Source organism: Schistocerca nitens, chromosome 8, assembly GCF_023898315.1.
Source record: "Schistocerca nitens isolate TAMUIC-IGC-003100 chromosome 8, iqSchNite1.1, whole genome shotgun sequence".
In the NCBI taxonomy this organism is placed as follows: domain Eukaryota; kingdom Metazoa; phylum Arthropoda; class Insecta; order Orthoptera; family Acrididae; genus Schistocerca; species Schistocerca nitens.
The window spans coordinates 432321811-432610168 of record NC_064621.1 but is presented as its reverse complement, the minus strand read 5'-3'; the positions used below and the strand labels follow the sequence as shown (position 1 = coordinate 432610168).

General features: G+C 40.5%; 2 protein-coding genes and 1 non-coding gene across 7 annotated transcripts; 2 read left to right on the top strand and 1 right to left on the bottom strand.

The window, feature by feature from the left end:
- Window positions 1-82942: 82942 nt before the first annotated feature.
- On the bottom strand, window positions 82943-252411 carry LOC126198477 (uncharacterized). 3 transcript variants are annotated; one of them, XM_049934838.1, is made up of 7 exons: window positions 252295-252411; window positions 164497-165165; window positions 144650-144887; window positions 136084-136211; window positions 123480-123705; window positions 95931-96261; window positions 82943-84836 (listed from the first exon to the last, which is right to left on the bottom strand). In XM_049934838.1, exons 1-7 carry the CDS (start codon window positions 252375-252377, stop codon window positions 83134-83136), a joined length of 3378 nt encoding a protein of 1125 aa, XP_049790795.1. In that variant the 5' UTR covers window positions 252378-252411; the 3' UTR covers window positions 82943-83133. The 3 variants fall into 3 exon arrangements, with proteins under 3 accessions (XP_049790795.1, XP_049790794.1, XP_049790796.1); XM_049934837.1 differs by lacking the exon at window positions 252295-252411 and adding an exon at window positions 251900-252068; XM_049934839.1 differs by lacking the exon at window positions 252295-252411 and adding an exon at window positions 251642-251718.
- Window positions 252297-252369, top strand: Trnar-ucu (transfer RNA arginine (anticodon UCU)). The gene has a single exon. It is a non-coding gene; the product is annotated as a tRNA-Arg (tRNA).
- Window positions 252412-252446: 35 nt separating the features above from the next.
- Window positions 252447-272583, top strand: LOC126198476 (calcium-dependent secretion activator-like). 3 transcript variants are annotated; one of them, XM_049934835.1, is made up of 2 exons: window positions 252447-252519; window positions 268121-272583. In XM_049934835.1, the coding sequence occupies exon 2, from the start codon at window positions 268210-268212 to the stop codon at window positions 272227-272229; it is 4020 nt and encodes a 1339-aa protein (XP_049790792.1). In that variant the 5' UTR covers window positions 252447-252519; window positions 268121-268209; the 3' UTR covers window positions 272230-272583. The 3 variants fall into 3 exon arrangements, with proteins under 3 accessions (XP_049790792.1, XP_049790791.1, XP_049790793.1); XM_049934834.1 differs by having other exon boundaries at window positions 252491-252621; XM_049934836.1 differs by lacking the exon at window positions 252447-252519 and adding an exon at window positions 253393-253411.
- The last annotated feature ends 15775 nt before the right edge of the window (window positions 272584-288358 follow it).

The following is a 288358-nucleotide window of genomic DNA, read 5'->3' as shown; positions in this document are numbered from 1 at the left end:
AGGAGGTCATCGACAGCATCGATGTTCCGACACTTCAGCGGCTCACGCAGAATTCCGCTATCCGTCTGCGACACACCATCGCCAGTGATGGCAGACATATCAAACATGTCATAATCTAAATTCGATTCTGTAGTGACGTTTACATGTTGAAGAAAGTGTGTGCACGCCGTAGTTTGTAACTAATTTACGTTTTTTCCCATGTAGTTCAATAATAGTTACCCTGTAAACACCTGTTGTATGTATGAACTGTCACTCACTGAGATAAATGTGAGGAGGAGTTGTCGTTTGTTATTTTCTTGTTAACACGTCTCTTGTTCTGGAGAGTTGAAAGTGAGCAGATGTAAATTGTGTAATTCTTAAATGTGTGGCGGATAAACGCTATTTATATCCATCCTGCCCTCAATTCCAGCCGCACATTCGCATACCGCGCGCAGCCGTTGGCTCGAACCCGTTCTACACGAGTGCCTTTCTGGCCAAAGTCGACTACTCAATGTGCGTACACCTTTTGTGCCTGCGTGTAAATCAGCAACCAACCATGACGCAAGTGTGTGTATGACGTCAGTAATCTGTAGATTGCACCGAGTGTGGAATTTTAAATTTACGAGTACGTTGCACGCTGCGCATGCACAGAAACAACGCAGTTTGGAGGCGTATACAAACATCGAAAGTTGACCTATTATGGCCGAGCTCACTCCTGTTATAGAAACAGATTTTACGCTTCCGTGTCTCCTTAATTTTTATTGTGTTGTTTTCTTTGTTTTCGTGACACATTGAAAAGTTCCACAAGGTCCTGATATTTTTTCCTACTAGTGATCTTTTACAAAATAAACGAAAGATCTGAAACCAAAAAGGCATTTACGTATTATAGTTAAAAAAAACATCATTACGCGCAAATAAGAATGTAGACAGGTAAAGTGTTTTAATGAAAATCATTTAAGCCGCGAAAAGGTCAGAGTTATTTCAACAGAAAAATAATTTTCGATGTTTGTTTATAAATAACTCATCTGCTACCAGTCACGATTCTCTATTGTTTTCACAGCCTCAGGCTTTCAGAACCATTATAATGGATCAAATAAGAATTTTCCATGTCATTTGGCACTTAGCAAGAAAATAAGATATAAAGGATAAAGCAAAGAGACGCTGTTTATTGAGTTCTTGATATTGTTTGATGTGTTTGCACTTTGCAGGTGTATGTTTTCTCGAACTAATAAATGTCTACCGGCGTGTTATGAAATTTTTGGATGACGTTTCTCCCATTGTATTCTTTCAACTTTTAGTAGTGTAAGAAATTTACCTCACAACATTTTACAAGAACTTTCATTATGAATGCTGCTGCGGACATTAATAAGCTCTATTAACATTGCTTGTTCCAGTATTTTGCTACTATATTTCTATTTTTTCGTAAAAGGGTAGTCCCTCATAATCTCATTTTCACAGTTAAGATGCCGAAGTGCACAACAGACAGCTGTTATAGATTAGATTAGATTTACTTTCATTCCAATTGATCCATAGTGAAGAGGTCCTCCAGGATGTAGAACATGTCAGAAAAACAATAATACATGACAAATATTTACATCTCAAACAAATAAGCTAATGTACCATTCCACAGGTCCCAAGTGGAATGATCGTCACTTTGTAATGGACGGTTTATGAAAGAATCATTTTACAAACACTAATACACTGAATTTAAAAAAAAGTTTTTTTTATTTATAACGTAATAAACATGTAATAGAACTATTATAATACTTATTTACAATGAACACATTGCTGCACTGAAATGGTGCAGAAGTTAGATTGTACTTACACACACACACGTATGTACAATGAACACGTTACTGCACTGAAAATGTGCAGAAGTTATATTGTACTAATATACAGTGTGGTCTATTGATCGCGACCGGGCCAAATATCTCACGAAATAAGCGTCAAACGAAAAAACTACAAAGAACGAAACTTGTCTAGCTTGAAGGGGGAAAACCAGATGGCGCTATGGTTGGCCAGCTAGATGGCGCTGCCATAGGTCAAACGGATATCAACTGCGTTTTTTTTTAAATAAGAGCCCCCAGCTTTTATTACATATTCGTGTAGTACGTAAAGAAATTCGTGATGGATGGCGCTGTAATAGTCACAAACATATGGCTCACAATTTTAGACGAACAGTTGGTAAGAGGTAGGTTTTTTAAATTAAAATACAGAACGTACGTACGTTTGAACATTTTATTTCGGTTGTTCCATGTGATACATGTACCTTTGTGAACTTATCATTTCTGAGGACGCATGCTGTTACAGCGTGATTACCTGTAAATACCACATTAATGCAATAAATGCTCAAAATGATGTCCGTCGCCGGCCGGTGTGGCCGAGCGATTCTAGGCGCTTCAGTCTGGAACCGCGCGACCGCTACGGTCACAGGTTCGGCTCCTGCCTCGGGCATGGATGTGTGTGATGTCCTTAGGTTAATTAGGTTTAAGTAGTTCTAAGTTCTAGAGGACTGATGACCTCAGAAGTTAAGTCCCATACTGCTCAGAGCCATTTTGATGCCCGTCAGCCTCAATGCATTTGGCGAAACGTGTAACGACATTCCTCTCAACAGCGAGTAGTTCGCCTTCCGTAATGTTCGCAGATGCATTGACAATGTGCTGGAGCATGTTGTCAGGCGTTGTCGGTGGATCACGATAGCAAATATCCTTCAAATTTCCCCATTGAAATAAATCCGGGGACGTCAGATCCGGTGAACGTGCTTCGACGACCAATCCACCTGTCATGAAATATGTTATTCGATACCGCTTCAACCGCACGCGAGCTCTGAGCCGGACATCCATCATGTTGGAAGTACATCGCCATTCTGTCATGCAGTGAAACATCTTGTAGTAACATTGCACCATTTAGACTGCCATCGATAAAATGGGGGCCAATTATACATTAACCCGCCAAGATTGCTGATGTTCCACTTGTCGCAGCCATCGTGGATTTTCCGTTCCACTAGTGCATATTATGCCGATTTACGTTACCGCTGTTGATGAATGACGCTTCGTCGCTAAATAGAACGCGTGCAAAAAATCTAACATCGTCCCGTAATTTCTCTTGTGCCCATTGGCAGAACTGTACACGACGTTCAAAGTCGTCGCCATGCAATTCCCTGGTGCATAGGAATATAGTACGAGTGCAATCGATGTTGATGTAGCATTCTCAACACCGACGTTTTTGAAATTCCCGATTCTCGCGCAATTTGTCTGCTACTGATGTGCGGATTAGCCGCGACAGCAGCTAAAACACGTACTTGGGCATCATCATTTGTTGCAGGTCGTGGTTGACGTTTCACATGTGGCTGAACAGTTCCTGTTTCCTTAAATAACGCAACTATGCGGCGAACGATCCGGACACTAGGATGATGTGGTCCGGGATACCGAGCAGCATACATAGCACACGCCCGTTGGGCATTTTGATCACAATAGCCATACATCAACTCGATATCGACCTTTTCCGCAATTGGTAAACGGTCCATTTTAACACGGGTAATGCATCACGAAGCAAATACCGTCCGCACTGGCGAAATGTTACGTGATATCACGTACTTATACGTTTGTGACTATTACAGTGCCATCCATCACAAAGCGAAAAAAATGGTCCAACTAAAACATTCATATTTCTTTACGTACTACACGAATATATAATAAAAAATGGGGGTTCCTATTTTAAAAAAAACGCAGTTGATATCCGTTTGACCTAAGGCAGCGCCATCTAGCGGGCCAACCATAGCGCCATCTGGTTTCCCCCATCAAGCTAGACGAGTTTCGTTCGTTGTAGTTTTTTCGTTTGATGCTTATTTCGTGAGATATTTGGCCCGGTCACTATCAATGGACCACCCTGTACGTATCAGTTGGTTCTGATGAGAAATTCATCAATGGAGTAGAAGGAGTTGGCCACCAATAAATCCTTTAGGCTTCTCTTAAACTGAATTTCATTGGATGTTAAGCTTTTTACGGCTGCTGGCAAGTTATTGAATATGTATGTTCCTGAATAATGCAGACCTTTTTGTACTAGAGTAAGTGACTTTAAATCCTTGTGAAGATTATTCTCATTTCTAGTACTGATTCCATGAATTGAGCTGTCGGTTTGAGAAAAATGATATATATTTTAATGACAAATTTCATTAAGGAATGAATATATTGGGAAGCAGTAGTTAGTATCCCTAGTTCCCTAAACAGACTTCTGCAGGATGTTCTTGAGTTCACACCACATGTAACTCTTACTGCACGTTTTTGTGCCCAGAAAACTTTAGCTTGGCTTGATGAATTACCCCAAAGAATAATGCCATATGACTTTATGGAATGAAAGTAAGCACAGTATGCCAGCTTTTTCCATTTTATATCCTCTATGTCTGACACAATTCGCATTGCAAATAGAGATTTGTTAAGACGCTTCAGCAGTTCTGTGGTGTGCTCCTCCCAGTTGAATTTATTATCAAGCTGTAATCCCAAGAATTTAACACTGTCCACTTCTTCTATCTGCACACTCAGTTTTGGCGCTGACGTGTAAACGCAAACGACCACTCGAAACAGAGAAGTTTCAGTATAGGAATAAACCGCCAGGGGCGCTGCAGTAGACCCACTTGTCTCGAGTAGTACGTGAGGTGTCCGTAATGCCGTGTGGCTGTACCGGGCACGCTAGCTCCCGCCAGCAGTTGCGCCACGGACGAGCCGAGCCCCCGGCCACCAGCCAACCACGCGCCGTCACGTGCGCTGGCCGACGTTTGAACTGAGGGCTCTGCAGGACACCTGGTGTCTTCTGTGAGTCAGCATGAAGTGAACAGCTCAAGTGCTCTACGCATCATCAGACGCTACGACGCACATCGCAAAACGCTATTATGATGGGATTGTCTGTATTCAAATGTTATACAACTTGGACTACCTACGGCTCACGATTGTTGGCTCTGAGCACTATGGGACGTAACTTCTAAGGTCGTCAGTCCCCTAGAACTTAGAACTACCTAAATAGAACTAACCTAAGGACAGCGCACAACACCCAGTCATCACGAGGCAGAGAAATCACGATTGTTATTTATATTGATGTGTATGCAGGGTGTTACAAAAAGTTACGGCCAAACTTTCAGGAAACATTCCTCACACACAAATAAAGAAAATATGTTATGTGGACATGTGTCCGGAAACGCTTACTTTCCATGTTAGAGCTCATTTTATTACTTCTCTTCAAATCACATTAATCATTGAATGGAAACACACAGCATCAGAACGTACCAGCGTGACTTCAAACACTTTGTTACAGGAAATGTTCAAAATGTTCCCCGTTAGCGAGGATACAAGCATCCGCCCTCCGTCGCATGGAATCCCTGATGCGCTGATGCAGCCCTGGAGAATTGCGTATTGTATCACAGCCGTCCACCAGACGAGCACGAAGAGTCTCTACATTTGGTACCGGGGTTGCGTAGAGAAGAGCTTTCAAATGCCCCCATAAATGAAAGTCAAGAGGGTTGAGGTCAGGAGAGCGTGGAAGCCATGGAATTGGTCCGCCTCAACCAATCCATCGGTCACCGAATCTGTTGTTGAGAACATTTCGACTGAAATGTGCAGGAGCTCCATCGTGCATGAACCATATGTTGTGTCGTACTTGTAAAGGCACATGTTCCAGCAGCACAGGTAGAGTATCCCGTATGAAATCATGGCGGTGAATCGAGGAAGTACAGCACATACTGACGAAACTAAAATGAGCTCTAACATGGAAATTAAGCGTTTCCGGACACATGTCCACATAACATATTTTCTTTATTTGTGTTTGAGGAATGTTTCCTGAAAGTTTGGCTGTACCTTTTTGTAACACCCTGTATAATATATCTGTTCACTGTGCCCTGCTTCTTGACTACAGATCTTGGTTTGACGATTCTTAGTGAATTCTGGATTGGTGCACTTAAGTACCCACGAGGCCAGGACACAGGATTATTTTCTGGGGGAGGATGGGTGGGGGGCAATCGGAAAGTTAATTTTACCTAGTACAACATTTTCTATTGTAATATAAATACAGATTCGATTAAACCATTTAATAGGTCAGACAGGTGGATAATAATTGATTTGCTGTCTTCTTTCAACTTAAATGATCCGTAAACATGTTACTAGCTGCAATTTCCGCAAAACTATTGGCTAAATATTTATTTAATTAACAGCATTGTTACTGAGGTATTAATTAGTCTTACACAGTACGCAGTTGAAAAGCAAATACCTCGAAAAATTCAAAGAAACTAACATAAGTTACAAAGTAAAGTCGAATTAATTCGCTACTTTTTTTTTCTACGTGCAACACATCTTCTCGTATTTACTTTATACAAGTTAACTAACTGTGGGTTTATTCTGTTCTGTTCCGAAATAGCATAGACGCAGCCATTTTGCACTTAAATTTTTCTTGTACAGCTAAATATGGCACTTGACACTGGAGACAAAGGAAGCTAATTAGCTCAGATCTGTCTTTCGGTGATCTGTTTTCAATTACACGAAAATCTTTACGCAAATACATACTTAGCAATGTTATGAAACTATTCACCATCTACCAGAGTTGAAGCATCAAAAAGTGTTGTGAATCTTTAGTTGCTGTTTTTCATCAACGTCTTTCCTCCTGAAACTTATTTCACTAGAGTTTCAGTCACAATCCGGAATGAACAGTGTTAAGAAAGCAGTTTGGTATTAGAAAATTTCTATTGCATATAGTACAAGCCCAAACATTTCGAGGGGTGTGGTGGTGGTGGGGAGGGGGGGGTTGTTGTTGTTGTTGTGGTCTTCAGTCCTGAGACTGGTTTGATGCAGCTCTCCATGCTACTCTATCCTGTGCAAGCTTCTTCATCTCCCAGTACCTACTGCAGCCTACATCCTTCTGAATCTGCTTAGTGTACTCATCTCTTGGTCTCCCTCTACGATTTTTAACCTCCACGCTGCCCTCCAGTACTAAATTGGTGATCCCTTGATGCCTCAGAACATGTCCTACCAACCGATCCCTTCTTCTAGTCAAGTTGTGCCACAATCTCCTCTTCTCCCCAATTATATTCAATACCTCCTCATTAGTTATGTGATCTACCCATCTAATCTTAAGTATTCTTCTGTAGCACCACATTTCGAAAGCTTCTATTCTCTTCTTGTCCAAACTGTTTATCGTCCACGTTTCACTTACATACATGGCTACACTCCATAAAAATACTTTCAGAAACGACTTCCTGACCCTTAAATCTATACTCGATGTTAACAAATTTCTCTTCATTAGAAACGCTTTCCTTGCCATTGCCAGTCTACATTTTATATCCTCTCTACTTCGACCATCATCAGTTATTTTGCTCCCCAAATCCTTGCCATTGCCAGTCTACATTTTATATCCTCTCTACTTCGACCATCATCAGTTATTTTGCTCCCCAAATAGCAAAACTCATTCACTACTTTAAGTGTCTCATTTCCTAATCTAATTCCCTCAGCATCACCCGACTTAATTTGACTACATTCCATTATCCTCGTTTTGCTTTTGTTGGTGTTCATCTTATACCCTCCTTTCAAGACAATGTCCATTCCGTTCAGCTGCTCTTCCAAGTCCTTTGCTGTCTCTGACAGAATTACAATGTCATCGGCGAATCTCAAAGTTTTTATTTCTTCTCCATGGATTTTGACACATACTCCGAACTTTTCTTTTATTTCCTTTACTGCTTGCTCAATATACAGATTGAATAGCATCGGGGAGAAGCTACAACCCTGTCTCAATCCCTTCCCAACCACTGCGACATTAAGTACCAGGGGGTGTACCCCCTGAATCTCCCGCCACTCCCCCCCCCCCCCTGCTTGCGGCTACATCATTAATTCAATCATTTACCTTGTGATCTGTTTGTGTTACAGAGAAAAAACAGACGAGGTTGGCGGCGGATTGTTCGGACACTATTGGTGTTCTTTCGTTAATAGTTTTTCTTTTAAGAGGCAGAAATCTTTGGGCTATTTAATCCAATCATTTGTGTGCTATACGTAATATTTTATAGAGACAATTATGCGGTTCTGATCGGTTACTGTTTCCGAACAATGACGCCAGTCAATCTACTCATTGCTCTCATACAACGCAAATAACTGTGAAAATATTACGAGGATGGGCTGTAATTAGGCGATCTAGTCATCAGGATCGTATAAATTTCGATATGGTGCAATGCAGCGTACTATTTATGCGCAAACTAAACCCGCCAGGGTAGCCGAGAGCACTAAAGCGCTGCTTCCTGGACTCGGGTCGGAGCGCCGGCCACGGACAATCTGCCCGGCGGATCAACGACGAGGGCCGGTATGCCGGCCGGCCTGGATATGGTTTTTAGGCGGTTTTCCACATCCCGCTAGGTGACCCGGGCTGGTCCCTACGTTCCGCCTCAGTTACACGACTCGCAGACATTTGAAAACGTTCGCACTATTTCGTGGTTTACCCTAGACTCAGACAGCAGGGATACACTAATTCCTTCCCGGGGGGCTCGGGGTGGCGAAAGGAAGGGCATCCGGCCACTCTATGACGCTAACATTGCCAAATCCGTAGTAACAAGGCCGACCCCGCGTTGAAGCGGAACCAAGGCTCAAAGAAAATAATGATTTATGCACAAACCAACCCCCCTCAGTGTGGGTTGCCTTAACGTCGCGACTTTCATACTATACCGAATTGTGTCAGTTACAGATTGCTAAATTAACGTCACAACTTTCATAAACCTATGTGTTACTGTAATCCTCCCATTGCGAGACAGGAGGTAACGCCACAATGCATCTGGACACACATAATTTGAATAAAAATACACACATCATGTTGTCAGAGTTGCTTGGTATTCACCATACTGAATGAAATCTTGCACTACATAATTTTTTTCTTTATAGCCGTGCACTTACTCTGCAGCATAAAATTATAATTTTTTTTGAATTGACTAAGTACAATAATAACATTATTTCCATCTAAGTTTCACAAACTATTTTACATCTGTTTTAAAGAAAAAAAAAACAATTTTCTTCTAAATACCCAAAAAGAAATTGACAAGTTTCTTCAGTGTACTCTGTTTGGGTTGCAACTATATGTTTGCTATATAATTTTCAGAAATCAGTCTTTTTAGGTGGCAGATGAACCTTCAGACGAACCACACTTAAAATTTTGGCACTATCTGATGTTCACTAATGTAGGCACTGCGAATGCATATTTTAGCTTCTGTAATAAAGCACAACTGGGGACGTTTTCCCACATACTACCCACAATTTGAAACAACTGTTGTTGTTGTGGTGGTTTTGTGGTCTTCAGTCCAGAGACTGTTTGATGCAGCTCTCCATGCTACTCTATCCCGTGCAAACTTCATCTCCGAGTAACTACTGCAACCTACATCCTTCTGAATCTGTTTAGTGTATTCATCTCTTGGTCTACATCTACGATTTTTACCCTCCGCGCTTCCTCCCAATACTTATTTGGTGATCTGTTGATGTCTCAGAATGTGTCCTATCGACCGATCCCTTCTTTTGGTCAAGTTGTGCCACAAATTCCTCTTCTCCCCAATTCTGCTCAATGCCTCCTCATTAGTTACGTGATCTACCCATCTAATCTTCAGCATTCTTCTGTAGCACCACATTTCGTAAGCTTCTATTCTCTACTTGCCTAAACTATTTATCGTTCATGTTTCACTTCTATAAATTGCTACACTCCATACAAATATTTTCAGAAAAGCCTTCCTGACGCTTAAATCCATACTCGATGTTAGTAAGTTTTTCTTCTTCAGAAACGCTTTCTTGTCATTGCCAGTCTACATTTTATATCCTCTGTACTTCTACCATCGTCAGTTATATTGCTCCCCAAATAGCAAAACTCCTTTACTACTTTAAGTGTCTCATTTCCTAATCTAATTCCCTCAGCGTCACCTGACTTAATTCGACTACATTCCATTATCCTCGTTTTGCTTTTGTTGATGTTCATCTTATATCCTCCTTTCAAGACAATGTCAATTCCGTTCAACTGCTCTTCCAAGTCCTTTGCTGTCTCTGACAGAATTACAATGTCATCGGTGAAGCTCAAAGCCGGCCGGAGTGGCCGTGCGGTTCTAGGCGCTACAGTCTGGAGCCGAGCGACCGCTGCGGTCGCAGGTTCGATTCCTGTCTTGGGCATGGATGTGTGTGATGTCCTTAGGTTAGTTAGGTTTAATTAGTTCTAAGCTCTAGGCGACTGATGACCTCAGAAGTTATGTCGCATAGTGCTCAGAGCCATTTTTTGAACCTAAAAGTTTTTATTTCTTCCCCATCGATTTTAATTCCTACTCCAAATTTTTCTTTTGTTTCCTTTACTGCTTGCTCAATATACAGATTGAATAACATCAGGGATAGGCTGCAACCCTGTCTCACTCCCTTCCCAACCACTGCCTCCCTTTCATACCCCTCGACTCTTATAACTGCCATCTTGCTTCTGTAGAAATTGTAAATAGCCGTTCCCTCCGTGTATTTTACCCCTGCCAACTTCAGAATTTGAAAGAGAGTTTACAAATGCTAGAAACGTAGGTTTGCCTTTCCTTAAACCATCTACATCATCTACGTGATTACTCTGCTATTCACAATTAAGTGCCTGGCAGAGGTTTCAATGAACCACCTTCAAGCTGTCTCTCTACCGTTCCACTCTCGAACGGAGCGCGGGAAAAACGAGCACTTAAATTTTTCTGTGCGAGCCCTGATTTCTCTTATTTTGTCGTGCTGATCATTCTCCCTATGTAGGTGGGCACCAACAGAATCGGAGGAGAAAATTGGTGACTGAAATTTCACGAGAAGACACCGTCGCAACGAAGAACGCCTTTGTTTTAATGATAGCCACTCCAATTCACGTATCATGTCTGTGGCACTATCTCCCCTTCTTCGCGATAATAAAAAAACGAGCTGCCCTTCTTTGTACTTTTTCGATGTCACCCATCAGTCCCATCTGATCGGATCGCACAGCAGTACAGAATAGAGCGGACAAGCATGGTGTAAGCAGTCTCTTTAGTAGACCTGTTGCACCTTCTACGTGTTCTGCCAATGAATCGCAATCTTTGGTTGGCTCTATCCACAACATCATCAATGTGATCGTTCCAATTTAGGTTGTTTGTAATTGGAATTCCTAAGTATTTAGTTGAATTTACAGCCTTCAGATTTGTGTGACTTATCGCGTAATCGAAATTTAGCAGATTTCTTTTACTACTCATGTGAATAACTTCACACTTTTCTTTATTCATGGTCAATTGCCACTTTTCGCACTATACAGATATATTATCTAAATCATTTTGGTCATCTGAATACCTTACAAGACGGTAAATGACAGCATCATCTGCAAACAATCTAAGACGGCTACTGAGATTGTCTCCTATGTCGTTAGTATAGATCAGTAACAATAGAGGGCCTTCGTTGGGGAACACCTGATATTATTACTTGATGACTTACCGTCTGTTACTACGAACTGTGACCTTTCTGACAGGAAATCACGAATCCAGTCGCACAACTGAGGCGACATTCCATAGGCACGCATTTCGGTTAGAAGACGCTTGTGAGAAACGGTGTCGAAAGCCTTCTGGAAATCTAAAAATATGGAATCAGTTTGACATCCCCTGTCGATAGCACTCATTAGTTCATGAGTATGAAGGGCTAGATGTGTTTCGCAGGAACGATATTTTCTGAATCCGTGCTGACTACGTGTCAATAAACCGTTTTCTTCGAGGTACTTACTAATGTTCGAATATAGTATATGTTCCAAAACCCTACTGCAAATCGACGTTAGTGGTATGGGCCTGTAATTACTCCTACTTCCCTTTTTGGGTATTGGTGTGACTTGAGCAATTTTCCAGTCTGTAGGTACGGATCTTTCTGTGAGCCAGCGGTTGTATATAATTGCTGAATTTGGAGCTATTGTATCAGCATACGCTGAGAGGAACCCGACTGGTACACAATCTGGACCGGAAGCCTTGCTTTTATTAAGTGATTTAAGCTTCTTTGCGACACCGAGGATATCTATTCCTATGTTTCTCATCTTGGCAGTTGTTCTTGATGGGAATTCAGGAATATTTACTTCGTCGTCTTTGGTGAAGGTGTTTCGGAAAATCGTGTTTAATAACTCTGCTTTAGTGACACTGTCATCAGTGACTTCACCGTTGTTATCGCGCAGTGAAGGTATTGATTGCGTCTTGCCACTGGTGTGCTTTATGGATGACCAGAATCTCTTTGGGTTTTCTGCCAGATTTCGAGACAGAGTTTCGTTGTGGAAATTACTGAAAGCATCTTGCATTGAAGTACGCGCTATATTTCGAACTTCTGCAAAACTTTGCCAGTCTTGGGGATTTTGCGTGCTTTTAAATTTGGCATTCTTTTTTCGCTGCTTCTGCAACAGCGATCTGACCCGTTTTGTGTATCATGGGGGATCAGTACCATCACTTATGTGATTAGACTTAGGTTTTTCAGTGCTCTGTTGATACTATCTTTTTGGAATCATTCCACAACTTTTCTACTCTTACATAATCTGATCGGAAGGAGTGCAGACGTCTCTTAGAACGGTGTTAACAGCATTTTTATCAGCTTTTTTAAACAGATATATTTTGCGTTTCTTTTTTATGGTTGTAGGAGTTACGGTATTCAGCCTAGCTGCTACTGCCGCTGCTATCTGAAGGCCAGAGTGAGCTATCGACCCTTCGTAAACTACCTGGAATGTAGAACCTACCACTTGTCAGATATTTAGTAAATTGAAGGTGGAGGAGGGAGAAAGGAACGGAAAGGGAAGGAACTCATGATGTCAGCTCCATTCGAATTTTATGCGGAGTCAGGGACGCCAAGTGAAAATATATGCTGGACCAGGATTCGAACCCAGGATGTCTTCCTTGATAGGCAGTTGCATTAACCATTGCCCCACCCGAAAATCTTATCTTCTAAGATAAGTCGCAGGGTCAGTATTGCCTCCCGTGTTCCAACATTTATACGAGATCCAAACTGATTTTCCACGTCATCGGCTCCTACCAGTTTTTCCACTCGTCTGTAAAGAATCCGTATTAGTGTTTGGTAGCCGTGACTTATTAAACTGATAGTTCGGTAATTTTCACACCTGTCGACACCTGCTTTCTTTGGGATTGGAATTATTATATTCTTCTTGAAGTTTGAGGCTATTTCGCCTGTCTCATACATCTTGCTCACCAGATGGTAGAGTATTGTCATGGTTGGCTCTCCCAAGGCTATCAGTATTTCTAGTCGAATGTTGTCTACTCCCGGCGCCTTTTCTTCGGCTTAGATTTTTCAGGGCTCTTTCAAATTCTTCACGCAGTATCATATTTCCCATTTCATCTTTATCTACGTCCTCTTCCATTTCCATAATATTGCCCTCAGGTACATCGCTCTTGTATAGACCCTCTATATACTCCTTCCACCTTTCTGCTTTCCCTTCTTTGCTTAGGACTGGTTTTCTATCTGAGCTATTAATATTCATACAGATAGTTCTCTTTAATTTTACTGTAGGCAGTATCCGTCCTACCGCTAGTGATATATGACTATCCATCCTTACATTTGTCCTCTAGCCATCCTTGCTTAGCCTTTTTGCCCCTACTGCCTATCTCATTTTTGAGACGTTTGTATTCCTTTTCGCCCGCTTCATTTAATGAATTTTTACATTTTCTCCTTTCATCACTTAAATTCAGTATCTCTTCTGTTACCCAAGGATTTCTGCTAGCCCCCCTCTTTTTACCTACTTGATCCTTTGTTACCTTCACTATTTCATCTCTCACAGCTACCCATTCTTCTACTGTATTTCTACGTTTCAATCGCTCCCTGATGCTCTCTCTGAAACTCTCTACAACCTCTGGTTCTTTCTGTTTATCCAGGTCCCATATTCTTAGATTCCTGTCTTTTTGCAGTTTCTTCACTTTTAATCTATAGTTCATAACCAATAAATTGTAGTCAGGGTCTGCATCTGCCCCTGGAAAGGTCTTACAATTTGAAATCTGGTTCCGAGATATTTGTCCTGCCATTATACAATCAATCTGAAACCTTGCAGGCCTCTTCCACGTATACAACCTTTTTTCATGATTCTTAAACCAAGTGTTAGCTATTATTAAGTTACGTTCTGTGTAAAATTCTACCAGGCGGCTTCCTCTTTCATTCCTTACCCCCAATCCGTATTCACCTACTACTTTTCCTTCTCTTCCTGTACCTATTGTTGAATTCTGTCTACCTTAACTTTCTTCTTAAACTTGTGTGTTTGTAGCAGTTGTTTATCGTGACTCCAAAAACATGGTCACATCTCTTACAGTTCAGTAGACAGTACAGTAGTTGCTAATGACCACATTTTAGACATTTGTCAGTACTGTTAAATACACTTACGGCAAAATTTCTAACAAGTAAAATTAAAATGCTGTGATTGCACTTCGAATTATAGCCACAAAATGCAGTCGAATGACGCTAATTGGTGGTGGGGGCATCGCAAAGTTAAGGATACAGGGTACCTAAAAAATGGTGGAAATATCAAAATTTTTTATGGCTTTATTAAATTCTGTAGTCTTTCCTGATTACATTGATATATACATTATAGGGTTTCAAAGGAAAAATGACCATATATACTAAATTTTAAAGTTACGGTCATGTAAGCCGCCACGCCCCCTTTATTTCTGTTACAGAAACCAATGTTGTTTCGAAAAGAACTGTCAACTTTCTGTTGCCAGCGATTATACGTGTTGGTAACAGTGCAGGTTTCTAGTGTCTGTAAATGATTGTCTTTGCTAGTATTTACTTTTGTTTCGCTGAAGCAATTTCTTCACGTGTTACTGAATGTTTGTTGTCCAAATGCTACATATATTTGTGGAAGTACATATCATCTAGTGTGCAATAAATACGAACTATGCCACACATCAAGAAATGGAAATAATCTATGTATCAGTTCTTCAGGGAAGAAACTCCCCCATGGCACACCTCCTTGTGATTCAAATTTTTGTGGCAACTATGACGCCGTTGGTAGTGGATTTGTTGTTGTTGATTTGGGCATCATATCTTGTTTGATAAAGGAAGTGGCGAAATGTAAACAATGTGATGGTGTAGGCTTTTTGGAAATAACTGAACAACAAAGTAGTAGGAAGGGTTTAGCGTCAAAATTAGTTGTTCTTTGTAGATCCTGCAATAAATCTACCTCGAAAATGACTTCGAACATTGTGTATAATTCATATGATGTGAATTTGAAGTTAGTGTTTGCAATGCGTGCAATAGGAAAAGGAAAAACGGCTGCTCAAACGTTTTGTGGCTTGATAGACCTTCCCTCTCCTTCCAGTAGGTTCAGCAAGTACGTAGAAGTACTTTTAGGTGCCTTGGCTGTTGTGTCTAAAGCATCTATGAAACGTGCAGTAGAAGCAACTGTAAATATTAGTGGAACCAGAGACATTGCTGTTGCACTTGATGGTACAGGGCCACGTCGAGGACATCGTTCCTTGAATGGTTTTGTAGGTGCCACTTTTCTGGAGAATGGAAAAGTTGTTGATGTTAAGTGCTTATCTAAGTACTGAAACACCTGCCATGGTAACACCGAAGGTCATACTGAACATCAGTGTTCTAAGAATTATCATGGTTACAGTGGAGGTATGGAGTGTGATGGAGCTCTACAAATATTTCAGAGGTCGGTGCTTGTTTATAAGGTTAGATATACAAAGAACCTAGGCGATGGGGACACTAAAGCTTTCAATACAATTAATGAGTTCGATTTTTATGGTGATACCTTGGTAACAAATGGCTCTAAGCACTATGGGACTTAACGTCTATGGTCATCAGTCCCCTAGAACTTAGAACTACTTAAACCTAACTAACCTAAGGACATCGCACAACACTGAGTCATCACGAGGCAGAGAAAAACCCTGACCCCGCCGGGAATCGAACCCGGGAACCCGGCGCTTGGTAACAAAACTGGAGTGTTGTGGACTTGTCCAAAAGAGGATGGGTGCTAGATTGAGGAAGCTACGAAGAGAAATGAAAGGAAAGTTGCTATCTGATGGAAAATCTCTGTCTGGCCGAGGCAGATTGACAGAAACTGAAATTGATCTTCTTCAGAGTTATTATGGACTGGCCATTAGACGAACTGCACCTCTTAATGATGTTGCAGCGATGAGAAAAGCTGTATGGGCCACCTACTTTTATACGTTGTCCACAGATGACCATCCTATTCATGGACTTTGCCCTAAAGGAGCAGATTCTTGGTGTGGTTACCAAAAATCGAAAGAAAGTGGTTAAATATACCATCATAAGCATTCTCTTCCTGACGCTGTTATGAGTGAAATAGACCCAATTTTTAGAGATCTGAGTGACCCTGCTTTGCTTAGTAAATGTCTTCATGGGGGCTCTCAGAATACAAATGAAAGTTTCAACTATTACATATGGGAAAAATTACCCAAGAATGTTTTTGTATGACTAAATACATTTAAAGCTGGTGTACTAGCTGCAGTGATCTGTTTCAATGATGGAGTGATAAGAAGGTTGGAAGTCCTGAGAAATTTAGGCATAAAATGTGGCTATATGGAAGATCAATTGCTTGCGTGTGACAGACAATGGGTGCATGAAGTTGAAAGATTCTCTCTTCAAGTTACCAAAGAAGCAAGAAGTGCTAAAAGGAATGCCAAGAGGAAGCTTGAAGATGAAGAAATGCTGCAGGATGAAGACTATGCTTCAGGAATGTTCTGAGGCACAGTTTAATTGGATTTATATCTTCATTCGCAATTTCCCGCAAGTTGTATTTTTCAGAATTCAGGTACAAATATTTCCTAAAGTTTATAAAGCATTGCTCTAATTTTTTTCTGTAACTTGCTGTACTCCATACTTACGTAGTGGACCTAAGCTTTATTGCAGAATCAGCTAAATTATAGAAAAAAATAACATTTTTAGTAGGAAAAACATTATAAAAATTAAAATTTAAGATGTGATATTTTTCATCCTTGTAATATTCATAATAGGTGGAATTAAATAGGTCTAGTACCCCAGCCATCATATCATGCATATCTGGTAAAAATTTGGTCCCCTTCAAATGTGTAACATTGGATTAAATGGTACCTCAGTTTGAGGAAGCATTTTGGAAAAAAAAAATTGCATCAATTTCCTTGTAATTTTTTAATAACCCTAAGCAGGTTCAAAAACATTTAAAATACTTCTAATCTGTGTAGAAAGCGTGATGCATTATCAGATATCAACAAAAAATCTGTAAAACATTACATTATAAACAGTGAAAGAAATAGGTGTTGATTTTTTTATAATACTGAGCGGGAAAAGTACCCTGTATCCTCAAGCAACTTTTTGTGGCATGGCTAAAAGTGGAATCGCCATAGCGGCGCCACAGGAATTTCTGTGTTTCTACACACAATTTCGGTGACGCCACTCGAAAAGATGCAGGCACGTGGCGTCACTTTTGTTGTGCGAGGAAACCCGGCTTTATGCTGTGGGGAACAATCAGCTGGCCTTACATTGGCCTGTGGTAGCAGTCAAAGGCATTGTGACTGCTGTGGATTACTTGAACGTTGTTGCGGGGCACCTGCAGCCTTTCATGCTTTATGTTTTCCCTGACAACGATGCCATCTTCCATCAGAATATCTGTGCGTGTCACAAGGTCAGAATAGTGCTACATTGGTTTCAGAAGCTTGATAGTGGGCTCGCTGTAATATCTTGGCCACCACATTCGCCTGATCTGAACCCAGTAGAACACATCTAAGACACTATCGAGAACCAACTCCGCTGCCACAAGCCACCGGCCAGTAATTTACGGCAAATGGATGACCTACGTAGAGATCTGGTGCCACATACCTCCGGAAACCTACATGGAGATTTTGACTCCCTGCTACGAAGAATGGCTGCTGTATTGCATTCCAAAGATGGACCAACAAGCTACAGTAAGGTGGTCATAGTTTTTGGCTCATCAGTATAGCTTCATTCACTTAAAGTAAACAGGAACTGAGCTGGCTGCTTAATAAAGTGAAATGTCTGCTGGATTACGGTTAAAACATGCACATGCACAAGAAGGAAACTAGGGATAGAATAACACCAGGTGGACTCGTTAGATGACTAAATGTAAGGAGGAGTTAACAGGAAATATTTTGAAAGGTAAAATTGTTTTCTATTATAAGAATCTAATAACCAGTGGCAGCTCTTGCAAAATTTTTACCTACGGGCTACAGTGCGGCGACCTATAGCGTTTTGACTTAAAGGGTAGTAATCGTATACACATAACAGACTTAAGTTATCAACAATGTATTCTCCTTCACTATCTGTAACAGTCTGCCAACATTGGAGTAACTTTTCGATACCGCGATGGTAGAAACCACGTGGTTTTGAGGCAAAGAACTCGTCGAACCATGTTCGTAGCGCATTTTCGTCTGGAAAAGAAGTTCCTTGAATTTTTGTTCGATAGAGAGCGGATAAAGGTGAAAATCAAAAGGACGTGAGAGTAGGCATACTCATCGTCGATGTTCCGGTAGACCACATCTGGCCACCGCAAGGGAGGATCATCGTACTATGTAAAAAGCACGTCATAGCCCCTCCACATCTCCACCTGCCATCCGAGAACAAGTTCTGGATTTCCTGTGACATTCTATGTCACCCTGAAGCGTTAGTCAAAGTCTAACACCAGTTGGATTAGGGAATTACCTACCTCATGCGTGGGCTGCTGGTATTACCACAACACAAACCGCTGCATTGGTAATATTGCTATGACCAGGAACCATAGGCTGCTGATGAACGGCATCGCATTGTGTTCAGTGGTGAACTGCGCTTCTGTGCTACCCCAGATGGGGAGCCAGCAGGCATGACTTCAGGCCACACAGCTGGTAGAGATTAGAAAACTTAAATGACACAACGATAAGTCGCAGACATCCTGCCTCCTCATGTATTACCTCTCATGTGACAGTGTTGGTCTATGACCTACCTGTGTGATGCTGAGGTACACTATGTGATCAAAAGAATCCGGACACCTGGCTGAAAATGATTTACAAGTTCATGGCGCCTTCCATCGGTAATGCTGGAATTCAATATGGTGTTAGCCCACCCTTAACCTTGATGACAGCCTCCACTCTCGTAGGCATACTTCCAATCAGATGCCGGAAGGTTTCTTGAGAATGGCAGCCCATTCTTCACAGAGTGCTACACTGAGGAGAGGTATCGATGTCGGTCGGTGAGGCCTGGCACGAAGTCGGCGTTCCAAAACATCCCAAAGGTGTTCTATATGATTCAAAAAAATGATTCAAATGGCTCTGAGCACTATGAGACTTAACTTCTGAGGTCATCAGTCCCCTATAACTTAGAACTACTTAAACCTAATTAACCTAAGGACATCACACACATCCATGCTCGAGGCAGGATTCGAACCTGCGACTGTAGTGGTCGCGCGGTTCCAGACTGTAGCGCCTAGAACCGCTCGGCCACGCCGGCCGGCTGTACGATTCAGGTCAGGACTCTGTGCAAGCCAGTCCATTACAGGGATGTTATTGTCGTGTAACGACTCCGCCACAGGTCGTACATTATCGACCGTGTTTAAAGATGCAACCACCATCCCCGAATTGCTGTTCAACAGTGGGAAGCAAAAAGGTGCTTCAAACATCAGTGTAGCCCTGTGCTGTGATAGTGACACGCAAAAGAACAAGGGGTGGAAGCACCGTGCATGAAAAACACGACCACTCCATAACACCACCGCTCCGAATTTCACTGTCTGCACTACACATGCTGGCTGATGACGTCCACCGGGCATTCGCCATATCCACAACCTGCCATCGGATCGCCACATTGTGTACCGTGATTCGTCACTCCACATAATGTTTTTCCACTGTTTAATCGTCCAATGTTTAAGCTCCTTACACCAAGCGAGGCGTCGTTTGGCATTTACTGGCGTGATGTGTGGCTTATGAGCAGCCGCTCGACCATGAAATCCAAGTTTTCTCACCTCCCGCCTAATTGTCATAGTACGTGCAGTGGATCCTAATGCAGTTTGGAATTCCTGTGTGATGGTCTGGATAGATGTCTGCCTATTACACACTGCGACCCTCTTCAGCTGTCGGTGGTCTCAGTCAGTCAACAGACGAGGTCGGCTTGTATGCTTTAGTGCTGTACGTGTTTCTTCATGTTTCCACTTCATTATCACATCGGAAACAGTGGACGTAGGGATGTTTAGGACTGTGGAAATCTCGCATACAGACGTATGACACAAGTGACACCCAATCACCTGACCACATTCGAAGTCCGTGAGTTCTGCGGAGCGTCCCATAATGCTCTCTCACCATGTCTAATGACTTGATGTTGCTGATATGGAGTACCTGTCAGTAGGTGGCAGCACAACGCACCTAATATGAAAAACGTCTGTTTTTGGGGGTTTCCGGATACTTTTGATCACATAGTGTATCTTTGGCCGCCAGAATCCCCAATCTGTTCCCGATAGAACACTTGTGGGACCAGCTTAGACGTCAACTCTGTCATTGTGCCAACATCCAAGACATCAAGAACCATTTACTACATTTGTGGGTCAGCTTACATCAGGGGAATATACACGGCCTTATGTCATCCTTCCCAAATGAACCAGAGCATGCATCCAGGCCACAGGGCAGGCAATGTCATACTGATAAATGGGTTCATATTGCTTAATTCTCCGTAAATTTGACTTGATATTGTAATCACGTAAATAACATCACACCTTCTCTCGATGCATGAAGTCTCATTTCATTTCGTCCTCCCCTTCCGGGTGCTTCGCCTTTTTTTGGGGGGATGGGAGGGGGGGGGGTGCGCTGTAACATGGGCTTGTTGTGTTTCAGTTGTGTTGTTTCGATTAGCAACCGAAAAACTGGTTCGATACTCCACTCAAGTTACCTGCAAGCTGTTTTCTTTATGTCAGTAAAACTATTCCATTCCACACCATACTTCATGTACTCATATCCAGGCCTCCCCTGCGAATCTTTCGCTGTACCATGCCGACAATCACTGTTTTCAGGAACAACTCATATCATAATACATGCACAACTTTTCTATCTCTTCATCTCATTACGCTTTTTATGGTTCAAATGGTTCAAATGGCTCTGAGCACTGTGTGACTTAACTTCTGAGGTCATCAGTCCCCTAGAACTTAGAAATACTTAAACCTAACTAACCTAAGGACATCACACACATCCATGCCCGAGGCAGATTCGAACATGCGACCGTAGCGGTCGCGCGGTTCCAGACTGAAGCGCCTAGAACCCCTCGGCCACATCGGCCGGCACGCTCTTTATGTACGATTTTTCATCGTTAACTTGGTGGAGGAAATCTTCGTTCCTTACACGAACAATCCATATGACCTTCAACAGTCTCTTACAACACCACTCAGCAAAGGCTTGCAGTCGTTTCATTTCGTCTTCCCTACTATCCATTTTTCATACCTATACAGAACTGTGCACTAAATACAGCTTTTCGCGAATCTTTTTTTGGTCGCAAGGTTAATGTTTTGGATATTAATAGCAGTGGCAGCTGGTTACAATGTGCTAATGCGCTACGGCACACTGTATATGTCGCACAAAGTTATGTCATTTCTCTTCGAATGTGAACCGGAAACTGCACTAAAATTACAGAATTTCTCTTCGAATGTGTGCTGGTAAGGAAATAAATCAGACGGGAACATGTAATGTAGCGCTCTCTCTCAGAGTGATGAGTGCTGAAATGATGATCAGCCACACTACGATAAACTCACAGAAGTGACATAACTGTTTGTTTTCGACTGCGCATGCTCTGATGTGACGTCAGGCACTACGAGTCCTATGTTGCTCACAGCATCAGTCAGTATTTTTCACTGAAATTACGTGTAACTTATTGTGCAAGCTGAGTGTATGAGGTGTTTTTGAGGAGCATCTGTCGTAATGGCTCTGTGAGTGTGCCTCATGCCCATTGACTGACAGTTTCAACTTTGGTTTGATTCCCGTTGCCAACGACATTTTTCTTTAGATTTTACTTTATTCCTCACAATGTTAAAAATTAATTACTTAATTGATATATATTTAAACAGTTCAGTTTATACATGTAAAATAAATATATTCAATTCATTTGGTTGGTGCGTGAGTTTGTAACGTTTTTGTTTTGCGTATCGTATTCCGGTTACTATGGGTTTGTTTATCGACTGTCACTTTTTATTTGGAGTTCACTGATGCTATTTGAGTTTACATATTGCCATTTTATCGCGCGGCTCCCCCCGTCGGAGGTTCGAGCCCTCCCTCGGGCATGGATGTGCGTGTGCTGTCCTCAGCGTAAGTTAGTTTAAGTTAGATTAAGTAGTGTGCAAGCTTAGGGACCGATGACCTCAGCAGTTTGGTCCCATAAGATCTTACCACAAATTTCCAAATTATTGCCATTTTGTTCTTTTGGAGATGTGAGTGGTGCTGTGGACGATATAAAATGGAGGGCCAAGTGGATAAATCGAAACATTTCCGACTTATTCTTCTGTGTGAGTTCAGTAGAGGGGTGACAGCAGTCGATGCAGCCAGAAACACTTGCGCCGTGTGTGGGGACAATGCCATTGGTCAGAGCACGCCAAGAAAATGGTTATCTTGTTTTCAGGAGGATAGTTTTGACATTAGTGACTCTCCACGTTCAGGAAGACCTTCGGGGTTTGATGAAGATCGTTTAAATACATTAACCCACAACGATCCACGTCAGCGCACTCGAGAACTAGCAAATGTGATAAACTGTGATCACTTCACCATCGTGCAGTAGTTGCCTGCAATGGCGAAGGTTCAAAAATCAGGTGTATGGGTACAGCATACTCTAAGCCAAATGCACAAAACTCAACGGGTGGCATATGTGCATCTGTGCTTGTTCATCATTAATTGGCTCGTGACCAAGACCGACCACTCCATCGTTACTGGTGACAAGAAATGGTGTCTTTATGCTAACATAAGGGAAAGGAAGGAATGGCTGAGCCCATCAAAGCAGCAACTCCCTGTACAAAACCTGCACACTTCGACAAAAGATAATGCTATACATTTGGTGGAAGAGCGACGGTATGGTGTACTTCAAGTTGCTTCCCCGAGGTGTAATCATCACTGCTGGCATTTACTGTCAACAACTGAAACGTCTTGCAGACCCAGTCCAAAGCCAACGACCAGGAATACTGCGTGAAGTGATGCTACTCCACGATAACGCCCTTTCGCGGTCTGCTAGATTGACAGGTGCTGATAAAGCCTCACATAAGTACACGGCATCTCCTGGTCCTTCTCAGCAGTCGCTCAACATCTGATGCTGTTCACGCCTTTCATATACCCTACCAGGTCTGGTAACAACACTGTTGCACTCCGGTGGCCGTTCTACCTGTCACAGAGAATCCCAACTCGACTCATTTACGTACCCACTGATGATGTGTACTGGCGTAACCACAAGCGCCGGAAAACGAAGATGAAGAACGCAAGACGACGTCGGCTAATAGTGCGCTGACTAGGACCACACCACGACAGAAGCTGCCTCTAGCCAAAGAGAATATAAGCACCACTCCTGCAAGCCTCGGCCGGACAGTATTCGCACAGTACCAGGAGACCACTACAATAGCCTTCACATGTGATCCATTTCTATTGGTTACATTGTATGCAGCAAAGGACTTCGTTTGTATGTCGCCCATCGCTTGCGACACCATTATAAATTCAAAGTTAAGTATTGTCTATCTTTATTGTAATAAAAGCTATTAATGCGATTTGTTTGAATTGTTGTATAGCATTCCGAGAACGCAGCATCCTTTAGGCGCCCTATATGAGACGAGTCCCACAAGACCAGAGAAGGCGGTGAGACGACGTCGGCTAATAGTGCGCTGACTAGGACCACACCACGACAGAAGCTGCCTCTAGCCAAAGAGAGTGGGGGAAGTTACTGACATCCGACCAGGTCTTCTGGGTTCTTACTTTTGGTTCGAACAGTTCTTTTTGAGATGGCAGGAAGTTTTATAGAGTCATTTTTATATATTTCGTTGTTGACAGCTGGACATGAGTTCTTACTGGCAGTTTTGATCAGTCACCTCGCAGCTATAGAAGATATTTTCTTAAAAAAATATATGCCAAGCGTAACAAAGAACAACTCGTCGTTTTTTCCGAGGAAAAATACATTCTTCCGGATGCTACTTTCTTGGAAAATTCTGTTTCGTTTCCAAAAGCTAGGCATCATCATATACCAGTATATCGCACAGAGTGATCAAATCAAATGCAAGTTAGTTATATAACTGAGTTTTTAGGAATAGACTCCATATTAAGCCACACAATCATTGACACTGTAACTTCACAAAAGAGAAAGGTGTCTTTTTAAGCAAATAAGGAAAATGTCGTCTTGGCAAATAAGGAAAATGTCCCCCCCATGAACGATGGACCTTGCCGTTGGTGGGGAGGCTTGCGTGCCTCAGCGATACAGATGGCCGTACCGTGGGTGCAACCACAACGGAGGGGTATCTGTTGAGAGGCCAGACAAACGTGTGGTTCCTGAAGAGGCGCAGCAGCCTTTTCAGTAGTTGCAGGGGCAACAGTCTGAATGATTGACTGATCTGGCCTTGTAACAATAACCAAAACGGCCTTGCTGTGCTGGTACTGCGAACGGCGGAAAGCAAGGGGAAACTACAGCCGTAATTTTTTCCGAAGGCATGCAGCTTTACTGTATGGTTAAATGATGATGGCGTCCTCTTGGGTAAAATATTCCGGAGGTAAATAGTCCGCCATTCGGATCTCCGGGCGGGGACTACTCAAGAGGACGCCATTCGGATCTCCGGACGGGGACTACTCAAGAGGACGTTGTTATCAGGAGAAAGAAAACTGGCGTTCTACGGATCGGAGCGTGGAATGTCAGATCCCTTAATCGAGCAGGTAGGTTAGAAAATTTAAAAAGGGAAATGGATAGGTTAAAGTTAGATATAGTGGGAATTAGTGAAGTTCGGTGGCAGGAGGAACAAGACTTTTGGTCAGGTGAATACAGGGTTATAAATAAAAACTCAAATAGAGGTAATGCAGGAGTAGGTTTAATAATGAATTAAAAAATAGGCGTGCGGGTAAGCTACTACAAACAGCATAGTGAACGCATTATTGTGGACAAGACAGACACGAAGCCCACACCTACTACAGTAGTACACGTTTATATGGCAACTAGCTCTGCAGATGATGAAGAAATTGATGAAATGTATGATGAGATAATAGAAATTATTCAGATAGTGAAGGGAGACGAAAATTTAATAGTCATGGGTGACTGGAATTCGAGTGTAGGAAAAGCGAGAGAAGGAAACATAGTAGGTGAATATGGATTGGGACTAAGAAATGAAAGAGGAAGCCGTCTGGTAGAATTATGCACAGAGCATAACTTAATCATAACTAACACTTGGTTCAAGAATCATAAAAGAAGGTTGTATACATGGAAGAATCCCGGAGATACTAAAAGGTACCAGATAGATTGTATAATGGTAAGACAGAGATTTAGGAACCAGGTTTTAAATTGTAAGATATTTCCAGGGGCAGATGTGGACTCTGACCACAATCCATTGGTTATGAACTGCAGATTAAAATTGAAGAAACTGCAAAAAGGTGGGAATTTAAGGAGATGGGACCTGAATAAACTGACTAAACCAGAGGTTGTACAGAGTTTCAGGGAGAGCATAAGGGAACAATTGACAGCAGTGGGGGAAAGAAGTACAGTAGAAGAAGAATGGGTAGCTTTGAGGGATGAATGCAGCAGAGGATCAAGTAGGTAAAAAGACGAGAGCTAGTAGAAATCCTTGGGTAACAGAAGAAATATTGAATTTAATTGATGAAAGGAGAAAATATAAAAAATGCAGCAAATGAAGCAGGCAAAAAGGAATACAAACGTCTCAAAAATGAGATCGACAGAAAGTGCAAAATGGCTAAGCAGGGATGGCTAGAGGACAAATGAAAGGATGTAGAGGCTTATCTCACTAGTGATAAGATAGATACTGCCTAGAGGAAAATTAAAGAGACCTTTGGAGAAAAGAGAACCACTTGTATGAATATCAAGAGCTCAGATGGAAACCCAGTTCTAAGCAAAGAAGGGAAAGCAGAAAGATGGAAGGAGTATATAGAGGGTCTATACAAGGGTGATGTACTTGAGGACAATATTATAGAAATGGAAGAGAATGTAGATGAAGATGAAATGGGAGATACGATACTGCGAGAAGAGTTTGACAGAGCACTGAAAGACCTGAGCCGAAACAAGGCCCCGGGAGTAGACAACATTCCATTAGAGCTACTGACGGCCTTGGGAGAGCCAGTCCTGACAGAACTCTACCATCTGGTGAGGAAGATGTATGAGACAGGCGAAGTATCCTCAGACTTCAAGAAGAATATATTTATTCCAATCCCAAAGAAAGCAGGTGTTGACAGATGGGAAAATTACCGAACTATCAGTTTAATAAGTCACAGCTGCAAAATACTAACACGAATTCTTTACAGACGAATGAAAAAACTGGTAGAAGCCGACATTGGGGAAGATCAGTTTGGATTCCGTAGAAATATTGGAACACGTGAGGCAATACTGACCTTACGACTTATCTTAGAAGAAAGATTAAGGAAAGGCAAACCTACGTTTCTAGCATTTGTAGACTTAGAGAAAGCTTTTGACAATGTTGACTGGAATACTCTCTTCCAAATTCTAAAGGTGGCAGGGGTAAAATACAGGGAGCGAAAGGCTATTTACAATTTGAACAGAAACCAGATGGCAGTTATAACAGTCGAGGGACATGAAAGGGAAGCAGTGGTTGGGAAGGGAGTGAGACAGGGTTGTAGCTTCTCCCCAATGTTATTCAATCTGTATATTGAGCAAGCAGTAAAGGAAACAAAAGAAAAATTCGGAGTAGGTATTAAAATCCATGGAGAAGAAATAAAAACTTTGAGGTTCGCCGATGACATTGTAATTCTGTCAGAGACAGCAAAGGACTTGGAAGAGCAGTTGAACGGAATGGACATTGTCTTGAAAGGAGGATATAAGATGAACATCAACAAAAGCAAAACAAGAATAATGGAATGTAGTCGAATTAAGTCAGGTGACGCTGAGGGAATTAGATTAGGAAATGAGATACTTAAAGTAGTAAAGGAGTTTTGCTATTTGGGTTCAAATGGTTCAAATGGCTCCGAGCACTATGGGACTTAACATCTGTGGTCATCAGCCCCCTAGAACTTAGAACTACTTAAACCTAACTAACCTAAGGACATCACACACATCCATGCCCGAGGCAGGATTCGAACCTGCGACCGGAGCGGTCCCGCGGTTCCAGACTGAAGCGTCTAGAACCACACGGCCACACCGGCCGGCTGCTACTTGGGGAGAAAAATAACTGATGATGGTCGAAGTAGAGAGGATATAAAATGTAGACTGGCAATGGTAAGGAAAGCGTTTCTGAAGAAGAGAAATTTGTTAACATCGAGTATAGATTTAAGTGTCAGGAAGCCGTTTCTGAAAATATTTCTTTGGAGTGTAGCCACGTATGGAAGTGAAACATGGACGATAAATAGTTTGGACAGGAAGAGAATAGGAGCTTTCGAAATGTGGTGCTACAGAAGAATGCTTAAGATTAGATGGGTAGATCACATAACTAATCAGAAGGTATTGAATAGAATTGGGGAGAAGAGGAGTTTGTGGCATAACTTGACGAGAAGAAGGGACCGGTTGGTAGGACACGTTCTGAGGCATCAAGGGATCACAAATTTAGCACTGGAGGGCAGCGTGGAGGGTAAAAATCGTAGAGGGAGACCAAGAGATGAATACACTAAGCAGATTCAGAAGGATGTAGGTTGCAGTAGCTACTGGGAGATGAAGAAACTTGCACAGGATAGGGTAGCATGGAGAGCTGCATCAAACCAGTCTCAGGACTGAAGACCACAACAACAACAAGGAAAATGTTTATGAGTGTTTTAAATTATATGTATTCTAACATGAAAAACACCCACAAACAAATTATATTCGCTTTCGTCACAACAGTTAAACCTATGCTTCGTTCTTCCACCTACTGTCGACCTTACGGACTGAAGATGGCAAACCACTGCTCCACCAAAATATTGTCCTCTTGGCAACACCATTTTACGCAACGGTTGGCAGCCTCAACAATAGCACTTGAACCATTTCATTTGTAGTGCTGCAGTGTCAATGAAATAAGAAAGAAAACACAACATCCACAGAATGGAAGCCTATAATGTGTTACCAAGGGAATTCTACCCAGATGTGACTCATTTATCGTGTAACGTAAGTTTAACGGATTCCTTTTAGCGTTCGTGTGGATGACCTCATACTTTTCATTATTTAGGTTCAATTGCCAATTTTCGCACGTTACAGATATCTTTTCTAAATCGTTTTGCAATTTGTTTTGGTCTTCTTATGACTTTACTAGACGATAAACGACAGCATCGTCTGCAAACAGCCCTAAAACGGCTGCTCAGATTGTCTCCTAAATCGTTTATATAGTTAAGAAACAGCAGTGGGCCTATAACACTACCTTGGGGACCGCCAGAAATCACTTCTGTTTTACTCGATGACTTACCGTCAATTACTACGAACTGTGATCTCTGTGACAGGATATTACGAATCCAGTCATATAACTGTGAAGATATTGCATAAGCACGCAATTTCGCTACAAGTGCTTGTGTGGTACAGTGTCAAAAGCCTTGAGGAAGTCTAGAAATACGGAATCAATTTTAAATCCCTTCTCAATAGCACTCAACACTTCGTGTGAGTAAAGAGCTAAGTGTGTTTCACAAGAACGATGTTTTCTAAATCCGTGTTGACTGTATGTCAATAGACAGTTCCCTTAGAGGTAATTCATTACGTTCGAACACAATATATGTTCCAGAATCCTGCTGCATATTGACGTTAATGACACGAGCCTGTAATTTGGTGGATCACTCCTACTATCTTTCTTGAATATTGGTATGACCAGTGCAACTTTCCAGCCTTTGGTTACGGATCTTTCGCCGAGCGAGAGATTGCATATGATTGTTAAGTATGGAGCCTTTACATCAGCACACTCTGAAAGGAACCTAATTGGTATACAATCTGGATCGGAAGACTTGCTTTTGTTAAGTGATTTAAGTCGCTTCACTACACCGACAATATCTACTTCTAAGTTACCCATGTTGGTATCTGTTGTTGATTCGAATTCTGCAATATTTACTCCGTCTTCTTTCGCAAAGGAATTTCGGAAGGCTGTGTTTGGTAACTCTGCTTTAGCAGACTGTCGTTGATAGTATTTCCATTGCTGTCGCGCAGGGAAGACATTGATTGTGTCTTGTCGCTAGGATACTTTACATACGACCAGAATATTTTTGGCTTTTCTTCCAGGTTTCGAGACAAAGTTTCGTTGTGGAACTATTATAAGCATATCGCATTGAAGTCCGCGCCAAACTTCGAGCTTCTGTAATAGATCGCCAATCTTGAAGACGGATGTGACTTGTGCTTTTCCCAACTACAGGGCACAGTTTCTTGCTCGAATGATCTTCGGTATATTATGGTTAAAAGATGAACTAGCACAGATGAAAATTCTGTAGAGAATCACATAGGGATTTCACCCCGCGTAGGGGTATGTTCAGTTTCAGCGTTAATATGTCCCGATGTACTTGTGTATCCAGTGGTCAGCTTCCGAGGACGAATTTTGTACTGTCTCTCTGATGTATATTTATCGGCGGTAAGTTCTCGTATTAACGTAGCGAGGTGTCAGGAGCCAAGGAGTGAAGAAATCGCATACACTAGTACAAGCAGTACATAAAATCTGTAGCGCTACTGTAGTTCGCTTATATTGCAAAATTTATTCCTTAAAAAAGAACGAGGGGTAATCAAAAGTTGTTAAGGTTCATCTCGAAAAAGCTTTGACCTGAAGCATGGTGACGCTGTTATCCTTCTCTATACATTCATCTTTCAATAGGATACGTTTTCTTCAAATATGGATAACTTGGCGGAGACCCTGATTGTAGAAGTCTGCATTTTGGCTGTTGACGAAAAATTTCATGTCGAAAATCACCTTGTCAGGCCAAATGGTTGCCAGGCAGTTATTCCTTTACCTAAGTATGGCCGATCCTGGAGGGTCTGCGTGGCTATGATGCAGGGTAGCAGGCGGCAGACGATTGAAATGGAATAGCAAGCCGGCAAAGACCCAGAGAGACTCGTTTATCGAAATTAACGCTTTACTTTACTCACACATTAGCGCTATGTTGGCGTGGGGTGCCGACCACGCCCTCACTACTCAAGGGGAGAGCCAGGTAACTAATGAGATGACAGCAAACGTCCAGTCAGCTGACAGCACATCATGGAAGACACTGGCACACATAGGACATGATTTCATGCCCCTCGGCGGATGTCTGGCACGCCAATGGATTGAGCCTGGGGTAACCCACTGTACTATGGTACTAAATTCGGAACATGGATTCACTGCAGGAAGCTAGTACTATGATGGAGGTCCAAAGTCGTGATTGCTGCTAGTGGTTCCACGTGGTCTCCTCATCTGTTGTGACAGCTATATCCCAGTAGAGCTACTAGGTTGTATATGACAGCTGTTTGTACAAGATTGTAGTGGCACATTTATGCCAGTGAGCTGCTCCCAATCATAGTCTCGGCGACACCAGTGTCATCTGTTGCTGGAGAAATCTCCTTGTCTATATTGTGCATTACTGCTGTGCTGGCAGGTTTCACCGAGTGAGCATGGCCCATCTCGTAATAATTCAACTTATTATAATCAGACACACAACATCCTGCACTCGCCAGCTACCATTCTCCACCACATGTTCCTACAGATTTGCCTGTGAATTGGTAGTGACTGTACACTAGGAAAGAAGAAGAAGTCACCAGAAACCATTTCAGGAGAATACGGGGATATCAGGCAAAATTTGATAACCAAAAGAAGAAACATGTGTGACTGACTGTTATGCAGAGTTGGGACTTGTTTGGAGCAAAACATCACCAGGTACAGCTTCCTGTGACGTCTCGTTTTGACAGCCTCCCGTAACCTCATCAGGAGATTTCGGTAGTATACTCCTGTGAAGATTTGCATTTACGAAAACAGTCTGTCAGCACTGCACCATGACAGTCACAAAAAACACATAGCATTATCTTACCCAGCGATAGTTGGTTCTTCACCCTTTTCGGCACTGGTGAGCCACATGTTTCCACTGCTTACGTTGTTTCGTTGTCTTAGGTCTCAGTGATAGGCTAGGGGAACCAAGCAGGCGGTAACCTTTGTCATGTTCGAGATGTCAAGATACTGGAAACTGATCCTTAACTTATTTTCACTTTCTTCTCTACTGTCTCGATTGTGATATGACAGTCCTCGAGTAACAGGGCCTTTCATTTCTCTTGAAATTCTCAGTTCTTCATCTAACTACTGTGTCATATGATGACGCATTGTTACTGTACACTTCATCAGCGCAACATGGATTATTGCGGCCTTGTTCCCCATCAAACAAAGGACACCAATCGCGATACAGTACGCTACATTGTCAATGGACTGCACCATTTTGCTTTGGCTCTTCTGTAGTGGCGTGCTGCGGTACTGTAGTGCAGGGATTTCACTGTGTACCAGTACTGAAGACATATGCCAGCAAACAAACAAAAAAGTGCATTACGTAACTTAAATTTTTCGATGGATAAAATGGGATAACTAAAATTTCATTTTGTAGCATTGGTCAGATATGCGCAATGTAGGAAGTAGATGACAGCAGAGCTGGCTGTAGGCGAACACGGATGTTATGTCTTACAAAACACAACACAGCCATCACACGTTGCGAGGCGAGCCAGTCAGGCAAGGTGTGGAAATAGCTGACAGAGCAGCACCTAGGCAGAAGTCTTCCCACACCAGCAACCGCGGAAATGTTTAGTATACGTGCCGCAAGGCGTGGCAAAGCTCAATGAAGTGCAGAAACTGAAGCGCCAAAGAAACTGGTATAGGCATGCGGATTCAAATACAAAGATATGTAAACATGCAAATACGGCGCTGCGGTCGTCAACGCCTGTATAAGACAACAAGTGTCTGACACAGTTGTTAGATCGGTTACTGCTGCTACAATGGCAGGATATCCAGATTTAAGTGAGTTTGGACGTGGTGTTATAGTCGGCGCGCTAGCGATGGGACACAGCAACTCCGAGGTAGCGAAAAAGTGGGGGTTTTCACGTACGACCATTTCACGAGCGTACCGTGAATATCAGGAGTAGGATAAAGCATCAGATCTCCGATATCTGCTTTCACCCGGAACAATCGATATGGGCTTTCGAAGCCGAAGCTCCACTCGTATACCCTTGATGACTGCATACCACAAAGCTTTACGCTTCGCCTTGAACTGTTGATGACTGGAAACAAATTGCCTGGTCCAACGAATCTCGTTTCAAATTGTATCGAGCAGATGGACGTGTACGGGTATGGAGACAACCTCATGAATTCATGGACCCAGCATGTCAGCAGGGGACTGTTCAAGCTGGTGGAGGCTCTGTAATTGTGTGGGGCGTGTGCAGTTGGAGTGATATGGGACCTCTGATACGTCTAGATACGACTCTGACAGGTGACACGTTCGTAAGCATCCTGTCTGATCATCTGCATCCATTCATGTCCATTGTGCATTCCGACGGACTCGGGCAATTCCAGCAGGACAATGCGACACCCCACACGTCCAGAATTGCTACAGAATGGCTCCAGGAAGACTCTGATGAGTTTAAAACTTCCGCTGGCCATCAAACTCCCCAGACATGAACATTACTGAGTATATCTGGGATGCCTTGCAACGTGCTGTTCAGAAGAGATCTCCACCCGCTCGTACTCTTACGGATTTATTGACAGCCCGGCGGGATTTATAGTCTCAGTTCCCTCCAGCACTACTTCAGACATTAGTCGAGACTATGCCACGTCGTGTTGCTGCACTTCTGAGTGCTCGCGGGGGCACTAGACGATATTAGGCAGGTATGCCAGTTTCTTTGGCTCTTCAGAGTAAAACCTAGCCACTTTTCAACTGTGCTAGTGTCGCAGTACTACCAACATGGGGCTATGTCACTGGGGCCTCATCCGGAATTCTGTACGGAATCCGCTGTCCGCCCTGAGACGTCACACAGCCGCCGCCGCCTCGGGGCCAGCCGAGTCCTGAGAGATGGCGCGCAGCCACAGTGCTTCTACACTGGGTCACGGCTGCTGCAGTGCTGGAGGTATCAGCCGTGCCTGGTCGCCGCTGCCGTACCTGCCGAGTCCGGACGATGTCGCTGACAGAATCCGTGGCGTTCCACCACCACTCGGCCGCGCCGTGCTGTGTCGGCATTGCAGGACGTCACGCTCACACTCGCAGGAGGCAGCTGGTTGTCTCAACCCTACTGCTGCTTGCAATGGATCACGGGTGGTGAGCCATAGTATAGGAATTTGAAAAGCACAAATCAGTAGACGACTGTGGTCCTATTTCAATATTTACCCCTCAATGAATACAGACACCTCCATAGAAATTGCTGCTGGCGACATAATATCAGAGCAGAAAACTCGTATACAGTGTCATGTTTTTTAAAGAAGAGAAATAGAAAGATATCGCTATTGTGTTGTGGAAAGGTAATGAGATGAACAATAGAAATTACGTAAGTAGGAGCAACTAACTTCAAGATGCATTGAAACTTCCTGGCAGATTAAAACTGTGTGCCGGACCGAGACTCGAACTCGGGACCTTTGCCTTTCGCGGGCAAGTACTCTACCAACTGAGCTACCCAAGCACGACTCACGCCCCGTCGGAAAAGGTCCCGAGTTTGAGTCTCGGTCCGGCACACAGTTTTAATCTGCCAGGAAGTTTCATATCAGCGCACACGCCGCTGCAGAGTGAAAATCTCATTCTTCAAGATGCATTGTTGTGTTTCACAACGATCTGTATCACACAGCTCAAAGAAAAACGGATTTAGACACCTGCATCCGCAAGAAAGTATTTTGTCGTTGTTGAGAGAAAACTATGTAACAACTATGTGACAAAAGACGTGACCAAGCAAAAACTGCTAGAAAGTGTAAAGGCAAATAAACCGAAGCCTGTGCACAACGTGAGCACTTTCTAGAAGATTTTTTTAATTCTTCGATTGTCTACCTACCGTTGTGACCTAATGTAACTTAACAAAAAATATCAACAATATTTCATTGAAAACCTTGAGAGCTGCATAAACGAGGTTCACAGGGTGGACAAAAATGTGGAAACACCAAGAGCACAAAACATTACCATGCATAATACAATGTAGCAAAACCACTGGCATTCAAAACAGTTCTCAGTCAACTCAGAATGGATAAAGTCAGGTCCAGTATGATTTTCAAGAGAATCTTATTCAATTTTTTCTGAAAAATGGTGGTAGATAACGAGCTGTCACGATCACGCAACACACAATTTCATCTGCTTTGTAAATTAGCGATTGACGTTTTACCCCTTTCCCTGTATGTGGTATAAATCTTTGATATAGGGCCTCGTGAAACACGACACAGGTCGGCTACCATAATTATAGATGCACCCACCATATGAGTGCCAACAATTTGCCTATACTCTGGCATAATGCAGTCAGAAGCACACAGAACACGATGACCAGAGCAGGTTCTAGCAGGTGAGGGGGGGGGGGGAGGGGGGGCGCAACAGTTCCATCGCCCAGGGCTGCTGGGTGTGGGTGGCAAAATGGTGAATTTTAATATAGTCCAAAAGGATGAGTTAAACAAGATAATAAAAGTTTGCATGAATGAAGAAGTGTGATAATAAGTTGAAAGTACAGATGATTAATAAAATCTAGGATGTCGCTGGATATTATCTGCAGTATTGTGAAACAGATGACAAATGAAGTGCTGGAGCTCATCACTTTGGGTAGGTCGTTCATAGTAGTGCAGCTTGCTAGCGACAGCGTTACTAACTCGATCTACCATGCATATAATACACAACACTGAAATGTACCTGTCAGCTTGAAAGGCCCTGCAGAAACAAAAAATTTGAGTTTAAATAAATAAAAACATATGTCAACTTATCATGGCCTAACAGCAATCTTAAACAACTATAGCAGTATTGTTGAGAAAAATGATTCGAAATAAATAAATAAACAAATGAAGAATAAGTAAAATATGAACTGCTCATCACATATCATAATCTTTTCAATCCAAATAACGTGACGAAGCAGTGTTTACACATGGAAAGAAGCTTAGAATTCTTCTCCAATCACTTCCTCTCCTTTGGATCTGCCATTAACACTATTTACATTGCTCTTCTTCTTGCCATGCTCCTGTAAATTAATTTTCTCTGCTTTGTCTGTAACTTCTTTTAAGTGTTCCCTCATTCCCTTTTCTTTCTCGGTATTGAAACCATAATAGATATTAATATTAAAAACATGCAGAAAAAAACTGTAAAATGTTCATTTGGAGCTGAAGAAACTAAACTGCATTCCATAAATTGTTTATCCACATCTGTCATATTTCAGACTCTTAGCATTCCAGCAACTTTATTTAGGATTTAAATGTTACTTTTTGCTACAGTAAATAAAAGTGCTTTGAAAATGCTTGTTTTGAGCCATAAATTGAGGTTGTGGCATGTTGGAAATCATGCCTTCTTGATATCCGCTTTAACTTTATGTGCTATGGATACATTAAATAGGTGCTGATGATTTATACACTTTTTTCAACAAATAAAGTATTCACACTCATATGTAAGTCACTCACTGTCCTATTATCTTTGCCTCTACAGGGTGACTCACAAAAACATTTACAAACTGACATGGCACATCAGGCATTCAACAAAGATCAGTAATCACATAGGAACCAGGTGTCACAAAGGCCATCTGGGGCTACTAGATGGCAGTGCAGTAATTTAGTCACATGTTACTAATACATCACCACTACATCAGATGCTCAAACTTTTGTCCAGTTGTATCGAGACACGCCTGACATCGACACTGCATTGAATGGTGTATCCTCTCAAAGATACGTGGCATATCTCGAAGACATCCTGCTGCCACACTAATCCTGTCCACTAGGTTCTTCAATAATGTAACGGGTGTTTCGTACACAAGCCCATTCAGATACCCCTACAGAAAAAGAATCAGTTCAGGCCAGATCGGGTGATCGTAGTGACCTGGGATTGGCCCACCACTACCAGTTCAGCAGCCAGGAAAGATTGTCTGCAGATGTGCCCTCACTTATCTACAGAAATGCTCGGGGGGCTCTGCCATTCTGAAATTGAATGCCATGATAAATAGGTGTGGGAACATCATTCAGCATGTCCAGCAGAACCTCTCACAGAAATACGAGATATGTGCGACCGTCAAGTTGATCTGGCAGAATGTACAGCCCAATTAAGCAGTCTCCAATTATGCCAACCCACACATTAAGGGTAAACTTGCAGTGGGAGGCATGCAAACATGTAGTATGCTAGTTCACATCCAACCATGTATGAAGGTTGTGAAAGTTCATCACACCCTCGAGTGAGAATGCCCCCTTATTGGTGAAGAGAATGCGCATTGTGAAGTTTTGGTCTGCAGCAGACTCCTGCAGAAATCACCATGCAAATCCCATGTACTTCTTGTAGTCCCATGGCTGCAATGTCTGTATGCATTGCAAATGAAACTGATACTAACCTTTTCTCGTGTACAACACACCAGACTGAGGGTTGGCAGTTATCAGTGGTGCAGGATACATCTCGTGTACTTGTTGACGGCATACAGTGCACCCTTTTAAGAATGCTTTCTTCTGCCTCAACTGTCTGTGTTATTCGTTGGTGACCAGCATCCAGCTTGTGCACATGGAACTAGCCAGTTTCACACAATCAGTGATGCAGGGTAGCAAATAATGTGTGGTATGCTACCTTCCTACCAGAATACAATTGCGTGGTTTCTCGTCCATTGCAGTTGGCTGTGCCGTTAACCAAATGCATTTCAGCCATTTCGCAGTTTGTGTGGCTAGCCATGTTACTCGCAATGCTTCCACATCATGAATGGCAACAGTCTCTGTGAACTCCACCTGTGTTTGTATAGCAACAACCTGTCCTGACCGTAATGACCTTTCGTGGCATTTGCAATCCCCAGGTCCTATGTCATTACCAATCCTTGTTGAATGCTTGTTGCGCCATGTCTTTGTAAATGGTTCTTAGTCACCCTGTGTACAACAAAAATGCCACTGATGCCATTGATAGTGCAGAACTCAGATCTCGAGCCACACACTCCACTGTCCTCATGGAACAACAAAAAATGAACAGATTTTACTTATACACTCTGGGAGTGGTGTAACCAAATTTTGGTTCACGTAATTAATTTTGGAGTTATAACTTACTATGTATTGCACTACAGACATTTCACTTCTGTTTCACTGACTGTTGCCCCGTACCAGACTCTGGTCATAAACATATATTCAATCAAAAAGACACATAAGTAAGTGAAAACATGTAATGTGTGAAAATAAAATGTCATGGCTGAAGGACATTGCGAAAAAGGTTGACAGTATATGAAAATACAGAGGGAGGGGTGCTTGAAATTTTTGCACACTGTGGCAAAATTCCTAGAGCCAGGCCTGACCAAAACTGACACTTAACAGTGTATTGAGGGCACTGCACAGGTGCCATTCGTCATCAAATACACTAGCACAATCTGCAAACTTGGTTAGCATCTGTTTTTAAAAGGGCTATTTGGAAAGTATGGAATGATCATTTGCAAAATGGAAACCACAGTGAAAATTTGATGAAGCTTTGCACAGATGTGCAGTATCTCTACTAAGATAGTGTCACACTGCTCTTAACCAGTTCTCAGTGCACAGTGAGAGTGTGAAAATGCCTAGAAATTAGTGTCTGTCACCAAGTTTGGGTGCCTGCTGAGAGATTTTTGCCTGATCTCATACAACCCCACAAAAGATAAATGTCTTGCAGTTCCTTCTTCATGACAATTCTCTGCCACACACTGCAGCATTTTCAATGGGAAGTGTTCGATCACCCACCGTACTTCGTTGCCTCTGGTTTTCATCTCTTCTCAAACAAGCTGCTGGTCATGAAGACAACATTTTGGCAAATGCAACACGCTGCAGTCCAGTGTAGAAAATTTTCAGAAATCAAAGGGGGCCGCCTTCTATGATGAGGGTACTAGAAATTTGGTACAGTGCTACGACAGACATCTAAGTCGGAGCAGCAACTATATAAAGAAGTAACTGGAAGGTATAGCTAACTGTTACAAATAATACAGTTTTGATTTTCACTGTGGTTTCCATTTTGCAACCGATTGTTCCTTACTTTCCAAATAGCCCTCACAGTGTTTCTATATTTTTGTCCAACTGTGAAGAAGACAAGTGAATGCATGTGTAGGCCCCAGGTGTTGAAAATTTTGGAGACAAACATTGTGGTCACCATGAATTAATGGGTCTGGAACTCAAAGAGGTTGTAACGCAGGTTAAATGTGATTGTGACAAAGGTAGTGACCAGGACACCATATTTTCCCCACCCAGCTGATCAAAGTGAAGTTTTACTGATGAAGCAGTAGAGTCTACTAAGGCAACTGATGGAAACCAAAATTTAAAGAGCTAAGATTTACTGATGAATTTATTACTGTACACTACCCACAAAGTTGGTAAACAATAAGTTTATTCTTACAACTATGTGATATGGACATTTTAGAAGCTCACTGAACAATATAAAGAGGTGATCAATAAGTTTCCATTTAAAGGCATTGCTGCAGCATATATGCATCCAAGAATGATACAGTGTGGCCATATAAGCATTGACGTGTAGGCAAGTGGTCTTCTAATGAAAATTTTTTGATCATTGACACTGGTCACTTTGGTGCACTGTAGGTGGTACAGAGCTAGTACCAAGTGACCCTGTGACAATCACTGCTGACATAAGTCATGCAGTGAAGTGGAATTTTTGTGGCAGTCAATTGTATGGAACCACCAAAGTAAGATTGGCTGACATGAAGATGTGACAGAATGGCAAAAAGACTCTTTCAAGTTTGGACATATCCATTACCACCCAGCGAATGAAGTTGTCTGATTTGTGTAGGTATCAATGTGGAATGCCCAACATGACAACAAGGGGTGCACTTACCACAGGCCCTCCACATCTCCCAATGCGGTATTCTACTATCTACCCAAATATAAGAAACATCCTAAACCATCCTTATGCCACATTCACTCCTCACCCTTTGCCACAAGGATCATAAACTGGTGACAGATCTAGGTGCAAGACCTCTCTGATACACCTATGAGAAGTAGAAATAATTTACAAATAGATTCTGCATTCCTTTTTAGAGAGTTCAAAATGGTGCTTTATAGAATACCTCATTAGCCACGCATTCTGCAATTTGTCAGAATACCTGGACTCAAGAACGTAAGTTCCACATAATTCTAATATTCATGTTAGATTGATCCTTATTTTTGTCAATATATAGTGAGCTAATAGAGGTCTGTGTAAAGTTACACAAGTACTTTGATTGAAGTGTTAGATAATAACAGCAGATGACAGTAAAATATTTTCAGAGCAGCTATTTTTCTCATAACATCCATACAAATTATATAAATGGATGTAAATACATATGTATATATGTATGTACATGTGTATGTATGTGAGTAGGGTACCACATCTCCCCCTAAGCCACTGGACCAATTTCAACCAAATTTAGTACATATATCGTTTACCGTCCGGAAATAATCATCTTGGGGGTAAGAACCACACATCTATCAAAGGGTTGGGCATGGGGATGAAAAAGCAGTGTAGACTATGATGTGAGAATACACATTCTTTAGTCATCCAGTATTTGAAAATGAGAGCACTTAGAGACTTGCAACAAACTTTACACATAATATTGAACATTTATGAAACTACTTCTCTCTGATACCCCTTTAAAATGTGAAAGGAAAATACCGTGTGATCAAAGAGGCAGTATAAATTTGAAAACTTAGTAAACCACGGAATAATGTAACAATTGACACAGATGCTTGGAATGACATGGGGTTTTATTAGGAGCAAAAAAGAAGAAGAAGAAGTTCACAAAATTTCCGACAGATGGCGCTGGACAGCAAAACATCAGCATCAGTACCTGCTACCATGACGGGTGAGAGGTATGCCGATATGTTACAGAATCTCATCATCCCCAGCTTGGCTGATAAACACCTGCTGGAATGTTGGATGTTTATGCAGGATGGCGCTCCACCCCATATTGCTAGACACGTGAAACATCTCTTGCGCGCGTCGTTTGGTGACGATCATGTGCTCAGCTGCCACTTTCGTCATGCTTGGCCTCCCAGGTCCCCAGACCTCAGTCCGTGCAATTATTGGCTTTGGGGTTACCTGAAGTCGCAAGTGTATCGTGATCGACCGACATCTCTAGGGATGCTGAAAGACAATATCCGACTCCAGTGCCTCACCATAACTCCGGATATGCTTTACAGTGCTGTTCACAACATTATTCCTTGACTACAGCTATTGTTGAGGAATGATGGTGCACATATTGAGCATTTCCAGTAAAGGACATCATCTTTGCTTTGTCTTATTTTGTTATGCTAATTATTGCTATTCTGATCAGATGAAGCGCCATCTGTCGGACATTTTTGAACTTTTGTATTTTTTTGGTTCTTAGAAAACCCCATGTCATTCCAAGCTTGTGTGTCAATTTGTACCTCTCTATCTACATTATTCCGTGATTTATTCAGTTTTCAAATTTATACTGACTTTTTGATCACCTGGTACATTAACAGCCAGAAGCAACCTCTGATGGCTACATCTGTAAAGTGTACTAAAAACAAATTATGGCTAGTTCTAATCTACCCAAACTGATACTTATAGTAATTCTCTTCCTCCCTCTCTCTCTCCATTACCTCCTTCTCGTCTCTCTATCCATCTTTTCCTCTGTCCATCCCCTCCTCCCCCTTGACCCCTTGCCATCTTTCCTCATCCTCCCTTTGCTCTCCGTGTTATCACAGTCGCCCTAATAGGAGGCTGGTGGTTCTTACCCCAGGAGTATTTCTTTCCAAATTGTACCTAATACATGTACCAAATTTTATTGAAGTCATTCCAGGGGTTTTGGACAAGCTTTTTACGCATGACTTTGCATGCATACAGTCATGTCAAATATATTTCACACATATTTAACATATTTCACATATATTTGTATACATATTTCACTCGTATGTCTAGCAAATTTTGCCTGTCAGTTTCATTTGCACACAGTTCAATGTTTACGACATCATATCCATTGAACTATGTGTGGCACAATGATATAATTCTGCAGGTCCATCCAGTGCTGTATGCGTCTACTGCCCGTGAAATGTGATGAGAATAGAGTTAGTAGTAAAGAAGTAATGGACTAAAACTTCACACAGAAGTTTTGCTTCATGAACAGCAAAAATGCAGTAATCGATAAAGTACCGGGTGATCAAAAAGTCAGTATAAATTTGAAAACTGAATAAATCACAGAATATTGCCCGTACTGCTATTTGTAGGAGGCATGGCATTGGTCTCCTCATCTGTACATCACTCCATTTCCTCCCTCCCATCATGCTACTTCATATCTGTCTGAGGTACATTTAACACCCATTATTGGAATTAAATGTAAGAATTGATCAGGTTTTGAACTGCACATGTAGAACAAAGCAGAAATTATACATAACGTTAGAAGTAGTCACAATCAGGCTACAGTACTCCCTTACAAACGGTATTGTAAGGTGCTTAAAAATGTTATTAGGAAGGCAAAGAGTATGTGATATGCAAATAGAATAGCTAATTCACAGGATAAAATTAAAACCATATGGTCAGTTGTGAAGGAAGTGTTTGGTTTGGTCAGCAGCACAAGGTCAACAATGTAAAGTCAGTTCACAGTAAAAGTATTTCTGTTACTGGTAAGTCAGATATATGTACAATATTTAATAATCATTTTCTGAGCATTGCTGGTGAATTAAATAAAAATTTAGTTTCTACAGAGTATCATATAACTCTCTTGGAAAATATGCCTTTCTGAGATTGATGTCTGAAATACTCCTGTGTGATACTGACAAAGGGGGAGATTGAGTCAATAATTAAATCACTGATGACAAAGGACTCTCATGGATATGATGGAGCGCCTAACAGAATATTAAAGTATTGTGCTCCACATATTAGCCCTGTATTTAGCCATATTTGTAATTTTTCCTTTAAGAATGGTCAGTTTCCTGTAGTAAAGCTGCTTTATAAAAAAGGAGAAAGGGATAATGTAGACAATTTTAGACCTATTTCTATGCCATCAGAGTTTGCTAAAGTTATTGAAAAGTCTGTGTATGTAAAGACGATTGATCAGTTTATGTCACATAATTTGCTATCAAATGTACTGTTCAGCTTTAGGCATCATTTAACAACTGAAAATGCTATATTCTCTTTTCTTTGTGAGGTACTAGATGGATTAAACAAAATGTTTTGAAAGCTATGCATATTAATTGATTTAACTAAGATGTTTTATTGTGTTGCTCACAAAAGATTGCTCCAGAAGTTGGGCCATTATGGAATACGGAGAGTAGCTCACACTTGGTTCACCCCTTACTTTAATAATAGACAGCAAAAGGTCACTATTCACACTGTTGAAAATGGCTGTAACGTGGGGTACTGTCAAATCGGGGGGGGGGGGGGGGGGGGGGGGGGGGGGGGGGAATGCCTTAAGGACCAGCGATGGGGACACTCCTGTTCCTTTATTTATATAAATGATGTGTCCTCTAGTATTACAAGTAATTCTAAAATATTTCTGTTTGCTGATGACACTTGCTCAGTAATAAAGGTTGCTGTGTGCAACATTGGCTCGGTTTCAAATAGTGCAGTTCATGACAGAAGTTCATGACTGGCAGAAAATAAACTAATGCTACAGGTAAATCATAGTAAGACTCAGTTTTTATAGTTTCTAACACACAATTCAACAAAATCTGACATTTTAATTTCACAGAATGGGCATATGATTAGTGAAACTGGACAATTCAAATTCTAGGTGCTCAGATAGATAGTAAACTGTTGTGGAAAGCCCATGTTCAGGATCTTGTTGAAAAACTTAATGCTGCCATTTTTACTGTTCGAACGGTACCTGAAGTAAGTGATCGTTTGACATGAAAATTAGTCTACTTTGCCTATTTTCATTCACTTATGTCATATGGTATTATAATTTATTGTAACTCTTCCCATTCTGAAAGAATACTTTTGGCACAGAAACGGGCAGTTCGGGCAATAAGTGGTGTAAGTTCACAAACCTCTTCTCGACCCTTGTTCACTAGTCTGTGTGTTTTGACATTGGCCTCTCAATATATATATTCCTTACTGTCGTTTCTTGTTAACAATATTAGTTTATTCCCAAGAATTAGCAGCTTTCCCTCAGTTAATACTCAGCAGAAATCCAACCTTAACTCTTGTGCAGAAAGGTGTGCCGTGTACTGCTGCATCCATTTGCAATAAGCTACCACAAGAATTTAAAAATCTTAGCAGTAATTCATGCATTTTCAAATCGAAACTGAAGAGTTTCCTCATGGGTCACTCCTATTCTGTTGAGTTTCTTGAAAAATTAAGCTGATTCTTATGTTATATTCTTGATTTCATTTACTTAAACTTATAGCTTGACTTTTTTTGGGTTCATAAAAATTTTATTTTTATCTGTTATTACTTTTATGTTGTAATTTCATGTACTGACACGTTCCATGAGCTTGGACATCTGCTCCTCAATTTGGCCCTACAGAACTAGACGTGAAAATAAAAAAATAAAATAAACCTTTGGTTTACTGGCTGGACAACTAAGCCATTATAGGACAGCATTTTTGTGGTGTCTAGTAAATGCATTTATTCATGATTAATGTATAATACAATCTGACATCCTCACCCAATGTCTCTTAGCAATCTCAATATATTATACTGGAAACTAAAGGACTACATTGTGCTGTCTGGGTGTATTAACATTTTCAAAATGTCAACATTTAAGGTTCATGACAGAAGGAATATCCATCCATTTTCCCTGTCTTAGTTTTGTTGCTGGTCGTAACACAGTGCACAGATCATCCATATCTCTTATGACATCCAAAAATATCAGGTTGTTCAAGTGAAATTTACACAAGTAGTTAAATATCACACAAAACCAATGAGAAAAGCTTCTCAGCTTGAAGTCTGCAAACAGTTGTATATATTGAACAAAGCAGAAAGTAAGTTCAACTTTCCACATTCCATCAATTTTTCTTATGCCAAAAGTAGTTCTCAGTCATGAGACTCCAGCAAATTCTTAACACTAAATAATATTTGAGAAAACATTCATTTACAAAACTAATCTCTCTTGATCACCATGTCACTGTAGCTTAAGCTTTAAATGCTTCCACTACTTCAGTAGGTTTAAATATGAATTTTGAACACAGCATTACATTTCTGGAGATTGTACATTTCCTTCAGTGGTTACAAAATGAGATTTTTATTGACAACTAAGACAACTTGGTGACCAAGATTATGTGCAGTTAATCAATACAGTATTGTCTCTTTAGAAATGGTTTGCTGGTTGTTTCCTTCACCTGGGAATTGTTCACTAATTCATGTATTCCTGATTTATTAAGCATCTTACACTTTTTAAAGGCACAAAGGCTGTTATATTGTCTAATATTAGTCTTTTTCTTTCCTTTTTTAAAAATAAAATACATGTGAAACTTGTGCTCTTGAATGAAATAAAATTATCTTGATATGGGTGGTTTTGCTGAAAGAATTTGTTTTAAAATTTCAGCTTTGATGTTGTAGCTGAAGTCATTAAAGACAACACTTATAGAACAGCATGACTTAAGGCTTTTTCCTTGGTTACAAAGCTAGTAGAATAAGGCAATAATGAGACACAGCTGCTTCTTAAAGTAACAACAGTGATCCATACCTTCCAAAGACTGATAAGTAATTATCATGTTATAATGAAACGGCCTTCCCCAAAAGTCATAGGCAATGTCTGATACCACCCTTTTTGTATGCATCTGGGTGGTTGTCGGACGATTTGGTACTCAAGTGTCATTTGACTCAATTTGCTAGAAAGCTGAATATTTTGTGAAGACTTGTAAAATGTTTTTGGAGGAACGTATAGTGTCATCATTATCAAGAGATTGTTGTCATTAACAAAATTACGTACAAATGCTGGATTGAATGTCTAATAAAGAAACTGAAGGGATAAATATTTGGTGCAAAATATTAAAATGCTGTGGACATGTTGGCACAGGTGGCCAGCACTTCTAATTACCATAATTACAATTGAGTAACAAGTTAACACAAAGAACCTCATTATCTTGAGAAACAGCTTGAAAGTTATTAGCAAGTGATGTATTTTCATTTGTTATATATTTTTATGCCCTATTCTGTAATTGATGTTCTTTATAAACACTTTTCTGATTGGCTATCCGCTCGTTTACATTACACAGTTTTCAGATTTCTATAATTTGAAGTCTTGTTTGAGCTCTTTATGTATGTAATTGGATAAAGCATGAGTTCTGTACCACCATTAAATATTAGTACCCAAAACGAAACTGTAATTAATTACATAACTAAAATAATATGAGACATTACTGTAATCAAACTTCAGATCAGTTTTCATATTTGGAACTAGTGATGATACTACAAAAATTATGTCAATTAATGTTGTAATTTTTTCCTTATTTGGCTGTAACTTCAGTTTCTCTACATTTTGTAAATTTTAATTGTTACACTGAAATTGTACAAAATTGATAATGGAATATTTTGGAAATGATTATTAAAATTCATATATAAAGTGATCCAGAGAGACTGTGAGTCAGTTGTTGTTGAGTCTGCTTGAGAGTCCATTTGAAAGTCAACCTGTGAGGTCAGTTTGTCAAAGAGATCAGTAATGTCTGTGAAGGTCTTTGTTTAAATGTGTTGAGAATGCAGTTCTGTTGTCAATAAATAATGAGAAGTTGCAAATTTATCTTCTTTCATCAAAATGTACCCCATGGAAAAGTTAAGTAATTTTAAGTAATGATCAAGAAAGATGTAGCATTGTTATATTGTAACACTGTACAGACACAATATTAGTAATGGCACCAACCAAGTCTTATTCTGCTTCCACATGAAGAGAGTCACAATAATGGTCACTGAAATATAAAACAGTTCAAAGTCCCATAACTACAGAACCCATCAATATATAGTCTCATAGGTGAGCATGCAATAAGTAAGTAACCCGCGTCTGGCCATCCTGATTTAGATTTCCCGTGATTTCCCTAAATCACTCCAGGCAAATGCTGGGATGGTTCCTTTCAAAGGGCACGGCCGTCTTCCTTCCCCATCCTTCCCTAATCCGATGAGACTGATGACCTCACTGTATAGTCTCCTTCCCCAAACAACCAACCAATAAGTAAGTAAACATAAGTAAGGACAAGGGTTCAATGGCGCCGGGCTTATATTGATCTGTTGAGCACAAGGCACAGTACTTACTGCATTGTCTGTCCAGGCTGCATGGCAACACCTCTAGGTCAGCTGTGGAGGCACTTGTATCGGACACTGATTGATTACAGACACTCACATTATTGGGTTAAAACAGTAATGTAATTAATTTCCACTTTGCATTTCTTCAAAGAAGATCAGTTGGTAGTCAGCCAGTCTCTTAAACAATAGATCTACATGCACAATCTGAAAAACACTGTGAAGGGCAGGGGGTACTTAGCATGGCACCACATGTTAGACTTTCTTCCCAATCCAATCACATATGAAGTGCGGGAAGAATGACAGCTTAAATGCCTTTTTGCACATTGTATTTAGTCTAATCTTGTTTTGAAGGTATCTACAGGAGCAATATTTAGGTGGTTGTAGTATATTTCTACACTCCTGGAAATTGAAATAAGAACACCGTGAATTCATTGTCCCAGGAAGGGGAAACTTTATTGACACATTCCTGGGGTCAGATACATCACATGATCACACTGACAGAACCACAGGCACATAGACACAGGCAACAGAGCATGCACAATGTCGGCACTAGTACAGTGTATATCCACCTTTCGCAGCAATGCAGGCTGCTATTCTCCCATGGAGACGATCGTAGAGATGCTGGATGTAGTCCTGTGGAACGGCTTGCCATGCCATTTCCACCTGGCGCCTCAGTTGGACCAGCGTTCGTGCTGGACGTGCAGACCGCGTGAGACGACGCTTCATCCAGTCCCAAACATGCTCAATGGGGGACAGATCCGGAGATCTTGCTGGCCAGGGTAGTTGACTTACACCTTCTAGAGCACGTTGGGTGGCACGGGATACATGCGGACGTGCATTGTCCTGTTGGAACAGCAAGTTCCCTTGCCGGTCTAGGAATGGTAGAACGATGGGTTCGATGACGGTTTGGATGTACCGTGCACTATTCAGTGTCCCCTCGACGATCACCAGTGGTGTACGGCCAGTGTAGGAGATCGCTCCCCACACCATGATGCCGGGTGTTGGCCCTATGTGCCTCGGTTGTATGCAATCCTGATTGTGGCGCTCACCTGCACGGCGCCAAACACGCATACGACCATCATTGGCACCAAGGCAGAAGCGACTCTCATCGCTGAAGACGACACGTCTCCATTCGTCCCTCCATTCACGCCTGTCGCGACACCACTCGAGGCGGGCTGCACGATGTTGGGGCGTGAGCGGAAGACGGCCTAACGGTGTGCGGGACCGTAGCCCAGCTTCATGGAGACAGTTGCGAATGGTCCTCGCCGATACCCCAGGAGCAACAGTGTCCCTAATTTGCTGGGAAGTGGCGGTGCGGTCCCCTACGGCACTGCGTAGGATCCTACGGTCTTGGCGTGCATCCGTGCGTCGCTGCGGTCCGGTCCCAGGTCGACGGGCACGTGCACCTTCCGCTGGCCACTGGCGACAACATCGATGTACTGTGGAGACCTCACGCCCCACGTGTTGAGCAATTCGGCGGTACGTCCACCCGGCCTCCCGCATGCTCACTATACGCCCTAGCTCAAAGTCCGTCAACTGCACATACGGTTCACGTCCACGCTGTCGCGGCATGCTACCAGTGTTAAAGTCTGTGATGGAGCTCCGTATGCCATGGCAAACTGGCTGACACTGACGGCGGCGGTGCACAAATGCTGCGCAGCTAGCGCCATTCGACGGCCAACACCGCGGTTCCTGGTGTGTCCGCTGTGCCGTGCGTGTGATCATTGCTTGTACAGCCCTCTCGCAGTGTTTGGAGCAAGTATGGTGGGTCTGACACACCGGTGTCAATGTGTTCTTTTTTCCATTTCCAGGAGTGTATATTCTTCACTTGATACTGGCTCCTGAAACTTGTAGAGGAATGAAGAATATATTTTTCATGTAACATTGTTTCTCAAAACTTTGTAAGTAGGCTTTCATGGAATAATTAGCATCCATCTTCAAGTGTCTGCTAATTCAGGTTTTCCAATATTTCCTAACATTCATGCTGCCTTCTTTGTATATTTTTTTAGTGTCAGCTTTCAGCCCTGTTTGGTACTGGCCCCACACACTTCAGAAACATTCTAAGATGGGATGCACATTTAATTTGTATGCAGTCTCCTTTGCAGGCTCACTGCTTTTTCCCAGTACCCTTCCAATGAAGAGTATTAGCACCACTTTGCAATCTTCTCAATATCTGAGTGGATATTTGTGCAACTTTTTGGATGGGTTGGGTTAGGTTGTTAGGGGGAAGAGACTAAAACAGTGAGGTCATCGGTCTCATTGGATTAGGGAAGGATAGGGAAGGAAGTCAGCTGTGTCCTTGCAAAGGAACCATCCCGGCGTTTGCCTGGAGCGATTTAGGGAAATCACGGAAAACCTAAATCAGGATGGCCGGATGCGGCATTGAACTGTCATCCTCTTGAATGCGAGTCCAGTGTGCTAACCACTGCGCCACCTCGCTCGGTAGCTTTTTTGTGTAGTGCTTCATTACAGATAACTGCATCATCTGCAAAAAGTCTAAGAATACAATTAATATCACCTGCTGGGTTATTGACATACAATACGAACAACAAGGGTTAAAACACATTTCATTGGGGCATGCTTAAAATACTTCTGCTCCTGTTGATAACACTCGGTCCAAGATAATGTGGCGCATACTGCCTATGAAGTAATCCTCATACCAGATGCAAAATTATTTTGATACCCAATATAGTCCTACTTTTGTTAATAATCACTGGTGTGCTATTGAGTCAAATTTTCCAGAAGTCCTGCCTTCATCCGTGGCTTTGTGGATGTCCAATTGAAAGACTTGCACCAGGCCTCTGAACCACCCAAAATTATTCTATTCAAGATTTTGGAATCCAGGCTGGTTGGTAAGGAGGAGGTCATTCTGTTGCAGATTCCCCATCATGACTCAGAATAAGTGCTAGTATTCTACAATGAGATAGAACAGTTGTTTTGTGTATCACTTCTGCAACCCCATTCCACTCGCAAATGACGCGTAGGAAAAAGGAATACCTAAATCTTTCCGTTAGAGCTCTGATTTGTCTTATTTTATTATGATGATCATTTCTCTCTATTTAGGTGGGTGCCAACAAAATCTTTTCGCATTCAGAAGAGAAAGTTGGCATTGCATGATAACACGAAACGAGCTGCCCTTCTTTGCACTTTTTTGATGTCCTCGGTCAATCCTACTTTGTAAGGATCCCATAATGTGCAGCAATATTCCAGCAGAGGACGGACAAGTGTAATGTAGGCTGTCTGTTTAGTGGGTTTGTCGCATCTTCTAAGTGTTCTGCCAACAAAGCACAGTTTTTGTTTCACCTTCCCCACAATATTATCTATATGGTCTTTCCAATTTAAGTTGCTCGTAATTGTAATTTCGTCAAGTGAGCGGTTGTATATGACTGCTAAGAAAGGTGCTATTGTGTCTGCATACTCTGAAAGGAACCTGATTGGTATACCATCTGGACCAGAAGACTTGCTTTCTTAAGTGATTTGTTTCGCAACACCTAAGATATCTACTTTTATGTCACTCATGCTAACAGCTGTTCTGGTTTCGAATTCTGGAATATTTATTTCATCTTCTTTCGTGAAGGAATTACGGAAAACTGCATTTAGTAACTCCGCTTTAGTGGCGCCATCATCAGTAACATTTCCATCGCTATCGTGCAGTGACAGTATTCACTGTTTCTTGCCACATACGACCAGAATCTCTTTGGGTTTTCTACCACATTTTGAGACAATGTTTCATTGTGGAAACTATTAAAAGCATCTCGCATTGATGTCCGCACTAAATTTCAAGCTTCCTTGAAACTTAGCCAGTCTTGGGGATTTTGCATTCTTCTGAATTTGGCATGCTTTTTTCATTGCTTCTGCAACAGTGTTCTTACGTGTTTTGTGTACCATGGTGGATCAGTCCCATCTCTTATTAACTTATATGGTATGAATCTAATGTCACACAAAGGCAATCATTCTTCATTTTGAAAAACCTCATCATAGAATTGTGGATTTGCTTAACCCCCTCATGAGTCAATTAACAGAAGAAATTTGCGCTCCTGTACATAGGCTTTTATTAGCAATCTCAAATTTTCATTTACCTTTCTATTCCAAACATTTTATGAAAATAACAAATACAATATATTGAGAATTAGTTTGGTTTATTTGGAGTATAAGTAACGTAAAAATTGAAAATATAAAAAAAGAAAGTTCCGTATTGAGAGTTGAGCTGATGACCCTCGGATTACCTTTCTGCAATCTTTCTGCTGTGCTGACTGCTGCCTAGAAACTACACTAACATAAATGGCTCATTCCTTGCCTGACCAACACAAAAAATGTTATTTTTTTTCTAAATGCTTGGACATCTCAAGCTCTCAACTCTTTCAGTTTCATTTCTGGTCAAGCCTTGGACCCAAATTTGACCAAAACCGACAATGACAAATTTGGACAAAATCAGCGATGATGAATAGGTGTGATCCCCATGTCAGCAGCTGTTATTTAATTTTACCTATTTTAGCTGTTCCTCGACATCAGTTACCTGAACTACTTAATCTACTGTACACATACACATCCTCAACCAGGTGTTTCTAATGTTTTTATCTCGATGTCAGCACTAATAGATGTAGCAAAGTTGCATTATCCTGGCTTCATATTTATTATGACAACAGTTCAAATCCCTGTCTGACTGTTCAACAAAAACCTTACAACTGGTTTTTCCCATGATTTCCATAAATCGCTGGAAAGGTTCCACTGAAAGTGTAGGGCCAATTCCTTTCTCCATCTATACCTAATTTAAGCTTGTGTTATGTCTCTAATGACCCCACTATTGATAGGATAATAAACCCTAATCTTCCATAATTCCTCACTGTTGACAAGATGTTAAGCACAAACAGTATCCTTCCACCATTCCCTCCTGATCACATGCATAGCACAGCTGAAAAAACTATTGTAAGAAAGTGTGATTAATCACCAATTTCATTAGTAAGACTAGTGAAGAGATTCTAAAAACTGTTTGTTTAAAGGATTTTTCATGGTATAATTTTACACTTATTATGGTTGCATCAAAGGAAAACTCAATTGAGGAAACTAATAAGTTATGAGACAGAGTTGCTGGCTTCAGGAGGCGAAATGTGTAGTACAGCTGATACACATAAAAGTAAAAGTGAGACACAAACCTACCTTTCAGACCTAATAAGTCCTTCCTCTGTGAGAGGGATAGTTTGGAGAAGGTTAAAAAGAACAGGACAGGTCACTCAAGACATGAGAGCAACCCCTCTCACTATAGTTAGATCCCATTCGTCATGGGGTCTGAGTGCTCTGTCCTTCCATTTTAATCTTCCCCAAATAATCCCTCTCTCTGAGGAAAGACTTATTACTTTTGAAGTATAGGTATTGTCTCACTTTTACTTTTATACATAAGTGGCAGCAGTATCACAAATTTGCCCTCCTGAAGGTATTTTATGGCCAGAAATTCTGTCCCTCAGTTTATTACATTTGTTCTGTTTGTCAGACAGGAAAAATACACTCTGAATGAATAAAAAGGACATTAAGATCTGACTTTTAGGATAATTAATTTGTGTGAAGTTAGGTTATGCTAAAGGGGTTTGATTAATTCAATGATCTGGACAGCAGGCTGGTTACTATAAGCCAATTAAAATATGCTATAGTGCTCTTACAATGCTGAAAGACTGACCGAGAAAAACAAGTGTTTACTGTTGGCCCAAGGAGCAGGAGTGTTCCAAGGGATTTTCCTGGGCAAATGTGGAATTATATGTTGTTGTCTATATTGGGCAAAGCTTCACCCTAGGAGTGCCAAGTTATTTTAGGGTACATGGAGCACCAAGTAAGAACAAAATTTGGCTGTGTTAAAGTAGGCTATAAATCTTGTAATATGCATTTATTTTAAGTGACAGTTTTCCAATGTGAGATCATTTAAAAGCGCTCAGTGACAAATTATACCTAAAATGCAATGTTTGGGAGATACAGTATGTCCAAAAATGCATAAGTTAATCTTTCTATGGTGAAATATAACAAGTAACAGTGGTCACAACTTGAACAACGAAAGTTTGTATAAACTAGAAGCATAAAGTCTGCACTTGAATAGAGGCTTTCCAAAATTTCTATGCATTCTTTAATCTAATAATTGAATAACACATTTTTGTCCACGGCGAAAATTTTCAAAAGCAGAAATAAAAACACTTGCACAAATATCGCTCAAGGTATATTGAAAACTGTCAAGAAACACCCTTCAATTGGAGAGAATACTTTCATTTGGTAAGACATTTACTCCCTGCAAACTAAATGGTTGATTCTAGATGGCAGGCACAGCTCCCACATGTTAACGTGGTTTTTGTGATGTTATCTCTGACTCTCTGGTTAATTGTATTCTCGAGCACATGTAGCACCTTACATTCTGGGTGGTTATTCATCTGGAGTAATTCTTATTATCTCTGTTTTCTTTCCAAGAACGTTCCCCATGGCATAAATAACAGGAAATTGGAGTCCTGAGATCAGTCTTCTACATATGGCTTTAAAAGTTAAAGGCCTAATTCTTGCAGATACAATTTTCTGGAGTTTGAGTTCCCTTCATTTCACTTAGGCACATTCATCTTCAGGGTGCACGAATTTATTGGAGCTATATCAAGTAGGCTAAAGAACATTAACAGTGGCCACCACCTCATACTTCTTTTTGTAGAGTACGTCCTAGCCATTTAGGCTATGGCATCCATTTCTCCCTCAGTAAAATTATAATATAGGTTTATGTGGGTTTTCTTTTTTAGTGCATCAACTTCTTCTTTTGCTTCGTGATGCTGTGTAGACAACATCCACAGATTTTTCTTCAGCTTCTCCTTTGTTATGTAAGAGACAACTGTTACAGGAGGTTTCTTAGTTGATGGATCTGTGAATGCAAACTTGGAGGAATACAGTTCTTTGTCTGCTGTCATCTTAAGTTCTCATCAAAGTATATACATCGGAATTGATAGCAAGATATACATTTTTTTTTCTTTCAGCTTCTTCATTTGTATGGTCAACAGTTTTCCTAATAATTTCAAGAATTAAAAATTTATCAATGATTCACATATACTGGTTACTTTCCCGGAAATAGTTATTCCCTGATGTTTGCAGACTACCTTGGCAAAGTCTGGCTTGAAGCTTGTGCAAGATGCACTCTACCACAACTTGTAACATATTTATTTGGAGCGTTACCTACCTGGTTTGTCTCTTTGTTATCCTCTGTTGCTTCTTCATTTGAATTCTCTTCAACTTCCATGTGATCTAATTCGAAATCATGAACTCCGATAATTTGTCCACTTCAGTTTTCACTTTGTCCAGTTTAGTGAGAGTTTCTACCTCATTCAGACATCTGCAACTCCTCACAGAAAGTCTGCCTTACAGGAAATGCGTTTTTTCTCCTGTGACAAACTGCTAATAATAATGGTTAGTCTATAAACCAACAATGAGAAAAACTCAACAATTACACTTTCAACAATGCACCATAAAACTCAAACTTCAGGTTGCAAAGCGAAATTTAGATGCAGCAAGAATTATGGTCACAGGCAAAATATGCCGTTGGACATAAATGGTGTATTTTTTATTTTCAGTTTTAAATTTTAACCAAATAAATGTAAACTACAGCAATTTAGAAGGCAATAAACAGAAAAAGGCCAATAAATGTAGAAGGATATTTGTTACAATTCTAAAAAAAAGTAAGAACATTTTTTGTCTGTGCTTGTAGGGTCTAGATTTAAGAACGTTCTGTGGCGTAGTGCCTCATCAACAAGACAAACATGCACCAAGTAGAGCAGATAAGGCACAATTTCATGCTGACAGCTCAGCTGTGGTGGGCAGGATGGCACACAACCCTTACATCCTCAGTCAGGTGTGAATTTCATACTATTGTCATGACCCACAATGTTGTCAGCTGCAGAATGTCAACACAGTGGCAATGGCGGACAATGGGAAAACCATCATCACAGCACAGAAATGGCTATGTAATAACTTCAAGTTGAACAAATATATTTCAAGGAAGACGCATTACATGAAAGTCACACATCAAGTAAACAGAGTAAGACGTGTATACACTTTAACAATCAAATCATAACTGAGTCCAAGTCTAGCAGCCGCTGGCTGGCTGGCCACTTAGGTGGCACTGCTGCTGCATGGCTGGCAGACAGTGCCGCATGTAGAGGACGCGCGTAACTGCGCGGCGGCACTTTGAAAGATCGGCGAGACACAACACTTTTCCCCCCTTTGAATTTTTTGCACAGGTCTTGATGGAGGTGGCCTGTAGATTGCTAACGTCCATAGGTGTTGTTTGACTGGCCATAAAGTGTCAGGGGGAGGCTTCCCGTACGGATGGAAGTGTCCCCGATGACAACGGGCCGAGATGACAGGAGACATGGGGGTCAAATCTGCTGGGGACCCGTCCCCCAATCTGCCCTTTGGGGCAAGTCCGGTTGTTATAACAGGACACATGGGCGATGTGTCCACGACCGTAGGAGAAGGAGGCGAGTAGACTTGCTCCGACAGATGATGGTCATCTGGTTCCTGCATGGGCACATCTTCTGGTGGCGTCAGTTCTTGTGCTGGCACCAATATGATGGTGAGAGGACTGTGTTGTGAGTAATGAGAGATTCCAGCATCCTGAGCATCAGGTAGAGCCAAAGGTGGTGTAACAGCATCCGGAACAGGCGTTGCTGGCACACAAGGCTGAAGATGGTCCGAATGACACACTGCAACACCCATGTCCGTCTGGATTTCATACAGGCGTCGGCCACAGTGTCGTAAGATGTGGCCAGGACTTCATTTTGGCTGCCTGCCATATCTTCGTACCCATAAAAGGTCGTCGGCGGTGAACCGGCCAAGCGAAGGCACCCGCGGCCATGAAGTGGAAGGCCGCAGAAGATGAGGTAGCGTGCGGGGCTGTCGGCCATGTAAGAGCTCAGCCGGGCTGTGGTCGCCCATGGGGGTGAAATGGTAAGAAGCCAGATATTGGAGAAGTGCATCGTCAGCAGCAGAAGAAGTCAGGAGTTTCCTCATCTGAGCCTTAAATGTGCGGACCAGTCATTCAGCCTCACCGTTTGACTGTGGATGGAACGGAGGGGCCTTGACATGCATGACGCTGTGACGGGCACAAAAATCCGGAAAATTGGAAGAGGCAAATTGTGGACCATTATCAGTAATAAGAGTAGAGGGATGGCCTTCCAAAAAGAAAATGTGAGCTAGAGCATTGGTGGTTGCCGCGGTGGTAGGCGACGTGCAATGGACAATGAAAGGAAAGTTACAGTAGGCGTCAATAAAGAGAAGCCAATTAAGTACCTAAAAAAGATCCCACGAAGTCAGCATGAATACACTCCCAGGGCTTCTCAGGTAAAGGTGACGATGACAAAGATGCCTTCGGGTGGCGGCTTGTGACGCACAAGGGCTGCAGGCAGCGACCATGTGTGCAATTTCAGAGTCAATGCCGGGCCAGTACACATGACAGCATGCCAAAGATTTTGTGTGAGAGACACCCCAGTGCCCTTGGTGAAGGAGGCGCAAGACCAAAGCACGCAAAGACGCAGGTACCACAACACGCGGCGAAGCATTTTCAGTGGAAAGGAGGATAACACCATCCCTAGCCCTGAGGCGGTAACGCAAAGCGTAGTAGTTTCGCAACGGATCAGAAGTCTTAGCGGGCGGACGATCTGGCCAACCCTTCTGAATACAGTGTAAAACCTGGGAGAGGGTAGGGTCAGAACCCGTAGCAGCCGCCAGCTGGTCCCCGGTGATGGGGAACCCGTCCACAACCCACTGCTCGGCAACATCCAGGTGGAAACACAAAAGTTCGTCCCTGTCAAATGCCAGATCAGGACCCATGGGAAGGCGAGACAGTGCATCAGCATTTGCATGTTGAGCCGTCGGCTGGAAATGAATCTCATAATTGAAACGAGACAAGTAAAGAGCCCAACGCTGGATGCGGTGTGCAGCCTTGTCGAGAAGTGACGTTGATGGATGAAACAAGGAAACAAGTGGTATGTGATCCATAACAAGATGAAATTTGGATCCATAGAGAAAAACACCAAACTTATGAAGAGCATAAATAATGGCCAAAGCTTCTTTTTCAATTTGAGAATACTTGTGGTGGGCATCCATGAGTGTTTTGGAGGCATAAGCAATGGGTTGTTCAGAACCATTAGGGAAACGGTGAGCAAGGACTGTACCGACCCCGTATTGAGAGGCGTCCATGGCAAGAACAAGATGTTGGCCAGGTCGATAAGTAGCCAGGCCCGGGACCTGTTTCAGCATAGTCTTCAATTTCTGGAAAGCCGCATCACATGACGCGGACCAGTGAAAAGGCACGTTTTTATGCAACAGGCGATACAACGGCTGAGCCACCGAAGCAGCAGATGGTAAAAACTTGTGATAGTATGCTATTTTCCCCAAGAAGGCCTGTGCAGTTCCTTAACAGATGTAGGGCGAAGAAGGGCATCGATCGCAGTGACAGTTTGCTGAAGTGGACGAATACCATCCCGAGAGAGTTGAAACCCCAAGTATGTGATAGATGCCTGAAAAAAATTTGATTTCTGATGATTACACTTAAGACCGGCAGTCTGTAAGACATGAAAAAGTGTGTGCAGATTTTGAAGATGTTCATCAGTGGTGGAGCCAGTGACAACAATGTTGTCCTGGTAATTTATACACAGGGACAGTGAGCATTAATTGTTCCAAGAATCACTGAAAGAGAGCCGGGATGCTGGCAACCCTGAATGGCAATCGTTGGTATTGATAGAGGCTGAAAGGTGTGTTAAGGACCGGAAACTGCCAGGAAGCAGCGTCGAGAGGAAGTTGATGATAAGCTTCTGACAGGTCAAGTTTAGAAAAATACTGGCCTCCAGCAAGTTTAGTGAACAATTCTTCAGGTTGAGGCATAGGGTAAGTGTCGATAAGGCATTGAGCATTTACAGTGGCTCTGAAATCGCCACAGAGACGAATATCACCATTTGGCTTAGCAACGACAACGACAGGAGAGGACCACTCACTGGAAATTACAGGAAGCAAGACCCCTGAAGCAGTGAGACGATCCAGCTCCCATTTGACCTGATCACGAAGAGCCACAGGATTGGACCAAGCCTGAAAAAACTTAGGCCGAGCAGTGGGTTTGAGCTTCAAAGTCGTTTGCACAGCCTAACCCAGGAGAAAAAAGGGACAAAAATGTCATCGACAAGGAATCCAGTTGAGGGTGTTTGGCAACTAGGACATGGAGATAGCATGTACACAAAATAGGAATGCAGCACTGGCACAAGTGAGCTCATTCTGGCCACAAGCAGGGAGAATGGTGCCTAGTGCACCATGATGTGGTGTGAATTAGGAGGGGAAGATAGAATACAGGAAAGGGACTCTATGGGGAGGAGAAGTCTGGGTGCAGATGAGTGAAGGTAGGCTGTTGGGGCAGAAGTGAAAGTATTTGCAGGACAGCAGCCAGCAGAGATTGTTGCCAGGGTTATGGGATCAAAGAATGTGGAAGAATGTGCTGCAAAGACCACTCCCATGTACATAATTCCAAGGAAATTGTGTTGAAAAGGGTCGGTGGGGGGTGGGGGGGTGGGGGGGGGGCGGAAGGTGAGGGTGGAGGTCCAAATGGCACAGGTTGTGAAGCAGCTATTGAAATGCTGTGCTTTGAACCATGTTCTGCAACTCGGTGGTCAGCTGTGCTCTTGGCCACAGTTTGGAGGTGGCTGTTCATTTATGTGGATAGCTGATTGGTGGACATGCCTGCATAAAATGCTGTGCAGAAATTACAGCAGAACTGATCTATAGCATGACTGCTTTCACAGGTGCAACACCTCTGGTACGATCGGTTCGATAGGACAAGACTGTTATGGGACTAGAGTAGGATGTGCTGGGTTGGAGTATCAGACAGGTCTTGCACCTAGGTCTTTCTCTGAAGTATGACATATGTGGCAAAGGGTGAACTGTGGGTGTATCATAAGGATGGACTGGGACATTGCTTAGATTTGTGTGAGCAGCAGAATATCACACTGGGAACTGTGGGAGAGGTTGTGTGAAATGCATGACGATAAATAGTCAAACTGTGTTTCACTTTATCTAGTTCAGGATGATACTGGGTAATGAGGGGGCTACTCCTTTGCATTTGGTTACTTGAAGGATGTGGGTGGATACGCCGAGGAAAAACTGTCTGTGGACTAAACCAGAGGATAGTGGCTGTCTGTGGTGATCTTTGTAAAGGTCTTCAACGCACTGGCCAGTGGGATATCTCATCACTGCAGATGCAGTGTGCAAGGGTGGCCATTTTACATATGAGTGATTTTTTGGTGTTGAAGAGGTGGCAGCTATCAAAATTCAGGTACTGTTAACGTTTGGGGGGCTTGATATGGACAGAGCTATCAGAGAGTTGGAGATCTACATCCAAGAATGGAGCATATTGAGGTGAGGAGGATCAGGTAAAGTAGATGACAGAAAGGTGTGGAGGTATGAGAGTAGGGTGTCTTGGCCCTGGGTGTCATCAATGAAGCTGAACCAGACAAAAGATTAGGGATTTTAGGTGGCTGTGGCTAGTATCTTTAACTATCAATTGAAATGTCCTAAAACCCAGGTTCAGGCCCAGACACTGCTTAAATTCTGAATAAAAACAATTAGCAGTGGTGGTGCAAGACTTCTGACAGAAAAGGTCACCATCATTCTGTTAATGGCTTTGTCAATGAGGTCAGAGGAGCTGACAAAGGTTCACAGCACCCTCATGCCCTCGGAGTGGGAATTGCCCATAAAAGTGGAAGAATCAGCAATGATCAACAGCTAAAGGATGCAGAAGGCGACGATAAAAACATAAAATCTCATTATGTCTATCCACCTGACAAGTGGCCTATAACTGAAAAAGTATTTTGATAATCTTTTTACTGGCAAAATGTTCTGGATTAGGCCTCCATTCAGGTCTCGGGGAAGAGATTGCCAAGGAGGTGACCATAAGAAAAAGTGTGAACAACAAATGAAACTGTAACATCCTATGAGTTAGTGTGTGTGTGTGTGGGCTGTCAGATGTTTGAATGTGACTGGGGAGCTGGAAAATCTGAAAAGAGAAATGGAAAATCTCAATCTAGATCTGGTTGGAGTCAGTGAAGTCAGATGGAAAGAAGATACAGATTTATGGTCAGACAAAAATAGGTTAATATAACACCAGAAAATGTAATAACGGGAATAGGAGTCATTATAAATAGGAAGGTAGGTCAGAAGTTGAGTTAATTTGAACAATCCATGATGGGATTATTCTCCTCAGAATCAACAGCAAACCAGTGCCAACAACAATAATACAGGTACATGTACACTTGCTAACATTACAAATGGAAGATGAAGAGAGAGAGAGAGAGAGATAGAGAACAAGGACACTGAACAGAGAACTTAGTACCATATTTGGGAGATGACAATCTAATAAGCATAGGGGACTGGAACATTGTGGTAAGAGAAGCAATTGAAGTCGGTGTTATGAGAGAATACGATCTTCGGCAGTAGGAATAAGAAAGTGGAAACACCAGTACAGTTCTACAATAAATGTCAATTAGTAATGGTGAATATGTTGTTTAAAAATCACAAGAGGAGAAGGTATACTTGGAAAAGGCTTGGAGATGAAAAGTAGACTGGTGTTTAAGAGAATTATCAGAAAGAATCAAAGTGGCAAGAAGTGTGATACTGAAGTACTGAGAAAGCATGACGCGTGTATAAACTTCTCAGATGCTGTAGATACTGAAATTATAAATACCACAATGGCAGATCATTTGTAGAGGAATGTATATCTCTAGAAAGACAAATCACAGAAATTAAACAGGCAAATGTGGGAGTGAGGAACATAACCCTGAAAAAACTTTCAATTGATCAACCAAAGAAGGAAGTATAGAAATGCTCTGGAAAAAACAAGAACGTAGTGGCAAAAGTCACTTATGAATGAAATAAATTGGATGTGCAGGGAAGCTAAGGTGAAAATTGCTGCAGGAAAACTATGACGAAATATAAAAATAAATGATTGTCAGAAGGTTCAAATGGCTCTGAGCACTATGGGACTTAACTTATGAGGTCATCAAGAACTACTTAAACCTAACTAACCCAAGGACATCACACCCATCCATGCCCGAGGCAGGATTCGAACCTGTGACCGTAGCAGTCGCGCGGTTCCAGACTGTAGCACCTAGAACCGCTTGGCCACTCCGGCCAGCGATTGTCAGAAGGACAGAGAAATCAAACAACCTGTGATGAAATTAGAAGCTAAGCTGTTAACACTAAGAGTGCATGTGGAATACCACTGTTAAACATAAAAGAGAAAGTGGGAAAGCGGGTAAGTGGTGTATGCTGATGTGACAGAGGAAGGAATGGATATCCATTTGGCAGAAATAGAGGATCCAGTGTTAGAGCCAGAGATTGACAAATCTTTGGAAGACTGTGAAGAAATAAGGCAGGGGCATAGGTAATATTCCTTCACAATTTCTGAAACCATTGGGGGAAGTAAAAAACACCAACTATTCAAATTAATGTGTAGAATCCATGTGACAGGAGACGTACCATCGTACATATGGAACAATATTATCCACACCATTCCAAAGATACTAAGGGCAGATAAGTGCAAGAAGTATTGCAAAATCATTATAGCAGCGCATGCATCCAAGTTGTTCAAAAGTATAATATACAGAAGAGTGGAAAAGAAAATTTAGGATCTCCTAAGTGACAATCAGTGTGGCTCTAGGAAGGGTATAGGTACCAGAGAGACAGTTCTTGTGCTTGATAGTGGAAGCAAGACTTCTGGAACATAATGACACATTTATAGCATCTGTCAACCTAAAAAAGTGTTTGATAATGTAAAATGATGCACAATGTTCAAAATTCGGAGAAAATAGTGTGTACTATAGGAAGAGATAGGTAATATACAATAGGCATAAGAACCAAAAAGGAACAATAAGAATGGAAAACCAAGACTGAAATGTTCGATTGCGAAAGATGTATTGCAGTCATTTTTTTCTACTGCTCAATCTATACATTGAAGAAGCTATGATGAAAATAAAAGTTTGGTTCAGGAGTGGGATAAAAATTCAGTGTGAAATAATACCTAAGATAAGATTCACTGATGGCACTTCTATCATCATTGAAACTGAGGAAGAATTACAGGACATGGAATGAACAGTCTATTGAGCATAAGATATATATTAAGAGTAAACCAAAGAAAGACAAAAGCAATGAGGAGTAGCAGAAATGATAAGATTACTGAGAAACTTGCTACGAAAATTGGTGATCACAAAGTAAATGAAGTGAAGGAATTCTGCTACCTTGGAAACAAAACAACTTATGATGGATGGTCAAAAGGAGACATAAAAAGCAATCTAGCACATCAAAGAGGGTGTACCTGGGTAAAAGAAGTCTACTAGTATGAAACATGGGCCATAATTTGAGGATGAAATTTCTGAGAATGTATGTCTAGAGGGCAGCATTGTATGGATTGTCAGAAAATCAGAAAATAAGAGAACCAAAGCATTTCAGATGTGATGCTATAGAAGGATGTTAAAATTAGGTGAACTGATACGACAACAAATGAGGAGATTTTCCATAGAATCAGCAAGGAAAGAAATATGTGGGAAACGCTGACGAGAAGAAGGGACAGGGTGATAGGTCAGGTGTTAAAGACATTCTGATATAATTTCCATAGTATTAGAAGGAGCTGTAGAGGGTAAAAGCTGTAGGGGAAGACAGAGACTGAAATACTGAAATATACGAGATGTGTGAGAAAAGCAATGAGACTGACAACATGGCGAGCAATCTGGCAATGTTGTGTTGTTCTATTTGTGGAGACTGGTGTGTCCACCCTTTTCAGATGCTCAGTCTGAGTTTCAGGTTCATACATACATCACGCGATTTTTGAGAGTGCCATCAGTGAAGTCATGTTTTTCTCTGTTACAAAAATGGAACAGTGGAATTTAGAGCAACATTATGCCATCAAGGTTCGTGTTCAGCTTGGGGAATCTGTGAGTGTGACCTTTGAAAAGTTTAAACAGGCCTGGGGAACATTTCTTATTAAGAGCACAACTTTTTCACTGGCACAAATCATCTTTGGAAGACTGAGAACACACTGAGAATGAACCTTGTTCAGGGAGACCTTCAACTTCAAAATCTGTTGAAAACATCGAATGTAAGTGTGCTCCTGTAAGATCAGACCAACAGTTAACAGTAAAGATGGTCAGTGACCTGTCAAACTTAAACACTTTCATCACGCATCAATTTTGACTGAAGTTTTGCACATGCGAAAGGTTTGTGCCAAAATGGTGCTGAAAAACCTTACAGCTGAACAGAAGGGCAATCGAAGAAATGTGTCTGTTGATCTTGTGAGGATTGCCAATGACCACAATTGGTTCAGTCGTGCGATCACAGGTGATGAGCCCTGATTTTTGAGTATGATTCTGAGACAAAGCGGCAAAGTGAGGAGTCACACAGTGAAACATGTTCAAGAGCCTTTCAGGCTCAGGAAAAGGGAGAATTGAGTGAGACCAGACATTGCAGATAAGTGGATGCTGCATCATGATAAGTACCATGTCGCACAATAGTGTTTGATTTCAGCAGTACCATGTGCATGGGCGATGTTGGTGGAGGTGGAGGTGGCATCAACAGTGATAGACTGGGATCCAGTTGGTAATGGATGAGTCAGCGAAGCAAGTGGTCACGCATTTTTGATGCGGGAGGCTTGGCTGTGGGAAACTGATTGGAGGTGGAGGTGTTAGACAACAACAGGCAACATTCTTTCAGTGGGACCACAGTATCCAGTTACAATGGGGTACCCAGGACTGTTGGATTTACAGATTTTGAAAACTGTATAGAGAGTGGGTGCTCAGAGGATAATTGGGGTGAAGAGGGAGACAGGTTTAGGTTAGAGATTCTGGAAGGAGTCTGAGGATTTGAGCTGGGATTTGAGATTATGCTGGACTTTTGAGATGGTATCACTATGGCAGAGCTTGTACACAGAGAAGTCAGGCAGTAGGCTGATGCCTTCTGTCAGGCAATTACTGCAGTTCATCACTACAGTGAAAGAGTCTTTGTCTGCAGAGATGATTATACCAGGATCTCTCTTGAGCTCGTAGATAGCTGATCTTGAGAGGTTTATGTTCCTGGGCGGGAACCTGGGAAAGGAGGTGTAGGTAAAATTGGAGGTAAGGAATTCTTGAAACGTAACAAGGGGTGCTTAGGTGTGGATGGGAGAGAGTTCTGGTTGTATGGTGGTATGAACTGGAAGTGGCAAGGTTCAGTGACGGGATTGGATTGGCTTTTACTGGAAGAGTTTTTAGTTAAAAAGTGTAGTGGTCAATATCATTATCCGCTGTGTTTGTTACATCTGTCAAAGAGCTCTTCTGCCAGCTAACATAGATGCTGTTGTTTGCCATCAATGATTGATTTGTTCTTGATGTTCCTTGCAATTTTCTGTGAAAGTGGCACTGTGTGAAAACTTACTTGCAAACAGAGACAGATACCAACTAGTGCTAATCTTATCCATAAAATTAATCTCAAGTTCCTACAGAATATCATCTTCTGCATTCTGTTTACATTAATAAACATTTGTTACTCTTGACACACGAGTGTTCATATTTCATGTACTATTTGGTTGAGTTGCTTGAACACGGAAACATAATTATTTCAGATGGTAAAAATAAAGTCGCTCCACTGTAAGGACCAAGACAAATAGAGTAAGTTTCTGACAACTTCAGCTTGACTGAACTTCGGTGTGGGGCTGAAAGTGAGGCTTTTGGCTATGACTGAATGGTCTGTAGGATTGATGTGTTTGGCAGGTAGACTGATAACAGTGTTTTGGGTTTTGTGGGATGGTGACTGGGAGTTCTTGGGGATGCAACATTGAAAGTGGCAACCAGGCAGAATTTCAGTTCTATGAGAAGTTGAAGAGGGGTTTAACTGGGGTAGGATAGGTGCTCTGAGGTCAATAAATTGTACAACTTTTGGAGGTGGTGTCTGGAGTACTTGGTGTTGCCCAGTAACAGTATCTCGTGAAGGAAGCAAGGGTTGTTCAAGGATACCTCTGATATGGAGATTATTTCTCTACTACCAGGTTCATGAGGGACTGGGATTGGCAGAATGTGAAGATTTGTATGTCAAAATGGTTCAAATGGCTCTGAGCACTATGGGACTCAACATCTGAGGTCACCAGTCCCCTAGAACTTAGAACCACTTAAACCTAAAGACATCACACTCATCCATGCCCAAGGCAGGATTCGAACCTGCGACCGTAGCGGTCGCGCGGTTCCAGACTGAAGCGCCTAGAACTGCTCGGCCACAATGGCCGGCATTTGTATGTCTTTTATGGTTATGTCATTGGGAGGCATTCTGTGGATTAGGCAACATTTAAGAAACAGGACGTGGAACTGCATTTTAGCTTCTGAACTGAAATATGTATATGGAGCAGGGGTCCACTTGGGATGGGATGTTGCTCAGGCAGAGGAAAATGAATGTGAATGGTGTCATGGAGTGATAAGTATGGGTGAAAACTACAGAGGAAAATTGGAAGTACAACAGGATTGTATCTGATGAGGGAAAAAGGAAAAATGGGAAGTGACACACAAAACTTATGTGGGAAATGGACAAGTGAACTTGTTAACTGGCTGTAAAGGAATCCGTGGATAACAATTTGAAAATGCAGGAAGAATCATGTACTGTGAGCTGTAGGATGGTTAGATGTCATTGCATGTTGGAAATTAAATTTCCTCACTTGAAATGATGATGGCAGCAATGTGTGGAGGAAGGGTAGATTGATTTGAATGTAAAATGTAATAATACAATAAATAATGTTGAACTTTAATCTGATGTCAGATGGGAAGGTGGATAGCATATCCTATGTTGAAGCAGTCATGACTGTTGCTACAAGAGCCCTGTGTGACCATGCTAGTCTGGACTGGTAATGCACATATGTAACAAAGGCTTGAATGAAAATGTAGGAAAAGATAAGGACAGACAATAAGTGAACAATAAAACAGATGTAAAACACAAGACATCCAAAAAAGATGGAAGGAGAAAGTCAAGCAGGAATGTAAATATGGTAATAGAAAGTTCTGTTACGGTGTAAATAATTTAAAAAGTAAGATGTACAGGTAAATCAACAATACTAGTGGCAGTGAGTTTAAAAGCCATATAAACTGTGGTGTCACCACCAGACACCACACTTGCTAGGTGGTAGCCTTTAAATCGGCTGCGGTCCGGTAGTATACGTCGGACCCGCGTGTCGCCACTGTCAGTGATTGCAGACCGAGCGCCGCCACACGGCAGGTCTAGAGAGACGTCCTAGCACTCGCCCCAGTTGTACAGCCGACTTTGCCGAGACGATAGTTAGCATAGCCTTCAGCTACGTCATTTGCTACGACCTAGCAAGGCGCCATTATCATTTGTTATTTATCTTGGGATGCATGTACAGTCAGACCGATGTTCACCAATTATGGATTAAAGTTAAGTATTCCAGCAGCTACGTACTTTTCTTGATAGTATAATTACTTTACCTGTTCCAGACCTCACGCCAGCCTGCGTGAGCTTAAACGCGTGTCTTTCGGCTTCCTCCAAACCCCGTGAATTGGCTCCTGCCAATTCACAACATAAACAATGAATTTTGGTGGCTTTCAGACGAATCTTTTTAAAGAGCTATATAGCACATGCACACACACACACACACACACACACACACACACACACACACACACACACACACACTGATGTGACAAGAGTCATGGGATATCTCCTAATACTGCGTTGGACTTCCTTTTGCTCAGCGTAGTGCAACAACATGGCATGCCATGGACTCACAAGTTGTTGGAAGTCCACTGCATAAATATTGAGCCAAGATGCCTCTGTAGCCATCGAAGCCATCCATAATTGTGGAAGTGTTGCTAGTGCATGATTTTGTGCATCAACTGATCTCTCAATTATGCCCCACAAATGTTCAATAGGATTCATCTTGGGCAATCTGGGTGACCAAATCATTTGCTCAAACTGTCTAGAATGTTCTGACATGGTGCATTGTCAACTATAAAAATTCATTGTTGCTTGGGAACATAAAGCCCATGATGGCTGCAAATCATCTCCAAGTAGCCAAACATAACCATTTACAGTCAATGATGGGTTCAGTAGCACTTGAGGACCCAGTCCATTCCAGGTAAACACAGCCCACACCATTGTGGAGCCACCACCAGCTACTACAGTGTCCTGTTGACAATTTGGGTCCATGACTTCATGGGGAGTCTGTACCATACTCGAACCCTACCACCAGCTCTTACCAACTGAAATCAGGGCCATCTGACCAGGTCAAGGCTTTTCAGTCTTCTAGGATCCAACTGATATGCTCACAAGTCCAGGAGAGGCACTGCATGTGATGTCGTATTGTTGTGTTGCTTGACACCTGCCATAGCCCATTAACATCAAATTTCGCCACAGTGTCTTAATGTATGTTGAATATACCACATTGGCTTCTGTGGTTATTTCACGCGGTGTTGTTTGTCTGTTAGCACTGACAGCTCTATGCAAAAGCTGCTGCTCTTGGTTGTTGGTGAAGGCCATCAGCCACAGAGCTGTCATGGTGAGAGGTAATGCCTGAAATTTGGTAGTGCTGGCACACTCTTGACTCTACGGATGTCAGAATGTTGAATTCCGTAGTGATTTCCAAAGTGGAATGTCACATGCATCCAGTTCCGATTACCATTCTGCGTTCAACATCTGTTAATTCCCATCATGCAGCTATAATGACGTTAGAAACCTTTTCACATGAATCACCTGAGTACAAATGATGGCTCTGCCAATGCACTGCCCTTTTATACATTGTGTAAGTGATACTACTGATATCTATACATGTGCATAACACTCACCCAAGACTTTTCACATCAAACCAAACAACATACCCATCCATCCCCCCCCCCTCTCTCCTGCCCCCCCCCCACCCACACACATACACAGCCTGTACAACTACATTGTCCCAGATGACTACACTGTGCCAATATTGCCCCTAAGAAGCTCAACACAGGTGAGTGGTTCTGTTGGGTGGAATGGGGGCCTAGGGATAAAGGAGGCAGCGGGAAGGGTGGCTGACAGATCGGAGGGGGAAGCAAGATGTGGATGGCGGGGGGGGGGGGGGGGGGGTTACTGCAGCAAGCAGAGGGAATTGATTGGGAAGGGACAACAGAACACAGGGATGAAAGACTGCAGGTGAGTGAGTGTTGGTTTAGGATGAGTGAAGTTAGGGTCTTGGGCAGGGGTGGAGATTAGTGTGAACAGGAGCTAGCAAAGACTGAGGAAAAACTTATCAGATCAAAGGATCTATTACAAGGATAACCCTCATATACGTAATTCAGCAAAACTGGTGTGCGATCTTAAGCTTACCCATAAAATCAACTGTTCGCATTGCTCTTGAGTGTGCGTTGGTGCATTCATTTACATGATACGATATTTTGACAGCATACATTGTCATCTTCAGGTGATACCTGTAGACTGAGAGTCTTTGCTACATTGCATCTTCTTTATACTCTTATCACTCTCCACTCCTTACCTCTCTATCCTGCCATCTGCAGTGTCAGTTGGAGTGGTGAGGGGGACAATTGCTGAATGCTGGGTGCAAACTCCTTTCCCTCAGTGCTTTTGTTGCTCCCATTGGGTGCAGAGGGCACTCTCAGCTAATGTTGTGACTTCAGTTGGCTGAGTGCTGCATTTCACACTTTACTGAGAGTGAAGTGATTGCCTGTATTAATCAGGTCGTTGGCTACTCATATCTCAAGAAGTGTTTTAGCACTTCTGTTTGCTCATATTTCATTGATTTCCCTGTAGCTATGCAGTATTCTGCAGCTGCAGATTTTGTTGATTGCTTGATTTCATTGTGTTTCCTGTGTTCCTGGCACCTTTGACTGTTTGCACAGTCTGCCTTACTGCATTTGAACTGAAAATGGTACACACACAGATTACAGAGCCCCAAGTCATCTCACACTGCACCTAACAATGCACCCATTTTTGGAGGTGGGCAGAAAAAGCATTTAATGTTGTGTTGATCCAAGTTGTGCTGATTTTGTTTGATACAACTTGGCTCAGTTTAAAATTAAATGCTTTTTCTATCTGTCTCTGAAAATGTGTGTTACTGGGGGCAGTGAGAGATGACTTGAGATGTCTACCATTTTCCACACAAATGCAGTGAGGTGTACGTTGGGCAGACTGTGTAGACAGTCAAAGAAAGGTGCCAGAAACACAACAGACACACCAAACACAAGCAACCAACAAAATCTACAGTTGCAGCATACTACATAGATACAGGGAATTCAGTGAAATATGAACAAATGAAGCTGTACGACTGACCTCAGTATTTTGGCATTGTGTCCTAAAGGAGGCTGCTGAAATACAACTGGCTGATGGTCTGATGAACTGACACAATGGCTTCACTCTCAGTAAAGTGTAGGATCCAGTGCTTAGCCAACTCGTCACAATAGCAGATGAGAGGGTCTTCAATGCCCAATGGGAGTGGCAGAAGCACTGAGTTTGCACCCAGCAGTCAGTGAGGCTGCTGAAGTACAACTGACTGATGGTCTGATGAACTGACACAATGGCTTCACTCTCAGTAAAGTGTAGGACCCAGTGCTTAGCCAACTCGTCACAATATCAGATGAGAGGGTCTTCCATGCCCAATGGTGGTGGCAGAAGCACTGAGTTGGCACCCAGCATTCGGTTAGTGAGGGAAGGGATGGGGAACAACAGAGAGTATAAAGGAGATGTGAGGTAGCATGGAGACTGATTCTAAAAGTATCATCTGAAAATGACAACAAGGTACGCTGTGATTACATAGAATTTCCCATCGTAATACCTGATGATACTCTTTCCCAAATGCAGTCAGGTACTGAAGTGATCTTGACATAATATTTCAATGGACCAACTGGCCGCCAAATTCAAGGTGAGTATGCTGATGCACAATCTCACTGGAGCAGAGTTTCTAAGATTGGCGGCTCCTTAATACACTGAGACCACGCATGATGCACTAGTAGCAATGCTGCTGTCCTCAAGCACAAGTGAACTGGTAGCACACTCGTGGAAGAAATAGACAAAACAATATGCCACCAGCAGACACTAATGGAAAGAGTCCATTGGTCAAAATAATTCTATTCCCTGACAAAATTACAAATGGTGATAAGAGTTTCCCTTTAAGTAAGACATGGAATCTGATTTTATCTGACATTAAACAACAAACTGTTGTTGTTCAGTGCCAGATTCCAAGGGAAACTCTTATCACCATTAATAATTTTATCAGGTAATAGAATTTTGTAGAACACCATCATTACAATCGTTTGTTTCAGCCAGAGAAATCTGTTGTGGCAGAACAGTGTCTTAATGAGGGATGTAAGATGTTGGATAATGCAGTGCAAATGATTGCTCCTGCTTCCCACTGCTGGGAATCTGTTCTAAAGGGAAATATTGAAACTCAATTATCTTATAACAGTATTAATGGGGATAAAGGCTTCCCTTTAAGTAAGATGTGGAATTCGATTTTATATGATATTAAACAACAAAGGTCTTTATTTCGACCAGACAATTCTTTTAACTAGTGTCTGCTAGCGATATATCATTTTGCCTATATCTTCCAATGGTGCACTACAAGTTCTCTTGTGCCTGAGGGCAGCAGCGCTGCTGCTCGCACACACACAGTGGGCTAGCTGCTGTGTATAAAGGAGTCACCAATTCTTGTTGGAAACACAGTTCTGGCAAGATCGAGCATCAGCATACTCACCTAAAGATGGTAGCCAGCTGGTCCACTGAAATATTGTGTCGAGATGACTGCCTAGTCCACCAGCATATCGAAGAAGATTATCAACGAGGTATGCTGTCAAAATGTGTTGTATACATAAGTTGTCCTAGCTTGATGTCCAAGAGCAATACAAACAGGGAAGCTGGTGTTGGGGGTGGCAGGGGAAGTGGGCAACCTGGTTGGCATGGGTAGTGAAGCAGCTATTGAAATGGAGCCTGTTGTGCTTAGCAGTGTGTTCTGCCATTGGGTGGTCAGCTACACCCTTGGCCACAGTCTGGAGTTGGCTGTTCATTCAGGTGGACAGCTAGGAAATGACATCGCCACTTCCACAGATGTACCTGCCTCTGATAGGACAGGATAAGTTTTTAATGAGACTATAGTAGGGTGTGCTGGGTGAGTGTATCTGTTAAGGCCTTCAGCATACATAAGGCATTGCTTGTCACCACTACCTCCACCTCCCCCCCCCCCCCCTCCCTGTTCCCCACACACCCACCTTCTATATGCTTCCCTAACTCCATAAACCCAGTGACGCTTGCAGCAACATTGTAGCTGACTGTTGAGCTTGCACTGAAAAAATCTCAGCTCTTGTTGACCAAGCCTCCAACCAGTTGCTTGCAGCTTACCTTACTACATCAAAGGCACATACCACTTCTTTCATCAACTCTCAGCCATTCATATTTGGATTCCTACTTGTCACTAGAGCTAAGATTTTTGCATATTTGCATGATAGTGCATATAAATGCAAATTTAAGGGGTTATTGCACATATAAATAACTTTTGCATATTTATGCATATATTTTACTTTCACAGCAATGATTCTTGAAATAAAAGTATTTCACCACAATACTTTAAGAAGAAGAGTAAGACCTGAGCAAATTTCTCTTTTATTGCTCTGTTTGCATAGAATCACTTCTCTGTCATATTTACAAATCCATAAAAAGGCGCCTAAAAATGAGGTGAACAAAGCAATCAGCAATGAGCAGTTCCTGTACTATAAAAATACGTCTCTCGACAGCTTAACAAAAACTAAATAGCAATCAACAATCATGCGGCAAACCTTTAAAGTTTGGTCAGCCAACGCATCGTAAAAGTCAGTACGGTTTGTATTGTGTAACAAACAAAGCCAGCGGCGGCAACAATGACATTTCCAAGAATGAAAAAGTTCCATTGTCAGCTACCTATAAATCAGTAACTAGTGTGCTGTTCTTCGTGATTTCTGAAGTGTGCGTAGGAGGATACCATATTACCACAATGCCGAAGGAGAAGAACAGTAAAGCTTATTTACTTCAACGGTGGATTGACGGAAATCCTACTCTAACGACAGGTGGAAATGTAGTAAGTGTGTGAGAAGCATTTAAGTTCTATTTTTGCTTTCTCAAAGTTAAAAATCAATGTGATTTCGAGTTAGTTTTTTACTTAATGAAAATAAACTCACTTTATTTTTATACCATTGTTATAGGTGTCCTGTGATAAAAAATTCCAGATTACACAACATTTACAAACAGCTGCTCATATAAATTCTGCTAATAAAAATATCTCCAACATCCAGACAAACTTACCAGCAGATTTTCTGCAAGCAGAAGTGGAAATGATGGCAATGATAATTTTTCGAAAGATCTCTGCAAAGCTTTAGTTTCAGCCAACATCCCTTTCAATAAATTAAATTATGTAGTATTTTGGTGGTTCCTTGAAAAATATACCAAACGAAAAGTTCATGATGAATCAACAACAAGGAAAAACTATCTTGGCAAAGTTTATGAAGAGGTAAGTTTAAACTTTTATTTAATGAAACTAGTTTGCCTATCAGCAACCCCCATATCCCCCACCCTCCATTTAAGTTTCATTAAAACTTTTCAATTTTTTTAAGAATTTTAAATCTATTACACAAAAATATTTTAAAATCAAAACACAAAATTTTGTATGGCCCGTAGTGTCAACGAGTTTATGATCAAGAAGCATTTTTAATATTTTTTGTTGTACTTATCCCCCCCCCCTCCCCCGCGCCAAAAAAAGTGAGACCCATATTACCATGGCTGTTCTTTACAAATTTTCAATAAAATAATTCTTTTCAGGTAATACACGAGATAGAGATGATATTGGGGATTCAAACGTGAGGTTATCTGTAGATGAAATGACTGACTCATGTGGGAGATAGATTGCCAACATTGTCATCGGAAAAATGGCGGAATCTGAACCAGGAACACCTCATCTCATTGTCTCCAGAGTACTGAAAAACAAACCATTCTACTATTGCTACGGTTGTTCGTGATGCATTACGCGTTTTGTGGCCAGCTAAAGAAAACGAGAAAAAACTCCTGGCGATAGTTACAGATGCAACAGCATATATGATTAAGGCTGCTAAAGCTTTGCAGGTATTTTATCCCAAGGCAGTTCACATAACTTGTTTAGCACATGCTCTTCACCAACTGGCTGAAGAAATTCAAGTGTATTTTGCAGAAGTAAATGCCTTAATTTCCTCTGTGAAAAAAGTGTTTGTGAAGGCGCCATCAAGAGTAAAATTATTTACTGAAATGATGTCAGGTATTCGTTTACACCCACAGCCGATCATCACGAGGTGGGGAACATGGATAGAAGCAGCTCTGTATTACAGTGAGCATTTAGAAGACGTGAAAAGGGTGCTGGATGTGGTGCACAGAAATGAAGCAGCAAGTATCCCAGCTGCAATTAGTGCTTGCAATGAGGAGAGTCTCCAGAGTAAATTAGTGTTTATTAGGACCTATTTCAGTAAACTCCCAGCCACAATCACAGGTTTGGAAGAAAAAGCAATGCCTCTATTTTCTGCCCTTGAGATCTACGAAACAGCTGTCGTCGGAGACATACCAGAAGAAATAGGAAAGTGTCTTCACAACAGAATTGAGAAAACTGAAGCAAGGAATCCAGATTTAATGTTTCTTCGGGATATGAATAAGGTGTTACAAGGAGAATCTGAAAAACAGCTTAATGGTTATTCTGTAAGTGACATAGCCTCTTTTTGGTACTGGCCTGTTACTTCCTGTGATGTAGAGAGATCTTTCTCTTCGTATAAAAACATTTTAAGTGACAGAAGGAAATCATTTCCTCCAGAAAACTGTGAAAAATATTTAATTGTTTATTGCAATAAAAGCAACTGATGCTAAAATAGACTAAGAGAAAGAGACAAACAGACAGTAATAAATATTAACTTTGTTAATTAAGGTTTTAAGAATAATTGTATAATCAGATTACTTTAGGAGGATTAAAAGATGTGAGAAAGCTGAAATAATGAATTTTACTTATTATGCTTATTTTAAAGTTTTTAGAGCACATTTTATCAGATTTTAATGCATAGATGCATGCATATATTCATACTTTTCAGTGCATATAAATCTAAGCACTACTTGTCACTAATGTTGCTACCTCCTGAAACAATAAAATCCCACACACCCATGGCCTTGTCAGTAGTGAATAGTAACTCTCCCCATACCCTTCACACACTCTACCTACCACCCAATTCATTATACATGTGCCTAATTACATCTTCACACATAATTACCTCCCATTTGAGGGACCATAGACACCTATACAAGTAGCTACTTACATCTTCACACTTAATTACCTTGTGTCTAAGGTACCATAGGCACCCGCTGAATTTAATTGATGAAAGGAGAAAATATAAAAATGCAGTAAGTGAAGCAGGCAAAAAGGAATACAAACGTCTCAAAAATGAGATCGACAGGAAGTGCAAAATGGCTAAGCAGGAATGGCTAGAGGACAAATGTAAGGATGTAGAGGCATATCTCACTAGGGTTAAGATGGCTACTGCCTGCAGGAAAATTAAAGAGATCTTTGGAGAAAAGAGAATCAATTGTATGAATATCAAGAGCTCAGATGGCAACCCAGTTCTAAGCAAAGAAGAGAAAGCAAAAAGTTGGAAGGAGTATATAGAGGGTCTATACAAGGGTGATGTACTTGAGGACAATATTATGGAAATGGAAGAGGATGTAGATGAAGGTGAAATGGGAGATATGATACAGTGTGAAGAGTTTGACCAAGCACTGTAAGACCTAAGTCGAAACAAGGCCCCAGGAGTAGACAAAATTCCATTAGAACTACTGACAGCCCTGGGAGAGCCAGCCCTGACAAAACTCTACCATCTGGTGAGCAAGATGTATGAGACAGGTGAAATACCCTCAGCCTACAAGAAGAATGTAATAATTCGAATCCCAAACAAAGTAGGTGTTGACAGATGTGAAAATTACTGAACTATCAGTTTAATAAGTCATGGCTGCAAAATACTAACTTGAATTCTTTACAGATGAATAAAAAAATTGGTAGAAGCCAACCTCGGGGAAGATCAGTTGGATTCCGTAGAAGTGTTGGAATATGTGAGGCAATATTAACCCTACGACTTACCTTAGAAGATAGATTAAGGAAAGGCAAACCTATGTTTCTAGCATTTGTAGACTTAGAGAAAGCTTTTGACAGTGTTGACTGGAATACCCTCTTTCAAATTCTAAAGGTGGCAGGGGTAAAATACAGGGAGCGAAAGGCTATTTACAATTTGTACAGAAACCAGATGACAGTTAATAAGAGTCGAGGGGCATGAAAGGGAAACAGTGGTTGGGAAGGTAGTGAGACAGGGTTGTAGCCTATCCCTGATGTTATTCAATCTGTATATTGAGCAAGCAGTAAAGGAAACAAAAGAAAAATTAGGATTAGGTATTAAAATTCATGGAGAAGAAGTAAAAACTTTGAGGTTTGCCGATGACATTGTAATTCTGTCAGAGAGAGCACAGGACCTGGAAGAGCAGTTGAACGGAATGGACAGTGTCTTGAAAGGAGGATATAAGATGAACATCAACAAAAGAAAAACGAGGATAATGGAATGTATTCAAATAAGTCAGGTGATGCTGAGGGAATTAGATTAGAAAATGAGACACTTAAAGTAGTAGATGAGTTTTGCTATTTGGGGAGCAAAATAACTGATGATGGTAGAAGTACAGAGGATATAAAATGTAGACTGGCAGTGGCAAGGAAATCATTTCTGAAGAAGAGAAATTTGTTAACATTGAGTATAGATTTAAGTGCTAGGAAGTCATTTCTGAAAGTATTTCTATGGAGTGTAGCCATGGATGGAAGTGAAACGTGGACAATAAATAGTTTGGACAAGAAGAGAATAGAAGCTTTCGAAATGTGGTGCTACAGAAGAATGCTGAAGATCAGACAGGTAGATCACATAATTAATGAGGAGATATTGAACAGAATTAGGGAGAAGAGAAATTTGTGGCACAACTTGACTACAAGAAGAGATCGGTTGGTAGGACATGTTCTGAGGCATCAAGGGATCACCAATTTAGTATTGGAGGGCAGAATGAAGGGTAAAAATCGTAGAGGGAGACCAAGAGAAGAATACAATAAGCAGATTGAGAAGGATGTAGGTTGTAGTAGGTACTGGGAGATGATGGAGCTTGCACAGGATAGAGTAGCATGGAGAGCTGCGTCAAACAAGTCTCCGGACTGAAGACCACAACAACAACAACAGGCACCCATAGGGCATCTACCTGTTTATGGGCATTCTAGAGGAAACCTCTCTAGGGACCCAAATCCCAAACCATTTGTTTGATTCAGGTTCACTGATGAGATCTTCACATCTGGATCCAGACCCATGACAGCCTTTCCTCAGTCCTCCATAAACTCAATACTTTTCCTTTCGTACACTTCACCTGGGCCACTTCAGCCAAATGTGCCACATTCTTAGTCACTGACCTCCAGTTCTCTAACATCTCCATCCAGAAACCTGTCCGTATCAAGCACACTACCATCAACAGTGTCTGCATTTTGATAACTGCCATTCCTTTAGTCAAAAAGTTACCACCATATAATCTGACCACCGCTGGATGGTGCAACTGCAATGACGAGAAATCCCTTGCTTAGAATGTTCAATATCGAAGGCCTTCACAGTCAGGCACTGTCTTCCAAGCAGTCAGATTTCCCACATCATAACCCCCGCCCCCCAATTCTCTGAACACCATTAGGTGTCAGCTGCCAAGGAGCACCCATTCCTTGTCACCCAACATCATCCAGACTGGAACTACTTTATTTGTCATTGTGACAGAAATTGGAAATATCTTACCCAAAGTCCTTCCCACTCTTCCCAAAGTGGTATGTCACCACCTGGCCAATCCACGCAATTGCCTAGTCCATTTGTAGTGTTGTGCTTGAGCGCATTTACCAGTTTACAGCACAGCTTGAGAAATCTTCAGTTCAGTCAATCTGACCATTTCTCTGCAGTCTAGCAACTTCTGTTAGTACTAACTCCATGATTTTCTTAGTGTTTTTAATGTACTGTGGATTTCATAATGAAAATAACTGTGAACTATGGACTCACAGTCACAATTATTCTAATTAACAAGCTTTCACTCAGCCCACAATCTACAAATAAATAAATAAATGGTTTATTTGTGCATAATAACTTAACAGTCATGGACAAAGTAAAGTCAGTTTACAAACACAAGAACATTAAAAAAGTTTAGAAGTAAAGATATGTGGTTATCAAGTATTGTAGGTCAGCAATAACACACTTTAGATATCGTAAATGCATTTATTAGACAGTGAAGTAAGCAAGAACAACGTGGCAGTAAAAGTTATGCGCAGAGAGAACCTAGAACAAAGATAGTCCAAAGATGTCAGAGTCAAAGATGGGGCACTCTACGTTAGAGGTGGCACAGACGAATTATACACAATAAAATTAAAAATCCTTGATGGAGTACAAACATTTGTCAATTAACAGTTGCTTCAATTTTGTCTTGTAACGATTTTCCATTATTTGGCAATCTGTTATAAAAATGTATTCCAGCAGAAAATGGACTATGATCTGTTGCTCTTTTATTAATAAATTTTTTGTGGTAATCCTCTCTTTTTCTTGTACTATAACTATGCATTTCACTATTGATTATACTATGCTCCATATTTTCTTTTACAAACAGTATAGTTCTGAGAACATACAATGAATATGCTGTTAGTATGCTATATTTAATGTAATATTCCCTACAGGACTGACACTAACATTATCTATTATCTTAATTGCTCTTTTCTGGGCTCTAAAAGCCCTATTCATATATACCATTGGTGCCCCACCCCAAATCTTGATACCATATTGCATGTGAGTGTGTATAATCCCAAAACAGATTTGTCTTAAAACAGGTTGCGCTATTATGCTAGAAAGGTGTTTTAGCACGTAGGTGTTACAGGAGATTTTTTTACACATGTAACTGTGATATGCTCCTTCCATTTAAGATGTTCGTCTACTTGTTTTGATTTATAATTAAGACGAAACTCCATCAGAATTGTCTTGACCTTATTTAGTGCCAATTTGTTTTTGGTGAGGTATTCTGTGGTGAGGCTAATGTTCTCTGCATTATTTTGCACTGCTAACTGTTTTGTAGGGCCACAATTTATGAAGGAGGTATCATCAGCACAATTTACTAGGTTTGAATTTTGTGGAATTATTATATCATTGATGTACACAATAAAAAAAGGCCTGATAATGCTTCCCTGAGGGACTCCACTGTTAAGAATTTTATAAGTAAGATGATTTTACTGTTTGTGTATGTCTCCCAGTTGTATAATACAGCTTTACACATTGTCTCCTATCGACAAGGTAGGATCTTAACAAACCTACTGCTACTCCTCTGACTCCATAGCTTTCTCACTTATGGAGAAGAACAGAATGATTTGCACATTCAAAAGCCTTGGATAGGTCTAAAAAGGTGCCAATAACTTTGTTTCCAACATCGAGTTTATTTAATACCACTTGCAAAAATGGAGCTACAGCTGTTATTGTAGACCAGTGCTTCCTGAAACCATGCTGAAAGTTTTTTAATAGATAGTACTTACAGAAAAAATGATTCAAGTTGATCAAGAAATAGCCTTTCCAACAGCTTACTAAATATTGATGTCAATGAAATAGGCCTATAATTTTGTATATCTGCACCGATCTTATTTCAGTGACCTTTAACACGTCAGGAAATGATCCCTGACTGAAAGATCTGTTTATTAAATGTTGCAGTGGCTGCATTTATTCATTGCTGCATTCTTTCAGGAATTTCGGTGAGGTGTCATCCCAGCCAGTGGCTGTATTTGCTTTTAAGTTGGAAATGGTTTCCAGGATTTCCAGTTCTGTAAAACACCTCAGGAAGAATGAATTACTGACATTACTGGGCTTTAAGCACCTGTGGTGGGTTGATCACATCCTCCCTATTCATCTTACTAAACTGGTCTATGAACCTCTCACATACTTCCTTTGGGTTACTCAGCAATTTTTCATTGTCACTTATTATTATGTTATTGCACACTGCATTGTTGCTCCCTCCTCTTTCCTTATTTACTGTAATCCACAGTGTTTTGGTAACATTACTAGATTGCCTCATCTGTTCAGCATACATCTTTGCTTTTAATGTCGTAAGTGCTTCCCTGTAGGTTTTTCTACACTCTTTGTATTTAGATTGGAAGTTTTGAAGTTTGGTGTGTCTAAAAAAATATATAAATCCTTCATATCTTCCTTTAATTTTATCAAGTTAGGGGCAAGTTTAAGATTCTTCAAACTGTCCGTTTTCTTTAGTGTTTTGACCACTGGGCACACTTGGTTAAGACAATGGTCTGTTTTTTATGAGGTGAGAATTTGTCTAAAAGTTCCTCTAGATGACAGAAAAATTCTTCCATGATACTGTTAGAGGATCTGTACAGGCTAGCCATTATTAAACTGCTATTTCTAAGCTTTACTCTTATTGCAGCTATTTCAAAAGCCATCTCACATGCAAGTTTATCTAGTGACATCTGTTAGTATTTTCTCCATATGTGGTCTTGGTGCGGTAATTTATTCCTGTGATCACAATTACATTCAGTTTAATATGATTTTATTTCAACAACTCATTTACAGCCCAGTTGATAAATAATTCCCATCTCTATTTACCAAATAAAATACAGTACAGGGTTCAGAATCAAGCAATGTTTTTTGAAGGACAACATTTTTGCTTTTATGGGGTCCGCTTTACTTAAAAATTAGCACGAACATTTATACATCCTACATACTGTATGAGAAATCAAATTACAAATTTATTTAAATTTAACATGAGTTTGTATGATGGTAGGATTTAATGCCACTTCCTTCTGCTTTTCATGAAATTGTCAAATTTTGAGTTTGCTGTTGTTAGTATGTACACTCCTGGAAATGGAAAAAAGAACACATTGACACCGGTGTGTCAGACCCACCATACTTGCTCCGGACACTGCGAGAGGGCTGTACAAGCAATGATCACACGCACGGCACAGCGGACACACCAGGACCCGCGGTGTTGGCCGTCGAATGGCGCTAGCTGCGCAGCATTTGTGCACCGCCGCCGTCAGTGTCAGCCAGTTTTCCGTGGCATACGGAGCTCCATCGCAGTCTTTAACACTGGTAGCATGCCACGACAGCATGGACGTGTACCATATGTGCAGTTGACGGACTTTGAGCGAGGGCGTATAGTGGGCATGCGGGAGGCCGGGTGGACGTACCGCCGAATTGCTCAACACGTGGGGCGTGAGGTCTCCACAGTACATCGATGTTGTCGCCAGTGGTCGGCGGAAGGTGCACGTGCCCGTCGACCTGGGACCGGACCGCAGCGGCGCACGGATGCACGCCAAGACCGTAGGATCCTACGCAATGCCGTAGGGGACCGCACCGCCACTTCCCAGCAAATTAGGGACACTGTTGCTCCTGGGGTATCGGCGAGGACCATTCGCAACCGTCTCCATGAAGCTGGGCTACGGTCCCGCACACCGTTAGGCCGTCTTCCGCTCACGCCCCAACATCGTGCAGCCCGCCTCCAGTGGTGTCACGACAGGCGTGAATGGAGGGACGAATGGAGACGTGTCGTCTTCAGCGATGAGAGTCGCTTCTGCCTTGGTACCAATGATGGTCGTATGCGTGTTTGGCGCCGTGCAGGTGAGCGCCACAATCAGGACTGCATATGACCGAGGCACACAGGGCCAACACCCGGCATCAGGGTGTGGGGAGCGATCTCTTACACTGGCCGTACACCACTGGTGATCGTCGAGGGGACACTGAATAGTGCACGGTACATCCAAACCGTCATCGAACCCATCGTTCTACCATTACTAGGCCGGCAAGGGAACTTGCTGTTCCAACAGGACAATGCACGTCCGCATGTATCCCGTGCCACCCAACGTGCTCTAGAAGGTGTAAGTTAACTACCCTGGCCAGCAAGATCTCCAGATCTGTCCCCCATTGAGCATGTTTGGGACTGGATGAAGCGTCGTCTAACGCGGTCTGCACGTCCAGCACGAACGCTGGTCCAACTGAGGCGCCAGGTGGAAATGGCATGGCAAGCCGTTCCACAGGACTACATCCAGCATCTCTACGATCGTCTCCATGGGAGAATAGCAGCCTGCATTGCTGCGAAAGGTGGATATACACTGTACTAGTGCCGACATTGTGCATGCTCTGTTGCCTGTGTCTATGTGCCTGTGGTTCTGTCAGTGTGATCATGTGATGTATCTGACCCCAGGAATGTGTCAATAAAGTTTCCCCTTCCTGGGACAATGAATTCACGGTGTTCTTATTTCAATTTCCAGGAGTGTAGTTTCTAACATATTTCTTAAAATTGTGCAGCACAAATCAAATGTCTCATGATTGTTCGAGCAGACTTGATACTGTATTGGCCACTGTGGTTTTTGCTCAAACACATTATTTTTTCAGCTCTGGAATATTCTGCATAGCATTTTATTCGGGCATGACTAACAACCAATTGTCCATCTGAATGACTTGATACTGTATTGGGCACTGTGATGTATCATGAAATCACTAGTTTGTTCAAACACATTATTTTTTCAGCTCTAGAATATTCTGCATAGCATTTTATTTGGGCATGATTAACAACTAGTTGTCCATCTGAATAAACAGCAACTGCCAAACTGTGTCCAAAAGCAGAGTTAACCCCCCCCCCCCAGAGTGGCAGATTATACAGCTGAGCACAACATGCTTGATTCCAATACCTGCTTCATAGCTCATGTCATTTGGATCACCCTTCCCCTTTCCAACACCTTTCTAATGAATTACATGTATGTGAGCTGTCCTCGCACCACACCTTTGATCCACAATATTCTGCTTGCAAATCAAAGAAAGTGCTAGTATCCAAAAAGATATAATTAAAAAACTGAACATTAACAAAACTGTTAGCAGTGTTCTAACCCATTTGTTTTGAAATACAGAAATTACTTGGGTTCCTGCTATTAGTTAAGTTTGCTTGATCAGAATTTCCATAACATCTGCACTTATATCACTTTGCAGTTTTCTTTGACTGAAACTTGCTGTGCTATATAAGATGCATTTTCATACTGTCATAAACTTTTCACACAGATAGTTACAGAAGCATAAAAAGAGTAATCTATCTTCGACCAAAGGGTTTATTTGAACATTGAGTGTTTCACTAGGCATGATCCTTCAGGAAGTGGCATGCATGTCTTCCTCTGATCTCTGAACTGACTTACCCAGCCAGTTATGGGATGATAAAATGGGCTATAAACCATGGTGCAACTTGGGATTTTACACATTTGCAAATAATTGCCAGAGGTGAAAGAAATGATAAGTGACAGAAAAAATTGCAGGGTGGACAGTTATTGAACCATAAACACTTGTATTTGTTGTAGCCGCCACTTACCCTTGCTCCATCAAGAACACTAGCCAGAAAAAAAAAATAAAACAAACTGAAACTTAAAAAACAGTTTTCCATGCTAGAATTGAAATAGTATATGTAATTATTGCAGATGATGTGTAAAACATGTCAAACCAGCCAACATAATAAGGGGAAGACCTTATGCAATGTAAATAATTTAAGGAGTGCAGGTAACAACTCAATAAATAGTACAGGTACTTAGTCACTGTGGGCACATAAACAAGATAGAGAACATAGCTAGCTTTTGGATAAATCCATTTTTAGAGGTACAGATTACACATACATGCACGCACACCCACCCACCCACTCACTCACTTCCCCCCCCCCCTCCCCCCCACCACCACTCCCCTCTCTCTCACACACACACACACACACACACACACACACACACACACACATACATGCACACACAAACATACACGCTTGCACAGCTAAATTCTCCCAGACGACTACACTGTGCTAGCACTTCAACTCCTACAGCTCTGAACCTCGACTTGGGTGAGAGGTGGTGGATGGTGTGAGTGAGGGGCGAAAGGAAGTGAGTCTTGTTGGGGAAGGGTGGTTGACAGCTGAAAGAGAGAGGCCACTGGTACATGAGACAGGAATGGAGCACAGACACTAGTGAGCTCATTCTGGCTGCAAGCAGAGGGAACTGTATGCAGTGTATGACGACATAGAGTAGTGAATTACGAAGTGAAGTTAGAACAGAGGAAAGGGAGATTGCAAGGAAGAGGGCGTAGTGCAGGATGAGTGCAGATAGGATGTTGGGGCAGGGGTGTAGAGGCGTGTGGGGAGGAGCTAGTGGATTTTGCATAGTAGTAGGGTAAATAATAAGACTATTATCTTACAATACTGATTTTACTAATACACTTTTAACGGGTACTTAGGCATAAATTTGATTGACTGTGCACACACCTGAACTTGACAATCAAGGTTTTATTATGTTCATACCAAAAATGAGTTGCGAAATGGAATTCCACTAAGCAATTGGCTATATTGTATAAGTCTCTTTGTATGAGATACATCATCTGGTGGCAACATTTAATGAACAAGCTGATTTGCAGTGTACAAATTAACCACCAGTAACATGTCATCACTTAATTATGTGATCCCCAAAATGGAACGTACTTGAAATATATATCATGTTGATTTATTCGCCAAAAGAATCATACAGAGTACAAGGACATAATTAAAGTTACATAGCTGTTAATAGACCAAAATATAATTAATAAAATATCATTTGCTTCACAATAAGACAATAGATTTGCTGGGGCACAGGTACCACAGTATAGGTTCAATATTTTTAATTACTGTCTTCACCAGAAATCATTGCCATTTGAACTGACAGATTTCCCAGCTGAAATTGGTTGCTCACTTGAGACAGATGCATTGGAGATGGCCTGCTGTTCAGTTTCATAGTTTAGGTGATTCTGATTATCATTAATAGGAAGCACATCACTTTTGGATGTTCCAGCTTCAGGTTCAGTTTCGGTATCAGTGTCACAACTGGGTACAAACAACTGATCACCACTGGAAGCAGGAATAAATTCTGCATCACCTAAACTTAACCTCTCACTAGCAATATCAGTCAGTTTATGTAAGATGAAATCTTTTTTAGAGTCTTTTTCCTGATGACTGGCAGCTTTCTCATCTTGCAGTTCTTCTGAACTTTCTTCATGTAATAGAAGATCAGAAAAGCGGGGATTAGATAAAGCCAGTGGTTTTGAAGAATACTCTGGAGGTGCCTGAAGTTCCATCAGCTGTGCACCACCGTTTTCAGTTGTTGTTTGGTATAGAATCTTTGTATTTTCTTCTGAGTTTGTCTCAGTGGCCTGAGCAGAATGAGGATTCTCAGCCAAATCAGACAGGACTAATGTTTTTAGTGGTTTTTGCTCATATAGTTTTGCAACACTATTTTCATCAGCCAAGCCAATTCTTTGTCCTTCAGTCTCTTTCCATATTTTCTTTGAATCTTTTAATATTTTGAGAGTACTGTCTAATGGAGTCACCAAATCATGATTTTCTGATTCTTTGGTATTTGAATGCACTTCTTCAACTGTTGCTTTAGCTTGATGGCCACTTAGTGCAGTAATATTTTGCACTTTTTTCATTGCTGAAGGGTCTGAGCCATCAACAGTCTCAGCAACAAGACCATGGTATCTTTGAAAGCACACATTATTTTTTTCTGGTACAATCATATCTTCATTGGTTGAATATATTTTTGCTGAATTCAGTGACTTATTCTTATGTGTATTATGTCCACAACTAGCGTTGAAACTCTCCATAGTAACTGAATTATTAAATTTATCAGCATTTGCAGAACTATTTCCTATCGTACTACTTAACAATGGAGTCTTGTAGAAATGTGTTGTGTGAACCTCTCTCTGAGCCTGCATTTTAGTTGTCTGGTAGGAATCAATATGTGCTGCAGCAATGGCATTTAAAGACCTCTGATCACGACTTGAAAGTGAATGCTGTGAAATTATTTCTGATGATGGAATATTATAGATTATGTCAGATAAACAAATGTTGGAGTTTTGTGTTACTGTTGGCCTCATGGTGTGGTGTGTATTTTGTGTTTCTAATGTGATATGGGAACCTTCTGCCTCAGTCGTTCCTGCTGCTGTAACCAGACTTTCTGAAGAGAAGTTTCCAACTCTCGGAGGAAAAGGTGTCAGTAATTTTAACCCAGACGGATTACCTGTAGCATCACTTTTATTGGGACTATTATTATGTGGACATTCAGCTCTGACAGGATGTTGTAGTAATCCTGCAAGCATGTCAGACACTGGTGTTGCCCTTTGCTGTCGAAGACAGAATTCACGGTAACTGCGGTCCACTGCTTCACTTTCTTCCTCCAATTGTCGAAGACGGCGGCGGGCATCTCGCAGCATCTCTTCTGTTGGGCTTGTGTCTTCCGAAGAAAGAAGTACACGGCGAGGAGCAGAAAAACGTCGTAACCTCCTAGTACGACTACGCCCACTGACCGGAGTTTGTGTTGAAGCAGGTGCCACACATGCTACAAGAAAACAATACTATCAACAGGTGAACATAGTAAAACTTTCTTTGAGTGTATTGTTTGTTTAAGAATATTAATTAATTACAAATCAAAAAATGTGACATATTAGTGAGTCAGATGAGAAGAGGAACTTGATTAATATCCACAAATCTTCAGTTTACATAAAAACTCAGTCCTTGATAAAAATATGCAGTTCACTTTGTGCGAGAATTTTAATATTAACTTGTGACTGGCTACAAAGGGAAAAATAATGATACTGGATTTACTTGGTTACAACAGTGTGAGACAGAGAGTGAATTTTCCATACAGAACGCAAGAACCAGTCACACAGTTATAGAGAACACATTTAGCAACTGTTCTTTAATTGTGGGGCACATGGTGAGAAAAATTAATAATGGGTTGTAGATAACAACATATAAATGGTAACAATGCAAGGAGTTTAGGCAGAAGTATATCCAAAGATACTAAACAAACTGTTTAGAGATATGATACATTTTCAATATAAATATTTATGGGTAATCTCAAAGTCACACATGGTAAGAAGTCCACAATTTGAAACTTGATATACTAAATACAGCACATTTCCATTAACCTCAATAATTTCCTTGCATTGTCATTTCTCATTAAAATACAGAATTATTCATAAGTACCTCTGTGGTTTCAGGAGACGAATACCCAAAAACAGCAAGACGTATAGAAAAATGAAATATATCAATGGATAGAGCATCTTTCCAAGTTTTGATTCATAACATGCTCCATGGCATAGTTGAAATGGGGGCAGACGTGTCATAACATGTAGATAAATCATCCACTCCATACTGCTGCACTGAATTACTGTAGTTCACATCAGCAGATAAACAATCCAATGCACAAATTTCCAAAGTGATCTGCTGTTGCACCTTCCCATGCAGTTCATTTCAGTGACCCCAGTGTACTGCACACACATACTGACATTTGCCACATTGAAATTAAGCTTAGTGAAAAGTTCAGACAGGCAGGTACTAGAGATGTGAAAATATAGTACAGTGAAAAATAATGTTAGTATGTCACAAGATTCACATAAAAGCACAGTAAAAAATAATGTTAATATTTTGCATCAGAACATCAGGGGATTAAAAAACAAAGTAGATGAGCTTCTTGTTTGTATAGAAGATATAGAAACTGAGGCTGGAATAGATGTACTATGCCTGTCTGAACATCATATAGTCACAGGTATGGAAATGGTAAATGTAAGTGAATATAAGCTTTCAGCACATGTAAGTAGAGACACTATGGAGAGAGGAGGAGTTACTATATGTTAAAATCAGTCGTAGTGTGAAAAATTTGGAAACTAAAAAAATTTGCCTAGAGCAACATGTAGAAGCATGTGCATGTGAGCTTAAACTAAATAAAGGCACTTTTATAATTTTAGCCGTGTATAGGTCCTCATTAGGAAATTCCCAACTATTTTTGAAAAACTTGTTGTGCTACCTGTCAGACAATGCAAAGCAAATTATTGTTTGTGGGGATTAAAACTTAGATTTTCTGAAAGAGTCAGACAGAATGCTTGACCTTGAAGTATTACTTGGTTCTTTCAATTTGACATCTGTTATTGATTTTCCTACTCGGGTGGTACAGGAAAGCAGCGCACTGATATATAACGTTTTCATAGACCAAGGTAAATTTAATCAAATAAAAACTTTTCCTGTTAAGATTGGTCTGTCTGATCATGATGCACAGCTGGTTACAGTATTTGATATAGCTCCATACAGTAATGCAAAACAGTCCTCCAAAATAGTGCGTTCCATTAACGGTTTAACACTTCAAAATTTTAAGGAAAACTTGCAACAATTAGAATGGGATGAGGTGTACAGGGAACATGATGCTAATTTAAAATTTAACTTATTTCATGAAACCTTTGTGAGTATATTTGAAAACAGTTTCCCTAAGAAAACAGTGAAATATAATTGTAAGAAACCATGTAAAAAGCGATGACTCACTAAAGAGATAAAAATATCTTCTACATGGAAAAGGGAAATGTATCTTATAGCTAGGAGGAGTAACGATCCCAAAAGAACTTGCCCGCTTCTAACAGCCATGTACCGCAAGTCTCTAGAAGAACGGAAGGTTCCAAATGACTGGAAAAGAGCACAGGTAGTCCCAGTCTTCAAGAAGGGGCATCGAGCAGGTGTACAAAACTATAGACCTATATCTCTGACGTCGACCTGTTTGTAGAATTTTAGAACATGTTTTTTGCTCGAGTAGCATGTCATTTTTGGAAACCCAGAATCTACTCTGTAGGAATCAACATGGATTCCGGAAACAGCGATCGTGTGAGACCCAACTCGCTTTATTTGTTCATGAGACCCAGAAAATATTAGATACAGGCTCCCAGGTAGATGCTATTTTCCTTTACTTCTGGAAGGTGTTCGATACAGTTCCGCACTGTCGCCTGATAAACAAATTAAGAGCCTACGGAATATCAGACCAGCTGTGTGGCTGGATTGAAGAGTTTTTAGCAAACAGAACACAGCATGTTGTTATCAATGGAGAGACGTATACAGATGTTAAAGTAACCTCTGGCGTGCCACAGGGGAGTGTTATGGGACCATTGCTTTTCACAATACATATAAATGACCTAGTAGATAGTGTCGGAAGTTCCATGCGGCTTTTCGCGGATGATGCTGTAGTATACAGAGAAGTTGCAGCATTAGAAAATTGTAGCGAAATGCAGGAAGATCTGCAGCGGATAGGCACTTTGTGCAGGGAGTGGCAACTGACCCTTAACATAGACAAATGTAATGTATTGCGAATACATAGAAAGAAGGATCCTTTATTGTATGATTATATGATAGCGGAAGAAACACTGGTAGTAGTTACTTCTGTAAAATATCTGGGAGTATGCGTGCGGAATGATTTGAAGTGGAATGATCATACAAAATTAATTGTTGGTAAGGCGGGTACCAGGTTGAGATTCATTGGGAGAGTCCTTAGAAAATGTAGTCCATCAACAAAGGAGGTGGCTTACAAAACACTCGTTCGACCTATACTTGAGTATTGCTCATCAGTGTGGGATCCGTACCAGATCGGGTTGACGGAGGAGATAGAGCAGATCCAAAGAAGAGCGGCGCGTTTCATCACAGGGTTATTTGGTAACCGTGATAGCATTACGGAGATGTTTAGCAAACTCAAGTGGCAGACTCTGCAAGAGAGGTGCTCTGCATCGCGGTGTAGCTTGCTCGCCAGGTTTCGAGAGGGTGCGTTTCTGGATGAGGTATCGAATATATTGCTTCCCCCTACTTATACCTCCCGAGGAGATCACGAATGTAAAATTAGAGAGATTCGAGTGCACACGGAGGCTTTCAGACAGTAGTTCTTCCCGCGAACCATACGCGACTGGAACAGAAAAGGGATGTAATGACAGTGGCATGTAAAGTGCCCTCCGCCACACACCGTTGGGTGGCTTGCAGAGTATAAATGTAGATGTAGATGTAGAACAATGAAACATTATAAAAACTACTGCACTGTATTAAGAAAAGTTATTAAAAAGTCCAGAAGTATGTGCATTATGTCTGAGATTAGCACATCTGATAATAAAATTAAAACAATTTGGAATATTGTGAAAAGGGAAACAGGGCAACTGAGAGCACAGGAAGACTGTATTTCTATCAAACACAATGAAAAGTTTGTTAACAAGAAGTGTTGTAGAGAAAATAGGTTCCAGATATTCATTAGAAAATGCAAGGCAGTATATGGAAGAAGCAGTACCTACGCAATTTGATAAAATTGAAATTCAACCCACCTCTCCCACTGAAATTAGGAAAATAATAAATTCACTCGAAAGTAAAAGCTCACATGGAATTGATGGCATTTCCAACTGAGTACTAAAAGCTTGTTCCCAACAAGTAAGTAGGATCTCAGCCACATATGTAGTAGCTCACTGAAACAGGGAATTTTTCGAGATAGGCTGAAATATGCTATTGTTAAACCATTGCATGAAAAAGGGGATAGATCTGATGCTAACAACTACCTCCCAATCTCACTTCTGACAGCTTTATCCAAAATTCTTGAAAAAGTAATGTATTCAAGAGTAGCATCACATATTTGTAAAAATGAAGTACTAACAAAATGTCAATTTGGTTTTCAGAAAGGCTTTTCAACAGAAAATGCTTTATATACTTCCACTGATCAAATATTAAATGCAATGAATAACCGAATATCACCCATTGGGATATTTTGTGAACTCTCAAAGGCTTTTGATTGTGTGAACCATGAAATTCTTCTAGATAAACTTAAGTATTGTGGTATGAGTGGGACAGTGCACAAATGGTTTAATTCATACTTAACTGGAACAATGCAGAAGATTAAAATTAACAGTACAGGTAGTCTACAAAAACCAGCAGTCTTGGGTCCCTTATTGTTCTTAATATATATTAACGACTTGCCACTCTATGTTCATGAAGATGCGAAGTTAGCTCTTTTCGCTGATGATACAAGTATAGGAATCACACCCAAGAAACAAGAATCGGCTGAGGAAATTGCAAATATTGTCTTTCAGAAAATTATTAAGTGGTTCTCTACAAATGGACTCTCACTAAATTTTGAGTTTATACAATTCTGTACAGTAAACGGCATAACACCATTAATAAATATAGACTATGAACAGAAGTCTATTGCTAAGGTAGAATACTCAAAATTTCTGGGTGTGTGCATTGATGAGAAATTGAACTGGAAGAAACACATCAATGATCTGCTGAAACAGTTAGGTTCAGCTACATATGCTATTAGGGTTATTGAAAATTTTGTTGATAAACATATCAGTAAATTAGCCTACTATGCCTATTTTCATTCACTGCTTTCATATGACATCATATTTTGGGGCAATTCGTCATTAAGAGAGAAAGTATTCATTACACAAAAGTGTCTAATCAGAATAATAGCTGGAGCCCACCCAAGATCACCTTGCAGACATTTATTTAAGGAACTCGGAATATTCACAGTACCTTCACAATACATATATTCACTTATGAAATTTGTCATCAATAACCCATCCCAATTCAAAAAATAACATCAAAGTGCATAGTTACAACACTAGAAGAAAGGATGATATTCACTATTCTGGATTAAATCCCACCTTGGCACAGAAAGGGGCGAATTATGCTGCCACAAAAATCTTTGGTCATTTGCCAAATCATATTAAAAGTCTGACAGATAGCCAACCAACATTTAAAAACAAATTAAAAGAATTTCTGAATGACAACTCCTTCTACTCAAAAGATGAATTCTTAGATTTGAAGTAGTGAAAAAAAAATCTATTATTTTGTGTAAAGAAAACTTATGTTAAAGTGACATGTTCCACATCATTACGAAATGTCTTATTCATGATCTATGGAACAAGGATTAATGTATGTATGTATTGCAAAAAGTGTTCATATTCATCATCAGTGTTCTGCCCATAGGCAGGTTTTCACATGGTTAATCCCCAATGCTCTGCTGTCTTGTGTCCTCTTCTTCAGGTCTGCAATATTTCGACTTCCCTTGATGTTGTCTATCATCTTGTATCTCCTTCTTTCTCTCAACCTCCTCTCAAAAGCTACAACTTCTAAAGTTCCTGTTGGCAAGTGTTGACTCCTCAATGAATGTCCCATCAGTTCTTCTTCCTTTGTCTTACAGCTTGCAGCAGTCTTTTCCTCTCACGAACCCTTTCCCACATTCTTTCGTTACTCACTGTTTTCCTCAAGCTTATCCTCTTAATTATCATCCACAAGCACATTTCAAATGCTTCTAGCTTTTTTTCATCCTCTCGTCTCAGTGCCCATGTTTCTGCCCCACAGACTGTCACATGCCAGAAAAAAACACTTGCCAAGCCTTTTCTTCAGACCTTTATCTAGTTTGCCACATAATAATCTCCTCTGTCTATTGAATGCCTTCTTTGCTACAGTAATGTGAGTTTTCACCTCCTGGTGGCATGGAAAGTCGTCAGTGATTGTACTTCCAAGATATTTAAATGCTCTTACTTGGTTAATAATAACTTGTTCCTTTTTAATATTTGCCAGCCTGCTTCCCTTGCCAATCACCATACTCTTTCTTTTTGCTGTATTCTTTTTTGTCCTATATTCCACACAAACTTCTCTTACTCAGCATTTTATTTACAGTTCATTTACTTTCTGCCACTAATACCATGCCATCAACAAATCAAATTTACTCAGCATTTTATTTACAGTTCATTTACTTTCTGTCACTAATATCAAGCCATCAACAAATCATATTCATTCTATTCTCTTTCCATCAATACACATTCATCTTTTTCCATCTAAGCCTTTCGCAATAATCTCTTCCAGGCATAAGTTGAACAACAAAGGGACGAGGCAACAGCCTTGTCTGACACCCCTTCAAATGCTGCTTCCTTTGATATTTCATTTCCAAACCTTATTCTTACTTTTTGTTGTAAATATAGAATCTGTGCCAGGCGTTTCTCATTCCAATCTACTACTTTCCTCTTCAAAATATCCACTGACTTTTCCTCTCTACCCCATTAAAAGCTTTTTCCAAATCAATAAAAACAACATAAATTTCTCCATGTTTCTCAGTATATTTTCCCCATATGATTTTTAACAGGTCAGTAGCATCTGCTGCACCTTTTCTTCTTCTAAATCTCAACTGTTCCTATGCAATCCATCTATTCAACGTGCCAGATAGTCTTGTGTTCAGCACTCTCAGCAATACTTTAGCTGCATGAGAAATTAAGAGCTCTGATAGTTGTATGGTCCTCACATTTTTTGGTATTTCTCTTTTTCTCAACTGGTATCATCTCTGCTGCAAGAAAGTCATCAGGCCACTCCCCTTTGTCGCACACTCCTTCCCCTATTTCCCAAACTCTACAACACTTCTGCCAGCAAGTTATCGATTCCACGTGCCTTCCAACTCTTCATCTCCTTCAGTACCTTTCCTACTTTTGCTTCCAAGACGCTGTACTCCTTTCCATCTTACAGCACACATCCCTTCTCTTCAACCTAGATTTCACTTGGTATATGCTCCATCATATTTTGACATTCTACATAATCTTGCCATCTGCTCAAACTCTCCTGTGGTTTTTCAGTTAATGTCCTATCCACTCTTTCTATTCCCATTTTAGTCTTCCTTCTTTTACTTTAAAAAACTATCTCCCTAACATATCTGTACATCATTTCATACTTTCCTCTCTCTCCATTTTCTCTGTTATCTCACGTTTCTCCTTCATTCATCTTTCTCTTACATCTTCAGTTTCACATCTTAATTCATTATTCAATTTCCTGTACCTCTTTTTGCCTTCTTCATTTTCCACATTTTACCAGTTTCTCCATGCTCTATCATTTTCAGCTTTTTTTCCATTATCCGTTCTTTCTTGATATTTTTGGACGCCCTAATTTGTAATACTTCTTGGGCAGAGTCCATGAGTTCTTCCTTCATTTTTATCCACTGGTCATTTACTCTTTCTTCAACTCTACCTCTTTCCCATTTTTCCATGAACCTGCTTTCAACTCTGAGGCCTTACTTACCTCCTTGAGTATCTCTAGTTTAATCTTACTTTTGCTTCATTCATCATCTGTAATGTGAGTTAAAAACTTGGAGACATGCTCTGTCTGCTGATATGTGCCTCTTTTCTGTATGTCTTGTAGTTTCCACACACCTACCTTCTGAACCCCCAGAGATACTTATCAATAACCCTATATAGCAAGCAAAAATACAGAACTAACAAGTAACTAATAGCATTAGACTGTACTATAGAAGGAGGTGGGAGATCCATAGCAATGCAAAGGAAGTGACAACTTAGTCGCAGGACTGCATTTACAGACAGTACTGAAAAATGCATAAGGACAACATAAGGCAATCAAAATCATGACCTGCAGTACGGAATAAGGATCTCTCTGATAAAAATTACACCTTTATGGTGTGCTGAAATCCATCAGTGCTGTATAAAACATTTATCATTTCCTGCCTGTGGTTGGTAAGTAAGGAATTAAACTAAACTCTGCCCAAAAAGGCCATGAAGGCCCAACGGTACCGACCAGCCACCATAGGGGCTTGTAGTCAGCACACCACTCTCCTGGCCATATGTCAGTTTATGGAACTGGTTAAGTAAGGAAGATAAACAAAATTTTAACAAGTTAGAGTACAAAGAAACTGGTCAAGGAAACAGACAAGAAAGACATCGAATTAAATATTAAAACACTTAAGAGCAAGGATATGTGGCTGTAATCAAAATTAAGAACAGTGCATATCAATATACACATTATAATTCTGCACAAAGTCACAAATTCAGTTTCTTCTTTCAGGTCAACGAGATTTTACACAGATGGAAGTAATCATCAGTTAGGCCACATTATAAAATATGAAAACATGTTGTTGTTGTCTCCCCAGCCTGAAGACTGGTTCCATGCAGTTATATACGCTAATCTATACTCTGCAAGTCTCTTCATCTTTGCATAACTATTGCAACCAACATTCCACTTGAACCAGCTTACCGTAATCAAGCCTTGGCCTCCGTCTACAGTTTCTCACTCCACACTGCCTCTGTTACTAAACTGACTGTCCCTGTGTGCCATAGGATTGGTCCTATCAACCAACACTTTTTTTAAATCAAGTTGTGTCATAAATTTATTTTCTCCCTAAAGCAATTCAATACCTCTGCATTGGTTATTCAATCTAAACATCTAATCTTCAAAATTCTTCAGCAGCACCAAATTACAAAAGTTTCTGTTCTCTGTGTGTCGGTACCACTTACTGGTAATGTTTCACTTTCCTACATGGCTACACTTCAGATGAATACTTTCAGAAAAGACTTCCTAGTACTTTAAATTTAAATTAGATGTTAAAATATCCTCTTTACTACTGCCTTTGTCAGCTATTTTGATCCCAAAATAGCAAATCTTTTCTGCTACTTTCAATAACACATCTCACTTCCTAATCTAATTCCCTTAGCATGACCAGATTCAATCTGACCACAATCCATTATCCTTGTTTTACTTCCATTGATATTAAGCTTATAATGTATTTTCAAGACATTGGCCATTCCTTTCAAGTGATCTTTGAGTCCTTTGCTATCTCTGACAGAATTCAATGTCATCGGCTAACCTTAAAGTTTTTATTACTTCTTTATGAAGTTTAATTCCCTCCAGATTTCTCTTGCTTTCCTTTACTCCTTGTTCAATGTACAGACCAAATAAGATGGGGGGTTAGACTATAATTCTCTTTCACTCCCTGCCCAACTACTGCCTACCTTTCATGTGCTTCAACCCTTTTACTGAAGACGCAAGCCGTGAAAGCCTACACGCTATGACCTTTTATCTGGTTTCTATATATGCCAAATAACTTTTCTGCCCCTGTATTTTATTGCTGCTACCTCCAGAATTTCAAACTGTGTTCATTTCAGCATTATCAAAATGCTGTAAAAGTAGTTTTGAATTTTTTCAGTCTATTTTCTAAGATTAAGTAATGCAAATTTCAAGTTAGCATAACAATACAGAAACCGTAGATTGCTACTCACCAAATAGAGGAGGCGTTGACTGGCAGACAAGCACAATGAAAAGAATGCTACAAATTTTTATCTTGGACAATGCCCTTTATCAGAAGTAGAAAACTCGCACGCATTCATGTAAGCACAACTCACACACACATAGCCACTGTCATCTCCAGGCACTAAAATTACACATAGTGTCAGTACTGTCTCGCATGTTTCAACATTCTTACAAACCAAAATAGATTTTTCTAAAATTTGGAATCCACCAGCCTTGCAATTCTTCTGTAAATAATTTGTTTAGTACTTTGTCTATTAGCTTATTTAACTGACGGTTCAGAAATATTCTCACCTGTCAGCACCTGCCTTCTTTGGAATTGGCATTGTTATATTCTTCTGAAGCATGTAGGTACTTCATCTGTCTCATATATCTTGCATACTAGGTGTAATAGTTTCATCATAGCTGGTTCTGCCAAGGATTTTAATAATTCTGAGTGGATGTTGTCTGCGCCTTGTACTTTGTTTCATCTTGTGTTTTTTAGTGCTCTGTCAAATTATCCTTGTAGTATCAAATCTCCATTATCATCATCCACTTTCCCTTACCCTACCATTATTTCGCAGCATCTGCCTCTCTCATAGTCATGCACTTGAAAGGCCACCACCACACAGGCACATCACTAGCCAGGCACCTTCTGAATTCTGAGCAACAGCCTCCAGAAGACATTCACTACTCAGGACTATCTACTGCTTCTTTCCCACGTCTACTGGTGCATCACATCCTTCTGCGAATAGTGTTACCAGCCACCAGAGAGATTTCTATCAACCGTGGACTACCTCGGTTCCACCAAATACACGTGTGGATGGAGAGCTTTAGTTTAAGAATTTGCTGCACTGTACTACTAATGTACATCATACTTGTGTACAATTGTAAATATCTTTTTTGTGTGTTTTGCTAATTAATTAGCATTCTATGGTCTACTTAGGGACTCAATCAACAACCAAACAGCTTTGCTTTAGACAAATCCATGAAACTGGCAGGTGGTAGGGGATGTAAAATATGATCATGATTACAACAAAAGGATATTACTTTCCAGATAATGCTTTTCCACTTCTTTCCCCTCCCTCTCCCATAGGCTGCATTATTCATGCTCTGGTTGAAAAAGTGTATAAAAGATTATGGGGGGAAAAGTGCATAAACGATTATGGGAAGAGCACAGAAAAATTGTACAACTGCATAATTCTCATCCAATTACATCATATGTAGGCATCATGGTTTTCACCAAACTCACTGATAAAGAATGAAATTTCATACAATAAAAGTAATAACAGCTTACAGTACATGAAATGAGTCAGCTTACTCTCCAAAAGCATTGAAAAGAAAACTGTAACTTATGTTTACAGAAAATTATCAGTAATTTACTATGGTGTGCTGGAGTCTTGACACTGTCCAGTCATTTATTAATAGTACTGCCTAGTCTTCTAAACATCCACTAATCACCCAGACCAGGATTACCTTTCTATATTTTCAATAACTGATACTCAAAACTTCTATATTTTCCCTCAGCATCTTGATTATGTGTTATAATAATAGAGTAATGAGAAAAGAAAATTGTACTCACTTGCACCTGTAGCACGGAAATGAAGTTCTTCATCCTCTGGGCGGTAAAACACCCTTTGCTGTGGACTACGAGGTGGTAATGGAGGAGGAGGAGGGGGAGGGGGAGGAGGAGGAGGAGGTGGAGGTGGAGGTGGAGGAGGAACAGATGGGCTTGAATCTGCAGGAGCCACTAGATGTGTCTGAGCAGGACTATGAGAAACTGATGGCGCCAAGTGGAGTTGGCCCCATGTTCGTAGTTCTGATACTTGTACTTGTTGTTGTCGCATCAAGTTCCGAAGTTCCTCATTTTCCTGCTGAAGCCGCTGCACCGTGGCACGGATTTCTTCAAAATCCTACAGTAAAAGCAAAGTGAATAGATTTCCAAAATATATACATTACAGAATGAAAGTTAGGCATTTCTTCATTAAGACAAGATAAACTTTGTAAATGACCTATGCAAAATAACTGGAAAATTCATGAATTTATTTCACCAAAATGCATAAAAAATGAACATCTTAATTTAATTTTTTGTGCAGTTATATTCTTATTTGAAACACAATGTAAACTCTCTGTCAAGAGACTGAAATGTCTCATAACCAATATGCACCTCACCTTCCACATAGTAATGTAATGTAATGCCTAATGCCTGTGAGATATGAAACATGTAAAGCACTAGGGATACTGTAGTGCACGTGGATTTCATACATTTTGTAGCCAATGTCCTATGGACATGTTACTGAATGCTGTATCAGGCTATACATCTCAGTGTATGTAATGTGCAGGTTAGGTCACCAAGAAGACTCATTTTCTACCAGAGTGACCAACAGAGACAAAGCAGTGGATCCAAGGGTTCTGATTGTAGGAGTCTACAAGTATTCCATCAGGGATCTTTCACTGGAGATACTTGCACAAATGTTTTCCATTCACAATGTTACTGTGAAGTGAGAACTGTCAGAACAATAACAAACCCAGTCAGAGTTTGACATCAGGAACAGAGCATCAATGCTCAGTTGTCTGCAAAAATGGATAAAAGGTTAAATGAATTTAAAAGGCTTTTCAACCACCCACTCTGCTACATGATAATGAATAAGAGAAAGAAAAGCAAAGGCTGTGGCTTAGCTGCCATTTGTGGGATCTATTTCTGCCAAGATCAGCAGGATTCTCAACAAGCTTAACATTAAGTGTATGCTCTGTCAACCTATGAAAATACGAGGACTATCATGAAATAAGGGATATGAGAGATATCATCATTGAAGCAGAAACAGACTTCAGAGGACAAAAGACTAGGGAAATGTTTCTGAAGGTGAAGTACCTCTGCAAAGGTCACCAGGCCAAGCAGAAATTTGTCAAAGATTCCCATGATAAGATCCTGATGAATGATTCCCATGATAAGATCCTGACAAATTATAACAATACAGTTGAGAGATGGAAAGAGTACTTTCGACAGCTGCTAAATGATGATGAACCTGAACTGCCCAGTTTGATTTCCAGTACCCAAATACATCCAATCCAGATTATCCCCCACCTACCCTGGATGAGATAGAATCAGATACCTTAAGCAGAAGACTCCAGGTGAAGATCGAATACAGGCTGAAATGATCCAGGCAGGAGGAGAGAAACTTGTAGAAAGAATACACCGACTGATACAGGCAATAAGGACCAAAGGAGAACTACCAGCACAGTGGAAAACAGCTCTGATTTGTCCTATACACAAGAAGCATGACAAACTGAAATGTGACAACTATCGAAGAATCTTCCTGTTTAACGTCTGCTATAAGATCCTGTCCAATTGCCTCATACACAGAATTCAGCCAGTGGTAGAATCAGTGATTGGGGAGTTCCAGGGAGGTTTCCGGCCAGGGTGGTCAATAGTAGATCACATCGTCAATCTCTGGCAGCTCACTGAGAAACTGGGTGAATATGGTAAAGATTTGCATATTTTATTTGTTGACTTTAATGAGGCCTATGATTGTATACATTGCAAGAGCCTTCTCAGCTGTTTAAGGGAATTTGGCATGGCGGAGAAACTCATCAATCTGATAAAGATCTGTCTGTGGGAAACGCGCGCAAAAGTGAAGATGGGAAATCGTGTAACTGAGGAATTTGAAATTGTGACAGCACTCAGGCAAGGAGATGGGTTGCCCCCTACCCCGGTCAACTTTGCCCTCAAGAAGATCGTACGCGTGATCTTCCAAGAGAATGAAGGGATTGAAATCGAAGGAAAGAGACTGACATACTTGACCTATGCAGATGACATCTATTTACTCTCTAGGTCTGAAGAGGAGTTGGAGCAAATGAGCAGAGCATTAAAGGAGGCTGCCAGCAAATTTGGGCTAAACATAAACGAAGCCAAGACAGGGTACCTCGTTATGACGCATGGTCAAAGTCAGACTGCTGGTCATCTACAATCACTGCAGGTGGGAGACCAGTCCTAAAGAGAGTGCATGAATTTAAATACCTAGGGCCACTTTTCACTGAGAACTTGTCACGTGAAGCAGAGACCAATGCCAGAATACAAGCAGGAAACCGATCTTACCATGGCCTAGCACAATTGCTTTGGTCCAGATACCTCTCCAGACATTTCAAGATTCGACTATACAAAACCATGATCCAGCCTGTTGTTCTATATGGCTGTGAGCCATGGAGTATCCAGAAACGGGGCTTACATAAGGTCCTCATTTTTGAGAGAAAAGTGCTTCGGAAGACCTTTGGTCCGGTTCTGGATGCAAACACAGGGGAATGGAGGATCAGACACAACCAAGAGCTTGAGGAACTATACCAGCAGACCAACATAGCAGGAACTGTCAAAGCCAAACAAATGCAGTGAGCCGGCCATGTGGCCCGAATGGAAGATCACAGATGGCCTTGGAAGGTCCTGGCTTTCACACCTACAGAGAAAAAACACCAGGGAGATCCAAGAAATGTTGGAGGGATACTCCATGAAGATTTAAACCAAGCATCAATAGATGTGGACACATAGCAGCAATGGACAGAATACAATGGAAGAGGAAAATTTTAGCTGTGTGTGGTCCATTGGGCCTGATCATGTAGAAGAAGAAGAAGAAGAAGAAGAAGAAGAAGAAGAATTGTGAAATGTGAAGGATGATCTTGGATTATGAAAACCAGGAATTTATAATATACTTTGTCAATTTGGAATGCCATACACTGACCAAATAACTAGGAAAGTGGACATCAGGTGCAAAGAACATCAGAGGCACACCTGGCTGAGAAAATCAATTAAATCAGCTATTGCCAAGCACTGTCTGGAACTTATCATTCTATGATCTATGAGAAAACAAGGGTTCTGGCACAGACTGATGGATGCTGGAACAGCATTATAAGAGAGTAAATAGAGATAAAGTGGCAGAACATCATATTCTCCACATTTACACAGCAAATGAATGCAGCATTAATATCTCATATTTTGTTATACTTGTGTTTTCATTTAATGAATAGTTCATTACTTTGGCGGTAATTTTATTTAAATGTTGATTGCAAGTGCTATTAAATAACTGTGCTAATTTAAAAGCGGTCAGTTGCATGTGTTGTCGGACACCAACTTTGTAAAAAATGCCAAAAGATACTTCTGACAAGCAGGCCTAAATGATTGTTTAAACTATATTTAACAACAATTCACTGTCATTTAATGTGAGTACACTTGCGAAAGAATGCTGGCCTATTCAATTATGAACCAACTGTTACTTTTATTTAAATATTGTTATAATATATTAATTTAGGGCAGGGAAGTGGTCAAGTGAGTCAAATCGTATCTGTAGAGCTTGAGAAGCATGTGTTCTTGATGGGCCAATGAGAGGTGGATCGTGGTGGAACACTGATGGAGTCCAGTGGAGACTGGGACTTCCCGAGTGGAACATTCATGGGAGTAATTCTGCACACTTTGTGGTGACTTGTGAAAGAAGACAGATCTATCTAGAGTAATGTGTGCGATTCAGTCATATAGATGATTGTTTCCGGGTGGTGAATGGCTGTTATAATACTCTAACTTTTGAAGGTAATTTATATTTCGAGAGGTCGGAATGTGCTCCAGAGCAGGACTCTGATTTTTGCCACTTGATTTATGGAACTGAGAATAGACTGAGTATGGATTACTACTCTTTGTATCATGTGTGTTAATTGGTGGATCATTACATGAAACTCTGAACTGTTTTGAGCTGGTGAATATTTTATGTATTGTGATTGCAAAATGGACTTCGTTTTTGCATAACTTTGGAGACTTCTTAGTCTGGAGAATTTGCTAACATTCTCATAACGCTCTCAACATAACTTTAATGCATTTGATAAAGCTATTTTCTGCATGTATTTTAACTGAACATCGCAGGACCACTTCCTGTTTGAGATGTCCTTTCTTGGATAAAAATTATTCAACATAATTTTGTTGTCTACATCAGTTACAGACATGAAAACAGAATCCTTTTTATTAAATTATTCACTTATCTTTTATTTTATATTTCTGTGTATTTTATTAACTCACAATTCTAGCCAATGCGTAGACTGCAGAGTCACAGCTACAGGGTATTATTTGCAGCGAATTAGCTGTGAGGCTTGAAATCAGACATGCACAGTTTGACCCTATGACTGCATCGAGCTATTCTTTTTCAAGTGGAACCATGCATAGACCAAGTACCTGAAGTATAAGTAAAACCACAACTGGTTTGCTCGTATGGAATGCTGTTTGGAAGAGCAACTATTCTGCAGTAACTGTTAGGTACCATTGCAGGGAGCTGATAAAGAGAGTTGCATTATTGAAAAATTGTCCAAGAACAATGCTGATATCCAGCAGAATACCTGGCATCTCAAGATGTAAACCCAGTCATCATTTGGACAAGAGTAAGGAGTTAACCAATATGTATCAATAAACTCCAAAGAGTGCTGTATGGACCAATCAACTTTTACTGTAACTATGATGAATTTACTGCTCTTTGACATTCAGTTTGATTTAATAAGTTTAGTTATTTGCATAGGTATGATCAATATTTGATCAACTGCTTTCAAATGGAAGTTCTTTGTTCCATTAACCAAAATTTTCATGTTTTAAAAGTTGGTTCTGATCTAACAAATAAACATTTTCGGCTACAACATGAAACTGCTTGAAATTATACATCACTTCTCTTACCAATAATTTTAATTACGTTTGTTCCTATCAGGTGTCATTGTAAGATTTAAGTTTTTGTTTCACATTCCCTTCTAAAACATTATGCCAAATCTTGCTGACATATATTGAAAGTTAGAACCACATTGTATTTGTAGTGAGATAATAGGTCTTGTGGGGTATAACTTCCATGAAAGAACTGCTCCACTTGCTTTCTGATGCTTGAAAAAAATAAAATAAAAAGGAAAGAAACTGACTTCTGAAACAATTGTGCTATCTTAGTTGAAGCAAGAGGTGAAACTACCTTGATGTACATAGCCAGTTCTTCACAAAAGATTGTGTTTGAATTAATATTAATTAATTAAAATAACTATATGAATACACTGGTTACTTTCCATGTGCATTAGCTCAACAAAATCTGATTCTGGATTCACATTCCACAAATCAAACACAATTATCTATCTCATCTAAGAATAATATTCCACTCATTTTTATTTTGGCAGTTTTACGGTAAATTTTCTTTTTTATTTTTAAGTACACCTATCCTCTCGTCAATCCGGCTCCACAACATACCATAAACATGATCTGCATGCATACACCAGTACTCTGTGATTATGATAAACTACAACATGCATAAAATTGGCATTCACTTTAAATCAACAAAATGTAAAATATAAAATGGCTTTACTGACATGTTATGATGACTAATGGCAAAGTTGATGACATCATTAGACTATTAGTCACTATGTCAAAAGAGACTGCTTCAGCTAAATAGCGACAGTGCATGACAGTCAGCACTAAGAAGAAGTTAACACACAATGTGTGCCCCATATGTGGCATCAGTGTATTTGTTTGCAACAATGTCACGGCGCCCGCACTGAAGTCAACCATCTTACAATTTTAACCAATGTCTATGTCATTAATGCGTCTCTTAATTAAACAAACATTAGACCAGTTACTCTTGTTATTTATTGGTAAAGTAACATTAAAATAATCTATGAACATCAAGAGAAGAACTGACCTGCAGCTCTGGGTAAAATGACATTATCAAAAAGAAAATTATGCCCACTAACGTTGTGGCTTTGGGAGCCTACATCTGCATGCAGACTCTGCAACAAATGTGGGACAGGTGCGTGTACTTCCTGACAGTACCACATTCCATTTGCAAATGAAATGTGGGAAGAATGATTGCTCAATGTCTCCGTGTGTGCTGCAATACATTTAATTTTGTCTTTGCGATCCATACATAACTTAAACATATGAGGCTGCTATTTTGTACACCTACGTTTCTCAGTTTCCACTAATGCTTGAAACTCTGAAAGTAGGCTTTTGCAGAATGGCTGCCGAGTGAGACAAGCAGGTATAACTCGTCAACAAAAAGTAGTTACTTAAGAATAAACAGTATCTAATTAAAATTAATTTTGTTTTGCATACTTGCTGTAGAATCTATTCTTGTTAAACAAATTAATATTTAACATTTCTGCAGTGCCTTTTCTTAAAAACAACTTGTGTTATTTGTTATTCTGATAGATGTGACATAGACTGAAATTTTGCATGTTATAAACATTAAGAATTCTATTGAAATTTTCTTAATAGTACTTTTTTTTAAAAGAAAAAAGACATCTACTCATTTCATTAATCTAGTCTCACCATAAACGTGCAGTTTCATGTTTCTAAATGGTATTTCTGAAGACATTACTAATTCTATAGATGTGACATAGACCTAATTTTTCTTAGTTGTTAACCAAACTATCATGGGAATGCAAATTCTCTCAAAACAAAGCAACTACTAATTCAACTTCTATCATTATATCTCTAAATCAGGACAGAAACAGGGGCAACAGCATAAAAAATATTAGTGTCATTTTTGTTTATATACAGCCACACTCAAATCCTTAACAAACTTAATTCTCCAATCTAAATTCCTTTGACCATGAAAGAGAAATGTGGGAGCTGTCTCAGGGTAGTGAGCAGGGGGATTTCTTGCCAATCTTGAAGAAATATTTTCATGGGGGGGGGGGGGGGGGGTATACAGTGGGGAGAACACCGGGAAAACTGAGAGCTTCTCCCCCGGAGCTGTACAGTACGCAGCAAGAACATTTTGACTGAGGAGCAGGAGGGAAAACCTGTGCTGTTGAGGTGCAGTTGGAGGAAGCAAGGAAGGAATTGATCAGGTGGGAAACAGAGGGGAGAAGGACAGTCGTGAAATGCCAGTTGGCAGAGATGCAGAAACAAAGAGAATGTTATTTGATAGTTTCATTATAAACACTAGCAGCTTTCAGTCACTGTAAGAGGAAAGTGGAGAAGAACTCAGGTAAGAATAAGAGCAGGAAATGTGCAGCATAATTCAACTGTAATCAGGTAGCCTAGGTGTGTCAAATGTTAGGAAGAAGAAAGCACTGCTGCTAGGGTAGCAGAGCCATGGGTGAGTCATAGGATCTCAGTTAACAGGAAAGCTGCCAGACATCTTAAATTTCTATCACAGGCACAAAAGATTTCAGGAGGTGCTGATTGCTAGAAAAGAGTCATTTAATGACAAAATAATGTACAATGCAGAGAAAACAAGTAAAGCGGTTTGAGATTTCATTAAACAAGAAGCAGGGAGAGAGAAACAGCAGCAAAACAACATACTGATAAGGGAGGGGGATAAAGTAATAAATGATCTGTACTGCCTAGCAAATTATGTGAATTAAATCATTAAAACAAAGACACTTTCATTGCGGCAAGATCCTTTCATGAAATTTCAATCACCAACTTTCTCCTCTGAATGCTAAAATACTTTATTGCCACCCTCCTATATTGGGAGAAAAGGCCAATGTAATAAAATAAGAACTTGCATGGAAAGATTTAAGTGTTTTCAGGAGTTGAACTGTAGAGAAATAGTGTGCAGGTGCTTCGATGAACCTTCTGCCATGTACTTGACTGTGAATTGCAGAGTAGTCATAATATCATGAAAAGGATAGCTACTACTCACAATGTAGTGGAGATGCTGAGTCACAGATAGGCACAACAAAAAGACTGTCAGAAAGTGAGCTTTTGGCTAACAAGGCCTTCGACAGAAATAGACCTATAGACCTCAGCAGCCAAAGATTATTGTTGTGTGTGTGAGTTGCATTTGTGTGTGTGTGTGTGTGTGTGTGTGTGTGTGCGTCAGCATCTCTGCTATATGGAGAGTAGCATCTATCTTTTCATTATATTGTTACATTCCATCCTGTATTTTCCACTGTTTGATTTTGCAGAGTAGTTATATAGATGTAGATGTATTATTGTCTGTGGAAATGTCAACAGTGGAAATATCTCCATCAGCCAGCCATACATTAAAATAATTTACTATGGAACAATTTACCACTTTCTTAACTATGGGATTGAAAAATGAAGCTGTGCAGCTGTGATCAAACTTAAAAAGAATATTACTTCGAAGACTGGAAATAACAGCCAATCAGCTGCAAAATATAGGTTCATTAAACCTTGACCATGGTTTCAACAGTTTTATAACTGTCTTCTTCAGAAAGTATTGTAAGTAGAATCACATTATCCCTATCCACTGTGGGAGTCATTGACTGACTAGTGCACGTGTGTGTGTCATCCACTTAATCACCATTAAAAATACATGATTTAAAAGTAGTAGCTGTCTGCTGCAGAGATTTGTCTTAATACTTTTTAATATACATCACACATGTGACATAGAATCCAGCAACATGTAGTGTGCCACTTGACAGATTTGTGTATATATGGATACAATGGATCCATTGTCGAATGTTTGATATTTTAAAAAGTTTAGTACAGATCTCTACAATAGAGAGCTACTACTTTAAATCAGGTATTTTAAATGGAGATGGTGGATGACCCGTACATCTACTAGACAGAGTCAGCAATTCCCACAATGGATATAGATAATGTGATTCTATGTAACATACTTTCTGAAGAAGATGGTTTGAAAACTGTTGAAATCATGTTCAGGGTTTAATAAACCAGTATTATGCAACTGGTTGAATGTTATTTCCGCTCAACTGAAGCTCCATCAAGTGCAGCCATGTTCAAAATCTTAAGAATGTTAACTGTTACAGAAATGAGCAACAATACTTACAAATGGGATAGGCTATAGGGAATCAAATTACAATGAAATCCAGACCTTTAGCTGCTTACAGGCAATGATAAGTATCAAAGGGTACAGTTTAAAATGTCTGCCCTGGCTGGGACTCAAACCTGGGATCTCCTGCTTACATGGCAGACGCTCTATCCATCTGAGCCACTGAGGACACAGAGGATAGTGCGACTGCAAGGATTTATCTCTGTCATGCTCCCTGTGAGGCCCACACTTCCAACTTACTGTCCACACACTACATTTGTAGTGCCCCTGCCCACTATACTCATTACTCGCGGCAGTCAGTCTACCGATTCCTGTAAGAGTTCGGGCAATGTGAGTGCATCCGCACTGAAGCAGATCATTGGACGGTAAGTCTTATCTACAGAGTGTTAAAAAAGTCTCTCCGCAGTGCCGTATGATTGTTAGCCGCGCGTGCCATATGATTGTTTGCCTGCCTGGGTTACTTCCCTTCAAGTGGATTCTCCCTACATTCCACTGTTTCGTTTATCTCAGCCAGTGTCAGTAGTGTCATTGGTGTGTGTCGTTACATGTTGACGTGAACATTTATGTTTAGTTCCTTTGTTTGTTTGTTTCGTTTTTGTCAGTGTTAAAACGCTAACGATGGAAGAATGTGTGTTTTTAGTTGAACAAATGTTCAAAGCTGGTGGTAAATACACAGTTTCAGTTCATCAAACATTTAATTCAGTTTTCTCAGAGACAACACTCCCACATCGTGATACTGTGCTTGATTTGATTAACAAATTTCATAGTACGTGTTCAGTGACACACCCAGAAGTGGTCGTCCTAGCATTTTGTCTGATGATAAACTACTCGATATTTCCAATAAAATGTCCATAAGTCCGAACAAGTCAGTAAGAAAACTCGTCCAGGAAACCGATGTTAGTGTCGGAACAGCCCACACAGCTGTAAGGAAATAATTAGAACTTTTCCCATACAAAGTGACAGTCGTGCAAGAACTGAAAAATACTGGTCATGGCAAGAAGCTGCATCATTGTCAATGATTCAAAAATTTCATTCAACGAAATGGAAGGGATGTTCTTAATGAAACATTTTTCACTGATGAGGCATGGTATCAATTATCCGGGTACATGAACTCGCAAAATTCTCATATGTGGAGTACTGCAAATCCATTGTGTATTCATGAGGAATCACTTCGTTCTGTGAAAATAGGAGTTTGGATTGCAATTTCTAGACATCGGATTGTGGGTCCCATAGTTTTCAACGAAACAATAAATGCACAAGAATACTGCAGTGAGTTTCATTTTGGTATATTCACTGAGGCATACGGCACCCGCGGCTAACAATTATACGGCACTGTGGAGAGACTTTTTGAACACCCCATATATGAAGATGGTATCTGTTCTTTCAGACATGTCCAAAAGAACAGATACCATCTTCACATAGAGGGAATCATGTCATGAAGTGTTTGAGCACCATTAATACTTAACAATATATTCTTTATACATATTTAAATTACTTATATTTATGTTTTTTATGAGTCAACCACAGGAAGTTATCAAGTGCAGCGATGTAGATTATCACAACACAAGAATAAAATATACCTACTTTCAGAAAAGAACAAATTAAAAATGACCATTTGAAGCCCCTTCACTGCTGGTTTGATTTGGTTTAACATACTACCAAACTATATAAGAGCATATAGGGGGATTGATTTTTAACACTAAGTTAATTTTTTTCTGATAGTAAAATGTTAATATTCATTCAATGAGCTGTAAGACACTGCTCGTGACATGACCCAGCATCATATCACCTGTAAATTAATAAATGTAAAAACTAGATATAAAATACATCAGCAGTAGTATGTAACATATTTTATAAATGTAATTATTGTCATATTATCTTTCTAAGGCTTTTTATGCTGTTGATCATAAGATTCTACTAAATGGATTAAGGAGATCATCCTGGAAATCAGAAGTGTTGTGTCGCTAGCTTACAGAGTAATGCTTTTTTTGAGCTATTCATATTACCTTTCTAAGGCCTTTTATGCTGTTGATCATAAGATTCTACTAAATGGCTTAAGGAGATCATCCTGGAAATCAGAAGTGTTGTGTCGCTAGCTTACAGAGTAATGCTTTTTTTGAGCTATTCATATTACCTTTCTAAGGCCTTTTATGCTGTTGATCATAAGATTCTACTAAATGGCTTAAGGAGATCATCCTGGAAATCAGAAGTGTTGTGTCGCTAGCTTACAGAGTAATGCTTTTTTTGAGCTATTCATATTATCTTTCTAAGGCTTTTTATGCTGTTGATCACAAGATTCTACTAAATGGATTAAGGAGATCATCCTGGAAAGCAGAAGTGTTGTGTCGCTAGGTAGCTTACAGAGTAATGCTTTTTTTGAGCTACACACGCACACACACACACACACACACACACACACACACACACACACACACACACACACACACACACACACACACACAAGTGCGTACACTGACCTATGCCTCTACATGGCACCAGTTGGCTGCATAATGCTACATTTTGGCAGCTGGACTAGGATGAGATGGTGTTGTGTCAGGAGGGGTGAGTAAGGGCAGAGAGAGGCAGGAGGCAAGGAGAGGGGTTGGTGGTGGGTGGCTAACGGCTCAGAGGAAGGCAGCCAGTTTGTAGGCCAGTAATGTGGCAGGGAGGGGTGGCAGGTGCATAGGTTACACATGAAATGAAGAGTTGTTAGATCCAGTGATGAGTGGCACACACTGAATGTGACATGGGGATGTAAAATGAGAGGGGGTGACAGGACAGAAGAAAGGGGTAACTGTTGGGTGAAGAGTATGGGGGTAGCGGGTTATTGGAGACTGAGCCCAGGTCCATTAAGAGAGTGAAGGACCTGTTGCAAGAATGACTCCCATCTGCATAGTTCAGAGAAGGTGGAGGTGGAGGGAAAAATACAGGTAGCCCAGGTCATGTTATGCTCACAGTACAAAGAATAGAGGTAGTGCAAACCGCAAATACAGCTAAACTTTTAGTGAAATATTTCACAGAACCAAAATGGGTTGACATAAGTATATCTCAAGGTAATGTGTAATTGTTGTCGTAGTCTTCAGTCTGAAGACTGGTTTGAAGCAGTTCTCCAAGTCTGAAGACTGGCTAGATGCAGCTCTCTGTCCTACTCTAACATGTGGAAGCCTCTTAATCTCGAAATAACTATTGCAACTCACATCCTTGTGAATCTGCTTACTGTATTCATTTCATGGTCTCCCTCTACAGTTTTTCCTCCACACCTCCCTCCAACACTAAACTGGTGACCCTTTGAGGTCTCAGAATGCATCAGGTTGTGCCACAAATTTCTTTTCTCCCCAGTTCTATTTAGTACATCCGCATTAGTAATAGGATCTACCCACCCAGTCTTCAGCTTATGTAACACCACATTTTGAAAGCTTCTATTCTCTTCTTTTCTAAACTCTTTGGCATCCAAGTTTCACTTCCAAACATGGCTACACTCCATATAAATACTCTCAGAAAAGACTTCCTAACACTTAAATCTTTATTTGATATTAACAAATTTCCTTTCTTCAAAAATTCTCTTCTTGCCATTGTCAGTCTACATTTCATATCCTCTCTACTTTGGCATCATCAGTTATTTTGCTGCCCAAATAACAAAACTCATCTACCATTTTAAGTGCCTCATTTCCTAATTAATTCCTTCAGCCTCACCTGATTTAATTCTTCTCTTGAAAATCCTTTGCAGTCTCTGACAGAATTACAATGCCTTTAGCAAACCTTAAAGTTTTTATTTCGTTTCCCTGAACTTTAATACATACTCAAAATTTTTCTTTGGTTTCATTTACTGCTTGCTCAGTGTACAGATTGAATAACATCAGGGACACGCTACAACTCTGGCTCACTTCCTTCTCAACTATTTCTTTCCTTTCATGCCCACTGATTGTAACTGCCATCTGGTTTCCGTACAAGTTGCAAATAGCCTGTATTATACCCTTGATACCTTCAGAATTTCAAAGACAGTAATCCAGTCAACATTGTCAAAGCTTTCTATTCCAATTAACATTGTCAAAAGCTTTCTCTAAGTCTACAAATGCTATAAATGTAGGTTTGCCTTTTCTTAACCTATCTTCTGAGATGAGTCATGGGGTGAGTATTGCCTTGTGTGTTCTTACGTTTCTTCAAAATCCAAATAATCTTCCACAATGTCCGCTTCTACCAGTTTTTCTATTCTTCTGTAGTATTATGTGTTAGTATTATGCAGCCATGACTTATTAAACTAATAGTTTGGTAATATTTGCACCTGTCAGCACCTACTTTCTTTGTAATTTGAATTATTACATTCTTTTTCAGATCTGGAGGTATTATGCCTGTCTCATGCATCTCGCACACCAGATGGAAGAGTTTTGTCATGGCTGGCTCTCCCAAGACTGTTAATAGTTCTGACGAAATGCCGTCTACTTGCAGGGTCTTGTTTTGACTTACGTCTTTCAGTGCTCTATCAAATTCATCTCACAGTATAAATATTATGAAAAGGAAAGTTGCCATTCACCATATAGGGGAGATGCTGAGTCGCAGATAGGAACGACAAAAAGACTATCACAATTAAAGCTTTCGGCCATTAAGGCCTTTGGCAACAACAGGTGACAGAAACACACACATATACTCATACAAACACAACTCACACACATGACTTCAGTCTCAGGCAACTGAAACCACACTGTGAACAGCAGAACCAGTGCATGATAGGAATGGCGGCTGGATGGGGGTAAGGAGGAGACTGGGGTGGGGAAGGGGAGGGATAGTATGTGGTGAGGGAGGTGGACATTGAAGAGCTGCAGGTTAGACGGAGGGCAGGGGAAAGCTTTGGTGGGTGGGGGGGTGGGTTGGGGAGGGGGGGTGTACCTGACGAAAAGGAATATAAAAAGACTGGGTGTGATGGTGAATTGATGGCTGTGTAGTGCTGGAATGGGAAAAGGGAAGGGGCTGGATGGGTGAGGACAGTGACTAACGAAGGTTGAGACCAGGAGGGTTACAGGAACATAGTATGTATTGCAGGGAAAGTTCCCACCTGTGCAATTCAGAAAAGCTGGTGTTGGTGGGAAGGGTACATATGGCACAGGCTGTGAAGCAGTCACTGAAATGAGGGATAACATGTTTGGCAGTGTGTTCAGCAACAGTGTGCTCCACTTATTTCTTGGACACTGTTTGTCGGAGGCCATTCATGGTGACAGGTAGCTTGTTGGTTGTTATGCCTACATAGAATGCAGCACAGTGGTTGCAACTCAGCTTGTAGATCACATGACTGGTTTCACAGGTAGCCCTGCCTCTGATGGGATAGGTGATGTTAGTGACAGGACTGGAGTAGCTGGTGGTGGGAGGATGTATGGGACAGGTCTTGCATCTGGGTCTATTACAGAGGTATGAGCCATGAAGTAAGGGACTGGGAGCAGGGGTTGTGTTAAGTATGGACAAGTATATTATGCAGGTTCGATGGATGGCGGAATACCACTGTGGGAGAGGTGGGAAAGATAGTGGGCAGGACATTTCTCATTTCAGGGCATGACGAGAGGTAAATGAAACCCTGGCACAGAATGTAATTCAGATGCTCCATTCCTGGGTGGTACTGAGTTACAAGGGGAATGCTCCTCTGTGGCTGGATGGTGCGACTTTGGGAGGTGGTGGGAGACCGGGAAGATAAGGCACAGTAGATCTGTTTTTTTACAAGACTGGGAGGATAATTACGGGAGTGAAGGGTTCAGCGAGACCCTCGGTATATTTTGAGAGGGACTGCTCATCACTGCAGATACGATGAGCATGGGTGGCTAGACTGTATGGAAAGGACTTCTTGGTATGGAATGGGTGGCAGCTGTCGAAGTGGAGGTATTGCTGGTGGTTAGTAGGTTGGATATGGATGGAGGTACTGATGTAGCCATTTTTGAAAAGGAGGTCAACATCTAGGAAGGTGGCTTGTTGGGTTGAGTAGGGCCAGGTGAAGCAAATGGAGAAGAAGTTGTTGAGATTCTGGAGGAATGTGGTTAGGATGTCCTCACCTTTCGATCCAGATAGCAAAGATGTCATCAATGAATCTGAACCAGGTAAGGGGTTTAGGATTCTGGGTTTTTAGGAAGGATTCCTCTAGATGGCCCATGAATAGGTTTGCGTAGGATGGTGCCATGCAGGTGCCATACCCCGGATTTGATCACAGGTAATGCCTTCAAAGGAGAAGTAATTGTGGGTGAGGATATACTTGGTCATGGCAACTAGGAAGGAGATTGTTGGTTTGGAATCTGTTGGGTGTTGGGAAAGATAGTGTTCAAGGCCATGGGCATTAACGAAGTTACTGTACAGGGAGAGGAATCAATAGTGACGAGCAGGGCACTGTGTGGTAAAAGGACAGGAACTGTGGAGAGTCGGTGGATGAAATGGATGGTATCTTTCATATAGGGGGATCAGTTCTGGGTAATAGGTTGAAGGTGTTGGTCTGTGAGAGCGGAGATACTCTCAGTGGGGACACAGTAGTCGGCCACAATGGGGCATCCTGGGTGCTTAGGTTTATGGACTTTAGGGAGCACGTAGAGGCTAGGAGTGCAGGGAGTGGTAGGGGTGAGTAGAGAGATGGACTCTGGGGAGAGGTTCTGGGATGGGCCAAAGGATTTGAGTAGTGACTGGAGACCATGCTGGACTTCTGGAATGGGGTCACTGTGGCAAAGTTTGTAGGTGGAAGTATCTGACAGGTGGCAGAATCCATCTGCCAGGTAATCCTTGTGGTTTAAAACAACAGTGGTTGAGCCCTAATCCACAGGTAGGATTGTAAGGTCAGGATCAGTTTTAAGATGGTGGACTGCGGTTCTTTCTGCAGATGTAAGGTATGAGGTTAAATAATTCTGGAAAGTTAACAGGGGGTGATTTGGGGGCAGTGGGGGTGGATCACAGTCAGATGGAGGAGTGAACTGAGTTAGGCAAGGTTCAATATTGGTCTTTGGTTGAGTCTGATTGGTAGGGTTGGTGGCAAAAAAGTGTTTCCACTGCAGGGACTGAGAGAAGGTCTTAAGTCCTACATGATTGAATTTGGGAATGGGGCAAAAGGTGAGGCCTTTGGTAAGGGCTGATATTTCTGTGGCGCTAAGGCTTCTGGATGAAAGGTTCATGACCGTGTTGTGGGTCTGTTTAGGTTCTGGATCCTGTGTGGTGGAAGGAAGGAATTTTTAAGGGTGTGGTAAGAGTTGTATCTGTGAGACAGGGTTTGTCAGCTATGAGGGGACAGTGTCACTCCAAGGCGGGAATAGGAAATGAGCGGTATGGAGAGATTTTTGAGGTGGTGTTGTGCATGTTGCTGAAGTTCCTGCCGGGCAAGAGTTCCAATGTGTGGTATTCTACGAACTTGGGATTGCATAGCGGGGAGAATTTTGCAGATGGAGAGAAGGTACTAGAAGGAGTTTTGGGCTTGGTTGATATGGTTTTGCAGGACTATATTGGTGAGGGCTCAGGATTGGCAGAATATGAACAGGTGGAGGTCATTGCGGAAGGCGGTATGGCAGTTGGAGATGGGTAATTTGATGGTAAGCCCATTAGGGGGGATTCCATGAGCCAAGCAACAACGCAGCAACAGTATGTGGGACTGGTATCTGGCTAGGGATAAGGAAACTTTTCACAGCCTTTGCCATATGGATCCTTCCCACCAACACCAGCTTTTCTGAACTGCGCTGGTGGGAACTTTACCTGCTATACATCCTATGTTCACGTAACCCTCTTGTCCTCACCCATCCAACCCCTTCTATGTTCCCAGACCAGCATTACCATATTTACTCGAATCTAAGCCGCACTCAAATCTAAGCCGCACCTGAAAAATGAGACTCGAAGTAAAGGAAAAAAATATTTCGCGAATCTAAGCCGCAACTGAAATTTGAGACTCGAAATTCAAGGGGAGAGAAAAGTTTTAGGCTGCACCTCCAAATCGAAACAAAGTTGTTCCATTGTAATATGAGATACAATTTAGGTCGAATGAATGATGATACAGCTACAGTAGTTTGGTTCGAGTCGTAAGCTTAGCAGTTAAGCTTTACCAGGTAGTCATTGTTATGCGTCAGGTGCTCCGTCCGTATTTATACGGGTACCCTTCCTTTTTCACGTGCTTCGTCTGGTTTGAATCGATTGCTTATTTTGCTTTGATCTGATAAGTGCCGTTTTCTTTGTTATAGGTGTTTACGTCACTCTAAGCTGAAAATGCATTACTGTACTGTGTCATGCATTGTTTGTCATATTCTGATAGTGCGTGTTTATGGCCTGTCGCCGCTCACGGCATGGCTTGCTTTTGTGCGCGCTACCGCCGCTTAAAATTAAAAAAAAGAGAGAGGAATCGTCTCATTAGCGAAACAATGGCAAGAGACTGCTATTTGTTGTTACTTATACTGCTGCTTTCTTTGATCAACAGGAACCAAATAATAGACTGCGTGTGATAGAACATGTTCTGAATGAAAGTTAGGCGAAAATTTTTCTCCATTTGAAAATCTTTGTGGCCGCTTCTTTAGTACATCAAATTCTGCACATAAATTAGAGTCATCTTAGATTTAAAAATCTAGTCAGTTGCCGTGCTTCATTTCTGACTGTATCACTATTAGGCATAAGAATAATATGAATATAAACATGACACGATACGTACATTCTTCCGCGTTTGCTGTTGTCTCACTCTAGTTTCGTAGTTTATTAGGTAGACAGGATTTAAATGAGATAGCAGCAAACACGAAAGAATACATTGCAAAATGTTTATATTCTTATTATTCTTATGGTGAAGAGAATACTGCAGGTGATTCACATTTCATCAGGTTCCTATTAGCAACCATTTCTTCTCACAGGTAGGAAAAAATTCAGAACGTAGAGTTGGCCATATTGACAAACATCCCAAACAGTCTTGCCAGTTGGATTTTCGTAGCACATTGAAATTCTGCTACATTCGAAGATGAACAATACGGAATTTGTATTTACTTCATTGGATAATGTATGAAAATGCAGTGGTCGAAACTCGGGGCGGAGAAAAAGAGCTCGACTTCCACCTTTTTTTTTAAATTTATTTACTGACGCAGAGGTTTTGGCGCCAGTATTTATCCTTGTGCCTACAAAGCATGCCTGTGTAGTACTACATATATTCGACAGCAGAAGTTAGTTGTGGCGGCACCTACCAACATTTTTCAGAACTTCCGCTTGCTTTGCACTCGATTCTAAGCCGCAGGCGGTTTTTTGGATTACAAAAACCGGAAAAAAAGTGTGGCTTAGATTCGAGTAAATAAGGTACACAACCGCCATCACACCCAGTCTTTTTATTTCTCTCCTTTCCGCTCCCCCCCCCCCCCCCCCAACCTCTCCCCTGCCCACCGTCTAACCTGCAGCACTTCACTGTCTGCCACCCCCACCATACTTTCTCCCCCCCCCCCCCTGCCCCAGCGTCCTCCTTACCCCCAACCAGTCGCCACTCCCATCGTGCAATGGCGCTACTGCTTGCAGTGTGGTTTCAGTTGCCTGAGACTGCAGTCATGTGTGTGAGTTGTGTTTGCACGTGTGTGTGTGTGTGTGTGTGTGTGTGTGTGTGTGTGTCTGTATGTGTCATCTACTGTTGACAAAGGCCTTAATGGCCAAAAGCTTTAATTGTGAGAGTCTTTTTGTTGTGCCTATCTGCAACTGAGCATCTCTGCTATATGGTGAATGGTAACATTCCTTTTCATGATACTGTTACATTCCATACTAGATTTTCCATCTTTTGATTTGTGCCTGATGGCTTTTCTTCGATCCTAACCCAGTGCTTTCTTCCTTTGTTATATTTTCTTTTGCCTCACTACACTCAAAGTCCGTCCTTCTTTCTCTTCTTTCCTGTGTTTCTCTTGTTGCCTTAAAACCTTACTTTTCATTATACTTATGAGCCACACTGTGTAAACCATCTCGGCCATGCACAACAGATGGCTACAAGACCACACTGATTGTTGTGAGCATCTTATGTCCCATATTACTCCTGCTGATATTATTAATCCTATACTTTCAAATTGAACACTCTCCCTGTGTCATTTCCCATATTTTTGTGTGTTAACTCCTGCACCTTTTTGGCGCCACATGATCCTGTATCTCATTCTACGAACGCCACCCCACCCCCCACTCTTTCTCCGTTCTCTCCCAGTTCGCACCCACTAATTCTGTCTCATCCTGTCACATCTGCCATCCCCCTTCTTCACACTTATCCACCCTCAGGCCTGCTACTCACAGTAACATATATTTTTTTTTATTATTTATTATTTACTTTGATCCTTTTGACTTTTTGGCGATTTTAGTTAATTCTCACCTTTTATGACCGACGTCCTCAGATTTCATTTTGTTTCCCACTTTTGTATCCATTTCATAATTTTCGTGAATTTTCACACATATTTGGGTGTATTTTTGCGAAATTTTTTGGACATAATTGTACATTATTCACGAAATTTTCACATTTTTTTTCCACCACCACAGATCCTTGATCCTTCCATCTGCAACAATAGAGAAAAGTTTCCTTATCCTTAGCCAGACCCCAACCCCACATACTGTTCCTGTGTTGTTGTTTAGCTCATGCAATCCCCCTTAATGGCCTTATAATCAAATTACCCATCTATGGCTGCTACCCCACCTTCCATATTGACATCCACCTGTTCAGAATCTGCCAATCCTTAGCCCTCAGCAACATAGTCCTGCAAAACCATATCAACCAAGCCCAAACCTCCTTACAGCACCTTCTTTCCATCCAAAAAATTCTCTTGCTATGCAATCCCAAATTCCTGGAACCGATAACATACATTGAAACTCTTGCACTGCAGGAACTTGAGCAACATGCGCAACGCCACCTCAAAAAGTTCTCCATCCTGCTCACTTCCTAATCCTGCCTTGGAGTACCACTGTCCAACACCTCTACAACAATCTTCAAACCTCCCCCACATCCCCTCATAGCTGACAAACCCTGTATCAGAGACTTACCACACTTACCCCACCCACCAAAACTCCCTCACACCACCACACAGAATCCAGAACCTAAACAGACCCACAACACAAACATGACCCTTCCTCCAGAAGCCTTAGCCCCACAGAAATATCAGTCCTTTCCAAAGGCCTCAACTTTTTCCCCATTACCAAATTCAATCATGCAGGACTTGTTAAAGACCTTCTCTTGGTCCCAACAGTGGAAAAACTTTTTTACCACCTACCCTACCAATCAGACTCAAGCAAAGACCAGTATTGAACCTTGCCTAACTCAGTTCACTCCTCCATCCAACTGTGATCCATTCCCACTGCCCCCAAATCACCCCCTGTCAACTTTCTAGAATTTCTTAACCTTGAACCTTGCCTAACCATCATTCCCCAAATCTCTCAACATGGAAACTAGCCTTACATTTGCAGAAAGATCCTCAGTCCACTATCTAAAAACTAATCCTGACCTTACAGTCCTACCTGTGGACAAAGGATCCACCACTGTTGAGGCTCCACCAATGTTGTTTGGAACCACAAGGATTACCTGGCAGACGGACTCCACCACCTGTCAGATACTTCCACCGACAGACATTTACCACAGTGACCCCATTCCAGAAATCCAGCATGACCTCCAGTCACTACTCAAATCCTTAGGCCCATCCCAGAACCTCTCCCTGGAGTCCATCTCTCTACTCACCCCTACCACTCCCATACACCTAGCTTCTACATGCTTCCTAAAGTCCATAAACCTAACCACCAAGGACGTCCCATTGTAGCCAGTTACTGTGCCCCCACTGCGAGAATCTCTGCTCTTGCACAACAAAACCTACAACCTGTTACCCTGAACGGGACCTCCTATGAAAAAAGATACCAACCATTTCCTCCACCACTCTCCATAGTTCCTGTCCTTTTACCACACGGTGCCCTGCTCGTCACTATTGATTCCTCTCCCCGTACACTAACTTTGTTAATGCCCATGGCCTCACTGCAATTGAACACTACCTTTCCCAATGCCCAACAGATTCCAAACCAACAACCTCCTTCATAGTTGCCATGACCAAGTATATCCTCACCCAGAACTACTTCTTCTTCGAAGGCATTACCTGTGATCAAATCCTGGGTACAGGTAAGGGCACCTGCATGGCACCATCCTATGCCATCCTATTCATGGGTCATCTAGAGGAATCCTTCCTAAAAACCCAGAATCCTAAACCCCTCACCTGGTTCAGATTCATTAATGATATCCTTGCTATCTGGATCAAAGGTGAGGACACCCTATCCACATTCCTCCAGAACCTCAACAACTTATTACCCATTTGCTTCACCTGGCCCTACTCAACCCAACAAGCCACCTTCCTAGATGTTGACCTCCTTTTCAAAAATGGCTACATCAGTACCTCCGTCCATATCCAACCTACTAACCACCAGCAATACCTCCACTTCGACAGCTGCCACCCATTCCATACCAAGAAGTCCTTTCCATACAGTCTAGCCACCCATGCTCATCACATCTGCAGTGACGAGCAGTCCCTCTTGAAATATACCGAGGGTCTCACTGAACCCTTCACTCCCGAATTATCCTCCCAGTCTTGTGAAAAAACAGATCTCCTGTACCTTATCTTCCCAGTCTCCCACCATCTCCCAAAGTTCCACTGTCTGGCCACAGAGGAGCATTCCCCTCGTAACTCAGTACCACCCAGGACTGGAGCATCTTAATTACATTCTCCGCCAGAGTTTCAGTTACCACTCAGTGTGCCCTGAAATGAGAAATGTCCTGCCCACTATCCTTCCCACTCCTCCCACAGTGGTATTCTGCCGTCCATCGAACCTACACAATATACTGGTCCATCCTTACACAACCCCTGCTCCCAGTCCCTTACTTCATGGCTCATACCTCTGTAACAGACCCAGATGCAAGACCTGTCCCATACATCCTCCCACCACCAGCTACTCCAGTCCTGTCACTAACATCACCTATCCCATCAGAGGCAGGGCTACTTGTGAAACCAATCATGTGATCTACAAACTGAGTTGCAACCACTGTGCTGCATTCTATGTAGGCATAACAACCAACAAGCTACCTGTCACCATGAATGGCCTCCGACAAACAGTGTCCAAGAAAGAAGTGGAGCACACTGTTGCTAAACACGCTGCCAAACATGTTATCCCTCATTTCAGTGACTGCTTCACAGCCTGTGCCATATGTACCCTTCCCACCAACACCAGCTTTTCACCGAGCGAGGTGGCGCAGTGGTTAGACACTGGACTCGCATTCGGGAGGACGACGGTTCAACCCCGCGTCCGGCCATCCTGATTTAGGTTTTCCGTGATTTCCCTAAATCGCTCCAGGCAAATGCCGGGATGGTTCCTTTCAAAGGGCACGGCCGACTTCCTTCCCCATCCTTCCCTAATCCGATGAGACCGATGACCTCGCTGTCTGGTCTCCTTCCCCAAACCAACCAACCAACCAGCTTTTCTGAATTGCACAGGTGGGAACTTTCCCTGCAATACATACTATGTTCCTGTAACCCTCCTGGCCTCAACCTTCGTTAGTCACTGTCCTCACCCATCCAGCCCCTTCCCTGTTCCCTTTCCAGCACTACACAGCTGTCATTCCACCATCACACCCAGTCTTTTTATATTCCTTTTCATCAGGTACTCCCCCACCCTCCCACCTCTCACCTGCCCTCTGTGCTGCTCTTCAATGTACCCTTCCTGCCCCAGCCTCTTCCTTAGCCCCACTCAGTCGCTACTCCTATCATGCACTGGTGCTGCTGCTCGCAGTGTGACTTCAGTTGCCTGAGACTGCAGTCTCGTGTGTGAGTTGCATTTGTGTGTGTGTGTGTGTGTGTGTGTGTGTGTCAGTCATGGATGAAGGCCTTAATGGCCAAAAGCTTGAATTGTGAGTGTCTTTTTGTTGTGCCTATCTGCGACTCAGCATCTCCGTTATATGGTAAGTGGCAACTTTTCATCCTGGATTTTCCATTCTTTGACCTTCTTACAGTACCGTATCCAAATCTCATCTCCATCGACATCCTCTTGCACCTCTGTAATATTGCATTAAAGTTCATCCCCCTTGTATAGGCCCTCTACATACACCATCCACCTTTCAGTTTTCCCTTTTTTGCTTAGGACTGGTTATTCACCTGTACTAAGGAACGAAATGATACCCTGAAGTTCTGTGAGGCTGTAGATACTGTGATAAGTAAGTGCTCAGTAGGCAGTTCGGTTGAAGAGGAATGGATATCTCTAAAAAGCACAGAAGTTGGAAAGAAAAACATAGGTACAAAATCACCATAAAGTTTTGTCCTATTATAGTCATCAGCTAGCAAATGTTCCAATTCATTAAGCACTCGGCTCATTTTCTGTTCAGTTTCAATTACCACTGCAATGTTATCAGCGAATCACGTTTTACTAGTTTTCTGTCCAAGACAAAAACTCCCACATCAAGACAGTCCTTTAGTTCCTCTTTGTGTCTTCATTATAAAAAATAATTATTAGTAGTGACAAGGAGCAAACTTTCCTGATTTTGGTCCACAGTAAACCTGACAGTATTTTTGACATGTTACATTATGCCAATTGTGTGGTAACTTAGACATCCATCCACTCATGTTTCCTAGGGAAGTGTAATAATTACATTATTTTCAAATGTTGGTGAAACTTCTCCAGGTACATAAATTTCATTCACTGGACTTGCACCAACATTTGGTTTAATGCCTGTAAGAGGTCAATTCATACTTCATAAATACCTTGGTATTTGTTCCTTCTGAGGACTAGATTGGCCTGCTCAAAACCCTGACATGAACCATGTTGACCATCTTTAAGATGGTTGTTTGGTGTATCAATTTACCAAGGAACTTAGCAAGTCAGCTATTTGTCACACAGCAACTAGGATGACATGTTAGGTCACAGAAGTGAAATAAATATCAGAGAGCTTTAACAATGAAATTCTTCTTTTAGAACAATTAGCAGTACTGTACTTTACTGACTATAATATGCAGATTTTTCCTCAAAAAATTCCTTTCAAAATTCATGTGCATCTTACACTCGAAATTAATATAAAAATGTCCATTGTTTGATTTAAAATTCCTGCCAGTCTTAAAAAAAATGGCCATATATTTGATGCTACAAGAAACCCAACTCTATCTGGCAACATTGAATTCAACTGACAGCAGCAATGCACCAATGTGATGAACATGAGTTGTGGGGATTCACGAGCTTGCTAACACTCTCTCTTCTGCCCCACCATCACAAACCTAGAACATTGTCTAGCCTATGATGCATCATTGCTGTCTACGGTGACAGTGAACTTTAAATGAAAGGGATTTGTGGCACTGGTGACAGACAGTACAATATTTTTGCTTGTAGCTAGTTTTGTAATGGAAAAAAATAACAATAGCATATGCAGAAGAACATGGATGCAAAGCAGCTGAGCGGCATTTCGGCCCTCCACAAACAGAAAAAATGATTCATGATTGGCAGGCTTGTAAAGAAGAACTGAAAAATATGAGGAAGACTACATATACAGATAGAGGATTGAATGCAAAATGGCCCAAATTAGAAGATGACGATTAAAATGAATTCAAGGATACCATCAAAATGGAACTGGAATTGATACAAAAATGATTCAAATATACGCTCATAAGCTAGCGCTACAGTGGAATTTGACAGACTTGGAGTTGGTTGGTATTACAGATTTACAAAGTGTCATGCGGGGATGAGAAGTTCCGCCTTATGCAAGACACCTTTTTTCTTTTGTTTTGTATTGTTTCACCCATGTCTTGCATAAGGCGGAACTTCTCATCCCATTTTCTTAGCAAGCACGGAGACAACAAGAAGAACTGCACCACAAGATGATAAAGTGTCATGCGCTTAGCAAGGGAACCAAACCAAAATATTTCAGAACATGCCACAAGAGTATGAAAAGAAAATATTATTTTTCCATTGCTTAATTATTCTACATCAAAAGAAAACCAGTGTGGAACTAAGTTGTGCTGATGGTTCTAAACTTAATTCAATAATCATTTTCAAGAGGAAAAATGCCAAAAACTCCTGAAATATAGCCAGGTGTTGTTGTTCATGTACATGACAAGGGCTGCATGGACGAGGCTAATATGAAATGGTAGATTAACAGAGTGTAGGAGATAAGGAAAGATGCTTTCATGAAGGAGAGTTCTTTTCTTGTGCTACAGCAGTTTAGTAGTCATTTGAAAAATTCCGTGAAAGAGAAACTGAGACAGGGACATACAGAGCTTGCTCCTATGCCGGGAGGACTTACTTCACAATTGCAACCTCTTGATGTGTTGTTAAATATACCATTTAAAGTACATATGAGAAAGGAATGGAACAAATTTATGATGGATGAAACCCATCATGATTTCACGCCAAAGGGAGCCTTGAAACAACCTAAAATAAAACAAGTGTGTCTCAGTTGTTAAAAGAGTCGTGGTCTGGAGTGAGAGATGACATTATTCTTAAATCTTTCAAAAAGTGCAGCATAAGTATTGTTGATCAATGGCAATGAAGACCATCTCATACATGAATGATGACATAAAAGAGGAAGAAGAAGAAGAAAGTTGAGATGATGATTTTCAGGGATTTTAAAGGTCAGACTGGTTTTATAAACTAAGATTTTTTTATGTCTGGCTTTGCAATCCAATAATAAAATTGGTACAAATGTTATTTTTTCTAAAAAAACTGCTTAAAAATTAAAGTATGTCTTACAGTTTGTTAGTGTCTTATAGTCTGTGCTTACAAAGAGAAGGGCTCCAATGGACGGCACAGTTGATGCATTGGCATGTGCATAAGTTGTATGGCCCAGTGCAGGCGGCCTCTGGTGACCGGTGGTCCACATAGACGCCAATGGCGGAGTATTTGAAGTGTAGCATGCCAGTGGCCTGGTGCCATGGTGCATAACCAAGTACTACATACAGCTGGTGGTGGAGTCATTGTGGCAGCGAAACACCACAGGAAAGCCCAGCAGCAGATGCTGGGATTCTGGATTCTGGAGAAGAGGCAGGAGGTGGCAATATTCACAAGGTGGGTGGGTCCACCCCACAGCAGGGACACCCCACAAGGCTTAGACAGGATGAGGAACATGCAAAGTGTAGCACACTGGCTGCTTGGTGTCATGGCATGTATCCAAGTATTAGATACAGGGTTTTAGCACCAAGGGACTATCTTGTTAGTGGGGATATGTAGGAAGACCTGACTACTCTTACTCTTGTGCACAATAGCTGGAACGCAGCTGTCTGGTTATGGGCAACAGACTTCAGCCCTGAGCTACAGAATGAACAGCTGGATGACTGATGAAGTATGAGAAACAGGTGGATGGAGAGGACACTTTACTTTTCACTGCATTATGGCACCTCTGTTGCCACAAAAGATCACAGGTACATCTCATTAATGTTACATTGTGTTTTCTGTCATGGTGAGAACACTAGAGCAATGCATGCAATGTACAACTCCTTTATTCTTGCTGCACTGATAAGAACAATTCACTGAATTTGGTGTGCAAAGACTGCATTCCATTTTCAGATGAGCCATCGAGTAAATGATGATAATTTGTGTAAGTGTTTTTATTCATTTTCTGTTACATAATGTTAAATATTGATTTTCCTTTATTGAGTTTTTATTTTCTGTGGACAGTGCTTGTTTTTTGCGCTTTCGATGACATAATGAAATACTGTACAGTACTTTCTATGCAACTTCAGTCTCTCATTACAACTAGTTCCTTAATTAAATAAAGTTCTTTTGTGCTGGCTGCTCTGATTCCATAAGTTAAATACATTTTCTCTTGCTTTTATTTTACCTGTATTAATCAAAGCTCATATTCAAAGTGCAATAAACCAAATATTTTGAAAATAATTCAATTTACAGTTTACAACACCTGCTTGTCAGAACCTCATACCAAGATTATGATAGTGTGCAGTTTGACATTTAAATGTGTTTGTAAATTAAATCTCACTCATTGCTCCTCATTACCTAGGTGTTCTACGTTCTGTCTTTTGTCCCTTCATATCAAAATCTTCTGCCTCTACTATTCTTGTCGCCCTCCCTACCCCCCTCCACTTCACATCTACCTCTCATCCCTCAAGTATCTACTTATCTGATAGTTATTAAACGAAGTGAAACTTAATACAAAACAACCAGGATTCATTATCCCATCTCTTCTGTCAATTTTTGATTCTTCACTGAAGTACAAGGTGTACCGTATACCAAATGATAAAGAAGTGAAATTTGACTACATAATTACGCTGAGACAGGAATCAGAGAAATATTTCTGGTTAGACTTCTTGGATAAACTTGTAACAATCATTATAATCATTTAAAGTCCCCCCCTCAAACCACTGCCCCTCTTCCTCCACCTCCACCTCCTCCTTCTGAAACAGGAAATATAAAATATTACTCACACTGATGACCTTCCAGCCTGGTTTTCCAACTTGCACACTTTGGTCCTTGCTGCTGACAGAGCTCTCTTGTGACTTGCTTGAAGTCACAGTCACCTTTCCTTGCTCTTCATTTGTGTCCCCTTCTGTGACACAAGAACTTTTGTTGTCAAGTATTTGGCCTGTGTCACGATGGCTCTCCATCTGCTGCATGCTTGGAACTGTTGCCAGTTTCTCCGCTGATTTTTTACTGCAAGGATACCATATCATAATAACAGCACTCACTGAATGGAACACAATTTCGATAAGAACACTAACAAAGTATAAACTTTTATGAGTTTGTAATTTTGCTTTATGCATATTACAGTTCATACACAAAGTTACTACCATGGAAAATAAGAAGAACTATCCACAGATAGGGATGGTAACAGCGGCTGACTGCACATCAAGTTATAATCTTATGTATGACATTCAATTAAACTACATTTGAAAGAAAGCTACAAAATGCATGAATCCATAAGGTCTTCTTTCTTATGAAATATACTGTTACCATATTGATACATAACATATTACATTTTGCTATAATATTCAGAACAATTTTTAAAACATCTATGAATAAATACAGTGCATTTGAATTACTGGTTCACACATTAGCATACAAACAGCATGGGGTATTATTAACACAATAAGTGGGAAAATTGCCAAGGAGGATGACTATATTGTCATTAAGAAAACTTAGATGACAGATCATTGCTCCACTGAAAAACCCTGGATGAAATACAAACAGTGTGACAAAAAAAGACAACTACTCATGGTATCAGTGAACTGACAGCACTGAAACAATGTAGCTGTAATTTTTTTGTGCTCTGAAAAAGAATTGAAGTTTGTAAACTTTGTCACTATTTTCAAGTTTGTGTCGGTGCATCTACCCATCACTCTACAACTCCATGAAATGATGAGCCACAGTATTTACACATTTCAGTGTTTGTAGATAATTATGAAAGATGGTTTACACATTTGATATTTTTGACTATTTTTTTTTAATATCATGGAAAAATTCTGCTGTATTTTCAGAATATAGTGCACAACAGTACAGTCAATAAGAAACATGTGGGAAATTCAACGCTATTCATTGTTCTCCCACACTCTTTCCAGAAGTAAGAAAAAGCATTAAATACCTTAATTGTGAAAGATGCAAAGGTGGCAATACTTCCAAGAAGATACTCAAAGGTTGTGACAGTCTAAAATCTCATGTTCTTTGTCATATATGTAGTACATATTGATCTATGTTAAGGCAACAGGTAAGACTGCCGGGCCTGTCTATAATAGGAGAGATTTCATAGGTTAATTACTGTTGATCTCATTATTCATGTGCCACACTCAACTTCATCTCTCCCATAACAAAGCTAACTCCCATCATTTTCATTGCAGCAGGTAAGGGGTTTACTGTCTTGATGCTTGACACATGGGAATATGTGGAGGACTATCTCCTTGATACTCTCACTTGCAGAATGTGCCATCTTGATCTCATTTCCATCTTTGAATTCATACAGCTCCTGAAAAATCTCAGGAGTCTTCCAAGTTATCACAACTGGATTTTAATAAGTGTGTAATGCATCTATGTTTTATGTTCTTTCAGAGATAATGCCAAACTTATCCTAACACCTTCCAGCTTTTGATTTCAGAGCACCCACTGAATTTATGTCTGCTTTGACTGTCTAACAGTTGTGGCCTGCTGATAATTTCTTGCTGACATTACATTATATCCATCCAGCATCCACCCTCACAACTTAAAAGCAACACAACCAACTAAAAGGCCTGCCCCTACACTTATACCCCTGATGAACACATTTTCTCTACATCTGAAGAATTTGTCACTACCAAAAACACTTGTGAACGCACCGGGGAAAAAATGATTTTTTCAGTTTTAGAGTCATATAGTCAGTATTTCCAGAGTGATTTGTTATGTTTTTTCTCCATTTATTATGACTTAATTACCTGAATGCACAACTAAAGGCTGTGACTGCAGCCAGTTCCACCTACTTCACTTTGTATCGTGTGTTAGGAACCCACCTGACCCTCTTTCCAACAGTCTCTGTTATATCACTCCCTCCTAATCCACTCCCTCACATCATTGTTATTGTGCATTGCACAAACTCATTGGCTCTAGTGCCCATGTGTTACATTCCTACCCTCTGCAGCTGCTGCCTCTCCCTCCCGCATTCCTATCTCGTGTAATCTGCCTCCCTCTGAGTCATCAGCCACGGGTCCCCAACCCTCCCTCAAACCCACACCTCTTTCTTCATTTGAATAAATAAAATTGTCAAATCAAAGCATTTATGAAAACTGATGTACCGCTGTATACCTACATCTATACACTGCAAGCCACTGAGAAGTACCTGGCAGACGGTACTTCCCACTGCATGGCTTGTAGGATCTTCTTCTTGTTCCATTTACGTATGGAGTATGGGTGGAATGACTGCTAAAACACTTCTGCGGGAGCTATAATTTGTCTGATCTTGTCTTCATGATGCCTATGGGAGTAATACATAGGGGGATTGTAGTACATTCCTATATTTCTCGCTTAATACTGGTTCTGGAGACTTTGTAAGTAGGCTTTCACAGGAGAGTTTGTATCTATCTTCAAGTGTCTGCCAGTTCAGGTTTTCTAGCAGCTCTGTGACTCTCTTCCAAGGGTCAAACAAACCTATGATCATCTGTTCTGCCTTTTTTTTGTAGAACAGTATCTAGAATTTGTCACACAAGTATTTTGCATGCAATCTCCTTTGTAGACTGATTGTATTTTCCTAGTATCCCTCCAATGAACCTAAGCTGCACTTGCTTTATATATGACTGAACCTATGTGAGTGTTGCATTTCATATCTATATAAATTGTTATGCCCACATATTTGTATGAGTTAACTCACTGTCACTTACTGATATTGTAGTCATATGATACAAATTTTTTTGTTTTGCAGTGTGCTGTCAACTGGTAACTGAATCATAATACATTGTTTAATACAGTTATCATTGGACTTATTTTTGTACTGGTCCTGGTTTTGTTCCTAACTGATCATCTTAAAATCTATTGTTTTCGCCAGTTTCATACGCTGTGCACAGCACCCGCAAATGCCAGAATAAGTGTACACAAAAATGTCTTATGGGGACCCTGTATCAAGATATACGTTACTTTCAGAAATATGAAAAGCACAAATCAATAATGCCGTATATTGCAAATCATATCAAAAGCAGGCAAAAAGGGCAAACAACAAAGAATTCACTAAATACCAATTCCTTTAAAAAGGTGTGAAAATGTTATTGAGAAAGCCTCCCCATGCAATGCAATGGACATGTGTACAATACTGTGGTATTGTTCTGAATATTATAGCAAAATGTAATATGTTAGTATCAATATGGTAACAGTATATTTCATAATACTGTGGTATTAGAACAGTACATGTTGAATACATTGTCACCACTTGTCATATTATGACTGGTACAGAGTGATTTTAAAGATTTTTCATCACTAACAACCAGGCATCTTATTTAACATACTGGAAGAAATTTAAAATATATGCTACCCTGAAACATAATCACAAGAACTTCGTTAATAGAAAAATGTGAATTCTGTCACAATGCTTAATTCAACATTTCTAAACATTAGCTGCAAACAGAGTGTAATGTTGTGGTACCAATCATAAGCCAGCACTTTCTATGGCTACTGTGTGCTGATGAATTGCCTGCAAAGTGAGACAACTGCTAACATCACCTCGGGCAGCGAACTCCTCATCATCACACCTATGTTTCTTTTGCATATCAACAGTGGAAAGTGCTGGATGGAATAATACGTAAAATAAGGGAAAATCAGCCATTCACCTATAATGGACTGATGTGTGGCACATATAAACGCACAACAGGACACACAGTATTCGTGCAAGCTTTTGAGTTATTGCCCTTTCTGTAGTAAAACTACACACATTCACTCACACAGCCACAGAGACACTCAAACAATACCCCAGTGCCTGTGGCGAGTTTCTATGTGCCACACATCCATCTGCTATTATAACACACTCTCACTTCCTAAAGTTAACCGTCACGCTACATTTCTCATATCTTTTTACAAAGCTGATTATTATGTGTAACTGGCAAATTTAAGACTCTCACTTTCAATTGTGCTTACTGATATTTAATTAACTTTAGTCCATAGTTGCTTATTAAAGGACTGTCACCAGTCTTTCCACCAGTATCACTAATGCCAGGACTGACAACTTCCAATTATTTAAGTATCACATATACTACTTGAAAGTTTCTTGGATGTTTCTGATAATGGTGTGGAAACTGTACAGTGTTTCAACAAGGTCTGTCACCTTCAGGTACAAGTGTGGAGTACTGTGGAGATTGGTTCACTAGAAAACCACATGTGCCACTGCAGAGGATGCCAACAACCAGAACCTCCCACCAGAGGAATGAGCCACAGACACATGTGTTGTGCAAGAAAGCCTGCCATAAGCCACAGACACCAGCATATGCTTGTGGGCAAGGGTTGTTCGTACCCAGCTTGTCTGTGTCTGTGTCTGTGTTAGGATAAAAATTCTTAGTAAAATGTTTGCTGATACTTGTAAAATTCTGGATAATGGGGGAAACTTATCAGGAATGATGGGGATGAAAAACAGTGTTTGGTAACAAAAACAGCTAGACCGGAATGGTACCCAAGAAAGAAAATACTGCTTGAAATCATAAATAAGAAAGAATGTTCCCACATAATACACTGGAATATAAATGGTCTATGTGCTGACTTTCAAAAGTCATAAAATGGACGAATTACAAATTATGCTTTCAGAGTGTAAAAATATCAAAGTTATTTGCCTCAATGAACATTGGCTTACATGTGATAGTATTAAAATTCTTAAAAAAAATCGAAAATTTTGAAGTAGCAAACAGCTTTTATAGACATGAGAAATCACGTGGAGGCCCTTACATACTTACTGATTCTGATATAAAATATGTAATAAGAATGAAGATAGTATATTTGTGAGCTGCTGTATCGAGTTAAGGGACCTAATATATCATAGTAGTTTCTATTTACAGAGTACCAGAAAAAGCTGCAATTGAAGCTTTTCTGGCCAAATTTCAGTGCTTCCTTGAAAATCTAAACAAAGAAAAAGGAAACTTCAACATTAACATCCTAGGTGAAAGCAATGATGTGTTCAAATTCACTGACACAAAAATTGTTCAAATGGCTCTGAGCACTATGGGACTGAACTTCTGACGTCATAAGTCCCCTAGAACTTAGAACTACTTAAACCTAACTAACCTAAGGACATCACACACACCCATGCCCGAGGCAGGATTCGAACCTGCGACCGTAGCGGTCGCGCGGTTCCAGACTGTAGCACCTAGAACTGATCGGCCACTCCAACCGCCCTCACCAAAGTAAACTTTAAGTAAGCCACAGTCAGCTAACTGTATTGATACTATCATAACCAATTATGTATTTGAAGATGTCCATAAATTTTGCTTAGATCTAGGAATCTCTAACCACTGTGCATTATTCATTGAACTACCAAAAATTGACAAGGAAATTCCATGTAACAGAAGCTCTATGAAAAGGAACGTCAATGAAAAAAATTTAACTGTATTTAGAAATAAGTTAAAAGAGGTTGAATGACTTTATGACAGTTGTATTTCAAGTAGTAGTGACTCTGGGGTGTTTAATGAAACTTTTCCACTCAGAATAACATGTACCAAAATCACTGGTAAAGTTAAATGGATAACTCTGGGTATAAAAATTTCTAGTGCTAGGAAGAGGCAACTACATAATGAACTGAAATATAATAAAAACAGATATTTTACTGAATATGTTAGACGTTATAAAGCTACCTTACAAAAGTTGTGAAAGCAGCCAAACAAATGGCAAACAATAAGTTCATTTCACAACATAAAAGTAAAACAAAGGCAGTGTGGTCTGTTGTCAAATCAGAGTTAGGTGTTAGAATTAATAGAAATGAACTACCTAGGCAAAGCCAGATGTTGATATACTAGAGTATCAGAGTAAAGTAAACCCCTCTGGACTCCAGCAAGGAGCTGAGTATCTCACAGATTTAAAAAAAAAGTCTCAATAAAGCATGTGGAAAATATTATATTATCATTATAAAATAAAAACACAGCTGTGTGGGATGGGATACCGACTAAAGTGATTAAAGCAGTGTATCACATAATAGCACCTCCACTAACTAAAATAATTAATCAATCCTTTGAACAGGGATGCTTTCCTGATGTGTTGAAGTATGCCAAAGTCAGACCTCTGTTCAAGAACGGGGTCAAGGGAAGACATGGGAAACTATCATCTTACTTTTATTCTTCCAAACTTGTCGAAAGTGTCTGAGAAAGTAGCTGCAAACCAGATACAAAATTTTATTGTAAAAATGATATTACTGTAAATAATCAATTTGGATTCCTACCAGGATAAAACACCCTGGATGCAGTAAATAACTTTATTGAAAAGATATGCAAAGCACTGGACCAGAGGAGTAAAGTTGCTGATATTTTCTGTGATCTTACTAAAGCTGTCAACTCTGTAAACCATGCCTTGCTTATCTACAAATTAGATAAATATGGGATTAAGAGCAATAGCTCTCAAATGGCTTACACTGAACCGCAGAACAGAAAACAAAGGGTAACTACACTTCAAATGTGGTGAATTATTTTTCAAAGTGGAGTACTGTATCACAAGGTGTGCCTCAAGGCTCCATTTTGGGGCAAATCTTGTTCCTATTCTATGTAAATGAATTATCCACAAATATCAATTACCCATCAGTTCTGTTTGCAAGTGATACTTTTGTTTTAATTGAAAATGGTCATGCAGAACACATTCCAAGCTTCATTGTGAGCACACTGGATACCCTAGAAAACTGGCTCTAGTTAAATGGCTTGAAACTGAACATTACAAAAACCCATATGGTACATTTCCAAACCAAACACTCAAAATGTGCAGAGCTTAAAATACAACACAATAATCAACTTATGGAAGAAGTTGACACTGTCAAATTCCTAGGACTAAATGTGGACAAGAACTTGAACTGGAACACACATATTGACTCCTTATCAAATAAACTAAGCAGTTTTGCATTTGCAATGCAGATACTTGCAAAATTCTACCGACATGAGTACACGAAAAATAGCACACCATAGTTATTTTGAATCTGCAATTAGGTATGGAAAAAAATTATCAGATACATGTGTACCGCACAGAAAAGAGAATCTTTCACCCTTTATTTCAACAACTGCAAATCCTAACTGTACCCCTCATATACATTTATGAAATTATCATCTTACTGCACGGCAGACAAAAATTATTTGAGGAAAATCATTTTAACCACACATACAACACAAGAAATAAAAATAATTTTATGCTTCCCACACACACAAATTGAAATTATATGAATGGGCTCCACAGTATGTGGGGATGACAATATATGGGCAAAAATATATTTAATGTTACGCCAGTGAGCTTAAAAATAAGGCTACATCAGATTCTGGGGGAGAAATGCTACTATTTGATAGAAGAATTTTTAGAGGATGACATGATAACTTGAGCTAGGGTAATTTAGTGTTAGATTTTTAGATACTATTTTTATTTCTTTACTTTCTCAGACTTTTTAGAAGTCTGGTTAAGAATGGAGTGACGCGGACCTTTATCAAGCGTCACTTCCTTTTTGCTGTACGGTACATGTTATATTGCATTTAGGAACTTTCGGGTAATTGAACATGTATCAATAATTACGGATTTCTGTAATTGTATATATATGTTTGGATGTAGCTGTATTGCATTGATGTATTGGTGGATATTGTGTGGTATGACTCCTGTAGTTCATACTATAATTGGTATGATGTCAACTTTATCCTGATGCCACATGTCTTTGACTTCCTCAGCCAGTTGGATGTATTTTTCAATTTTTTCTCCTGTTTTCTTTTGTATATTTGTTGTATTGGGTATGGATATTTCGATTAATTGTGTTAATTTCTTCTTTTTATTGGTGAGTATGATGTCAGGTTTGTTATGTGGCGTTGTTTTATCTGTTATAATGGTTCTGTTCCAGTATAATTTGTATTCATCATTCTCCAGTACATTTTGTGGTGCATACTTGTATGTAGGAACGTGTTGTTTTATAAGTTTATGTTGTAAGGCAAGCTGTTGATGTATTATTTTTGCGACATTGTCATGTCTTCTGGGGTATTCTGTATTTGCTAGTATTGTACATCCGCTTGTGATGTGATCTACTGTTTCTATTTGTTGTTTACAAAGTCTGCATTTATCTGTTGTGGTATTGGGATCTTTAATAATATGCTTGCTGTAATACCTGGTGTTTATTGTTTGATCCTGTATTGCAATCATGAATCCTTCTGTCTCACTGTATATATTGCCTTTTCTTAGCCATGTGTTGGATGCGTCTTGATCGATGTGTGGCTGTGTTAGATGATACGGGTGCTTGCCATGTAGTGTTTTCTTTTTCCAATTTACTTTCTTCGTATTTGTTGATGTTATGTGATCTAAAGGGTTGTAGAAGTGGTTATGAAGTTGCAGTGGTGTAGCCGATGTATTTATATGAGCGATTGCCTTGTGTATTTTGCTAGTTTCTGCTCGTTCTAGAAAGAATTTTCTTAAATTGTCTACCTGTCCATAGTGTAGGTTTTTTATGTCGATAAATCCCCTTCCTCCTTCCTTTCTGCTTAATGTGAATCTTTCTGTTGCTGAATGTATGTGATGTATTCTATATTTGTGGCATTGTGATCGTGTAAGTGTATTGAGTGCTTCTAGGTCTGTGTTACTCCATTTCACTACTCCAAATGAGTAGGTCAATATTGGTATGGCATAAGTATTTATAGCTTTTGTCTTGTTTCTTGCTGTCAATTCTGTTTTCAGTATTTTTGTTAGTCTTTGTCTATATTTTTCTTTTAGTTCTTCTTTAATATTTGTATTATCTATTCCTATTTTTTGTCTGTATCCTAGATATTTATAGGCATCCGTTTTTTCCATCGCTTCTATGCAGTCGCTGTGGTTATCCAATATGTAATCTTCTTGTTTAGTGTGTTTTCCCTTGACTATGCTATTTTTCTTACATTTGTCTGTTCCAAAAGCCATACTTATATCATTGCTGAATACTTCTGTTATCTTTAGTAATTGGTTGAGTTGTCGATTTGTTGCTGCCAGTAGTTTTAGATCATCCATGTATAGCAAATGTGTGATTTTGTGTGGGTATGTTCCAGTAATATTGTATCCATAATTTGTATTATTTAGCATGTTGGATAGTGGGTTCAGAGCAAGGCAGAACCAGAAAGGACTTAATGAGTCTCCTTGGTATATTCCACGCTTAATCTGTATTGGCTGTGATGTGATATTATCTGAATTTGTTTGGATATTAAGTGTGGTTTTCCAGTTTTTCATTACTATGTTTAGGAACTGTATCAATTTAGGATCTACTTTGTATATTTCCAATATTTGTAGTAACCATGAGTGGGGTACACTATCAAAAGCTTTTTGGTAATCAATGTATGCGTAGTGTAGAGACCTTTGTTTAGTTTTAGCTTGATATGTCACCTCTGCATCTATTATCAGTTGCTCTTTACATCCTCGTGCTCCTTTGCAACAGCCTTTTTGTTCTTCATTTATAATTTTGTTCTGTGTTGTATGTGTCATTAATTTCTGTGTAATGACTGAAGTTAATATTTTGTAGATTGTTGGTAGGCATGTTATGGGGCGATATTTAGCTGGGTTTGCTGTGTCTGCTTGATCTTTAGGTTTCAGATAAGTTATTCCATGTGTAAGTGTATCAGGGAATATGTATGGGTCTGCAATGTAACTGTTAAATAATTTAGTTAGATGTGAATGTGTTGAGGTGAACTTCTTTAGCCAGAAATTTGCTATTTTATCATTTCCAGGGGCTTTCCAATTGTGCGTAGAATTAATTGCTCGGGTGACTTCATGTTGCAAAATTATCACTTCAGGCATTTGTGGTATCATCTTGTATGTATCTGTTTCTGCTTGTATCCACCGTGCATGCCTATTATGTTGTACCGGGTTTGACCATATGCTGCTCCAGAAGTGTTCCATGTCTCTTATGTTTGGTGGATTGTCTATTTTTATGTGTGTGTTATCTATTGTTTGGTAAAATTTCTTTTGGTTTGTGTTGAATGTTTGGTTTTGTTTCCTTCTATTTTCACTTTTTTTGTATCTTCTAAGTCGTTTCGCCAAAGCTTGTAATTTTTGCTTCTTTTCATCTAATTGCTCTATTGCTTCTTGTTGTGAGATTTTACCTAACCTTTTTCGTTTTTTGTCTGATATTTCATTTCTTATAAATTGTGTTAACTGTCCGATGTCTTTTCTCAGTTTTTCTATTCTGATCTGTAGCCTGTGTTGCCATGCTGGTTTTGTGGGTTTCTTCTGTGTGTTGGTTGGTTCTGATATCTGCCTAGTGTGTATATTTAGTGTAGTGAGTGCTCCTACATAAACCAGTAGTTGTAACTCTTCCATAGTTGTGTATTCATTTATTTTGTTGTGTATGATTGTGTTGATAGTTTTTATTGTTGTTTCGACTTGTGGGCTATTTGGTGGTCTATGCAAGAATGGTCTAATGTCTGTATTTGTGTCTTTGTATTCTATATATGTCAACTGAAATTTTTCTTCTATATCTAACATGTGTGTCACTTCGTGTTCTATTTGTGCTTGTGCTGGTGGCTGTCTTAAAATTTCATTTTCCTCTGATTGTTTAATTGATGCGTGTTGTTCTTTGTTTGTTTGCTCTGGGATGTTTGAGTCCATTACTGTATTTTCTTCTTCTTCTTCTAATTGCACATTATTTTGTTCCAGTATTTGTTGTACTTGTTGTTTGATGTTTTCTAATTCTGACTGGGGTATCCTGTTATTTTTTATTACACGAATCTGATCAGCTAGACGTTGTTCTGTTAAAAATTTTAATTCTGGGTATCTGGTAATAAATGTTGTGTATACTTGTGATCTGTATCCAGTTGTGTTGGTTCCTAGGTTTGTTGCTTGGTAATAACAGAACATGAGGTGTCGATTAACTTCATCTGACCATCTCATCCTCTGTCTTTGTTTTCCTTCTAGGGTGGTTGCAGGAAGCATATCCTGCAAAACACCTCTATTTGGATTTAAATCATTTTCCAGTTGGCTAGCAGTGTCATTACCATTGTGGGCGGGCATAGGGTTCAAGCGCCGTCCCCGACCATGACGGCGCTTGTCCGAGGCTTCTTTAGTTCTGTCCTGAACCAAGTAATCACACTAAAAGGGGGGTTAGCCCTATTAGTGGTTTGTTCTTTTCGTCGCCTTTTACGACTGGCAGAACATACCGGAGGCCTATTCTTTTCCCGGGCCTCCACGGGGTCTATTTTTATTATTGTTATTATTATTATTATTATTATTATTATTATTATTATTATCATCTCTGCCTTTTGTGTTCGTAAAACAAAATTGTATAATTATTATGATGCTGTATGTAAACATCAGCTTTCTATGTTTTCGGCAAATTTACTTTTGACATTTCTCCTCTACCTAAATCAAATGATTTTGATTATGTTGTAATGAGACTAATAAACCACAATTCACAATCACCCATCAGTGTGATCTTGTTGAATTTGTTTCTCTGTGATCAACAATGTTTTAGTGGTGCCAGTGCTAATCCCCACACTTTGCTGGGTTAAAATTGTGTGTAACTGTTGAGTAGGTAATATGTTACGCATATTTTGACCACTCCTGCTGCTGACCACTGTCTTAATATGGAACTTGGTATGAACTAGGGACAAGTCTTCTGGGATTCTGTCTTTAAATAATTGGTCAAATTACATATGACAACTGCCATAATTAGCAGAGACACCGGATTTCATCTCAGCAAAATGTGGAAAAGGCATTTGCGGCACTAGGCAGCATTGGCTGAAGAGAAAAGAACTCAATGAGATCACACCGATGGAGGCTCGGAGTCAGGACAGCTAGGCTGTGCAGAGTCTGCGGGTTGTTTCTGTTGGAGGAGGCTCTGAATGTCTATGTCCTCTGCAAATATGTCACAATCCCACCTCCTGGCTTGCACTTTTATGGAAAAACCAATGCATAAATTGGTTAGCTACTACAACTTCCCACAGTCATACCTGAAGATGAGAAGCAGATGTCTCACTTAAATACTGTACACTTTACACAACACCACCTGATGCAAAGCTTGAGAACCTTCTCAAGGAGTTATTACACAATGAAAGGCTCAAAAAGCACATATTTAAATTTAAAGTCCAAAATTGGTCAACTTCATAGAATTTGATGGTTGTATATCAAAATTCAGTAACTCTTCTTAATTCCAGAACAACTTATGTGGAATATCCCCTCCCCCCCCCCCTCAAGAGAGGGGGAGGGTGACAAAAAGTCAGATGCAGAATGATTGCTTTAATTTTCACTGTTGATTTTTAGTCTTTGTAAAATGTTAAATAACCTGTATCTCTATACTAGTTAACCACACATTTTGGTATAAATAGGGGTAAAATGTGCTGAAGCATAATGACAAACAGTGCTTGTATGTTGTCCACAGAAGTTATGTATAATGGTCTACTATATTCATATAAACTTCACCTTTTTGCTCTATGCCTGATTTCCTGCTGCCTGTTATCCAAAACATCCTTTCTTTCTTCCAGTAATTTCAATTCTTTCTTATTCATTTTCTTTTTTAGATGTTCCTGTTCTTCCCTCTTGTCTCTCTCCTATTCATTGAAGAACAAGATGATGAGTATGATTGTAACATCAAGATATTCTTTTAGATTTTACAATAAAAATTTGAAAACACACACATACCAAAACATTGGTGAACAAATAATAATATGATATCACTGAGAGCAGGCATTGTGATTTAGCTAGTACCCCTAAATGATATCTATGTATTTTAGGGATTAAATTTTAATAATTTTTTGTTTATTTATTCACAACATGGTAAATTACAATATTTTTTACACTACATGTATGCACTGTGTGTACAAGTGCATGAGTGTAGTGTAACGTTTATCATCATTTTTATCTGTTTTCCGTCTTTGTTTGTGTTGATGATGCTGGTGATGGTGATGAAGATGATGATGAGAGAAAGGAGAGGGTGAAACCCGGTGCTTGCACATAGCCTGCTCCTTCTGAATAGCACCAAGGGGGCTGCCAAGCTTAATGCCATTTGATGGACAGATCACCATTCATAGTGTCACATGCCCTCACTTCATGATACACTGTGGAGAGGTTTCACATTTAAACCAGGACATTGGTGCAAAGTGCGATGATCAGGAACTTTACACCAGTCAGGAACTTTACGCCAGCATTTCTTGGGTACTACTAATTATGAAACAAAGTAAGTAAACAGAGAAAGCTAAGAAAAAAATGTTTATAAATAAGGGTTTCTCTCCTGTTATACAAGGGTTAAACTTTACCGATAAACCATGGACACAAAATCTCGGCAAACAGTGCTACTGAAAGTTAAAAGAGAAATGTTGGTGAGTATAAAAACCAAAATTATCCAAATAATGTTATGAAAGTCCTCAAAAATGAAAACGTCACGTCTCTGTATCCCAAAACTACAAAGAAAGTGAGAAACACAATCAGTTACCTATAAAATAAAATGTTCCAAGTCCTGATGATATCCCAGACATGGTCTTTAAAAAAAGTTCAAATGATATAATCAATGTGTCATTTAGTACAAGGATATTCCCAACAAATGTAAAACCATCAATAGTAAAGCCACTTCACATTGAGTGTGACACGAAAGACATACAACCATAAAGACAGATTAGATTAGATTTACTTTCATTCCAATTGATCCGTAGTGAGGAGGTCCTCCAGGATGTAGAACATGTCAGAAAAACAACAATACACAACAAATATTTACAACTCAAACAAATAAGCTAATGTACCATGCCACAGGTCCCAAGTGGCATGGTTGTCATTTATTAATGAACGCTATATGAAAGAATCATTTTACAAATACTAATGCACTGAATTTAAAATAAAAACGTTTTTTATTTATTTATAAGGTAATAAATGTGTAATACAACTACTAAATACTTATTTACAATGAACACATTACTGCACTGAATTGGTGCAGAAGTTATACAAATCAGTTGGTTCTACTGAGAAATTCATCAATGGAGTAGGAGTTGGCCACCAATAAATCCTTTAGGCATCTCTTAAACTGAATTTCACTGATTGTTAAGCTTTTTATGGCTTCTGGCAAGTTATTAAATATGTGTGTTCCTGAATAATGCACACCTTTTTGTACAAGACTAAGCGACTTTAAATCCTTGTGAAGATTATTCTTATTTCTAGTATTGATTCCATGAATTGAGCTGTTGGTTTGAAAAAGTGATATATTTTTAATGACAAATTTCATTAAGGAATAAATATATTGGGAAGCAGTAGTTAGTATCCCTAGTTCCCTAAACAGGCTTCTGCAGGATGTTCTTGAGTTCATACCACATATAACTCTTACTGCACGTTTTTGTGCTCGGAAAACTTTAGCTTGGCTTGATGAATTGCCCCAAAAAATAATCCCATATGACATTATGGAATGAAAGTAAGCATAGTATGCCAGCTTTTTCATTTGTATACCCCCTATGTCTGACACAATTCGCATTGCAAATAGAAATTTGTTAAGACGCTTCAGCAGTTCTGTGGTGTGCTCCTCCCAGTTGAATTTATTATCAAGCTGTAATCCCAAGAATTTAACACTGTCCACTTCTCTACTTGTCATCTTATGTTAGGCATATACTCGCGGGACACCCCAGTACCTCGTCTCCTACCTTCCAAACTTTACAGAAGCTCTCCTGCAAAGCTTGCAGAACTAGCACTCCTGAAAGAAAGGATACTGCGGAGACATGGCTTAGCCACAGCCTGGGGGATGTTTCCAGAATGAGATTTTCACTCTGTAGCAGAGTGTGCGTTAACTGGCGGAAGTAAAGCTGTGAGGACAGGGCGTGAGTCGTGCTTGGGTAGCTCAGTTGGTAGAGCACTTGCCCGCGAAAGGCAAAGGTCCCGAGTTCGAGTCTCAGTCCGGCACACAGTTTTAATCTGTCAGGAAGTTTCATATCAGTGCACACTCCACTGCAGAGTGAAAATCTCATTTTGGAAACATCCCCCAGGCTGTAGCTAAGCCATGTCTCCGCAATATCCTTTCTTTCAGGAGTGCTAGTTCTGCAAGGTTCGCAAGAGAGCTTCTGTAAAGTTTGGAAGGTAGGACACGAGGTACTGGCGGAAGTAAAGCTGTGAGGACGGGACGTGAGTCGTGCTTGGGTAGCTCAGTTGGTAGAGCACTTGCCCGCGAAAGGCAAAGGTCCTGAGTTCGAGTCTCGGTCTGGCACACAGTTTTAATCTGCCAGGAAGTTTCATATCAGCGCACACTCCACTGCAGAGTGAAAATTCATTCTGGAAACATCCCCCAGGCTGTGGCTAAGCCCCCGTGTCTCCGCAATATCCTTTCTTTCAGGAGTGCTAGTTCTGCAAGGTTCGCAGGAGAGCTTCTGTAAAGTCTGGAAGGTAGGACACGAGGTACTGGCGGAAGTAAAGCTGTGAGGACGGGCATGAGTCGTGCTTGGGTAGCTCAGTTGGTAGAGCACTTGCCCGTGGGCGGCAAAGGTCCTGAGTTCGAGTCTCGGTCCGGCACACAGTTTTAATCTGCCAGGAAGTTTCATATCAGCGCACACTCCGCTGCAGAGTGAAAAACTCATTCTGGAAACATCCCCCAGGCTGTAGCTAAGCCGTGTCTCCACAATATCCTTTCTTTCAGGAGTGCTAGTTCTGCGAGTTTCGCAGGAGAGCTTCTGTAAAGTTTGGAAGGTAGGACACGAGGTACTGGCGGAAGTAAAGCTATGAAGACGGGGCGTGAGTCATGCTTGGGTAGCTCAGTTGGTAGAGCACTTGCCCGTGGTCGGCAAAGGTCCTGAGTTTGAGTCTCGGTCTGGCACACAGTTTTAATCTGCCAGGAAGTTTTATAATATTCTAATTTACTTTCACTATTAGCTACCTTTTTTATAAAATAAACGAAATAGTAATGTATGAAAGGTTAAGTAACTTTTTCAATAAAAAACAATATTAATTAACCCAGAAAATGGTTAAAAAATCTACTGATATAGCTGCCTTTGACTTCTCAAAAAATGTTCTAAATGCTGTACATCAATATGAATTAATCTGTGGACTTGAAGTTAGTGGGGAGAGGGCATGGTAATTATGATGACAAATAATCGGTAACACTCCCGTCACATATTATGAATACTTTTATTCTCGCAGCATATAAACAATGCGTGTAGCGTAGAACGTGTACTACAGAGAACTGATCTGGCAAAGATAAAGTTGTTCTTGATGCAGTAGGGCAATATATTATTGGGGGGTAGAGCCAGTGGTTCTGTCCCCCCACTGACTGTTTCTACACCTATTTAAAGCTTTTGATCTGATCAATGACGATCCACTGCTTAGAAAATTATAAAAATATGGTACTTATGGAGTTGCTTACAACTGGTTTAAGTAATATGTTTCTAGCAAGCAACAGATGATAGAAATATAGCACTAGATAAAAGTTACTTTTCAGGATACAGGAAACTTAACTAGGGAGTACCTCAACAATCTCTGTAAGGTTCTCTTTTATTCTTTTTAATAAATGATTTATCCCTCACAGGCCAACAATAGAGCCAGTGTTGTTTGCAAATCAAACTAGTCTTTTCATCAAAAGACACAATGCAGCAGATGTACAGGAGGTCTGTTTGATGGCAGAAATAGCAGAAACATGTTTTAGACAATGGCAGTGAGATATATGAGAACAGTATGGGTGAGCTTTAGAGATGAAAGAGCAAAATTTGGAAACAATATAATCCTAGAATTATGGGACTGTACCAGTGAACAAACATCTTGTATGAAGTTTCTGGCATACTAGTTAGAAGAGCATTTAAGATGTGAAAAATACATTGAAGTAGTGAACAAAAGGCTGAGTGAGCATGGCAGTGAGTAATACTAATCACGTGAGTGAAATGCCGTGTGAAGTGGAATGGGGTGCGGACATTGGTGTTTGTGTTCATGTACGTGGTGTGTGTGTTAGAAAGAGAGAGAGAGAGAGAGAGAGAGAGAGAGACCATAGAAGTGATGAAACATGCATTAGAATATAAAATTTTCAAACTATAATGGGCAGTGAAATGAAAAAGAGACAGGTAGGAAAAAAAGTGAATAAGCTGTTTATTATTTTAAAAGTAATTGCCATAACTGTTAATACACTTTTTCCACTATGAGAGAAGACAGTCAGTGCCTCATGGAAAAATGTTTGCGGTTGCCTAAGGAACCATAATTGTACCCAGCCATGCACATCTTTGTCTGAAGCAAATCGATGGCCATGAATGTCTTTCTTCAAGACTCCAAAAATAAGGAAATCTCATGGAGAGAGATCGCAGCTTGTAGTGAAATTGCGTGCTTATGGAATATTGTCTCAGTTATGTGACTGGATTTGTGATTTCCTGTCAGAAAGGTCACAGTTCGTAGTAATTGACGGAAAGTTGTCGAGTAAAACAGAAGTGATTTCTGGCGTCCTCCAAGGTAGTGTTATAGGCCCTTTGCTGTTCCTTATCTATATAAACGATTTGGGAGACAATCTGAGCAGCCGTCTTAGGTTGTTTGCAGATGACACTGTCGTTTATCGACTAATAAAGTCATCAGAAGAGCAAAACAAATTGCAAAACGATTTGGAAATGACATCTGAATGGTGCGAAAATTGGCAGTTGACCCTAAATAATGAAAAGTGTGAGGTCATCCACATGAGTGCTAAAAGGAATTCATTAAACTTCAGTTACACGATAAATCAGTCTAATCTAAAAGCCATAAATTCAACTAAATACTAGGTATTACAAATACGAACAACTTAAATTGGAAGGAACACATAGAAAATGTTGTGGGGAAGGCTAACTAAAGACACTTAGAAAATATAACAGCTCTACTAAGGAAACTGCCTACACTACGCTTGTCCATCCTCTTTTAGAACACTGCTGCGCGGTGTGGGATCCTTGCCAGATAGGACTGACGGAGTACATCGAAAAGGTTCAAAGAAGGGCAGCACATTTTGTATGATCACAAAATATGGGAGAGAGTGTCGCAGAAATGATATGGATTTGGGCTGGACGTCATGAAAGAAAAGGCGTTTTTCGTATCGACGGAATCTTCTCATGAAATTCCTATCACCAACTTTCTCCCCCGAATGTGAAAATATTATGTTGACACCGACCTACATAGGGAGAAATGATCAGCATGATAAAATAAGGGAAATCAGAGCTCGTACGGAAAGATATAGGTGTTTGTTCTTTCTGCGTGCTATATGAGATTGGAATAATAGAGAATTATGTCGAGGGAATTAGATTAGGAAATGAGACACTTAAAGTAGTAAAGAAGTTTTTCTATTTGGGGAACAAAATAACTGATGATGGTCGAAGTAGAGAGGATATAAAATGTAGACTGGCAATGGCAAGGAAAGCGTTTCTGAAGAAGAAAAATTTGTTAACATCGAGTATAGATTTAAGTGTCAGGAAGTCGTTTCTGAATGTATTTGTATGGAGTGTAGCCATGTATGGAAGTGAAACATGGAAGATAAATAGTTTAGACAAGAAGAGAATAGAAACTTTCGAAATGTGGTGCTACAGAAGAATGATGAAGATTAGATGGGTAGATCACATAACTAATGAAGAGGTATTGAATAGAATTGGGGAGAAGAGGAGCTTGTGGCACAACTTGACTAGAAGAAGGGATCGGTTGGTAGGACATGTTCTGAGACATCGAGGGATCACCAATTTAGTATTGGAGGTCAGCGTGGAGAGTAAAAATCGAAGAGGGAGGCCAAGAGATGAATACACTAAGCAGATTCAGATGGATGTAGGCTGCAGTAGGTACTGGGAGATGAAGAAGCTTGCAAGGGATAGAGTAGCATGGAGAGCTGCATCAAACCAGTCTCAGGACTGAAGACCACAACAACAACAACAACAACATGAAGGTGGTTCGATGAACCCTCTACCAGGCACTTAGATGTGATTTGCAGAGTATCCATGTAGATGTAGCGACTGTATGGAGGATGTGTAAGGGTTTCTCAGTGAAACTTCTGCAGTGTAGTTGGAAGAACCTTGGCAACATGAGGGCAGGCCTTATCCTGCAACAGAATGACACAATCCATCAACATTCCTGGGTATTTGGCCTTGCTGGAGCAATTCAGTTTTTTGCAAAGTGTCTACATACTCCTGTTGTTAATTGTGGCACCGTGTTCTAGACAATCAGTGAGCAGTAGGACCACACAGTCAAAGAAAAAGGTCATCATGACTTTCCCGGAGCTGGTGTGCACGGCTTTGGATTTTTTCAGTAGGGGCGAGTCAACGTGCTTCCATTGTTGGCTCTGATGCTTGTTCACCGGCTCATAATGATGACACTGTACCTTACCTCTCATGACAATATGGGACAGGGAACGATATTCTTCATTGTGATTCCGTTCCAGGTACTGCGGTGATGTCGACATTCTGTCCAACTTCTGCTCCTCTGTAAGGCTGTGGGGAACCCACTGTGCACAGATTTTCCAGAATTTCAGATGCTCTGTCATCATTGATTCCCTGTGTGAGCTGAATGGCTTCCATCGTCTGTCATTTCTGATGGCAGCATCCACCACATCAATGACAGAAGGGGTAATACACGATGAACCTGCCCTGGCTGATAGCTGTCTTTCAATGACTTGTGTTACCCATACACAGCAGACATTCGGGCATGAATTACACTTTCTGACACTATTTCTGCAGTCAAAAACTGCACTACACCTCACTGTTCCTCCTTCCTGGACTCTGTACCAAAGTCGGATGCACTCACTGACCTTACAGCGAACACATCTAACAGGCAAACAGCACTGTGGTCAACGTTCATATTGTTCCTTCCTGATTCTCAATAGAGGGCACTTCTATACATACATACCTATCTGCAATATCAACATACGCATTGTGCTTGTTATTATAGTCTGTCTCATTTTCATTTGACTGCACCTTTTATCTGTACATAATTAAGACCAAAATTTGTTTCCATGTTACATTATCTACATTTTGTATACCTCTTTCTAAGTGATTTGCATGTATTGTTATACAAAATGAAATTTTTTTAGACAAATCAGATTGTAAATGGGCAAAAAATATAGTGTGGAACTAAATGGTAATCGGAAATAACAATCATCAAATTATAGTGCATACCTGTGTGGCAAAATTACTATTTCTTTTCATTTTTTACACAGGTAACTTGAAAAAAGACACTAGAGCAGCTCCCACTTGGAAAACTAAATACAAGTCATGTGATACTTAATTTGATATATTGTAGTAACTTTCAAAATGTGCCGCTTTCTGAATGAAACGTTGCTCAACTGCACTCAACAGAAGAAGCAGAAAACATGGAAGGTCCTGAGAAATAGGATGAATAAAGAGAGAGAAACATTCTTAAGGCTTGCTGGTGTCAATTTAAGAAATTTTAATTGAGACCAGAGGATTCAGGAGTAAAAGTCCACTGTCCTAATCTCTCATTACAACATTCAATATAATTGGCAGGAGAATCAGCATTGGTCATATTTTTTTGTTTTATTATCCACAAAATCGATTTTTGGTCACTTAGTGACCATCCTCAGTGCTGTAATATAAAATTAAAATTGGTAGGCACTGGTATCAACATGCTTACAGCGATCACATAAAGTGCCGCTTCCTGAATGAGATGTTGCTCAACTGCACTCAACAGAAGAAGCAGAAAACATGGAAAGTCCTGAGAAATAGGATGAATAAAGAGAGAGAAACATTCTTAAGGCTTTGTCAGTTTATGTGAGTGCTCTAAGCTTGTTGATACCAGTGCCTAACAATTTTAATTGTATATTACAGCACTGAGGATGGTCACTAAGTGACCGAAAATCGATTTTGCGGATAATAAAACAAAACAAAAAAACATGACCAATGCTGATTCTCTTGCCAACTATATCCACTATTTGATCGTGGTGCACAGAACACTCCATGGAGTCGCCAATCAATAACATTCAAGATGTTGACACAGGTAGGTTGGAAGATGTGTATATCTCCTCACTTATAAGTACTGTTGCCTTTTGCTATAGTGTCATTCAGTTTTAAGACAAAGCTATCACTACCTCCAAAAGTCTCAGATTCTGTTGCAGCTTCTGAATGGCTGCCATTACTTGAGTCTCCAGTGATCTCAATCCTGTTTCTGCCGTAGCTCCCTGTCCAACAAGCTGCTGTTGTGCCAGCGTGATCTGGGAATACAGCTCCTTCTCATAGTGGGCACGTTCCTCTTGAACTCTTTTTTCATATGACAACAACTTCTCATGAAAATATTCTTGTTCTGCCAGCTGAGAAGCCTTTATCAACCTGCATAAAAGTTAATTCTCCTTTAGTGCAACATAAACAACTGGCAATAAATTTAAGTAATGCAACACTATTCAGTATCTTCTATGTCTTTGTAGCTTACACCTATTAACAAGACTGAAGCATTGTTTTTACAACAGCAAGTAAGGGCATCATAGGCGCTCTCTAAATCCATTGGGAAAAATTCATGGTACTGTATTTATAAATATTTTGTAGTCGAAAGTGTGTTAAGAATGAGAGAAGGAGTCTAATAAGATGTGCATGCCTATTTCCGTCAATAAATAATAGTAAGTAAAAGATTTAATGGCCTTGAGTAACAAGAGTGTGATGACTGCAATATACTGAACATTTGTATGAATTGATATGTGAATATTTATACAAGTCAAACAGAATGTTTCCTGGGGTTGTAGAATAATATCCACTACCGGTCACAATAAAAGGTTGTTTATTCGTCACACGACTGGTTTCGGGCTTACGCCCATCTGCAGGTACATTCATATACATGTTTGTACTGTTGGAGATCACTGTATTGTTTGAATGGTCTTCATCATCTTGATTTTACATGTTTTGAATGCACTGACAGTTCGTAATGCCTGGCTAGGTAACATTAAATGAATTTTATCTATAGTGGATGCTGTCAAACTCCATGACTGTTCCTTTATGGTGTTGTAGAAAAATATCCGCTACCAGTCACAATAAAAGGTTGTTTATTCGTCACACGACCGGTTTTGGGCTTACGCCCATCTTCAGGTGTTTATACATTCATATACATGTTTGTACTGTTGGAGATACAGTAAATTCTTCAACTAAAATTGCTCAATAGTGGAACAGTATATGCATCTGATGAGATAACTGTAATATTCTATGCAGATTATGCAAAAGAATTTATTCCCTTCCTAGCAGGAATTTTATCATAGGTTGTTGGAGCAAAGAAGGGCAACAACCAAATGAGAACAAGTACAGATCATTATTGAAGGGCCATCAGACAGAGGTACATAATTATACGCCTATATCAATGACATCAGTCTGCTGCAGAATTATGGAATGTTTTATGCTCACACTTACCAACCTTTCATAGAACAGAACTCTTGCGAAACTCAGCTCAATCTATTCATCATTGAGACTCAGAGCACTATAGAAAACAGTGCCAGGTTGTTGGGATCATCCTTGACATCCAAAAGATATTCTATAGAGTATGAGCTTACTGAGTATCTAACCAATTCTGTGAGTGGATTCAGGATATACTAGCAGATAGAATTCACTATGTCATTCTTAACAGGATGATATCAAGAGATGTAAAAGTAGCTATGGGAATACCCCAAAGAGTGTTGTAGATCCACTGCTGTCTATGATATGTATAAATGATTCAATGGAGCTTGTCAGTAGCTCTATGAGGCTGTTGAAAGATAGTGCTGTTGTCTACAGGAAGGTGCAATGCCATAAAAGACTAGCAAAAAGCAGGAAGACCTACAGACAATGAATGATTGATGCAGTAACTGCCGGCTGATCCAGAACATAAACAAATGTAACATGTTCCATGTAAATAAGTGAAGAGAGTGACAGTTGTTTGATTCCACTATTGTTGAGAATCATTGGTGGAATCATAAGGAAATTTGATTCATCTGTAAAAGAAATGACTTACAATACCCACACCTGACTAATTTTTTAGTACTGCCCATCAGTTTAGAAACTTTACTATAGCCATAAATGCACCAACAACACAGACAGAACAGTTGCATACATCTCCAAAACTTTATCAGTGGCACAACTTAATTATTTCCAAATTACGGAGGAGGTCCCCAGAAGACTGGCAGAATAGAATAATTGCATGTATCTTTAAGAAAATGAAGGGCTCTAAAAAAAGCTTTAGGGAGCACAGTGTAAAATTCTGTGAAAAGATTCTGCAGAGACAAATACAAAAAACAGAGAGACAAATCCAAAAAACAGTGAAAAAGCAAATGAGAGGAGAAAAGTGTGGTTTCGCGACAGGAAGGTTCACTGTGAATCTCATATTTGCACTGAGACAGCTGCAGGAACAATCATTATGAGTATGGGAGAGATCTACTGACGGCTTTCCTGGATTTCTTTCTTTAAAAAAATAAAATAAAATAATAAAGAGCATATTGCATGATACACTCCTGGAAATGGAAAAAAGAACACATTGACACCGGTGTGTCAGACCCACCATACTTGCTCCGGACACTGCGAGAGGGCTGTACAAGCAATGATCACACGCACGGCACAGCGGACACACCAGGAACCGCGGTGTTGGCCGTCGAATGGCACTAGCTGCGCAGCATTTGTGCACCGCCGCCGTCAGTGTCAGCCAGTTTGCCGTGGCATACGGAGCTCCATCGCAGTCTTTAACACTGGTAGCATGCCGCGACAGCGTGGACGTGAACCGTATGTGCAGTTGACGGACTTTGAGCGAGGGCGTATAGTGGGCATGCGGGAGGCCGGGTGGACGTACCGCCGAATTGCTCAACACGTGGGGCGTGAGGTCTCCACAGTACATCGATGTTGTCGCCAGTGGTCGGCGGAAGGTGCACGTGCCCGTCGACCTGGGACCGGACCGCAGCGACGCACGGATGCACGCCAAGACCGTAGGATCCTACGCAGTGCCGTAGGGGACCGCACCGCCACTTCCCAGCAAATTAGGGACACTGTTGCTCCTGAGGTATCGGCGAGGACCATTCGCAACCGTCTCCATGAAGCTGGGCTACGGTCCCGCACACCGTTAGGCCGTCTTCCGCTCACGCCCCAACATCGTGCAGCCCGCCTCCAGTGGTGTCGCGACAGGCGTGAATGGAGGGACGAATGGAGACGTGTCGTCTTCAGCGATGAGAGTCGCTTCTGCCTTGGTGCCAATGATGGTCGTATGCGTGTTTGGCGCCGTGCAGGTGAGCGCCACAATCAGGACTGCATACGACCGAGGCACACAGGGCCAACACCCGGCATCATGGTATGGGGAGCGATCTCCTACACTGGCCGTACACCACTGGTGATCGTCGAGGGGACACTGAATAGTGCACGGTACATCCAAACCGTCATCGAACCCATCGTTCTACCATTCCTAGACCGGCAAGGGAACGTGCTGTTCCAACAGGACAATGCACGTCCGCATGTATCCCGTGCCACCCAACGTGCTCTAGAAGGTGTAAGTCAACTACCCTGGCCAGCAAGATCTCCGGATCTGTCCCCCATTGAGCATGTTTGGGACTGGATGAAGCGTCGTCTCACGCGGTCTGCACGTCCAGCACGAACGCTGGTCCAACTGAGGCGCCAGGTGGAAATGGCATGGCACGCCGTTCCACAGGACTACATCCAGCATCTCTACGATCGTCTCCATGGGAGAATAGCAGCCTGCATTGCTGCGAAAGGTGGATATACACTGTACTAGTGCCGACATTGTGCATGCTCTGTTGCCTGTGTCTATGTGCCTGTGGTTCTGTCAGTGTGATCATGTGATGTATCTGACCCCAGGAATGTGTCAATAAATTTTCCCCTTCCTGGGACAATGAATTCACGGTGTTCTTATTTCAATTCCCAAGAGTGTATATAGAAGTAAAGTTTATGTAGCACTAATAAGTTAAGCAAACTGTACTGAGGATAAAAGAATTGAACTGAGGCAGTGTTTGTTGCATGAGAGTGGGAAGTGGGAGAACAGATAGCTGACAGAAACAGCCTAAATCCAGGCTCTTCACAGTATTCGTGGATGATGTAATGACAAGTGGCAAGAGAGACTGAAGACAGGATCACAGCAGTATTGCCTGCTGATGATACGGGGGAACAACAGAAGCAGTTAAGATGTTTGGGAAAAAGTTGTGGAAGAATATGGCCTAAAATTTAATGCAAAAAGCCTGACTTGGTGGTTAGGAGAGGAAATGGAAGGAATGCCCAAGAATAAGTGAATAAGCAAGGCAAACTGACAGCTATATGAGAAGTGAGATAAATTATATAGAATAAAGAAGTCCCTCAAAAAAGTAAGAAGATGATGTATCAGAACATGTTATATACCAATTCTGTTGTGTGCTGCAGAAACCTCGGTCACAAAGGAAAGGGAAAAAGGCAAATGAGTTGAAGTTTTTGACAAGTCGAGTAACAAAAATGGAAAAAATGAGAAAGATTCGAATAGTATAGACAGGTGAACAAAATGGAGGAGACGAGAATGCTTTTAAAAATGTAAGAGAGGAAGACTGAGGGCAGGGAACTAAGGGAGAGGGTGAGGGTCAAATAGCTAAAAGGAATGGCAGAAAGCAAATGGAAGGGAGGAGAAGCAAAGTGAGAGAGAGATGACGGGTAGACAGGAGCTTGTCTTCCAAGTAGATCCCACCATTGGCAGAAAACTCGACAAGATGACGATGATGACGATTTTGGTCATTATTTATGTAACTAAGAAATATCATGTGTACCTTGTAATGTAACAGACTGGGACTCACATACTGTAGTATATGAGACATCTGTATTTTATGAAACTAATTCTAAGAACTATATTTGTGTGTTTTTCTGTGCATGATGTTATGCTTGAATTATTTTACATGCCATTTGTCAAATTAAAATATTGTTCCTAATAATGTATCAGACTCGTGACATTATTACAATGTTATATATGTGAGGGCAAATAAGATTGCAAGGAGCAGTAGTAGAAGCAGTTTTATTATGACAATGGAAGTTGAATTTTGAGAGGGACTACAGTAGTAGTTATTGAATGGGTTGGACAGTAGTAGTTTTGGCAGAAAGTTTGTGGTTTCTTAAAGTGCAGTTCAGAAACTGATTAGAAAAAAAAAAAAAGTTATTTATAACTTGGAATTCAATTTCACATTTCAGAAGTAAAGTAGATACCAGCATATTCTTATAGCAAGAACTCAAGAATGTTCTGTGATCATACAAGGATACCAGCAATTTTATATGACTGAAATTACCAGTTAAATATAAATAATGGCTGTGGCATTACCTGTTCAGATAATTAGTAAAATGAACCGAAAATAGGCTTCATTCACAGCCAGAAGCATATGCAATCAATAAACTGAACATTTTGGATTTTATTAATTTATTCTCATGATTTGTGTAAGGAAGGGAAGTTACAACTTGTATGGCATGACATTTTACTTAATCACAACTCTGGTCCAAACTCCCTGAAAATGTGGCACAATGCTGACAGCAATGGACCAACTTGTTCAATGTGCCAATGCCGACTCCCTCTCTCATCTACTCCAGATATTAATTTTAATTAGCTGCAAAGCGGTAGGCTATCAAACTGTCATGTGTTGGACATGTTGGCCACAACATCCTGCAAAGTAGCCTAAGCCACATGACAGGATTCACTGGTTTTTTGGGTATAGTGATTTTACATAACACAAGTGACCGGAGCACATGTCTAAAACAGCAGACCCTGGCCTTCGCACATATATTTCCTTCTGTCATTGTCTGGATGCATTGGATGACACTACTCTCGACTACAGAATAGGTGGAATGTAGGGCTGATAATTTGCCTATACTCTAGCCCCATATCCTTCAGTTTCTCCATCAGTCGCACTGGGGGATGCCCTGTACTGCACCCACAATTAGGCAGCAGCTCTTATAATAGCCCAACCCAGAGTCCCTCACTTACCCACAAAATAATTACACACTGACTATACTGTTTTTGACAGTTACGAAGAGGGATGGTGAATTTAAGCATGCTCATGCCTCCACTGAAGTTGGTAAGCACTCAGGATGCCAAAATCCACAACAATTGACCATGTTCTGGCAAATTTTCACAATGCCCAACCTCAGTAAGCTATACTCATCATATTATGTGAAGTTTTGGCAATGACAGTGCTTTTCAGTATATCAGAGCCACATTTGTTAGTCATCAACCAAAAACACTTTCAAATGAGTATTTCTCACTGATGTTTAGACTTGTTTGAAGAAAATTCCAGAGAGTTTCTCCACTATTTTATAACAGTAGATCAAACATATTCACAATCACACACAGATATGCAACAGCAGCAAAAATAGTGGGTTACAAAAGGCAAAAGTACACCAAAGAAAGCAAAAATATTTCATCTGCAGGAAAAATCATGGGCCACCATTTTCAGGGACTGGATAAATTAAGACATTATTCAAACTAAAATCCCACATCTTGCACAGAAAGTTCTATAAGCCAAGCCACTGTCTAGCTTACATATTATATTCATTTTTGACAGAATTAGGCCATCTTCAGCTCTAAAATATGGAGAGGATGACAGTAATCATCACAATCAGTTGGTGAGAATCAGCAAAACAAACTGCACCAGCTGATGTCAGGTTGGGTGACTGACTATTTATGTCAAATTACTAAGGAGAAGCTGAGACATATAATTTTGCACAGCTAGAAAATCTTACTTTACAAAAAGTATTATAAATTTCAGAAGTCATTTGACTGCGTGTATTAATTTACAAGGCACCTACGCTGAAGAGAAAACTTTGTCTCTTTTTTGTAATAGTGAGACTATGAGCATGTCCTTATTACTAGACAAACTTGTGCAAGAAATAATACAATGCAAATGTAGCTGGAAAGTATGTGTACTATTATTGTTGTGGCGTAACAAGCTAGCTACGCCACACTGAAGTAGCCGAAAGGGCACGCGTCAACTCATGCCGTCTTGCGTGAGGTCTGAAACAGGATACTTATGAATGCTATAAAGAAAAGAACGGAGCTTAGGTTTACTTAACTTTAATTTCCTTGTGGTACATATCTCTTGATAATACAAGTGAGACTCTCTCCAGATATGGTTAATGGCGCCTTGCTAGGTCGTAGCCATGGACTTAGCTGAAGGCTATTCTAACTGTCTTTCGGCAGTTGAGAGAAAGGCTTCGTACGTGTAGTCGCTAGCAATGTCGTCCGTACAACTGGGGCGAGTGCTAGTAAGTCTCTCGAGACCTGCCTTGTGGTGGCGCTCGGTCTGCGATCACACAGTGGCGACACGCGGGTCCGACATGTACTAATGGACCGCCGCCGATTTAAAGCTACCACCTAGCAAGTGTGGTGTCTAGCGGTGACACCACAATTATGAGTATTGTTCTGTTGATGGCAAAGGGTCCTTAAGTAGAGTATGCAAAGGTAAAAATGAATATATTTCATTTTTTCTACTGACCTTTTCATATCATAGCACCACAAGCGAGTGTAGGTGTGCAGGATGTAAGTGTTTTGCTGTCCTTCACAGCACATTGCAACTCAGTCAGCCATAGAGTACAGATCAGCTCAGCATGTCTGCTCAGTCTGCTAAGTACAAGCTTAGAGGTGACACATGGTTGATAGCAGCAGGAGTCAGATATTTTGCACCTTTTCCACATGGTGACAAATCTGTAGAACTACGTTCATTTTAGGTAAGGGTATTGTGGTCCTCATTCTCATCTACTGGAGAATACAGCCAAGAGGTCGTGAATGATCAACTTTAGTTTATTGCAAGAATTCTAGGAAAGTGTGGTTCATCTGTTAAGCACACCACATATAGGACACTATTGTGACCTGTCTTGAGTACTGCTTGAGTGTTTGAGATCCATACTAGGTTGGATTAAAGGAACACATCAAAGCAATTTGGAGGCACGCTGCTACATTTGTTACTGATAGGTTCAAACAACATGCAAGTGTTACAGAGATGGTTAAGAAACTCAAATGGAAATCCCTGGAGGGAAGGCGACATTCTTTTTGAGGAACACTATTGAGAAAATTTAGAGAGCCAGTATTTGAAGCTGAATGCAGAACGATTCTGTTGCCTCCAACACACATTGCGCATATGTACCACAAGAGATAAGATACGAGACATTAGTGCTTATATAGAGGCATATAGACTTGTTTTTACCTCATTCTGTTTGTGAGTGGAAATGGAAAGGAAATGACTAGAAGTGGTACAGGGTACCCTCCGTCGCACGCTGTAAGGTGGACTGCGGATTATCGACGTAGATATTACATTACCTTAGGTGTGCCAGAAAACAGCAGCAAATCCAGTACTGAAAAATGTCAAGCAATTTGCCGACACAGGGTGGTGCAAAAAGCTACAGGGCCACTTCTGACCATTAAGGAAATTATTTTTCACACAAGTAACTAAATATAGCTCACAGCATCTGTCAGCAGTAAAATATGAAGATTGAAAGTAATCGTTCTGTAAGCCCTTAGACAATGAGCATTGTGGCATGCTGCGAACGAAATAACTTGCAAGATGACAAATGCATCTGCCGGGGTTAGAAACCCAACCTGTCCCCGCCTACATTCCCCAGTGAAAGTTCTAGCAACTGGAAACAGGTACACACTTATTACAGCAACAGAGAGTGAAAGGGCAGCATATGCACACTGCATGCTTCCAGCAAAAGAAGAATGGAAGGAAGATTGGGTTTAATGTCCCTTTGATATTGAGGTCATTAGGAACAGAGCACAACCTCAGATTGTGTCAAGGATGGGAAGGAAATCGGCCATGCCCTTTCAAATGAACCATCTCAGCATTTGCTTGGAAAGATTTAGAGAAATCACGGAAAACCTAAATCTGGATGGCCGGGCATGGGTTTGAACCGTCATCTTCCCGTGTGCGAGCCTAGTATGCTAACCATTGCACCACTTCACTCGGTGCATATTTCCAGCAATAGCATGATCGCAACAGCTACACCCTCACTCACAAACAATATGCTTCTGGGACCTAGGGAGATGGTGCCCTGACCATCTACCACTGAGACCTCTGTCCTGCAGTACCAACACCATTGACGACAACGGCAGCTATAGGACCATAAAACAACATTGGCTAACCATTGTTTCCAATGGAGATACTTTCAATTGTTTTTCTCCCTCCTTGCAAATTCAACTATAGATTACAGTGCTGTCACTGAGATTCAGTGCCAACTGATTGCTTGGCAGACTGTTAAGTAGTATAATTATACAGTGGAACCTTGCATAGCAAGCATAATTCTTTCCAGAATCTTACTCGTAGTGCAAAACACTCATTAAGTGAAACAATTTATCCTATTTAAACTTATGTAAAATACGATGTGTTCCATGCAGAAAAAGTACTAAAGGTTTTATTTTATTCATGCCATTTATTCAAAGAAACTTATACGTACAGTACTATGTACTTTCTATCTAAAAACACAGATGATGTGACTTACCGAACGAAAGTGCTGGCAGGTCGATAGACACACAAACAAACACAAACATACACACGAAATTCAAGCTTTCGCAACAAACTGTTGCCTCATCAGGAAAGAGGGAAGGAGAGGGAAAGACGAAAGGATGTGGGTTTTAAGGGAGAGGATAAGGAGTCATTCCAATCCCGGGAGCGGAAAGACTTATCTTAGGGGGAAAAAAGGACAGGTATACACTCGCACACACACACATATCCATCCGCACATACACAGACACAAGAAAATGTCTCCTTGTGTCTGTGTATGTACGGATGGATATGTGTGTGTGTGCGAGTGTATACCTGTCCTTTTTTCCCCCTAAGGTAAGTCTTTCCGCTCCCGGGATTGGAATGACTCCTTACCCTCTCCCTTAAAACCCACATCCTTTCGTCTTTCCCTCTCCTTCCCTCTTTCCTGATGAGGCAACAGTTTGTTGCGAAAGCTTGAATTTCGTGTGTATGTTTGTGTTTGTTTGTGTGTCTATAGACCTGCCAGCACTTTCGTTCGGTAATTCACATCATCTGTGTTTTTAGATATATTTTTCCCACGTGGAATGTTTCCCTCTATTATATTCGTACTATGTACTTTATTATTCATGATACATAACTAATTCTTTTTTCTTTTTTTTTTTTTGCTAGGAAGCTATCCACAGTCATTTGTTTCTGTCGCTGTTTCAACACTTTGCAAAAATGTGACACAGCATTATTGTCAAATAAATTTGTAGCATGTGTAGCCACTGCTTTATTGGAGTGATGATTTTCAATGTACAATGCAACCGATTCCCAAGTTTTCAGCATTTCTCTTATTGTGCCGAAAGATTGCTACATTGCTGTTACCATCTCCTCCTCCTCCTCTGAAGAATACCTCTCCACAATTTCCTGCTACTAAACACACTGCAACTCCGTCAGCTCTTCGGTGGTCATTTCTTGGCTGTGATCTTCCACAAACTCATTGATATCATTGTTATCTGCTTCTAGTCCCATGCTCTTGGTCAATCAATTCAAAGCAATGCTCCAAGAGTGCTTTAATGTAGAGATTCTTAAAGTTAGAAATAATATGCTGGTCCACAGGTTGGAGTAACGGAGTGGTGTTGGGAGGCAGAAATTGGATCTCGATGAACTGAAATTCTTCAAGGAGGTGGTCTTGCAGGCCTGGAGAATGGGCAGGAGCATTGTCCATAACAAGTAAGACATGGAATGGTATATTCATCTCAAGCAAATATTTTTTCACCAAAGGATCAAACACTTCATTGATCCAGTCACAAAAAGAATCACCTGTCACTCAAGCCTTGTTGTTGGACCTCCACATCACATTTAACCTGCTCTTCTGGACTTCATACTTTTTGAAGGCTTATGAAGTTTCTGAATGGTAAACAAGCAGTGGTTTAATTTTCAAATTGTCACTTTTACTGGCACAGAATAGCATTGTGAGATGGTCTTTCGTTGGCTTGTGACCAGGCAATGCATTTCCTTCTGCTGTTACAAAGGTACACTTTGGCAGCTTTTTCCAGAATAGACCCACCACATCACAATTAAAAACATGTTGTGGCAGACAACTGTCAGAATCTACGAGCATCTTGAAGTTGCTGATGAAATTCTCTGCTGTCTTTGTGTCGGGTCTGGCTGCTTGCCTGTGCCTCACAATGCTGTGGATGCCGGTTCTTCTCTTACACTTTTCGAACCACTCTTGGCTTCCCTTAAACACTTCTTTGGCCACTGATGATTGTGGCATCTCCATAATGAGGTTAGCAAAAATCATTTTTGCCTACTTACAAATGATGTTCTTGTTAATAGTGTCACCTTGCAATTGCTTTTCATTTATCCATATAAGGGGCAATCTTTCAACATTGTCCAGAATATGAAACTGTTGTTTAGATACTCTTGTCACTCACTTTGAAGCATCTATCTTCTTCATCTTGTCCTTGTTCTTGAGAGTAGTGCAAATAGCTAATATAGCTGGTTTGTATGTGCGTGTTAAATCAGCAACACTCAAACCATGTTCACATTTTTCAATAATTTTACATTTCATTTCTAAGGTCGTTTTCTTTCTCTTACGGTTGTTTTCTTGCGGCTTTACCTTCAGGGACATTTCTGCGGAGGTTATTAAAATTTTCACACAAAAAACACTGTGTGAACAAAAGTTTAGAAAAATGTGTGATCACAGCTGCACCAAGATGGTAGCAGAAAGAGCACTACACCCAGACTGCTGTAAATGCTAAAGACATCGCTCATATGCAACTGCTGACAATGAAAGGTGCTCGTATTATCGAACATTTCCCTTGCCACACACAAAGAGCTAGTGATGTCACACTAAATCATCGTCATTCAGTATGCGAAACATTGCTCATTAAGTGAGTCACTTTTTTACAATTTGTTTTGCTTGTTATGCGAATTGCATGTTATGGGAGGTGCTCATTATGTGAGGTTTCACTGTATTAGGCTTCCCATTTGGCCTTATGTCCCTATGCTGTGAATGGACTTTGGCTATTTCCACAGTACTCCTGGGACTGCTATTTGGACCAACAATTACCATGCTTACAAGGTGTGTGAGAAAGGACTGAACACTGCGAGCAATCCAGCAATGCCGGTTTGCTCTACTTGTGCAGACCTGTGAGTTTGTCCCTTCCAGAAGGTCAGTCCGAGTTTCGGCTCTATACAACCATCACATGATTTTTGAAAGTGCCATTAGTGAAGTTGTGTTTTTGTTGTGCATTACGAAAATGGAACAGCAGAATTTAGAGCAATGTTATGCCATCTTGTTTTGTGTTGAACTTGGAGGACTCATTAGTATGACCTATGAAAATTTGAAACAGGCCTACAGGGAACGTTCTTTATCAAGAGCACAAGCTTTTTGCTGCCACAAATCATTTTTGGAAGGCTGAGGGCATGTTGAAGTTGAACCTGGCTCAGGGAGACCTTCAACTTAAAAGACCAATGAAAACGTTGAAGGCATGCATGCCCTTGTGAGATCAAACTGACGTTTAACACTAAGGATAATGGGTGATCTGTTAAACTTACACAATTTCACCATACATCAAATTTTGACTAAAGTTTTGTACATGCAAAAGGTGTGTGCCAAAATGGTACCAAATAACCTCATAACTGAGCAGAGGGACAATTGAAGAAACATGTGCGTTGATCTTCTTGAGAAGACTGTCAATGACCACAAATGGTTCAGTCGTGCGATCACAGGTAATGAATCCTAGATTTTTTTAGTACAATCCTGAGAAAGCTGCTAAGTGACAGGTGGCACACTAAGATATCTCCTCGACCAAAAAACCTCGAATGAGCAAATTTAAGATCAAAACAATGCTTTCCTGATTTGCTTTTTTTACAGTAGAAGTATCGTGCATAAAGAATTTATCCCTCCACTTGCATAAAGAATTTGTTCCTACAGGACAAACAGTCAGTCAACTGTTTTATGAAGAAAGAGACATTCCTGTTGTTCCACAGCCCCGCTATTGACCTGATCTTAATCCTTGTGACTTCTTGTGCTGAAATTTAAAATGTCTTAAAAGGATGTCATTTTGGGACTCTGGAGAACATTCAAAAGAATGTGACTGACATGTTGAAGGCCCTACCAGTTGAAACATTTCAGTGGTGCTACCAAGAACAGGAAAGACAACTGAACCTATGAATAGCTGCTGAAGGGAACTACTCTGAAGGCGACTATATTGTTGTTTGAAAAACATAAAAACTTTGGTAGATAAAAAATCAGTCTCATTATTTTTCTCACACACCTAGTATAGACTAGCTTCTAGCAGTAGTTGCCTCTTGCATGTTGTTTTAATGGTTACCTTTAGCATGTGTCTATTGCACTTCAAGGGTGTCTGTATTTTTGGAGAATATGGAAATGTCAGACATGTCAAACCAAAATTTTGTCCAACCAGTACTAAATTTTGTCCAACCAGAACTTAGCGAGTAGATCTCTGTCATTTGTGTACTATTATCTCTCAATGAACTATACGAACACAACTCACGAGCTGTGCAGAAGTCAAGTCTTCCAGATCACAAACTCCTCTATACTCTGACAGCGGCTATCCAGTTGTCCACACAGGATTTGCAAAATTTATGAAATAATACAGCGGTGAATTGATTAGCCACATCACAGAACAATGCCATATGCTGGACTGTAAAGCTCAGTGAGATGGGTAAACAGACAAAGCCCAGCAACTAAAAGGTAGAAATCCACATTCAAATGTCATTCTACAACTAAAGCAGTGCCAGGAAGGCTCACTTAAATATATAGTTCATTATAGAACAGGGAAATCCATTTCAAAGAGTATCTGGATATACTTGCCAATTTACTGCAGTTATTTGCCACTTTCCATAGCTGCTAAAAGCTTTACCATCACCTTCTACATTTTTATGCGACAGGTTGACAGATTTATGGAGGTGAAATATTGTCATGCACGATTTTGTTTTTCTCTCATTATAATTTATGCCTCAAGAGCTTGAAGACTCACACTGTTATGTTCCACCGCAACACTGTTCCAAGTCAGTCAGTCTTAGCAGTCATTTTGGTACTGATTTTTTGTGTTGCTGCTCAATATGCCAAGTCAATTGATACATGATCTAGTGACTTGAGTGAATATCTTCATAATATTCCTACACAAACAAAGGTATATTTCCCTTGAAGCTTTACAGCATTAGACACTGCCAGATAGTGTCAAATATACAGGAGGCAGACAATTAATGGAGAACAAATGATACCAAAAAGAAGACCGAACTGTGCAGTAAATACACAGACACATTTTGTTTGTAAAATAAATTGTTTTGACTAACTACACAGGTCATACTAGATGAGACTAATAGCAGTGGAAATGTTATAGTTTCCAGAGCTCTATAATTTGCTTAATAAAATGTAGTTCAGTATATTTGACTCTATGTTCTATTAAATCTTATCAACATAATATCCAGTTTCTTGATGTTAGAAATATTCCCGGTTGGTTTGATGTTGGCAGTAACCTTAGCATACATTTTTGATTCCATCAAAGTATTACATCATTCAGTACATTATAATAGTTATTAACAACTAGAGCCTGCATTAATATAACATTAGCTAGTGTCCTCTGGAAGTGACAGCTAAAACTCCATAGTTTATGAGAAATATTTTAACGAAAATAATTTATGGGCATCTGACTGCTGAGCACTTAGCAACATCACTTGGCACGAAGTGCAAGGCGGGGTCTGTGGTGGTTGAATTCAGCAAAGCAGTGGCCCACTCAGCTCACTGCCTCCCACAGGTAAACACTTCTGTCTGCCCACACTATACATTGCATACACCCTCCATAGCAGGTTTCCGCACTATTCCACTGCACTACTCATGCCATCTCATCTGCCCCCATTGTGATGTTTGCTGGTGGGAATACTAAACAGAGGTTATTGAAAAAACATCATATCATGTGGAGACTTGCTGGATGGGGGGAGGGGGGGGGGGGGACGGATTCCTGGTGCCTGCAAAGGACAAGATTTGAAAATTCAAGAACTTAAAGGTGGAAGATAGAGGATGAAGGGATAAGGATAAGGGATGAAAATAAAGTGCATTATACATGGTAGACAAGCAATAGTTACCGAAAACAAATGCTGATACCACAGAAATGAACATAAATTAGGCCAACCAAGCACATGTTGTAAAGTCAGTTCCCAACTGCAGAGTTCTGGCAAACTGGTGTCAGGAGGAGGACTCCAATTCATACATATGGCAAAACAGACACTGAGGTCATGATTGTCATGTTGCACAGAGTGCTCTGCAACAGGGTATTATATGTTGCTAGTATACGCCCTCAATGTATGCTCCTTCACCCTATTTGATAACTTGGTGGTCGTCATACCAATGCAGAAGACCATTTTTACATAGCAGCTGGTACACGACATGTTCTCATAGGTGGTTCTCCCTTTGAGAGTATGTGTTTTTCCAGTTATAGGGCTGGTGTAAGTGGCAGTAGGATGGTGCATTGGGAAAATTTTACAGCAGGAATTATTACAGGTGTAAAAGCCAGAGGTATGGAAATGGGTTTAGAACAAGCATAGGGTCTGACCAGGATACTGCCAGATTGAGAGTGGGGAGTACAAAAAGCTATTCTTGATGGGGTGCACAAATTATCATACAGAATGGACCTCATTTCAGTCTGCTTCTGAACAAATATGTTTGCCTTGAATAGCAAGGTTGTAGAGGAGGGAAACTTTGACATGAAAATGGTAACAGTTATCACAATGTAAGCACTCTTGTTTCTATGTTTGTAGGTTTAAGGAGAGCAGGAGTGTGTAGCTGAACCTTTGTGATTATGAAGTCAGCATCATGGTAAGTAACATGAGGTCTTCATCTACACTACATGGAAACACTGCAAATAACATTTAAGTGTCTGGCAGAGGGTTCACTGAACCACCTTCACAATCATTCTCTGTTACTCCATTCTTGAATAGCACGCAGAAAAAACAAACACCTATGTCTTTCTGTTCGAGCTCTGATTTCCCTTATTTTATTATGATGATCATTTCTTTGTATTTCACTAAAATATTTTCACATTTGGAGAAGAAAGTTGTTGACTGACATTTTGAGAGAAGATCTTGCCACAATGAGAAATGCCTTTGTTTTAATGATGTCCACTGTAAATCCTGCATCATGTCCATGACACTCTCTACCCTATTTCTCAGTAACACAAGACATTCTGCTCTTCTTTGTACTTTCTCGCTATGCTCCACTAATCCTATCTGGTAAGGATTCCACACTGCACAGCAGTACTCCAAAACAGGATGGACAAGCATAGTGTAGGCCGTCTCTTTAGTAGATCTTTTGCATTTTCTACATGTCTTGCCAATAAATCGCTGTCTCTGGTTGACCTTCCCCACAACATTTTCTATGTGTTCTTTCCAATTTAAGTTGTTCATAATTGTAATTCCTAGGAATTTAGCTGAATTTAAGATCTTTATATCTGATTGATTTATCGTACAACCAAAGTTTAATGGATTACTTTAAGCACTCATGTGGATGACCACACACTTTTCATTATTTAAAAGCCAATTGCCAATTTTTGCACCATACAAATATCTTTTCTAAACATGTGAAATTTAATTGGAAGAATGTATTTAGGGATTCCAAAGATTTCAACAGATCAGCCTCACCATGAGTGCATGTGGCAGAGGTATCATAATGTATCTAAACCAAGCCAAAGGCTGAAGGCCTTTGGATTCCTTGAAAAGGTTGGCATTAGGAAGGAGTGATCTTGGTTCCCATGGCTGCACTCCTAATATGTTTGAATGTCTGCCCCTCAAGGGTGAAGTAGTTACTGGTAAGTACGAAAGTTGATTAAAGTGAGTAGGAAGGAAGACATGTTTAGAATCAGGTAGGCATTCGTTGAGGTAATGTTCAGCACTCTCCTACCACAATCTACCAACTGGAAAGACATATACTATCAAAGAGAGTTGTTATGACTACAACCAAGTTATCAGTTAGGATTAAAGTGCATAGACAGATGTTGTAAACTAGTAACACATGACATCCTGTTCCAGAGCATAAAATTCCACTCTACAACACGACAGTCTTGACCGCAGTGCCTGTTTCACCATATGTGCCAATTGGATTCCTCCTCCTGGCACTAGTTCTCACAACTCTGCTGGTTAGAACTGACTTTACAACATGTGCTTAGTTCTCATCACCCAACTGGCCTAATTTACATCCATTTCTTTTAAATAACTGTTCCTTGATGTGAAGTTTAAAGCTTTCCCAGCGTACTGATTGTTCCATAAAAACACGGGAGAACTGCCGGATAACAGTAACTTCCTGCCACGATATTTCGGCGCAGAGTCTTCTGGCCATCTTCAGGTGAATGTCACTGTAGTAGTACTGGCAAGTACGCGCTGAGCTCCGCTATTTAAAGCCTTCTGAGGTGACATTGCGCATGCGCTGCTCAGCATGCACGTTCATAACGGCTCCGTGCGCTGCGCCTTGCGCCCTCCACTGTGAAAGCCTGGCATATTGGTGTCAGGTCGATTTCCATCTTTATGCAACGAACGAATTTTACGAACAATCTGATGGTGTCGCCATGGGGAGTCCTTTGTCTCCCCTGGTGGCCAATCTTTTTATGGAGGATTTTGAGGAGAGAGCACTCGACTCTGCCACTTTTAAACCGACAGTATTTTGGCGGTACGTTGATGACACTTTTATAGTACGGCCTCATGGTCTGGACCGTCTCCAAGAATTTTTACGTCACATGAACTCCATACATGAAAACATAAAGTTTACCATGGAGATAGAGAGAGATGGTTGTCTGCCATTTTTAGACGTCTTGGTGCGACGGAAGAGTGACGGCAAACTTGGTCACTCGGTGTATAGAAAGCCCACTCATACAGACCTGTATCTACAAGCTACTAGTTGCCACCATCCAGCACAAACAATGGGCATTCTCAAAACCTTGGTCCACCGTGCCCATGCTATCTCTGATGCCGACAGTCTTCAAGCGGAACTGGAACACCTGCAAAAAGTATTTTTGAAGAATGGCTTTTCACCTAGGCAAGTGAAGAGAGTGATGAAGACCTACAAACAACGGAACAAGGAAGAGGAAGAGGCCTTCAGGTCAACTGTTTATCTACCATTTATTGGGAATATTTCTTCACAGATAGGCAGAATATTGAGAAAGTATCAAGTGAGAGTCATCTTTCGCCCTCCTTCCAAAATTTCATCACTAGTGGGATCCGTTAAAGACGACCTGGGCCTGCGTAAACCAGGTGTTTACAAAAATCCGTGTGAATGCAGCAAATCATATATAGGGCAAACAACACGAACTGTGCAGGAACGCATTGTGGAACACCAACGGCATACTCGCCTTCTCCAACCCATCAAGTCCGCAATCGCCGAACATTGTATTTCCACAGACCATTCCATGAATTACAATGACACAAAAATTTTGGCCCATACATCAAACTTTTGGAGCTCGATTATCAATGAATCTGTGGAAATAAGATTGTCTGACAACGAGACTCTCATCAATCGAGATAGCGGTTATCAGCTGAACTCTGCTTGGAATCCTGTTATAGAGAAACTTCGTAGTCGACGTAGTTATCTGCATAAAGATGGAAATCGACCTGACACCGATATGCCAGGCTTTCACAGTGGAGGGTGCGAGGCGCAGCGCACGGAGCCGTTATGAACGTGCACGCTGAGCAGCGCATGCGCAATGTCACCTCAGAAGGCTTTAAATAGCGGAGCTCAGCGCGTACTCGCCAGTACTACTACAGTGACATTCACCTGAAGATGGCCAGAAGACTCTGCGCCGAAATATCGTGGCAGGAAGTTACTGATATCCGGCAGTTCTCCCGTGTTTTTATGGAACAACTGTTCCTTGCCTTCACTCACCATTATTTTTCTAATTTTTTTTTTTTTTTTTTTTTTTTTTTCTGACCAGCCTGTTTTTCAGCACCCCCATTCTTGTCTAACGTGTATACTGCACTTAATTTCCATCTCTTTTTGACTCTATAATGATGTTTTTGAGTTATCTCTGTCTTGTTTATTCCCCTATTTCCACCTGTACGTTCTCATATTTCGAAATCTCATCCAGTGCAGGTGCCTTCTCAATCCTGTCCAGCATGTCTCCCATGACCTGTGGTTCTGTATAACTTTTCCTTAACTCTTCACATTTCCTAAATCTCACTACTCATTTTCCTTCATCCATTTTCCTTTCCCTTCAGTCAGATGAAAGAACAATTAGGCCCCACAGGCTTATGCATCTCCTGATACCAGTTGAAGAGTAATTTTTTTTTACTTATTCCTATTATATTTTCATCAAATATTTTGTTGTGCTTAACACAACTCTATATATTTAATTTGTTCTTTTACTTTCTTGTATTCATAAGGAAAATTCTTAAGTTTCATTCAGGATGCTTCTCACATTCTGTTGAAATCCAAGAGTATCCTTTATGCCTCAAGTACTGTCCAAGTTGTAGAGTTTTTTACTATGTACAGTAAATAGTTGATCTGCAGTTTTGTTTTATGGATAGTTTTTCCTAAATAGGTGTAGTACAAAGGTTTAGAATTATTGGAATGCTGTGGTCACACTGAAGGGCTTTTGTAATTAGTCGCGCAAGTAGCCTCTCCTCTAAAACATTAAAAGTGTCCTTTTCAACACATGATGCAATAGTGTAACAGGTGACAAACCAATCTTTACACCTCTGTGTAAGCACTTACTGTAATTACCCTGTCTGTATCCATGTCAAACAGTAAAGCTTAAGTGATATTTTGCCAACTAATTACAGTATCTATTTTTGTTTTTACAAGAAAATGAAAATCAAAATGTACATTAACTTAATATTAGGAGACCCACTGAAAAATTAAACTATTAGTATCCAAAGAAGAAAACAATAAAATTCCACCTTTATAGAATATGATCACAAATGTAAAAAAAATAAAAATAAACAATGTCAACAATATTATTAATATAAACAAACCTGTTCAAAATCTTCTCCAAAAAGAAGATTTAGCATACCTCTTTATTTCATTTTCTAGTCTTTTCATATACTTTGGCTTCACATTAAGTTTCTGGAGGATATCATGTACAACTGATAGTTTTTTATCATTTTTGTCATTCTCTGTGACAGAACTTTCAGTAATTAGCAAAACTGAGTCACTATCTGGAACTGAAATATTCTCCTCAATTTCTGTGAGAGGTTTCTCATTCGTTCTCTCATTTCTAACAACTTTGGATACTGAACGTATGAGACACGTAAGAAGTGGTTCACCATTATTTTCTTGATATGATTTGAATACTGCTTTTCCTGCACTTGAATCAGGAGCAAAACCTAGTGCTTCTAGTATATCCCACACACGGCGCTCCTGGAGTCTAGAGGCACTGGCATGTACTTCACCACTCTTCTTGGTATCTAGTTTGTTTTTAGCTGCATCTTTAAGTGATGGAGAAAATTCTGGAAGATTTCGCAAAAGTGGCACTTCACTTGTGAAGACAGAAAGTGTGTAATGACACTCTTGCAGAAGCAAAAACTCTGCTACAAGTAAATTAATTGCTTGTATTTTAGGAGATGTGTTCTGATGCATACTATGGCCAGCTTGTGGAGCCAGTTGAGTCCCTTTTAGGGCAGCAATAATCAATTGTCGCATGTGTGCTCGAAGATCTGATAACAGTCCTTGTTCCTCAAACCTAAAAAAAATTAAAATCAGATAATCAGAAAATTATGACATGTAGTCATCAGTAACACAAAAATGTCAGAGCAAAATAGATAATCAGATAATAATCAAACTAGGAGTTCCACTGACTGTGTGAAAACAATAAAAATAACTCCTCACACATTGGATAACAGGTTGATTGATTTTAATGTGGAGATATCTTCATTTTTTCTTTCTGCAGTTTAAATATATAAACACTTTTACACACAATAATAATATTTTGTTGTTATATCTGGTGAACATGCAAGTAGCACAGACACAACTACCTATGGATGGAACTAAAAGGAATAGTTCTCACAATGGTATTGGTTGCCCCCAATCGCTTATTGATGTACGGAGTATGAATATATCATCTTCACTTGAGAAGACTAAACTTCTCCAGTAAAAATCACAGGAAATTGATTTGTTCTTGTACAAAAGATCATCAGTCCTTCATGGTGAAGTACATAGTGGTAAAATTAATATCACATGTTGGTATCCCAGTGTCCCACATATATCCCTGCTTTGCAGATCACTTTGAAGCCCATGAGATGGTGTGCTTTTTGTACAACATACTGTCCTTAGTGCCATTATATTCTAGTTCATTTTATTCAGATGTGGACTGTGTAAAGAATGGTTGCTTATACACTAATGTGAGTGCTTTCCTTAGATATCAGGTGACCCATGCAAAACTTTTGAACTTTTATAGTTTTAATTAATAACAGTATTTTGAATAAGTGTAGTTTTTGGGATAAGCGTGGTTGTGGGAAAGACGAGAAAACATCTTTAAAAATGAACCAAATGACATAAAATGATAATCATGAATTTATGTTACATCCCTGCATATATAAATTTCTGTGTGTCCAAAAATGTGTTTTGTCCCAACTTGTATAATGAGCAGAGATAAGGGACTGTCAGTAGCACCACATAACCCACAACTTTAAGTTGATGAATGTTTTCAGTTACAGTAAACATGTTAGCCTTTATTAGTAATAGGTAAATCCTTTATTAGTAGTAGGTAAATCACAACTCAAGACAAGAGTGACAAATGTGTTTGTTGTTCCAGAGAGTACATTTTTTTGGAAAAGTCAACTTGTATGAACGGTAGAGATAGTGGACTACTACAGTGGTCGTGGTTATTATTATGACAATGCTGTATACAAGTGGTACAGCTAATAAGTGCCTTAAAACAAATAAAATGCTATTTGTAGTAAGGTTATATGAAAAGGGAATCTCTTATACATGACTAATAAGTTATATCTAAAAAGAAAGATGATGAGACTTACCAAACAAAAGCGCTGGCAGGTCGATAGACACACAAACAAACACAAATATACACACAAAATTCAAGCTTTCGCAACAAACTGTTGCCTCATCAGGAAAGAGGGAAGGAGAGGGAAAGACGAAAGGATGTGGGTTTTAAGGGAGAGGGTAAGGAGTCATTCCAATCCCGGGAGCGGAAAGACTTACCTTAGGGGGAAAAAAGGACAGGTATACACTCGCACACACACACATATCCATCCACACATACAGACACAAGCAGACATATTTAAAGACCAAAAATAAGTTAGCTTCATAAAATGTAAGTATGAAGTTGAGCATCTATGATGCCCTTTTGCTTATGATAGTAAAAACTCTCTTCTGTGTTAAAATATTACACAAACAATCAGTTTTAATGAAAGACTGGCATGCAGAATCAGAAATCAGTTGAAAAACCTTTCTAACGATACCTCATTCATCCCTGAACAATTTCAATGTCTTGAGAAAAGGGATGTTGACTTGAGAAACAATATATATATATGATCTCGATAGTCTGTATGAAAACTATATACACAGTGAACATTAACAAAATCAACAAACTGCAGGGACCAATTCCTGACTGGAAATGAAGAAAAAAAGGTCCTACTAATATGTGTCCAGAAATGCATTATTGTCATGGTAGAATGTACTGACGAATGTAATGCCTCTGGCCACATGATGTGTGTTCCTTGTGTCTTGCAGGCTGTGTGATTAACACAGCATACTGCAAGCAGCAGAATGGTCTGGTATTTGCACTGGGAATAAGATGAGATGGTGTTTGTGTACAGCCAAACAGATGGAAGTGGCAGAGAGGCAGCATGGTCCCCCAAATCTGGTGTAAGCACAGTCCACCACTTCTCTGCATGTTCGTCTATCTGAAAGGATTTATGATTACACAAACGCCCAAAAAGGACTTGAAATGTTGTGTGATGTGGTTGGTGTCTGTGAGGTTACATGTTTCAGTACAGCCATGCTGCCTCTCGACCGTTTCCATCTGCTTGGCCATACGCAAAATTGATAACCAAACTGATAATCTGATATTTGTAATTGTAACCCACAAAGAAAATTACGCCATGTTTTTACAATTAACTGGAAAAAGATAAACAACATATTTTTGATTACTGTTTCTTTGAATTTTGGCAAAAATTAAGTAGTCATGCTAGATTTTCTTTTCTCGAGATTTTTTGAATGCTTTACAGCTCTCTTTCTTTGATTCCTTCTTCTACTTTCATGATTTGTGCACCCTCAAGCAAACCCTAGACCAACTTTTCTGCCTTTAAATAATGTTTTTCAAGTGCTTTCTTCAGTTTAGCTGAAGCCTGAGAGAGAAGTTTTCTTGTGCCTTATTAGATAGCTGACATTCTTGTTTCTTTTCTTTAACGGCCCTGCCTCATAGTCAATTGATATTTTCATGCTTTTCTTCTAATCCAAGTTTTCTTTTCCTTTTTCAGTCTTCCTCTTAAACAGCTTAATTTGCATGTACTTGCTGCTGTCTGTACCTAATAACCTGCAAATTGGCTCTGAAAGGAAAATGGGGGTATTGTCCTAAAGCATCTCTCACAGTCAGAACACTGTATAAAAAATCTTTCAGTCATCACTGCCTTGTCTTCTCCTAATGGTGTTTCAAAATCAAATCTCTTCTCTCTATGTAAGAGAAGCCTAAGCTTTAAGAAGTTTTGAAACACCTGGATACTAACTCTATGGAGACGAGTATCTTTTTGAGACGGACTGCTGCCAGTAATTATCAACACTTTTGTTGATGTAACTCTTCAGGCTTTCCCGGCGATCTAATGACATCTTGGGTTGTCGGGTGTTCTGCCGGATACCAGCGTCGTACTTGCACGCACTGTGACGAATCTGAGTGGCATACAGTTTGATGATACAACCTTAAAGGTACTCAGCAAGGGTCTCAACTTTGCTATGACCCCTAGAAACGTACCCATTTCAGGTTTTGTCAGTGCAGTAGAGCAAGTTGCAACCACACTTCCACCTAATGTGGCAGAGGAAGTCCGCCGAAAGACCTGCAGGGCCCTCACCAAGGCCAGGTCGCCGAAATCAAACATCACAACCGAGGAGAGGCTTGCACTCAAGAAACTCCGCGAAGACAACAGCATTGTGGTACTGCCAGCAGACAAAGGGAACTCCACTGTCATCTTGCAGCAGGTGGATTATGATGAGAAAGTACGCCAACTTCTGGAGGACCCTGCATACAGAATTCTGGAGTGTGACCCCACGGACAAGGTGGCCAAGAAGACTAGTGCTCTCTTGAAGGAAACAGGGATGCCCGATAAGATCATCAGACAACTACGGGAAAAAGCGCCAGTGCCACCTAGACTGTATGGTCTGCCTAAAATACACAAGGAGGGTGTGCCCATACATCCAATTGTCAGTAGTATTGGGGCACCTACGTGCACAACAGCCAAGTACTTGAAAGGTCTCCTGTCTCCATATGTGGGGAAATGTATTCACCACATCCGCAACTCAGAAGATTACCTGCAACGCCTCAAGCAACTGCACATCACAGATTCGGACATCATGGTTAGTTTTTATGTGGTATCGCTGTTCACCAGGGTCCCACTGAAGGACTCACTAGAACTGATTGCAGAGAAATTTGACGGTGCTCTGTTGGACCTGTTCAGTCATACACTGACATCCACGTATTTCCTGTACAGAAACCAATATTACGAGCAAACTGAAGGTGTAGCTATGGGCAGCCCACTGTCCCCTGTGGTTGCCAAAATGTTTATGGAGAGTTTTGAGGAGAGGGCATTGGAGACAGCCACATTAAAACCCACATGCTTCTTTAGGTATGTGGATGACACCTTTGTGATCTGGCCACATGGGATGGACAGGCTCAATGAGTTTCTTGAACATCTTAACTCATGCCACCCTAATATCAAGTTCACCATGGAACTGGAGAAGAATGGCCAGCTGCCATTTCTGGATGTACTAGTCCAGAGGAAAGCAGATGGATCAATTGGCCACAGTGTGTACCGAAAACCAACACACACTGATTTATATCTGCAGGCCAGCAGCTGTCACCACCCTGCACAGAAGAATGGGGTTCTGAAGACTTTGGCCCACAGAGCACGTGCCCTGTCAGACCAAGAGAATCTACCTATAGAGATAGAACGTCTCAAAACAGTTTTCTCCAAGAATGGATACATGGACAGACAAATTGAGAGGGCACTCCAACCAGCCACTATATCACAGGTTCCTGAAGAAGACCAAGATGAAGCAAAGAAGGTGGCATATCTGCCCTATGCTGGCTCTATTTCTGCCAGAATCAGTAGGGTCCTCCGTAAACACAATATCAAGTGTGTTTTCTGTCTGTCCAACAAGATCGGGGGACTGCTGGGGAGTGTCAAAGACGACCTGGGGTTACGAAAACCAGGGATTTACAATATATCTTGTCAATGTGGCATGTCCTACATTGGCCAGACGACAAGAACTGTGGAGATCAGGTGCAAAGAACATCAGAGGCACACTAGATTAAGACAGGTGACTAAGTCAGCCATTGCTGAACACTGTCTAGAACTAGTAGAACTAGATCATGCCATGAAGTATGAGGATACCAAGATTCTAGCACAAACACCCAGATTTTGGGACAGTGTTATAAGAGAATCGATAGAAATTAAAATGGCTGACGATCTTATGAACCGTGACACAGAGTACCAGCTAAGCAGAGCCTGGGATCCGGCTCTGGAATTGTTAAAGGAGCAACGGGGCCAGCTGCAACACTACACAAACAGATGAGCCAGAGACATGGAGATGGAAAACGAGCCCCTGACGGACTGCTAGGCGCACCAGACCGAAGATGGAACACCCAGAAGTGGGACTGGTGGGCGCGGACCACAGAGGGAACATCCAAAGCCGCAGCGGACAAAAAACGGAGCGGCAATGCTCCAACAGGTCGTGGTGAGCGGGCGCGGACTGCAGGGGGAACGCTTGGTACCCCAGACTGTAGATGAAACCCCCAGGAGCGGGTTTGGTGGGCGCGGACCGCCGAGGGAACACCTAGAACCACAGCGGACGGAAAACGGAGCAGCAACGCTCCAGCAGGTCGCAGGGAATGGGCGCGGACCACAGAGGAAGTGCCTACAGCCGTTGGTGGAGGGGGAAGCCCACAGGCATAAATACTGGACCAGGTCCACTCGAGGAGCAGTCTCAGGTCGCACCTGATGAAGGTTACGAGCTACATGACCGAAATATCGTGCAAGTACGACGCTGATATCCGGCAGAACACCCGACAACCCAAGATGTCAACACTTTTGTTATCTAAAGTTGGATCATATTTTTCAAACTGTAAAACCTTCCATTCATCTAATAACTAATCTTGCTGGATGTCAAATGGCAACATTTAACATGTCATTGCAGGTTCTGCTCTTTATTCTTTCTCTGGAATATAAGAACCTAAAACTTTTCAGTAGTGCACTTGATAAGCATGTCTTTTCCACCACATGTTAGCAAGATGTGATGTAATGTTTTTGGGCATTCTTTAGAAATCACAATTTGTCACATTCTTACAGTTTACTAAAGTTGTTCAGTTTTTTCCTTGCTAACAATGAGTAGTTCACAAGGAAGCAGATTATCCAGTGTAAAAGAGTTTATTATGAAAAATACTCCAAATTTTTCTCAAAGCAGAAACATTTAAAACACGGGCCAAAAAGATTTAAGTATGTCTTCCATTTCTGTATGCAGCCTATCAATCAAAGGTGTTTGGGTTTGAAAATGTTGCATAAATGACTGACCAGTTCTGCAGACAAAATAATAAAATGAATTTTTACTTTCAGGGGAGGTTTCTTTTAAAGAATTCACAATGGCACTGTACAATTTGGACTGAACAGTAGCAGAATTCTTTTTCAGAGGTATGTGGTTCAGAAATTAATACTGAATGCCACAACACCATTCCAAAATTCTATTGGCTGAAGGTCCTAAAAGAAGCCACCTTGTGGTTAATCCACCTTGTGGTTGTATGCCTAAAAAACTGTGTGCAATGTTAAACTTAGACTGAATTCCTTCAAATTCTTCACAGTTAACAGGCCAACTATCAAAATGATGGTAAACATTGACCAGAAATTTGGGTGCTTCTTCCCCTAAACACCCCAAAGCCTTTACAAAGGCATTATGCATTGTACAAATGTTACAAGTTCCAATGTTTGTAAGTTGACTGCCTCGAGTCTCCTGGACATAAAAGCCTAAACACTTTTTATTGGCATTAGCTGCATCTGATCCCAGCTTAAGGCATTTATTTAGGGACATATTGACTTCAACAAGTGCTTTACACAATTTCTGATTTAATATTTCATCCTCTGATTTGCCCACAAAGGAAGTTCATGGGTGACATGTTGTTATGCAATACTCACTCTCTGATAAAAATTTAATGTTTTTTGTAATTCTTTTGTTAGTTTCATCAGAACTGTGTGTAATATCATGAACATGTTGCTTCTAACATATGTTACCAGACATACGGTGCCATTTCACCAGTTATTAGATATCTCATTTTCTTCAGCGAAAGTGAAAACTGTTCAGGTACATTATAAGGGCACATCATCTTAAAAACATACCAAATACTATTTGACAAATCCACACAAGAACTGGAAATTACTGATTTCATTACCGGTACTCAAATCAATTTAGCAGTGGTTGTATGATCCTTGGTACTTAACATCCGCACTGTCGGCATATGTACTTGATTTGAAGGTTGTGTCTGATCAAAAGTTCTAAATGTAACTGATGTGGTCCATATTTAACTTCAAAGTTATGCTTTGCTAAAAGTGAGTGGTAAAAATTGCATGAAAACCTTGTGTCTCAAAATTAAGTACACACACTGCAAAATAGTTCACTTTCATGAACTTTTTCCAACAAGCAGAGACTTTACTTTTCAAACTTTCTGACTTTTCAAGCCAGTCACTGAGGAATTTGCATTTTCCTCATATCAAAAAGGTTTTTTTTTCCAAAATTGAACAGAGTACCACAGCAGCAGTCTGTTACTACAGCACATTAGAATCTGTAACAAAAATAAAAACAGCTGCAATAGAGGAATATTTGACACTAACGACAGTTGCGCAAAGTATGTTTAAAAAAATCAAAAAGGAATGATGTACCTCAAATTTCAGAAGCCCCCAGGTTAGATTTTATCTACATTTCTCATTGGAGCATTCCAAAATGTCAAATGAATTAACATGGATATAGAAACTTGGAAACAAAAAAGACAGCAAAGGTGACAAAATTTAAAAAAGGTGTCAGTTATCTTTATATACCTGAAGCTTTCTGGTCACTGACATTACTATTCACTTCAATGCAAGCTTGTTCCTATATTATTCTCCCAGTTTGTGCTTCAGGTTTTGCTTGTATATTTTTAACAATTTCTATGGCTTTGCATTTGATTTTCCCCTCAGTGTGTCCTTTCAGATTTGTGTGTGGCTAACCATCATCCACTGTCTTGTTTTGGTCACATGGCATTTTCCAGAGAAACCGCATAGTGGCACTCCCCCACATCGGGCAGTGTGTTACAAAAAAGTGATGACAAGGTTCTACCTCACCTGTGAAATAGCTCATAATGATGGACCAACAGTTTACAGAGCTTTGAAAACATCAAATAATGCTGCAGAAACAACAGCAGGAAGGTTGCGGTTGCAACAACTGATTAATTAGAATGCAGAGCTGATCTGAAACGTCGGTGTGCAGCCTGCAGGACGGGTGCCTTTGGGGCAATCTTCGCCTCCACCCTCGCCATTTCTTTTGTTTGACAACACTGTAGAGCCATGAGAAAACTACTTCATAGATTTATGCTTTATTGCAAGGTAACAAACACATCATATCCTGTAGAAAAGAGCACTCTGTTATGTAGTAGTAGTAGTAGTAGTAGTAGTAGTAGTAGTAGTAGTAGCAGTAGTAGTAGTAGTAGTAGCCTTTACAAAAAATGTACAGAAACGCCCTGAAGCACTGGAATTTACTGAACTGTGCAGTCTCGTGAGTGCGCACTTCTACCATCAAACTCATATTATGGCAATGCAGTTTCAGTTTAACCAATACAGGAAGCACAGTGATCAGTCTTATGCATCTTAGATAGCAGATTTGCAAGACTTTGGCCATGTGAATGTATGAATTGTTGGGTCATATGTTGATTCTTTAATCAGAGACATATTTGTTACAGCAGCACCAGACAAGGAGGTCCAGACTAGAGCTCTGGACTCATTACACTCCAAATTAAGCACAATTGAAAATATTTCCACAATGTCTGAAGTGTCGGCTGCAGCTCAAAATATGTTTTCAGATAGTTGTCACATAGCTCAACCCTCTGCTGCGTGCCAGCAAGTCAAGTCTGCCAGACAACATTCAGGTTGTATGTGCTGCACAATGAAACACTTCCTGCTCCCGAGTAGATTTCAATGGACACAACCTAGTCAGGAGTCTTGACATATATCACATTCTTAATAAAGGTTCCCACTCAGCATTGGGTTCACCTCCATTAATGCTTACGTCTTGTCGAGACTGTTGGATGTGCCACGAGCGTCGCCAGTGTCCACATGTTTTCGACACACGTGCAGGCACTTAGCAGTGTGACTGGGAAAGAAAACTGCACTGCAGACCAATGTGCCAGTGTTTGCCAATACACTGTGGGCAACTAAACCTGACTAAGTGTTGATGTGCACCTTAAATCCAGTCTTGGCAGAACCTGGGCAAGAGCCTACTTAAGTCCTGAGTGAATTGGATATCAATAGTGTTAAGAGCCAATTCCATGTGGATATAAGAGCTATAGTTTCAGTGTTTTATCAAGAAACCTATCACAGAGAAGGGTGTTAGGGTAGTCCACGTAGTGTGCAAAGCCACTGCACCAGGGTGGCATAGTGGTCAGCGCATCTGTCTAGTGAGCAGGAGACCCAGGTTCTAATCTCAGCTGTAGTACAAATTTTCATTCGTCACTTCAGTCTGCATATATACATCACAGATGTTTGACACTTGAGAAGGTCTCTGGAACCACATAAGGTCTGTTCAAAAAATTCTAGAACTTAGTCCACAAAATTTTTCTGTGCTTACCTTTTACTTATTGTGCATGGTCTCTTTGAAATACTCTCCTCCACAATTGATACACTGCTCCCAATGTCATTTCCACTTTCAGAAGCAGTCTTAGTAGGCCTCTTGCTGGACCACGCAAAGCGGTGTCTGCGAATATTTTTGAATCATGTCTATCAGTGCAAATCTTCGTCTTTTCAATGGGGTTTTCAACTTTGGAAATAAAAGCAAGTTCACAGGGACCAGGTCTGGATAGTACGGAGGATGACGCAGCACACTGACTTCGTTTATTAAACAACAGACACACACCAACAGGGATGATTGTACGGTTGCATTATCATGATGGAAGAGCCATGAATTGTCTCACCACATTTCAGGTCATTTCCTTCTCATATTTTATCTCAGGCATCGCAATATATCCCAGTAGTACCATCAATTAACAGTTTGTCCCTGTGACACAAAGTTCATTGACATTCCTGACTTGAGTGTAGTCAGTAGAAGTCAAAAGGCATCCTTAACGAGGGTCATCTTTAACTTCTGTCCAGCCATTTTTAAACCCTGTGAACCATTCGTAATACCGAATACAACTTAAGCACTCATCACCACAGGCTTTCTGCATCATCTGTTGTGTCTCTGTAAAGGTTTTCTTGAGTTTCACACAAAATCTGATGCTGATGCATTGCTCCTCTAACTCCGCCATCTCAAAATTCGCAAACTATACAACACAATGTTCTACTCAATACTGCACTGAACAATAACTAACAGATATACACAATAAAACTTGCAGCACTTATGCATTAAGCATAGGCATGTGCAGGGATGCCAGCCGTAATTCGCTCCAACATGCAACTAGTGCGAAATTACGAATGTTTCGGAATTTTTTGAACAGACCTCATACTGTGTCATTTGAATAAAGCACTTATCAGTGTTTGGGCACGCCATCTGTAACTGCTGCAGCAGCAAGACATTTCATATTGTTGCAGAAGAAACTGAGTAGCACAGTCACTGTAGTGTAGTGGTTATGGTACTTGATGTTGCATGGAGGGTTGTGAATTCAAAACTCACCTGAGCTGTAAAATTTTAATTTCTATATTCCGTTCAAGTACATTCTAGAAGTATCCACAAAAGTCAAGAATCACTGTACAGGAATGTTTTGTAACTGTATATATACCGTATGTGTTCTGGCCGGAGGCAGTTCGCTCCACACTCTTGTGCAAGTGCTGAATAAACGTTCATTAAGTGAAGTTAGTGTTCATCATTCATCTAATTACACCTTCTTCTGCATGTCATTATTCTGGTGGAGATGCTGGGTATTGGAATTTGTGATAGTGCACATTATTGACGACACAGTGACTCCCATCAGGCCACGACAGAGCCGCCGTTTATGTGGCGAGAAACTCGAGTTTGAGCCATATTCAACAGATCGCAACCTATCGGAGACAGAGGAAGAAGAGGATGTTATGATGACAGCAACTATGTGCACCACATGACACATCCTTCCGGGTTCTCTGGTGACGATGGCCAAGATCCAAACAAGTCACTGAAGGTATATGAGCGTATAGCCAAATTTAACAAAAGGGATGACACCGTGTGTTTGGCTAACATATTTTTCTACTTGGAGGGCACTGCCAAGCAATGGTAAGAGAACAACAAGAAGAAGTTCATAATCTGGGAAGCGTTCCAGGCGGAACTGCGCAAGTATTTCGGCAACACATAATGCCAGAAGTGCGAGGCTGAAGATAAATTAAAGTGCAGGAAACAGCATCCAGGAGAAATGACAGCATCCTACATTCAAGACATCTTGGAGATGTGTAAACAAGTGGATCCTAGAATGAAGGAAGAAGAAAAGGTTGCACATCTCACGAAGCGTGTTGCTGGGGACATATATCAAGCCCTACTCCTGAAGAAGGAGGTTTCAACAGCAAACGACTTCATAAAATGGTGCCATTATATTGAGACAATGCATCAAAAAAGAATTACATGCAAGAAGTTTGAACAGCTTCCAAATGTCGTATCGATGTCTTTGATGGAGGAAGGAACTGATTTCACAAGTGTTCTTCATCAGATAGTGAGAGAGGAAGTTCAGAAGGCACCTGGAATGCACGACGAGCAAAAACCCAAGGCACTTCAAGAGGTCATAAGGGAGGAAGTGGAACAGACATTGAACCCAATGTCTCACCCTTCACTTTCCTTTAAAACAGTAAAAAAGTCGAGACCCATGCGAAGTTACATTCCTACAATGCCGCATGAGGAACCTGTTTGGGCACCAAGGAAGACTGACGTCTGGAGGACCCAGGACAACCAACCACTATGTTTCCACTGTGGACAACTGGGACACGTGGTGCGCTATTGTCAAGAAAGGCGATGGATATTTGATGACACCTGCACCAGAAGACAGCAGACCAATGTTAGCCGACGCCAATTCCAGGACGACGAAGATGAAAAAGAAGATATGGGTGCAGGACGACGTAGGTCACCATTGCCGCAAGCTAGCCATTGGAGAGGACACTCCCCAACATGCCGATCAAGGTCTCCATCACATGACGACTGCCTACCACCCACGAACTAATGGGCTTACTGAACGCCTTAATAAGACTTTGGCCGACATGCTATCAATGTTCATCAATGTTGAGCAGAGCAACTGGGATGAGGTGCTACGTTTTGTGATGTTTACCTACAACACTGCCAAACAAGACACCACAGGATTTACGCCATTTTTCCTGGTGCATGGGAGTGAGGCGACGACAACAATGGACACTGTGTTTCCATTGCATCCTGATGATGTGGATGATGACTACATCAGCCACATGTTAACCAGAGCTGAGGAAGCTAGATCGACTCCGCATGCTGTAGGCTCAAGAAAACAATTGCTGCAGGTATGACTCGAGCCACTGCCCTGTTGTCTACCAGTCTGGTGACCTTGTCTGGATCTTCACTCCTGTTTGGAAGGTTGGTCGCTCTGAGAAGCACCTCAGGCACTAATTTGGACCTTATAAGGTTGTAAAACAGTTGTCTGATAATACTTATGAAGTTGAAGATTTTGACCCTGACACAAGACGATGAAAGATCAGAGATACAGTCCACGTCCTTCGAATGAAGCCCTGTAAGGATCCTGCAACCCAGGGTAAATTCGAAGCTCCAGTGAAAGGCAACAAGCGGAAAGGTGATGAAGAGCATAGCTGCAAGGGAAGTTCTAAGAAGATCACCGTCAGGGTGAACATCAGTCATCAGGAGTCGGAGTATGCAGGACTGATGATTCGTTCCCGATTTAGAGGACGTAACACCGAGGCGCTGTTCTCTTAAGGAGGAAGCAATGTCGCAGAAGAAGCTGAGTAGCACAGTCACTAGTGTAGTGGTTATGATATTAGACTGTTGCATGGAGGGTCATGAGTTCAGAACTCACCTGAACTGTAATATTTTAATTCCTATATTCCGTTTGAGTACATTCCAGAAGTATCAATAAATGTCAAGAATCATTGTACTGGAATGTTCTGTAACTGTATATATACCATATGTGTTCTGGCCAGAGGCAGTTCAGTCCGCTGAATAAACCTTCGTTACGTGAAGTTAGTGTTTGTCATTCGTCTAATTACACCATCTTCTAGGTGAAATTATACTCAGCAACAGATCCCTTTGTGAGGGCAAATAACTGTATGGGAAAAATACAGCTGAGTAGCACAGTCACTAGTGTAGTGGTTATGATACTAGACTGTTGCATGGAGGGTCATGAGTTCAGAACTCACCTGAACTGTAATATTTTAATTTCTATATTCTATTCGAGTACATTCTAGAAGTATCAATACATGTCAAGAATCATTGTACTGGAATGTTCTGTAACTGTATATATACCATATGTGTTCTGGCCAGAGGCAGTTCGGTCCGCTGAATAAACCTTCGTTAAGTGAAGTTAGTGTTTGTCATTCATCTAATTACACTATCTTCTATGTGAAATTATACTCAGCAACAGATCCCTTTGTGAGGGCAAATAACTGTATGGGAAAAATACAAGAATGTTGAATGGCAAATCACTTTGTTGGTCATAAGCTTGCCATCAGCTATAAATATTTTTGGTTTAGATGCATTCGCTGCATCCGGTTTCCAGGTACTGGATAAAGTGAACCTGGTAGCCAGCTCAGTACTGTTCCAGGATTTAGAATCATCATTAGAGATTTACAAGAAGTTATTCCAATGAACTTTGGGCCACGCCAAAAACTATGAAGTGCATATTTCACTCAAGCAGTCCGCTGTGCCTAAGTTTTGTCGTGCATGGCCACTTTCATTCGCAAGGCATGATGCAGTAAAGGCAGATTTAGACAGGTTATAGGACTTGAGGGGTCATTGTGTCAATCACAGCTAGTCAGTGGTTACTCCCACGTTCATCATGAGGAAAGCATTGGGTCCATCAGAATTTGTAGTGATTTTAAGGCCATGATTAACATTCAAAGTGAGATTAATTTCAAAATTTCCCAGCGAATTGAGCTTTTGATGGAAATTTGGGGCTTGCAGCTGGTTATTGTCAACTACACTCCATAATATTTTGTGTGGGTGTCTACCAGTCATCCTCAGGAGAGCCATCAAAGACTGACGAAAACATCCTCGCTTCCATATTATATAGTGTGCTGTGAGTATTCCACACACACATTAAAATCATGCTGATTGACAGACCACACTACCCAGCAGCAACACCCTTACTGGTGGAACTGCAAAACTCAGCTGTCCTCTGCAATGGGCAAGCAGGCTAGAAAATGGATAGATTGATGTTAAGTATAGTGGTTGTTGGTAAAATGCAAGATAAGACATTCTATGTTAGTGTTTGTTGTCCAGGAGGGAAATCACAAGGAGGAAAATAGTGAGGGGAAACTTTAGGATATCTGTTAGATGGATTACTGGATGACTTGTAGATGCTGGCTTTCTCCTTAATGCCTTCTTGCAGGTGTTCTTGTGAACTTCCATAAAAATTGTTTATTCTAAAGCCAGCGGCACAAGATATGATCTTTTGATACAAATTTATATTAACATTACAAGTATTGAATGACGTGTTTAAAGAACAAACGAGAGCCGTATCAAAAATTCAGAATCCCTTCACTGAGCATTGTTTTTAACCATACTTTAAGCAACAATGGACCACCAAAAAGGAAAAGTGTGAAAACTTGCAGAATCATTAAGACTGGCTATCAGTATGATGAAGGTCAACATTGTCTTCAAGAAGGATGTTGTTAATGAGGAATGCTGATGGTCATTTCTGAAGATGTATTGACTGTCTGTAAACTACACAACACTGGTAAAAGAGCAGCTTGTATTGAAACTTCAGGTTTATTTTGCAGAAGTGCAAGAAGGCTCAGCAGTTCAGTGAGCTTTAGTTTACGATAGTCATATTATGGCTAGACTAGAAGACTGGATTTATCTCAAGGCTTTCAAATTAGTGAAAATATCCAGGAGAAACTGAAATTCTAATAGCTTCAGTCTAGCTGCCTCCAATAGCTTCAATGCTTTGGAGACTGTGGACATGAGCATTAAGACATCCAAGATCGTTTAGATGCAGCCCCGAAGGTCTAGGGTACAAGGTGCAAGTTATGTATCGGAAGAAATTTTTTTAAGAAGTCCAAAATAAACCTGAAGTTTCAATACAAGCTGCTCTTTTACCAGTGTTGTGTAGTTCACAGACAGTCAATACATCTTCAGAAATGACCATCAGCATTCCTCATGAACAACATCCTTCTTGAAGACAATGTTAGGTAGTAGTCATTGGAGGTGAAATCCGAAATTGGTACAGAACTCTTTGGGATGTGATTATCAGCTAAATAGCATTTTTGAGGGAATGTAGAGCTCAGCATGTCACCTTCAATTTAGGCCCTTTGCACAGGAATCTTGGATGTAAAGATCATCTAAAGATAATGGGAGGCACACAGACAATAGACTGGACCACAAGCTGAATCATACAAATCAGGATGAGATCAGGCACATTGATAAAAGTGTTCCTTACACTGATGTGAAGATTGTGTCACTCTTTGAGTGGTATGATAAGCACTAGATGAAACACCCTGTGAAACATATTAATACATTCACTCAAAAACCTATTGCATGTGAATGGTACATTTTGTTTCCACCACTACAAGCCTGTTAAATGTAAGACCGTGAATGAGTTTTTTCCCTCTTCTCAGCTCCTGAACGTGTGTCTTTATCAAGGATACTAGGAAAGAATATTATACTGTCTTGGGACTGGGTGTAATTTCATCTGTTAGTTATAAGTTGCATTTAAGGAACACTCTATCCATGCATTTGAATTCAACCATTTGTGTTGACCAGGTAGGATGGTCCAGGGTTTGCTTTCTCACCCACTGCCCCTTCATGGGTTCCATGCTTTCTGTCGGAACCAGGTTGGCCCTTTGAGGGCTTCTGGTGGCATATGCACGTTGATCTGTATGGAAATTGTTAGTACATGGATCGCTGTTTCGGTCCACTCCGGTTTGATATCTCTATCTCCATCCTGACAGGGCACCTACATTTTTCCTGACAGGGCACCTACATTTGCTGCCCTAACAGCCCACTTTCAGCTCCCCCTCCCTCCTTTCCTCCTCATTGGGAATTTTAGTGCCTGACATCCTTTGTGGGGCACTGCCTCTTCATCTAGTTGGGGGCTCCACATTGACTGATTTCCTGTGGAATATGAGCTGTGCCTCCTTAATGATGGTTCCCCTACTCATTTTATTGCTGCATATGACACTTTCTCTCCCACTGATTTTTCACTGTCTTCCCCCCCCCCCCCCTTCTTCCTTCCTTATACTGGTCGCCACACGATGACCTTGACAGGGACCACTTTCCATTGATCCTCATTTCCTTCCCGCCTCCAGATGACAAGGTTTCCCCACTGGGCATTCCATTGTGCTAATTAACCTCTATATACCTCCCAGGTCATTTTTCCACCTTCGTTGCCTGGTTATGTGAATGAAGTCATCCGTAATGTGTACAATGAGATAATCCGCATTGCCGTTCTGCGCTTGATGGGCCCCGTTCATCCTCAGTAAGTTCTGTGGTGGAGCACAGCCAATGCCACAACTATCCGTTATCATCATCATGCCTTGCCTTCCGTAGCTCTACAGACACATTAGAAAGGTGCTATGAAAGCAAAGTGAGCTTCACTGAAGAAACAAAGTGCCAGAGTTCGAAGTTCTCCTGAAGAGTAGAGAAGCTCACATAATACCAGGTATGGAAAGATGAATGAATCCTGAAATTTATAGCAGTGAGACTTTTGGGGAAAATTTAAGTATATATTGAAAGGATAGGCTAATAGGAAGTGGAGCTGGTGCATTTGTCACAGTAGACAAGAAACTTAAATCCACAGAGATAGAAACTGAAGTTGCAAGCAAGATTGTCTGGACAAGACTCAGTATCCAGGGCGGGCGTAAAATGATAATTAGATCCTTCCTATCACTCACCAGACTCATCTTCTAATGTAGCCAAAAACTTAAGAGAAATCCTCTGTTTGCTTGTAGGTAAATTCCTCAATCATATTGTAATCATCGGTGGAGACTTTAATCAACTGGGAAAGTTATAGTTTTGTTAGTGGTAGGCATGATAAAGATGTCCTGTGAAATATTACTATATGCTTTCTTTGAAAACTACCTAGAACTGATAGTTCAAAAACCTATCATGATGGAAATATATTGGATCTAATGGCAACAAATAGACCTGACCTCTTTGAGGATGTCCACATCAAATCTAGCCCTGAAATGAGATCCATCCTTCATGAAATCCTCCCCACTCCACCAAGAGTGTCTTTCTGCCGTCCACCTAACCTTCGTAACCTCTTGGTTCATCCCTATGAAATCCCCAAACCACCTTCCCTCCCCTTGGCTCCTACCCTTGTAACCGTCCCCAGTGTAAGACCTGTCCCATGCACCCTCCCACACGCACCTGCTCCAGTCCTGTAACCCGGAAGGTAAACACAATGAAAGGCAGAGCCACGTGTGAAAGCACCCACGTGATTTACCAACTGACCTGCCTACACTGTGAAGCCTTCTATGTGGGAATGACCAGCAACAAACTGTCCATTCGCATGAATGGACACAGGCAAACAGTGTTTGTTAGTAATGAGGATCACCCTGTGGCTAAACATGCCTTGGTGCACGGCCAGCACATCTTGGCACAGTGTTACACCGTCCGGGTTATCTGGATACTCCCCACTAACACCAACCTATCAGAACTCCGGAGATGGGAACTTGCCCTTCAGTACATCCTCTCTTCCCGTTACCCACCAGGCCTCAACCTATGCTAATTTCAAGTTGCCGCCGCTCATACCTCACTTGTCATTCAACAACATCTTTGCCTCTGTAATTCCGCCTCGACTGACATCTCTGCCCAAACTCTTTGCCTTTACAAATGTCTGCTTGTGTCTGTATATGTGCGGATGGATATGTGTGTGTGTGTGAGTGTATACCTGTCCTTTTTTCCCCCCTAAGGTAAGTCTTTCTGCTCCCGGGATTGGAATGACTCCCTACCCTCTCCCTTAAAACCCACATCCTTTCATCTTTCCCTCTCCTTCCCTCTTTCCTGATGAAGCAACCGTGGGTTGCGAAAGCTTGAATTTTGTGTGTGTGTTTGTGTTTATTTGTGTGTCTATCAACATACCAACGCTTTTGTTTGGTAAGTTACATCATCTTTTTTTTTAGATATAAAGTACATAGTACTGTACATATAAGTTTCTTTGAATAAATGGCATGAATAAAATAAAACCTTTAGTACTTTTTCTGCATGGAACATATGCTGTGACTTACCAAACGAGAAAGCGCTGGTAGATGGACACAATAAAAAACACACACACAAAATTCAAGCTTTCGCAACCCACGGTTGCTTCATCAGGAAAGAGGGAAGGAGAGGGAAAGACGAAAGGATGTGGGTTTTAAGGGAGAGGGTAAGGAGTCATTCCAATCCCAGGAGTGGAAAGACTTACCTTAGAGGGAAAAAGGGACAGGTATACACTTGCGCGCGCGCGCGCGCTCACACACACACACACACACACACACACACACACACACACACAAAAGCAGACATATGTAAAGGCAAAGAGTTTGGGTAGATATGTCAGTCGAGGCGGAAGTACAGAGGCAAAGATGTTGTTGAATACCAGGTGAGGTATGAGTGGCGGCAACTTGAAATTAGCGGAGGTTGAGGCTTGGTGAGTAACGGGAGGAGACGATATATTGAAGGGCAAGTTCCCATCTCCGGAGTTCTGATAGGTTGGTGTCAGTGGGAAGTATCCAGATAACCCGGACGGTGTAACACTGTGCCAAGATGTGCTGGCCGTGCACCAAGGCATGTTTAGCCACAAGGTGAACCTCATTACCAACAAACACTGTCTGCCTGTGTCCGTTCATGCGAATGGACAGTTTGTTTCTGGTCATTCCCACATAGAAGGCTTCACAGTGTAGGCAGGTCAGTTGTTAAATCACGTGGGTGCTTTCACACGTGGCTCTGCCTTTCATCGTGTACACCTTCCGGGTTACAGGACTGGAGCATGAGCGTGTGGGAGGGTGCATAGGACAGGTCTTACACCAGGAGTGGTTACAAGGCTAACAAGGGTAGGAGCCACAGGGTAGGGAAGGTGGTTTGGGGATTTCATAGGGATGAACCAAGAGGTTACGAAGGTTAGGTGGATGGCGGAAGGACACTCTTGGTGGAATGCGGAGGATTTCATGAAGGATGGATCTCATTTCAGGGCAGGATTTGAGGTAGTCGTATCCCTGCTGGAGAGCCACATTCATAGTCTGATCCAGTCCCGGAAAGTATCCTGTCATAAGTGGGGCACTTTTGGGGTTCTTCTGTGGAAAGTTCTGGGTTTGAGGGGATGAGGAAGTGGCTCTGGTTATTTGCTTCTGTACCAGGTCGGGAGGGTAGCTGCGGGATGCGAAAGCTGTTTTCAGGTTGTTGGTGTAATGGTTTAGGGATTCGGGACTGAAGCAGATTCGTTTGCCACGAAGACCTAAGCTGTAGGTTGGTTGGTTGGTTTGAAGGATTAAAGGGACCAGACTGCGACGGTCATCGGTCCCTTTTTCCAAGTCCTAAAAACACCCACAGAGAATAAAAACGATTAACAGAATAGAACACAGATGACACGGAACAAGAGAAACGGAGATAAAGACCAGGCAAAACGATGGAAATCACACAGAGTGTGACGGTGGTTGGCCGACCATAGGAACAAAAAAAGGAAAAGCCAACCACCGAGAACACATTAAAAACCGAGTTTAAAACCGTAGGCCAAAAGCCAGAATCAACACAAAACAATAAAATAAAACACAAACACTCAGATTAAATGATAAAAACCCCCTGCCCGAATAAAACGTAAAACTAAGCCAGCCATAGCAGGGTCATCAGATAAAAGGGCAGGGAGCGTGTCAGGCCGTGCGAACGTCTGCCTGAGCACAGCTAAAAGCGGACTCTCCAATAAAATGTGCACCACAGAGAAAACGGAGCTGCAGCGACGCAGAGGTGGGTCCTCACGGCGCAATAAGTGGCCGTGTGTCAGCCGAGTGTGCCCAATGCGCAGCCGGCAGAGGACAACAGACTCCTGGTGGGAGACCCGAATGGACGACCACCACACAGTCGTCGACGCCTTGATACGACAGAGTTTGTTTGGTACGGGCAGGTTGCACCATTCAGCGTCCCATAAATCGAAAATTTTGCGGCATAATAGGGCCCGCAAATCAGTCGCTGGGAGGCCAATCGCCAGAGGTGGTTGACTGGTGGCCTCTTTCGCCAGGCGGTCAATATTCTCATTCCCGGGGATTCCAACATGGCCTGGGGTCCAAACAAAGACCACAGAGCGGCCGCAATGGTCAAGAGTATACAGGGACTCCTGGATAGCCATCACCAGACGAGAACGAGGGAAACACTGGTCGAGACCTCGCAAACTGCTCAGGGAATCGCTACAGATAACGAAGGACTCACCTGAGCAGGAGCGGATATACTCTAGGGCACGAAAGATGGCAACCAGCTCAGCAGTGTAAACGCTGCAGCCATCCTGCAAGGAATGTTGTTCAGAATGGTCCCCTAGAGTTAGCGCATACCCGACACGACCAGCAACCATCGAACCGTCAGTGTAAACAATGCCAGAGCCCTGATACGTGGCCAGGATGGAATAAAAGCGGCGGCGGAAGGCCTCTGGAGGGACTAAGTCCTTCGGGCCGTGTGCCAAGTCGAGCCGAAGGCAAGGGCGGGGCACACACCATGGGGGCGTGCGCAGAGGTGCCCGGAAAGGAGGAGGAACAGGGAAGAACCCAAGCCCAGATAGGAGCTCTTTGATGCGTACGGCGATCGGACAACCCGACCGGGGCCGACACTCTGGCAGATGGACGACTGACTGCGGGAACAGGACACGGTAATTGGGATGCCCAGGCAAGCTAAAAACATGGGCAGCATAAGCAGCCAGTAATTGTTGGCGTCGTAACCGCAGTGGAGGGACACCTGCCTCCACTAGTATGCTGTCCACAGGGCTGGTGCGGAAAGCACCAGTGGCAAGGCATATCCCGCTGTGGAGAATTGGGTCCAGCACCCGCAACGCAGATGGGGATGCTGAGCCATAAGCCAGGCTCCCATAATCCAGACGGGACTGAATTAACGCCTGGTAGAGCCGCAACAGGGTAGATCGGTCGGCGCCCCAGCGGGTGTGGCTCAAGCATCTCAGAGCGTTTAGATGCCGCCAACATGCCTGTTTAAGCTGCCGGATATGAGGCAGCCAAGTCAACCGGGCATCAAAAACCACACCCAAAAACCTGTGTGATTCCACCACTGAAAGAAGTTCGCCGGCAAGATAAAGCCGCGGCTCCGGGTGGACAGTACGTCACCGGCAGAAATGCATAACGCAGGTCTTGGCTGCCGAAAACTGGAACCCATGAGCTACAGCCCAAGACTGCGCCTTGCGGATAGTGCCCTGTAGCTGACGTTCAACAGCTGCAATGCCAGTAGAGCTGTAGTAAAGGCAGAAGTCGTCAGCATACAGGGAAGCAGAGACAGAACTTCCCACGGCCGCAGCGAGCCCGTTAATGGCTATTAAAAACAGGCAGACACTTAAAACAGAACCCTGCGGCACGCCGTTCTCCTGGACGTGGGAGGAACTATATGAGGCTGCGACTTGCACGCGGAAGGTACGATACGACAGGAAATTGCGGATAAAAATCGGCAGAGGGCCCCGAAGACCCCATCCATGAAGCGTAGAAAGGATGTGATGAGGCCATGTCGTATTGTACGCCTTCCGCATGTCGAAAAAGACAGCGACCAGGTGCTGACGGCGGGCAAAGGTAGTACGGATGGCCGACTCCAGGCTCACCAGATTGTCAGCGGCGGAGCGGCCTTTACGGAACCCACCCTGAGACGGAGCCAGAAGGCCGCGAGACTCCAGTACCCAATTCAAGCGCCGGCTCACCATCCGTTCGAGAAGCTTGCAAAGAACGTTGGTGAGGCTAATGGGGCGGTAGCTGTCCACCTCCAAAGGGCTCTTGCCTGGTTTCAAAACGGGGATGACAATGCTTTCCCGCCATTGCGACGGAAACTCACCCTCAACCCAGAGACGGTTGTAAAGGTCGAGGAGGCATCGCTTGCAGTCCACTGAAAGGTGTTTCAGCATCTGACAGTGGATGCGATCGGGCCCGGGAGCGGTATCAGGGCAAGCGGTAAGGGCACTGTGAAATTCCCACTCACTGAATGGAGCATTGTAAAATTCAGAAGCTTGGGTGCGAAAAGAAAGGCTCCGACGTTCCATCCGCTCTTGAATGGAGCGGAAGGCCTGGGGGTAATTCACAGAAGCGGAACTCATAGCAAAATGCTCTGCTAAGCGGTTTGCAATGACGTCGGAGTCAGTACCAACTGCTCCATTCAGTGAGAGCGCAGGGACGCTGACAGGGGTCTGATAGCCGGAGACGGCGTCGATCTTGGCCCAGACCTGCGATGGAGTGACATGGAGGGCAATGGTGGACACATACCGCTCCCAGCACTCCTTCTTGCCTTGGCGGATAAGGAGGCGGGCCCGCGCACGCAGCCGTTTGAAGGCGATAAGGTGGTCTATGGAGGGATGTCGCTTGTGACGCTGGAGCGCCCGCCGGTGATCTTTAATCGCTTCAGCGATCTCAGGCGACCACCAAGGCACAGCCCTCCGCCGAGGGGACCCAGAACAACGGGGAATGGCAGATTCGGCGGCAGTAACGATGCCCGTGGTGACCGATTGAACCACTTCATCAACGTCATCAGTAGAGAGAGGCTCAATAGCGGCAGTGGAGGAGAACAAGTCCCAGTCAGCCTTATTCATAGCCCATCTGCTAGGGCGCCCAGAAGAGTGATGCTGTGATAGTGACTGAAAGATCGAAAAGTGGTCACTACCACACAGGTCGTCATGCACACTCCATTGGACAGACGGTAAGAGGCTAGGGCTACAGATTGAAAGGTCAATGGCGGAGTACGTGCCATGCGCCACACTGAAGTGTGTGAAGGCACCATCATTTAACAGCGAGAGATCGAGCTGCGACAATAAATGCTCAACGATGGCGCCTCGACCTGTTGCCACTGACCCATCCCACAGAGGGTTATGGGCGTTGAAGTCGCCCAATAGCAAGAAAGGTGGCGGCAATTGGGCTACCAGTGCAGCCAGGACATGCTGCGAGACATCACCATCCGGTGGAAGTAAAGACTGCAGACGATAACAGCCTGTGGCGTCCACACCCGAACAGCGACAGCCTCTAAAGGTGTTTGGAGAGGGACAGACTCGCTGTGCAGAGTGTGAAGGACATATATGCAGACGCCACCAGACACCCTTTCATAAGCTGCTCGGTTCTTATAATAACCCCGATAGCCACGGAGGGCGGGGGTTCGCATTGCTGGAAACCAAGTTTCCTGAAGAGCAATGCAGAAGAAAGGGTGAAGGCTGATAAGTTGGCGGAGCTCAGCTAGATGGTGGAAGAAACCGCTGCAGTTCCACTGGAGGATGGCGTTGTCCATGGCTGGGAAAGGCGTGACGGGACGGGGAAGGCAGATTACGCCGCTGGGTCACCTGCTGCCTCCAATTGAGCACCTGTGCTAGTGCTTTCCATGGCGTCGGAGGGACTGGCGAGATCGAGGTCCTCAGCGGACGCCAGGATCTCCACCTCATCCTCAGACGCAGAGTTTGAAGGTTGCGGTGGGACAGGTGCCACCGCAATGTCAGGATGCTTGGGAGCCTTTTTCTTCAACTGCTTCACACGCTGTTCCTTTGGAGGGTCTGGCTGGGAGGGCCCCACTGGGTCAGTCTCAGGGACGGACGACGACCGTGAAGCCCTATGAGCAGCGACCGGTTGTTGTTTCAAAACTTTGCGGGTGTCCGCTTTGACACTGGGCAAAGCCTGGGAAGGGAGGGCCCCAAGGGACCCCTTCCTGGCTAGAGTAGTCGAAGAAGCCTCACGCTTCTCTGGCTGGGAAGGGGGGACGAATGTCCCCGATGGTTGGGGTGGTGTTGCTCCTGGAGTAGATTGAGCAACAGAGGGGGAAGTGCCCCCCACAACCAAGGGGGCCGGTTCATTGTGACATAGCTGAGAGGCAACAGTACGTGACGACACGGGAGAGGATCGGACCGCTGTTGCAGCAGCGGCATAGGTGGATGTCATGGGCACGGGATGTAGCCGCTCATATTTCCGCCTTGCCTCAGTGTAGGTCAGGTGGTCCAGAGTCTTATATTCCATTATCTTCCTTTCTTTCTGGAAGATCCTACAGTCCGGCAAGCAGGGGGAATGGTGTTCTCCGCAGTTAACACAGATAGGAGGCGGGGCACATGGAGTATCAGGATGCGAAGGACGTCCACAATCCCGACACGTGATGCTGGAAGTACAGCGAGATGACATGTGCCCGAACTTCCAGCATTTAAAACACCGCATCGGAGGAGGGATATATGGCTTCACATCACAACGGTAAACCATCACCTTAACCTTTTCGGGTAAGACATCACCCTCAAAGGCCAAGATGAAGGCACCGGTGGCTACCTGATTATCCCTCGGACCCCGATGGACGCGCCGGACGAAGTGAACACCTCGTCGTTCGAGGTTGGCACGTAATTCATCATCGGACTGCAGAAGAAGATCCCTGTGGAATATAATACCCTGGGCCATGTTGAGACTCTTATGCGGCATGACGCTAACTGAAACATCCCCCAACTTGTCACAATTGAGCAACCTCCGTGACTGGGCAGAGGATGCCGTTTTGATGAGCACAGAACCAGAGCGCATCTTGGACAAGCCCTCCACCTCCCCGAACTTGTCCTCTAAATGCTCCACAAAAAACTGGGGCTTGGTTGACATAAACGATTCCCCATCAACTCGCGTACACACAAGGAACCGGGGTGAATATTCTCCACTGCCTTCTTTTGCCATACGTTCCTCCCATGGAGTGGCCAGGGAGGGAAATGATCGTGGTTCGCATTTCCTGCCGTTGAGGTTAGTCCTCGATCACTTAGAGACTGCTGGTGGAGGCCCACCAGCGAGAGATGATGTACCACACTTCATTGCGGGTCATCCGCCCTGATGCCACCTACTCCTACCAAGGGCCCTCCCCACGGGTGCCTCCCAGCCACAGCAATAGCCACCTGGCAGGATGGCCATTGCCGGGAGTCCTGATGCCCCAAGGAGATGGGCATCTACTCCTTGGCATACATGGGGAGTTAATGGCGCAGGCATCAGTAGAGCGATCCCTGTGTTGTCAGGGGGCTACAACCAACAGGGTACATGGCGGCCCCACCACAACGGACTGGCTACCGTGCTGGATCTTAGGTGCAAAACTGTCCAAGGTCGTCGTCGCAGTTAAAAGAAACACTGCAGAGTGCAGCGTGGGAATCGCACCCAGGGACGTATCCTCGCCCAAGAGATGGAAAACGAGCGGGAAACCATTGCAATGACGAAAAAGCCGGCTAAAGGTCTCAATGCACGACGGATACAGTGCACCATATAAGGCGCCCTTCCCCAATTGGCTCGCTCTTCGGAAGAATTTAGAAAGATGGAGGTCAAACCCGAGAGGGGACCATCACATAAGGCCAAAACATGTGAGACTCCTTTTAGTCGCCTCTTACAACAGGCAGGAATACCGCGGGCCTATTCTAACCCCCGAACCCGCAGGGGGGTAAGCTGTAGGGAAGGGACCGTTTGTTATGGAATGGGTGACAGCTGTCATAATGGAGGTACTGTTGCTTGTTGGTGGGTTTGATGTGGACGGATGTGTGAAGCTGGCCATTGGACAGATGGAGGTCAATGTCGAGGAAAGTGGCATGGGATTTGGAGTAGGACCAGGTGATCCAACGGAACCAAAGGAGTTGAGGTTGGAGAGGAAATTCTGGAGTTCTTCTTCACTGTGAGTCCAGATCATGAAGATGTCATCAATAAATCTGTACCAAACTTTGGGTTGGCAGGCCTGGGTAACCAAGAAGGCTTCCTCTAAGCGACCCATAAATAGGCTGGCGTACGAGGGGGCCATCCTGGTACCCATGGCTGTTCCCTTTAATTGTTGGTATGTCTGGCCTTCAAAAGTGAAGAAGTTGTGTTAGGATGAAGTTGGCTAAGTTAATGAGGAAAGAGGTTTTAGGTAGGGTGGCAGGTTCTCGGTGTGAAAGGAAGTGCTCCATCGCAGCGAGGCCTAACAGATTGGGTAAGGATTCCAGGCATTCGAGAAAGTGGTTGGTGTCTTTGATGAAGGATGGGAGACTGCATGTAATGGGTTGAAGGTGTTGATCTATGTAGGCAGTGATAACATTCTATGGGGGCTTGGTGACCAGCTACAATGGGGCGGCCGGGATGTTTGGGTTTGTGAATTTTAGGAAGTAGGTAGAAGGTAGGGGTGTGGGGTGTCGGTGGGGTCAGGAGGTTGATGGAGTCAGGTGAAAGGTTTTGTAGGGGGCCTAAGGTTCTGAGGATTCTTTGAAGCTCCGCCTGGACAACAGGAATGGGATTACCTTGGCAAACTTTGTATGTAGTGTTGTCTGAAAGCTGACGCAGCCCCTCAGCCACATACTCCCGACAATCAAGTACCACGGTCGTGGAATCCTTGTCAGCTGGAAGAATGACGATGGATCGGTCAGCTTTCAGATCACGGATAGCCTGGGCTTCAGCTGTGGTGATGTTGGGAGTAGGATTAAGGGTTTTCAAGAAAGATTGAGAGGCAAGGCTGGAAGTGAGAAATTCCTGGAAAGTTTGGAGAGGGTGATTTTGAGGAAGAGGAGGTGGGTCCCACTGTGATGGAGGATGGAACTGTTGCAGGCAGGGTTCAATTTGGATAGTGTCTTGGGGAGTTGGATCATTAGGAGTAGGATTAGGATTTTTTTTTCATGGCAAAGTGATATTTCCAGCAGAGACTACAAGTGTAGGACAGTAAATCTTTCACGAGGGCTGTTTGGTTGAATCTGGGAGTGGGGCTGAAGGTGAGGCCTTTGGATAGGACAGAGGTTTCGGATTGGGAGAGAGGTTTGGAGGAAAGGTTAACTACTGAATTGGGGTGTTGTGGTTCCAGATTGTGTTGATTGGAATTTTGAGGTTTTGGAGGGAGTGGAGCTGGAAGTGGGAGATTGAGTAGATGGGAGAGACTAGGTCTGTGTGCAATGAGAGGAGGTTGAGGTTTGTTGGAAAAGTTGTGGAGGGTGAGTGAGTTGCCTTTCTGGAGGTGGGAAACCAGGAGATTGCATAGTTTTTTGAGGTGGAGGGTGGCATGCTGTTCTAATTTGCGGTCGGCCTGTAGGAGGATGCTCTGAACAGCCGGTGTGGCTTTGGGAGAGGAAAGATTGAGGACTTTGATTAGGGATAGGAGTTGACAGATGTGTTCATTGGCTGAGTTGATGTGTAGGTGAAGGATTAGGTGGGTGAGGGCTATGGATTGTTCAGTTTGGAACGGGTACAGGGACTGATGGAAAGAAGGGTTACAGCCAGAGATGGCTTTGGGGGTAATGCCAAATGTCAGACAAGCCTGAGTGAATAAAATATGGGAGCGTAATCTGGCTAGGGCAAAGGCATGTTTGCGGAGGGAATGTAAATAAAACTTAATGGGGTTGTTGTGGGGATGTTGTGAGGGTGACATGGTATTAGAAGGTGGAAAGTGTAACATGAGGCTAAAGTGAAAATAAAAATATATGGGGAGAGATAAAGGTGAACTAGAAAGCAACTGGAGTTCTGGTGTGAAAAAAGTCGAAGAAATGTTGGTTTAAGCTGAGCTATGTTGATCCTGAGGTGAACTTAGGTTGGTAAACAACAATGTGTACAAAGGTTAGGTAGTTGTGTTACCTCCAAAACACATTAAAAGGTGGAGAAATACGGGAAAATTTCGAATTTTTTCGAAATGAGAGGAGGTTGAGGTTTGTTGGAAAAGCTGTGGAGGGTGAGTGAGTTGCCTTTCTGGAGGTGGGAAACCAGGAGATTGCATAGTTTTTTGAGGTGGAGGGTGGCATGCTGTTCTAATTTGCGGTCGGCCTGTAGGAGGATGCTCTGAACAGCCGGTGTGGCTGTGGGAGAGGAAAGATTGAGGACTTTGATTAGGGATAGGAGTTGACAGATGTGTTCATTGGCTGAGTTGATGTGTAGGTGAAGGATTAGGTGGGTGAGGGCTATGGATTGTTCAGTTTGGAACGGGTACAGGGACTGATGGAAAGAAGGGTTACAGCCAGAGATGGCTTTGGGGGTAATGCCAAATGTCAGACAAGCCTGAGTGAATAAAATATGGGAGCGTAATCTGGCTAGGGCAAAGGCATGTTTGCGGAGGGAATGTAAATAAAACTTAATGGGGTTGTTGTGGGGATGTTGTGAGGGTGACATGGTATTAGAAGGTGGAAAGTGTAACATGAGGCTAAAGTGAAAATAAAAATATATGGGGAGAGATAAAGGTGAACTAGAAAGCAACTGGAGTTCTGGTGTGAAAAAAGTCGAAGAAATGTTGGTTTAAGCTGAGCTATGTTGATCCTGAGGTGAACTTAGGTTGGTAAACAACAATGTGTACAAAGGTTAGGTAGTTGTGTTACCTCCAAAACACATTAAAGGGTGGAGAAATACGGGAAAATTTCGAATTTTTTCGAAATGAGAGGAGGTTGAGGTTTGTTGGAAAAGTTGTGGAGGGTGAGTGAGTTGCCTTTCTGGAGGTGGGAAACCAGGAGATTGCATAGTTTTTTGAGGTGGAGGGTGGCATGCTGTTCTAATTTGCGGTTGGCCTGTAAGAAGATGCTCTGAACAGCTGGTGTTCGAAACTTGCTTCATGCCTACCAGCACTGATTCTGAAAACATTGATCATGTGAAACCCAACTGGCACTTTTTTGACATGGCGTACTCATAGCTTTGGTTCAAGGCAGTCAGGCAGATGCAATATTACTTGATTTCCAAAAAGCATTGACTCAGTACCACACCCACATTTATTGTCAAAAGTTTGATCATATTGTTGTTGTTGTTGTTGTGGTCTTCAGTCCTGAGACTGGATTGATGCAGCTCTCCATGCTACTCTCAGCTCTCCATGCTACTCTATCCTGTGCAAGCTTCTTCATCTCCCAGTACGTACTGCAGCATACATCCCTCTGAATCTGCTTAGTGTATTCATCTCTTGGTCTCACTCTACGATTTTTACCCTCCACGCTGCCCTCCAATACTAAATTGGTGATCCCTTGATGCCTCAGAACATGTCCTACCAACCGACCCCTTCTTCTAGTCAAGTTGCGCCACAAACTCCTCATCTCCCAAATCCTATTCAGTACCTCCTCATTAGTTATGTGATCTACCCATCTAATCTTCAGCATTTTTCTGTAGCACCACATTTCGAAAGCTTCTATTCTCTTCTTGTCTAAACTAGTTATCGTCCATGTTTCACTTCCATACATGGCTACACTCCATACAAATACTTTCAGAAACGACTTCCTGACACTCAAATCTATACTCGATGTTAACAAATTTCTCTTCTTCAGGAACGCTTTCCTTGCCATTGCCAGTCTACATTTTATATCCTCTCTACTTCGACCATCATCAGTTATTTTGCTCCTCAAATAGCAAAACGCCTTTACTACTTTAAGTGTCTCATTTTCTAATCCAATTCCCTCAGCATCACCTGACTTAATTCGACTACATTCCATTATCCTCGTTTTGCTTTTGTTGATGTTCATCCTATATCCTCCTTTCAAGACACTGTCCATTCCGTTCAACTGCTCTTCCAAGTCCTTTGCTGTCTCTGACAGAATTACAATGTCATCGGCGAACTTCAAAGTTTTTATTTCTTCTCCATGGATTTTAATACCTACTCCGAATTTTTCTTTTGTTTCCTTTACTGCTTGCTCAATATACAGATTGAACAACATCAGGGAGAGGCTACAAACCTGTCTCAATCCCTTCCCAACCACTGCTTCCCTTTCATGTCCCTCGACTCTTATAACTGCCATCTGGTTTCTGTACAAATTGTAAATAGCCTTTCGCTCCCTGTATTTTACCCCTGCCACCTTCAGAATTTGAAAGAGAGTATTCCAGTCAACATTGTATAGAGCTTTCTCTAAGTCTACAAATGCTAGAAACGTAGGTTTGCCTTTTCTTAATCTTTCTTCTAAGATAAGTCGTAGGGTTAGTATTGCTTCACGTGTTCCAATATTTCTACGGAATCCAAACTGATCTTCCCCGAGGTCGGCTTCTACCAGTTTTTCCATTCGTCTGTCAAGAATTCGCGTTAGTATTTTGCAGCCGTGACTTATTAAACTGATAGTTCGGTAATTTTCACATTTGTCAACGCCTGCTTTCTTTGGGATTGGAATTATTATATTCTTCTTGAAGTCTGAGGGTATTTCGCCCGTCTCACACATCTTCCTCACCAGATGGTAGATTTTTGTCAGGGCTGACTCTCCCAAGGCTGTCCTTCCACCTTTCTGCTTTCCCTTCTTTGCTTAGAACTGGGTTTCCATCTGAGCTCTTGATATTCATGCAAGTGGTTCTCTTTTCTCCAAAGGTCTCTTTAATTTTCCTGTAGGCAGTATCTATCTTACCTCTCATGAGATAAGCCTCTACATCCTTACATTTGTCCTCTAGCCATGCCTGCTTAGCCATTTTGCAGTTCCTGTTGATCTTATTTTTGAGACGTTTGTATTCCTTTTTGCGTGCTTCATTTACTGCATTTTTATATTATCTCCTTTCATCAATTAAATTCAATATTTCATCTGTCACCCAAGGATTTCTACTAGCCCTCGTCTTTTTACCTATTTGATCCTCTGCTTCCTTCACTACTTCATCCATCAAAGCTACCCATTCTTCTTCTACTGTATTTCTTTCCCCCATTCTTGTCAATTGTTCCCTTATGCTCTCCCTGAAACTCTCTACAACCTCTGGTTTAGTCAGTTTATCCAGGTCCCATCTCCTTAAATTCCCACCTTTTTGTAGTTTCTTCAGTTTTAATCTACAGCTCATAACCAACAGATTGTGGTCAGAGTCCACATTTGCCCCTGGAAATGTCTTACAATTTAAAACCTGATTACTAAATCTCTGTCTTACCATTATATAATATATCTGATACCTTTTAGTATCTCCAGGTTTCTTCCAGGTATACAACCTTCTTTTATGATTCTTGAACTCTGTGCAAAATTCTACCAGGCGGCTTCCCCTTTCATTTCTTACCCCCAATCCATATTCACCTACTACGTTTCCTTCTCTCCCTTTTCCTACTACCGAATTCCAGTCACCCATGACTATTAAATTTTCGTCTCCCGTCACTATCTGAATAATTTCTTTTATTTCATCATACATTTCATCAATTTCTTCGTCATCTGCAGAGCTAGTTGGCATATAGACTTGTACTACTGTCGTAGGTGTGGGCTTCGTGTCTATCTTGGCCACAACAATGCGTTCGCTGTGCTGTTTGTAGTAGCTTACCCGCATTCCTATTGTTTTATTCATTATTAAACCTACTCCTGCATTACCCCTATTTGATTTTGTATTTATAACCCTGTAATCACCTGACCAAAAGTCTTGTTCCTCCTGCCACCGAACTTCACTAATTCCTATTATATCCAACTTTAACTTATCCATTTCCCTTTTTAAATTTTCTAACCTACCTGCCCAATTAAGGGATCTGACATTCCACGCTCCAATCTGTAGAACACCAGTTTTCTTTCTCCTGATAACGACGTCCTCCTGAGTAGCCCTGCCCGGAGATCCGAATGGGGGACTATTTGACCTCCGGAATATTTTACCCAAGAGGACGCCATCATCATTTATCCATACAGTAGAGCTGCATGTCCTCGGGAAAAATTACGGCCGTAGTTTCCCCTTGCTTTCAGCTGTTCGCAGTACCAGCACAGCAAGGCCATTTTGGTTAGTGTTACAAGGCCAGATCAGTCAATCATCCAGACTGTTGACCCTGCAACTACTGAAAAGGCTGCTGCCCCTCTTCAGGAACCATACGTTTGTCTGCCCTCTCAACAGACACCCCTCCGTTGTGGTTGCACCTATGGTACGGCTATCTGTATCGCTGAGGCACACAAGCCTCCCCACCAACGGCAAGGTCTATGGTTCATGGGGGGATCATATTGGGTATCAAGAGAAAATTGTGACTGGATCGAGGACTTTTTGGTGGGGAGAACACAGCATGTTATCTTGGATGGAGAGTCATTCTCAGACGTAGAAGTAACTTCGGGTGTGCCCAGGGAAATGAGTTGGAACCCTTGCTGTTCATGTTTGATATAAATGCGCTTCCAGACCACATTAATAGTAAAATCAAGCTTTTTACAGAAGATGTAGTTATCTATCATGAAGTACTATCCAAAAGAAGGTGCATAAATATTCAGTCAGATTTTGATACGATTTCAAAGTGGCGCAAAGACTGGCAACTTGGTTTAGATGTTCGAAAATGTAAAATTGTGCATTTTACAAAATGAAAATAAAATGTAGTATCCTATAACTATAGTATCAATGGGTCACAGTTGGAACTGGCCAACTCATACAAATATCTGGGTGTAACACTTTGTAGGGATCTGACATGGAATGATCACATAGGCTCAGTAGTGAGTAAAGTACATAGTAGGCTTTGGTTTATTGGTAGAATACTGGGAAAGTGCAATTGGTCTACAAAGGAAATTTCTCGCAAATCTCTCGTGCAACCCATTCTAGAATACTGCTCATGTTTTTTGGATCCGTACCAAATAGGATGAATACGGGATACTGAATTTACACAGGGAAGGACAGCACAAATTGTCAAGGGTTTGTTAACCTGTGGTAGAGTGTTACAGTGATGCTATAGCTGCGGAACGGGCAGACTCTTGAAGATAGATGTAAACTATGTGAGAAAGTCTACTAACAAAGTTTCAAGAACCTGCTTTAAATAATGTCTCTAGGAATATACTACAAGCCTCTACATACCACTCAAATAAGGTTCGTGAAGACAAGATTAGAATAATTACAGCACATACGTGAATGGAACTGCAAGAAACCCTAATAATTGGTACAATGGTACATATCCCCTGCCATGTACTTTGCAGTGTATGGATGTAGTAGATGTAGATGATATAAATGTTGCCAAAGACTCATCAAGAGACAAAAACTGAACAAAGCCAAAACTATCCTAATAAGAGCCACTCACGAAGTGTTCAACAAATTCCAACATAAAATTCTACCTGACAATCTGATAGAAAACCCTAAGAAATTCTGCTCCTGTTTTAAATTAGTAAATAGTTTGTATGTCCAGACACTCAGTTAATGGTGCCAAAATGGATGATGACAGAGAGGTCTGAAACATCAAATTCCTTTTCTAGTAATGTTTCAATAAGAGAATTGTAATATGAACACCAAATTGATGAATATTGAAATAAGTGACCATGAGATATATAACCAACAGAAGTAACTTGACATAGGAAAGGCGCAGTTTGGCCTGATGGGATACTTTTTCTGGTCTTGTGATACGGACTGGATGAATCACCAGAATGTACCACTGTCATCGGGGAAAGCATCAAACCTGAAGGGATGCAGGTGGCCCACAGTAATGTTCACGTAGTCCACAGCTGTCATGGTGTCTTCCATTGCTACCACAGGCCACATAGAAGCCCATACGAATGTCCCCCTCAGCATAAAAGTGTCCCCAGTGGCATGCATCCATGGCACAGTGCGCATTTCAAGCAGCAGTTCACCAGGATGATGGCATACCTGGACATGACCATAAAACTGTTTTGTAACTAGAAACACAATTCATCCAACCAGGTGACTTATTTCCACTGATCAACAGTCCAATCTCAGTAATCTCATGCTCATTGCAATGTAATTGACAATGTTGTTGGCTGAATAGTAACACATAGGGGTACTTTTGTTGCAAAGCCCCCATGTTCAAAACTGTATGCTCCACAGTGTGCTCTGAAACAGATTAGATTAGATTAGATTAGATTAGTTTTTTGTTCCATAGATCCGTGCTGAGGAGATCCTTGTGGATGTGGAACATGTCTTTTTTTTTCTTTTTTTTTTAAAAAAAAAAAAGAAAAGCTGAAATAACAATACTAATAGTATGAATATATACAATACATCATTTGTCTCTATTAAAAAATTTGTCAATGGAGTAGAAGGAGTTGGCCACTAGGAAGTCTTTCAGGCTCCTTTTAAACTGATCTTTATTTGTAACTAAATTTTTCATGTTTACTGGCAAATTATTGAAGATGAGTGTTCCTGAGTAGTGGACCCCTTTTTGAACTAAAGTAAGTGCTTTTAAGTCCTTGTGCAGATCATTTTTGTTCCTGGTATTGTATGTATGAACTGAGCTGTTTGTTGGAAAAAAGAGATATATTATTTAGGACAAATTTCATTAATGAGTAAATATACTGAGAGGCAGTAGTTAGTATACCCAGTTCTTTGAAGAGGTTTCTACAGGACGTCCGTGAATTTACTCCACAAATAATACGTATTACACGCTTTTGGACTCTGAAAACTTTTGTTTGACTTGAAGAGTTACCCCAAAATAGTATACCATATGACATTATGGAATGGAAGTAGGCAAAGTATGCTAGCTTTTTCATTTTTATGTCGCCTATGTCTGCTAACACTCGAATTGCAAATACAGATTTGTTAAGGCGTTTCTGCAGTTCTGTGGTGTGCTCTTCCCAACTGAATTTATTATCAAGTTGTAATCCCAGGAATTTAAGACTGTCAACCTCTTCTATCTGCTCTTCTTCGTATTTTATGCATATGCTGGGTGGAAACCTCTTACAGGTTCTGAATTGCATATAATGAGTCTTTTCGAAGTTTAATGTCAGTGAGTTTGCTTTAAACCATTTATTAATATCCATGAAAATGTCATTAGCAGATCTTTCTAGAACTACACTTGACATACTATTTATTGCAATACTTGTGTCATCTGCAAACAAAACGAACTCTGCTTCTGGCAGTGTAACTGATGAGAGATCATTAATGTACACAAGAAAAAGCAATGGCCCTAAGATGGATCCTTGTGGGACACCACATGTAATTTCTTCCCATTCTGATGATGACTGATGACTTAATTTACTAGTCCCTTGCACTGACACCCTTTGTTTCCTGTTAGTGAGGTATAACTTGAACCATTTTGCAGCACTGCCCGTGACACCATAGAATTCTAATTTACTTAAAAGGATGTTGTGGTTCACACAATCAAATGCCTTTGACAAATCACAGAAAATACCTGCTGCTTGTAATTTGTTATTTAATGAATTAAGTACATTTTCACTATAGGTGTAAATAGCCTTCTCGATATCAGAACCCTTCAGAAATCCAAACTGTGTTCTTGATAATATGTTACTTGTGGTCAGATGGTTGAGCAGCTGCCTGTACATTACTTTTGCTAAAATTTTTGAGAATGCTGGCAAAAGTGAAATCGGTCTGTAGTTTGATGGTATCTCTTTATCCCCTTTCTTGAATAGAGGCTTAACATCTGCATATTTTAGCCAGTCAGGAAATGTCCCAGTTATAATTGACTGGTTACACAAGTAACTTAGAATTGTACTAAACTCACAAGAACATGCCTTAATTAACTTTGTTGATATTTCATCGTACCCACTAGAATGCTTTGTTTTTAAAGATTTTATGATGGACGTTATTTCTTTTGGTGAAGTGAGTAACATATTCATGTACTTGAAGCTATTTGTGAAGGCTAGTTTCAGATATTCAAGGGCATTATTTACTGATCCTGAAAGTCCCATTCTATCAGTAACGGATATAAAGTACTTGTTAAATAGATTTGCCACACTATGCTCATCAGTTACTAATGTGTCATCTACCCTTAGTGCTATTTGCTCCTGTTCCTTTCTGGTTCTACCAGTCTGCTCTTTCACTATATCCCATATTGTTTTTATTTTGTTCCCTGACATTGCTATCTTCTTCTCGTAGTGCATTTGTTTAGACGTCTGAATTACTTTTTTTAATGTTTTACAGTATTCCTTGTATTTAGCTAAATCATCAGCATTGGAGCTATTCTTGGTCAACAGATACATTTTCCTTTTTGTCTAACAGGAAATCTTTATTCCTTGTGTAATCCATAGTTTTATTATAGACTTCTGTTTAATTTGAGTAACTTTTAGAGGAAAACAGTTTTCAAACATGGTACTGACATTGTTCATGAATGTGTTATATTTTTCATTCATGTCATGAGCACTATAAACATCTTTTCAATTCATATCTTTGAGCAGTTTTCTAAAACACTCAATTTTTGGTTGATTGACTACCCTCCTGTACTCAGATTTAGCAGTCTTGATAATCTGCTTAGAATTTACATCTAAAACAAGGAGCTGCATGTCATGATCTGATAGTCCATTTATAACAGGTTTTATGATATGATTTTGTTCCTTTGATTTGTCTATAAAAATGTTATCAATGGCTGTCTTGAGGATTTAGTGATCCTAGTTGGAAAGTTTACAGTGTGAGTAAGATTGAAAGACAACATTACTAACTGCAGTGAATGTTTACTGGAAGATTGCATTAGAAAATCTGTATTAAAGTCACCAGCAATCAAAATTTCTTTGTTTCTTCCTGTTAAATAAACCAAAAGAGCTTCTAGATGATCTAAGAATAAATTATAATTTCCTGCAGGTGCTCGGTAAATAGTTATTATTATATAGGATCTGTTATGGAACTCTACTTCTGTTGCACATGCTTCTAGATGCTGCTCTAAACAGAATTTATTAATATCAATGTTCTTGAATTTATGGCAGTTTTTGATAAATGTGGCAACTCCTCCTCCATCCATATCTACTCTGCAGAAGTAGGAAGCTAGCTTAAATCCTGAAATGTCTAATATATCTATATCAGTGGCCACTTGATGTTCAGAGAGGCAGATTATGTCAATTTGGTTAGATGAATTCATTTCATCGATACAAATGAGTAGTTCATCAACTTTATTTCTAAGTCCCGGAATGTTCTGGTGTAATAAAGATAACTGATACTGCATACTAATGGGATTGTAACTGCTTTGGCGAAGATGAACTGGCAGTTTCTGATTACTTTCTGTTAAACACTGTTTAAATGGAGGCTGTATGATAAAATCTGACTCCTGTTCATCTGTTTTCTCAAACTGAGTGTGTCTGCCAATCTCTCTTAAAACTCGTTTTCTTTCCCCCTTCCCTATCCTAAAAAAGGCATCCCTCTGACACCTGTGACCACTGGTATTTTACCACTTGTGCCAGTGTCCCCCCTTAAGTTTTCTGCAATCAACCCAGACAGTTTTCCCTTCCCCTTCCTATTGAGGTGAAGGCCATGCCTAGTGTAGTCCCACCTATCGATAGCATCCACAGGAATCAAACCAATATGGGACCCTATATCCGTCCTAAGCAGCCACTCCAACTCCAAGTTCACCCTCTCTATGGAAGAGTTCAAATGAGGCCGATCATGGCGTCTCAACACAGACACAAATCCCACACTCGTGTGCTTCGTTGCTGATGCTATCTTCACCAGGTCACTCTCTATGGAATATTCAGAGTCTCTGTCAATGCTATTTCCCGGACCACCCACTATAACCACGGCATCCTCCTTTGTGAAATCCTTGCATAAAGCACCTACATCCTCTGTTACCTGACCCAGATCTGCACTAGGCTTGAAAAAGTTTGTGACCTGGCACTCTGGACCTAGATTTTCCTGCAGTAGTTGGCCAACACCTCTACCATGGGAACTACCTAACAACAGAACTTTCTTTCTCTTTACAAATTTCCCTACCTTTTTCAAGTCCTTGCTTGTGCCAGCATTGTGCACTGTTGTCAGATATATCACAGTTTGCCACCTGCTCTGCTATACAGAATGAGCAAGTCTCTGATCTCCATATACTGTGATGAGATGTTGATGTCCAATACTTTGTTGACTACTCATGGTTTCACCATTCTTCAATCACTTTCCAAAGATGCTCATGACAGTAGCACATGAACAGTCAACCAGGTTTGCCATTTCTGAGATACTCTTTACTAGTTGCTGGGCCATAACGATCTGCCCTTTGTCAAAGTCACTAATGTTAGCGGATTTTCCCATTTGCAGCCGTTATCATCACTAGAATGATTCCTAATCTGTCTCTGTTCTGTTTATGTACTTCCCTCACCACAGTGTGTGCCCACAATGCCACCAGATGGTATTCAATCTCACAGCGGGTGGTGGTCATAATCTTATGGCTCATATATCTGTTTGTCCTAGTAGATAATGTCAGAAGCTCCACAAAGCTGTTCACGGATGATACTGTTGTATACAAAAAAAGTCACACTGCTAGAAACTAGTAGCAAAATGCAAGAAAACCTGCAGAGAATCAGCACTTAGTGTAGGGACTGGCAGTTGACCTTCTACATATACATCTACATGGGTACTCTGCAAATCACATTTAAGTGCCTGGTAGAGGATTCATTAAACCACCTTCACAATAATTCTCTATTATTCCAATCTCTTACAGCTTGAGGAAAAAACGAACACCTATATCTTTCCATGCAAGCTCTGACTTCCCTTATTTTATTATGATGATAATTTCTCCCTATGTAGGTCAGCATCAATAATATATTTTCACATTCGGAGGAGGAAGTTGGTGACTGAAATTTCGTGAGAAGATTCTGCTGTAGCAAAAAACGCCTTTGTTTTAATAATGACCACCCCAAATCCTGTATCGTTTCAGTGACACACTCTCTCCTATTTTGCGAGTATACAAAATGTGCTGCCCTTCTTTGAACTTTCTCAATGTATTCCATCAGTCCTATCTGGTAAGGATCCCACACCGTACAGCAGTACTCTAAAAGAGGATGGACAAGCGTAGTGTAGGCAGTCTCTTTAGTAGATATGTTACATTCACTATAACGCAGTCTTTGGTTAGCCTTCCCCACAACATTTTCTATGTGTTCCTTCCTATTTAAGTTGTTCATAACTGTAATTCCTAGGTATTTAGTTGAATTTATGGCCTTTAGATTTGACTGATTTATCATATAATCGAAGATTAATGGATCCTCTTTAGCACTCATATGCATGGCTTCACACTTTTTGTTATTTAGGGTCAATTGCCAATTTTTGCACCATATAGATATCTTATCTAAATCATTTTGGAATTTGTTTTGATTTTCTGATGACTTTACTAGTTGATAAACAACAGCATCATCTGCAAATGACCCAAGACAGGTGCTCAGATTGTCTCCTAAATCATTTACATAGACTCCTAAATCATTTATACAGGGTGTTACAAAAAGGTACGGCCAAACTTTCAGGAAACATTCCTCACACACAAATAAAGAAAAGATGTTATGTGGACATGTGTCCGGAAATGCTTAATTTCCATGCTAGAGCTCATTTTAGTTTCATCCACCTGCGCTCAATGGAGCACGTTATCATGATTTCATACGGGATACTCTACCTGTGCTTCTAGAACGTGCCTTTACAAGTACGACACAACATGTGGTTCATGCACGATGGAGCTCTTGCACATTTCAGTCGAAGTGTTCGTACGCTTCTCAACAACAGATTCGGTGACCGATGGATTGGTAGAGGCAGACCAATTCCATGGCCTCCACGCTCTACTGACCTCAACCCTCTTGACTTTCATTTATGGGGGCATTTGAAAGCTCTTGTCTACGCAACCCCTGTACCAAATGTAGAGATTCTTCGTGCTCGTATTGTGGACGGCTGTGATACAATACGCCATTCTCCAGGGCTGCATCAGCGCATCAGGGATTCCATGCGACGGAGGGTGGATGCATGTACCCTCGCTAAAGGAGGACATTTTGAACATTTCCTGTAACAAAGTGTTTGAAGTCAGGCTGGTACGTTCTGTTGCTGTGTGTTTCCATTCCATGATTAATGTGATTTGAAGAGAAGTAATAAAATGAGCTCTAACATGGAAAGTAAGCGTTTCCGGACACATGTCCACATAACATATTTTCTTTCTTTGTGTGTGAGGAATGTTTCCTGAAAGTTTGGCCGTACCTTTTTGTAACACCCTGTATAGATAGGAACAGCAAAGGGCGTATAACACTACCTTGGGGAACACCACAGATTACTTCTGTTTTATTCAATCATTTTCTGTCAATTACTATGAACTGTGACATCAAAATAAACAAATTTAATCTACAGTGCATAAATAGCTGAAAGTACTCTATGATTAGTATGTACACAGAGCTATTTGAAATGGAATGACCACATAAAATTAATCACAGGATAGGCAGATCCAGACTGAGATTCATCAGAAGAAAGCTCAAGAAGTGTAGCCCATACACAAAGAAGATAGTTTACCAAACCCTTGTTCAATTAATATTGAGTGTCCATCAGTCTGACAACTTTATCAAATAAGACTGACTGATTAACTAAGAAAATTCATAAATAACACTGCATTTCTTCACAGGTTTGTTTAGTAAGCATGAAAACATAAGAGAGAGGCTCACCCAACTTCAGTGAACACTACAGGAGAGGCATTATGCATCACAAAGTGATTTTCTGTCAAAATACTGATGTGTACATTCCTAGAAGGGTCATATATGAGGGTCATTTTTAAAGTAAGAACCAATTTGTGATGGAATAAGAGAAACTTTATTTACAAGCATAAATTGTATCACAAACTACAATATGCACATTTGTCACTTTTCAACATAGTCACCACAAACATTAAACACTTGTAAAGTCATAGCACTAGCTTTTGGATCCCAGCATCAAAGGACTCTGCTGCCTGATCATCAAACCAGATAGTAACACTTTCTTTCGACATGTCATAATCTTCCAATCACTTTCCACCTAGAAATTCCTTCAGTTTTGGAAGCAGATGAAAGTCTAATGGTGCTAAGTCAGGGCTGTATTGTGAATGATCCAGTCCAGTTGTATCTTTGTTTTGCCGCAACATGAGGTCAAGCATTGTCGTGAAGCAGAATACCACCGCTAGAGAGCAGACGCCACCTACATGACGCCGCCTACATCATTTATGCACATTTCCATCATTTATTACATCTGCACCATAAACTTCAAACAAGCTGCTGAAGAATTTCAGCAGGACAACTTGCTTTGCATTTAAGAACCAAATAACTGTGCACACTTCACAATTGGTGGGATTGCTGGCTGACATGGCAAATTACACTGACTTCGTGACAAATGAACAACTGTCACCTTACAACTAACACAGATGGACATGCGAAATGTGTTGGTAGCGTAGTGAGAGACTGGCCAAGAGTGGCCGACTGTAAATGAATGTCACGTGACTGGATGCGCAGACAGGATGTGCTGTCAGCTCTTACTTTAAAAATGATCCTTGTAGTTTATTCCTATGATATAAATTCAAGTGTTAGGAAATATTTTCTTTAAGTATTTGTCTTGAGTGTTGCATAGAAATGAAACATTAACGATAAAAAGTACAGAGAAGAAGAGAATAGTTGCCTTTAATTGTGATGCTACAGAAGAATATTGAAGGCCAGGTGGGTAGATCAGATAACCAATAAAGAGGTACTGATTCAAATTGGAGATGAAAGAAGTTTATAGCACTACTTGACTAAAAAAAAGGGGGATTTGTTGTTAGGACACATTCTGAGCCATCAAGGAGTAGTCAGCTGGGTAATGAAGGGAAATGTGGAGGGCAAAAATTGTAGAGAAGGGACTAAAGTTTCACTGCAGTGAGTAAGTTCAAGTTAGGTGTATGTTGCAATGATTATTGTAATAGTTACGCAGAAGTGAAGAGACTTATAAAGGGCAGACTATGTGGAGACTGCATCAAACCAGTCTTTGGACTGATGACCACAACAAACAACATATAACTTCTACAGCACTTTGAGTCTTGTTTGAATCCCCTAAAATGAAACAAGGGTAAAATGGAACAGAAACCAGCATTAAGGTACTCACTGCTAGGAAGAGGATAAGCTGTAGTCAAGTTCTGAAATTCCATTACCATCAATTAGTAAAATCCTTCAGCTGTGTATTAAAATAGTAATCATATGCACTTTCATCAAAGAATAAGACTTCAAAAATAAGGAAAAAACAATCTGTGAATGAGCATGTGAGGATTGTGGTAGGGAAGGCAAATGGTTGACTTAGGTGCATTGGGAGAATTTTGGAAAGTGTGGTTCATTTGTACAGGAAACCACATATATGACACAAAACAACCTATTTTTTATGTACTGCTTGAGTGTTTGGGATCCATTCCAAGTCAGATTTAAAGGAAGACATTGAAGCAGTTCAGAGATGGGCTGCTAGATTTGCTACCGGCAGGTTCGAAAAACATGCAAGTATTATGGTGATGCTTTGGGAACTCAAATGGAAATCTCATGAGCAAAGATGGCATTCTTTTCAAGGAACACTACTGAGAAAATTTAGAGAACCAGCATTTGAAGCTGACTGCAGAATGATCTACCATCGCCAACATGTATTTCGCATAAGGACCGCAAAGGTAAGATGCGACAAATTAGGGCTCATACAGAGGCATATAGACAGTTATTTTTCCCTCAATCTTTTGGCAGTGGAACAGGAGAGGAAACAGGAAATGACTAGTAATGGGATAGAGTACCCTCCATCACACACTGTACAATGGCCTGCAGAGTATTTATGTAAAAGTATATGTAAACAAGAAACATACACAACTAGTTGCCCAAATGAAACCTAGCCCTGAAGAGCTCTCATGGAAATGGTGACACTTCCTAATCAGTGTGCCTCAAATTCAAAGATTATGTCCTTGCAATGGCTGAAAATGTTGTACCCAACAATACACAAGCAAATACATAAGCTTTAAATTCATTTGTGCAGGCATTGCATGCAACACCAAGACATCGGTTTGAAAACTGCAGCCACTGAGTAGATAACAAAACACACCAAGTCGCTAAAATTACAATTATACTGGCTACAGTGGTATCTATAGCAAAATATTAAAATCTTATTCTGATTTGACACTATAATCCTTAAACTGTTTTTGTAATCAGTCAATGGCTAGGGACATATCTTCTAACAGACTTAAGTATGTTGTTGTAAAACAAATCCACAAAGCTGTAAATAAGCAAACCACCTCTAGTTAGGGACCTATTTCACGCCTCCCATTCTTTTCACAAGTGTTTGAGACAGTGGCCTTGACAGTTTACTGATTCATGAAGCAGATCAGAACTCATTAACTGCCTCTTTTTTTCTTTTCATAAAGAATTTTCCATAAAGAAAGTAATTAAGTAATGAAAGACATCACAAATGAATTTCTGGCAGAGCTAAACAAGAAAAATTATCCTTTTGTTATGTTTTGTGACCTTGTCAAAGCCTCTGATTGTTGAATCACAAAATTCTATTTGGCAAACTAAAGTATTATGACATTAATGGCATCTCTCTTGCTTGAACAGAATCATAACTGAAAGCAGAAGATCTTAGCTAAACATTGTGTCACAGGTTGGCACTAACCTGAGAATGGAGAGATAGAGGGGAGGAGACTTACCACAATGATCAAGAGTCAGTTTACTCTGGTTCCTAACCTACATAAATTTCCTATCAACGACTTCAAAAATTCATATTACGTGATTTTTCAAACAAGCAAACATGTCCTGCCAGCACCAGAAGTAGTACACATTAATGGTCATACATTCACTGAAAAGCTTTGTGCAAAATTCTTTGGGATCCAGTAGGAATTAGTCACAATGGAGTCATCATATAGACAAACTAATCAAAAGTTGTGTAGGCTCACATTTTAGTAACTGAAAAGTCTAAATTCTTGCAGTCTGTAGTGAAGTTGTCATTTGTTTTTTGGAAAGGGCAGCAAGTATTGGCCAATGCTCTGTCAGGCTCCAGCTGCCTCCTTGCCACACCAGTAAAGTAGGAAGTTATGCAATTTAGTTTTTTCTGTGCACTTTCATTTTTTAATTCTTAAATTCCTTGTGTGCTTTTGTATTTACAAGGTGTAGTCTACCATTTTAGTAATTGTAAAGTGTAGATTCATACAGTTGTCACTTATTTTGGACAGCCAGCTACACAGCTCGGTAAGGTGCCACACTCCCGTGGTGACACATCAGGAGAGTACCGTGCTACATATTTACCTTTCTTTGTGTGCTTTTCTAGTTGATTCTTACTGGTACTAGCATGGACAGGATGTGTGCATCCTGAGTGCAGACACAGGATGAGCTGTCCACAGTTGCGAACAGTTGAAGATGCTTTTAGCCACTCTCAGCTGTATCCAGGCTGCTGCCTCTGGATTTAGCAGTGGCAGAGAATGTGCCACATTGCATGGGATACCCCAGGTGTCACTTGCTTCACCCACAGGCTCGATTGCTGAGACACTTCGCAGTGTACTCGACACGGGGCTTCCAACCTCACTGCACAGTGAGTGGCAGGTTGTAACACGTTCACTTTGTTTAAGGCGGATAGTCAATGTGGAGGCTAGCAGTCTGACCTCGCCCATTCACCCTCTTGAGTAGAGAGGTGGCCACTCATACAGCAGGGTCTGAGCACGCACATAGAAACAAGGGTTTTCTAGTTATCAGGATCTCCAATGTTTGGTGCATTGTGGAGCCCCTTAGAAACAGTGTCCAGTGTTGGAGAGAAATCCAATGTGCACTCAGTATGTCTGCCAGGGGACCTCATCCAAGGTACGTGCGGAGGAGGCCCTGCCTGAGGCTATCAGAGGTGAAGGGTGCAGTTGCCTGCAAGTTGTGTCACACATGGCACCAACTACATCTGTCACAAAGGTGCTGAGACCATTCTGACTTCGTACAAGTTACTGGTGGAAGTGATGAAGACTGCTGATCTTGCTAGTAGGGTGCAAGCAGAGCACAGCACAGCAATGTACCCACAGTGGTTTGTAGCTGAGTGAAGGGTCTCAACCAAAGGTTCCATTGATTCTATGATGGTACTGGTTGCATTACGTAGAGGTAGCTGTTCAAGTGGCAACTATGGAGTGCACATGGTGGTTTTTTAAGCTTGGAGTAGTTTGAAGTCCTCTGATGAACACTCACCAGCAGATGTGAAGAAATCAAAATCAGACCATGTACAAAGTAAAGACACTTCAAATGTCAAAATTTTAACAGTAAATTTTTGAAGCATTTGTTACAAAGTTCTTGAATTTACTGCCCTCTAGGTAAGTTGTCATGTTCAAATTATTCTCAGAACCAAGAGCTGGCTGAAACAGGAAGTAGAAAGTTCTGAAATATTTAGCCAGGCATGGAACATATCTCAAAAAGACATATTAGATGCCATAGGAGATGGAGTGTTCATTGCAGTTGGCAAAGCACTGTGTCTGTCGAGCTTGAAATTGTGTCTAGTTGTGAAGTTATTTGGACAAGAGTTACAGGCCTCATTGAGCTCAAGTTAGTTATCAGATGTTTGTACTGGCCACATGGTTCTGTTGCAACAGTTTTACATCATTCAAAAGGAGTCTATGGTCAGTAGCATGGAATGCACTTCCATGAATATGGAAGTAAATAGGATTATAAAAAAGGGAGGAAGGTTTATCTGTTTAGCAAGAGTAATAGGAAGCAGATTTCAGACTACCTAACAGATCAAAACGAAAATTTCCATTCCGACACTGACAATGTTGAGTGTTTATGGAAAAAGTTCAAGGCAATCGTGAAATGCGTTTTAGACAGGTAAGTGGCGAGTAAAACTGTGAGGGATGGGAAAAACCCACCGTGGTTCACCAACAAAATTAGGAAACTACTGCGAAAGCAAAGAGAGCTTCACTGTAAGTTTAAACACAGCCAAAACCTCTCAGACAAACAGAAACCAAATGATGTCAAAGTTAGTGTAAGGAGGGCTATGCATGAAGCGTTCAGTGAATTCGAAAGTAAAATTCTATGTACCAACTTGACAGAAAATCCTAGGAAGTTCTGGTCTCACGTTAAATCAGTAAGTGGATCGAAACAACATATCCAGACACTCTGGGATGATGATGGCATTGAAACAGAGGATGACACGCGTAAAGCTGAAATACCAAACACCTTTTTCCAAAGCTGTTTCACAGAGGAAGACTGCACTGCAGTTCCTTCTCTAAGTCACCACATGAACGAAAAAATGGCTGACATTGAAGTAAGTGTCCAAGGAATAGAAACAACTGAAATCACTCAACAGAGGAAAATCCACTGGACCTGACGGGATACCAATTCGATTCTACACAGAGTACGCAAAAGAACTTGCCCCCCCCTTCTAACAGCCATGTACTGCAAGTCTCTAGAGGAACGGAAGGTTCCAAATGATTGGAAAAGACCACAGGTAGTCCCAGTTTTCAAGAAGGGTCGTCGAGCAGATGCGCCAAAACTATAGGCCTATGTCTCTGACATCGATCTGTTGTAGAATTTTAGAACATGTTTTTTGCTCACGTATCATGTCATTTCTGGAAACCCAGAATCTACTCTGTAGGAATCAACATAGATTCTGGAAACAGTGATCGTCTGAGACCCAACTCACTTTATTAGATACAGGCTGGGATACAGGCTCCCAGGTAGATGTTATTTTCCTTGACATCCGGAAGGTGTTCAATACAGTTCCACGCTGTCACCTGATAAACAAAGTAAGAGCCTACAGAATATCAGACCAGCTGTGTGGCTGGATTGAAGAGTTTTTAGCAAACAGAACACAGCATGTTGTTCTCAATGGAGAGACGTCTACAGACATTAAAGTAACCTCTGGCATGTCAAAGGAGAGTGTTATGGGAGGAGGAGGAGGAGGTTAGTGTTTAACGTCCCGTCGACAACGAGGTCATTAGAGATGGAGCACAAGCTCGGGTGAGGGAAGGATGGGGAAGGAAATCGGCCGTGCCCTTTCAAAGGAACCATCCCGGCATTTTCCTGAAGCGATTTAGGGAAATCACGGAAAACCTAAATCAGGATGGCCAGAGACGGGATTGAACCGTCGTCCTCCCGAATGCGAGTCCAGTGTGCTAACCACTGCGCCACCTCGCTCGGTAGTGTTATGGGACCATTGCTTTTCACAATATATATAAATGACCTAGTAGATAGTGTCAGAAGTTCCATGCAGCTTTTTGTGGATGATACTGTAGTATACAGAGAAGTTGCAGCATTAGAAAATTGCAGTGAAATGCAGGAAGATCTGCAGCGGATAGGCACTTGGTGCAGGGAGTGGCAACTTACCCTTAACATAGACAAATGTAATGTATTGCGAATACATAGAAAGAAGGATCCTTTATTGAATGATTATAAGATAGCGGAAGAAACACTGGTAGCAGTTACTTCTGTAAAATATCTGGGAGTATGCGTACGGAATGATTTGAAGTGGAATGACCATATAAAATTAATTGTTGGTAAGGCGGGTGCCAGGTTGAGATTCATTGGGAGAGTCCTTAGAAAAAGTAGCCCATTAACAAAGGAGGTGGCTTACAAAACACTCGTTCGACCTATACTTGAGTACTGCTCATCAGTGTGGGATCCGTACCAGATCGGGTTGACAGAGAGGGTAGAGAAGACCCAAAGAAGAGCGGCGCGTTTCTTCACAGGGTTATTTGGTAAGCGTGATAGTGTTACGGAGATGTTTAGCAAACTCAAGTGGCAGACTCTGCAAGAGAGGTGCTCTGCATCGCGGTGTAGCTTGCTGTCCAGGTTTCGAGAGGGTGCGTTTCTGGGTGAGGTATCAAATATATTGCTTCCTCCTACTTACACCTCCCGAGGAGATCACGAATGTAAAATTAGAGAGATTCGAGCACGCACGGAGGCTTTCCAGCAGTCGTTCTTCCCGCAAACCATAAGCGACTGGAACAGGAAAGGGAGGTAATGACAGTGGCATGTAAAGTGCCCTCCGCCACACACCGTTGGGTGGCTTGCGGTGTATAAATGTAGATGTAGATGCAATATAAAATGGAGGTGGTACCAATAGGCAGCTCTGTGAAGTAGTTTTGAACATGTTTTCTGGAATTGTCCTGAGTAGCTTGTTCAGCAGTGCACATGCAAAGAAAGTATTTTAGACCTAGTAGCTATAAACAGGCTTGACTTTATCAACAATGTCAGTATACAGACAAGGAGTAGTGATTGTGATGTCATCATAGCAAAGATGGTTACTAAAGTTAATAAATCCACCAAGAAGTCTAGAAGAGTATTTTTGCTATAAAGTTGTAAGCATTCCACTTAGATAATGAATGGGTAACATTTAGTTCCAATATGATGGACGTGCACCAATTAATTATCGGCAAATTTTAAACAGACTGTAAGTTGCACTGTGGATTCAAGACAGAAAAGACTCTCTGTGGGTTCTTCAGTTAAAAATTCTGGGTGGAGAGGCTGTGTTTGACATATAAAACTACTTCCTGACATTTTGTCTCCAACTGCAGGAGACGTCTTCCAAGGTAAAACAGCTACTGCCACTAAGGCTTGATGGGCTCTCGCAATTAGCACATAGAGGACACAATGATATATCATGTGATGCTGACTATGGGGCTCTCTCTGGATTTTTTATCTAATTTCAAATTTTCTTCCTTTCTATTAAAATTATTATGGTGTTTATGAATCTCTATTGCTTCTCTATACATGTGTGCATGATAATGTGATGTCTTCAGTTGTCCCAGATGACAGTTTCTTTTGTGTTCGGCTATGCGGGCACTGACACTTCTTTTTGTGATTAATTTAGAGAGATCTGCTGCAGCTGTACTAATATTTATTCAAACCACAACCAGTTTTGAGATTTTAAATTCCCATCTTCAGATGTATGAAACTGTAATATACAGGGTTATTCTAAAAGATGCACTCATTTTCAAAAATTCGTATGTATTCAAGTACATATGAACAAGCTTTATACCAATGAAAAGAGGAAGTTTCAAAGTCTTCGGCGGGCGGGCAGTGACGGTCTCAGAAGTGGCCAGTAGCGATTGCGCGGTAATCAGGCCTTCATTCCATTTCACTGTCAGTTGTGAGTGAGATGGAGAATGTGAAGCACAAAGTTTTTTGCATTCTTGAGTTCACGAAAAGTGAGTCGCACATTGGAGTGCAGTCGCAAGAGCATTAGCTGTTGGTTTAAGCAATTTAAACAGATTGTGCGTGTGTGCAAAAGAAAGAGCACAGATCGATCGCTTGAGTCACAGGATGATGTCCGACAAATTTGAGAGTTTTGTGCACAGTCCCAGTAAGTCTACCAATAGAGCCAGTCGAGAACTTGGAATACCCCAACCAACTGTATGGAAAGTTCTGATGCAGCATTTGCTGTACAAGCCCTACCGATTACAACTTATGCAGGCTCTCAACCCCAATGCCAATGAGAAGCATATCGCATTTTGTGGTAATGTGCTAGCAAAGATGGAGAATGACGCATTTCTACAGCATGTAATTTTTAGCGACGACGCGATGTTCCACCTTAGGGGAAAAGTCAACAGATTCAATGTTCGCATATGGGGTTTGGAAAATCCACATTCATCATTGCAACCCGAAAGAGACTCACCAAAGATAAATATATTCTGTGCCGTATTCCATAAAAATGTTTATGGAACAATCGTCTTTGCGGAAAGAACTGTAACAGGAATCACATACCTCGACATGTGGAACAATGGGTGTTCCCTCAAGTAATGGAAGATTCCCAGGACTTCATTTTCCAACAGGATGGAGCTCTGCCCCATTGGCACCGTGATGTACGAGGCTTTTTGAATGACTCCCTTCCTCAGCGTTGGATTGGTCGCAGGGGACTTGAGGACCTAGCTCTGTACTTCTGGCCTCTGACCACCGAGTTCTCCTGATCTCACACCCTGCGACTATTTCTTATGGGGTTATGTGAAGGGAGCTGTTTACGCCCCGCCTTTACCAACCACTCCGAACGATCTGTGGAACCGGATCATTGCTGCCATGCACTCAGTAACAGTAGATATGCTTTCGCATGTGTGGGATGAGTTTGTCTGCCGCTTCAATGTTTTCCGTGCAGCCAACAGTAGCCACATTGAACATTTACAACAATTATCACATTTCTAATTTTAAATAATTATTAAAAACTAATTAATTACAAACTATTAAATCTATTAAAATGATATCAAACATTATGAAAAAAATCTTGGAAACTTCCTCTTTTCATTGGTGTAAAGGTTGTTCATTTTGGATTTGTACTTGAATAAATATGAAGTTTTGAAAATGGATCCATTGTTTAGAATAACCCTGTACAATAGAGAGGAGAGAATAAATATAATGCAAAATATGTGTAAAAACCAAAAAGAGCAGACTGCTGAAACAAGGCAACTTACTAATTGTATCTGGTAATACAAAACATATGGTCTGGCCAGTAAGTGCAAAAGCTGGTGGAACTGAAAAAAAGAAAGAAAAAGAGAAAGGCCCAATAAACAAACTGGGCTAAAAATGTGATGTTCAGGTGGGTGGGACGAAGTAAAAAGAAGAAGAGAACAAACACAGTACTCACACTATCCACTGCCAGGCAGCCACAAGGTAGCAATGCCAACCACTATTGTGTGGAGGGCCATGCCAGACATCTGGAAGTGCGGTGCAGTGCAGGCACTATTGGTGTACAAGCAACATAACTGACATTATCAGTGATGATATAGAAAATCTGGACTGACTGGTCTGAGTGCTTACAATACTACACTCAAGGACATAATAGAATATGAATAAGCTGTGGTATACAGGCAGGCTAAATAACTCTCAAGCATGTGACAATATGTGACTTTTTAGGCAACAAGGCACTAGCACAAAGGTAAATTGAATGAACAAGGGATAAAAACAATGAAAACAGTGACAAAAATTAATGGTAATATCAACCGTGCTAAGTTATTTTTCACATGTATGATACATTATGGGATTGAGTGACAAGAACAAAAATTACATAATGAAAAGGCTAGTTGCTACTCACCGTATACTGGAAATGCTGAGTCAGAACGGCATGACAAAAAGACTGCCGCAATGTTAACTTTTGGTGGCCAACAAGTACAAAATATACACAGACGCACACACACACACACACACACACACACACACACACACACACACAGATTGGCCACAGTTTACCGGTGGTCATTCATGTGGACAGACAGCTTATTGGTTGTCATTCCTACACAGAATGCAGCACACTTGTTGCAACTTAGCTTGTAGGTCACATGACTGCTTTCACAAGTAGCCCTGCCTTTGATGGGATAGGTGATGTTTGTGACCGGACTGAAGCAGGTGGTGGTGGTGGTGGTGGGAGGATTTATGGGGCAGGTCTTGTATCTAGGTCTATTACATGGATATGAGCCATGAGGCAAGGGGATGGGAGCAAGGGTTGTGTAGGGATGGATAAGGATCCCTGGCGGAACACCACTGTAGGGGGAGTGGGAAGGACACTTCTCATTTCAGGACAGAATGAGAGGTAGTGAAACCCTGGTGGAGAATATGATTCAATTGCTCCATTACTGGGTGGTACTGAGTCACGAGGTGAATGCTCCTCTGTTGCCAGACAGTGGGACTTTGGGAGGTGTTGGGTGACTGGAAGAGTAAGGCATGGAACATCTGCTTTTCTACGAGGTTGGGAGGATAATTGCAATCGGTACAAGCCTCAGTGAGACCTTTGTTGTATTTCTAGAGGGACCGCTCATCACTACAGATGCAACTGCCACAGGTGGCTAGGCTGTGTGGAAGGGTCTTCTTGGTATTAAATGGGTGGCAGCTGTTTAAGTGGAGGTATTGCTGGTGGTTGTTAGGTTTGAAATGGACAGTGGACTGATGAGATCTTCGTGATCTGGATCAAGGATGAGGACCCCTATCCACATTCCTCCAAAACCTCAACACGTTCTCCACCATTCGATTCACCTGGTCCTACTCAACCCATCAAGCCACTTTCCTTGATGTTGACCTCCACCATCAAAGGTGGCTATATCAGTACCTCTGTCCATATCAAATGTAACAATCACCAGCAATACCTCCAATTCAACAAGTGCCACCCATTCCATACCAAGAAGTCCCTTCCATACAGCCTGGCCACCCATGTCCGTTGCTTCTGTAGTGACAAGTGGTGCCTCTCAAAATATACCGATGGTCTCACTGAGGCCTTTACCGATTGTAATTAACCTTGTACAAAAACATATCTCCCATGCCTTATCTTTCCAGTCACCCAATACCTCCCAAGGTCCCACCGTCCAGCCACAGAGGAGCATTCCCACTGTGACTCAGTATCACCCAGGACTGGAGCAACTGAATTACATTCTCCACCAGGGTTTCACTACCTCTCATTCTGCCCTGAAATGAGAAGTGTCCTTCCCACTATCCTTCCCACCTCTCCAACAGTGGTATTGTGCCGCCCACTAAACCTACACAGTATCCTCATCCATTCCTACACAATCCCTGCTCCCAGTCCCTTGGCTCATGGCTCATATCCCTGTAATAGACCTAGAAACAAGACCTGTTCCATACATCTTCCCACTACCACCTACTCCATGCAGGTCACAAACATTACCTAGCCCATCAAAGGCAGGGCTACCTATGAAACCAGTCATGTGATCTACAAGCTAAGTTGCAACCACTATGCTCCATTCTAAGTGGGCATGACAACCAACAAGCTATCTGTCGGGATGAATGGCCATCAACAAACTGTGGCCAAAAAACAATTGGACCACCCTATTGCTGAGCAGGCCGTCCACGCAAGCTCCCAGCAGCACTTTACCATCCCCCAACCCTACCCTGCTGCCCCTCTCCCTCCCGCCCCAGCCTCCTCCTTATCCCCACCTGGTTCCCTCTCCCATAACGCGCCCCTACTCGCAGTCTGGCTCCATCTGCCAGATTGTGGTCATGTGTGTATGAGTTACGTTTGCATTGTGTGTGTGTGTGTGTGTGTGTGTGTGTGGGTGTGTGTGTTTTTGACATGGCCGCAAGCTAACATTCCGACAATCTTTTTGTTGTACCTTTCTGTGACTCAGCATCTCCGCTATATGGTGAGTAGCAACTATCCTTTTCATTATATCGTCACATTACAACCTGGACTTTGCATTGTTTTAAAAACAAAAATTAAATATATAACAATCATCACATGTCTAAAATGTTGGTATAGTAATGTAGGCACTGAAATGACACACAAAAAAGATCAGGTCGGTTGCCATACATTATATGAAGGAATAATAAATGGGATGATGGCTACAAGGGGGAAGGAACTAAATGAATGGAAGAAAAAGTAAGTCAGAACTTCAAAGACCAGCAAAAAATATCATAACGGGTAAAAAGGCGATGGTAAATAGGCCAGCTGAGTGAAGAGGGGAGTACACAGTAAAGGCTCTGATAAGAACAGTGGGTTAGATGAACTATACCACATGAGTCGTTGTAGTGGACTGACAAGGCAGCCAGTCCACAGAGACGGGTAGCCGATAGGCACTCGTACACACACGCCGACTGGCGCGAAGTCTGGAACAGGATTCGTAATGAATGTGATAAAGAAAAGAACGTAGCTACTAGAACACTTAACTTTTATATCGTCCTTTGGTATACAGCATTCTTGATGATACAAGTGAGACTATCTTGAGATACATGCAATGGTACAAATGGCGCCTTGCTAGGTCGTAGCCATTAACTTAGCTGAAGGCTATTCTAACTGTCTCTCGGCAAATGAGAGAAAGGCTTCGTCAGTGTAGTCGCTAGCAAAGTCGTCGTACAACTGGGGCGAGTGCTAGTACGTCTCTCGAGACCTGCCTTGTGGTGGCGCTCGGTCTGCGATCCTGACAGTGGCGACACGCGGGTCCGACATATACTAATGGACCGCGGCCGATTTAAGCTACCACCTAGCAAGTGTGGTGTCTGGCGGTGACACCACAGTCGTGATGTATGTAGGATACATTAGGGACTCAAGTGATGTATATAAAAATGTATAGTATAAAAGCCATTATAAAAATTCTAAAATGTAAGTGTAGCGAAGCTAGGAGCCAAATGACAAATCAACATGATCGGACTGAACACTCTTTATTAGAGGAAATAATACTAATACTAATATGGAAACATGAATTAATAAAAGAATGGGAGTTTAGAAAAGTAGGTCTGAACCTGTGGCACATTATTTTAGAAACTTGTAGTTATTCAATAGAACAGTATGTTTCAGTTTGGTTTCTAAAAAAACATGTCATCAATCTTCTTGGTGAGTCTAAAGATTGTTTCAGCTCCATACTTGGCCAAAATTTTCCTGATGCAATCTGTAATTCTATTAATGAACAGGAGACATTTTTTTCCAGATGGCTGCCATTGTTGCTCAGTACCTCCTGCTTCTTCTCTTCTTTGATTGAGTGCTTGATCAATCTCCTTATTGGTACAGCCATTTTTCTTGACAGCCAACTATAAATGATTTAATTCATTCTGCAAATACACTGGGTTGCAGATTTTGTTGACTCTGTCCACACCTCTTTTTTGTCCAGGATGATGGTTTGATTCCCTGTGGAGTTATCAATCAGTGTGTGTTTCCTTTCTGTGTGCCTTATGGTTCAGAGACTCATCCACCCATTTAATTACAGATAGATCCAGAAAATTAAGTGGACCACTGCTTTCTTTCTTCATTGTAAACTATATCTTTGGATTAATGCCACTGACATGAACCAAGAAGACAACCAGCTCCTCATCACCATACTACAAAGGTATTGTGTACCACTTAGCTGAACTCTTACTGGCCATCTGCAGCACCTGATGTTCAAAGAACTCCATACATAAATTAGAAACAGCTGGACTAAAAGAGCTGCTTACAGCCACAACATTGATTTGTACATAAAATTCATTTTTGTATTGCAAATAAATTGTGGTAAGAGAGAGTCTAAATAAAGCTGTTGTTGTTGTTGTTGTTGCACCTTTAAGTCACTCAGCATTGTGGCCATCACTGCCTGTACATTGATTCTATGAGATGAATGGAGCTAGATGACACAAACTGAAGATAGCCAAAAATACAACGTAAGTACACATATGCTCCCCTGTACTCTTACTCACATGAACACACATGACTCCTCTGAATGTTACACTGAAGCAAGCAAGTCAAGGCAGGCCATTAAAAACAATGAAATGGACAGCCAATTAGAGGCAAATCCAGGAAAGAAGATTGGCAAATCAATAAAATAATTGTCTTCTAACATACTAAAAGCTATGACCTAAGAGCTTAGGTAGCAGGGAAGACAAAACACAAAATCGTAAAACACATGCCACATTCAGCTCATTGTTGTTGTTGCTGTTGTTGTTGTGGTCTTCAGTCCTGAGACTGGTTTGATGCAGCTCTCCACGCTACTCTATCCTGTACAAGCTTCTTCATCTCCCAGTACCTACTGCAGCCTACATCCTTCTGAATCTGCTTTGTGTATTCATCTCTTGGCCTCCCTCTTCGATTTTTATCCTCCACGCTGCCCTCCAATACTAAATAGGTGATCCCTCGATGTCTCAGAACATGTCCTACCAACCGATCCCTTCTTCTGGTCAAGTTGTGCCACAAACTCCTGTTCTCCCCAATTCTATTCAATACCTCCTCATTAGTTATGTGATCAACCCATCTAATCTTCAGCATTCTTCCACACCACCACATTTCGAAAGCTTCTATTCTCTTCTTGTCTAAACTATTTATCGTCCATGTTTCACTTCCATACATGGCTACACTCCATACAAATACTTTCAGAAAAGACTTCCTGACACTTAAATCTATACTCGATGTTAACAAATTTCTCTTCTTCAGAAACGCTTTCCTTGCCATTGCCAGTCTACATTTTATATCCTCTCTACTTTGACCCTCATCAGTTATTTTGCTCCCCAAATAGTAAAACTCCTTTACTAATTTTAGTGTCTCATTTCCTAATCTAATTCCCTCAGCATCACCCGAATTAATTCGACTACATTCCATTATCCTTGTTTTGCTTTTGTTGATGTTCATCTTATACCCTCCTTTCAAGACACTGTCCATTCCTTTCAGCTGCTCTTCCAAGTCCTTTGCTGTCCCTGACAGAATAAAAATTTCATCGGTGAACCTCAAAGTTTTTATTTCTTCTCCATGGATTTTAATACCTACACCGAACTTTTATTTTGTTTCCTTTACTGCTTGCTCAATATACAGATTGAATAGCATCGAGCAGAGGCTACAACCCTGTCTCAATCCCTTCCCAACCACTGCTTCCCTTTCATGTCCCTTGACTCTTATAACTGCCATCTGGTTTCTGTACAAATTGTAAATAGCCTTTCGCTCCCTGTATTTTACCCCTGCCACCTTCAGAATTTGAAAGAGAGTATTCCAGTCAACATTGTATAGAGCTTTCTCTAAGTCTACAAATGCTAGAAACGTAGGTTTGCCTTTTCTTAATCTTTCTTCTAAGATAAGTCGTAGGGTTAGTATTGCTTCACGTGTTCCAATATTTCTACGGAATCCAAACTGATCTTCCCCGAGGTCGGCTTCTACCAGTTTTTCCATTCGTCTGTCAAGAATTCGCGTTAGTATTTTGCAGCCGTGACTTATTAAACTGATAGTTCGGTAATTTTCACATTTGTCAACGCCTGCTTTCTTTGGGATTGGAATTATTATATTCTTCTTGAAGTCTGAGGGTATTTCGCCCGTCTCACACATCTTCCTCACCAGATGGTAGATTTTTGTCAGGGCTGACTCTCCCAAGGCTGTCCTTCCACCTTTCTGCTTTCCCTTCTTTGCTTAGAACTGGGTTTCCATCTGAGCTCTTGATATTCATGCAAGTGGTTCTCTTTTCTCCAAAGGTCTCTTTAATTTTCCTGTAGGCAGTATCTATCTTACCTCTCATGAGATAAGCCTCTACATCCTTACATTTGTCCTCTAGTCATGCCTGCTTAGCCATTTTGCACTTCCTGTCAATCTCATTTTTGAGACGTTTGTATTCCTTTTTGCCTGCTTCACTTACTGCATTTTTGTATTTTCTCCTTTCATCAATTAAATTCAGTATCTCTTCTGTTACCCAAGGATTTCTTACCTAGTTGATCCTCTGCTGCCTTCACTATTTCATTCCTCAAAGCTACCCATTCTTCTTCTACTCTATTTCTTTCCCTCGTTCCTGTCAATTGTCCCCTTATGCTCTCCCTGAAACTCTGTACAACCGCTGGTTCTTTCAGTGTATCCAGGTCCCATCTCCTTAAATTCCCACCTTTTTGCAGTTTCTTCAGTTTTAATGTATAGTTCATAACCAACAGATTGTGGTCAGAGTCCACATCTGCCCCTGGAAATGTCTTACAATTTAAAATCTGGTTCCTAAATCTCTGTCTTACCATTATATAATCTATCTGAAACCTTCTAGTATCGCCAGGGTTCTTCCATGTATACAACCTTCTTTCATGATTTTTGCACCAAGTGTTAGCTATGATTAAGTTATGCTCTGTGCAAAATTCTACCAGGCGGCTTCCTCTTGCATTTCTTAGCCCCAATCCATATTCACCTACTATGTTTCCTTCTCTTCCTTTTCCTACTGTCAAATTCCAGTCACCCATGACTATTAAATTTTCGTCTCCCTTCACTACCTGAATAATTTCTTTTATCTCGTCATACATTTCATCAATTTCTTCATCATCTGCAGAGCTGGTTGGCATATAAACTTGTACTACTGTAATAGGTGTGGGCTTTGTGTCTATCTTGGCCACAATAATGCGTTCACTATGCCGTTTGTAGTAGCTTACCCACACTCCTATTTTTTTATTCATTATTAAACCTACTCCTGCATTACCCCTATTTGATTTTGTATTTATAACTCTGTAATCACCTGACCAAAAGTCTTGTTCCTCCTGTCACCGAACTTCACTAATTCTCACTATACCTAACTTCAACCTATCCATTTCCCTTTTTAAATTTTCTAACCTACCTGCCCGATTAAGGGATCCGACATTCCATGCTCCAATCCGTAGAACGCCAGTTTTCTTTCTCCTGATAACAATGTCCTCTTGAGTAGTCCCCGCCCGGAGATCCGAATGGGGGACTATTTTACCTCCAGAATATTTTACCCAAGAGGCCGCCATCATCATTTAATCATACAGTAACGCTGCATGCCCTCGGGAAAAATTATGGCTGTAGTTTCCCTTTGCTTTCAGCCATTCACAGTACCAGCACAGCAAAGTTGTTTTGGTTAGTGTTACAAGGCCAGATCAGTCAATCATCCAGACTGTTGTCCCTGCAACTACTGAAAAGGCTGCTGCCCCTCTTCAGGAACCACACGTTTGTCTGGCCTCTCAACAGATACCCCTCCGTTGTGGTTGCACCTACAGTACGGCTATCTGTATCGTTGAGGCACGCAAGCCTCCCCACCAACGGCAAGATCCATGGCTCATTATCACCTGAAATTGAGGGCAGGTCAGTCGGTAAACCAGCTTGTACCCTCTCGTCATTATATAAATTACAGTCAGCTAAAATGTGTTGAACTGTAATCAGCACCACACATGCATCACAAATGGGCAGCTCTTCATGTCTGAGAAGGAAGCCATGGGTCAGGGGGCTGTGTCCTATTTGAAGTCATCAATTCTAACTGGCCACAAGGCAGTGCATCACGGCCTCACAGTCTCTTTTATTGATCATAGCAAACTCAATAGGCGGATGGAACCTGAAGACATAGGCAGAAAAAATGACAGAACACAACCAATAGCATCTCCCTGTTTGGACCCATCTGTATATACTATGTTAGAGTCCTGGTACTCGGTTAGAATGGTGACAAATTTGGGTGTGAACAATTTGTCGTACTCTGTCAAGTCTACAATTATTCTAGGTTTCAATAACAACCAGGGTGAAGCTTAGCACCAACATTCCCTCTGTATGTTTGTCAGAGACACTCCTAGATCCAATAAATGCTGTTTTGCCCTTATACCGAACGGTTTTTTCCCTCATGGCAGAGTGCAATAGTGTCATTCCAAGTATTTGCAGATATTAATAGTTGCAGGGAAAGCCAGCAAAGTCAGAAATGACCGGAGCTTGACTGTTTAGCCACAAGGAACAGCTGGTGTGCAGCTAATTGCGGCTCCCCTGCCTCTGCACACAAGCTCTGTATAGAGCTCGTCCTATAGGCTCCTGTAGTCAATATAATGCCCTCAAGGTGTATGGAGTCTAGCATCTTTAAATACATTGGTCATACGTAATTGCACAAAACCCTTATAGAACTGCAGCAAGCAGGATCTATCTGCACCCCAGTTCTTCTCATTCAACCACTTCACGATATCCAGCACTTCAAGAGCTCTTATTCTAAGCTCCTTAACACGTGGTAGCAAATTTAGTTTGCTATCAAATAAGAGACCTGAAAACCACACTGTCTCCATAAAACGTAAAACAGTATTCCACAGCCTTAGTTCCACAGGTGTAAAAAGAGAATGAACATGATTAAAATTAATAAATGCTGTTTTCTCTGGGGAGAAATTAAAACCAGTCCAAGCAGACCATTCTTCTAGTCTCTTGAGTGTAATCTGTAACTGACGAGAGGGAGATATGGGACTAGAAGTCGAACAGAAAACAGAAAAATCATCCGTAGACAATCAGCACTGCACAGCACTCTCCACTGAAGAAGACAATATGCCATTGATCACAACTGCGAGCAAAGTCTTACTTAAAACGATCCCCTGTGCAATTCCATGAACTTGAGGAAATCTATAAGAAAGAGTATTCCTGCTCTGTACTGAAAATAACGTTCAGTATGGAAGGACAGCAGAAAAATGGGAAGGTAGCCATAAAACCCTCATTCATATAGTTGACAAAGCATATTGCATCTCCACATAGTGTAGATTAGATTAGATTAGATTAATACTAGTTCCATGGATCATGAATACGATATTTCGTAATGATGTGGAACGAGTCGAATTTTCCAATACATGACATAATTAGGTTAATTTAACAACATACTTAAGTTAATATAACAACTTTATTTTATTGTGTTTTTTTGTTTTCTTTATTTTTTTTATTTTTTTTTAATATTTTTTGTTTTTTTTTTCTTAATTTATATCTAAAAATTCCTCTATGGAGTAGAAGGAGTTGTCATTCAGAAATTCTTTTAATTTCTTCTTAAATACTTGTTGGTTATCTGTTAGACTTTTGATACTATTTGGTAAGTGACCAAAAACTTTAGTGCCAGTATAATTCACCCCTTTCTGTGCCAAAGTTAGATTTAATCTTGAATAGTGAAGATCATCCTTTCTCCTAGTATTGTAGTTATGCACACTGCTATTACTTTTGAATTGGGTTTGGTTGTTAATAACAAATTTCATAAGAGAGTATATATACTGAGAAGCTACTGTGAATATCCCTAGATCCTTAAATAAATGTCTGCAGGATGATCTTGGGTGGACTCCAGCTATTATTCTGATTACACGCTTTTGTGCAATAAATACTTTATTCCTCAGTGATGAATTACCCCAAAATACGATGCCATATGAAAGCAATGAGTGAAAATAGGCGTAGTAAGATAATTTACTAAGATGTTTATCACCAAAATTTGCAATGACCCTTATTGCATAAGTAGCTGAACTCAAACGTTTCAGCAGATCATCAATGTGTTTCTTCCAATTTAATCTCTCATCAATGGACACCTAAAAATTTGCAATATTCTACCTTAGCTATATGCTTCTGATTAAGGTCTGTATTTATTAATGGCATCATACCATTCACTGTACGGAACTGTATGTACTGTGTCTTATCAAAATTCAGTGAGAGTCCGTTTACAAGGAACCACTTAGTAATTTTCTGAAAGACAGTATTGACAATTTCATCAGTTAATTCTTGTTTGTCAGGTGTGATTACTATACTTGTATCATCAGCAAAGAGAACTAACTTTGCCTCTTCATGAATATAGAATGGCAAGTCATTAATATATAATAAGAACAACAAAGGACCCAAGACTGACCCTTGATAGTTCCCCAGTTTGAGGAATGTGCTGATCTTTGCATGTTACGAGAACTACTTATTTCAACTTTCTGCACTCTTCCAGTTAGGTACGAATTAAACCATTTGTGCACTGTCCCACTCATGCCACAATACTTGAGCTTGTCTAGCAGAATTTCATGATTTACACAATCAAAACCCTTTGAGAGATCACAAAAAATCCCAATGGGTGGTGTTCGGTTATTCAGATCATTCAAAATTTGACTGGTGAAAGCATATATGGCATTTTCTGTTGAAAAACCTTTCTGAAAACCAAACTGACATTTTGTTAATACTTCATTTTTACAGATATGTGAAGCTACTTTTGAATACATTACTTTCTCAAAAATTTTGGATAAAGCTGTTAGAAGGGAGATTGGACGGTAATTGTTGACATCAGATCTATCCCCCTTTTTATGCAAAGGTATAACAATAGCATATTTCAGTCTATCAGGGAAAATGCCCTGTTCCAGAGAGCTATTACACAGGTGGCTGAGAATCTTACTTATCTGTTGAGAACAAGCTTTTAGTACTTTGCTGGAAATGCCATCAATTCCATGTGAGTTTTTGCTTTTAAGCAAGTTTATTATTTTCCTAATTTCAGAGGGAGAAGTGGGTGAGATTTCAATTGTATCAAATTCCATAGGTATGGCCTCTTCCATTAACAGCCTAGCATCTTCTAATGAACACCTGGATCCTACTATATCCACAACATTTAGAAAATGATTATTAAAAATATTTTCAACTTCTGACTTTTTGTTCGTAAAGTTTTCATTCAATTTGATGGTAATACTGTCTTCCTCTGCTCTTGGTTGACCTGTTTCTCTTTTAATAATATTCCAAATTGTTTTAATTTTATTATCAGAGTTGCTGATTTCAGACATGATACACATACTCCTGGATTTTTTAATAACTTTTCTTAATATAACACAGTAGTTTTTATAATTTTTGATAGTTTCTGGGTCACTACTCTTTCTTGCTGTCAGATACATTTCCCTTTTCCGGTTACAAGATATTTTTATACCCTTGGTAAGCCATGGTTTGTTACAAGGTTTCTTACGAGTATATTTAACTATTTTCTTGGGGAAGCAGTTTTCAAATGCATTTACAAAAATGTCATGAAATAAATTATATTTTAAATTGGCATCAGGTTCACGGTACACCTCATCCCAGTCTAACTGCTGTAGGCTTTCCCTGAAATTTGCAATTGTTAAATCGTTGACTGAACTTACTACTTTGGAGGACTGTTTAGTATTGCTGAATGGAGCTATGTCATATATTGTAACTAGCTGTGCACCATGATCAGAAAGACCATTCTCAACAGGCTGAGCATTTATCTGGTTAAACTTATCTTGGTCTATAAAGAAGTTATCTATCAGTGAGCTGCTATCCTTTACCACCCAAGTAGGAAAATCAATAACGGGTGTCAAATTGAAAGAACCGAGTAATACTTCAAGGTCATTTTTCCTATTACCCTCTTTCAGAGAATCTACATTGAAGTCCCCACAAATAATAATTTGCTTCCCCCTGTCTGACAGATAGCACAACAAGGAGTCCAAATTTTTCAGAAATAGATGAAAATTTCCTGATGGGGACCTATATACAGTTACAATTATAAATGTGCCTTTATTTAATTTAAGCTCACAGGCACATGCTTCTATATGTTTCTCTACACAAAACTTTTTTGTTTCTATACTTTTTGCACAATGATAACTTTTGACATATATGGCAACTCCTCCTTTCTCCATATTTTCTCTCATTACATGTGCAGAGAGCTTATATCCACTTAAATTTACCTTATCCATATCAGTAACAATGTGATGCTCAGACAGGCATAGTATATCTATTTCATTCTCAGCTTCTAAATCTTCTAAACAAACCAGAAGCTCATCTACTTTATTCTTTAAACTCTCAATATTTTGATGAAATATACTTACATTATTTTTAATTATACTTTTATGAGAACCTTTCCTTATTCTAACATTTGCAGTACTCTCCTGTCTGAGTTTCTCATTGTGCTTAGGCCTAGTTCCTATACCAGTGGTCACACGGTGTTCAGAGAGGCAGATTATGTCAACTGGGTTGGGTGACTTTAATTCATAAATGCAATTACCTAGGACTGAGATACAACTTGGTGGAGATAAAATTTCTGGTGATTGGTGAACATTTATAATTGATAGCTGTGATTGGTGATCCAATGTGCTAGAATTGTGCTGTTTAATTTCTTTCCTAAACTGAAGATTTGTTTCAATCCTGACCTCTCGTAGAACTTGACATCTTTCTGTCTTACCTATCCTAAAAAAGGTGCTGCTCCAACACCTGTAACCACTGGTATTTTACCATTCATGGCAGTGCCTCCCCCCCTTAAATTTCCTGCTATTACCCCAGCCAGTTTCCCCTTCCCTTTCCTGTTGAGATGTAGGCCGTGCCTGGTATAGTCCCACCTACTGAGATAATCAACAGGAACCACACCAATATGAGCCCCCGCACCCGACCCAAGCAGCCGTTCCAACTCCAAATTAACTCTCCCAACAGAAGAGTTCAAATGAGGCCAGTCATGGCGTTTCAGGACAGATACAAATTCAACATTGGTGTGTCTCGATGCCGACGCAATCTTTACCAGGTCACACTCTATACTGTACCCAGGATCTCTGTCGATGCTGTTACCTGGCCCTCCCACAATAACCACGGTGTCTTCCCTGGTGAATCCTTTACAGAGTGAACCTAAATCCTCTGTCACCTGATCCAGACTAGCACTTGGTTTGAAAAAATTTGTGACCTGGTATTCTGGTCCTAATTCCTCCTGCAGAAGTTGGCCTACACCTCTGGCATGAGAACTGCCTAACAACAAAACTTTCTTCCTTTTCGATGACTTTCCTACATTCTTTTTCAATTTCCTAGGAAAGTGTTGTATGCCTTTTCAATGCCAATGCTGTTTTGTAGGAATACCTCATGTATAGCTGCCTCCAGTAAGGCGAGGTTATCAAGAGTGGAACAATGTCTTCTAAACCCACACTGAAAATGACTGAGGAAGTTCAAAATTCCAGAGTCCAGACTAGTCGGGAGTTGATCATCCATTATAGCATCTTTTCTACACAGCTGTCAAGAGCGACAATCCGGCAGCTGCCTGGGAGCGTACGCTCCTTCCCTGGTTTAAGAATGGGGATCATTATGGATTCCCTCCAAGGGACAGGATATTCCCCATCTCTCCACATCTTATTAAAGAAAGCAAGTAAGATTTCTTTAGATTCAGGTTTAAGGTTCCATAGCATACCACAGTGTATCAAGTGTGGTCTAGCAGTGGTCTCACGAGCTGCGGTTAATGCTGTGTCCAGTTCTCATGTGGAGGACTGGAGGTCATAGGCCTCATCATTGTTTGAGGCGAAAGCAACATGCTTCCTCTGCCAAACTTCGTGATGTTACATCATAAAAGTACCGCACTATGGTGTGAGCAATATCTGAGGGCACAACTTTCAGGACTCCATTGTCTTGTATGGTAGCTAATGGACATGACACCCTATTTCCAGATATCTTCCTTAAAATGTGTTTCCTGAAGACACACACACATACTGGTGTGGTCTGTGTGGGGCCACATCCATCGCCAAATTGTCAATAGCAGCAGTAGCTGCTCATTTCATTGCTGGTGTTTTTGGTACTGTTCCACTGGACTCGGCCTTGGTCTTTGTGGCAGCTTTCCCGTGTTGGGCCAAAACACGGAAAGGTTCCCGAATGAGTGTACCAGTAGGTGCCGGTGGAACATTAGCTGTTGGGGGCAATGGTTGCACATTGTCAGTCTGAGAAGTTTATGTAACTGAATATCTGGCTAGTGCAGGTTTACTAGAGACTAACTGTTGGCACATGCAGCAATAGGATACCACTTCCGTTTGTGTCGTCACACTAACTTTAACTATGGGCTGCTTCACAGCTGATGCAAATGAGGTAACGAATGATGGGGGCTGAATGATTTTAAACAGCTTCTTCGCTTCTGCAAATGACAAGTGATGTGTAACTTTTTAAGTTCTTGAATTTTTTTTCCCACCCATATAGATGGGGCACACTCTACTCCAGACTGGATGTGAGTTAGAGCAATTAATATACACTGGTGGAATTGCACCTAGTTCATGAGCTTTCTGATCATAGTTGCCACGAGTAGTATGACCATTACATGCAACGGAAGTGTGACGGAATTTTTGACACTACAATGGATTTGGAAAAGAAGGACAAACTGTTAAGCATAAGACACCTGTCTTAATGTGACTGGGCAGGTCTTGCATATTGAAAATTAGAATAAATGTTTTACTCTCTCTCTCTTCTTCACATTCTGAACTTCCGTAATGCCTTCATCTGCCCGTTCCCATTGTAAGACACTGATGTCCACATCGATGTTTCCACATGTTACCACCCTACGGCAGGAATTTGTGGTTTTGTGCAGTTCAACAGTAACAGGGTATTTGCCCAATGCTGTTGCTTTCAGAAGTTTCTGTACTTGCTCTAAAGTGGCTGTTTCAATCAATAATGTACCATTACAAAGCATTTTTATTGACTTCAGACCACTTGTAACCTTTCTGGATGTAGAATGGGAATATTTTAGCAAAGGTTCCCTTGGCACTTTTAACTATCACAAAAACATTTTGGCACACCTGTGCTCTGTTACTATAACCAATTCTGCATTTCTGAGGAATATGCTCAGGAGAGGTACCCTCACAGCATCTTTTTGTTGGGATAGGTAAGAGTGCTCACCAGCGACCCACCTGATCCACTGGCAGCAGTTTTTGAATTAATAGGCTCCACGTTAATCTCACGAATAGTTAGGGAATGGATGTCCACCCAGACAGAGCCCCACTTGCCTGGGTAAGCCTTGTACAATGGAGGTGCGGCAGGTTTCCAAGGATTCACCCACTTACAACTGTGCTGCCTCAGTAGCCATGCATCCCATCCGTGCGCAGCAGGGGTTTTTAGAGATGTTTTTACCATCCTCATGACCCAGGTTAAGCCAAGATCCCTGATCCCAGTGACACACTACATTCCACCGTCACACAGCCCGGTGGTCTTTGAAGTAGGCCCAGAAGTTACGATGACAGAGACTTGGCGGCGCTCACCAGTCCCCACGTCAGGGAACCCGGGTTTTCCAGGCCTGTAGCCAGCCTAAATAAAGCCACTATGTCAGTCAGGAAAATATCTGCTACGTATGAAATAGCATTTTTTACAGGAACATTTGTAAACAGGAACACTACATCAAAGCTGACAAGAACATCACTTGGCCTGACATTAATCTCCTTCAGTTTTTCAATAAAATGCACAGAGTTGTTAATGCAGTTAACAGTTCTACCAAGATTTGGGTTCTGTACCTTTGGTAGGCTATATAATATAGTATGCACAAACTTCTGTTTCTGCTCTGCAGGCAGGGTTGTTTTTTATTGTCCAAAGATAAAGAATATTGCTTTACCAGTTGATCAGTGGTTCTCAAAGGTTTTGTTGTAGGAGCATTCTGGAGCTTTTTATACGCAATGAGATGTAAAAGATCACCAATCTTCTTATGGCAATCTTTTTCATTGTCAGCTGTAAGTGCAATGAAGCTCTTATCTGCATTGATCTTTCTCAGCACCTTCCTTTCTGCTCGACACAAATTACCCTTATGCAGCTTTGGTTCAAGTAATTAGTAGAAATTCTTCCTTGACATACAAGGGGTTGTCAAGGAGAATTTTTTTTCATTTTACTTTCAAATTTTACTTTGCTGCTTGTGAGACAATTTATACCGCTGAGTAAACGACTAACAATTTTTATTGCAGCATTGTGCACCCCTTTATGTCCTTAAAGACAAACTTAGTGTGGAGAAATTAATATAATTTTTCCTTCTGGCATTTTAATTATGCACATCATTGTTCCTTTGAACTGCAGTGAATTATTTACAACGAACTTCATGGGGGAATAAACATACAGTGAAGCAGTAGTCAGAATCCACAACTCAAACAGATGTCACCAAGATGAATGTGGGTGAGTGCCACATATTAATCTTACAGCATGTTTTTGAGCAATAAACACTATCTTTCTATAAGAAGAGTTTCCAGAACATTATTCCATATAACATTTTTGAATGAAAATATTTAAAATATGTCAACTTACTGAATTGTCTCTTTGGTAATCAAGTAATACACAAAACCAATCCAAGTAACTCAAATATGGCTTTATTTGTAAACCTATGGACAAGAATGGAAATAAGTCTCTCGTGATGCCACACGAATTAAATGAATCATACAGAGGGTGCAACATGAGCAATATAAGGAACAACTGATGTGAGCGGTGCAAACTAAAAGAACATACTGAGTGTGAGTCAATGCTGCTCTGGGGGCATAGAGGCACGAGTCTCCAGTAGACTGTGCTGTCTGCAAGCTCTCTACAGGCGGCCTCTAGTGGCTGGCCCGCACTGATACAGTTGGCGATTGACTTAAGCACATAATTGTGGTGACGCTACACTTGGCGCACTCACCCTCACATACACTAGTAGCAGCATACCATACATCTTTCCGTCATGCGAAGACGGCACCCAGGCACAGGAGGAGACTCCGACAACCCAATGAGAGACACATCTGTCAGATCCAGAGCAGCAGTAGCCAGGGCTGATGGCGAAGACAGCATGATGTGCCAGGTGGGCACTGGAACATAGGGCCAGAACACATGGAGATGCGGGCATGCCCGAGTGTAGTGAGCCTGCGTGGTGCCCGATGACAGCACTGGTGAGGAGGGTGCTCTTGCCATCTCTGCATCATTATCAGCAGGTAGGTCCCAGTGCAAAGGAGACAGGACTAGACCCAGCGACAACAGTGGCTGAAGCGATGATGGTTTGGGGATCGATGGAGGTGGCCTGACTGCAACAGCAGGCTGTGGCAACAGATCTCAGGCCTGCGCCGGGAAGCTGGGGCCCAGAATGCAGCCAATGGGATGGGGACACCTCCACAGCAGGCACCAATGGGCTCAAGGTGGAAGGTGGAATGGCTGGCTGCATCGATGGGGGCTGCACCCATGAACAGGCAGCTTCCAGCAGCGAATGGGGGTGCAATTGATCAATGTGGCACACCACCAGCCTATCGAAAGTACAGACATCACAAAGACAGTGTCCCCAGCAGTGGACAACAGTGGCTGGTATCCACTTGGGCCAGAGAGAAATTCTGGTGACCACACCAGTGATCCCGGTGCGAAGCGGCCGGACGATCCCGACGGCAGCAGGTGTGGTGCAGCCCACAGAAGGTGGATGATGATGATGATGTCTGGTTTGTGGGGCACTCAACAGTGCGGTTATCAGTGCCCATACAAATTCCCAATCTTTACACAGTCCAATCACGCCACTTTCACGGATGATGATGAAATGATGAGGACAACACAACCACCCAGTCCACAGGTGAAGAAAATCCCTAACCTGGTCGGGAGTCGAACTCGAGACCCTGTGATGTAGAGGCAGCAACACTAGCAGAAGTTGGAGGAGTGTGCCTGGCTGCTGGTCGTGAAGCAACTCAGCCGGGCCCCACTTTCCCCATAGGCACGAAGTGATAGGTGCTCAGAAAACAGAGAAGGGCACCTTCTGCCAAAGAATCCACAACCAACTTTTTCATTTGGGATTTGAAAAAATTCACCAGTTGTTCTGCTTCACCATTTGATTGAGGGTGGAATGGTGGAGCTGTAACATGACTACTGCCAGGAACAAAACAGTTGGAAGGTGTGAGAAATGAACTGAGGCTCATTATCAGAAAGTAAGGTATAAGGCAACACTTAATAGAAAAAAACCCTTAAAAAGTGTATGAACTGTGACCTCAACTGATGTTGACAAACACCGGAAAATGCAAGAAAAGTGGGAAAATGCATCCACAACCGAGAGCCTATAGGTATCCAAGAAGGGATACACAAAGTCTACACGAATGGTTTCCCATGTCTGGCATGGAGCAGGCCAAAGGGACAGAGGTTCCCTGGGATCTGCCGACGTATACTGCTCACAAGCTGCGACCAAATGGACAATCTCGCTGGGCAAAAAACATGTCTCCTAGCTATCAGTTTAGTGCGCGAAACTCCCTAATGGAGAAGACACAGAACCACGAATTGTGGGAGCACTAGTCTCGTACAGTGGTCTTCTGTGGACAACAGCAAAACACCATCAAAAATAGAGATGTGACATCATAAGGAAAAGTTGTTGTGCAGGGTTCCAAAGCCCAACCTGGTGGTCTATCTGGCCAGGCTTGTTGGACAAACTGAACCACCTAGCAGAGAACCAGGTTGGCAGTGATGGCAGCTGCTATGTGTGAGCTTGTAATTGAGAAACCCTTGACCACAGCCTGTGTTTCAGTATCAGGATGGAAGCAATGCAATTCTTCAAGACCAAAGTCTGGATGAGGACCCACAAGAAGGCAGGACAATGTGTCCACACTGGAATGTTTGGACGTAGGTTGAAAATTGGATTCCATAATTGTAGCAAGCATTGTAGGCAGTGTGCTGCCTTGTCAGGCAAGGAAGTGTGAGCGTTAAATGAGAAAACCCAGGGTTTGCAATCAGTAATAAGGTGAAACTTAGAGCCGTACAAATGAACTTGAAATGACCAGCAGCCGTACAAATGAACTGGAGAGCATAGACTATGGCAAGAGCCTGTTTCTCAACCTGAGAGTAAGGCTGCTGGTCTGGAACAAGAAATTTAGAGGTGAAAGCAGCAGGTTGTTCAGAGCCATCGGCATATTGGTATGCTAGGACCACGCCAAGGCCATACTGCGAGGCAGCAGTTGCCAAAACTACATGCTGGTCTGCAGAGAATGCAGCTAAACAAGAGGTTGAGAGCAGTTTGGGTTTCAACATTTGAAAGGCACATTCTCAATCTGGGCTCCAGCAAAAAAGGTACATTCTTCCATAGCAAGGCATACAACGGGTGGTTCAATGTTGCCGCCTCCAGCAGGAATTTATGATAGTAGACTATCTCCCTAGGAAGGGCTGAAGCTCTTTTGTGGACGAGGGGTGAGTCATAGACATAATAGGGGAGAAGTGATATGGCAGAGGGCGAACCCCATCCCATGAGTCCTCGAACCCAGAATAAACAACAGAAGGTTGAAAAAACTGTGATTTCTTGAGGTTAAACCATAAGCCTGTGGACTGTAAGACAGAACGAAGTGCAAAAATTTTTCAAGTGGCTGGTCATGGAGGAGTATGACAACAATACCATTCAGATAATTAATGAAACCCGGGACAGGCATAGTCAATTGCTCTAAAAATCAATGGAAAAGAGCAGGGGCTCTAGCCACACCAAAAGGAAGGTGCATATATTGATGGAGACCAACAGGGGTATTCAAAACCAGAACTTGCTGAGACCCTTCATAAACAGGAACCTGCAGATATGCTTTAGATAAATCAGTTTTAGAAAAGTACTGGCCTTCCGATATTTTTGCCAAGAGTTCCTCCTGGTGTGCGAGAGGATATGTATCCATGATCGACTGCCTGTTGACAGATGTACTAAAGTTGCCACAGAGGCGCAGTTTCCCCAAAAGTTACCGAATTACATACAGTGGAAACAACCGTTCACTAGCCATAACAGGTTGCACACCTTTTACCTTCCAAAAACATGTCCAAAAACTCCTCACATTGTTGCCAATTGAAAACATGGTACCTGCCTGGACACATGCTGAACTGCATCAGTGATACAAAATCCAAATGCCTGAAATGCATCCATCCTGAACAAGTTCTAGACACTGGCATCACTAACATCCAAAAACATAATGGAGTTAACCACTGGCAGATGCCGTAAATTGTCCCAACAGCGCAATGTTATGTTTGTTATATAGATCAGCTTCCACGTGGCCGGTGTCAATGGCAGCAAACCTAAACCCACATAGGTTTCAGAATTCAATAACTTCATTGTGGCACTTGTGTTGATCTTTAGCCAGAACCCTTGGCAAAAAACACTTAACTCGATAAACAATTTGGGAGAAGTCACAAGCATTGGAGTCACATAGTTTATGTCCATGTTCATATCCTAAGCAATCTTCAGTGAACGACACATGGAGGCAATGTGGCCTTTCTTCTTGCAAGCATTACACGTAGCCCAGTGCTTAGGGCATGTGGAATGTTCATGCTGGACAAAACAGAAAAGACAAGATGTAAAAAGAGACTGCTGATGCTGGCGCTGTGGCAGTTGTGACTGCTTCAGCCGGCATTGGTCTGCTCGGCAGTGGGCCCGCATGTTTACCATCGCCACTACCACTTGGTCGAGCAAAACATCTGTAATTCTAGTGGGCACTTCTTATAACACTACTGCCACATCACCTCATGCTTCAATTTGGTGACTCAATGCCTGAGGAAGTTCAAAAGATTGTGCTATTTGCAAAACTTCTGCCAACAGGGGGGTTTTCACAGAGTAAAGCATTCTGGTACACTTCCTTGTCCAGATAATTGTGTCGCACACTACAGAGTCTGCATAAGCATCATTATGGGCATCAGTACTGAACTGACAGTTACGGCTAAGCCACGAAGTTCGGCTGCCCAGGCCCTGTATGACTGGTTTGGCTTCTTGCAGCATTAATTTGTGCTGCTATGACATGTGTTTGTTAGTGTTGCTAGCTGGACAATAAAGTGCACCCGTGATCAAATTTAAGAGCTGCCAGTTCTCGTAAAGGGGCAAGCTGACATAGTAATTGATACACCTTAGGTGGGATCCACGAGAGGGATTAGGCTCTGCACAAATTCCATGTCTGTCACACTGAAAGCCAAAAAAATGCTGTTGAGTCTTTTTTCATAAGCTTCCCAATCCTCGGTTGAATCATCAGATGGAGGAAAAGTGAGTAGAGAGCCCAATGGAACAGTACCCTGTCTGTTAATGAAAGCCGACAAATTGATCACTGCCGAAGAAAGCTGTTCAATCAGAGCTGCACGGTGTCCATAATGACTAAACCTAATGAAACCGCAATGAAAGACTGCACAAGCAGAAACCACTCCAAACTCGTCATCGATCATGTAGGAACCAAGTAAAACACAAAACCAATCAAAGTAACACAAATATGGTTTATTCATAAACATATGAACAATAACAAAATAAGCCTCTCATGACTCCACATGTAACAAGACAAAAGAATCATACAGAAGGTGCAATATAAGTGATACACATAACAACTGATATGAATGGTACAAACTAAAAGAACATAGTGAGGGTAACACAGCACTGCCCACACATATATAGGCATGAGTCGCTGGTAAATGGTGAGGCAGTGACCATACTCTGTGCACGCTTCCTGCAGGTGGTCTCTAGTGGCCAGCCTGTGTTTATACAGCTGTGGTTAAGTACAGTACAGTACACACACGCACGCACGCACGCACGCACGCACGCACACACACACACACACACACACACACACACACACAGAGAGAGAGAGAGAGAGAGAGAGAGAGAGAGAGAGAGAGAGAGAGATAGCACTACACATGGCGCACTCACACACACATACACACACTAGTAGCAGGATACAGGAGTCTCTTCCCAAAATTTACAATGATTCTAAGCAAATGTTGCTGACCTAAGTTCTTTTAGGAGTTCCAAAATGTGTTTTTCCAGTTTAAATTCTTGACAATATGGACACCTAAGAATGTAGAAGTGTCCACTTAATTTATTATTTCCTCACCTTGTGTTAACTTATCATTGGTGTAGTACACCTAGATGTGCAGAACTGAATATGTTGTGTCTTTTTAAAATTGAGGGTGAGACCTTTCACAGAAAACCCATCAATGATACTTTTCTGAACTTTGTTTACCATTTCTTCTGGTTCTGTACGTATGCTTGGATTGATTACAATACTAGTGTCATCTGCAAACAGAACTAATTCTGCTTGTTGTATATTAGAAGTAGATCGTTTACATGTTGATGAACAATAGTGGACATGAGATTGAGTCTTGGGGTACGACATATGTAATTTCTGACCTGTCAGAATTACATCCTGGGGCTATATTGGTCGAATTACTACGTAAAACTTTCTGCACTCTCTTGGCTATATATCCACTGGTTGGCTATATCAACAATTCCATAAAACTTCAATTATCTAACAGGATACTTGATTCACACAGTCAAATGCCTTGGATAGGTTGCAGCAGTAAATACCAACCGGCAACATGAAATGGAACAAGCATGGAAAGATGGTAGTTGGAAGGTGGTTGGCCAACTTCTGTTTATTGGGCAAATTTGGGAAAATGTAGTTCATCTATAAAAGAGACAGTGTATAGAAAACTAGTTAACCCATTCTTGAGTACTTCTGAGTGTTTCAGATCTCCACCAGATCAGATTAAAGGAGGACATTGAAGCAATTCAGTCGCATGTTGCTAGATTTGTTACCATAAGGTTTGATCAACACATGATTATCATGGAGATGCTTCATGAGCTCAAATGATAATGTTTTCTTAACTGAAGATCAAAGCAAGAAAATATCTGCTTGCCCAGTAACAAATGCTCTCTTTGATCATGATGCACAGTTAGTTAGGATAAATAACACAGTGTCTTAGAGTATGGATAATCAGTGGAAATCAGTTAGAATATCTAACGACTCCAGGACAAATGTTTGTTAAGAATAGTTTAGAGGAGATGACACAATATATAATTTAAAATGAACCAAATTTTAACATAAAATTTAATCTATTCCACGATAAACTCTTATCATTATTTGAAAATAGCTTTCCGCATAAGCGAATCAGAAAGAACACTAAACAGCCATGTAATAAACCATGGATCACTAGAGGGATTAAAGCAACTTGTGAAAAGAAAAGGGAAATGAAACTTTTGGCAAGAACAAGTAGGGATCCTGTAGTAGTTCCACACCACAAAAATTACTTAAAATTACTAACAAGGGAACCTCCCCATCACACCCCCCTCAGATTTAGTTATAAATTGACACAGTGCATAGGCCTTGAAAAACTGAACACAGATCAATCGAGAAAACAGGAAGAAGTTGTGTGGAACTATGAAAAAATAAGCAAAATATACAAACTGAGTAGTCCATGTGCAAGATAGGCAACACAAAGGACAATGTTAGCTGATGAGTGCCATGGTCTCGTGGTTAGAGTGAGCAACTGCGGAACGAAAGGTCCTTGGTTCGAGTCCTCCCTCGAGTGAAAATTTTACTTTTTTTATTTTCGCAAAGTTACGATCTGTCCGTTCATTCATTGACGTCTCTGTTCACTGTAATAAGTTTAGTGTCTGTGTTTTGCGACCGCACCGCAAAACCGTGCGATTAGTAGACGAAAGGACGTGCCTCTCCAATAGGAACCGAAAACATTTGATCGCAAGGTCATAGGTCAACCGATTCCTCCACAGGAAAACACGTCTGATATATTCTTTACGACACTGGTGACGGCATGTGCGTCACATGACAGGAATATGTTGTCGACCCACCTAACTTGCACACTTGGCGAATGGGTAAAGAGATTCTTCTACCTTGCCTGATTTAGGTTTTTTTGTGGATGTGATAATCACTCCAAAAAAAGTGATGAAAACATAAGAGTTTGTCACATAAACTGCATCAAATGAATGCAACAGTTTCAGAGTCGCACAGTTTTCCCTGTGCTCTGTCAAAACATATGTTTTTTACGTTTTGAAATGTTTCCGTGCGTAGACCGTTAAGTTCTGTATATGTCCAAGCAAATCTGAACATGTCCTGGAATTTTGGAGAGTGAAGTTGATTATGTGTGAGTGCCTGAACTTTGATAATTATCTGAAAATAAAAAATTAAAATTTTCACCCGAGAGAAGATTTGAACCAAGGTCCTGTCGTTCCGCAGCTGCTCACGCTAACCATGGCGCTCGCAAGCCAACAGTCTTCTTGATGTTGCCTACCTTGCGCATGGACTACTCAGTTTGTATATTTTGCTTATTTTTTTTCATAGTTCCACACAACTTCTTCCTGTTTTCTCGATTGATCTGTGTTCAGTTTTTCAAGGCCTATCCCTGTGCCAACTTATAACTAAATCTGAGGGGGGTGCGGTGGGGAGGTTCCCTTGTAAGCAAGTTCATTAAAAAGTCAAGGAACACACATAATGTCAGAAATCAGTACTTCCGACAAAAGACTTAACGTTGTATGGAATGTAGTAAACCAAGAGACAGGACAACCAGACACAGAACAAGACAACATCACAACTGAACTGAACGGAAGGGCTAACTGATGAGTCACAGGTAAAAAATTAATTTAATAATAATGTCTTACATATAGCAGAAATATAGTTCAAGAGCAAAACCACAGCAGTATACTGAAAACGTATCTCTCATAAAATTAAATCATATGAATGTATCACCACCAACTCCTCCTTCTGAAATTATGAAAATCATATATTCCCTCAAAACTAAAAGCTCATCTAGTTTTTATGGTGTTTCCAACAGAGTACTAAAGATTTGTTCCCATGTAATAAGCCCAGTCTTATCCAAAACATGTAACGCATCACTAACTCACAGCATTTGTTTCAGAGAGACTGAAATACATTGTTGTTAAACCCCTCTTATAAGAAAGGTGATATGAGATATGTCAATAACTACTAACCTGTTTCACTACTGACATCATTCTCCAAAATTTTGGAGAAGGTGATGTATTCTAGAACAGTATGTCATCTTAGCAACAATAGTATCTTCAGAAAATATGGAAAGGATAGGCAAATGGGAACTGGAAGTGGAGTATTTGTCGCAGCAAACAAGAAACTCAAATCTACCGAGATAGAAACTGAAGCTGCATGTAAGATTGTTTAGGCAAGACTAAGTATCAGGGGTGGGTGCAAAATGATAGATCCTTCTGTCACTCACCAGACTCATCTCCTGGTGTAACCAAAAACTTCAGAGAAAACCTTAGTTGACTTATATGTAAGTTCTGCAATCATACTGCAATCATTGGTGGAGACTTTAATCATTCAACAATCAATTGGGAAAATTACAGTATTGTTAGTGGTGTGTGTGACAAAATATACTGTGTCTTCTCTGAAAATTACCTAGAACTGATAGTTATGAACCCGACTCATGATCAAAATATATTGGATCTAATGGCAACAAATAGACCTGACCTCTTTGAGAACGTCCACATCAAATCTAGTATCAGTGATTATGATGCACCTGTGGCAACAATGATTACCAAAGTACAAAGGACAACTAAAACTGATGTGACTTACCAAATGAAAGTGCTGGCAGGTCGACAGACACACAAACAAACACAAACATACACACAAAATTCAAGCTTTCGCAACACACTGTTGCCTCATCAGGAAAGAGGGAAGGAGAGGGAAAGACGAAAGGATGTGGGTTTTAAGGGAGAGGGTAAGGAGTCATTCCAATCCCGGGAGCGGAAAGACTTACCTTAGGGGAAAAAAAGGACAGGTATACACTCGCACACACACACATATCCATCCACACATATACAGACACAAGCAGACATATTTCAGAAAATAAGACGACAGGAAAGATTTCGAAATGCAACAGCGACAATAACAAACGTAATTGTTGGGTTCAAATTAATGATATGGTTATAATAGAGGGAAACATTCCACGTAGGAAAAATATATCTAAAAACAAAGATGATGTGACTTACTAATATGACTTACCAATATTGAAATATGTCTGCTTGTGTCTGTATATGTGTGGATGGATATGTGTGTGTGTGTGCGAGTGTATACCTGTCCTTTTTTCCCCCTAAGGTAAGTCTTTCCGCTCCCGGGATTGGAATGACTCCTTACCCTCTCCCTTAAAACCCACATCCTTTCGTCTTTCCCTCTCCTTCCCTCTTTCCTGATGAGGCAACAGTGTGTTGCGAAAGCTTGAATTTTGTGTGTATGTTTGTGTTTGTTTGTGTGTCTGTCGACCTGCCAGCACTTTCATTTGGTAAGTCACATCATCTTTGTTTAAACTAGATAAAAAATCAATGGTGTCATATCTCAATGAGGAACTTGAAACTTTCAGCACAGGGCGGGAGCATGTAAAGGAACTCTGGCTCAAATTTAAAAGAATAGTTGACCATGCACTGAATAGATATGTACCCAGTAGAACAGGTCATAATGAGAGGGATCCTCTATGGTATACAGTCACTGTAAAGAAACTTCTAAGGAAACTGAGATTACTGCATAAGATACGTAAAACAAAGAATAGGACTATTGGCAGAGTGATGCTGAATGAAAGTCGTTTGGCTGTCAAGAGAGCAAAGTGTGAAGCCTTCTATGACTACCGTAGCAGAATATTGTCAAATTATCTTTCACAAAACCAAAAGAAATTCTAGTCATATGTGAAGGCTCTTAGTGGCACCAAAGTTAGTGTCCAGTCCCTAGCGAATGAGACAGGATCTGAAACTGAGAACAGCAAAGCAAAATCTGAAATGCTTAACTCTGTTTTCAAAATTTCCTTTACAAAGGAAAACCATGAAAACTATCCCAATTTAATTCTCGTACCACTGAAAAGATGAGTGAAATCAGTATTAGTGCCAGTGGTGGAATCAGTAGTAGTGCCAGTCTTGGTGAGAAACAAGTGAAATCATTAAAGCTGAATAAACCTCAACAGCCCAATGATATCCCTTCAGATTCTGTATTGAATTTGTGGCTGTGTTAGCCCCTCTTAAAAATATTATCGATCACAGATCCCTGGAACAAAAAACCGTGCCCAGCTGTTGGAAGCCAGCACAGGTCACACCCATCTACAAGAAGGGTAGTAGAAGTCATCCACAAAACTACCATCCAATATCCTTGACATTGATTTATTGTAGAATCTTATAACATATTCTGAGCTCAAACATAATGAAGTTTTTTAGAACAGAATGATCTCCTCAATGCCAACCAGCATTGATTTCAAAAACATTGATCACGTGAAGATGTAGAAGTAACTCCAGGTGTGCTCCAAGGTAGTGTTTTGGGACCCTTGCTATTCATGTTGTATATTTATTACCTTGCAGACAGTATTAATAGTAAAATAAGGCTTTTTGCAGATGATACAGTGATCTATAATGAAGTACTATATGAAAGAAGCTGCATCCCATTGTACCAGTTCTTACGGTTTCTTCCTATTACATTCATATATGGAGCTCAAAAAGAATGATTGTTTGAATGCGTCTGTGCAGGTTAGATTAGAGATTAAATTAGATTAGTTTTTCGTTCCATAGATCCTTACTGAGGAGATCCTTGTGGATGTGGGACATGTCACATCTAATCTAATCTATGGAAAAAGTGTATTAACAGTTATGGTAATTATTTTTAAAATAATAAACAGCTTACTCACTTTTTTTCTACCTGTCTCTTTTTCATTTCACTGCCCATTATATTTTGAAAATTTTATATTCTAGTACATGTTTCATCACTTCTACGGTCTCTCTTTCTCTCTCTCTCTCTCTCACACACACACACACACACACACACACACACACACACACCACATACATGAACACAAACACCAATGTGCACACTCCATTCCACTTCACACACCATTTCACTCACGTGATTAGTATTACTCACTGCCATGCTCACTCAACCTTTTGTTCACTACTTCAATGTATTTTTCACATCTTAAATGCTCTTCTAACTAGTATGCCAGAAACTTCATACAAGATGTTTGTTCACTGGTACAGTCCCATAATTCTAGGATTATATTGTTTCCAAATTTTGCTCTTTAATCTCTAAAGCTCACCCATACTGTTCTCATATATCTCACTGCCATTGTCTAAAACATGTTTCTGCTATTTCTGTCATCAAACAGACCTCCTGTACATTTGCTGCATTGTGTCTTTTGATGGAAAGACTAGTATGATTTGCATGCAGTAATGATTCTAATCTTATCCTCACATTCCCTGTGTAGGGTGTTGTATTATATCCCTAGAGAAGTATATCTCTAGAGTAATTAAAGCCGTTCTTGAAACTTTGTTAATAGACTTTCTCCGGATAGTTTATGACTGTCTTCAAGTGTCTTTCATTTCAGTTCCTTCTGTATCTCTGTAACACTCGCCCATGGATTAAACAAACCTATGACCATTTGCTGCCTTTCTCTGTATATGATCAATATCCCCTGTTAATCCTATCTGGTACGGATCCCATACATAGCAATATTGTAGGATGGCTCACACCAGTGATTTGTAAGCAATCTCTTTAGTAGACTAATTGCACTTCCCCAGTATTCTACCAATAAACCAAAGTCCACCACCTGCTTTACCCATGACTGCGACGTCTCTAAGGCTTTTGACGGTGTGAATCACAGATTAATTGAAGTTTTACGAGATTGATGGTATAACCAATCAATTTATAGTGTCATCTAACCAAAAGAATACAGAAAGTAGTACTTACTGATTCCAGTAACACAGTCCAGTGACATAACTCTGGGGAGAACTCATGTAATGGGGTTCCCCAAGGTTCACTCTTAGGTCCATTACTATTCCTCATACATGTAAACAATCTTCAGTCTAATATACAACAAGCAAAATTAGTTCTTTTTGCACATGACTGTAGTATTATAATCAATCCAAGAACATGAACAGAAACAGAAGAAATGGTAAAAAAAAACTTAAAAGGACCATTGACTGTTTTTCAGTGAATGACCTCAACTTCCATTTTAAAAAAGACACAACATTTTCAGTTCTGCACATGTAGGAGCATTGGGCCATGTGTAGACATACCGGTAGATGTAGAAATCACAATTTGGGTTTCAGAAGTGTTGCTCTACCGAGAATGCCATTTACATGTTCACTCACCACATTTTACAAATGTAACATATGCTGAGGGAACAATAAACAGAGTGGAAACTTCAAAATTGTTAGTAGTCCATAATGATCACAATTTACAGAAAGTACACATTTGGGAACTCCTAAAACAACTTAGTTCAGCCACATTTGCATTTAAAACCATTGCAAATCTTGGGAAGAGACATATCAGTAAGTTGGCATATTTCACATATTTTCATTTAGTAATGTCATGTGGTATAATGCTCTGGGGTAACTCATCTTAAAGAAAGAATGTCTTAATTGCACAAAAATGTGCTCTAAGAATACTATGTGATGCTCACCCATGATCTTCTTGTAGATATCTGTTTAAGGAGTTAGGCATTCTGACTACTGCTTCACAGTATATTTATTCCTCTATGAATTTTGTTGTTTAAATAATCCATTACAGTTCAAAAGGAACAATAATGTACATAATTACAATACAATAAAGAACCTTCATTAGTCCACATTAAGGGTATCTCTAACACAAAAAGGGGTGCAATATGCTGCAACAAAAATTTTTGATCACTTACCCATTGATATAAAATGTCTGACAGACACAAAATAAAATATGAAAACAAACTGAAAAGCTTCTCCTTGACAACTCTTTATATTATGTAAAAGAATTTCTATTACTGTAATGTGTAAAAGATGGCAGGTAGGAAGTTCTAACTCACATATATTAATAAGAAATGTTAATGAAAGAGCATCAATAGATAGTGGAACATTAAAACTTCAGTGAGTGCAGAGAACCATGTGGCCAACCTACAAAAAACAATCTCTCTCAATAAATGCTAAATTTGGACATTACTCCTCCGTCATTAAACCGTAAACAACACATGCAAGTGAAACACAATTCAGACTAAATACTCAACCAACAACTGACAAATTGCAGAAAGTTGATAGAAGAATACTCCGAACAATTATCAGTAAGAAACACCAAGTTAACGGACAGTGGAGACTTTTGTCCAATTCAGTAGTGTATAAAGAAATTGAATCCATTATTGATACAATGCGGAAAAGAAGGATTGCATTTTTCTGCCACATATCTCACCTACCAAATACTAGAATCCAGAAGCAACTTTTTGACTACTTCTGGAACAGTAAAACCAAAAACATCTGGTTTAAAGAAGTACAAAGTGATATGGATGAACTGAACATCACCACACACCAAATTCAACACAGAGAAGAGAAACTGCTTCTGAAGAACAAATACACATGGCTGACATTCAAACCATCAGAACGGAAGAAGTATGTCATATCTGCAGAAGAACGAGCAGCCAGATCACAACGAATGAAGAAGTTTTGGGAAACGAAGAAATTGCTGACTGCTAAGACCTAAACTTAATCATTGTAGACTCTGTTGTATTAGGTTTGATTTTAGTGCTCGAATGTGGGCATTAACTATGTAAATAAATAAATAAGAAACAAATAAAAAAATTGAAAAACTTAAAAATGTTCAGAATGTAACCATATGTACAAATTAATTTGTCATGTGAATGTAAAATACTCATTCCAAATCATTACGATCTATCATGCAAAATGAGCCATGGAACATGCAACTAACTAAATGGGAATCCTGGAGGGAAGACAACATTCTTTTCGTGAAGTGCTACTGAGAAAGTTTAGAGAACATGCTTTTATGAGTTGTGTGGAGGCATGTAGACAGTTGTTTTTCCATCGCTCTATTTGTGAGCAGAACGGGAACGGATATGACTAGTAGAGGTACAAGGTAACCTCCACTATGCACGATATGGTGGCTTGAGGAGTATGTATGCAGGTATAGATATGAATGTAGATGTAGAACTGGTAAAGAGAAGCTGAAAGGAGCAATGTTAAAGGCTAGTCACAATTAAAACAGAAGAAGCCCTACAGCTGTTATTAAACTTAACAAATGGAAATGTCAACACAGTCTTCAAGTAAAGCACATGCTTTCAATGACAAGGCCATTCATGGCTTGATGACAGAGACTGTAGTCGTGCATAACACAAGAGAAGTGCCTGGTTACTAGCAACTGAAATTGGAATAACCACGGCATTGGTGAAGCCACACTACCATACTTGAAATAAATATGGTTGATTCTCTAGCTTTTTATTATATTTAGAACATGAATTTTATGAGATTTAAAAATTCGTTTGTCAGGAAAAGACTAATGTAGAAAACAGGAAAAAATAAATATACACAATTGCCAATGAGAAGGAAAAATCATTTCAAAAATCGGAGCAAAGAAAATACGAAAAAACAGATGAGAAGATGTAACATTGAGTAAGTGTGTTATCACTGATGAATCACTGGATCCATTACAACCACGAAACATCTACATGTAAGCACACACAGTTTAATAGGGAACAACAGCATAAAGAGAGTGGCAAATGCAATATTTGGAAAGATGTCGGAATAGTTCACTTCAAATGGTCCAATAGTTAATGTCAACACGGCATGTATTAACTGAAGCACTTGATACTGCTTTGCTGACTCACAACCAAACTGTCACCTTTCAGCATAATTTAGACCTTATTCATTTACTAGTGAAAGTACAGGGTGATTCAGAAAGAAAGAACAAATTTCACTTGTTTGTTACAAACTATGAAAGATAAAAACACATAATGCGTGTCACTGGATAGAGGATGGTTCAAGCTTTTACATTTGAACAGAAGCCACACCATACACTAAACATGAGCACCACATGCTGCACCAGAAATGTCAAAACATGGTAGTCAGTTTCATTCCACATATGAAGCATATATGTTTATTGAATCAAAAATTTCAATGTTGGATTTCTCAGCTCTTGAAGAATAGCTGCCATATGTGGGACAAAGACTTTGTCTTTTATAACATGGAAGGGCAAAAGCAATTAACAAGATCTTGTCCATCTCCTCAAATCCAACATTGTGGGATGGTGTTGTTAAGATAACATAGTGTCTCAAGATGAACATTGCATCTCAAGGTGAAAGCAAGGTGGGATGCCATCATGTGTAAAAATGAAAGCACTGGAATTTTCATGCCATTGAGGAAAACAACCAATATTGCAGCATGACCAGGAATGACATTCCTGTCACAGTTTCCTCCACCAAAAAGAATGGTTCATAAAATTTGTGAACAGAAATGGTACAACACACAGCCAGTTTTTGTGAGTTTCTTTCATGTTCAACAAGGATGCCAGGACATTGTGACACCACATATGACATTACGGTAGTTTACTTTACCCTTAGATGAAACGTTGATTTGTCCTGAAAGATGAGTCATTTGGAAAAAGCGTCCTTTGCTATGTCCTGGACAAATGAAATGGAAAATTCATACATTCTGTTATTGTCAGGGATGCACTTGCAGCAGTACCTGCAACTTGTAAGGCTTCATACGCAGATGTCATTTCAGGAGACGCCACACTGTTATTTGAGGAAGTTGAAGTTCCTGGCCTACACATGTTGTGGACTTCCAAGGGCTCCATCTGAACACGTCAGATATATACTTATATGGATATGGTGTCTGTTCTTTCAGACATGTCTGAAAGAACAGACACCATTGATGACCTGCAGCTGTCTAGAACGAAATTAGAATTATATTAATATCTTCAGCTGCTAACAGGCGTTGATATATATCAACGGGGACAGGCGAAAATGTGTGCCCCGACCGGGACTCGAACCTGGGATCTCCTGCTTATACGGCTGATGCTCTATCCATCTGAGCCGAAGAGGGCACAGAGGATAGCGTGACTGCAGGGACTATCTCGCGCACGCCTCCCACAAGACCCACATTCTCACCTTGTTTGTCCACACACTACATTCATAGTGCCCCCTCCAACACACTCATTACTCATGGAAGACATTCTTACCAAGTCCCATAGAGTTCGGGGAATATGTGTGCATCCGCACAGAAGAAGAAGGTCATGGCCGGTGTTGCCAGAACTATATACTTATATGGATATGATGTCTGTTCTTTCGGACATGTCCGGAAGAACAGACACCATTGATGACCTGCAGCCGTCTAGAACGAAATTAGAATTATATTAATACCTTCAGCTGCTAACAGGTGTTGATATATATCAACACGGACAGGTGAAAATGTGTGCCCTGACCGGGACTCGGACACTAGGAATGTAGTGTGTGGACAAACAAGGTGAGAATGTGGGTCTCGTGGGAGGCATGCACAAGATAGTCCCTGCAGTCGCGCTATCCTCTGTGCCCTCGGTGGCTCAGATAGATACAGCGTCTGCCATGTAAGCAGGAGATCCCGGGTTCGAGCCCCAGTCAGGGCACACATTTTCACCTGTTCCAGTTGATTTATATCAATGCCTGTTAGCAGCTGAAGGTATTAATATAATTCTAATTTCATGTCAGATATGCTCAACTGATGAGTTTTCTTTCCAATAAACTTCCAAGAATTCTGTAAGCCAGTACAGACGTGGCTTCTTGCTCAATCAGCTGCAGAATGCACATTGCACTTGAACAATGGATTAACTTTCCACAAATTCCAACACACAAAACGATTTCTCTTGTGATGTAGTCACTATGCCGTTACAAACAAACAACAACAAATCTGTGGCAAAACTTTTAACCATCCTCTATCCAGTGACATGTGCAATGCATTTCTATCTTTCACAGTTTGTCGAAACATCTGAAATCTATTCTTTCTTTTTGAATCACCTGATAAATCTGTTGTTTTGTTGCCCTGGGATTCCAGAGCCCACAGGACATTAAAAGTCAAGGAAGGAGCTGCAATCAAAATGCGGCAGCATGTAGACATAACAGTATGGCAAGCCACTGATTCACTAGGACTGGAACTATGGGTCAACTGGATTAGCAGCCCCAGGCAGAGGCAGTCAATGCAGGCATGAGCACACTAGTGACCCCTACCAGAAGTGGCAGTTCCCAAAAGCAGAGTTTATACAGAGCAGAGCCAGGCAGCAACAAGTTTCCCACATAGGCGACCCAGACAGGAAACAGAGACTGCCAGGATGTAACGTGACAGCAGCCGGAGTAGGCACTCTAAATCGCCAGCCAGTCTCATGGCATCAGCACCAGTGTCACAGCTAGTAGCATCAGAGTTCCAAGTTGTAGACTTATAAACTGGTAGAATCGTGCACCGATGTAGGTACTCCTTAAGACTGGTGGCTGGCAGACTGTGATATCCTGACTAAAAATGAGGGCTATTTATGCTAGCTTGGAGCATACTTGTTTTGCTACTGCACCAGTTCTGGTCACACAACTCACAATGGATGTGATGCAACCAGGCCATCGTTGCTGCAATGGCTCTGACTTTGTACTGTTGTCAATGGTTTTACACTTCTTGTCACCCTGTTTGGTGACAGCCTGAAGTAACCAACTTCGTATCGTAGTGCAGTTCGTGTTGATGCAGTGGCATTCTGACTTGATCTGATTATGCGGCCCACTGCGTTAGCCACAGGAGATGTCTTAATTTTTCCCAGCTGCACCAAATACATCATTATCTCCAGTGTGACACTACAGATTGGTCTATCACCACAACCTACATTTCAAATACCAACTACCGATTCAAAACAGATATTGTCCGTTTTCTGTTCTCTTATTGTTTGCACACATATGGCAGCTCATACATTTCTACACAACAAACAAAATTGAGGAAAAAATAAAAGTTAAATGTTGTGATAGGGGAATAATGGATGTAGAGTCCTCCGAATTCCTGGAATTACACATGGATAACAAGTTAAATTGGTCTGCAACACATTTGACATGTGCCAGAGATCAAATGCATTATTGCTTGATCAGTGATAAGGGTGTCACCAAAGCTGCATACATAGCTATTTCCACTCCATCATGTCTTAAGGCAAAATATTCTGGAGCAACCAACTAAATGTTAAAAAATTCTTTTACATACACAACTGATCGGAATCACGTGTGGGATTCACCTGCAGAGTTCATGTGGAAATTTATTTAAAGTACTGACCATTCTCACCAAGACATCTTAATTCATTTTTCTTTTATACCTATGCCTTTTGTTTCCAAGAACTGTAGACTGAACGAAATGAACAACATACAGCCTATCACAGTCATTACACCAGGAATAAGTTCAATATCCACAGGGAGTTAAAAACTCCATTCCTCAAACATAAAGGTGTATATGTTAATCCAGCCAATATCGAAACCAGTATTACTGACTAAAATTAAAATAATAAAAAGATCAGGTGCTTACGTTCCTTAAACATGATTATATTTCCTACAAAAAATTTATTACAAAGTATATTGTAAATGTTGTACACATTCAACAACCTTGTGATTTATTCACTCATGGAGCCATGGCATAGCTCCATGAAGTACATAAATAAAAAAATTAATATAAGTGTGGAGGTAGATGCCAGGTTGAAATCCATCCTAAGGGAAGTTGCTCACAAAAACCTCAGGTACCCATTTTCTCACTAATATTCATTGGTCTGGGCCCATGTTGTTTGACTGCCTATGGCAATGAGATGGTGTCAGAGCCTGCACTCTGTGCTTGCACACTAGTAAGCTTTTGCTTCTGTGGAAGAATAAAATTAGTGTTATCATCATCCAAAAGATATCAGGGCTTGTTTTTAATGTCTTGTTTTTGTTCTTTGTAGTTCATAAATTTAGTACTATAGGCACATGCAACACAGATGCACAGTTTAATCTCTTGTCATAGCAATCTCACTGTAGTCTTCAGTTTGTCACTAAGAGCTTAGACTAACATCTTGTTTTGTTTTAATCATTTAGCAGTACGGTACAAAAAGGAAGATCATTATGAATTGGCTTGTTGCGTAATGAAACAGAGGTAATTAGCACAGTATAGGATGCAGCGTTTCTGACTGTTGTTTGGTCTGCTGGCTAGGCCTGTATGTAGACTCATAATTCAACATTTGTATTGTTGTTCTCAGAATCAATCACAGCCTTCTAATATGAATGGGAGATTTAAACAGACTCAGACAATTCCACAATTAACCTGGATGTGGGATCTTTGACCTCAACTATTCAAATACACCACTTTCTGAGGTTGAAAGTGTGCATAGACTGGGAGGCAAATCTGCGTTGTCTCTTACACTGACTGAATTTTTCATCTAGCAGTATATCTCCACTGAGCACTGATAAGCAAACAACAGAAAATCACTGGACTAAAAACCAATTATCATGGTGTTATTTAACAACTACCTGTCATGTGTTTTTTCCCACGAATTTTCGTCTTAATACAGGACATGGAAAAGCTAGTGTACAGTGTAACAGTGCGAAGGTTTGATTAATTTGTTGTTTTTTGTCACTCAACTAATAGGACTGTGGAGTATTACCTGAAGTATATTTAAAACACTAGTAACATTAATTAAAATTCAGTACCGAAGATGATAGAAAAATAATGACAACCAGTCCAGCATATAACGTAGATTTTTGGCTATACGAAAAATGGCTGAGCCACTAATTCCATACGCGAAAAAAAATCAACTCACTATCTATTTTACATACAACAATTCGCGAACTGACATCAGACTTTCATTGTGTTAATATAATTGACAGTCAGTCAAAGCTGAAATACGCCTCTAATACGACGTATAAACAAGAAATTAGGAATGAATGCAATGACTATACGTAATTTACCATCGATGTAATTTTCGCTGAAATTCTTCTACTGAGGGCCCAGTCTTCGTCCCAGAACGAATATTGCAACTACTTTGTGCCATTATTTGATACCACAGAATGTATCACATTTAGTGAATTGAAAACTAGAATATTTTAAATTTTTGACCGAAAGCAGTGTTTGAATTTAAGCACTGTTTTTTTTTATGTCAACAGAAGTGCCGCCAACAGAATAGAAATGTAGAAGTGAAATGAATGTAATTTGTGGTTGAACTAGTATGAAATTAAAAAGTGCCGTTATACTGAGCAGCTACAAGTTAATCCTGAATTAATGCACAATTAAATTATAACAAAACTGAAGACAGGCATATTGCTTTGCAAGTTAATATACATCTAGATTTGATAAATGGGCTCACATGTCCCTGTGGCGCAGAGGATAGCGCGTTGGACTTCTAATCCAAAGGTCGTGGGTTCGATCCCCACCAGGGATGTAACTCATTTTATTTTTCCATAAACGTTAAAACAAGACTTCTCTCAATTGTTAGTGTTGCGGAAGCCTCTTAAGCGAAATCGTTTTTCAGATTTATGAAAATGTTACCACACGTCCTGTGTGCCAAGTTTACGTATGAACTTAGTCAAAGGTAACAATACATTAGATCCTTATCAAGAAGTAACCTTTGCTGACAGCGGGTCTCAGTTACGGGAAGTGCGAGTGTGCGTGTGCAATGTTCCTGTGATCTATAGTAAGATATTAAATGCCGAATGTAGCATATTTTTAAAAAAAATTGCAGCCTGCTTTTTTTCTTTAGTTTGTGTGTTAAACTGATCGCTAAAGAAAAATCAGTTTGATGTCACGAAATGTATTTATCTCTGTCTAATTACGATAAGCTGATTTTACCATGGTAAAAGCGCAATCCACAAATAACCAAATCACAAGAATAAACACTGAAATATAAATTTTTAATCGTTTAGTGTAGCGCAGCAAATCGGTAAGCTGTTTATCTAGTTCGGCATTTTCGACATAAAGAAAGATTTTGTTACTTTTCATCGTTTATTGTTAAGTGTGATTTGATAGATATTGACGGTACGGAGACCATTAACAGACTTCGTAACGTACAACTATATTGTTACATAACATATGTTATTAGGTCTATGGAAATGTAAAACGTGTCGCAGGTGTACTGAAAGCGATAACAATTCAAATGAAACACAAAGAAGTTATCACCCGCTGTTGTATTTTAACCAGTGGCATATGATTGTAAACTACACTTAGGTAATTTAGAGCACGGAGTCGCTTCTGAAACCGCAGATGAAACGTAGTTTGAATTTGAAGTTTTGCAACAAGCAGACATTCATTGTTTACCTGTCTCACCAAATATAATACATGTTATATGTGTTACTGCAGAAGACTACAAAAAATTAACATTTTATACACGAATTCAATTAGATAACGCGTTAGATTATTTTTCTATAAGGGCGATTATCACTGTAATGTCGCCGTCCAGCAACAGAATGTTTGAGAAAATTAAGTAGGTACGTGGTTCATCTTAAAGTAGTCTGATTTAAGTCAGTCATCGCAGCATGCAACACAGAAGAAAATTAAAATACATTCCGGAATATTACAAATAATTTGCATTTCTGTTATTGTTAACATGGGAACTACAAAGTCACTAAATTAATTATTCTCTGCATTATTATAATATACCACGTAAATGATAGGAGCTTGTTTCGTTCTTTTGGATTTCATCCTTTGATACAGTTTCTGATGCTGTGCTTCCAGACTAACTGTATTTTGAATGATAAAATTCACCATAGATTAGTTCCCAGACGTAGCTACCTTATTCCATGATTGCATTTAGCCTTCAATTGTTTGTCTTTCACATCACCTTTCTTATTCGTATTAATTAAGATAATGATCTTTGCCATTCAAATGCTCTCCTTGCTTACCTTGTTGGCATTTTGCCAACTATTTTCACCCTGCGGTCTTTTTGGCATTTTGCCAACTATTTTCATCCTGCCAGCCATTTCTTCATTCTGTCAACTACCAAATATTTTACTTAGTAAAGGTGCCAAAAAGAAAAGTAGTTGTCATTATATCTCCCATTTGGGAACTTATGCCATGCAATTCTGTCATAACCTAGAATGAAATAGTCAGGAGTCATAAAAAATGTTCACTAGGCCTAACTGTTTTTACAATTAAAGTAGAAAAACTGCTACTCAGTAGTGCAGTTTAGATGACACTACAATTAAAAAGTACTAGTTGGTACAGACTGGTAGCCAGCTTTTCTGACACAGATCGTAACCTCAATCGAAGAACAATGAAATGTATTCGTTAACCTAAGGATTGCATTACAGAATAATGCTGCAATACCATACCATAGTAGTCTCTGTTCTCTGATCAGTCTCTAGGCACGTGTACAAATGTTTGTGTTTAAGTGTCTGGCAACCAGAAATATTTATCTTCTAGCAAGTTGTAACTTCCACTTCTTCTTCTTTTTTTCTATCATGTTTTGGATTAATCAGGTGTATTTTTCTGCTCTCTAGAAATATTGGCTTCATATGTAAGCAGTTAGATCAGGAGCATCAAGATTTACTATGCATACAAAAAAATAGTGAACTCAAATACTTTTATAATACTTTAAGAAGTACATTGTCAACAGTAATCATGCTCTAGTCACACTTAACCTCTTTTGCAGGTAACCTAGAAGTCTGTTATGTATGGTTTTAACCTATAGATCAAACAGGTTTCCTATATTCTTTGAAAAACTATTGAATGTTTAGTGTGTAGAAAAAAGATTCAAAACAACATGAAGATTTCATCATGATTTGTAGTGTTAAACTCAGTTCCCAGAATTGTTGGACTTGCGTATCATATCCTTAGTTATCTATATTTGCTAGGCATCAATTTCTATATGCTAATTAATAATCAGTAGTCTGAAGCTACTGTTTTTTTTTTTTCATATTTTGAGGAAATTGTGTTCGCATCTTGTTTCACAATTAGCCTGTGTGTACTAAACCCTGCAAGGTTTCTTCTGTCTTCAGATTTCTACAGTGATAATTCACTCTGGTTAAGGTGCAGAAAAAAGCTGCTCCTTTGAAAGAAATGTGGTGCTTCTTCAGTTTTTTTTAAGTAATTGCTGTTTTATCTGCTAATGTTTGCTTAATGTCTACACAACGTTACAGACATTTATCCAATAGTAACAGCTACCTACATGTCTCAAGAACAGAGGCCTGTTTACAGCAATCATTGATATTTGTAAGTAACACACACACACACACACACACACACACTGCAGCATAGTCTGAAAATATCAGAATAGTAGTCAGTCAATCAGAATTCATAGACAATGGAGATAACATTTATCCACAGGAGCAGCTAGAGTGGAGTGAATTAGGAATGACAATGGGCAACTTTTAAAAGTTGATTATGTGATTCTTCTTCACACTGAAAGTTGTCATTGTTGTTGTTGTTGTAGTCTTCAGTCCTGAGACTGGTTTGATGCAGCTCTCCATGCTACTCTATCCTGGGCAAGCTTCTTCATCTCCCAGTACCTACTGCAACCTACATCCTTCTGAATCTGCTTAGTGTATTGATCTCTTGGTCTCCCTCTACGATTTTTACCCTCCACGCTGCCCTCCAATGCTAAATTTGTGATCCCTTGATGCCTCAAAACATGTCCTACCAACCGATCCCTTCTTCTAGTCAAGTTGTGCCACAAACTTCTCTTCTCCCCAATCCTATTCAATACCTCCTCATTAGTTACGTGATCTACCCACCTTATCTTCAGCATTCTTATGTAGCACCACATTTCGAAAGCTTCTATTCTCTTCTTGTCCAAACTGGTTATCGTCCATGTTTCACTTCCATACATGGCTACACTCCATACAAATACTTTCAGAAACGACTTCCTGACACTTAAATCTATACTCGATGTTAACAAATTTCTCTTCTTCAGAAACGATTTCCTTGCCATTGCCAGTCTACATTTTATATCCTCTCTACTTCGACCATCATCAGTTATTTTACTCCCTAAATAGCAAAACTCCTTTACTACTTTAAGTGTCTCATTTCCTAATCTAATCCCCTCAGCATCACCCGATTTAATCTGACTACATTCCATGTCATTACTGTCTGTTAATCCTTGATCTTTCTCATTTCCTTTGATTCAGCAAAGTGGTACATTTTTTTTCTGTTATTATGCCGTATAATACACAATGCTATCAGTGCACGTGTCAACAGGAATTTCTGTTAAAAAAGTGTATTGTTTTTCAGTCATTAGCTTCATAGCTAAAGTGATCCTCAATTTCCTATTATTATTATTATTATTATTATTATTATTATTATTATTCTCTCCTCTGCTACTGTATGTTACTAATACAGCCACAGTCTGTTTCATTGTGCATTGCACTTAATACAATATCATTTACTTTATGTTTTCACACTTTCGGTACTAGATGTGTTATTGTTTTTATTTACATTGTCACCACAATATTTTTTTCTTCCCTTTCCTTATCTGTGCTTTTCAGTCTGAACAGAAACATTAGTCGGTTCCAGTCAAAAGTTGCTTCACAATATGGGATGATAAATTTAGTTCTAAATGTACTTCAGTGTCAAGGAAAATCTCAAAAACTGCAGCACTTTTGAAACTTCTTTCTTTTTTTGGTTGTCCTCAGAATTTATTCTTATGGATTCTGACAATTTGTTGCACCATATTGAGCTACCGATAACAGGTGGGTGGGTCACTTTGATGGCTTACAAAAAATGATACATGTGCACACACACACACACACACACACACACACACACACACACACACACACACACGCCACTAGGGGTATACAATGAGATAATAGTTTTTTGTAAGAACATCATGAGAGTTATCCCTCTACAGTTTTTACTCCTCCACACTTCTTTTCATTACTATGTTAACTAGTCCTTGATGCCTCAGGATGTGTCCTATCAATTTCATCATCATCAGTTTTCTGCTATGGTAGCATGTCCTTTGCCTCTCCATTTTCTGTGATCCATTGTTTCCTTCTTAAGGCCGCTGTATGTTGTACTGTCCATCATGTCATCCAGTATATGAAATCTCTTCCTTCCTCATTTCCTTTTCCCTTCTACATAACCTTCTAAAACTGTTTTATCAGTCTGTCATTCTTTCTTAATATATGCCCAATCCAATTTCTTTTTCTTCTTTTTATTACATCTATTAACTGTCTTTTCTCTCCCACACTTCTCAGTACCTCTTCATTTTTACTCTGTCCATCCAACTTATTCCTTCCATCCTCCACCATATCCTCGTCTCAAAAGCCAGCCTTTCTCTGCCTTTCTTCCTCAGAGTCCATGTTTCAGTGCCATACAGAAGCACACTCCATACAAAACATTTTAAGAGTCTTTTCCTCAGTTCTCTGTCCAGACTGCTGCAGAAAATTCTCCTTTTCTTATAAAATGCCTCTTTTGCCATTGCTATCCTTGTTTTAATTTCTGTGCTGCACTTCCAGTTGGTGTCTAACCTGCTTCCAAGATACTTAAAATTTTGCATCTGTTCCAATATTTGTCCATTCAGCATAATTTTTATTTCTTTATTTCCTTTCTAGTGCCAGTACTTTGGTTTTCTTTGTGTTAAGTTTCATTCCATAATTTTTTTCAGTTAGCTTCAACAGTGTCCACTAAATACTGTAATTCTTTTTCCTTTGTGGCTAGAAGGACCATGTCATCAGCAAACCTCTTACACCCTACTCTTCTTCCTCCAATTTCTACTCCTTTGTCATCTATTGAACATTGGTCAATGATATTTTCCAAGTAGAGGTTGAAAAGGGTAGGTGATAGACAGAATCCTCGTCTTACTCCTTTTCCTGATACGATCCAGTTTCTCTCACTTTAACTGAGGCTTTTTGATTCAGATATAATGAGTTTACAGGCCTTCTGGTTTTCCAGTCCTCTTTCTTTTCCCTCATTATAGTCGCCCGCTTGTCCCAAGCCACATTGTCAAAAGCCTTTTCTAGGTCGATGAAGTACATATCGAGGTCTCTTCCTTTTTCAATAAAATTGCATCTCTGGTGCCCGTATTCCATCTAAAGCCAAACTGCTCCTCGCTAAGATTCTCCTCCATTACTTGTTCAAGTAATCTTAACATCACTTTGGATGTATGTGAAATGAGGCTGATTGTCCTGTGCTCACTGCATTTCTTGGTTCCTTGTTTTTTCGGCAATGGAATCATTACTGTTGTCAGAAAGTCCTCAGGCCATTCACCACTGTCATAAATTTTTTACATAACGTCAATATTTCTCTTATTCCATCTTGGTTCAAGCATTTTAATATTTTTCCCAGTATTGTATCTGTACCTACTGCTTTGCCATTTTTCATTGCAGCTATGGCAGACTTTACTTCTTCCATTATGATGGTTGGTCCTTTCTCGTCATCACTTACACTGTTGAGTGTTTCAAGTTCAAGAGTTTCTGGTTTGCGATCTGTGTCATATAGCTCTTTTAGATATCCTTTCGATCTCTGGAGGACATCTTCACGATCTTTGTACACTACCTCTTTGTCTTTACTCAAAATTTCCATAGTAGCCCTTACTGCTCTGTTTTGATCCCATGTCATAGTTTTTACTCTGTTGTACAGTAAGTCTTATCTTCCCTTCCTGTCCAGTTCGTCAGTTGCATTACATTCCTCATTTAGCCATTTTTTCCTAACCTGCTCTGTTTCTATTCACAGTTCATTATTGAACCTTCAGTACATTTTTCTTGCATCTTCAGTGTTCTTGTTTTTAAATTTTCTTCTCTCCTCCATCTTGGAAATCATTTCTTGTGTGACCCATGGTTTTTTTGCCCTTTTCCCTTTCACATATCCTATATTTTCCTGTCCTGCTTTAATGATACCTTCTTTCAGCATATTCCAATACTCGTTGACATTATCTGGTGGTTCTCTGTCTCATAATGTGTTTAGAAACTCAAGTGACAACATTTCTGCAATTTGTCCTTTGTTGGATCTTATCTTCTCTAGATCCTACTTCTTCACCATGGTCGCCTTCTCCAGTTTTTGCATTCTTATTTCTATTTCTACCATAAGTGAGTTGGGTCAATCCAAATGAAGTGGTCCAATAAAAATTAAGTTGGTTGCTTGACCATTTTAAAATGTTTTAATTTTTTTATATGTGATTACACTATAATTGAGGAGTTCGAAACAGGTGTTTTTTTTTTTTTTTTTTTTTTTTTTTTTTTTTTTTTTTTTACTGAATGGAGGCCATTTTCGTTTGTAAGTGCACAGTGATGTTTCAGTTAAGAGGTGTTAGCTAAAATATGAATATCTCTGCACTGGGTTAAGTTACAACATTGCAATTGACTTGATTGTTTTTAAAAAAGTGTCCTCTACAACATTAAAAAATAACCAGTCAAAATGACCTCCAAAGTTTGGTATCCAGATTATAAAAAATTCACTTTTTAGGCCCAAAAATAACAAACAAGGAGTGATATATGAGAGAGTATTTTTTTTCCCTATAGTTAGATATCGTACACTACTAGTCTCATATAGAGCAAGAACACTCACAAATGTTTCCTTAATTTTGTATGAATTTTTGAAATTAGAAAATTTTCAGTTTTGTAAAGTTTGGATTAGGTATCTCAGGTGGGACTGAATATAAAAATATGATTTTTGTACAGTTTGTACACCTATATGATAGTGACATACTGTAAAAATTTCAACATTAATATCTGACTGTGAACAAAGATATGAATTTTTGAAAATGAGGAGATAATTCACATTACTATATGACTGATCTTATGGCTGTTGCCTATTCATGTGTGATTTGGTGAGATACAATCAGTTATTACTGAAGTAAGGTACTGAATTACATACAAAAAGTGGAAACATAACCGAAATTCACATTTATATTATTTTGACATACTTTAAATAAATATTTTCAATTAACGTCCTTCTAGAAGCGGTTGTTCCTAAACCTGGTGGTGAATGTTAAGAACACTTATTTCTTCAGACAGCTTCTGTGATAAGACCTCCCAGTTGCTGTGGTAAGTTCAAGCACTGAAAGTTTCCTTGAAACATTTTTCATTGGTATCCAAACTTTGTCACTAGTAGATTTCTTGAATGATGTTCTTGGGCCAGCAGGGTGGTAAAAATGCACAAAAACATCATTGTTTTCCAAACTTATTCTTTCAACCTCTGCAAGCCACCACTGTTCATCATACACCCATGCCACTATGTCATTTAACGTTAAAGGCGGAGAGGTAATTTTACTGACACAATGATACTCATAAATTTTGGTTTCTGGTATTACATAGCATCGAACTAAGTTTTCTGCAATGCCAAGGAATGTGTGGAAATGCCTTGTTCCTTTTATTGCTATACAGTTTTCAAATCTAGTTTGAAGTGTTGTTTTCAAATGCAGAACCACTTCTTCTTTCTTGGTCAGAAAAAAGGTAATACCTTTAATATTATCCTTGCAAAAGACTTACATGTCCTGTACTGTGAGAATTTGGTCTGTGGTTGATCTTTGTAGGCTGGCTTTACTTACTTCACGTTTTGTTGTAGCCTACCTCCTACTCCATCACATGCATTTTTACCATGGCAAGATGCAAAAAAGTACCATTCAGCCTTCAACCCAAAGTCTACTATGTGGTTGCATAGATTTGAAATATCCTTTTTGTTCTTATACTGACTACCACTTCCATCTGAAAAGGATATCAGCTTGTCAACCATGGGAAAATTTTCTTTTATGTAATTTATTACGTGCTTTTGAAACACATGTACAGCCAAAGCGTTGTGCTCCAAGTAGTCGCTTAGAACACAAATTGAAGAACTGCAAACTTCATCTTTCTCATTTTGAAAGTAGAGAATAAATGGATGCACTGTTGCCTGGTCATTGACCCAGTGGTGCCCTTGTATTGCATCCTGAATCACAAATGTAAAATTTTCTGCAAAATCAGCTATAACTATGCATTCAGTTTCATGAAGTTAGTCTTTTTTGTCCTTCAAAAACTTACTTTGTATTTTAGAAACATAGTAGTGAGTTCTGAGTTTTTGTTAGTTATCAATTAAAGACTCAAAGTACTCTTCCTGAGATTTAACCACTGTTATCATTTCTGCCCTGTCAGTTGTGACCCACTGTTTGAAGGTAATACTGTCTGGCATTTCCTCATCATATTCGTGAAACAATTCAATAACGGTTTCCTTACCAGGGCATTTATTACACAAACTCATCATGCAGTCATAACTGTTAGTGTCACAGACCATTAAATCGAGTAACTCTTTGTAATAAAGATCACTGAGTTTTGCACCTGCAGCCATCAGTTTGACATTTTGATGATATAAACAAACACATACAGAGTGTGTCCCTGAGGATCCAGCCAAAATACACCACTTAGGGCGAAGGTCACAAAATTTTGACCTTCCAATTTTGCGTTCAGGATGAGAAGTTTTGAAAGCTACATAAAGTTCATTTAAATTTGACAGCACTAGTCGTTTCTGCTTCGTTACTTTAACTCCATTTATAACAACTCTTTTTCTATCTTTGCAGCCTGGGCACATTCTACTGTTTTCACCATCTTCAAAAAACTGCTGGATCTTTTTAATTGTTTCTTCACTTATACCTACTCCTTTCTTCTTTCCTAAAACTGGAAGCATACCTTGCTCTTTCACTAATTTTCGGGTTAGTTTAACCAAACGATGAGAAATGTTGAATTCATGAACTATTTTTTCTCTTGACCATGAGTCAGGGAGCGAACTTAAAATTTTAACTTTTTCCTCTTTAGACGTCACTGAACATTTGATTTTTATTTCTCTATTACACTCAAATATTCAGTGTCAGATGATGCTGGTGGTAGGTTTTCTTCTTCTTTAGAAATAATGTTGCTATCTGTATTATTAAAGCATGATCCCAAGTCTTTTCTAATTTTGTCTGAAATTTGTTGTACCTTATTTTCAATAGCTGCTTTTTTTTCTGCTATTTAATTTTATGATTTTCGAGGCAGGAGATATGTCTAACTTAGAACAGGCAAAATCCAATATGCTAACAGGCTCCTAATTAGGAATATAAATGTCATTAACAAGGTTACATGATTCTGGTTCTGGATTCACAACAAATATTTTTGAGTAACAATTTCGGCACAGGGAATTTCCAGGAATCACATTACGTTTCACTTGGGAAGCAGTTTCACTATCACATAATTTATTTATTTATTTATTTTGATCCAACATCAACTGATTACAAAAAAGGTTTTTTTTGTTCCAGTCTTCTGGATAAGTCAGAGCCTTACTTACTACGGTTACATATTATTGGCTGGCACTTTTATCTACACTACTTTTTCTAAATTTAGTTGAGAGAACAGAGTTACATATATGGACTATACATAAAAAATTGTTATTGCCATACTTTGATTAAGGAATCTACAGTTTGTGACATAGTATTCATATCTGACATTCAAATTTACAGTTTGAGACACAGTCTAAGATCTAAGATTACATATATTTTTAGATAGATGGTCTTCCATCATACAAGTTTACTAAATCTAGAAACTCATCTATTGAATATACAGGATTGTTTAGGAGCCATAATTTTAATTTTGTTTTTAGTTTTGTAATGGGCAATTTGGAGATATTGGGATGGAAGCAATTCAGTAGTTTTATGCCTGCATAGTGAGGGCTTTCTCATAGAGTGTTGTTCTATGAGAGATGATGTGGGGTCTCTCTCTACCTCTAGTGTTGTGATCGTGTATTTCTTTATTAAGTGTTTTGTTACTGTTTACTGCCATAATGATTATCTTCAGTACATACAGATTATGAACAGTTAGTATTTTAAATTCTTTAAACAAATTTCTGCAGGACTCCCTGGCACATTTCTTTCCCATAATTCTAAGTGCCTTCTTTTGTAAGATGAGTACACTTTTCATATTACCTTTACTTCTTTAATGAGGACAACTGTTCAAGTTGTATTTCCCTCAAACCTTTAGTAATATGTTTTTTATGAACTTTCAAGTGGATCGCAGCACTTTCTTCCAAAAATGTGGTTGTACTTCAAAATATATTACTTCTCATGATACTCACACACTGATATTACAGAAGAACTTACTCGAAATTTAAACAAAGTTTGTCTAACTTCATCATAGTCATTGACATTTTTCAAGTTTCTTGAAACTGAACCATAAACTGTTTTGTGACACACTTCACTTGCTATCTCTCCAACAGAGCACTGTTCATCCATGTTATTGCATTCCAGTTAATCTCTCAAAATTAATTACAAATTACACACAGGACAAAGTACATCACACATTCTACACTCTCGATGAAGTATGTACATCCACTCTAACAGAGGTTTCTGAACAGACTGACTACAACAATGCCACACCTAGTAATAATGTACTTCTACAATGCCACACCCAGCAATAATGTACTTCTTTATTGACAGTAAACCCAAATGTAAATAAGCATTTTTATTACCATAGAACAAATGCGAAAGCTCCTATTGTTTATATTGTATTATTAAAAATAAATAAACTAAATTAATATTGAGTGATAGTGTTAACTAAATATATGTCACAATTAAATTTTATTTCAATGAAACAATAAACCATTTAAATAGGCAACAGCCATAAGATCAGTTGTAGAGTAATGTGAATTATTTCCTTAGTTTCAAAAATTCATATCTTTGTTCACAGTCAGATATCAGTGTTGAAATTTTGACAGTACATTGCTATCATATAGGTGTACAAACTGTGCAAAAATCATATATTTATATTCAGTTCCACCTGAGATTACTAACCCCAAACTTTACAAAAAATGAAAATTTTCAAAATTCAAAAATTCATAAAAAAATTAAGGTAACATTTGTAAGTGTTCTTGCTCTGTATGAGACTAGTAGTGTATTATATCTAACTATAGGAAAAAAATAGAATCTCATAAATCATTTCTAAAAACAATCATGTCAATTGCAATGTTGTAACTTAACCCAGAGCAGAGATATTCAAATTTTCGCTAATGTTTCCAGACTGAAAAATCGTCACGTGCCTGCAAATAAAAATGGCCGCCATCCAGTACAGTATAGGTGCAAGATTAATTATTGAAAAAAAACTGTTTTGAACTTCTCAAATAGAGGGCAATCACATATAAAAAAATTAAAATATTTAAAAATGGTCAAGCAACCATCAACGGACCACTTCATATGGATTGACCCAGTTGTGGTCACTATTATATCTGCACCTGGTAATGTGTGCACCTTCTTGTTTCCATTCCTGTATCTTCCTTCTGCCAGTATAAAATCAATTTGGTTTCTGTATTTATCTCCTGGTGATTTCCAAGTGTATAGCCTCCTCTTGTGGTTCTTGAACCATATATTTGCCACTATCAGCTGCCTTTCCCTGCAGAAGTCAATTAGCAATTCACCTCTATCATTTCTCTTTCCAAGACCATGATTGCCAACTAGGCCTATGTTTCCCTTTTCCCACAATGGCGTTCCAGTCTCCCATTACTATTTTGCAGCATTTTTTATTTTCGTCCATTACTCTCTCAGTTACATTTTGCATTTCCTCTACAATCTGGTCATCATGTTCTGAAGTTAGCATATACATCTGGACAATCAGTATATTTTTTGTGCTCCTTTCAGCCTTACACCAATAACTGGTCATTTGCATAGTCCACATACTCCACACATTTAGCCAATTCCTTTGTCATAGGCCTAATCATTCTTACTCCATTCATTCCTTTTACTTCTCCTCCTGAGTGGTGCAATACATATTTATCTGACTGTAACTCTACACATCCATTCCATCTTACCTCAACAACTCCCATGAGGTCCATATGATTCTTTTTCATCTCTCATTTTGGGAGGTTGTCTCCTATTAACTCTTTCCTCACCAATTTGTTTCTGTACCTCTTCCTTGGTTACCAGATACATACATCTAATGTTCAGCATGACACCAAATAACTAACTAACATTATGTGGAGCCTGTTATTTCTATTTAATATGAGTCCCACACTAGATCAGTATTCTAGGATGGGTCGCACGAGGGTTTCGTATGCAGTTTCTTTTGTAGACTGATTACATTTCCCAAGTATTCTACCAGTATGTCAAAGTCTCGTTACCGAGTCTAGGTGACAGTGAGATGAGAGATATGATACTGCAAGAACTGGACAGAGCACTGAAAGACCTAAGAGGAAACAAGGCCCCCGGAGTAGACAATAATCCCTCAGAACCCTTGGAAAAGCCAGTCTTGGCAAAACTATTCCACCTGGTGTGCAAAATACTGGCAGGCTTCATGAAGAGTGTAATGATTTCAGTTCCAAAGAAGGCAAATTCTGACAGAAGTGAACAGAAGAATGGAAAAACTGGTAGAAGCCAACCTCAGTGAACAACGGTTTCGGTTCCATGAAATTAGGAACATTCAAGGCAATCTGACCGTACAACTTAGCCTAGAAGATAGGTTGAAGAAAGGTCAGCTCATGTTTATAGCATTTGTAGATTTAGAAAAATCCTTTTTACAGTTTTAACTGGCCTACACTCTTTGAAATTTGAAGGTTCGAGGGACAAAATTCAGAGTGTAAAAAATTATTTGCAATTTGTACCAAAATCAGACTGCAGTTACGAAGGTCGGAGGAATGCAGGGTAAGCAGTGGTTGAGAAGGAAATGAGACAGAGTTGTAGTTTGTTCTCACTGTTATTCAGTCCGTTCGTGGGGCAAGCTATGTAGGAAACCAAGGAGAAATTTAGAAAGAGAGTTCAGGAAGAAGAAATAAAGACTTTGCGGTTTGTCAGTGTCATTGTAACTCTGTCAGAGATGGCAAAGTACTTGAAAGGGCAATTGGATGAAATGGACAGTCTTGAAAACTGATTATAAGGTGCACATCAACAAGGGTAATAGAATGTAGTTGAATTAAATCAGGCAGTCCAAAGGGAATTAGACTAGGGAATGAGACACTAAACATAGTAGACAAATTTTGTTATGTGGACAGCAAAATAACTGATGATGGCCAAAGTAGAGAGGATATAAAATGCAGACTGGTAATAGCAAGAAAACCATTTCTGAAGAATAAGAATTTTTTAACACCCAAAGATGGCATTTTCCACTTTTGTTGTATTAGTTTTATTTGTTCATAACTAATTTCAGCCTTCAAGGCCATTCTCAAGTGATTTTTTTGGGTATACTGAAATGTCAGTGTCTTTAAATCTGTTTTTCTATTCATGTGGTTCATAACTGCTGTCTTGTCCTGTCAAACAAGCAAGACAGCATTTGCGAACTGAAACGAATGAAAAACAAAAATTTAGAGACGTTGACATTTCAGTATAACCACAGAATCACTTGAGAATGATGTAGAGGACTGAAACTAGTTGGGAATAAATAAAATTAATACAGCAAAAGTGAAAATGCCGACTTCTGCCAATAAACTCATTGCTTTGGTGCACACTATTAAGAAAATCAATTTAAGTATTTGTGTGAGTGTGGCTTTGTGTGGAAGTGAATTGTCAGACATAAGCAGTGTAGATAAGAAGTGAATAGAAGCTATTGAAATATATTGCTACAGAAGAATATTGAATATTAATAAAAAAAGAGGAAGTAATTAACTGAATTGGGAAAAAGAAACTTTTGGAATAATTTGACTAAAAGAAGGGATGTGTTGATAGGATACATCCTGATGCACAAAGGAATTGTCAGATTGGTAAGAGAGAGTAGGGGGGGGGGGGGCAGAACTGTAGAGGTAGATCAAGGCTTGAATACAGTAAGCAGGTTCAGATGGATGTAGATTGTGGTAGTTATGCAGAGATGAGGAAGCTTGCATGGGATAGACTAACAAGTAGAGCTGCCTCAAACCAATCTTTGGACTGAAGACCACAACAATGACAACAGGAATTAACAGATCCTGTCATATGATTGACCATGAGATAAGAGTTATATTTGAAATCCATGCTGTCTTTGCATTTTACAGGAAGGTGCTGATAAGAATATTTTAAACAGAACTAACATTTACGGCATTGGAACATCTGATTTTGCAGCTCTGCTAAGAAATAAGATTGATTATGTCATCCCCCAGAACTGGAAGTGAATTTGTATGTTTTCTGTGTTAATTTTTAGTTGTAAATCGACTTAGTATCCTTCCAGATATGAGGAAATAATGGCATTTATTGCAAGAAAAAAATTCTTCCCAGCTACTAAACAGAAAGAAGGCGAATAGTTATAAAGGATTATCAAACAATGGAAAATCCAGGATTGAGTGTAACAATGTTACGAGAAGGAAAGCTGAGACCGTATAGTGGAGATGCTGTGTCCCAGATGGGCGCAACAAAAGGACTCTCACAATTATAGCTTTCGGCACACGCACGCACGCACGCAACTCACACACATGACTGCAGTCTCAGGCAACTGAAACCACATTGCCTGAGACTGCAGTCGTGTGTGAGAGTTGTGTGTGTGTGTGTGTGTGTGTGTGTGTGTGTGTGTGTGTGTGTGTATTGTTGACGAAGCCCTTAATAGCTGAAAGCTATAATTGTGAGAGTCCTTTTGTTGTGCCTATCTGCGACTCAGCATCTTCGCTATATGGTGAGTAGCAGCTTTTCTTCTCATAATATTGTTATAAAGGAGAATGATAATTATTTCAAAGAGAAGGTTAATCAATAGAATTGGGCCGGACATAGTGATGGTGCAACTGGTCATAATTAAATTGAGGAAAATAAACCTAATCAGTATAGTAAAACCTTACTCCACAATCAGACTCATGACACCAGATGATGCTGTTAAACTGCTGTGTAAGGCTTTGCTCCAAGACATCAATGGACACCATGTGAAGAGGCAAAGAGTTACCACACTGCTCTCGGGCAGATTGTCCAAACTGGAGATATTATTTCTCCTTCAAATAACTCCATAGTTTTCCTCATAAGGTTGAATGTACCCCAATATGGTATCCCAAACAATGAAAAGTGATTGGCAATAACAGGAATGGAATCGGGCTTGTGCATGAAGATCTGGACTTGACCACCAGATGCAGAGGCTGACATAAAAATTTTAACTTATTACATTTGTTTCTCTGTTTCATCTACAGCTTTTCCACCTCTTGTGAGTGATGTGTGATAATTTCATAACACTTTCACTTTTCATCTTAATTTGTACTGTATTTTAATAATAGTTTTGAGTATTATTAATTATAATGTGAAAGCTTTCTAATATCCTCCTCATGTTCAGTTGTGTCGCTTCCATGTGACTATACTACTGCATCTATTGATATTATTTTTCTCATTTCAGGTAGATAACTGGCAGGCAGGCAATGTTGCTGACCTGTGTTGGTTAAGGAACATGCCTGTCAGCCCCACGCGTACTGTTAAGTGAGAGACATGATTGAACCAAGCTCATCAGAAGAAGAGAGTGAGGGAGAGCACCAGGAAGAGGAAATACAGCAGGAACAGCAACTCCACCATGGGTTGCGTCGTATGGGAATCACACCTGTCAGTGCCGGATCGCTGGCGCTGGAGGTGCCAGCTGCGAGAGCCAGGTCCTTATCTTCAGCGAGTGCTGTTTCATCAGAGACACTGAGACTTGCGTCAAGCAGCTCAAGAATTGAACCACTACCGAGACCAGCTAGCCCAAGCCCTTCAGCAGCAAGTGAGAAAGTGGAAGCTGCGGATCCCCAAGAAAGACAAGAGAGGGAAGAAGAAGAAAGGAAAAGAAGAATTCAGTTGTATGTGTTCATATCAAGATGCATTGCTTATCCATTCAATGCAAAACAACCAACAGATATGACTAGGAGGCAAACAAAAATTACAAGACAGCAACTGGAAACAATACAGGGACGATTCATAAGTTTCCTGAAAGGTGACACACAAATTATGGCTGATGAGGCCTTTCAAAATGCTGTGCAAAGTTATTTTGATGTTTTCTTGAAATCAGAACGAGTTTTGAAGATGGTCCAATCAGGAGCTTGCTCTCAATATGATTTTCGCGAAGTTTTCAGAAATAACATTGAAAAAAGGGTCAGATCCCTTCCAGAGATAGATGGACTCAGTAAAGAAACTGTTCTCACATCCTGGATGGCTAAATTTGATTGCATACTAAAAGTTGGTGAAGAAGATACCAAACGACCACTAAAGATGCAGCAGCAACCATTGAATAGTGAACTGATCCTTTCAAAGGAACAGCTGTATGATATGTTCCAACAGATTCTTGGTGTAAAGAAATTTGAACATCAGTTACTGTTCAATGCCCTACAGCTTGACTCTGCTGATGAACAGGCTGCTGCGATAAGAAGGGAGCTGGATGGCAGAATGCAGAAAGTCTCAGAAATGGAAAGAAACAGGAAACTAATGCCAAAGTTTGTATTGAAGGAAATGGAATCTTTGTATGTTGAAGAGCTGAAATCTTCTATAAATCTTTTGATGGCAAATTTAGAGTCATTGCCAGTTTCGAAAGGCTCGGTAGATTCAAAATATGGATTACAAAAACTGAAGCGGTACAACCACAGATCTCATGGTTCGCTGTCAAAACTTGAAGGAGCTACAGCGGACACAGAAACACATCTCACAAAAATGGATGTTGTCCTCACATTTCAGTTAGAGGTGGTTGTTATGGAAGTGAAGGGCTTAAAATCACTGGCTCCAAATCGTATTGTATATTGCACAATGGAAGTTGAAGGTGGTGAGAAGCTCCAGACTGATCAGGCAGAGGCTTCCAAACCAATGTGGGACACTCAGGGTGACTTTTCTACCTCACATCCCTTACCGGCTGTGAAAGTAAAGCTTTTCACAGAAAATCCAGGAATGCTGGCTCTGGAAGATAAAGAACTGGGTAAGGTCATTTTGCATCCTACACCCCTGTCCTCAAAAGCTCCAGAATGGCATAGAATGACAGTTCCAAAAAATGTACAAGACCGTGATCTGCGCATTAAAATTGCTTGCAGGATGGACAAACCTCTCAACATGAAGCACTGTGGTTATCTGTATGCCATTGGAAAATTTGTGTGGAAGAAGTGGAAGAAAAGGTATTTTGTTCTGGTTCAAGTTTCTCAGTATACATTTGCCATGTGTAGCTATAAAGAAAAGAAGTCAGAACCCTCAGAGATGATGCAGCTTGATGGCTATACAGTTGATTATATTGAACCTACAGCAGATTTAGAAGGTGGTAGATTCTTTTTTAAAGCAGTAAAAGAGGGAGACAGTATAGTGTATGCAAGTGATGATGAAAATGAATGCCATTTATGGGTAATGGCCATTTACAGAGCAACTGGTCAGTCCCATAAACCAACACCCCCTATAACTCATGCTGCTAAAAATTCTACCATATCTAAAATTCAAGGAGATGCTGACAGAGCAAGGAAACATGGAATGGAAGAGTTCATCTCGGCTGATCCTTGTAAATTTGATCATTCTTCACTGTTTAAGTTATTACAAACGTTAACACTTGATTATAGACTTGGTGATCCATATTGTTCTCTGGGTTGGTTTAGTCCAGGACAAGTCTTTGTGTTGGATGAATACTGTGCAAGATACGGTGTGCGCGGTTGTTATCGCCATTTGTGCTACCTGAGTGATTTACTGGATCGAGCTGAAAAAGGAATAATGATAGACCCGACTCTTATTCATTACAGTTTTGCATTTTGTGCAAGCCACGTTCATGGAAACAGACCAGATGGTGTCGGAACTGTAACTCATGAAGAAAATGAGAAATTTCAAGAAGTTAAAGCACGCCTCAGAATTTTGCTTGAAAATCAGATAACTAGCTTTAGGTACTGTTTTCCTTTTGGAAGACCAGAAGGGGCTTTAAAAGCAACACTCTCTCTTCTTGAACGTGTCTTAATGAAAGACGTTGTTACTCCAGTGCCTCCAGAGGAAGTTCGTGGAATGATAAAAAAGTGCTTGGAAAAGGCTGCCCTTGTTAACTATATGAGACTGTCAGAAGAAGTTAAAACAGATGATGAACTAAATGGTGAGATAATCGTGTCACCTAGTAGAAAGTTGGATGATCTCATACATCTTGCTGAGCTTTGTGTCGATCTCCTCCGACAGAATGAAGAACACTATGCAGAAGCTTTTGCGTGGTTCAGTGACCTACTTGTGGAACATGCTGAAATATTTTGGTCACTGTTTGCAGTTGACATGGATCAGGTATTGGCGGAGCAGCCCCCAGACACCTGGGATTCATTCCCCCTCTTCCAGGTAATGAATGATTATCTAAGAACAGATGACAACTTAAAGAATGGAAGGTTTCATCAGCATCTCCGGGATACATTTGCTCCTCTTGTAGTAAGGTATGTTGACTTAATGGAATCATCCATTGCACAGTCAATCCACAAAGGGTTTGAAAAGGAGAGATGGGAAGCAAAAGGAAATGGATGTGCTACATCAGAAGATTTATTCTGGAAGTTGGATGCATTACAGTCTTTCATAAGAGATCTGCATTGGCCAGATAATGAATTTAGACAGCATTTAGAACAAAGGCTGAAACTGATGGCTTGTGATATGATAGAGTCCTGTATTCAAAGAACAGAAGCTGCATTTCAACAGTGGTTGAAGAAAGGTGTCACATTTACTTCAACAGACTATATCATTCCATCCGAAATGTGTGCTATGGTGAACGTTATTCTTGATGCAAAAAATCAGTCATTTAGTCTGTGTGCAGTTGATGGTGTAGATGTCCATCAGTACCACACCAAAATTGATGACCTTATTGAAAAAACATCTGCTTCTATGAAGCAGGGCATGATAAACAAGCTTCTCTCTGTTTTGGAAACAACACTGTCAAAACTTTCAAGATATGATGAAGGAAGTTTGATTGGATCAGTGTTAAGCTTTGCAAATGTGTCAGGTTCTGGAAAAGATTTGGGTCAAGCATATGTTAACTTTACCCATAACTGTATGGACCAAATAAGAAGCAAAGTTAGTGATGAATTGTGGATCTTAAATTTCTTCGAACAGTGGTACACAGCCCAGACACAGTTATTGTGCAACTGGCTTTCTGAAAGGTTAGACCGATCTTTGCATTTTTATCAGTGTACGTGTTTGGCTCACATAGTTAAAAAACTGTACTCGGACTTTGAACTGCAAGGTGTTATGGAAGATAAATTAAATTCAAAAACTTATCAAAGGATTTCCCAAAGAATGCAGACAGAGGAAGCCACATGTGCTCTCACAATGAGCAGTTGTCAGGAGGAAGAATCTGCAAAATATGTTGAAACAGGCAGTGATGACGGTGGTACAAAAACTAAATCAAAGATCACAGTTCGAGAAACAGTTGGTGAAGACGGAAATTATGTCTCAAAGATAACTAATGTAACAACAAATGTTGTTGGTAGGGTCGGAAATGTATTTGGAAAGGGTATTGGTGGACTCACCAATAAACTTGGTAGTGGAAGTTGGTTTTAATTCATTGCATTTACGATTTGTTTTGTGATCTAAGTGCAGACCTGTTTGTATCATTAAGACTTTTTTGTCTTTTTTATATTCTTATAATGACTGATCTTTACCTGTGATTTCATACTCCATTAAAATTATCATCACTCAGAGGTCATATACATTAATTTATTTATATGTGTGTACAAATAATTTTCTGTAAATAACATAAACATTCTACCTGAATTTTTATATAAACATATACATATAAGATATATTTGTACTTCTGTTCAGATTTAAATAAGAGCTGTTTGTGTGATGTGTATTACCTGATGAACTTTGTAATAGCTTTCGATGTGTAAAATGTGTGTACTGTGGGGCCATGTATTTAAATAAAAGTTGTGAATAAGTGTGTTTTACTTTTATGTTAGCAAAATTTTAAATGATCCTGACATTTACCAGGTAATTCAAGACAGGTACAATGTTTCGCTGTCAATAATATGTTCTGTAAAAGCCAAAGAGAAATACTACCATCATCTATACCAACTATAAATGGAAAAGTAGGAGTTTGCAAATAATTTTTTAAGAGATATAGGTTCTCGCATATTTTACACATGAAACCATCAATAATCAAACAGAGACCACTAAACAGGTGTATCCAAAATCTGTGGGAACACACTTTCACAATTAGAAGATACATGTCATCAGAACTGGTAGACGAGCATGTTGGCATAAGCCCACTTGAAACTTTCAAACAGATTTGTAATCAGAAGGTTACAGTGTATCAGAGTCCCTAGCACACAATACCATAACTGTTGGTGTATTTGGTGGTTTTAAAATTGTTCTACATGTTGACTGTATCATAATGTGAAATAAAATCAAACTTTTCAACTGCTCTGGTACACAGCAGAATACACTGATACATAGCATGTAGTCATTCTTATGAAAGCAGCAGTATGTGAAATTTTGTATTTTAGGTTTAATTATTCTGTAGTAGAGCACCTAAAACAATTTTATTTACTCCGTGTAAGTACCGGTACAACAATTTGCATTCTGTGTCTGTGTCTACATTTGGAAAGCCCATATATGGTGTGTACGGATGGTAAATGGAGAGGTTAGTGGATAGGTGGAACAGGAAGAAGGGCAGGAGGCTTTAAAAAGAGAGAGGGGGGGAGGGGATAGACAGAGGTAATGGAGGAGGCGTAGGTGGTCACAGAGAGAGGGCAAGTAGAAGATGAACAGAGATGGAAGAATGTAGGAAAGGAAGAGGAAGTGGTGCAGCAGGAGATGGAAACTGATAGAGGTGTAAATAGGAGATGAAGAGACAGAGTGGTTGGAGGAGATGGACAGGGAGAGATGGGTAGAGAAGATAGAAAGACACAAGGAGAGGAGGATGGATGGAGAGATGGGGTAAGGAGGGCGTGGAAATAGAGAGGGGGGCAGAAGATGTATGCCATACAAGGGCGAAGTCATGGGTAAAAGGCTAGTTTTATACAATAATGGATTTATGTGTGCGTATATTTCCACATCTCCTCCACAGAGTTGAGTTCATTAAAATTTGGTATGCATGTCACATATTGCCTGGAAAGAAGTGCTGTGGAGGTATGAACTACCTCGCTCCCATAGGGCACGAGGTAGGAGTGCACCTTGACTCCTGCAGTAGCAGCATGTTGTGTGGTTAGTATCAAAATGTGTTCTGGGCAGTATACATGCAGGTGGGAATAACTGAGCAGAGAAGAGGAAGAGGGGTGAGATAGATAGAGAGAGATGGAGGAAAAGGAGGACAGAAAGATGGGCAAAGAGGAGATAGAAAGGGGAGGAATAGATGAACAGAGAGAGATGCAGGAGGAGACAGACAGAAAGAGGGGCTTGGGGCTTGAGGAGATAGAAAAATATAGGAAGGAAGATGAAATGGAGAGGGGGGGGGGAATATGAGATGAAAACAGACGGGAGAAGGAGATGGACAGAGAGAAGGGGGAGGAGATAATGGACAGAGAGAGGGGACAGTGAATGGAGGGGGAGAAGGAGATGTGTTCAATATGTGTAACATACGCATACACTGTCGAAGACAGGGCTGAAAGGCTAGCTACACATAAAACCTGTTATTAAGTTATGCGGTGCTGTGGAGGTATGAAGTACCTCGCTCACATAGGGATCGAGGTAGGAATGAAAAGGGTTGTCAATGCCTGACACCTTGACTCCTGCGGTACCGGCATGTTGTGTTCTGGGCAGTATACATGTGAGTGGGAATAACTGAGCAGAGCAGAGAAGGAAGGATGAGATGGATAGAGAGAGGTGGAGGATAAGGACAGAAAGATGGGCAAAGAGGAGATAGAAAGGGGAGGAATAGATGAACAGAGAGAGGGGCAGGGGGAGATGGACAGAAAGAGGGGCTTGAGGAGATAGAAAAATATAGGAAGGAAGATGAAATGGAGAGGGGGGGGGAATATGAGATGAAAACAGATGGGAGAAGGAGATGGACAGAGAGAGGGGACAGTGAATGGAGGGGGAGAAGGAGATGGACAGAGAGAAGGGGGAGGAGATATGGACAGAGAGAGGGGACAGTGAATGGAGGGGGAGGAGGAGATGTGTTCAATATGTGTAACATATGCATACACAGTCAAAGCCAGGGCTGAAAAACTAGTTACAAATAAAACCTATTATTAAGTTACATGGTATCTTACTAGGTGTGGCAGGCTCACTTTTAGGTCATGAGTTACTGTATTTGTCTTCGATATATTTGTTATACTCTGTCACATATTTTTCTTGTATAAAGCTACTGTAAATTGAATTTTTTAATATCGTGTAGTGTTTTATGACACACTAACCAATTCATATAAGCGCCATGCTTATATGAATTGGTTAGTGTGTCATAAAACACTACACGATATTAAAAAATGGGTTGCAGTAGTTATTCAGAGATGAAGAGGCTTGCAGGATAGACTAGCATGGAGAGCTGCATCAAACCAGTCTTCGAACTGAAGACCACAATAATGACAATAACAACAAGAGGGTTTTACTTACATTATTCCTCAATTTGTATACCAGATAAATCACTTGAGACAGTTTGGAGCACAAATTTTTTATGTGACTCACCGAGCTGAGTTTTTTGATCTATGTAGAAACCTAACAGTGTAATTATTTTATGTTCTGCGCACTTAAACTGAAAACAGCATCTTTAGTTTTATTATTATTCATTTGTAAATAATTTGCCCAGAACCAATTAGTGCATTGGTCTATTGCTTTCTGTACATTATGTCGCAGCTCCTCTAGATCATCAACTTGTGTGGTTAGAGCTATATTATCTGCATACAATACTGCTTCTACCCAGTACCAGCCCTGTAGAATGTCTTTTGTAACGTGTAATGAGTCTGATCTTTGGTTGTTTTAGCTACCATCTGCTCTCTGTTGCTTAGGTATGACTCAATAAGGTGAAGAGTATTCTCTCCAGGTCTGTAGTACTGAAGCTTTTTGATAAGTATACCATGAGAAACAGTATCAAAAGCTTTTCTCAAATTGAAAAGAGATGCAGAGGTTGTTTTCTACTCTCAAAAGAATCATACATTTTTGTGATGATGTTCTCAACTGCTTTCATAGTGGAAAGATGAGGTCTGGAACCATATTGAGAGGAACTAAGTAGATTATTTTGCTTGAAGCGCTGGTTCATATGTTTGTGTTTACAGTGTCGTTTAAGTATTTATATGATTGGTATGAGTGAGATGGATTGCTAATTGTGCAATCTGGGGAGAACCTTCATTTAACATTTGGATGATTATTTTGGTTAATAGCAGCAGAATTTCTTTCTTTGTATTTGTTACTACATAATTTGAAAATTCACAGAAATCTTCTGCTTTTGAGTTGCTAAGTTTGGCAATTGCTTCACTAACTTGTCTGTAGGATACATGAGACCAGCAGAAGCTGTTATGTGGCTTACTATCTAGAGGTGAGAGCAAAACTACAGCTTTATTTTCATCTTAAGTGTAATTTTTAGTTGGGCTAGAACTGGTCAAGTGTGTGTTTAAGGTGTTTGGTTAAATTGGAATGTTGTTGTGCTTATTTTCAGAGCTTATTGTTGCTTTAATAATTTTCCATGCTGCTTTACACTTATTCGCCGAATTAGGTATATAGTTGGCATTGGCTTTCCTGTTGGCTGCTCCAATTTCTGATTTATGCACCCTTGTCACTGCTGTGTATGTTTCCTGATCGCATTGACTCTACTGCAATCTGTCATAGCGTACCATCATGTCCTCCCTAAGCTTGCTCAAGTATGTGTACCAGTTCCTCAGCTGTTGAGGTTTGTTACACCAGTTCTGCTTTGTGTGTTTTTTGTGATAATTTGGAGAACATGAGTCAAGTTTTCCTACTAATGAGTCTAAAAATACTTGTATTGACTCATTGGCAGAGATATCAGTAGTGAATACTGTATATAAATTTATGTAGTTAAGATTTACTGTTAACTGGCTCAATTTGTGTTCATTGATTGGTCTGATTATCACTCCTGGTTCAGTTGAACGACTGTCTGTTTTGTTGTTTATGGGGCGCCTAAGCCACATCCCTACATGATCTGGAATTGTGAGGTTTCCAGTGCCAAATTCTATTTTATTTGCCTGAAAGTGCAGATTATGTTATTTAATCATGCATTGAGCCTGGTTAGTATGTCGTTCAGACAGTAGAAGTATGTATCTAAAAGGTGCTTCCCATTTTTAGTTTTATGTCTATATTGAAATAGTCAGGTTGTCAGAACTCTGTAATTTTTATATTTTAAGAGTATTATGATCAGTTTTTTGAGATTTTCTGTATATGTGCTGTCTGTGCTTCTGACTTTATTAGCCATCTTCCAGTGCGCTGACAATGGGAAATGGCAAGACAGGTCGCCTGTAGCTGCTCTTGCCATGTGCCTGCCACCCTTGTTACCTCAGATGGCCTCAGATTCCCAGTCAGGTTATTTGAGTGGTCATGCTCTGTTTAAGTCACTATAGCTTTCCATTAGTGTGTCAATCGGCAGATAGTTGATCCTACCTGACGTACTCTCACATTGTGTAAATAAACACTTGTGAACTACACATTCTTTAAAATATTTTTTATTTTATCTGTTATTCCAACTTGGTAAGGAATCCATCCTGGCAAACAATACTTAGGTTAAAAGTCTTATAAGGTTTTGTAAATTATTTTATTCGTGACTTATTAACAGTTCATTGGAATCTTAATTCTAGCACTTGCCTTTTATGCAATAACATGTACGTGGTCATTCCACTTCAAATCACATAAAGTGGATATTCCTAGATATTTGATGATTGTGACGATTTTAGTAATACTTCAGCATTATACAAGCAAAGATGATCAGTGTTTATATATTTTATAATAACTTTTGTATGCAATATTTCTTCTGATCCTGTTCAATTAATCTTTCTGCGAAAATTTTCCATAACTGTTTGCATTTCCCAAATCTCTCCAGTCCTTTTCCTTCATCCCTCTTCCTTTCCCTTCAGCTCTTCTGCCAGAAGATCGAGCCATTGGTTCCTAAGGCTTGCACATTTCCAAATCTTTTATTTTCATTGATATGTTTACAGAATGAGAATGATGTACTGAGATCTGAGTTCTTTTTGACAAAAAGACTCCAATACAATCAAATATGTAGTGTAATAAATGAAATACCTGTTTTTTTACTAGTTTTAGTGTGGAATTGTGTTAAAGGTATTTACTGAACGAGGTGGTGAAGTGGTTAGCACACTGGACTCCCATTCAGGAGGTTGACGGTTCAAACCCACATCTGTCCATCCTGATTTAGGTTTTCCATGATTTCCCCAAATCAGTTTAGGCAAATGCTGGGATGGTTCCTTAGAAAGGGCAAGGCTGACTTCCTTCCCTAATCCGATGGAACCCATAGCATTGCTGTTTGGTCCCCTCACCAAAATCAACCAACCAACGATTAAGGTATTTCAGAAGAAAAGGAACTCAACCTTTACTCTTTTGCTATCTAAAGTCTTCTCGATCCCATGAATAAAAAGGACTGATTTGAGAGAATATTGCGAAAAGGATAGTTGCTACTCACCATATAGCAGAGATGCTGAGTCTCAAATAGGAACAACAAAAAAGACTGTCGAACAAAGCTTTCTACCAAATGGCCTTCATTAAAATTACACAATCTACACACACAACACATCCACACAAACGACCACAGTCTCTGATTGCTGAGGTCAGGCCGCAAGCAGCAGCACATGCTGGGAGAAGCAACTGGGTAGGAGGGGGGGGGGGGGGGGTTAAGGAGTATGCTGGGTCGGAGAGGGGAAGGAATAACTCGGTAGGAGTGGGGAATGGTTAACTGCTGCTTGTGAGAGCATATGGGCATGAGGTGGGGATAGTGTAGGGCACTTAGGTACAGTCGGGAGGTTAGACGGAGGGCAGGGGGAGGTGGGTGGAGCAGCAGTAAAGAAGGGAAGTAAAGAGACTATGGGTGCATTGGTGGAATAAAAGGCTGTGTAGTGCTGGAATAGGAATGTGGAAAGGGCTAGGTGAGTAAGGACAAGGATTAAAAAAGGTAGAGGCAAGAAGAGTTACAAGAAAGTAGGGTATATTGCAGGCAGAGTTCTCAACCATGCAGTTCAGAAAAACTGGTGTTAATGGGAAGGATCCAGATGGCACAGGCTGTGAAACAGTCATTGAAATGAAGAGCGTTTGTTGGGCAGCTTGTTCAGCAACTGGGTGGTCCAGATGTTTCTTGGCCACAGTTTGTCAGTGGCCATTCATGTGAACAGACAACTTGTTGGTTGTCATGCCCACGTAGAATGAAGCACAGTGGTTGCAGTTTAGCTTGTAGATTACTTGATCAGTTTCACAGGTAGCCCTGACTTCCATTATGTCAAATTGAAGTGAAAAAAGAACCTGAGATATTAAGACAGTTTGCCCTTGCAAATGATTATGACCCAGATATAGTTAACTCCATACATAGCAAAATTAAAAAGAAGATAAAAAGGAGCAAGAAACGGCAGGTAAAACAGACATCCGTAAAGGATAAGTATGCCACTATGAAATATATAGGCAAAATATCAGATAAAATCGAACATCTATTTCATAGAAAAGGAGTTAAAATTGCATTTAGGACTTTCTACAATTTAAAAAGACTAGTACGTCATAACTTGCTACGGAAAAAGTAATAAATATAGTAAATTGAGGGTCTACAAAATATCATGTCATGAAAGCGAAAAAGCTATATCGGACATATAGGCAGGTCCTTTGATGCAAGGTTTAAAGAGCACACGTATCCCAGTAATAAGACAGCAGTAGGCTTACATACGCAAGAGGAGGGTCATAATATTGGTAACATCAACAAACAGCTTCAAATTCTACATGAAGTTACGAAACAACTGAAGATTTATGTTATGAGATGCAGAGAACCTGAAAAAATCCTCAATGAACAAAATGAATTTGCAACAGATGCATACTTCAACATTTGCGACGATCTGTTCACCTGAGCGAATCGTGATTACTACATACGTGCATCAGCTGAGGATGGAGCCTTCCGGCAATCGAGTATTGCACTGCCTAGTGTGGGCCGCAGCAGATGTCAACAACCTTTAAGGTGGAGGAGCATCCCATCCACCTGCAGCAGAGCATTACACTCGTTGTCCTGCCCAAGTCGTCCCTGCCGTACTAATGGAAAACGGCATAAACTGGCAATTGCTGGAAATACAGCACCATCGGGTGTCAGTAATACAGTCTACAAGTGAAACTACTATTTTCATCTATAGCAATGCTTTCTCCTTGTTCTGAAATGTTATTTCACTGATTTAATGATCTATTCTGTAATTTTAAATTTTATATACATTTGACCTAAGTATTAATAGTAAATTTGTCATATTTTACACTTTTGAAAAATAAAGGTTATCTTATAGAGAATTTTTTGCATCTAGTGTAAAGAGGGTGAACGAAATCTAAAAAATTTTTATACCTATATGAGACCATTGTTTTATATTTTATAGCTAGTTCACAACGCATGAACCTGTGATCAGTGTATGCCGCATTTAGGTATGAACTATATGTATTTCACATACATTCAGTTAGACTACTAATAAGCCTGGTTAAATGTTGTACTTATTTTAAGATTTTAATATAAATTTTCTTTTGTATTGTTTTAGAATCTGAAGATGGTCATTGTACGGCCGAAACTGGTTATGACTGTGTCATAAGAATGTCTATAAATAAACAAAAATTTTTTACCTGTAATAGACCTCAATGCAAGACCTGTGCCATACATCCTTCCGCCACCAACTCTAGCCCATTTACAAGCATCATCTATCCTATCGAATGCAGGGTTACCTGTGAAACCGATCAAGTAATCTACATGCTAAACTGCAACCACTGTGCTTCATTCTACGTGGGCATGACAACCAACAAGTTGTCTGTCCACATGAATGGCCACTGACAAACTGTGGCCAAGAAACATCTGGACCACCCAGTTGCTGAACAAGCTGCCCAACAAATGCTCTTTATTTCAAAGACTATTTCACACCCTGTGCCACCTGGATCCTTCCCACCAACACCAGGTTTTCTGAATTGTGCAGGTAGGAACTCTCATAGCAATATATCCTACATTCCCATATCTCTCCTGGCCTCAACCTTTGTTAGTTATTGTTTTTACCCATGTAGCCCCTTCCCTGTTCCCTTTCCAGCACTACGCGGTCTTCTATTTGACCAATGTACCCACAATCTTTTTACTTCTCTCCTTTTCCACTGTTCTGACCCCCCCCCTCCCGCTCCCCTGCCCTCTGTCTAACCACCCAACTGCACACAGCTGGCTTACCCTCTCTCCACATCGTCTCTGTATGCTACCAAAAGCAGCACTTTACTGTCCCCAACCTCTATCCTGCTCTCTCTCTCTCCCTCTCCACCCTTACCCCCACCAATCAACTGCTTTTCCCATCATGCATTGCTGGTCACAGTCTAGCCTGAGCTGCCAGAAACTGGTCATGGATGTGTGAGTTGTGTTTGCGTGAGCATATGCATATATGATGAAAGTCTTGTTGGCTGAACGCTTACTTTACGTTGTGCCTACGTGTGACTCAGCATCTTTGGTATATGTTGACTAATAAGTATCCTTTTTGTAATATTGTCATTATTCCACCCTGGATTTTTCATTGTGTGGAAGACTAAGTTAAGTTTCACATGATCAACAATTACGCTTAGTTTGATACTTACTGAGAAAAGGCCAGCTTCCAAAGAAATTCATCATATGGGAGAATAAAACAGTCAATAATACAACAAGAAAGTGACATATTGATGTTAGCTAGAAATTTTGTGGATCTGTACTCTGGCAGCTCCATAAAGGCTTGCACATCTGCTGCATTTTCCAGTCACAGGGGTCAGTCCATTGCTCCAGACATGTACAATTAATTGCTGATTTTGCATAACACTGGTCTGTGTCATTTTTGAGGTGAAAGTACTGTAAACCGATTCTTAATATTTCACGCTTGCTGAATTCAGAAATGTAACTCATTTTGTTGAATCAGATCAGGTTTTAGTCTGTTTCACTGTTTAAATTATGACATTTAGGAATTTTTAATACAATGTATATGCTGATTATGGTTTTAAAACAGTCTTGCATTTCTATTAAGTCTAAATTATGTATGTGAGATCATAAAGTAATGTCTTTTAATGGAAGAAAGGCTGTTTTTAAGGAATTTGTATGTTTTTTGCATATGGAATGTCTATCTTGACGCAACAACAATAGTCTGCAAGTACGTTCACATCCTGGCATCCTCTCCTCCATCACACTAATATCTCTATGAAAATGCTCACCATGCTCTTCACTATAATCTTCAAAGTTGGCGGGGAAGTAATCTATATGTGAGCTGAGAAAATGCATCTTTATTGATGTTCAAGCACCAAGAACCTGGCAGTTTTGCAGAAATCCCTTGGTAGCATCTTCATACCATGGGTTCCTATAGTTAACAAGAAAGTTTTTTATTATTGATTTTGATGCTAATCAGACATTCCTCCCTGTGTCTTCCATACTCTCATCAAACTACGGATGCCTCATGAGCTCCCTGATCTGAGCACCATCAAAAATACTTGCATTAAGTTTGGATTCACTGATGCGGAAATTTCTTTTTTAAGAAAGAAAAAGCCCTACTTTCTTTGTTCACTGCCTTTATGAAGGACATCAACAAATCATGTTTAATGTGCAGCAGAGTATGCAGAAGTTTCTGAGGATCCATGAGAGCTTGTGACTTAGATTAGGATTAGATTAGATTTACTTTAATTCTAATTGGTCTGTAGTGGGGAGGTCCTCCAGGATGTATAACATTTCAGAAAAACAATAATACATGACAAATATTTACAACAAAGACAAATAAGCTAATTTACCTTCCAATGGACCCAAGTGGAATGATTGTCTTTTTTTTTTTTAATGAACACGATATGAAAGGATTATTTTACAACACTCATTTACTATGATCGCAATAATGCACTGAATTTAAAATTTAATAAAAAAAATGGTTTTTCTCTTAAACTGAATTTCATTGGATGTTAAACTTTTTATGGCTGCTGGCAAGTTATTGAAAATATATGTTCCTGAATAATTCACACCTTTTTGTACAAGAGTAAGTGACTTTAAATCCTTGTGAAGATTATTCCTATTTCTAACATTGATTCCATGAACTAAGCTGTTGGTTTGAAAAAGTGATATATATTTTAATGACAAATTTCATTAAGCAATAAATATATTGGGAAGCAGTAGTTAGTGTCCCTAGTTCCCTAAACAGGCCCTTGCCAGACGTTCTAGAGTTCTCACCATATATAACTCTTATTGCACATTTTTGTGCCCAGAAAACTTTAGCTTGGCTTGATGAGTTACCCCAAAAAATAATCCCATATGACATTATTGAGTGAAAGTAAGCATAGTACACCAGCTTTTTCATTTTTATATCCCCTATGTCTGACAGAATTCGCATTGCCAGTAGAGATTTATCTGGACACTTCAGCAGTTCTGTGGTGTGCTCCTTCCAGTTGAATTTATTATCAAGCTGTAATCCCAAGAATTTAACACTATCCACTTCTTCTATCTGTTTGTCATCATATGTTAGGCATATAGTGTGGGACACCCCTTACAAGTTCTGAACTGCATGTAGTGTTCCCCTCCCCCCCCCCCCTCCCCCCCAAAGTTTAGTGACAAAGAATTGGCTAGGAACCAGTGATTATGTCCACAAATATTTTATTAGCTGATCTTTCTAAGACTTAATGTTGTGGGAACCTGGTGTCAGGATAGGCTTGCTTTCCAGATGTGGTATGTATAGTGCTTCTTATCTGCCTGGTTGCCCTATAGGCACAGGGAGCATGGATATTTGGTTTAGCCATCTTGTAGACTGGCAGTATGGCCACAACCTGTAACAGATAGTATTAATGTTTATCTGTGTCTAGTATGACATATTTACAAAACTAACACTTTACACATACAGTATAGTAAGCTCAAAGTATACCTTTAAGTCCCCACATATTTTCCAGGTGTGGTGTTCTTATTTCAGAGCAGTTAATGAACATTCCATACCACTGTATGTTTCATTTATGATACTGAATGACCCTCTGGAACAGAAGCAATCACATTACAAGTGTGGAGTAGTGCATCTTTCAAACGTGTGCTTGATGAATCTATGAAAAACCACCATTCAGAAGAGGTACACATTATCCCCAAACCCAAAGTTTCAATGAGACAGCCAGTTTCATGACTGTAAACCAGAGAAGCTTCTTCATCCATTCTGAAATACTGTTGAATTTCTTCTTCACAATTACTGTACCAATAGAAGGTTGTTATGGGAGCTAACAGTCTGTTGTCATGAAGATGTGATCCTAGTAACTGGGCAAATTCTTTAGATAAGCATAGATCTCATGTCACATCATTCAGTTCAGCTTCAGTTATGGGTTTTGATAGGCAAGAATATGAAGGGGCTTTATATATGTCACCAGTATCCCTGAAATTCTCTTCATATACTTCATCATCTGGGCCAGAAAAGTCACTCTGGTTACCAGGGGATTTTGGAATCGAAATTCCTGGTCCATGAGGCACTGGTTTTATGGCAGATGGCACGTCTGAATATTTTAGGTTCTATTTTAGTCTTTTTGCTTTTTTTGTCAAACCTAAAAGTAAAGGCAGATATATTCATTAAATTAATTCAAATAAGATACTTATTTTAATTATTTTAAAAGGTGCTGATAAAGAGACATATTAAGTTCAAAATCAAAATCATTAATTACCCTGTAAATTTGTCATGCAGAAGTAACAGTTAGTAGTATGAGCTCATTTCTCCCTCCAAATCATAGGCACACCAAAACTGAAATGCTTCTGCTTCTTTTTGCTCCAGCACTGCACACCTTCAACATACATTTTGCAGCATACATATGGTGTGAACAGCTTGTCTTCATCATCAGTTTTTAACTCTGACATACGCATGATACATTTTCCTCATAAAAGGAGTAATTTTTAACTTCCTATGTGGCATGATGACTTTACCAGAAATGTAGCAAAATTGTTCAGGGTGATACTTGCACTTTCAATTCATTTTGTAACATTGTTGCTTTCACACAGAGCTCAAGTTAGTCTAGCCTACAATTTGCCTAGAAGCAAGGCCAGTTCAACCCCCATCTCACTCTCTCCTACAGAGATGCCACCTCCATCACTGTATACAGTGCTGCCAGCTATGACTGTGCCCCCAACATCATTTTCAAGTTCTTAAACAAAACACAGACAATTAAAAGTCTCTTTTCATCATTGTTAACTGCATTTATTTGGATATCATGTATTTAATGTAGCTACATGATATGGAGATAATTCTGGTTTGTGATAATAAACTTAAAATTTTCCTGTAGTTGTATGGTTTATATACCTAATAGGCTAATCACGTAAAAAGCCCTTGACCTCGGAAAGAAAAGTTTTGAAATGTAGACCAATGTAATCAGTGTAACACATATCTTATGATGTCCACCAGCCTTAATTCTACCAAATAACTTTCATTGCTTCCTGATTCTGCACCAGTGTTATCTGCATCTGTTGTTTCTCTATCTATGTGAGGACCAAGAAGAAGAACTGTAGTACAATATTTGTCAGTGAAATAATATTGAAAAAGAAACTTTGGTGTTCCAATTTTTCTTCAGGAATACATCATGGGTATTATTAACTCTTGTATCACTATTTCGGCTGACAACCTTTCAGCCATTCTCAGGGTGAGTGGCCTGCTCAATTTTTAAAGCATTTTACACTGTGGTGTAAACATGCATGGAATATTAAGTATGTTGGGAAAACTTCACTGAACTCAAAATTTGGTTTGTTGACCTTAATTTGTATCATCTTCAGTTACAGTACCAGTATGATCAGTGAGTGACGGAACTGATATTAAGCCAATATCCACCAGAAGATGGATGTATGGAGGTTTATTATGCTAGTTTACTACTCCCATTTTCCAGCATAAGTGTTCTCAAGCAGTACATAAGAAATTGGGTGATTACATCCTGCAAGACCAATTTTTAAAATTGATGGAAAAACTGTCTCATCTGTGGGCAACACAAAATTTTTAGGTATACATATACAGCAAAACCTAACATGGGAGACACATCTTAACCATGTAAATAAAAAGCTAAACACACTTTCGTACGCAGTAAGAATCCTCGCAAAAATACAAGCCGTGCGTCTGTGATCACAATGTACCATGGCAATATTCAGTCACTGCTGATGTACGGCATTATGTTTTGGGGGAACTCCGTAGGTACAAACAAAACATTTAGGCTACAGAAAAAGATTGTTAGAATAATAAACCTTGCTAAGTACAGAGACTCCTGTAGACCAATATATCAAAAATCTCAGTATACTGCCTCTTCCTTGCTTATATATGTATGAAATATTAAATTTCACAAAAGGAAGTATTTTAAAAGATGGAAATATCTTCAAGTATAACTGTGATTACCACCCTCATGATACTAGGCAGAAGCATTACTTGCATGTCAATACAGTAAGTACAAACATTTTTAAGAGAGGAGTGTATCATACTGGCATAATGCTGTACAATCACATGCCATCCTATTTTAAACATATGCAAAATTTACAAAAGTTTAAAGTGAAACTGAAAAAGTACTTGCTTGAACACTTCTTCAATTCTGTTTCCGAGTTTTTAGAGTACCAGAAAAGTGTAGTGTAATTGCCCAAATATTCTTAATAATTCTATCATTTTATTTTATTATATTAAAATTGTCATCAATATTCAACATGTATTGAATAATTTTTAATTATTTACTCTTTCAAAATAACAATGTGTATGACGATGTATATACTGTACCAACCTGGCTTGTTCTACATCGTTTGTGCAAAATATGTACCTAAACACGATTTACAGGACCAATAAAGAAATACAAATACAATACAAATACATTAGATTCAGTAAATGAAAGCATTCAAAATACAGTCACTTTTCTGTGCAGTTGAAATAAAGATCTCATTGCCATGAAATATGCAGAAGACTTGAAATTAGGATAGCATTACAGTCAAGACAGACTTGCCAGTATATATGACAGTAATTGTCTGTATGGGCCACTTCTCAGGTAGTATGTTATATGCCACCTGAGCACTGAAAACCACTAACTACTTCTCACACAGCTTTTTTATGCTATTTTTTTCTTTATTCAGCTTTTGTTTGCAGGCAGGCTTTGGCCTCATATGAATCTCTCATCTCACGTTCTTAGTACCTTACTAACTATGTACATCCTTCCATCCAACCACAGTCTTGTACAGTGCATAAAAAACTGTCTTGTGCCCTACAATATGAGTAATGTTGTTGCCTCACATGCTACACATTTTCTTCAACAATGTTAAATGTCTGTTGCTGGCTACACAGATGATTGGAAATCAGATTCCTTGTCACATTTGGCAAGGAGAAACGTTTTGCTACTATTCCTAAAATTCCTTTCAGGTTCAGGAATCAATTTGTCTATGACATAAAATTTCTTCCTATACCTTTCCTGGATTGAAAAGCTCAGGATGTTTTGTTTCCAAATCATCTAAGACTCTACCACCAATAATTTGTTGTTGAACCAGTACCACAAAATAGACCTCAAAACAAGTTCAGTACAACATTTCCAATGATAAATTCATATGTCTACTTGCTGGAAAGTAGAAGTATCCTGATTATTGTAGAAAAGTTACACCAGATATTCTCCAAGCTTTGTAAGAACAATTCAGTAACTTCAGGTGCCTATCTTCACTCTGAATACTTCATATTCTGAATTTATATTTATCTCACTTTGTACTATAGAGTTCCTTTCAGCAATAATTTTCCAATACCATCAGTGTCTATGCTATCTGCTTAACACGTGTTCTACCTCAGATTTAAAGATTTTGCTGCAATTAATTTTTGACTTGTAAGTTGATCTGTCTATGGCAACACCAAAGTCTGCATAAGTGTTTGGGAATGTGGGACAAATCTTCAACCCTGCAGTTGACAGTGGCTCTGTCCACCTGTCTTGGAGGGAACACATGCCATTACAATTTATCCCCCTAACAAACTCGAATGCTAAAACCTGAGCAGCACACACTGTTAGCAATCACAGACAAAAATATAAAGGGCAAATGTACCAGAGGAACATAAATTTAGGAAGACTGTATAAAGGTTCAGATCCATTCGAATTGTAATGAATGACAATAGTTGGGGTAATCACTTATTATTCAAAATTGGGTTTCACAATTCAAAATATACGTATTTACCATTTTACAGGGCATGTGGCCATGAACTAATGACAGCCAAGCAACCCTGAGCCAATCACACATGTACTGTGTGCTGCAGTGAGAGTATTGTTATGCGCTCTTTGGAGTGGTAGCCTATTGTCCCCCAGGTACAAATGTTTCCTCAGAGAGCAGCAATTTCCAGTGACTCAGTTGAATGTAGCAACCAAATATATGGGCCACCAAAGAAATATTAATTTCTTCCCAAAATAATATAATTAACCCAAGTTCTGCTAAATCATGGATGAAACACAAGTAAATACACATATCATTAAATCTTTCAACTAGGTATTCTGACCATTGATTTTGCAACTGGTACCTGAAAATCATAATCACATAAAAAAGAAAGAAAAAACATTGAAACATAGAAAATGATGAAATACACTGAGTCTGCTGCAAAGTACA

What these genes read in the sequence shown, in the direction of transcription:
- LOC126198477 (XM_049934838.1), bottom strand. Translation starts at nt 252,377, where the DNA reads ATGAGTTACATCCCTGGTGGGGATCGAACCCACGACCTTTGGATTAGA. An exon ending in ATCAGGCATAGAGCAAAAAG is followed by an intron (nt 123,706 to 136,083) that starts GTGAAGTTTATA and finishes GTATCCTTGCAG; the next exon opens with TAAAAAATCAGCGGAGAAAC. An exon ending in CAGGCTGGAAGGTCATCAGT is followed by an intron (nt 96,262 to 123,479) that starts GTGAGTAATATT and finishes CTTTTACTGTAG; the next exon opens with GATTTTGAAGAAATCCGTGC.
- LOC126198476 (XM_049934835.1), top strand. Translation starts at nt 268,210, where the DNA reads ATGATTGAACCAAGCTCATCAGAAGAAGAGAGTGAGGGAGAGCACCAG.